This window comes from Cupressus sempervirens, chromosome 4, assembly GCF_028749045.1.
Source record: "Cupressus sempervirens isolate cs-2001-9-10 chromosome 4, ASM2874904v1, whole genome shotgun sequence".
NCBI classification, from domain to species: domain Eukaryota; kingdom Viridiplantae; phylum Streptophyta; class Pinopsida; order Cupressales; family Cupressaceae; genus Cupressus; species Cupressus sempervirens.
Window position 1 is genome coordinate 712,488,331 of NC_143121.1, and position 288,358 is coordinate 712,776,688.

A 288,358-nucleotide genomic window follows, 5' to 3' on the forward strand; every position below is an offset into this window, starting at 1 on the left:
TTTTATAAAATGAACCTATGTTTTTAAAACACCTTGGCTAATTATAAAATAAATGACCTTGGCTTAAAGAAAGTCAAGTTGTATAAAAAGAATATGATCTCATAAATGTTAAGAGGAAAAGAAGAGAACCAAGTGGGATAAAGTTAAAAGGAGAATATAAAAGTGGAGGAGGTTTGAAAAACTAAAATTAGACTTGACGAAATCATGGAGTGATTAAAGTAATGCAAAGAATGGAATATAATTATAGTTAGTGCAAGGAGAAAGGAAAAGTTAATCAAGAGATTATTATGATGGAAGAATGACCACTATTCATAAAGATAATGAACATTACAAAGAAAAACTAGAAAAGTGGATATGAATTAACATATGAACACCTAAGATAGAACACACAAAGTTTATGGATTAACATATGAAGATTGGGATGTGTAGGAAAGAGAATGCACAATGACAACAGGAGTACATGATAGGAGAACACATAATGACTAGAGAATATACAACAAAATATATGCCATAAACATCTCTCAAATAGAAGATAATGGAACACAAACAGATGGAGAGAGAAATGATCTCAAGAATGACAAAGTAAATAGAGGTATCAAACAAAAATATGTTGAAGTAGAGCCGAGAATGGGAGAATAGTGTAATAGCTCTTGATCGGGTCCATTATTCTTGATCTTGTTATATCAAGTTGTAATGTTCATAATAAGCATTAGTTTATCAAATGATATTTATTTCTTTGTATTTATGATTTAAAGATAAAAGTTTTATTCTTATAATATCATATAAGAATATATTTAGTAGTCATTTATAATGATGTTAAGAAATACCTTAAAAATCATTAATGAGATTGATATTGAACATTAACCCTAAAATGATATATTCATCTATCTAGTATCTACTCAATTATAATGTATATGAGAAAGATCTTTATATCTTCCTTGGCTTACATCATCATACTCATAAGGTATGTTAGTAAGGGTATGTTTAGGGTCAAATCAAAGGAATGCCTTGGGTTATGTTCCTTATCGTATCGTTGATGCCCAATGTTTATACTATGTTCGATCAAGGCTTTTCTTGTTATGTCATGGAATCCACTGGCCCACCTAGTATGTGAATAGTTTCACACAATATATTGCTAGCATGGTTATGCATGGGCTCAGATCTACATTGACTTTATGGTACAATGTTGACCAATAGTGATCTTTTGTATGATTTTATTATCCATGGTTTTCCATTCATGATGATATTAATATTCTTTTTATTTATGCCAAATTGGTCCATATAATATAAACTGGTCTTTTTCTTCCATCATGGAATCCATGTAGGACACATTGATAGGTCTCTGTGGATTATATTGTCAAGGTGAAGGTAAATATGCTTTGACTATATTTGGTATCTTTCATATGCATGGGTATGACCATTTATATCTATTCTCTCCATCAATGAAGGGATATGTATACCTAAGTAAATGGGCCGTGACCCCTAGGGCATTATTTTTTGAATGGACCGACCTTGTCTGAGTAATTTTTGATTACTATATAATTCATTTACAAACTTATAAATGATTATGTATAATAAATAGATTTTATTTATGAATGGTGGATTGATAATCATTAAATAGGCTAGTTATAGCTATGTATTATTCTTGTTTATTTTAATTTTTAATTTTTATAAATGATATTTTATATCTTGATAATAATAATTTATTTAATTAATAATTGTAATATTCAATCATTTAGTCAATTGTTAATAATTATATTTATTTTCAAGCTCTAGGATTAGGATATTACAAAGATTGGTCTGATAGAGTAAGAAAAGCTCAAACAAAAACAAAATCTACGAACAAAGGCACAAAGAAGAAGTAAAGGATACAACATATATTATTTTAAAGTTTGAATTAAAATTGATTTTGGTCAAGAAAGTAAATTTTTTTTTTAATAGAGATATATTACATACTTAACAAAGAATTGATATTAGTCTATTACAAACCTTTAAGGTCAAGACTCTATTCTTATTTTTAACTAACACACAAAACTAGAATTTTCAAGATTTGAATTAAACTCTAAATAGTATAAGCATATTAACTCTTTCGAAAGTAGATAAGAAAATTTGATAAAGATATTTTATAGATATGAACTGGTAATCTGTAAGTTTACAGGTTAGTAATAGACTCTTCTAAATGAATATGCTACTCTTTCAGGATAGAAAATTAATCTTAAAAAAGTTACAAGCTATTTCTTTTAATACCAATATTGCTTTGCAAGCTGAGATATCAAGTATCCTGAATTGTCACATATACTCTATTCTAGGCATGTACCTTGGTCTCCATTTTTTTCATAATAATACTTCCTTACCCTTTTGGAACAATATTGTTGAGAGATTCTAGAAAAAAACTTTTGGGTCGAAAAGGAAAACTACTCAATCAAGGGAGAAAACTTCAACTCCTTAAGGTTTGCCTCCAAAGCATCCTTGCGTACTTTATGTCTATGGAAGTTATGCCAATAAAAGTTTTTGAATCCTTGAAATAAATACAAATAACTTTTTTTGTGTATTGGTATTGAGGACAAAAGAAAAATGTCTCTGGTTAAATGGGAAATGGTTTGTAAACCCCTATCTCAAGGTGGTGTCATAATAATAACTCAAGGAAATGAATAGAGACCTCATTTCTAAGATACGTTGGTATTTTACTAATGGGAAACAAATAATGGGATAAAATATTTTAGGCCATGTATATGCCCTGATCCCCTACTAGTTCTATCTTGGAGAAAAACAATGTTACTAGTTGCTCCTTCCTCTGGAAAGATATAAACAAAACTAAAAATATCCTAAAAAAAGGGAAGTAGAAAAATCATAGGTAATGGTACCAATTCCCTTTTCTAGTCAGAGATGTGGAAAAAATATAGATAACTAAAGGATGTCTTTATTAATAGCCCGATGCAAGACTGGTTAAAAAAAACTTTAGGAGAGAAAGTTGGAGACTATTTGATTTAGGAAGATGGAAGAACTAGTTGGATGGAACTAATAAATCTTTGGGAGTGACATAAGGAAATGAGGATAGTATCTAATGTTAGTAAATTAGAATTTGATGAATTGATTATCCTACTTTCAAGTCCCCCAGCTCTTCATTTCCACCTTTGAAGATATATGCATTTGGAGGTATTCTGGTAATGGCTCCTCTATTAAAACAACCTACCACTCCCAAATTTTACATGAAGAAAGGGACCCTAAGTGGAATCTTAACTAGATTCCAAAAATCCTCCCTAAAATCAATTACTTCTAGTGGGTTTTGATCCATGACAAAATTCTCATCCTTGACAACCTCTCTAATGGGGGTTCTACCTACCTAATAGATCCATTTTATGTGAAAATGAAGAAGAAAATATAGACCACCTTTTTTGAACTTCTCCTTTTCCTTTGACCTATAGAGTGTTTTGTTTTAATCTCTTCAATCCAAATGGGTTATGCCTAAATTCATTAAGGATTTTTTTTTTCACTTCATCCTACTCTCCTTTTTCACATCCGACTATGCCAAATATTTGGCTTTAAATCCTCACTACGATTGCTTGGAAACTATGGAAAGAAAGGAATAATAGAAAATTTAGGGAGGAGAGTAAATCTACTATTGATTTTTTTCACATGGTTCAGAGATTAGTCAAATATAGTGTCAATGTTGCTTCTTTCCCTAAATGCACTAATTTCCCCTCCCTTTGTGAAACCAAAATTAGACAAAATTGGCATATCAATCATAACCTCACAAATCTAATTTGGTTGAATATATGGAGTAAATCAATACCTAAATTGGTGGAAATGTAATGTGGATGGATTCTCAAAAGGTAACCTAGACATATCCAATATAGGATGTTTGGTTAGGAATAACATAGGAGAAAGTTGGAATACTTTAGAATATTAGGGGGGGAGGCATGAATCAGTTATCCAAGGTCTAGATGTATAAATAAAACTTTTCACAACTTAGTGAACCCATAAAACATTTATACTCATGCATGCATCCATAAGATTATGCAATCACTTAAAAACTTGTAGGTTACTATCAAATCAACTTGCAAAAATGTAAAGCATGAAATATAGTAGACTCATCAACACACTTGACATAATGATTTATGTGGAAACCTAATTTGGGAAAAACCACTAGTAACATGCTACTCTTTTTCACTCTTCTAAAGTGATACCCTATGAAAGGCCAACCCTATTAAAGGTTACAATACACACTATTAAATGCGACCCTGTTAAAGGATTTCAATCACCCTATTAGAAGTGATCCTTGTTAGAGGACTTTAGGCCATTCACTTGGAATGCCACCTCGTTAAAGGATTTACAAATGACTATTAGGTCAACCTTAAGCCAAAGGATTTACCCTAGACTGATGCAATTTCTAAAGAGTAATAGTAGAGCTTTGAACTTATAACTTTTCTTGTAGATTAAAGATCTCTATTTAGTCCTCAATTCTGATAGCTTGTTTACCCTTCACACATTCATCTCCTTAAGCCTTCTTGCTTAACATGCCATTAAGGACTCTTCTTTTAGGTTACTTGATGAATAAAAACCCTTACCTCCTTCTATTCCTTAGGTTTTCACACATCACAGCTTTGCTTCATGACCAGACATTCCTATAAATAAGAAATTCAGATATTTTTCACTTATTCTCCATTGTCCAAATTAGGGTTTAGATGGATTAAGTAGGATATCTCATATCTCTTCTAGAAACTTCTCCTAGAATCCAATTTGAATTTGCCTAAAAATTGTTTACCTCAAATCTTGTGCCACTAGTTCATCATCCTTATCGTCCACCCAGTTCACAAAATTTAAGAAACCAAACTTGTCGGCTCAGATTCAGTGAATCTTTGATCTTTAAAATAATGCAGTAACTTAGCATTATCAACCTTCTGATGCTCGACACATACTATGTTACTCGGCATCAACTTATAAAATCATTCAATATCAACTAAAGTTTACTAATGCTCGACATCCACTAGAATTTTCTTTCACTCGGCTCCAACTGACTTTCTACTTGGCTTGCACTACCTTTGTTCGACACCTACTATCCACTCAATCAAGCTTGGCAGAAAAACTTTGCGTATCTTGTTCTTCTAAACTTTCTTAGTGTAGCCAACATTTGTAACCCTAAGTAGATTATCAACACATAATGTCATCACCATCTTAACTGATCCTTGTACTTCATTACATAATCATAACTAGACCTTTCCTCTAGGTTCTTTTGTTACATCTTATTGATCAAATCCTCTTCATCAATAAACTAAGTGATAGTACTTGAATATTATAAGTAGTTGTCTTACCAAGAAAAAGAAGGCTTGACATTAGTGACAAAATAATGATTGAAACACATAGTCTTCTTCAACAATCTCCTTCTTTCAATAATATCTTTCAACAATGATCTTTTCAATCAGATCTCAATAGGAGAAATGTTTCAAGGTTTTGCAAAAGATATTGGCATCAATTCTAATATCTATGTTGAAGGGTAGTAAATGTGACAAGGTATCAAGTCCCTTTGGGAGCTAAGGAATAAAAAAATCATTTTGGAAGCTGACCCAAAACTTATAGTTGATATCCTCTCTAATAGAGCTAAAAGTCTTTGGAGAATTCTTAGTTTGATGGAAGACTACAAATGTAGGTTATCTATATTTATTGAAGTCAAGATCAAATGTACTCAAAGAGAAGGGAATAATACTATAGACTTCCCTGGTAACTAGGGTTTGGGTTGCCCAGAAAGGAAACTAATTAATGCAGTTAATTTCCAAAAACAACTCAAAATTATTATAATTAATGATAAAAATGGAAATGTTTAAGGTGCCAATCAAAGAAGTGAGTTCTTATCAATTCATTCTAAATATCACTAAAATATTATTTCTTTTGGCTCAAGGTAACTTTAAAATTCAAAAGGACATCACTATGACGAAAGTTTCAACTATTGATAGGGAATGAAAATGATCTAAATTTGAGAAAGTTATTACTAGAAAGAGGAGAAGAAATTTTAATTATAGTAGAATATCTAAAGTTATTTTGGTGGCCAATATCAAAATTCAAAACTTCAAATTTAATGACATCATTAAAGCTTGCTCTAGCCTTTCATTTAATGACAAGATATGAGGAGGATTTCATAGATATAAGGAATGAAAAAAGTATGAAGAATTATGAAACAATACCAATTATTCATTAATTGCCAAATGTGCCAAAAATGCTAGTGAGAGTCATACTAGATCTACTAAAATTGAGGATCTTTAATTAACAAGAAAGGCTTTATTACGACATTATTTTAATCATGAGTTTTTTAGGCTAAAATAATTAAGAGACTTCACTATTCTCAAAATTTCCCCATTCTTTCTATGTAGAAAAATAAATCCATCTGTGGAAAGTATACGAATTGCTGAAGTTTCTCAAAATGCCATTACTATGGAAGATAATCAAGCTATTTAGGAAGTGCTCTAGGAGTTAGGTAAAGTTAAAATAATGGGAGGGCCATTGAAAAAAGTTGAACCAAGGGACAATATGGAATTGAAACAAAATCAATAGATATGGAAGTACTTTTAGAATGTGGAGCTAACTAGTTTAATTGAAGCCATGAGGGGCTTCAATGAAGAACATTCTTCAAGGTTTGCCAACTCTTGGCATAAGGGCATGGTGACTATTGGCAGCATTGAGTTTACAGTTATGCTAGAGCTAATTGTGGAGGCCATTAGTTTTAAATGTGACAAATGGGTATGACATACTTTCTTTCCCCCCTCCTTTTGCTATTATCTTACTCTACATTATGATATATTTTACTTGCAAAGATAGGTTTGACCCTTACCATGATTATCACTTATGTTTATTTAAATTCCTATTCCGTGAAGAGAAAACACATGTTCTTTTCTTTCAAGTTCCCTCCTTGAAGGGTAGCGTAGAAAATGGAGATAATGCTCCTCTTCATTAGGGATTAATTTTTGTTTTAGACCAACATGTGTTTTCTCATCACCCAATTTTTAGTACGACCTTGATCCATGGGAATGAGTGAGTAAGGACCAAATCAGCTATAAGAATTAAGGAAATAAAATTGTTCTGTATTGCGAGCCCTAGCAAAGAAAAACCTAACCCTAGGATTGAAAAAAATCTAGTGCTGACTAGTCTCTACCATCTAGTAACCCTAAAAATCCCCTCGAAGAAGATCTTCTACTCAAAACCCCTTCAAAAAGGAAGAATTATTCCCAAATAAGCCAAGGCACCACCCCTTAAAAGAGTAGGACTGATAAAGACATCATTGATGTTGACAAAATTGACATGGGGGATGAAGAGAGTAAAGAAAAAAATACTTTTGGGAAAATAGAACAACAAGAGGCTACTTCAATGGAAAGAAGATACAAATAATCTAAAGGAAGAAAGCACAAAATCAATAGAAGGGTGATAAGGACACATCTATGGGTTTCAAGGAATACAAATTCCTTGAGGCAGAGGCTGAAGTAGAAGAGAAGACTGACGATGAGGACACAAAGGATGCAGACCATAAAGAGGAAGATAGTGTCAGCTACAATGGGGAAGATGAGGACATGTAAATATTTCAATAGGAGGCAATTATTGAGAACCAAACTAATACTATTCAAGATAATGAAAAAAATGAAGATGACAAAGGTCATAATGCAAAAGAGTGGGACAAAAACATGGAAAGGGATTCCCTCCTCAATAGGGTTATGGAGCTTGAAAGTAATCTTTCAAGTAGATTTGATGCTCTTCAAATAAAAATGGAATCCTTGGATTTAACACAAACGCATGTCACCCTTTTATAAAGGAAAAGACTAGAAAAAGTATAACTATTCAGCTTAAATGACATTAAACTAATATTATTATTAAGAATTTGAAAATCAAGCAAATTAATGAAATGTGTACAAATGGGTAAAGTTTGGGATTATTATTTTTAATAATTATTTGGAACAAGAATTGATATACTATCCTAATTTTTGAGGGTTATTTTTTAGATGCTGAAAAATGTTGAAAATGAGGGGTCTAGTTCCCACCACAAAACTATATGGAGATAAACCTTTTTCCCTTTGATCCTAGATTATGTTATAGATGACATATATAGCTAGATATGTGAAAAATAAAAAATATTTTTTGACCTATATTTCTCTTTTATAACAATTCAAATTGCAACTCACCTAAAATCAATAGTTTTCATCTCCCACCACATTTTTCAAAAAAAATATATTCAAACCAAAAGAAAAATTATGCATTTTAGAATAGGACTCTCTCCTCTATTCATAGAAAGTCATATTCTTTTATTTATTTTTAATAAGATTTACTATTTTTTTCTTTCTCAAAATCAACATCTTATCGAGTGTTAAAATATGTATGTGTAGCATTTTTTAATTACAACATACTATATTTAAGTAAAATACTATAAACCCTATATGAGAATATTCTTAACCTCAAACTCTATAGAATGGTGCTTATATGCTATTTTAAAAAAATCATTAAAAAGAGTAACAGTTATTGAAATGTCAATTTTCTTAAAGAAATTTATTGATTTACTAATTGGACACAAACTAGTATAAAACATGTATTCAATACACATTTCCAATTGGAAAAGTGTGAGACTATATATAACTTAGCTAGAATGAATTTACCTAGATCATATGCTTGAAAAAAAATTAGTTTTAGATAGAAATACTCAAATTCAGCTATTCTAATAAGTCAACCTTAAAGGTGACATAGCTTTGTACTTTTTCTATCAAAATGTACAAATATACCATCAGTAAACACTAAACTAGAGTTGGGGGTTTTTGTTGAATCTATTTGTAGTACAGAGAGGCAGATAATAGAAATAATGGTTCTGGGGGTGGTCACTAGTAAGAGTAGACTATAGAAGTGTCAGAATTTTTTATAATAACTAGGGGATGGGGGGTTGAATCAATTATCCAAGGTCCAAATGTACAAATAAAACTTTTCATAGCTTAGTGAAACCATATCCATAAAACCTTATATGCATGTATCCATTAGATCATACAATGCTTAAACTTTGTAGGTTACTATCCTAGGTCAAAACATCTTTGTAGAAATGTAAACATGACACATAATAGATTCAATAACACATTTGATACATGGATTTTATGTTGAAACCCAATTTTGGAAAAACCACTAGTAACATGCTACTAATTCTCACTCTTCTGAAGTGATGCCCTCTAAAATGCCAACCTTGTTAAAGGTTACAATACGCACTGCTAAATGTGACCTGGTTAGAGAATTTCAATCAGCTTGTTAGGAGTGAGCCTTGTTCGATGACTTTAGATCATTCACTTGGAATTTCACCTAGTTAAAGGATTTACAAATGACTGTTAGGTCAACCTTAATCCAAAGGATTTACTCTACACCGATACAATGATTAGAAAGTAACAATAAGGATTGATCTGATAACAAATTAAAACTCACTTGTAGATTATAGATCTCTATTTTAGTCCTCCATTCTACTTGGCTTTCACACACTTCAACTCTAAGAGCTTGTTCACCCTTCAAGCATTCATAATCTTAAGCCTTCTTGATTTGCTTGCCAAGAGTAGTCTCTTTTGTTCAGCCATTGACTGAAGAAAATACCTTAGACTCCTTGTCTTCCTTATGTTCTCACACATGACAACCTTCCTTCTAACCAACTCTCATTATAAATAGAGATTTAAGATCTTTTCTAATTTCACCTCAATCATCCATTTTAGGGCTAGGTAGGATTAGGTAGGATTCAATGAATCTACCCACTTTTCCATTTGGTTGCTCTAGAACCTTCTTCTTCAATCCTCTTTGAATTCATCTCAAAATAGTTTACCTTAAATTTTGTGCCACCAATTCATCATAATTATCTTCCATACACTTCACACAATTCAAGAAAACAAAATAGTTAGCTTAGATTCATCAAATCTATAGTTTAACATGAATACTAGCACTTAGAATCAATATGTTGTTACTCAACTTCCATACTATTCTTCCACTCATCTTCAACTAGATAACTTGACAAACACTAAAGTTTACTGGTGCTCAACATCAACTAAACTTTACTTGGATTACACTAAGTTTACTCAGCATGTACTGAATCTTCACTTTAGTTGGCTCCAACTGATTTTTGGTCAACTTTCAATAACTTTTCTTGGCACCTACTATCAACTCTATCAAGCTTGGAAAACTCAATTCTTCTTATTTTTTCTTCTAAACTTAATCAATATATCCAACCTTTGTAGCCTTAAGTAGATAAACAATACATTATATCATCACTATCTTAATTGATCTTTGTACTCCTTTTTCATACCATAACTCAACCTTTCCTCTAGGTGCTCTTATTACCTTATTTGATCAAAACCTCTCCATTAATCAGGCAATTGATAGCACTCAAATCAACTAGCCAGTTGTCTTATCAACAAGTAGCAAGTGTGACATCAATGACAAAATAATAGTTATTCTATTACAAGTTCTTCACTTCAAAACAATCTCATATCAACAAAAAGATCAAGGATGTGGACTCCACTAGAAATGAGAAGGATCATGAACAAGAGGCTAGAGATATCTTAGATTGGCATGGGGAGCTTGCCCAACTTACAAAAAAATGGAATATATTAAAAAAGCTTAGTTTTCTTTTTTCCTATTTTAGTTTCTTGATCACCTCTTGTAGAGGTATACTCATTACTATTACAACACTGTTATATGCATATAGTTTATATCGAATCCTATATTTTGGCTTGATTTCCTTTATTGCATGTTTTTTAGTAAACTTTTAGTTTCATGCTATCTCTAATTAGTTATGATTCTCTCAAGACATGTTTTAGTTTCTTTGGTAGTTTGTTTCTATTTTTGATTATTTTGTGGGAGTGATCTCTTTGATGGTTCTGGTCTTTTGGCTAGCTATTTGGTTGTATTGGCCCTTGGCTTAAATGCTATATTTGTAACTATGGGTTCAAGGCCCTCTCCCTTCCTCCTTTTTCAAAAACTTTACCCATTTAGACAAATAATGATCTATTACACACATTCTTTATAATTCATCTTGCATAGACCTTTTATATGCAATATTAATATTAATTATTGTATAGTGAAATAGCTACATAATTATGATGCACCTACTACATATCCATATATAATGACTAATATTACTTAAAATTTATTTTACCATGAGCATCTAGCTAACATTTATGGATCTCAGTCTATTAAATATAAATATACATGTCATTAATCTTTTAAGCCCTATCTTGTCTTTCCTTTATCTATCTTTACAGTATCTCATTATATAACCAACAAGTCAATTGTATGGTTTATAATGATTAGTAATCTTATATAAACATCTCTCATGTATTCCCATACATACAATAATATACATGATTCCATTAAAAGAGACATTAATTTATGAATAATGTGTATGTAAAAATTATTACTCCCTATCATTAAGGCAAGAGACTAAAGTTTTGGGATGTCTATCTACAATAGTTTAAGACTCGATAATGGTGAAAATATTCTAATATGTGGTATATCCTATAGTTTCATAACCACTTCCTATTGAAATCCCCCTAGAGAATTCTTATTTTTTGATTGGCTCAACTTATTTTTCCCGAGGATCTTTTCTTTTTCTTGCTAAAGTAATTCTCCAAAGAATTGAGCTTTGAGAGCTATGAAAGTTGTTGGTAATAGACAATGATGTGTACCTTGTCAACATGTTCACATTTTACATGCATCTATGACAAGTGGGAAAACCCCAATTTAATATAGAACAATTTACGCTAACATGTACCTTGTCAATGTGTCCACATTTCACATGCATGCATGACAAGTGGAAAAATCCCAATTTAATAAAGAACAATTTTGGACTTGTTGATGGGGTTGGAGCTCATACTAGTAATGGAGTAGGATTAGATTTTATTAATCCCACTTTGTATGCAGATAGAAAACTCCTTTAGCAAGGAGACTCAAAATTGTTTGTAAAAAATAACTTCTTTAGCAAGTAGACTAACATGTGTTTGTAAAATATTGGAAATATATTGAGTTTTAAATTGATTCACTTTTCACCCAACAACTCACTAGAAAATTTGTAATTAAATTTTTAACTTCAAGCAAGTAATTAGGAAACTTGCAAACCTTATTTTTTCCATCCATCTTAGGAGAGTAGCATACAACTTTATACTTAGCAGTTGTACTCTTTGAAATTCTCTAGCAACACTCACATCAAAAAATTTCATTGCATATCCTCTTTTGATTTTTATTTACCTTCACCAAAATTAAAATTAATATCATTTGATAAGATATGTAAGCACTAATAGAAACAATCATGAAACATTAAGTATAGTCTCTTTTAGTATCTCAATAATTCCACACACATATGAGTAGGAATCAATCAATGCTTAACAACTGTGAGTTGTCATCTGTTATTTAAAGCTTGGAATACTAGATATTTTTATGACTCTTCTTTCTTATAAAAGCCTATTGTTTCTCTATGAGCATGGAGTCTGCTATTTCCCTCTTTCACACTCTAGAAGTGAGGACAATGGCAGAGGGATTGTCAAATAGGAGAGGTGAAATAGGATCCTTAACCTAGTAGATGATGTTCTTAGGTTTGCAATCTCTTTGGTAATTGGGGAGAGGTTGTTTAATTATTCTCCTCTTAAACTCATAAGTATACGATAAGAATAAGAAGAATCAATGAACATTTAAAATTAGTAAATATAGTTAATATAATTTTGATGAATCTTTTCATTTGAACTAGATAAGAACCCTAAATATCTAATCCACTCTAAGAATAACATGTAAAATGATTAGGTAACAGGATGTGATTCTAGATAAAGATTCACATAAAGCATATTATAAAATCTTCTAATTAACTCTATTGGTACAATTTATGATTCTTATTGTATGAAGAATCTCTCAGTATGTTGATTGGTCTCTTTACTCCCATTTTTATGATCGCATTGAATGGGTGCTAATCCCATATTGGACGATAATTGTATTTTGTCATGCAACAGGCAGATGGATTAATTCTTCATGGCAGGATCCTTGCTAAATTATGTTTGAAAACTTGTCTCTCTCTAGTTTTTTGTCCCTTTTCAAAGGATGCCTATATGTTATTACTTGCTACATCAAATTTTGTATTTACCTATATAAAGCTTCATATAAACTGGGGTATCCCCCTTTTAAACTATATAATATAGGACTTTGGTCCTAGGCAAGGCTGGAGGGTTTCTTGCTCTGTACTTTCTACCAGTGCCTGCTTGAATAGAGAATTCTATAAATTAAATTTATTTTATTCAATATAATACAAGGCTTCAGCCATTTACTGATATAAAAAAACAAAACACTAGGAAGTTGTGTAATTTAAAAATGATGGCACTCATTTTCTTGAGTACCAATCTTTTCATTTGGTTTTTCATTTCTCTAATGAATGTAACCAAATAATATCATTGTATATTTGGTTAAAGGTAAATCTCAATTTTAAATAAATAAGAAGAAATAAAAAATTCTATGTCAAATGACACTATATTTGAAAAATGATATTTTTACAAACATATTTGTAGACTTGACTATTTAGATTACTTTTGATTAAAGTTTATTATATGATTTATTATTAATCTGAAGAAAACTAAATCTGAGATTTACCTTTAACCAAATAAAAAAATATTTTTTTCTAAATTTTTAGCAATATTTTCAATTAAATCCCTTTTCCTATGAATTCCTAAATTTTTAATGATCAATGAATTTCTTTTCTCAAAAATCTAAATAGTCATATTTATTTTTCTATTGATATTTGTTATAGAACAAAACTCTTGTAGCTTTTTTGAATTTGTAGTGAGAATGTCTTATGGTGATTTCCTCTCATGATGTTTGGTGATTCATGCTCCTTAGACCAAAGAGGTGATTGGGTCATTCTTAGACACATAATAAAAGAAAATGTATATGCTAAGTGAGTGCTCTATCATGCTAGGTGCATGATGACTTTGTTTAATGAGAATCTGCATCAAATAACAACTAGCTTTATAAATTATTTTTAATCATTTGAACAACCACATCAATCCTTCCCTTTCAATGGGATTTTACCTGCGTTATTTTTTTAAAGTGTGGGAGTAGAAAACAAGGTTATAAAGTGAAAAGGCACTACCAAAACTATATGTTTAGGAAACAAAAAGGAAGGAACTAATGATTTAACGGATTAGGCAAGGAAGTTACCGCTACCATGCATTATATTTTCTTAGCTACAATTTACATTTGATGGTAACAAATAAATGGTATACACTTATGAAATAATGTTACAACACACTAATAGTAAATTTAGAAAGTAAGATTGAAGCATCAATGGAATATAGTCTCTCATCATACTAAATGGTACATACCATGCACACCCTATTTAATAGATTCTTAGAAAATATGATACATTGATGAACCTCTATTTATTATAGCACCACATTGAGCTAAATCAAAACCCCATATTTGTCCTTTTTGGATAGGTTTTCTTGTCCTAATTCATCACATTACTTGCCTTTTTGTAATCATGGAAAAAATCCCCTTAATGTCAATCACTACTCTGTGCAATGCTAGCCAAATGATAACACCTTGCTCCTATTCAAGGTAGGGACTCCAACTTGGGGTGCAACTCTTGTTATCTAACTAGGTTACAAAATAAGTATCTATTAAAACTAGGTATAATATCATGTGCTCCCTATCCTTCTTTAATGACTATATGAGATACTATGTAGTATAGGGAGAATAAAGAAGAAAAAACCATGTAATATTAACAAGAGGCAAAAGTGAATAAATTACCTTAAACCATGAGGATATTGTACCTAGCATAATAAAAAAGAAAGTGACACCATCTTAAAAATAACACATCCAATAAATTCGAAAAAACAAGTTATAATATTTTTTTTATTAATAATGCTTTGCTATATACTTTTAATATTCTCTCATCATTGATAATTTGTAAGATTCTCCACACATTAATCTATATATTTTCATAATTTGTAAATCAACTATCAAGATCACTTATTCTATATATTAAAAAAAAAGGTTCTAAGTGACTATAAGTTTTTAGACCATTTTCATGTACAAAATAAACTTTTATTTAAATGAAAAATAAAAAACCAATTATTTTTCATAATTTTTTTGAATTAAATCTATTAATTGTATATATTTTAAATTAGAATAATAATATATAAGAAAATAATATTAATTTACAAATAAAATTAAATTTTAATTCAATGATAACACAAAAATATATTTATAAATTTAAATTTATTCAAATCATTATTATTTTTACATATTTATATTTTGATTATCATATTTTAATTATTTTAATATATTCCTAAAATATATCTATAGTATAAACATTTAAATTCAAGTCTATTTTTATATACTTGTTTTAGTATTTTACTAGTACTTTCTTTTAATAATTTTTAATGTGAAGAAAAAAGATTTGTTACTACAGTGTCTAAATAAAATTTTATTTATTTTATATTTTTGAGTCATTTACATTTAGAATTTTTTTTTTACAACTTATAATGTTAATAAACTTCACATATAATTTAATTTAAAAGAGTATAACCAACCATATAGATATTAAGGTACTAAATTTAAGTATAAATATATTATTTATATAATAAATTTCATAATAAATTTATGTATACATACATACATACATACATACATACATACATACATACATACATACATACATACATACATACATACATATATATATATATATATATATAATTTTAGAATTATATCTTAATTATTAAAAAAAAATAACTCTAAATTATTATTGTTCAATTTGTTCAAATATGATAAACATAAAAGCTATATAAAATATATTAATATAAAAATGCTTTTCAATTAGTAAACTAGAGAAGATTTTTTTCTTCCTTCCTCCTTTCATTTAAGTGGAATTGAAATCTTTGGCCTTAGAAGTCAGGATGTCACTCGGGAGGGTAAAGGTTGGACTTTGCACTTCAAAAAATTATTTCCTCTTGTTTTTCTTAACATTGTGAGACAAGGTTTCAAAAACATGTAACCACATGGGTTTAAGGTGAACCCTCATTTTAACTTTAAAATGAAATAAGTATTAAGATGGAATTTTTGGACCCAAGTTCATTAGAAAATCAAAGAAAATGATTCATACACTTAAAGGTAATTTCAGCGGAGAAGATGATATAGGATAGTTGGTTAAAGTTGCAACCAAGAGAAAGGATGGAGAAAGGGGTGACAAAGCTAAAGAATAAGAAGAAGAAGTTGAGATTGAACAACCAAAGGCTGAGAAAGGAAAAAAGTAAACAAATTGCCACACCTTAGAGTCTTAAAGCTACTTGTTTGAGGACTAGAGCTACTACCCTTCCACCCCATATGTCAAGAAAGGAGTTGTACAAATTACCAAACCTATACAATCTCAAACTAAAACCTATTAAAAGAGAAATTATAATCAATCATCCACTCACAAATATACAAAAAGGAGAAGAAAGCAAATTTTTGAGGAAGATAGTGATAAAATTGAGTTAGATGACATAAGCCAATTTAGAGGGGTAAGAAAGTAAGAAGCCCAATATAGTTAATGAGATTATAGATTCAGTAAGAGCAACTAGAGGTTTGGTTGTACTTGGACATTTTAAGTATCACACATTAAGTGATGTAGATAAACTTAATCTTGAAGAAGATATTATTGATATGATGTATTAATCCAAGTATGTGCCTATTGAATTTTCCAACATGATTGCTAAAGATTTCTATAAAAAAATTATTTAAAAAATGAAGATATGGTTTGGAAATTGAGAGAACAATGAGAGAGAGTACTCTTGTAGTCACAATACTAGACCTATTAGTACCGGAAATGAATGAGATAATGCAAAAATATTAGGGTACCTTTATGCATAAGCCAAGAGCATTAAAGGTGTTAACTAGAGGACTTCATGAAATTTATGAAGATGACATCAAGATGTGGAAGACAATTTTAAACATAAAGTGCACTAATGAGACAATTCATGTGTCAAACATTGAGTTGACATCAAAATTTGAATTGGATAATAAAAAGATATGTATGAAAATACATGTATACAAAATGTTATTGATGATATACCAACACTAGTAAAAGGTATAGAAGAAAATGTGTTAATTGAAGACTTAATAGTAAAAGATATAGATGAAGAAGTAAGTGATGATCAATATGTTATGGCTACTACCAAGAAAAATACCAATGATCACCTATTTCCTGAGTCAACCACTGTGTATATACTTGGCTATGCACCTATTATTAAACTAGTCCAAGAGTATCAAGCTCCTGCAACACCCATTGCAACACTAATTGTAAATATAAATGTAAATGATTCTTTAAATTATTTAACCATTAACATTCCTATGGATGTAGAAAACACTAATACTTAGCAATAAAAGAAGAAGAAAATAAAGGGATCAAGTGACCTACCAAAGGAAATGATGGAACAATACAAAATAAAGGATATACCAATACAATGGTTGAAGTTTAAAATATCAAAAAACTTTGACAAGTCAATGATGAAAAATATTTCTTATACTTCTTGTTATTATTATTTATTTAAAAAATAGTTTAATTGTTAGTTAAGTTGGTCTAATTGATTTATTTATGAATCTTATTAAAAACACTTAATGTTGGCAAATAAATTTTGTTTTTTGTTTTTTTTTGTTGATAATTGGTTGCAAAAAATATTTGAAAATCAAAATGAAAAAAGTAGTATTTAAAACATAAAAAATAAAATAAGATAAATGCAATGGCTAATAAGGACATATTATTCATAGAAAATGAAGTGAAAATATAAGTCTCCACTACATAGGTGGAACTAACAATAAGTGTGTCAAGGTTTTACTTTCATCTATTCAATAAAATAGAATTTGAAGAGAGTATAAACAAGTGTCATGTATTTGAATAAAATATGAATTGTAAATGATAAATTATATTAGAAAATGGAGTAATGTATATTTAATTGTATTTGAGTATAGATACATATATACATATATACATATATACATATATACATATATATATACATATATACATATATACATATATACATATATACATATATATACATATATATATGTATATATATAGATGTATATATATACATATATACATATATATATATATACATATATACACATATATATACATATATACATATATACATATATATATACATATATACATATATATATACATATATACATATATACATATATATATACATATATACATATATACATATATATATATATATACATATATACATATATATATACATACATATATATATATATACATATATACATATACATATATATACATATATATACATATATATACATATATATACATACATATACATACATATACATACATATATATACATACATATATATACATACATACATACATACATACATACATACATACATACATACATACATACATACATACATACATACATACATACATACATACATACATACATACATACATACATACATACATACATATATATATATATATATATATATATATATATATATATATATATATATATATATTCAAATACAATTAAATATACATTACTCCATTTTCTAATATAATTTATCATTTACAATTCATATTTTATTCAAATACATGACACTTGTTTATACTCTCTTCAAATTCTATTTTATTGAATAGATGAAAATAAAACCTTGACACACTTATTGTTAGTTCCACCTATGTAGTGGAGACTTATATTTTCACTTCATTTTCTATGAATAGTATGTCCTTATTAGCCGTTTCATTTATCTTATTTTATTTTTTATGTTTTAAATACTACTTTTTTCATTTTGATTTTCAAATATTTTTTGCAACCAATTATCAACAAAAAAAAAAAAAACAAAATTTATTTGCCAACATTAAGTGTTTTCAATAAGATTCATAAATAAATCAATTAGACCAACTTAACTAACAATTAAACTATTTTTTAAATAAATAATAATAACAAGAAGTATAAGAAATATTGTTCATCATTGACTTGTCAAATTATTTCGATATTTTAAACTTCAACCATTGTATTGGGTTCATCAAATCCTTTAAAGATTATGTTTAATCTTGACAACTTTGATAGTATCTCAAGATGTAATAATATTTTACAAGCCTACAAGATGTATCTCAACATGGGAGACATTTTCTCTCAAATTCCTTTAAAAGATCTTCCAAAAATAATTCAATTAGAAAATGGTTTTTATTTATAGTTATTTTTTCTTAAAGGAGGTGGGAAGATGATCCTGAACTTGTGGACTAGAGAACATTTATGCATTGGGCCATTGCAACCAAGCCACATAAAAGACCATAAGTAACACCAACTGTTAGAGATTCACCACCAAACAAAACTTAATAAAAAATAGAGTTATAACTACTAATTCTAGAGTCTAACTAATGAGCCAAAATATTGTTGATAATCACAAAAAAAATTGAGTCTTAGAGTACTACGGATTAACATAATTTAGTTTAGACTTAACAATATTAAAACTATGTCCCAAAATTATAAGGAAGAGCATAATAACCAACACCAAAGCTAAAGAGAACAAGCAAAACATTAAAAGAAAAAGAGAAAAGGAAGCCCAAGGCCTAGAAATCTAGGCCTTGAAGTTATATTCTCCCATTTCTTGATTATTCCCAGATGATGGGAAAACACATGATGGTAGAGGATACAAATCAAATCCTAATGAACGAGCTGATTATGTCCATTTTTAATACTATTGGCTAAAGATGAAAAAATAAAATGAAAGCAATGTTTATCTTTTTACCATGTCTTAACATGTTTGGGAACAGGAACTGGTAGCCATGATAAGTGGTAAACCATATTTCTAAAGTAAAATAATGCATAACCCAAAGGGAAACAATTGCAAATGGAAAGGGAGAGAAGTATGATCGTACCCATAACTAGTCTTAATTCTGACTGGCTATTCAATACCTTCAAAAAACTTGTTCTTGAATTTTCTATAATCTCCTATCCCTTTCCTCTCCACCTTATCCCCTTTGCATCTCAATCTCATCACCTTGCTAATTAGTTGGGGAGTCACAAAAAACTTAACACTACCTATGGCACCTCACTGTTGTACCAAGAATTTTGAAACTTAGTAGAAAGCATGGAGTTGTGCCTTTTCATCACTGCAACAAATTCTTGTAGCTTCTTGGCTTGACCTATTTTAGAGGATCCCGCATAATATAAGCCTTTTTAAAAACTTGAGCTTGTTCAAAAGGAGTGTTATTAAACCCACCCTAACTTTCAATGTCTTTCTACATTTTAATTATCCTCCTCACACCTCCTAAAACCAAGCAATAATAGTTAATGATAGTATAGAGGAAAAGAGAAAAATGAGAAGTGTTAGAAAATTTCACTTTTTACCACATTAATTGACAAATCCTTGACATAAAAAATGATAGCTTTCAGACCTTTCAAATGATAGGGGTCATTATGATGCATTAAGCCACATTCCCCATTCCATAAATAGGTGTTTTACTTTCAATGATTCATCGAGGTCTCCTTAGATTTCAAAATTATTACAATATCATGTGTCATAGTATTCCTTCTTATAGATTTTGTCCACAAAAGTTTCATGATTAAAATGCAAAAGGTATCTCTGCTAAATTTAGCATTAATTTTTTTTAATACATGGGATTTAGAAAAAAAAAAAATTCTACCAACTTTCTCACTCAACACTTTATTCATCCTTGTAACTAAATTCCACTTCTTTGAGAAATTATGAAATTCACTAAAGACACCAAATATTTTTTCCTTCTTAACATTGATATTTATGGAAAAAGAGTAATATTTTCCATTCATTCTATTTCTAGAATTGAGTGTGTCTTTGATCACTTAATACAATACTCTTTAACTCCTAATGACATTCAATGTCAGAAACCTATCTCCAATTTTCAAAAAGAAGCCCCCAATTAGCCTTAAAACTAGTAGCTGTGTTTCCTTCTCTTAGGGTATGTCATATTATAACATTTTGGAAGGACCAGAGATGTCTTTTACAATCATCCATAAGACTCTAAATACACCATAGGCACATAGTTTTATTAGGAATGATATCAATTATAAGTTTTGAGTCTCCTTCCAATTCTATATTTTTAGCTTCATAGTCCTGTAAGAGTTTAACTCCATACCACATAGCAACTCCCTCAGGAATTTTTTTTGAATTAACTCTAATGTTTGTAGAATATCCCATGGGAATAAGACCATTATTATTTCTTATGATATGCCCAAATTTCTTTTATAACCATCCATGTTGCACTATCCAATTTTCTTAAGGAGGAATCCTTTTATACTACTTTATTTTCCAAATATTGTTCTAGTTTAAATTGGCCAAGCTTTGTGTGACATTCCAATTTTGTTTGATTCTTATCAGTCTAGGATATAACAACCCTTTGCAGAAGTAGACAATTATTGTTTCTGTTCCTGATAATTCTCTTACTAATATAGAAAATAGGAGGGATTTTATTTCTCTCTTCTTTGAAAATTCTATTGTTTCTTTCCTTCCATATAGACTAGGCAATAATGGGGGAAATAAGAGGCCATAGGTTTTTAAGGATAGGATGGAGTTTAGAAGCTTTGCTACATTATGGTATAAGAAGATTGATCGATCTTATTGTCACTATATTAATTCTTTTTTCCTACAACACAAGACTCCATAGATCTCTAGTAAAGTGACACTGAATAAATAAATGGTCAATAGTTCTAATGACATTCTCACATAAAACACATATGTTAGCAAAGTTGAAACCTCTTTTGTTGAGATTATCTAAAGTTAAGATTTTCTCCTGAGCAACTACCCACTAGAAGCAGTTAATTTTTGGGGCAACAACCCAAACTTCTTTCACAAATTACAATATTCTCCCACCTATTCTATCATAGAGTAAGTAGACTTGACAAAGAAGAGACCATTTTTGTTATGTTTCCAAGTCCAATTTTCTTCCTACATAACGTTTAATAGAGAAGGGCTAGGAAACTAGCTTTCCAAAGTGCACACTTCCTCCCTTCTAATGCCAACAATTATCCTTGACTCCCTTTGCCTCCCTTTATCTCAACCATAGGTTTTCTAAGTCAATACATAGAACATTTCTATTCCTCCAAGCAAGGTATTTTCTACTTTGATACCTATAATAGATTAGAGCCAATTCTGTAAGTCTTGGTTAATATTCATTTCTTGGAATGCGACACTAGTAGCCCAAGATTCACTAAAACATAAAGTGTTTCTTCCATTACTAATACAAGTTATCGTTGTTAAGTTGGCTTCTACAAATATTTATATTGCATGATTAAATATGCGATTTTATAACTTCTTTGGTAGTTAATTGTCTAGAATTACATTTATGGCATGTTGAAAGAGGCATTGTTCTTGCATTGTGCTTTACAGATTCATTGGTTTATTCATCAACTATTTTAAACTTGTACTGAGAATAATACAAGATTTCACAGATGAAAAATCCATAAGAAGTAGGAGTTTCTCTTTGTTGGAATTGGAATTATTAATAGTTGGATAGATAAAATACTCTATTCCATAATCCTCAAACATCCTAACTTTATGGTATATGTGGATGCCTATCTATGTAAAGATAGTCCTTTCTATGCTAATAACCATGGTCTTTTCATCTTAATGTTAATGTTGAATACTGTATATGTGTGTGTGTGTGTGTGTGTGTGTGTGTGTGTGTGTGTGTGTGTGTGTGTGTGTGTGTGTGTGTGTGTGTGTGTGTGTGTGTGTAATTTATTATGTTTTAGGAAAATGTTTTTTTTCTATTTATGTCATATGTGAACTAGTAGGTCATCCTTGATGTTCATAATCCGTCCAACTATATATTGTATACATTTTTAAATCTAGGTATTTTCTAATATTGTGCTATCTATTTGTACTATCGTGTTGTCAGAGTGAATATTTTCTATAGATTTTCTACTAAATTGGCTCCTTTTTATCTCTATCAATTACATTTTCTTATATTCTTCAAAAATTTTCCTAAACATACACACACTTCCACCACATTCTATATACTTGGGTATTCTATCAAATAGTTGATGTGCATCCTTAATGATTCCACTTTTCATCTGCTTTGAAAGTTTCTAAGACTTATAAACATAGACCCAACACAATTTGTAGGTATATGGTCAAGCTCAACACTAATTATGTGTTCAAATTTTGTACCTTGCCAAAAAGTTTATGCTTTAAATATCCTTAGCTTTGCCAATAATTTGTATTTAGAAAACTTGCACATCATCATGATATAATGAGCCATTCTGATAAACAATTTAAATGACTTTTTTTGTGCTTCCCATTTCTCACAACATGAAAAGCCATTATACCATAATTTTCAATGGATGTTCCTTTGAAGGCTTTTGTCAAGCAACCACCACACTTCTTTCTTGCACACATATCTGCTAAAGCAACCCATGATCAACAAGGGACATGGTTGAATAGTTTAAAGTAGTGGTTATGGTTCTCCATGTTTTTTCTTTGTATCAACGAGGATTTGGCTTTAAGCTCAACACTTACAATCCTTTCTATCCACAATCTCCCATTTCTTTGAAACATTTTATGAAATAGTTAGTGTTCCTTGCTTACCATCCTATATTTTGTTGCAATATTGGATTGTTTGTAATATTGAATTGATTTTTTCCTAAACTATTCTTTCCTATTTTTCCTGTAGCTATTTCCTTTCCTGTAGCTTTATATACTTTTCACACAACTATATATGTACCTATATAGTTTTATGTAAATACATGAATGAAAAATACTTCTTGATTTTTTATTTTCAAGTTGGTATCAGAGCTTTGAAGCTTGAATCATTTTTATCCCTTCATTGATGGCTGATTTAGATTCCAAAATATTTGAGAGCAAATCTGCTCCCATTGTAATTCAATCTAAAGGTTCATTGTTCAAGGCAAGGATTACACACGATGAAACAAACTATGATTTGTGGTCTCAAATCATGGAGATGCATATTGCTGAGAAGGAGAAACTCTCTTTCATTCATTCTAACTCATAACCACTTATCAAGAAGGATGATGGATATGAGAAGTGGTATGCAGACAATCAAAAGGTCAAAAGATGGCTGTTGATATCTATGTCTCCAGAATTATGAAGTGATACATTCGCTTACCCACTACTCGAGATATTTGTAAAGCTCTTTCTAAGGCTTTTTATGATGGAGTAGATGAATTGCAAATGTTTTTCTTGAATTAGAGGGATTTCTTTGCCAAACAAAATGGTAGAACACTCTCTGTATACTATGGAGAATTAATCGATATTTTTGGTGAGTTGGATCATCATGATAAAGTGATCATGGAAAGTGCGCATGATGTTGAATCTTACCAAAAATTAGTTCAGCAACAAAGGGTACATATTTTTCTTGCTGGGTTAGAGGGTGACTTCGAACAAGTTCATGGTGAAATTTTGAGAAAGGATCCTAGTCCTAAATTAGAAGCATGTTATGCATTCATCTGTTGTGAATATATTTGACACACAACAATGATTGGAGAACTAGAAAAGGCTGAAGCTTTAGCAATGGTGACTCAAAATTGATCTAAGCAGAATGGGCCTCCTCAAAACTCACTTAAGATCACTAATGGTGCTGATAAATCCACCTACAAATGCACCCATTACAATCAAACTAGTCATACCAAATGTCACTGTTTTGAACTTGTTAGGTATCTAGAATGGTGGGATCGTAGCCGCAATTCATGGAAGAAGAATTTCAAGAAGACATCTAGTGCATTATTTGTTGAAACAAAGACAGAGGATAATGTTGCTGGACAAATCTCGACATTAGCAACAATAATAGGTAATGGTGGCAAGTCTTTAAATAGGTCTACACTTGTTTCTAATATCGAATGAATAATTGATTCTGGTGATACAAATCATATGACATTTGATTCTAGATAGGTCTCATCCCTTAAACCATCTGCAGAAAAATTTGTTTCCACTGCGAATGGCTCTCTAACCCCAGTTATTGGAGAAGGATCCTTACCTCTCACTGATACTTTGAATCTAGATTCTATTTTAGTGGTTTTGTCTTTGGATTACAATTTGTTGTCAATTTCCCAAGTCACCACTACTTTATGTTGTAATTTTTTGGCCCAATTTTTGTGTGTTTAAGGACATCCAAACAAGGAAAAAAATTGGTTGTGGTGTGAGGTGAGGGAAGCTATATTACTTGGACTTGGTGTCAAAGAGTTTGGACAAGTTGCATCAAGCTCCTGTGATGAATGGCTCTGAGGGGCACAAGCAAAAATCTGAAATCTGGTTATGGCATTGACATCTAGGACATGTTTCCTTTGGTTACCTGAAGAAATAATTTCCTAGTTTATGTGCAAAATTTGATGTTTCAAGCTTCTAGTGTGGAGTTTTTGAAATTGCAAAAAGCCATCATGCTTCTTTTCCATTAACTTTGAATAAAAGTCTAGTTCCATTTATGATCATACATTCTGATGTTTGGGATCTGTCCAAAGTCACTACCTAGGGTGGATCACATTAGTTTGTTACTTTTATTGATGATTGTAATAGGATGACTTGAGTATGCTTAATGAAGTCTAAAAGTGATGTGAACTTGTTATTTCAAAAAATTTATAACATGATTTGTACTCAGTACAATGCACAAGTTCAATTTCTTCGTAGTGACAATGGAGGCAAATATTTGAGTTCTGAACTTCAGTAGTATTTGGAAGCATACAGAACTATTCATCAAACTACTTATTCTAATACATCTCAATAGAATGGGATAGCCAAGAGAAAAATTATCACTTATTGGAGGTTGTGTGTGGTTCTCTGATAGAAGCCCATATGCCATTAGCCTATTGGGGTGAAATGCTTACCTATGCAACATATTTGATCAACTGGGTACCCTCCAGCACTATTGATTTCCAGACACCATCCAAGGCTATCGCTAAGGTTGTTTTTGCTCTAGCTGTCCCAAATTTACCTCCTCACATCTTTGGTTGTTTAGCTTTTGTACACCCCCATACACATCATCACAACAAGTTATCTCCTCGAGCGCTGCAATGTATCTTTCTAGGATATGCTACTTATCAAAAGGGGTACCAATGCTATCATCTTCCAACCCAATGAATATTTATTATGTTGGATGTAGTTTTTCATGAAGACTTGATGTATTTTTCCTTTGAGCCGTAACTTCATGGGGAGCACCAGAAGGAAATTCAAACTCTAGACTATGATGATCACATCTTTGAAGATGTGGATGGTCACATCTCTAAAGTTGTAAGTAGCTTAGACATCTCTAAAGATGTGGATGTTTAGATCCTTGAAGTTGTGGGTAACTTGGACATCTCTAAAGAAGGGGAACTCTCTGAAACTATTAATTAAGAAGTAGGTGAAACTTTGGATCAAAGTAGTGATGAACACCCAAAAATTGAAGCTATGGGTCCACCTCCATCTAAGTCCGTCACACCACACCAATCGCTTACCAAGGATCTTCCTGAACATCTAGAAAATAGCTACCTCAGGATCTCACTAGAGGTATTCCTAAATCCACATATGAACTCAAACTTTCTAGTAAAGTTAAATATCCTATGAGTCATTATGTGTATAACCATTGTTTATCATAATCAAATCAGTCATTTGTAAATCAATTATCTACTATATTTATTACTAACAATGTGTAGGAAGCCTTTGCTGATCCAAGGTGGAAAGCTGCTATCAATGAGGAGATGAAATCATTACAGGAAAATAATACTTGGGAACTTGTTGACCATCAACCAGGAAAGAAACTAGTTGGATGTCGGTGGGTTTATACTATTAAATTCAAAGTACATGGTACAATTGAACACTTTAAGGCTAGACTGGTAGCAAAAGGGTACACCTAAACCTATGGGATCAATTATACAGAGACATTTTCACTTGTAGCTAAAATTAATACAGTACGAGTCTTGTTGTCTCTAGTTGCAAACCTAGGTTGGCCATTACAACGGTTTGATGTGAAGAACACCTTTCTACATGGAGAGTTGTCTAAAGAAGTCTACATGGAACTCCCACCCAGCTACATGATACCAGAAATACATAGTATGAAGGTGTGCAAATTAAACAAGTCACTATATGGGTTCAAACAATCTCTAAGGGCATGGTTTGGAAGATTCACAAAGTCAATGAAAGACTTTAGTTACCATCAGAGTAATTTAGACCATACTTTATTTAGAAAGAATTAGTAGGGTAAGATCACTACACTTATTATATATGTGGATGACATGATAGTTATAGGAAATGATCCTGAAGAAAGGAGGGCTCTACACGATTACTTGTTCAGAGAATTTGAAATGAAAGACCTCAGTCCCTTGAAATATTTCCTTGGGATTGAAGTGTCTCGATCTGATAAATGGATCTTTCTATCTCAAAGAAAGTATGCCTTAGACTTGTTACAGGAAATTAGTATGTCAACATGTCAACCTGTGGATACACCCATGGAATAAAGATTAAAGTTATGTATTGAGTCTAATCAAGTACCAATTAATAAAGGTAGATCCTAGAGACTTGTAGGAAGATTGATATACTTAGCACACACAAGAAGAAGCCTTGCCTATGCATTAAGTATTAATAGCTATTTTATGCATAATTCTTGAGAGCAACATATGAATGCAGCTATGTGCATTTTGAGGTATCTAAAGTTTTCTCTTGGAAAAGGAATTTTATTCACTAAAAATGAGGATTATCAAAGTGTGGATGCATATACTGATGCTGACTGGGCTAGAGCAGTAGATGATAGGTATTCTACTTTAGGTTATTTCACCTTAGTAGGAGGTAATCTTGTTACATGGACAAGCAAAAAATAGAATGTTGTTGCACGATCAAGTGCAGAGGTAGAATTTAGAGGTATGGCACTTGGAGTATGTGAAGCGTTGTGGCTAAGACTTCTCCTAAGAGATTTGGGTTGTCCACCTAGGAAACCAATTCAACCATATTGTGACAATAAAGAAACATGTGATATTGCTCATAATTTGGTTCAACATGATCATATAAAGCATGTGGAGGTAGACAGATTCTTTATTAAGGAGAAGTTGGATGAGAAGATTTTGGAGCTGCCTAAGATTTGATCAGAAGATCAGCTGGCTGATATTCTTACCAAAGTAGTTTCAAGTTGAGTGTTCTCAAAGTTTTTGGGCAAGTTGGGCAGGTGGGATATCTATGCACCAACTTGAGGGGGAGTGTTGCAATATTGGATTATTTCTAGTATTGAACTGATTCTTTCTTAAACTATTCTTTCCTAAATTGATTCTTTCCTTTTTTCCGTGTAGCTATTTCCTTTCTTGTAGCTTTATGTATTTTTTACACAACTATATATGTACCTATACAATTTTATGTAAATACATGAATGAAAAATATTCTTCTTGATTTCTAATTTTCAAGTCATTTTGCATGCATGTCTATCAGAGCATTCAAAATCTCTATATTTGACTAAGACTTTTGATATATACATAGATGTAGCATCTTTTGAAATAGTTCATAATTAGTGAAATAAATCTACCTTATATATGCATGTGATGCAGGTTGCTACAAATACAATATTTAAAAAAGGTCCTTATTACTTTTGTCCATCACTTTTGGAAATTTGTCCTTTTGGTCACCAATCTACTTCCTCTAATGTCACAATGCGATTTGAAAGTTCTTTAATAGTTCAAATCTCTTGAATAATTCCATTGAATAGATCACTTTTAGTGCTATTTTCTATAGTCAATACTTCTTGTCATTTTGTGTATATAATGCAATCATTATATTTTGATAAAAATATATTGCTATGAGACAACCTACCACTTAGTTTGGGGACATTGCTTATGCTTAAAGATGAATATTTCTCATTCACTTGATAATGTGTCTCCAAGATACTCAAGAAGATCATTCACATTATATTATTTCTTCCCAAATTTGTGAATTCAACTTCTTGGAGAAGATGAACATGCATTTATTTGCAAGATACATTCTATTTTCTTTCCCTTTCAACGAAATAGGATTTATTTACTTCATTGTTTGTAGGTTAGTAAGTTAGTTTAGATTCACACTTTTGAAGACATGAGATTGTTAGAATTGTTTTGTGCAAGAGACGAATGAATTCATGACAATCTTCTATAATAGATAACAAACAACTATCTTGGTAATGGGCTAGGAGATGTTCTAGTGGGCATTTTGAAAATAGTTCACATTTCTCTCATATTTGGTATATCTATTTAATAGAACCATATCAATGGTATTTTTTACGAATAGAAAATGTAAACAAATGTGCAAAGCTAAATTGAAATAAATAAATAAATACAAAGATGTTCCTTATCATAGATATTGTATCAATAACTTCATATAATTATAAGTTGTACCATTGTACATGTTCTTGATGAAAGCATTGGGTTTAATAGTAAATCATATGAGAATAGTTCTATGGAGAAAAAAATTATATTATTTAAATGATTATTATAAATAATGTGAAATGTGAGCCCTAGTTAAATGTGTAATGTAGACCTTAATTAAATGTGAAATGATGTGAACTATTTGAATCAAGAAGAAATTCTTATTTAGAAATTAATCATTTACTTTGATTTTTCATGTAGTCTACTACTATAATCTTTTCTGTTTGTAAGACTATTTGGAGCAAAAAGAGATTCTTTCTATGTAAATGAAATAGTAAAAGTTAAATTGAAATATAAATCTTAGGGTTCAATGTTCAATGATGTGACGCTGAACAAGAAAAGATTCTTATTTTGGAACTAACTTTTTGTTAAGGTTTCTTTTACGGTCTATTTGTATGCTCAAACATGCAACTAGTTGAAATTTTTACCATACAAATGAAATATAAAATATAGTGTTCAATATTCAATGATGTGAGACTAATTGGGACATGATGAAATACTTTATTTAAAAATTATTTATACTCTTCTATTTCTCCAATGGTCTTCTAATATTTTCTCTTTGTAAGCCTAGTTGGAATAAGAAGAGATTCTTTATTTAAGATTTTTTTTTAAAAAGTTTCTCCTATATACTCTACTAGTATAATCTTTTCTATTTATGAATCTAGCTAGAACAAGAAGAATTTATTTTTATTCTTTGTGAAGAAATTTTAAATATACAAATAGAATATTAGAAATAATTTAATATATCATGAATCTTAATTCAATATCATTGACATGGAACTAGGTGTAACAACAAGAAGATGTTTGTATTTGGGAACTATTTATTTCTTTCTATTTCTCATAGGCTCTAGTAAAAAAAAAATCCTACTATTTAGGTTTCTCTTATGACCTATTATTTGTTTTTATTGAATCAAAATATTTTTTTTTGTTTAGAGACATTTTATTATTTTTAATAATTTATTTAATTTTATCGAAGTATTATAATTTTTAAATATTTAATAATATTTATAATATTTATAAATTTTAAATATTTTATTATCATTTGAATATTTTTTATATACTTATATATTAAAAAATCCAAATTTCAATTTAGATAGATTAAAAAATTATCTAATATTTTAAATATTTAAATATATGGCACTTCTTTTTTTGTTTTCTTAAAACGATGTTTGGCAAGAGCTAGGTGGTAACCCTAAAATTTGCATATCTTTGATTCTTTGATGATTTATCATTCATGGGAAATTTTGTTTTTCCAAACACTATATTTTATCCAAATCTTAAAATTTGAAGAACTCCTAACATTGCAATGTATTATTATAAGCAAGGTATATTTTAGTGGCTAATATTCACAAATTGGCTATTTTTAGAAATTTTTGGCTAGTAGTTTGGCTAATAATTTAAGATAATAATTTAAGATTTGACACAACCTAAATTGCCATAGTTTTATAAAATTTAGTATTAGAATATTTAAAATAGCTCAATAATTTATTTTATTGAAAAATCTAAACTCAAATATTCACCACAATATTCGATATATGATTAGATTTGAGTCACTTAAATATTATATATTATTGCAAAAATTAATTTGAATTGATCAATAATTATCATAATTATTAGTTGCTTTAAGAATATATCACCAATATTTAGTTTTCACTATTGATTCAAAGTATATGTAATGATCCTCATTATATTCCATGAGGTTAAAAAAGTTCAAATTTGAGTTCTAATATTCCATGGTGATTAATGAAATTCTTATTATTATTGAGATTCGTCAATATTTTATATAAAAAAGTTATGATTTGAAAATAATCGGCAATATTTATCATATTTGGAATAAAAAATTGAGAGATTTACTAATAGAAATAATTTTGTTTTTTTAAAATAATGAAAGGTTCACCAATATTTTATATCTCTTTTGGAGGCAGTGTCCTTAAAGTTTACCCTAATTATAACAGTTGCCCATTATGCTTGGAATATAAAATATTCAAGTAATAGAAATTTTATTAAACTGTAAGACAGACATAATTACTACGTAGTGGTTTATATTTTTCATAGTTTAATAGTTTAATTAGATAGAATATATTAAGCATAATAATTAAATATTTTAAAAGAATCAATTTATTTGATGGTGATGACAATATATGATATTATTGATTTTAAATTTTAATGTTTTTCATATATCTAATATATATAAAATTATAATATTTAATTAAAGATTATTTTTAATTTCTAAAATTTCACTAATTTTTTAAATATAAAATTATTTATCATTGAAAAATAGTTTATAATATATAATGTAAATGTAATGTTAGTATCTTAACATATTTTTTTTGTTTAAATTATAAACCTTTTAAAATTTAAAGAACTTTTCCTAAGCATTTATTTATAACCGTAAAGTAAATTATATTCAAAACAAACCCTAACTAAACTAAATTAAATTAAACTAAATTACTATCATTAACCAAAATTAATCTTAAAATTGAATAAAACCCTTATACTACTAATAAGGTAAATTGAAATTTAGAACTAAATTGTAACCCTTATTATAAATCAAAGTAAAGTGTAATCAAAATCAAATTTTATAATAACTATTATGATAGTATTCAAACTATTTGTTGAATCCAAAAAGAACCATGTATCTATTAGTGAAAAAATATGAACATTGACTAATCTTAACCAAATTGATTTTCCGAAATAAAATTACACTATAATGAATCCTCACTCAAACCATAATTAAAAATTAGGGATAATAAAAAGCTAAACTATATTGAACCCTAACCTAATCAAGAGATGGTGGTAGGGTACAATAGCTCTTATAATAGTCATATCTTGAAAGGATATTCTTCTCTTCAACTAGGCAGAAGAAAAATTTAATTGTAGAGTTTAGGCTTGATCCTATGTATAAATTTTTTTACACCATTCCATAATATCATGTGCATTTTTGAATTTTTTTTTTTTCCTCAAATTTTTATTGCTCTCTACTAAGGGCTCTCTTCAGGCATGCACCGACACCATCATGTTCTCTTTTACCATGTCTAGCCTCAAAAAATCTCCACACATGTTGGATATTAGTTTGCCTATGTGTCCTACTCAACCAATAGGACATTCTAACATTCTTGAATTGTCCTATACAATTATCTGACCATATCCAATTTTGTGTCATTTGAATTTGTCTCTCTTTTAAATTATCATAAAAGACCTTGAAACAATATTGGACAAACTCACATGAATGAAGTTTATTATTACTCATATAGAAATGGTACTCTCTTAATATTTTTCTATCCTCCTCTATACTATTAGGTGCATGCCTATAAACTATACGAATATAAATCATTACTTGTAGTGAATTTTAATATTGTGGTTGTACTCCATCTTGCAGTGCAAGTGTGTAGTTCTTTGTAAAGTCAACAACTAAAAGTATAGTACCAATTGGAAATATATTCTTACATATGTGAATGTGTCCATCAAGTCATCTAGCATATTGAGAGTTTTTAAAATATTTTGGTATGATCACACTCTTAAACTCATCCATAAATGTATGATAACTAACTTTATCTGTAACAAGATCACACCTTCTTCCAATCTTCCCATCCTTCAATAGATATTTAATAGTTTTGAATCTTTTTACATCAAATAATTTTTGTCCAAAAGTAGTCAAAAAAATTTCATGCAAACATTCATCTAACAAAGAAAGATTGCCACACATATCACATGTACCATAAAGACATGCATTGAAAAGAAAGTATTGATTATTAGGTGGCTTACAAAACAAACCTGATATGAAATCCTTTAGAGTTTGAGATGGTATTTTTATACCAAATTCCTACAACATTTCTTTACTATGTATGGTACCATGTATAGATTGAAATACATCATAATGGTAATAACATTGAACATGATTTTTACAACAATAGGTGATTTCTTCCTTGTTAATCCCTGCATACCATGGTTTACACTTTTCAAAAGATCTTTGACTAATGGGGATAGTTGACACCTTACCATGTACAATTTTTTTGAAAAATTTAGTTTGAGTAATATCCAAGAGGTTTTTAGGATGTGGATCACGTATTTTTGGGCCAACTCTCAATTTAAGAACATCTCTTGAATTAGGTAATACTCTTTTATTTGTTGGAAATATAGGAGTAATTGAGGGGGGGTGAATCAGTTACCATTAAAATAAATCCCAGATCCCTTAGATGTCAATAATAAAATTTAGACTGAGAAAATTGATTGCTACGGTTACTTAGTAAACACACAAAAAATGTTGTAACTTGGTAAATGTAGAGTGTTATTTACTTTAACAGATCTTAAGATGTTATTAGTAATTATTTGCAAGCATGAAACAAATAACATGACCACATGAGACACTAAATTTACCGAGAAAACCCAATATGATAAAAACCACCAATGTAACTAGTTACTATTTTTCACTCTTCTAAAGTGAGCCCTATTAGGAGCCAACCTTGTTAAAGGTTACAAAACACACTGTTAGGTGTGATCTTGTTAGAGGATTTAATCACCCTATTAGGAGTGGCCTTCTGAGAGGTCTTAAAACAATTCAGTGGAACTATCACCTTGTTAAAGGATTTACAATTGGCTATTAAATCAACTCTGTTAAGAGATTTTAGATCACTACTATAATGGTTAGAGAGTAAGAATGAAATGACTTGATTGTGATGTAGCTAAATTACTAAATTCAGATCTCTGTTCTATTTAAATTTGATCCTTCCTGATTAAATATTACTTTTCTACTCCACAAGGATATCTACTTATCTTTCAAGTTCGCTCTCACTCTTTCCTTCTTAATTCAATCAACACACTTTTACACTTACATAAAAATCACAACACATGGTGGTTCCAACTAGTTTTAAATCTTCCATTCCAAAATTCTTGAGTATCTCCTTGATATACTGGGATTGAGTAATGTAGATACCATTCTTGTTCTGATGTATCTGTAATCCAAAAAAGAATTTTATCTCACCAAACATGGGCATTTCAAATTCTTTGTTCATTTTTTCTAAAAGTTCTTTTCATAGATCATCATTGCATATAAATAGATTATCATCTACAAATATCTCTACCAATACAATCTTATTATCTGGTTCTTCCTTGATATACAAACTACTATTATCATTTGTTCTTTGAAAATCAATCTGTATAAGGTAGTTATGTAACCTTTCATACCATGCTCTAGGAGCTTTTTTCAAACCATACAGTGCTTAGCGTAATTTGTAGACCATGTACCTTTTGTTTGGATCAACAAAACCTTTTGGTTGTTCAATGTAGAATTCTTCATCAAGAATACCATTGAGAAATATAGATTTAACATCCATCTGATATACTTTGAATCCTTTGTGTGCTGCATATGCAAGTAGGGTCCTAACACCTTCTAATCTTGCAACAGGAGAAAAAGTCTCACCATAATCAATTCCTTCTTTTTGAGAATAGCCTTTACATACTAATCTAGCTTTGTTTCTTGATACTTGTCCATCTTCATTCAGCTTATTTTTGAGAACCCATTTTGTTCCAATCACATTTTTATCTTTAGGCCTAGGTACAAGGGTCCAAGTTTTGTTTTTCTTTATTTTTTTTATTTCTTCATTCATAGCCTCAATCCAATTTTCATTTTCTAATGCATCTTTAATAATTCTAGGTTCAAATTCAACAAGTAAAGATGTACCGTTTAGCTTACTTCTTATCATAGTACCTTATGATTTATCTCCAATAATTTGATCACGTACATGATGCCTTCTGACATACTTGGCCAATATAGGTTCTTTTCCTTTTGAATGAACTACATTGTCTTCATTCTGAATCTCAACTTCTGGCTTAGGTCATTTAGACTTGGTAGGAATTTTCTTGGTAGCTTCAGAATGTGACTCAAGTCCCTGTGACTTGGTATGTACTTCTTGCAACTCAGTAGCTATGAAAGTCTCGGGAGATGAAATCTCCTTATTATTAGATGTTCCTAGCAATGTATTAGGTTTGAAATAAACAAATATTTTGTAATCTTCTTGTTCCCTTTTGCTTTCTTCTTTAGTCTTCTTTGCAAACTCATCAATTCTCAAATGCACTTTCTACGATTTCATGAGTAGACAAATTCAAACATTTATATGTCTTACTTCTACAAGAACATCCCAAGAATATACCTTCATCACCTTTCGCATCAAATTTACCTTTTGTAGATTCTTTCAAGATATAACATTTACTGCCAAATACTTTTAGGTAATTTACATAGGGTTTGAAGCCATACCATAATTCATAGGGAGTTTTGTGTGAGTCCTTCAACTGAACTCAGTTCAAAGTATGGATTGCAATGCTGATGGATTCCTTCTAGTGTTTGATAGCAATATTCTTTTCAATCATCAGAGTCCTTGGACAATCTATGATGGATCTATTTCTTCTTTCAGCTATTCTATTCTACTTAGGAGTACCAGGGGCTAATACCTATCTTTTGATTCCTCTTTCAATGCAAAAGTTATTGAATTCATAGGAGATGAATTCAGCACCTTTGTCTGATCTTAAGAATTTCAATATTTTTCCAGTTTCTTTTTCTACTCTTGCCAAATACCATTTGAATTTCTCAAATGCTTCTGACCTTTCTCTAAGATACATAACAGTCATCATTCTAGAATAGTTATCAACAAAAAGAATAATTATTTTTTATGCACTATAACTTTCTATTCCAGTCGGTCCACATAGGTCAGTATGTGTAATTTCCAAGACATTTTTAGATTGATAGTTTTTTCTTTTAAAACTAGTCTTTCCCATTTTGCCAATTTGACAATTTTTGTATAAACCAACATCTGGTTTTTTCAAACTATGGATACCTCTTACTTTTCTAAATTTTCTTACCTTGACCATATTATCAAAGTTTACATGACATAGTCTTCTATTCCATAAGCAACTTTCTTCCATTTGAGCAATAAAACATGAGCAATCACCAAGATCAAGATAAAATAGGTTACCTCTTGTTTGTTTGCCTGATCCAATCAGATTCCCTTTGTCATCCAGCAGTCTTGCCTTGCCATGCATGAATTCTACCTTGAATCTAGTGCTGATTAGCTATACCACACTTAGCAGATTATGTTTTAGTCCTTCAACCCAATAAGCATTATCATCTACAAGTTCATTGGTTAATGAGATTCAACCTTTCCCTTTTATACAACAAGGTTCATTATTTCCAAACCTTACACTACCTCCATCATAGTGTTCAAAATGTTCAACCTTTGTTGTATCTCCAGTCATATGATGTGAACATCCACTATTTATGATCTATGTATCATTTTTACTAACATGAGAGATAAGTGTCATCTTATCTTCTTCTTCATTAGATTCATCTTTTACAGCAATGTATACTATCTCATCTTCAATGTTATCAGAATCTTTAGCCATAAAGCAAGTTTTCTTACTTTTGTCCTTGTATGATTTGTGATTTTTGAAATCATTTTTGCCTTTGTACGTGTGACTCTTCTTCTCATCCTTGATTTCTCTATTTGGGAACCTGGCAGCAATATGATCAATCTCTCCACACGAAAAGAAGATTAAAGGAACTTTACCTTTGTACTTTCCTCTACCTCTAGAATATTTCTTTGCAAGTAAAGCTTCAACAACTTCAAAATCACTATCAGAACTTTCCTCTATTTTCTCTTCACTTTCTGATTGAATGTCTTTTATTTTCTTTCCTTTCTCTTTGAGTGAAATTTTAGCTTCAAATGTAGACTCTACATTTTTAGAAGCTGGAACATAATTGTCAAAGTTGTCTAGCTCAAAAGCTATCAATCTTCCTACTAAGGCATCCAAACCTAACTTGTGATTTGGATCACACCTCTTTTCTTTTATAGTAGATACTCTAATTGCACAAATAGGAAGCAAGGCTCTAAGAAATTTACATACAATAGTTTCTTCCTTGATTTCTTCTCTAGAAGCTCTGATTGCACTTGATTTCTTCTCATCTGATCAAACTATTCTCTAAGACTTTCTTCTTTGGCTCTCCTTACATTTTCATCATCTCCATAAATATCCTTTAGCTTGTTCCACATATCAAAAGTAGTTTTTCTGTCTTTGATCTCATCAAATTCATCATAGTTGACAGCAGATGCTATATCAATCATCATGATGTTATGATTCTTTTTCTCAGCAAGATCTCCAATAGAGAATGTACCAGTAGAACTTTTGTATTCTTCATCAAGGTATTTCAAGCTTGAATGACTAATGGTGGCTAGATGAAGTCTCATGAGTCCCTACCATGTTGAAAAGTTGTCTTTGTTTATCTTTGGAATTTCTCTCTTGTAAGACATCTTAATCTTTAGCTTAGGTCCTTGAAACCTTTCCTGTAAGCACCAAATTCTCTAATACCAATTGTTGAAAATATAGAAGGAGTAACTGAGAGGGGGGGTGAATCAATTACCACTAAAGTAAATCCCATATCCCTTAGATGTCAACAATAAAATTTAGACTGAGAAAACTGATTGCTGCTATTACTTGGTAAACACACAAAAAATGCAGTAACTCGATAAATGCAAAGTGTAATTTACTTTAACAGATCTTAAGATGTTATTAGTAATTATTTAAAAGCATGAAAAAAATAACATTAACACATGAGACACTAAATTTAACATGGAAACCTAATATGGGAAAAACCACCAATGTAACTAGTTACTATTTTTCACTCTTTTGAAGTGAGCCCTGTTAGGAGCCAACCCTGTTAAAGGTTAAAAAACACACTGTTAGGTGTGACCTTGCTAGAGGATTTAATCACCCTATTAGGAGTGGCCATCTGAAAGGTCTTAAAAAAAATCAATGGAACTATCAACTTGTTAGAGGATTTACAATTGGTTGTTAAATCAACTCTGTTAAGAGATTTTAGATCACTGTTACAATGGTTAGAGAGTAACAATGAAATGACTTGATTGTGATGGAACTGAATTGCTGAATCTAGATCTCTATTCTATTTAAATTTGATCCTTCCTCATTGAATATTAATTTTCTACTCCACAAGGATATCTACTTATCCTTAAAGTTTGCTCTCACTCTTTCCTTCTTAATTCAATCAACACACTTGTACACTTACATGTAAATCACAACTTGACCTTATATTTATATTATCCAAGTTGTCAAGTTGGCTCAATACAAATTAGAATGACCACTATCATTACCATATTCAGATAGAACTAATACTTAAAATAATTAAGCTTCTCATGCCAAAACAACAAAATACTTGATTAGTCAACCCTACTTGGTAAACACTGGTTTCGAGATGATTTCCTATGTTAACCAACAGAAGCTTGGTTAACATTGCAAACTTGCAAAAATTCTTCGGTAATTGAGTGAACTCGGTTAGCACTAACTCTGTCCAACTTTCCTTTGTTAACCATGTGAACTCAGTTAACACTTTTTTCTACGATAATTCCCTTCAATGCCCGAGTGAGCTTGATAGACACTAACTTTGTAGAGTGAACTTTAGGAAGGCTCAGTAGATAAGGAAAACTATCTTGCTGACCAAGTAAGCTCAGTAAGCACTGTCTGTCAACTGATATGACATTTGTGTGACATCAAAAAAAACACACAATTAGATAATTATATCCAATAGTATTATCATGCCAAAAAAATTCAACCAAACTTTTGACTTCACTAGTAAGTTTCATATCACATCTTGGGAGTCTACCACTAGAAGTCCATAAAATATTTGCTAGATCACATTCAAATTTAACCCTTCTCTTTACATCTCTTTCTAAAGTTTTGTGATTCACATTAAGATATCCACTTATGTTACTAATAAATCTTTTTTCAGTTGTTGATTTGTTAACTAAAGTTGTTATTTCTCGTCGTGTTGCATTCTTATCTTTAGAGTGACTTCTCTTTTTTATAACATCAAAGGCACTAGCAATAGTGGATACAACTTGTTTTAAAGACGCATTTTAATTCTTAGTTTTTGCATACATTCCTAACCTTTTCATTACTTTTAATGTTTTAGACATTTTAATTAGTTGCAACATCAATTGACATTGAAACCCAATTTTCTTATAATAAAAAAATGTCTATATAATCTATTAGCATGTGTCCTAATTTGTCTCCAAAAAACCAATCCATGAAGATTATCTAGCATATTGTTAGAAACATGAAAATTATGTTCACGCACTTCAATATAATTTTGACATGTTTGTTAAGTACTTAGTGTTTCCATGTCTATATTCATACCATTGTTATTTTCAATTGTCATTTCATTTTCAATGTTATTTGGAATTTGAATCTCATTTTCATTTTTTCTTACTATTTCTTTCAGGGCATGCATTTCCATTGGAGTTTGTTGTGCATGATTGTTTGGCAATTTATTTTAATGAAGAAAATCTAAATTGTTTAAATCATAACTTGCTTCTAAAAAATTAACAATTTCATCACGAGAATCTCCTTGTGTTGGGTTCTCTTCTTCAGCCTCTTCATCCATCGTGATATTCTTAATGTCTTTCTCCTCTAAAACATTGCTCAACTCTCTACTTCTTTTTCTTCTCTCTCATTGGTGTTGTGATCCCATGTTTGCACCAATTTTGAACTCAAATCAATAGCTTGTGAATTATAGAAGAAGACAAGAAAATAGAATAATTATGACAGACATTCATTGTTGCAGTTTGAAACTGTCATTCAGCCATTGCAATAATTGAAAGATACTCTATGGGGCATCTTTTGGGGCCCAACAAGTACATAAAAATTGGGTACCCATTTATAAACTAGGAATCCAATTGTTAAATAATTAGGTCCTTGATTGTTTAAAAAGTGAATGTTCAATTTGGTTAACAGCTAAATTCAAATCAAGTGCCTGATTCTAGTGACATGGGCAAGAATTTTCCATGGGTGGGAATTCACATCGGATTTTTCTTAGGGGAAAGGCATGGCAATGGCTTGGTGGGACCAAGCCTATGCCTTTAAGAACCAATTTTTGACTAAGGAATTTAATAGACAATTTTAGGGGTTGTCATAATTTTTATACAATCATCCCCATTGATTTTTTTGATAAAATTAAAACCCATTATAGGTCTTACTGTTCTAATTTCAAAAGTGTAAATTTTATAGTGTTATGAGTTCATTTTCTATTTTTCCATTATTTATTAATCAAAAGTACCGCTTAAACATTAAATAATGACATTCACTAAAATTTAATAACATTTTTAATTTTTCATATTTTTTAAATTAATTTACACATCATCAATCCTCACACAATTCTTTTGAGGTTAAAAAGAAAAACCAAAAAACTTAAAATTTGATTAAATAATGGTGTATGTACATGAGAGGTTTTAGAAATTAGCTTAATCGTCAATTAAAAATTAATTAAAAAATTCACTGGAAAATTTAAGAAAATTATTCTCATCAATATTTGGTGTGTTAGGTAACTTCGTTTAAAAGGATTAAAAAAAAAATCATTTAGTTGTGTCAAATTATGGTGTCAGTACATGAGCATGGTATGGTCCTGAAACAAACATTTTAAAAAAGTGGTTTTTAATGATCCATACCAAAAATATAATCTGTCATATGGGTATATAAATAAATTACATATTCAAAAAGAAGATTCTAGGCACTAAAATTTTTATTTCTGATTTTCTTTTATATTTAATCTTTAAATGGCTCAAATTTTGGCATCATTTGACAATATATTTCAAAAATAGGAAAAACACTTCCACTATTTGGCCAAAAGTGAGACCCAGCTTCTTGCACTGACCCATATATGAATATTTATACTATATTCTCATAGGTTTAACTAGTTGAAGTTACCAAACATTAAGACTCCCTCTTAGCTAGGGGGGATAAACAAGAACATGAACGACATATTACCTCAATGTAAAAAATGGATTCTAAAATGTCAACTCATTTGGTAAATGTCAACTCATTTAACATTTGAAAGTCAACTCATTTGATATTAGAATGCCAACTCTTTTGACATTTGCTAATGTCAACTCATTTGACATTCACTAGGCACTTTTGAGTAATGGCCTCCTGAATGTCATGTTGCAAGATATTCACCAAGTACTATGAGCAATGGCCTCATAAATTCAACTTATTTAACATTCACCAAGTAATCTATGTAATGGCCTCCTAAACATCAATTTGCATACCATTCACCATGTACTCAAACTATTTATAAGGTATGTTCACTCACATTTTCATAATGTGTACCATATAAACATCCAACATGCACAGTATAATCTATCATGATCTGCATAGAAATCGTAAGATATCCGTCATAATAGATTAACTTATTGAAGATCATCACCTTTCAATGACTTCTGCAAATACAAGTGATAGTCATTTGGAAGTAGTCAATTCCTCATGATATATATGGGAATGTCCATATAGTTCTGAGGAATATAATTACAATCCTCTTGACTGCTACAATATTATTGATTACTGGAGAATCCATCTTCAATATAGTCTACTCCCTTTTAATCAATACATCACTGAAGGTTAATGAAACCATCTCCTCTATCTGCTCCCTCTCTTTCAATGTTACGTCTCTTGAAATGGCAAGCTCCTTTTCAAGACCAATCTCCCTTTGAATTTGAAATCAATCTTTGTTTTCCTACAATAACATTTTTGGAGGAAAAGATCAAGGCACATAACTCTTATAATTATAATAATTCCTTTAATAATATTCTCAATAATAATAAGAACATTGAAACTTGATACTAAATTCATAATTAATTTTAATCCTATATATATATATATGTATATATATACATACATATATATGTATATATATATATGTATATGTATATATGTATATATATATATATATACATATATATACATATATACATACATATGTATATATACATATATATATATACATATATACATATATATGTATATATATATATATACATATGTATATATATATATATACATATATATATATATATACATATGTATGTATATATGTATATATATATATGTATATATATATATATATACATATGTATATATATATATATATACATATATATGTATATATGTATATATATATATATATACATATGTATATATATATATATATATACATATATATGTATATATGTATATATATATATATATATATATATATATATATATATATGATTTGAGTTAACTACATCTAATATACTCATACTTTAACCGATAAGGATATCTCTTATATCATATGCAAATTGAGTGCCCTAATATGTATGAGGTAAGCCTATCTTTATGGGTTGACCGAGATTGGTGTCTTTGAGGAAATTACCATTTGTCATATTGTTCCTCTTTCTTGATATTTGGTGATTCGTGCCATGCTTTTGTGTTTATTATATGGTCTTGAACGATCCATCTACTAATCTCCTTATTTATCCAAGTAACCAACAACCAAACTTTTATGGATTTAGTTTCTCACGATCAAGGTGAGGCAAAATTCATCTTCATTTTATTCATATCCATCAGTGATTTGTGCTATAGAGATAACCAACTTACCCAATCCTTAGCTTCTCGTGATAGTTCTATGATCTTTATTTCATTCACTAAGGTTTAGGAGAGGTTTGATAATTTTCAGGTGATCAATTACTATGAAGGGTGCCACTATGAGCATGTTGAATGGTGTAGTAGATAAGAAATTTAGAAGCAACATTACATGATCACTTGGTTCATGTGTGGTCTTACATAAAAGAGTGAACAATTCAAAGTTCTTAAGCATGTCGTAACTTCCAAACTTACCTTTAAGAAATTTTTATGCATAATGTATTATGATGAGCAGTGGATCTGAAGACTCTTGGGTACACCATCCTAGCTTGATATCACCCCACTTACTCTTCTCTGGTACGCACAAATAAAGCATGGCCCAAATGGGTGACTCAAACTTGAAAGCAACATCTCTTCTACAAAATTTGGAGTACTTTCTTTGTTTCTAATATCTTAATCATGAAACCATTCATCAATTTGTGTATTCATTGAGGTTTCATCTCTTCATCAACATGGAGGATCCAACCACCATTCAAAGAGGATCCCTCTAAAGTTGAGAGTTATTTTGGCGAGCCATACAAGTATATGCTTTAGAAGTACAAGTTGTATCTGCAATAGAAGTATAGGTCATATATGTACCCTTTCTCTCTTCTTCATTCAATTTACATCTACAACTAGGCTCTGATACCGTGTTGATTTTTTATGATCAATTGTAGACGTAATTGCATTAACATTTTGGTATATTCTTTTCAAACACATCAATATCCTCTTATATATATTGTGAATGACACATGGAGAGACACGTTTATCCATTACAATTAATAAAATAACAAATTAAATATAATATCTCATATATATATATGAATATTTATGATATAGTCTCATTGGTTTAAGAAAGTGAAGCTACCAAACATCAACATGCATGATTGAACATTTACGTAAGGTTCACATTTCACATTATTTTAAGCATTTCATTTAGATAATAAGAATCACTTATTGTTCTAGCTATTCTCATATCATTTACTATTAAACTAAAGTTCATATTCATGTTGATTTCAATTATATATATATATATATATATATATATATATAGAGAGAGAGAGAGAGAGAGAGAGTAAAAATCTCTTTCAATTCCAAATACTTGCACATCATTTGACATTTTAGATTATCATCATTATTCTTAAAAATTCCTTATTGCAATATGAGTGGAATAAGCATATGTAAATTCTTAAAATTTCAAATTTTCTATTTGGGTGCACCCAATCGAAATTATAAATAGGAATACTTGCAATTCTGTGAATTTATTTTAGAATATATAATTTTTTGGATCCATAATTCCCCATCAAATTCTAATGGAACCAAAAAAGAATATAAATATTTATTCTTATTTTCTATTCTAGAATGCGTATTCCTATTCCATATTCTTACTCCCCCAACCAAAAAAATCCCAATTTTTAAAAATTTGCTCCTTGTAAAACAGAGTATTCTCACATTAGAAGGAATAGTTCTCAATCTAGGTAAAATACAGTAAAACAAGACAAAGCATTAACTATTTGTACATGTTTTTTAACTTGCTCGAATCATTCTTATCATCTTTATTAAGATAACGGTAGACGGTGGTATTGGAAAAAGTTAGGAGGGGTTGCGATTAATCACCCTATACCATTTAGATCAATATAAACATACCATTTAGATCCATATAAACATAAGCCTAGAGTTTCATGTCAGCATAGAATACCCATCCACCATTGAAGATAGCTTCTTTTTGATTAAGACAGAAAAACCCTAAGAAATGGAGCACTCATCGTACAAACTCATGGTCAGTAACGAGAATGAGAAGCCCAAATGGAAAACAATAGTCTTAGATCTAAAGAACACCCTTGTTTATTCAAGCTCCACAGTCATCCCCCAATATGACTACACAATCTTTGTGAGGGGCCATCAGGAGCACTCAGTCCCAAGTATAATCACATACTACGTACAGAAGAGGCCCGTAATAGACCTTCTCATGGCAGAACTGGTGAGAAACAACTACGAGATAATAATATTCACCTCAGCCACCAAAGAATACACAGAAGCCATTCTCGACAAGCTACAAATTGACATTATTCACAAAGCCAACATAGACATCTGCCTCTACAGAGACTCCTACCTCCTCTCTAACAAAGATGACTACATTAAAGACATCACAGTCCTCAAAAGAGACCTCAAAAATTTCATAATTGTGGATGATAATCTGGCCAGCTATAAACTTCACCCGAAAAATGCCTTCCCCATGAAACCATTTTCTAGGGACTTGAACGATAGAGAGCTGTGTCAGGTAAGAGACCTCTCCATCATTGTCGTGCTGTCCTACGATGTGAGAGAGACCATCAAAATATATCTGGCCATAGGTGTGTTGGAATAACATTAATAAGTCTTTTTAGTTGCACAATATTTCGCATTTGGTTTTCTAGTTGCCAATTTTTTCCTTCATCCTTAATAATTAGGGTTTCATTGATCTCTCGAACTAATAGACTAACTTATATTTTTATCTTGTAATATCTTGAATTAATTTATACGTATTCAAATATGTGTTTCTTCTAGGTGATTGTCACAATTTGGAGTACGAGTTTGTACGTGGATGCCAACGTGAATTACATGTAATAGCATTGCAAAAGAAGATTATTGTTCTGGAGCTGATGAATACTTTGGTGAAGAGAAGCAAGGAGTTTATGAAACATGATTTCACTATTTAGGTTTGTATATCTAGAGAGCTTTGTATGACTTATGTAAAGAAGAGGCCTGGTTTGGACAATCTTTTGGCTAAGCTGGAGCAAAACTATGAGATTGTTCTCTATACTCATTATACTCGAGAATAGGTACATCCTATTCTTGATAAGCTAGACATTGGTTTTCATCTCAACCGCAGACTTTACACAGACTCTTACCAAGATTATTGGCTGTGTAAGGATATTGGTGTTCTGAATAAGGATTTAAACATGGAATATTCGAGTGTGAAGAATGTTGTGATTGTGGACTATGATGCTTCGTCTTTTAAACATATTCCTTGTAATGGGTTTTTGGTAACTCCATTGGAGGAGGATGATAGTTTGGATACTGAGCTATGTAAGCTAAAGGGGTTCTGAAATGGGGCTTATCTCTATGATGATGTCAGAGAAGCCATTGCTAACTTCAAAAAGAATGGCAGGAGGCATATGTCCTATTTTCATTAGGGTAGAGTTTGGCTATTGGTGTTCATTAGGTTTTAATCAGAGCTGCCTTCCCGTTGTTAGTACGAGGTTTTGCAAGGAGTTCATCTATATTACAATTATTAAATACATTGCAAACCTTGTAGAAAAATCTTAAAATCTTAACCTACAAGAATGTTGAATTCTAAGATAGAAAGAAAAGATCTTTTTCACTTCATTGATTAAAAATCTTTTGCATATTAATTTTTTTCATGAATATAGATTAGCATATGAATCTAATATATGTTTTTTATATATAAAGGTTGAATAATATTAATCTAGAGTCATTTTATTTGTTTCATAATTAATTAACAATAATTTAAAATTATATGTATTTATCTGATATTTTTCTTTATTAATTGTATGTAGATATTAAATTCATGATATATCTTAATTCACTATATGTATGTAGACATAAATTATATGTAATATTTATTATATAAATGATACATATATAAATAAAAATAATTAAAGTAACATTTAAAAGAAATAAAGTATCATAATAAAAATAAAAATAAGTAAACTAAAATAATAATAGCGGGCTGACCTTGAAGTACAAAAAGGCTAATAAATTAGCCAAAAGTAACCTCCCAATCAACTAACCAATACCAAGTTTAAACTTCAAAAAACAAATATATGTCCATAGTCAACTTAACAATACTATCAGTCTTTAAACTAATATGTATAATAGACTATAAAATAAAACAATAGCCCTTATAAAAAAAATTTCTATAAGTCCCCTTAGTCAACATAAACATAAAGACCTTGTAGGGTACCAAGTTCATAGGCGTAATCATAAACACAACAAAAATAAACAAAAGACACAGGGATACCTACTCTCTTCTAGCCCATGGATGTCATCCTTCTCATGTACATCTTTGTCCACCTCCTCCCTCTCCACTTTAATTTATTTTTCTAGGATGATCTTTAACCAATCCTTAGCTAGGAACCCATAAATGGATTGAGTGGTCTTAATGAATTTTTCTAGGTCCTTCTCCTCTTTGTTCGTATGCAGAAAATAAAGGGTGGTGACCACAGAGTGCATGACCTTGGTGGAAAAATCCACCAAGGTTTCAAACCTTTGGAAGATAGTATTGTAGTTGTCAGCCAGGTTCCTCATGGATTTCTCTAGCCTTTCCACTCTTACCTTGCTATGGCTATGCTTGCCTTTCTTCCCAACACCTTAATTATCAGTTAGACAAAAGGGGAGTACATAGTTGTTTTATCTCATTGAGATTAGATAGAAAAATATATGTTGAAAGATATTACAAAATATATGATGTCTACATTACAATTATTCATAGGAGATAATATTATCTAAGTGACTCATTCCAAGTATCATCAAAGTTGTCTTCCACTAGGTAGTTGTCAAGGTTGATCCCAGTAATGGGTCCACTTCCATATGAGTTTTTAGAACTATTTGAACCATTATTACCACTTACCCTCTATCGATGGCATGGAGAAGCTTTATTAATAAGCCTTTTTGGTGCCATTTTTCTAACACCTATGGTTTTGACCTATCCTCTTTATTTCTAATGTTCCCATTTTCCATCCTCTTTGAGTTTCTAGATTAATTCTCCCACTATTCAATCAAATTCATCTTTAGTGATCATTTTAGTATGACCATATAAAATTTCTTTAATGGTGCATTTACACTTTCTTTCTATTAACAACTTGAGGAACTTTAGTTCTAAAAGCTTGAATATTATTATTACCTATAGAGATATTAGAATATATGAGTCTTCAAAGAGACTTAGTAAGGTGCCTAGATTTACTATTAAATATGTCAACCTTCCTAGCTTTCTAAATGATCCATAGCTCATGAACATAGATGATAGACCAAAATGTTTTAAATATTGTGTTGTTGTCAATAATAAGGCCCAAAAGAATATTGGTAAAAGTGAAGTAATAGTTTAAATACAGATAAAACATGCTCTAGATATCATTAGAAAAAATAAGATCAAAGAAAACACAGTGAACAGACTCAATATTTTTTCACACAGAGCTACTATTAGGTTTACCACTTAATCTCTTGAAGGGTAGTTTATGAAAAAAGAGATGATAGAGGAAGTAAGAAATGTTTAGTTCAATAGGTTTGCACCCTAGATTGTTAAGAAATTCCCCCAAGTATCATAGTCTATATTAATTATGTACTTAGAATTGAGGTGATATAGGATATCAAATTTTTTAGTTTGGAGACAGAAAAATAAATTTGTGCCATCTAATGACCTCAATATTTTAGAAGAGGTTCCTAGTTCACAACATGGTTTTAGAAGTACAAGGTCAAGACATCTTTCTTTTAGAAGTTAGTATGTTCTCCATTGAGTGGAAGGAATGTAGAACTTGAAAACCTAATCTCTTCCTATCTCTTTAGTTCATTTTTGCACAAAAGATCCTTGAAGTTTTGGATAAAAAGTGCTACCTAGCTTTTGGTAGAGCAATCTTGCAATAATGTCAATGGCTTACTAGAGTAGGATAGTTGTCACTACACATTCTTCTATCCTTCTCCATAAGATGATTTTCATCAAAAATATTTTTAATTGTGTTTCAATTCCCCCAAATGGACTTAAAGATGTTGGACCCTTCAAATTTGATGTGTACCTTTAGAGACAAAATTTTTTAAATTAGTCTTTGTTCTTTCCAAGATTTAGCATAAGTTGGTGCAACCCTCAATATGTTGCTCCTAGTAAAGATCTTCCAAGACTCTTTCTCATGACTTTCTTTGGTATTCCACTTTACTGCTCATGAAAGACCTTGAGTCCTCAAATCCTTTAGAATAAGATGCCCTAGCTCTCTACTTCTTGTGCATAAATATCAACTGACCACATGTCTTTTCATATTTCCCGCTCTATTAGACCACATGAAATCATGAATAATTTTTTGAAGGAAATTGAATTGACTATGATTAAATAACTAGGATAAGTAATAATATATAGAATAAGAGGATAGAACCTTCTAAAAAATATTAATCCTCTTAGCCAAGGATTAACAAAAAAAGATATTTCCTATGAGATTTACAATTATTATTCCCACCTCCAATTCTCTTCATTATCTTTTCCAATGATTTTTGTTGAGCATTCTTATTCTCAAGATTTTCTCTATTTTGGTCTCGATTAAAACCAATATCAATATTATGTATCTTGGGAAGCTTCTCAATCTCAGATAGGCTCTTACTTGGGATTGTCATCGTATCAGAGACAAAATGAAGCTCAAGTCCATCAAGGGAAGAACAAATATCCCTAAAATTCTCCAAGTCGAGAGTGGGGATTATAGTGGGATCTTTTTTATTAGTTTCAACACAAGAGAGGTGAGTTTGATGCACTTGTGGCTCAAAAATGTGGGGATATAAGTTCATTTTTTGAATTTTTGAGATTACAGGGGTTTCTTAGAAAGAAAAAAGTAGTTTAATTTTTCTTGTGGCCCTTTTTTCTACAAAAATAGAAGACATTAATACCTTTGGGAAGAAGTAATGAGAATAAGCTAAATCAAATGAGAGATTATTAAGGAGGTTAACACCTTGGTTGATAGGTCAACCAGAACTATTACATCCATATTAGTTATGAGGATATTGGACCTATTAACCTAGAGCACTCTACCAATTGGGTCTAAGGACTAAAATATGAGGCTCCAAAGGAAGGGTGGAAGATTCCATACTATAAGCCACGGGGAGCTTGAAAGAGAAAGGACTTCACTATGGATAGCAATAAGAGACTCGAGGGTATTACTAAAATCACAAGACCTAAGTCTCCAAAATTGTCTATTAGCAAAATCCTTTTGTAAATGACAGTTATAGAAAAAATATGAAAATTAAAACCTTTTTTTTCTTTCCTAAGTATTATGAATCCATTTATTTGAAAAAAATCTAGAAGAAAGCTTCAAAATTTTAAAGGAAGAAAACAAAATAGTACAACCCCCAAGCCTATGCTTCTCCTACTTGATAAAAATTCCCAATCTGGTGTTAGGCTTGATACATAGACTAAAAGACAAATGATCATTAACAACATCACCTTTACTTGGGCCAAATTATTCTCTCTTCTACTCTTTAGGAATAGACTTGGATCCATATTGTATAGAAGAAATCCCCTCGATCACTTCTCTAAAATATTTAAACCCTCCTAATTGTTCATAGTAATCTTGTTTATTTTTTGAAAGGTTTTGAAGTGAGGGAGGTCGAGAGCTACTAGATATTTTCTAGATGACGAATTAGGGCATAATACATTAGAATAAATTTTTCTTTAGTTAGAAGAAATGCCTCTACTTTTGGTAATAAATCCTCATGAATACATATCCATGTAATCTCCAAGGGATGAGAAATAAATTCAGCGAAGTAGGCTTTGTATACAAATTTTAGAGCCTACTTCCCCTTCTACGCGATTTTTTATGATTTTGATCAATTTTTATTTTCTTTATCAAAATGGTCAAAATTTTGTAGTCATTTAGAACCCATTCACCTTTGAATATATGAAATAATAAATTTTGATAAATATCTTAGATATTATTAAAATAGATTAGGTCACAAATGAAGGGTTTCAGTATTAGAGGAGATTATAAGAATATAGTTAGGGGTGTGTGGATGGCATTGCACATTATTATCAATGAGAGGATATTAGAAGAAAGACTATATTACAAGAGAATTAATCTTTATAAAATAATTGTGAAATGATAGGTATAACATCCTCATGGCTTAAGATTATCTATTCACTTTTTTCTCTTCATTCTCCCTTACACTTACATATTATCTCATGTAACCATTAGAGGAGGATAAGAAGCATGACATTGTACCTAGTTCAAAGAAGTACTTATTATCTAACCTAGTTAGATGATAATCTATACAAATTCATTGATGGTAATTTCATGTCTTTTTAAAGGGAATCACTTCTAAAATTTTAGAATATGAGCATCTATGGGAGTAGGATTGGTTAGCCCTAAAAAATGATTCCCACTTTTTGACAAAAAGTAAAACTGACACTAAAAAAAAATCATTTTTGACACCTTCAAATGACACTAAAAAAAGCTCTTCTAAACATTAAAATCCACACTAGAAGCATATCATCATCATCTAAAATATTGTAGTCATCAATAGGAACAAAATATAAAATGATTATAATGGATATTGTCTAATCTACCACCCCAATAGATATAGTATCTCCACTTTATAATATTCCAATGATAATAGAATTAGGAGTGAAATCCATTCTATTACTTACTATTCCATGAGACTTGTTGTCAACTAAGGTACATAGAACACATCATTATTTAGGTTTCATCATAAACATCAAGATATCCTCTCCGCCCCCCCCCCCCCCCCCCCCACACACACACACACAGGCAAACACTACATATGAGAGAAACACCATAATCTAGAATATGTCTCACTTATCATGACTTGTAGTAGTGAAATGATATTTTCCTTTATTATCACTTGTCACAACTTTGTGACTCTTGTCCATATAATATTATATTTATTTGGAAGAATAAGTTAAATAAGATATGCTTGAAGGAAATTTGATTATATTCTTCTTCTAGAGATACATATGTTCATAAATATCTTTCTTATGAAAATAATTTTCTTCATGTCCTAGCTTCTTCAAATATAAATACACATATTTATCCCTCTTTTATGGTCCCCACATAATGGAGAATATGTATACTTTCCTTGGAGAGAGGAATATTGTACTTTGTCCTTATATATATATATATATTAGGCTTTGATTGATTTTACTTCTTGTTGGATCCTTTTTCATGACAATCCACCAAAGAATGTGACTTCATCAACATAGGATTACTCATTTTGACCAACACATCATGTTAAAGAACCAAAATAGATATGAATGAATAAAATGATGCTACATAGCCATGTATTCCCATATTCAACCAATGAGTATAAAACTAGAAATAAGAGTTGTATACTCTAAAGGAAGATTTCCTAGTAAGTTGAGGACAAAGTGTGCATCCTCCTTCTAAGTACCAAGTGCCACAATCTTGGAATTGGGCTCTTATATAATTTTACTTACTAACACACTCTTATATTGTATCAAAATGCTTAGGATATAAATTTGGAATTTATTAATCCTCCAAAGTCATCAAGTTTTTCATACAAGTGAACGAGTTTATCCCAAACATACAAGTAACAATTTCACACATAACAATGTAAAAGATAAGAAAGATTGTTACACATATCCTTAATATTCTAAGAGCCATAACAATTTTAATGGTCTCATCTATTTTCAAACTAGGATATATGTTTCTTGAATAATTCAAGAAGTGCAGTAAGTTAATTATTTCTATATTAGTTTATTTTGTACATTGATTTTCTACATTGCATAATTACGTGGAATTAAAAGTTGAAATTTAGTATTACCCATGAAAAGATAATAAAAAAGGTATTAGAGATAACTTAAGGCATAAATGTGTTGGTATCTCTAAGTTTTGTTGTCTATTAGTGTCAAACACTTAGTCATGTATAAGGAAGAGTTAGTCAATTAGTCATCACTATGACTGAACTACTCTATATAGGCTAAGTCATGTATAAGATGAGCTCTATAGGAGTCAAGAAAGTCTTTGGTCACTAAGTACTTAAAGTTGAGGATAGTGAATGCCAAGAATAAAGAGCACATAGAACCAAGTTATATAGAAGGAGTTGAGAAAGTTAAGGTCAAGCAACAATAGCAAGAGTAGTTATGACAAGGCATCAGAGATAGTAGTGTCACCTAACATAGAACATAAATTTTTCTAGAATGTATAAACTTTGAGGTAAACCATTTCAAGCCGATATGTAAATAACATTTAATTATTGTAGAGTTTGTTACAAAGGTTTTTACACATTTTGATATGGATCATCGATCCCTATGAGGGATGAACAACCAATCAAATGAAGAGGCAAAAAGGGAAGTGTCTAGAATACTCAATAGATGTCTTTAAATAGGTAGATCCAAACCCTATTTTCATATATATAGAGAGAGATACATAAGAGAGTGCAAATTGTGTGAAGGAAGCAAAGTAGTTAAGTTTTTGGATGTTGCAAGAGAAAGATGTGAAGAATGAAGTTGGTGACATAATGTAGTGAAGGATAGAGTAAAGACATACTAGATTGGAGATCAGATCAGAGATTGGATGGAAAGGTCCTTAATCAACAATTGTAAGTGTAGACCGAAGGATCAAGTATTGAATCAGTTTTGATAGATTGAATTAGGGTAGTTTTAATAGACCTTTGTAAATCTTCTAATAGAGTTCTTACTTCATTTTAAGTGTAAAATCCTTTAATAAATGTAAACTTGATAGTCTTAAAGCTATTAACATAGCATACCCCTCATAAGTAGATCATCATAAGTGATCAAAATTGTATTCCTAACAGGCTTACTTTGTTACTATAGTAATGAATATTTATGGTTGTCATCCTCACCTCAATTTTATCTTCACCTTGGAGGGTTCATGGGTTACCAAATATTTTGTGCTATGTGTTTACATTTAATGGATGTGATGCATAGTTAGATTTATTTCAGCATTTGAAAATTTCAAGTTCTATTATGCCTAAGATAGATATGAGATGGTTAATGTGGTGAATATAGTAAAGGTATTTTGAAGGATTATTTTTTTATAGACCTTGAATCACCACCACAACCCGCCACCCCCCCCGCCCCCCCACCGCCCCCCCCCAACACCCACGCCTTCATATCTTAGTTTTCTCAATTAACTTCCAACAAAATATACAATAATCCCCTAATTTTAGTTGAATAAATATACCCCACCCTCCCTCAAAGTAATGATTTATCACTTCAAACTAGTGTCAGTGAAATGATGTCTTTAAAGTAATAGTAAATAGATAACTCTACTTTTCCTAGATACAATAGCTATAATCAATTATCATACTTAGATCACTATGAAAAAATAAAAGTACGAGACATACATAGTAAAACTTCTAAAAACATGTCAAATAAGGCCATGTATGAAATATCAAATTTCTTATCATAATGACTAAAACCAATAATACTACTATGAAGTACAAATAATTATACACTTAAAAAAAAGAACTTGAAAAGGAGTTACTATGAGACTGAATTAGGCCTTTGATGTTTCACAAATTGAAATTACTGAATTTTTTAATTTAAAACTTAGGAACCAAAATCAAAACCACCAACATAAAAAAAAAAAGCAAAAAGATCTACCCCAAATAAAATTTATTCCTTTAAAATAAGATTCTTGATTACAAAGATATCGCTAATTAAAAACCACTTCCAAGATGTAGAATGTTTATGATATCTCATGGTATTTTCGAAAGATTTATGTGTCTCCCCTAACCTAACCTGTGGGACTAGCTCAACCTAGGTCAACTTGGAATGGACTAGGTTGACCCAAGTTGGCCCAATCCTTGGTGGTTTTGGGGCTTGAGTCTTGAAAGGCCTCAAGGGTTTAATTAATTTTCTTTCATTCTTCCATCAACTTGTATTGTTTTCTTGTTAAAAGCTTATATATAAGGAGACTTGGAGGCTTCATTTTCATGTCCTTTTCCCAATTAAATTCCAAGATTACAAGCTCTTTCTCTCAAGTGAATATTTTTTCATTTTGCATTCAAGGAGTTTCAGTATTAAAGATTTTCAAGCATTCAAGCAAGGAGATTTTTATTTATTACTGAAGGATCCTTTATGAGTATTTTCTCTTCAAGATCCAGTTTATTGTTGACCACTAAAGGAGGAGATCTGTATTGGAGCATTCATATTCTTCATTGATGCACATTTACATCCACAAAAACATGATTAGATTATGGTAGATCTATTGTAAAGTGTGGAGATACGATCGTACATGTTCCTAGTTCAAGATATACAATATACTTACATAAAAATTCCTTATTGAAAAGGATTTGAAGCAAGAAAAATCCTAAAATTCATCTTTTCTTTCAGTTATTTACATTTAGATTTATTAATTATGATTAATTTCTTTAACTTATGGCTTGACCAAGGCAATACCTCATTAAATCAAAACCACAAAACCCTTTCTTTTCTATGTTTATTTTTAGGATACCACTTGGAGCTTACAAATTTGGAACCTACTTTTTAGGATCTTTCTAGAGAATTCACTTGCAAGTCACCAAACAATGTCACCCTAGTATAAGGGTGCCTTTCCAAGTGGACATAGACCTTAAGTTTTCTTTTTCTAGGAAGATCTTTGGGTCTTATTACTTTAATCATTTTATTCCAAGATCCACAAGTAGATATTTTGAAACAATTTAGACCTATGAGTTTTGGAGCTAAAAATAACTTTCTCTATGCATCTAAAGGTGAGTATTTCATAATTTATTTTCTTTCATATCTTTACCCTAGATTTATATCTTAATTGTGCTAATTATGTATATATTTCATCTAGATTTACATTATTTAAGCGATTACTTCAGTTTGATATTCACTCTATCCTATGAAGGGCCAAAGAGTACATTTCCTTGTGTCACATTCCTCTCTATAATTCAAATTTAGTATTGGCTCCCCACTTCCTTTGGGTTATATACAATCTAATAAGAGGAATCATATCTAGAAATTCCCCTCTTTCTCTTTCATATATATTTGAATGGTTTAGTTGCCCTAGAAAAGAGGATATCTATAGTTATATTAAAGTGTCTCCCTTTACCCCCTAAAAAAATAAATATGAGCTTATAGCATCACATGAAAAGGAAACTACAACACAATAGTAAACTATGAACCTTGTACCTAGGAGTTCTTGGGCTAGGGTCTACTTTGCATTAACAAATAATATAATTAATTATAACAAATAATAATTAATGTTGGTTTTGAAAAATTAACCATAAGAAAACCTCTCATAAAAAAACAAATTACGATATATGCTAGCCTCCTCCATAAAATATTTGAATTATCTAATGTGATTTTGGAGGGTGAATTTAATACAATTAATTCTTCTCAAGAGAAGAAAGCAGTTATTTGGCCATTGTAGAATACAATTGACACTTCACAAAATTCATTTCAAATAATAATCTCAAGGGTATATTACCAAAAAAGAATTAGTTTCTTGAAACTACTTGTGGTTCCTACAATGTTAGATGTCATTTCTCATGTGAACTGCCATCCTTTCCCTATCATTTTAGAATGAGATTGGGGACATGCAAAATTATTGACATGGAATCCATTTGGCATGGTAGTCCTTGTGATATTATATTGTGCTCTCCTTCATGTTGTGTTTTTTAAATATTTTTTGATTAGATTTATTTAGATAATCCTCATTTCTTTTTCAAGAACAAGAGGATAAAGCAATTGAAACTATCATACATATTAGTTTACTTGTATCTCTTTTCTTTTATGTATTGTTACATGCTATGTTGTACCTATGCTATTGTTTTTAACAGTGATCTTGTATAGTCTTCTTGGTTTCTCATGATATGGTAGCACCAATTAAGTTTGGTCTCTATGTTATTGGCCCAAAAAGACTTATTTGTAACACTTACATGTATTTTCCTCCAATGTGTTGTAGTTTTACTTCCTTGGGGAATGCTAATATTTCATACTTGATATTACATATTTCCATATGATAATATTGACCCTAAATTTAGTAGACCCCTTCACATTCTCTCTTTTTGTCATGTGTTCATTTCCCTTAATATATTTCTCTTCTTGGGGGAATCTCATAGTGGAAACATTCTTTAGTGGATTCATGTGTGGTTCCATTAAAGACAATGCCCCCATTAAGGTGTTTGCAATCATTTTAACATAGAGGCATACACTCTACTCATCTTTTCTTATCATTGAGTAGAAAATATGGATTCTAAGTATAGCTTGGAGTACTTTACCCTTGTATTCTTGGTATGATTTTAGAGTTATCCCCAAATCTCTCTCTCTCTCTCTCTCTCTCTCTCTCTCTCTCTCTCTCTCATACTTTTCATTCAAGGGTTTCAAGCATTCATAGCATTTTTCAAGCATTCAAGCAAGAGAGATATTAACAAGCATTAAAGGATCCTTTGTGGGCATTTCATTTTCAAGATCTAACACATTGTTGGACATCAAGGGGTGAGATCTATATTGAAGAATTCATCACCATATATATTGATGTACACTTACATCCATGACTCCACAATGAAATTATGATAGATCCATTGTATATTGTGGAGATACCCTAAATTCTCTTATCAAATTCAAGGTCTTGAACACTCTACATGGAAAAATCCTTATTGAAAAAAGTTTTTAAGAAAAGAGAATCCTAACATTTATCTTGTTTCAATCATTTATATTTACATTTATTATTTCAAGGTCGATTCCTTAATCTAGAGCTTGACCAAGGAAAGCCTTCATCCAACAAACAACATAAACCATTAATTTTATGTATGTAGGAGTAGGATAGTAAAAATTGATGACTTATATGGAGATAACTACCCAAGAGATTTTGGGAGAAGCTGGTTTCACTTTTTCAAATTTCTCCTAGTACACAGTGACCTCGAAGAAACCTAAATAGTCAAGTTACAACAAAGTCAACCAAGACCTAGCTTATTTTCCAGAAAAATATTTTTTGGGTTTTGACTGATTCATCAATTTACTTAGTAATATGTAATCATATATTATGTAATAGATCTAGATCCATAGTTTTTGAAGCTAAAATCCATTTTCTACTACACATTTCAAGGTGATTCTTTCATACTTTATTTTCTTTCATATCTTTATCTTAGATCTATATATTAAATGGGTTGATTGTGTACACTTAACATCTAGATTTATGTTATTCAATCAATTAATTCAATTTTACATACACATTATCACACATGGGTCAAAGAGTGTATTTCCTTATTGTACATTCTCATTTACAATTCAAATTTAGATTCAGAACCTTTTCTCTTTTTGAGTCTTGCTAATCTAATTTGGGTTATGAAGATGAATCATATTTTAGGATTATCTCTTTCCCTTTACATGTCCTTTGAATGGCTTAGTGGTGAAAATTGGATATTGTCATGCCCTAAAATCGGGGTGAAAACACACCAACAATTTTTATTTTTAATTTTTTAAAAAAAATTTAAATATCCACTATGTTTAATACATACAACCCATTGAAAAATGATGCAAAGATATAACAACATGATAAAGATAGTTCTTGAGTCACAATTAGTTTACAAGAGTTTATAGGTTTTCCAAGTTCTTAAGTTGGATTAATGAATCAACGAATTACACAAGACACCTTATTCTTGACATGGTTCCATATATACTTATTTCATTATGTTGATTCACTTTCCTAGGAGGACTACTCCTGCATCCCTTAGGAAGTGAGCTAGAACCTTAATATTGATTCCCAATCAATCATAATTTAATCATAAAACTTAATCAATACATTTGAATGCTTCCCATGTAATTACATTTGACAAACATTTCATCTCTGCACACCCTCCTACTTCCCTAAAGAATTGCCAACATGGGACCTCTTCAATTACCTTCAAATCCTATCATAATAATTCAAACTAAATAAAACCAATACTTTATTATTAAATTATAAACTAAACCATACACTTACTTTCTAACCATAACTACTAATTCCTATACTTAACCACTAGCTAGTGTCAAGACCAACTTCAGTATAAAATCATTGAAATTCAAATACACAATGTTGTTTTAACATATTAATAATAATAATAAATGATTTCAAACAAAACATAAGATACTAATCATATTCGCTAATCACTAACCTTATTGAATAAGTCTGAATACAATTCTAACATACCTAGAACCTTTATTAATAGCATTCATGGAAGCCCTTCTATCACTTTAATTGTTTAAATTACTTTTCAAAAATAACTATTCTAAAATATTAAATTACTTCCACATATATAAAAAATAAATAAATAAAAACTTCTAGTAATATAACTCCAATATGAAATACCATTTTAATAGAAATTTAAAAAAATGACCCTAAACATTCCTAACTACTGGTTTCTATTAAAACAAAAATCACTACCTATTGACTACCAAAACTCTATTCACTAATAAAAAAAATACTAACAAATATAAATTTTACTAACCCACAACAATTTCCTAATTTCCTAATCACTTTTTAATACTAACTAATTCTAACCACCTCATCTAACCCATACACATAATACCTTTCAACACATTAAACCAAGGAACCCCTTTCTTTTTATTATATAATTCACTATACTAACTTATGCATCCATTTTATTTAAACCACACTATACTTTATTAACAACTAAATAAATCTACTTAACTACTACTAATATTTATTTATCAAACACTAACTATACTTAAATAACTACTAATCACACTTTATTACAACCCTTAACTAGCTAACTATCTTACTCCTAACCTACCCCACACTTGGAAACTTTTCATTCCTCTTCCCAAAGTCTTGGGTAGATTCCAAGGCTTGCATGCTGACCTTGGCCTGCATTTTTTTGCCCAAGGCGGTCCTTACATAGTACACATGAATCCCAAGGAAGTAAAAAGGAAGGAGAGCATTAAAGTTCTAAGAGTAAAGTTTGAAGAAGTTTAAAAAAAAAAAAACAAATATCAGTGCCCCTTTTTCAAACATCCACTCTCCAAGTCAAGACTATCATAAGTACCCATGGACACATGGCAAAGAGAATATCCAAAATGTTGCACCAAGGCCAAGGAGGATGGACAACCCAATGGGAGAGCTGCACCAAATGCATTTAAGGAGATAGGAAGATTGAGATATTTACAAGATGGGGTCTTTACTTCTTTTTTTCTTCGTAAAGTGAAAGGCATGTCACCTCATGCATGTAATTAAGATTTTTTAAGGGTAAAGTGGTGAGGTGCAGGTGGGACCCATGGGGTGTCCCTTTTCATTCACTTTCTTTTTAGAGTTTAATTGTTTTACTAATTTTATTTAAATTGGTGTCCATTGATATATAAATATCCTTTCTTAACATTTGGGAGTTTGCACTTGTTGGCGTAAATAAGTATTCACTTATTACACTTACTTAAGTTTACTTAGGTTAATGCATTATTTTATTATTTTGCATTATTTTATTTTTGAGACACTTAGGATTTTGTGCACTCTTGTGAGTTGTCTTGATGACATCATAAGGCTCCACACATCTTTTAAGCATATGTTGTCTACAACATAGGAAATTCTAAGGGCAACTTGAGAGGTAAGAAGAATGTATTCCAACTTACATTTAAATCTAATGATTTATCGACATATCCATTAAGCAATTTATCACATCCAATGTTGGTTAATCCAAGGACTATGTTCCCATTTTAATTTGCAGTTGAACTCGTATTGAAAATTCACACAAAATATACTTAAGATCAAATCCTTTCATTCCTTCATCATTTATAAAAGTTACAAGGGAATAAATTTGTCACTATAATGTAAATCAACATTTAAAGAATCGTGTGTTTTATTTTTATTTAGAGATTAGAATTACAATGGGAGAACTATTGAAAACATTTTAATAATAAAATGAAACTTCTCTTATATAAGGAACTATCATTTTATTAACAACTCGATTGAAAGACTTCGTTGGGAAATAACCAAGGAAGAAAACCCGACATCATGGTCATTTCGACATAAGTTTCACAATTAAATTTACAATAGGGTCACTATCTTGAGGATAAGTCTACCATATGTTCAAATTGGAAATAACAACTCCGAATTCATGCTTGGCTCCATAACAATGTAGCCACTACACAATCTACAATTTTCATCAAGGTAGCCTTTGAGAAAATAAAACTGACCAGGAGACAAACAATTTTAATATGAAGACACAATCAACCATTTACTCCCATCCTAGGTTTGCACAATAGGTTCATTACTGAACTAGAATAGGGAGAAGATGGATTTTTCCAGGGCAAGAGAAGTTGGTCACAACACCATAAAAGATTCCCTTTTGAGGAAAATATCATAAGAACTTCTATTCTTTCACAAATGTCCTTTCGAGGCTAATATCACAAGAACTTCCATTCTTTCACTTCTCAATTTTCCAAAACAAAAACATGGTTTGTATTGATTAGTAGGTTCCCATTACACCCTACTCTCTCCCTCTCCTCATCACGAAGAGAGACTATGCTTTGCACGGAGTCCAATTGAAGCCCTCCTTTTGTACATGACCACTTTTACCCTATCTAAGGGTGAGTAATGCCAACACAACACTTACAGTTTCCCTAAAAAATCAAAATGTAAAACATGAAAGAAAACATTTCAGAAAACCCCTCACAATGTCATCCCTAACATGTTAATCATATATACGAATAGACACACATGTAACAACCTACTTTTAGAAATAAAACAAAACATAAAGATAGGAACTTGAAGGATTCCTACCTTCACAAATGGTTATGGAAAACTAAATTTTGAGAAGAGATATCCCTCCTCTTCCTTCAGTCCTGACTTTACTTTCTAAATCTAGAGGTTTGGTGAACACTCTTCCACCCTCAAATCTATCACTAAATAGACTCCTAACTCAACCTCCTACAAATTGCAATAACTCTCCACTTGACTATGGTTTTCTAGAGTCTTCTAACTTAACCTCATCATTAAGGAGAAATTTAAGGGGGAGTATAAACTTTTCAAACTCATGGTGAATCTCCAATTTTCGAACTAAAGAAAAAATGAGATATTTGGGTGGTCAAAAAAGTCAACAAAAGGGGCTAAAGCAGTGGAAATGCCCCCAACCCATACATATAACCCCTAGGCACTTAGTTCTCATAATTTTTGGCCACTAGTACTATTTAATGATCTATTAAATTGCTTGAAATATTTGGAACTTCTAAAACCCCAAGAATTAAATCCTACCACTAAACCTTGATTAGAGCAATTAACCTTGATTACTAACTAATTAGTATTAGGTTAGTAACCTAGTCCAACTCAAATTAATTGGTTACTTTGATAACCCTAATTATGATGTTGATATACACATACAAATTAGGAGTGTCAAGTGAAGCTATAAGATCACTATTACAAAACATTAACACTTGACAATTACAGAATGATACACACGTTCAATTTACAATACAAATAAAATATGAAACAAGAGGGTCTACATCTTTCTATAGACTCAACCTTGGATTTTAGAAATTATACATAGAGTCAAATTTTGATTCTCCATTAGATTTCCCCACTATTAATCTTTCCAACTTCATTTCACACATCAGTAGTTCAAGAAAAATTACATGTATATATATTTAAAACTCATTTGGAAAATTACATTAATCAAACATCAAATTTTCATATAAATAACTGTTATCTCATTTCTACTCATATATTTAACCATTAAAAGTTTCATAATTAGTATAACAAACCTATTTGTTAATTTGAAACAAAATACTAGAATAATCCTCATTAAACATGCATATACCTAAACATCATAAACATCATCAACAGGACATACTAAACTATCTGAATGCATATAACCTAATAATCAAGGTACCATAATTAACATTTTCATCATAAGGTGAAACACTTCATATCATTGTTAGTAAAATTTGATGTTTAAATAGTCAAGATACCATAGTAGTTCTTGAATCACTAAGTATTTAAAACATGAATGTATCAACTGATCTCAGTTTCTATTAGGACATCTAAACCATAAAACATTACTTCATATCGATTCCAATTTTTTATAATAGATTTAACAAAGAAATTCATATTTAATAAGTACATGTGAGGAGGGACCTTACATCCTCCCCCACTAGCCTTTGACTTTCTCCAGGAAGTCGTACAACTAAAAAGTTTCATCCTATGCTAGACCTTGTCTAGACTTATTCCAAAATTTACTCCTATTAAAAAATGATTATATATACTGAGGGGCGATAACCAAACTGCCTAATTACCATTACTAAAAGGGAAGTTCAGTCCATAATTTTTACATGGGTACATTTTCTAAGGTCAACACTTCTTAAAACATATTGGCCACATATAAACAACATTCTAATCTAGTATAAAATACTTATTGAGTCTCTAAAAATAATAATATCATAAGGTGTTCCAAATTCTACATACTCATTGGGGTAATAGTTGTATGAGACTCCCTTAAATGAGATTTTATATTAATCAACTTTGCTCATTATGTATGCTTAATCACTCTTATTCTAGAATTCCCATTGCATATCTCTTCATGATAGGAAATCAAATAAGTTCTTCACTACACATGCAAATTTTGCATCTAAAATTTTAGTAGATTAACTCATAATCTTAACCAGTTTTATGTTGGGGGTGCAACCCATTGTTCATAATAGTCTATGAATATCACTAGTCCTATTCTTGAAGTCTTGGGAGAGGGTGGGGCATGAATACTCTCACTAATAACCCCATACCCTAATGCTATAGAACCAATTAATTATCAATAATTCCCTTTGGTAATCCAATCATATGTCACTTTTCCAACAAAATTTAGAAGAAGGTGCCTCAAAATTTAAATTTAGCATCAAGGATAAAACATCCGATGCAAAAGTCTGAAACAAAAGAAATAAAGAGTGGCCACAATAGTAAGAATTTTGATGCAGGAGCATCTTGCAGGGGAAAATTATTATTTAAAAAAAAAAAAAAAAAAAAAAAGTTGGGAAAAAAAAAATTTCTGGAGGAGAGAGAAGAGTGACGAAAATTAGAGGAGAAATAATAAAAAAATAAAAAGGAGAAAAGAAAGGAAAAGGTGATTTCTATTTTCGAGGTGCATAGGTGGCATAATAGAAAATTTTTTTTAAAAAAATAATAAATGGTTGTCATTCCATTTATCGAGGTGAGTGGGTAGAATTCTAGAAAGTTATGAATATTGTAGAAGGTTATGGAAGTTGTAGAAGGTTGTTAATATTGTGTAGGAGGAATTCTAGAAGCTTGTGGATAAGTCATGCATTGGGTGGTAAATGCCTATTTAAGCGAGCCATATGAGCATTTCTAATCAAGCTCAAGGGGGAAGCTTGAGGAGTAGAAGCTCGAGGAGTGGAAGCTCAAGGAGAAGCTTGATATCATCTTGTGAGTGTTGTAAGGATATTCAAGAATAATAAAATTTCTTGTGAAGCATTTTTTTTTCTCTTGGTCTCCATATTGTTGCTTTCTTGATTGTGAGTGGGTAAGGGTGGTGTGGCCCTCTATCAAGTGGTATCAGAGCGTACCATCATCAAGTGATATCAGAGTTGTACCATCATCAAGTGGTATCAGAGTGTACCTTCTATCAAGTGGTATCAGAGCGGGAGACCCTGAGTGTACAAGCAGATCGCAGAAGTGTGAGGCAGTTTGTATCAGGACCTTGGTTGGGCAAAATTTATCAGAGCTGGTGGACTGCAAATCTGTTGTCCTAGACTTGTGATGTGGTTCCTCATTGTTCATGCGAGGTGGCAGGTTGCGATCTGACTTGCAAACAATTTGGTTGTCACAAGGAGCGTGGGAAGGATTTGTTGCAGAGGGTTTACAAAGATCTTGGGAGATGGCTCCAAGAGGATTGGACCCTAAGATGATTGCCAAAATCCATGATATAGTGGAGAGGAATTTTTCTAAGATGATTTCTCGGTTGGATGATAGATTGGCTAATCAAGTTAAGGAGGTTCGTGAGAGAAGATGGCATCACAAGGTTGAGGTGGAAGAGGTTGGTTTTGCTGATCAGTCTATGGAGTCTGATGCAAAACCTGTAGAGCAAATAGAGGTTGTTGCTGAGGATATTCCTAACCTTGCTAATGTTGGGATGGAGGTTGGTTTTCATAATCAATTGGTTGAATCTGACATGGAGATTATGGAGCACTTGGAGGTGGATGATCCGGTTGTTGGAGGTGAGTTATGTATTGCAGAGCATCCTGTTGTGAGCAATGCGGTTGTTGGTGTTGAGAGTTTGGCATGTATTGATGGAGATCTACATGTTGGTGCTGATATGAAGTTTGTTGTTGCTGATGCGGGGTTTGTTGCTGCTGGTGTGGATACACTAGTTGTTGATGTGAACGGGAGTTTGCTAATGAAGCATTATGTTCAGTTTGTTCTTGTGCATGAGCTTGTTGATTGGATGGTTGAGATGTTGGTGTGGAAGATTTGCATGGTGGTTTTCTTGTCTCTGTTGAGGTGGAAACCTTTGGTGAAGATAAAGATGGTGGTAGATATTTCTTTTGGCATCAAAGTGTGGGACACACTTTTCTATTTACCGGGGGAGTCTGATGCAGGAGCATCTTGCAGGGGAAAATTATTATTTAAAAAAAAAAAATTAAAAAAAAAGTTGGAAAAAAAAAATTGAAAAAAAAAAAAAAAAAAATCTGGAGGAGAGAGAAGAGTGACGAAAATTAGAGGAGAAATAATAAAAAAATAAAAAGGAGAAAAGAAAGGAAAAGGTGATTTCTATTTTCGAGGTGCATAGGTGGCATAATAGAAAAAAAATTTTAAAAATAAAATAAATGGTTGTCATTCCATTTATCGAGGTGAGTGGGTAGAATTCTAGAAAGTTATGAATATTGTAGAAGGTTATGGAAGTTGTAGAAGGTTGTGGATATTGTGTAGGAGGAATTCTAGAAGCTTGTGGATAAGTCATGCATTGGGTGGTAAATGCCTATTTAAGCAAGGCATATGAGCATTTCTAATCAAGCTCAAGGGGGAAGCTTGAGGAGTACAAGCTCAAGGAGAAGCTCGAGGAGTGGAAGCTCAAGGAGAAGCTTGATATCATCTTGTGAGTGTTGTAAGGATATTCAAGTATAATTAAATTTCTTGTGAAGCATTTTTTTTTTCTCTTGGTCTCCATATCGTTGCTTTCCTGATTGTGAGTGGGTAAGGGTGGTGTGGCCCTCTATCAAGTGGTATCAGAGCGTACCATCATCAAGTGATATCAGAGTTGTACCATCATCAAGTGGTATTAGAGTGTACCTTCATCAAATTTAATCAAGAAATAAAGGCATGACCTAGAGGAAAAATAGAATCATTAATAATAAAGTTGGCTAAACAGCCCTACATCACATTTGTTGACAAAAAAAAGAAAGAACATTAAAATACCAACATCTAAAATCAAACAATTAAAGAAACAAGACCAATTACTGACAAAATTTACATTACTGACATAATGTGACCATACCAAGGTCTCTAAAGGAAAGGAGAAATATTAGATCTTCTAAATACATTGGAGGGATCTTGAATTGAAACAAGATGGTGGTCTAAAGACCATATTGCTCAAATTGTGATTTATCCCACATACTAACTACATACCTATCTTCATCGACATTGCCCTATAATCAAGGTTTTTTGTACTATAGGGTTTTCCCTATCAGAACTCACTCAAAAGTGCAAATGTGAGGATACAAAAATGAATCCCCTTCTATACTCTTGTTGTTACATTGGTTTCTTTTGGAAGAATCTAAACATGTGGGGATATCAGTGTCAGTAGAGTTGTACTTTGAGTTTTAGTTACAATACCAAATCTCTTATCCTCAATTCACTATAATTGCACATTAGGGCTCCTACCCATAATCTTTCTTAGGTCAAATTTCCCATAATATACCAATTGAAGTTGTGTTATCACTCTCACCAAATTGGTATGATCCTCTCTCTCTCTCTCTCTCTCTCTCTCTCTCTCTCTCTCTCTCTCTCTCTATATATATATATATATATATATATATATATATATATATATATATATATCACTTTCCTTATTATCCCATCATTTAAACAATTCTTATTTATCATCTGAGAATGTACTAAATGCTATTGGTCTTATCAATAATCCATACTTCATGTTCTCCTAGTCATAAATGACTTATGAATTCATCCTTAAGTTGTAGGTTTGTAACTACATAGGTGTAAGACCATTATTATGATGTTGTTGATGTTTACTTATCCAAATGACATGGTTTACTTATTCAATCTTACAACTATCTCCTTACCAATGATATAGGTCATCATCATTGTTCTTATCATGCCTGGTGGCTTATAATCCTCTTATTACTTAACTTTGATACCTAAACCTTTAGTTCGTATTAGGTTGATGACCTCATCATGACTTTAGTTTCTCTTGTAGGGTTATAATTGATCTAATAATTTCAATACTAGAGTCTACAAGTATTCACTTGATAGTTACAATTTAGTATTACTCATGCTTATACAATAAGGCTACTAACATAAATAGACTCACATATAAACCTAACTCAAAAGTTTGCATTTTCTATCTTACCTATTCAAAACTATATGTTACATACTTCTCGCCATTTAATTTCATTCTTAGCACCATATATTTAGATAGATTTATTCCTTGATTAGGATTATATTCCTCATAGTAGACTGAGATACTTCCATTCCTTGTGTTTTCCTAGCTAACTTGTTTTTTGAATAGTTTCTTGCATTAGTAATCCTATTGTTTGAGGTTTCCAAAGGTTACTTGCATATTTTAATTGAGCTCTTGTTTGATTTCCAAATATTACTGGAACAATACATTTTAACACTGAAATAGGTTAGATGTATCTCAATAGCTTGACAACATGGTATCATTTTCAAGTGTTACCTTCCTATTTACTCACCATTCATTTTATCTATTCAACATTTTAATCCAAAGGTAAAAAATTTAATGAAGGTTGTAGGTTCCCTTTACTTATTTTAGTAATGAATAAATCAATACCATTCTACTTGATCACTTCCATATTTGATATGAACTACAATTCTTCGATGAGTGATATGGTCAGACATAATTTGACTTCTACTACAGGTTATGTGAAACACTTTGCCTTTGATTACTAGGTTATTTACTTTTCTCCACTCACATGATTGAAAGATGTTTTAGGGTTCTTAATTTAGTTTTCCCCAAGGTGATCATGTTGAATATAATTTCAAATTCTTTATGAGATCACAAATTTTCTTAATACAAATGTAAAATTCTTACATCAAATCAGTTATTTCAAGTCCTTAGCACTAGGTCATCTATTTATGGGTGTCCATTTATAATTGTTGATACCAATTTTAGGTTTTTCTTATGTTCACTCATTAGTATAATAATCCATGCTTCGTATAATAATATTTAAAAATCCATAGTTAACATGGACCCATTGTTGCGCAAGTGTTACGAGCCTAGGCTTTGATACCAAAATTTCATGCCCAAAATTCGAGGCAAAAATACACCAACAATTTTTTTTTGTTTTAAAAAGTTAAATATTCACTATGTTTAATACATACAACCCATTGAAAAAGGATATAGAGATATGATAACATGATAAAAATAGTTCTTGAGTCATGATTAGTTTACAAGAGTTTCTAGGTTTTCCAAGTTCTTAAGTTGGATTAATATATTCGAGAAATTACATAAGACACCTTAGTCTTGACATGATTCCATATATATTTATTTCATTATGTTAGTTCACTTTCCTAGAAGGACTACTCTTGCATCCCTTAGGAAATGAGACAAAACCTTAATATTGATTCCCAATCAATCATAATTTAATGATAAAACTTAATCAATGCATTTGAATGCTCCCCATGTAATTACATTCGATAAACATTTCATCTCTTTACACCCTCCTACTTCCCTAATGAATAGCCTACATAGGACCTCTTCAATTACCTTTGGATCCTATCATAATAATTTGAGGTAATTAACCAATACTTTATTATTAAATTATAAACTAAACCATACACTTACTTTCTAACCATAACTACTAGTTCCTATACTTAACCACTAGCTAGTGCCAAGACCAACTCCAATATAAAATCATTGAAATTCAAATACACAATGTTGTTTTAACATATCAATAATGATAATAAATGTTTTCAAACAAAATTTTAGTTACTAATCATATTTACTAATCACTAACCTTATTGAATAAGTCTCTATACAATTCTAACATACCTAGAACCTTTATTAATAGAATTCATGGAAACCCTTCTATCACTTTAATCGTTTAAATTACTTTTTGAAAATAACTATTCTAAAATATTAAATTACTTCCACATGCCTAACAAATCAGTAAATAAATAAAAACTTCTAGTAATATAACTCCAATATGAAATACGATTTTAATAGAATTTTTTTAAAATAACACTAAACATTCCTAACTATTGCTTTCTATTAAAACAAAAATTAATACCTATTGACTACCAAAACTCTATTCACTAATATAAAAAAAAACTAACAAACATAAATTTTACTAACCCACAACAATTTCCTAATATCCTAATCACTTTCTAATACTAACTAATTCTAACCACCCCATACAACCCATACACACAATACCTTTCAACACATTAAACCAAGGAACCCCTTTCATTTTATTATATAATTTACTATACCTACTTATCCATGCATTTTATTTAAGCCACACTATACTTTATTAACAACCAAATAAATCTACTTAACTAATACTAATCTTTATTTATCAAACACTAAATATAATTAAATAAGTACTAATCACACTTTATTATAGCCCTTAACTAACTAACTATCTAACTACTCCTAACCTACCTCCCACTTTGCAACTTGTCATTCCTCTTCCCAAAGTCTTTGGCAGATTCCAAGGCTTGCATGCTGACCTAGGCCTGCATTTTTCTGCCCAAGGAAGCCCTTGAATTGTATGCATGAATCCCAAGGAAGTAGAAAGGACTGAGAGCATTAAAGTTCTAAGGGTAAAGTTTGAAGAAGTTTTTTTTAAAAAAAAAGAAAATTTGAATGCCCCTTTTTCAAAAGTCCACTCTGCAAGTCAAGACTATCATAAGCACCCATGTACACATGGCAAAGAGAATATTAAAAAAGTTTCACCAAGGCCAAGGAGGATGGATGACCAAATGGGAGAGCTGCTCCAAATGCATTTATGGTGATAGGAAGGTTGGGATATTTACAAGATGGGGTTTTTACTTCTTCTTTTTTTTGTAAAATGAAGGGCATGTCACCTCACGCATGTACTTAGGATATTTTAAGGGTGAAGAGGTGAGGTGGATGTGGGACCCATGGGGTATCCCTTTTTTATTCACTTAGTTTTTAGAATTTAATTGTTTTACTAATTTTATTTAAATTGGTGTCCATGGATATATAAATATTCTTTCTTACTTAACATTTGGGGGTTTTCACTAATCATACAATAAGGTAGGTTAAATATTCCAATGAGAGGAATATAGAAGAAATATTCTCTATGATTTTTTTTGAATTTAACAAGCTTTTGTGTATTAAATGTCATCCTATAGATGCTCATTTTGAGTATTTTTTTCTTTCCTTTCTTTATTTTGTAAAAGGAAAAAGTTACATGATTTTAATTTTAACTTCCTAGTGATGATATTAGGACCATTTACCATAATTATAAGGGCAACTTGAGAGGTAAGAAGAATGTATTCTGACTTATATTTAAATCTAATGATTTTTCAACATGTCTATTAGCAATTTATCATATCCAATGTTGGTTAATCCAAGGACTATGTTCCCATATTAATTTGCACTTGAACTCGTATTGAAAATTCACACAAAATATACTTAAGATAAAATCCTTTCATTCCTTCATCATTTATAAAAGATACAAGGGAATAAATTTGTCACTATAATGTAAATCAATATTTAAACAACCGTGTGTTTTATTTTTATTTAGAGATTAGAATTACAATGGGAGAACTATTGAAAACATTTTAATAATACAATGAAACTTCTCTTATATAAGGAACTATCATTTTTATTAACAACCTAATTCAAAGACTTTGTCAGGGAAGAACCAGGGAAGAAAACCCACCATCATGGTCATTTTGACATAAGTTTTAGAATGAAGTTTACAATAGGATCACTATCCCAAGGAGAAGTCTCCCATACATTAGAATTGAAAACAACAACTCTGAGTTCATGCTTGGGTTCATAACAAGGTAGCCACTATGAAATACAATTTTCATCAAGGTAGCCATGGAGAAAATGAAACTAACCAAGAGACAAATAATTTTAACATGAAGACACAATCAACCATTTAATCCCATCCTAGGTTTGCACAATAGGTTCATTACTGAACCAAACTAGGGAGAAGGTGGATTTTTCCTAGGTAGGAGAAGTCGGTCACAACACCATAGAAGATGCCCTTTCGAGGCAAATATCACAAGAACTTCTATTCCTTCAAAGATGCCCTTTTGAGGCTAATATCACAAGAACTTTTGTTCTTTCACTTCTCAATTTCCCAAAATACAAACATGGTTTGTACTGACAAGTAGGGCTCGACTCTCTCCCTCTCCTCATCATGAGGAGAGACTCAGTATTGTCCACAGTCCAACTGAAGCCCTCCTCCCATACATGGCCACTTCTACCCCATTCGAGGGTGAGTAATGCCAACAAAATCCTTCCAGTTTTCTTTAAAAATAAAAATGTAAAACACGAAGGAAAAATTTTAAGAAAACTTATCAAAATCCCATCCCTAACATGTTCATCAAAGATATGATTACACACATGCAACAACCTACTTTAAGAAATGAAACACAACATGAAGATACAAACTTGTAGGATTCCTAACTTCACAAGTGGTTATGGGAAACTAAAATTTGAGAAGAGCTATCCCTCCTTCACCTTCAATATTGACTTTACTCTCTAAATCTAGAGGTTGGGTGAAAACTCTTTCACCCTCAAATCTACCACTAAATAGGCTCCTAACTCAACTACTTAAAAATTGCAACAACTCCCCACTTGACTAAGGGCTTCTAGAGTCTTCTAACTTAATTTCATCATTAATGAAAACTTTAAGGTGGAGACGATATCTTAATTGGGTTGATTATGTACACTTAACATCTAGATTTATATTAGTCAATCAATTAATTCAATTTTGCATACACATTATAACACATGGGTCAAAGAGTGTATTTTCTTATAGTACATTCATATTTACAATTCAAATTTAGAATTGGAACCCTTTCTCTTTTTGGGTCTTGGTAATCTAATTTGTGTTATGAAGATGAATTATATTTGGGGATTATCTCTTTCCCTTTACATGTCCTTTGAATGGCTTAGTGGTGAAATGTGGAGATCTGCATCCTATTAAAGAATCTCTATTTTACCCCTAAATAGTGATTAAGTAGTGAAGGTTTCTAAAGACTTTTACCTTCTAGAGTTGAGGCTCTTTGAAAATACATAGGTGGAATTTAATTTTAGGAATATTTTACTAGGCCTCTTGCTTGTTTGGATCTTCACTTTATTACCTTGCTTACACATCTGCTTGTATCAATGTGTCAAATCATGGCTTCTTTATTTTGGTATTCATAGGTGGTTTCCTTGATTTACTACAAGTTTTTCCCTAAGGATTTTTCTTTCTTTGGATCTACTCCCTTGTTGTTGGGGTTACTCTTTTCTTGGAGATGAGGATTTATTCTCCCTTGATATCTGGGTTTAATTGTATCTCATCAATCATTAATTGTATTTTTGGCCTCTCTTACATAGTTTCTTGAGTTGTTTATAGTTTCTTGAGTTGTATCATCTAGTGCTATAAATATTATATCTTAAGAAGTTATGAGTTTAACTTGGGAACTTCCTATTATTTATACTTGGTTTTTCCTTGGTCTTTTATTTTTGTAACTATTTGTTGAGCTCTATAATTTATTCTAGCGGGATCTCTTTGGAAGTGGTCACTATCATCCTTGAGATAAAGCTTGATTTTATTATGTAATTTAGAGGTGGGTATTCTAGGAGATCAGTGTTATGTAGGTTTTGATGAATGATGGAATCCTTATTGGAATGGGGTATAGTTTAGTAGTGATTTATTGGTATTAATGGCATGCAAAAATTTGGTATCTCTATATGTGTTATATCGAAGAGGGATATTCTTCTCATGTAACTTCTTATCATAAGAGATCTAGTTTTTAATAGGTGTCTCTATTTTCCTCTAAGGTCTCTATATTTGGTCCTTTAACTCATCTTTCTTCTAGGGATCCTAGAGATATGACTCCCATTAGTTCTTATTCTTCTTGTATTAAGATTTTTAAGGTGATCCTTTCTATGTTGGTTGTTGGTAATACTAAAAAATGGATTTTAGGAACTCTTCTACCCCTTTTCACTCCTATAAACAATTTTATTTATAGAAGGCTCACTTGTAATAGGTAGTCTCATTGGGAAAAGGTTTTAGGATGGCTTTCAAAAGTTATATTTCTTTTTTATTGCATCACCCTATTACTTATATAACATGAATCTAATAAACTGTATTGATACGAAGTACAATTTTGAAAAGTGGGAGAGATCCCACTACTATTCTAAAGGGCAGCCCTACTTTCTATAGGTAAGATCGGCCTAATAGGTGGAACTTATCATCTCAAAGTTGTTTTGCTGCAAAATGGATTGTTTTGGCTATGTATGCAACTGGTAGGGCATGAAGATGAAAGTCCTACTATCTATCTATAGGCGGTACCATGGCCATAGCCATAGAACCATTCTAGGGATAGTGATAGGGTGGATGGTAGGGGATTGGCTTAACTCACTATAGTTAGGTGTCCATCATTTCCATGCTCTTTGAGTGCTCTTTTAGAAATTAATAATGTTGTGAACATTTATTGCTTTGGAATACCTTCCAAAAAGATTGTTTTTTATTGTATTAGTAGTCTATTTCCATGTGTTGTCTAGATAGCCCTTGTGCTCATAGGTTTTATGAAGCCTTTCAAAATTCACTATCAAATTTTTATACTCCTTTCTAAGTTGAATTAAGTGAAAGGTTTTTATGAGGAAGATGTTTTAGGGCTCCTTCCTAAATCTCTCCTAGGGGAAATTAACTTAATGCCTTATTTTCAAAAAATATTACCCCAACTCTACTTTTTCACCCTTTCAATACCCTCAATAAACATTTTCTTCTATAAACCCTACAGATAGATAGATGGATGAATGCATGGATGGACCTCTGTGTGCACCAAAAAAGAAAAAGAACATTTAGGGAGAAAAGTAATTAGTTGAAAAAAGGAAAGTTTAACTTTTTCCATTCTCTTAAAATTATCATTATATATGTAATACAAATTATTCCATAAATGTTTTCAAATACATTATGTTTACTTGAGAAAAATAAAATTTTAATCATTTAGTTGAGGAGTCATGTCCTATTGAAATGAAGTGTTTTTGCATAATTCACACTTTGAAGAGATCATAATTAGTTCAAAACATGTTTACTATAAACAAATATTAGAGATGGTACAAAATGTATGGTTGATTTGTTTTTAAAATATATACTATTTCTCTCTATAATTATATTGAGAAGGTTGATTTTAATAGCGAATGGAACATATAAACCATCTTGGCCTCATTACGCATTCATCAAGACTTGATATATGGTATAATTATTCAAAATTATTTATTCTTTAATTGAAATTTGAGCATAAATTATGCCAATCATTTTGAAATAACATTCTTCTTAACTTCATGAGCATCTTGTTAATTATTGATTAACTGTCTATATACTTAATCAACAGAATATTGAAAAATATATAATGTTGCATCTCATAATGAAAGAATATTGAAATAATATTAGTTCATATCATTTATAAAATAAAATAAACATAATCAGATTCTGAACAACTAAGTCGATAACATTTTGATTTGGGAAGAAGGAGAAGGTTAAAAATTTATGCTTTCCTTCCATTGCAGATCACGCCAGAGAAAATTTACAAATGACACATGTATCTAATTATTTTGAGTGCAATGATCCATTATAGGCTATAATAAAACACAGATCATGGCTGAAAGGAATTTTTGAAAAATCTATAAGACATCGCTGAGAAAGGTTTTTCCATCTCTACATACAAGACACAGATGGCCTTTCAATTGGTTTAAAAATGGTAAGAATATAGAAATGAAGAGGGAGAGTTCATGAGAAATTGCAGCTTAAGGATAACATTTTAAGCCAAGACACCCATCTAAGTCGCAATTTCTCTGTGAACTGATTCTCTAACAATTAACTCTCAAATCTGCTCCTTGTAAACCTATTCAATCAATAAATAAAAATGGAATATAAATAATTCCAAGGTTGTAGATCAACTTATGCCTTTAAGAAGTGGCAATATTATTATTATGATTTACAAATCCATTTTATTCTCTGCTGCAGCGGCCATAGCAGATGCAACACGTCTCTCTTCTTTCTTGTATCGGATGCCACATGCATTGCATAGAGACTGTTAATCAACCCATCAAAGAAAACAAATATTAATTTGCAGAGATCTTCATATATCTAATGAGGGATAATATGTTTTGATTGTTAAAGACATATATTGTAACTGAATTGATGAGTATGATTGTATAAAAAAACAAATCCCTAGATGTGGGTATTAATGTACATTTATTTAAGGTGTTCAAATCAGAAACTTAAGAGCAAAGATCCTGAATTATTTGATTGTATCTTCAAGATATAAGTTTTATTATGTTTACCTTGGGACCCTTTGGACCGTTCCTCCACAATGGTGTAGTATTGGTGTGGCATGTAGAACACCTTCTTCCTGAGCCATGTGAAGTAATATTACTTCGCTGATTCTGTTGCACTATTCTGGTGGAGCTTCCATCAATATTGCTTATGGGGTTTCTATCACTTGTCTTCTTGAGTCTGAAATCTCTTGCATGGTTTCTATGTGTCAAAATGTCCTTGGAATCCATAAACTTTGATCTAGAATGAGCTATTGGAAACCAAGCTATGGGGTAGGAAGTGGTAGCAGCATTGGCTATGGCACCATAATGAGACTTGTAGAGTTGGGATCTATTAACATTATCATTTACTAATGATGATATTTCGTACAAACCACCAAATGCAGCTGATGTCTTGTGTGAAGCTTCCATGTCAAAATTCTTTACCTGTTATGAGAACAAGAAACCAAAATGATAAGAGGAGACAAAAGACCAATCTATTCATGGGTCAGTAAAATTTATTTAATAATCAGTTTGATTTTCAGAAAAGCATAGTGTATTGAAGCCTTATGTTTCTTAGTTAATGTTGACAAGAAAAATTACATTTTCACATAGTTGCTAGTGCATATTGACTTTCTTTTATAGATTATAAAGGTGCATATAACTTTTTTGAGGCTGCTACTATCACAGATGAAATTTCGTTTCAAGAATTTTAAAAAATTTATATGATCTAATTTTATAGAACAACCTTCATCATATTCATGAAAGAATAGTTTTTTTTCTTCTTAAAGAAAGAGTAAATCTCTTAAGCACTTTTATTGATAAGTTTTGATTTTCTTTGTATCGTAGTCACAATTCAAATTAGATTGGCTATCACGACGTTTTGCTAATGCAAGGTGCATAAATCTATTTAGTTGAGCAGAGAAATTAATGAATATTAAATGGTTCCATTTAGTAATATTTATGCATGCAATTTCTCCAATTTTGAACTTTGTCTGATCAAATCCGGATGTTTTTTCAATGACAAGAAATAAAGAGGCTGTATTTTTTGTTATAACTATCTGTGACTGATAAGCCCTCACAAAGAAACCTTACGTGCACCTAACAACATGACATTGTAACTCAAACTCTCATTTGACAATTAATCAATGAATAAAAGAAAAGTTAACATAATTCCAACTCTTATTTGGTATTTAGACAATCAATGAAACAATTTCCACACAAGTTTTAATCAAAATCTTGGTCACAAAGTGAATGAAATCTTCATAACAATGCCGAAATCTTTTCATTTTCAATAGAAAAACAAGCAAGACAAGAGAAGGAAAACAAATTTAAATTTAAATTTTTTTATAATCAAACATAATATGTTAAATCAGGCTAACAAAATTGCTAATGTTTTTCAGTTTCAACAAGCTTCACCCTTAATAGTGCCAAAAACTTAACTTATTCTCAAAACATTCTTTAGCATAGAAATGAAATGAGAGTGGTACCTTGTGTGAAAGAAGTTTAGACTGCATTTTCTCAATGAAGTTGAAGCTACCTTGCATGGTCCTTTGCTTTAGCATGTCCATGGGGTTTTGTTCCTCTAGAGATAGTCCATTATGGGGCATGCCCAGAGAGAGTGTGCAATCCACACCACTGATGAAAGAAACTGAACTATTGTCCTTACAGCTACTTGAACTCTTCATTAGACTACTGATAAGATCTTGCTCCTTCAATTCCTTAGAGCTACTGTTATTTCTACTATTCGGATTCTCTGTAGTTCCTTCAATAGTCTCACAGGAACTCCCATTGAACAAATCCAGAGTGCAACTACTTCTTCTTTTTCTCTTCACAGGGGGGCAGCAGAGCATCAGTTCAAGGTCTGTTTCGTCCTTGTCCCAGCAATCCATATCCTTGAGCTTCACGATCCCACTTTTCAAAACCAGTTCTCAAATCCCAAACACGAATCTAGATGAAGTTTTTCTCTCAATTGAAGTCATGCAGCAAAAGCACAGGACATTATTTGATAGCCCAATAAACTACTTTGGCCAAAACACATTCGGAACCCTAATTTATGATTCAAAACCAACACTCAATTATTTTTTTATTGGAACCCTAAGTTATGATTCAAAACGAACACTCGATTATCTATGTAAAGCCAGGACGCATACATGAATTGAAATATATCACTGGAAAACAATCAATGAACTCATAAGTTAGAAAGATTATACTTTCAAATAGGAGATGCACATATTGTAACTTAGACAACCTGATACAGACATTATTGAGCTATACAAACGTTAAAAACTATCTTCAATAGCAGCCTAACTTGTCCTATAGGTCAATGGACACATACACACAAGATATATCTCTCTAGACGTATACACAACATGTATCCAATGTATTCATAGCCACATCGATATTCCCAACAACCACTATCCTCAACAACATATGTTCTCACATATACAACTCTGCAAAAACTTATTCCTATCAAACTAGTGTATACAGTCCTATTTTTAAGCTCTCTCCACTAGGAAATATATTGCATGCACATACACAATTAATATATCTATCAGATAATAAATAAATGGTTGGGAATCCTAGAACATAAGCTCCTTGTATGAATATTAAGACAGCGAGAAGTGGGTTATATGGCCATATCGTGCTGGCAGGAATAAATGCCAAGGAAAGACAGATTTAGCTAATCCAAGATAGGATATTTATTGGCACAATCGATGGAAAACCCATCTAAAATTAGCTCTGTCGGCATGATTCTGAAAATCTGAGGTGCACAATGTAGCAGCCAAGTGTTTTTCGATTCTCATTGACTGTTTTGCATCTATGATAGATTCATGCTCGTATTTTTATTCTCGCTATGGTTAATATCCTCTTCATCTTTCTATTTTTCATCAGTGTTATCATTACGTATCTCCTTCCATCGCCAAATGCAGGGTAGGAGTGTCAGGCGAATCCAGCGATTTTTCTTGCAGTGCCTCCGAATCTGACGAATGTAATATTTCAAAATTTAAGGGAGCTTCCCACCACTTTCGTTTACCTCGTTTTACTGCTCGCCAGCTCGATCGAATCTTAACAATGTACAAAGGCAAGCCATGTATTAGCATTTTTATGGCTGCTGATCACTGATTTCTCCATTGTTATGAGAGTTTCATAGATCTCTGTAGAAAACTATAAGGTGTAGAAAACTATAATGTGATCTAATGATTCTCAGGATGGGACAGCTTAAACATCACATTCTAAGGTTTGATTCCTACACTAAAAGTGTTAAATAGTCAAAGTTGGCTTATTTTTCCAACCTTAATTTCTTCCTTAGTGTGTGATGTTTAAGGCTGGTGAAGAAGATGGGACAGCTTAAACATCACACTCTAGACTTGATTCCTAAGATTATTGTCTACAGATTCTCCATAAGAGAGATAGATAGTAAGATTTGGCAAACTCACTGATAGTATGGCGAGATCACCTTTGTATATTTGTTAGAAGTAGGAGGATTCAGTAGCTGAGTCCTTCAAAATCTTATAAGACAAATTTAAATCACTTGTATTTTTAACAGTTATTAAAGTTTCTTGTTTAAAATCAACGTTTCATTTCTATAGTTTCAGATATCATGTCATATGGACATTCATTTTGTTGTGAAGTGAAAAAGATTCAAAGCAGTAGTTGTGCACTAATAATGTTTTATTGCTGTTACTGTGGCATCTCAAGATCAGATTATTTTTATTTGAAGGAATACATTGGTATTCTAATTGATACTAATAATTTTAAAGTGAAAACTATTAGTGTTATATTATTAAGAATATTACACATTAAATCAGCAAATGCTATGACAACTACAATATCTTATTTCTTAATTTGAAGCTGTTGAAAAGACTCTTGAAGAATTTTATCTCCCAATTAACTATACTTGAGATTGCTACTAAAGGTTTCTAATTATTTTAGTTTCATGTTAAGAATCAAAACATAGAGGTACTAGTCTAGAGAAGTCCAATGTTGTATAAAACATATACATAGACATGTAAGAAAATTATACAAATTTTGTTAAGGATAGATAAGTTTATGGTTTTATTTTAGTTTTACATATGCACAGTAGTATCTTGGACTATGACTATGAATCATGTGGTTATAATTAATGATTGTCATTGATGTCAATATATTTGATGCATACTTGTGTTATATTTAATATTTGGTTTATTGATTGATGTGTACTAGTATCCGTAGTGTATTGGGGTAAAAGTAAAAAACTATGCTGCCCTTGAGGATATTCATCAGGGTTATGACCAAAATAGTTATGGCTGGAAGTGTTAGGGCCAAACCCATGTGGTGCCAAGTGGCATTGCCATGGTGTGAAGGTGGTAAAATGGTTACAACCGAAATGATTTCAACACTAAAATTTTCAGCTGAAATAGTTATTTGAAAATTAATGACAAAAAATGATTGTCATGCCCTTTCCAGAATAGAAAAAATTTCAATTTTGGAAAGCTTCCTTTCTTGCAATTTTGCTATTTTAGAGAGCTTCTTTCTTTGCCTCCATGAAATAGCAATGTATATGTGAATTGTGGGCCTCAGATCCTCACACACACTTCAACATGGTCATTATCCAAAAGATTGTCCTAGAATGAATATGAGATTATTCACCCAAGTAAATCCAACAATGCGACCTATTGCCTTCTAACTAGAAGGATTTTTTCCTTTTCTCTAAGAACAAGAAGTAGGCAACTAGACCTCTAGAAAAAAAGATTTTGTAGCTAAATGAGAATGTAGATTAATCTAAATGTATGCAAGATTATTCTAAGAATAAGAAAAAACAATTAATCTAAATGGATGCATTGTTAAACTGTAATGAAATAGATATGCAAGAATTAAGCTAAGAATGCAAGAGAAAATTGAGTAGGTATTTCATCATAAGTTTAATGCAAATTCCAATTTTCAACTTCTATAATGAGGAATGGAGAGCTTCTTAAATAGAATCCAAGAGGTGATCAACGATCGAGATTAATCAGAATGGACGATCAAGATTGAAGAGGAGACTCAGTCATAATAGAAACTTCCTCATGAAAAGGGAGTTAACTAGTTGTCTTTGAGTGATAAAAAGAGTTAACTAACTTAATTTGAGTGATAAAAGGATTTAACTAATTTAATTTGAGTGATAAAAGAAGTTAACTAATTTAATTCCTTTTCTAATTTTAGTTCACCCAAAGTTTCCATTTCTGAACTGAAGAGAGGGTTTTGGAGAGAATATTTAATTTAATAAAATAGAATATGACCTCATAAATGGATAAAATTTAATTAATTGAATAATTAAATTCAATAATTAAAAAGATGAGATTTCTTATTAAATCAAATGTATTTAATTCTTTTGTACATTAGCTTAAAGAGGTAATTTTAATTTAATTGAAGTAGAACACTTATACTTAAATTAAATTAAATCAATAAAAAAATAAAAAATAAAAATTAATTAATTAATTAATTAAATCAATAGGTTTATGTAGTTAATTTGAGTTGATACGTAGAAATTAAATAAATAGTGTGATTAATGAAAATTAGGGTTTTCTACATTTGACACCTAGGTCAAGTAGCGATTATCAGAAATAGAATTGCCTCGTAAAATAGGACTTAAGAATAGTTGAATAAACCCAAGTCGATTAACATGGTAATGTGTCGATTTTGGCGTATTACATTTGCCTCTCTTTGAATGAATGTGCGAGTAACATATTCAATTCAAAGAAATCAAAAGTATGAAGCATATATCAAGAAATGAAATTGGTTCCAAAATTGAAAATACAGGGACCAATTGATATGTTTTTAAAGATTATATTCAAAATGAAGCTTAACCTTAGGGGATCCAAATATAACACCTAGATATTGAGATCAATAAGCTTTTATAGGTTATCTCTAGAACGAAACTTAACCTTAAGGGATCTAGATAGAACACCTAGATACCAAAGTTGATAGCACAAAGATTTTCAGATTTCATAGAATTGTTCCCAAAGTGAGACTCAACTCTCAGGAGTCATGGTTTAGACTATCCCGATACTTGCCCATTAAAAGATGACAAGATTAATCATGATTCATGGAATTATCCCCAGAACAAGGTTTAATTCTCAATAAAAATTAGGATTATCTCTAGAATAAAGCTTAATCCTTAGCAAGAATTTGGAATGATCTCTAGAACATAACTTAATTCCCTAGAGTCCAGATAGAAAACTTGAATAGTGGTCCATAAAATATAGCAAGATCCAATCATGAATTGTAGAATCATCCTCAGAACAAGATTTGATCCTTAGGAGTTAGGGTTTAGATTGTCCCGATACCTGTCCATCGAACTCTGACTAGAAGTTTTATAAGATGTGATCGACTAATCAAAAGATGAGATAGATGACATTGCAAGATAAAGGGGAGTGAGATGCCTTGAGTGATAAGATGCGCAAAGTGATGAGGGCATAAGATTCAGATTGAGTTGAAATTCAGAATCAATGATGTAATCATCTTGTCCCATTGGGAGCAAAATCGAAAGATGACACACAAGAAATTTGATGTAAAGTAGTAGATTGAAAGATATTGAAGAATATAGAAGAGATTAGAATGATTTGAGGAAATTTTGAAGTCTAAAACTTGAAGTGATTTCAAGGTCTAAAAGAGAAAGTTTAACCAAAGTTGACCAGATTGGATCAGATTTGACTTTTTCCAGAATATTATTGGAAATTTTGAAGAAAATGTGATATGAAATGATTACGAGATTCACAAAAGTATCAGAAAGATGAATTGCAAAAGCATTTGATTATGTCAGTCCCAAAAATTTAAAGTGTGAATTTGAGTTGTTTAAGTGTGTTAGATTTTGAATTTGATCCCGAAAATGGGTTTAGAGCAACCAAATTAGCCAAGAGGGTGATTAATTGATCATTTGTACAGTCATGAAGAAACATGATACTTCGAAGAAGTTGACAATTCCTCACCATGAAGGATGCAAGTAGATTTGTAATTGAATCATTTGCTTATGCAATGCAATCCTATACTAGATGCAACCTTAAACTAGATGCAAGCCTAGGTTTGGTTATCAAGTTTCAATAATTAGCATCATTGAGCTTGTAGAAAATCCTAGATGTCATAGAATCCCCACTAACATTGCAATCATAGGAATATGAATAGGACATCTATTCTAGTTTTGTCAGGATTAAATGTAAGCATTTGAGGCACAAGAAGCAAGAATGACCAAAACATTTGTCCCTTTTAATATAAAAATTAGTTAACATAAGCATCAAAGCATAAATTCTAGGATGACCAAAATGTTTCTTGCATGTAAACACACCAAACACACAAGAGATTCTTCTTATGTTAAGTAATCATTAAGTATTCTATCTGCAACAACCCTTACATTCATAACCTGAGATAGAAGTGTTTTAATTATACTCACAATGAGCCATACATTCACCTAGTAGGACAAGTATCAATATTTACCATAGCATAGAGAATTCACTCAAACAAGCAAGGAGAAGAACCAACCTCAATGATTTATCCATATAAAAGGGGTCAAGGTACACACAGCCATCCAATATGAGATGAAGGCTCTTATAGTGGACACCTCACTTTATATGACTACTTCGGATCATTGGAACTAAACCACAAATAGAAAAAAAAAAATTATCATGCTCCTAGTCCTTACTTCTCTAGTCAAAAGTGACATCATCAAGTTGGTCAAAGAGACATGATAAAGAAAAAAGAAAAAAACCCAAAGAAAACCTTAGCATATTCCAAATAAATTCATCATTTTGAGTTCAATTTCTATATTATAGGATTGATTTCAAGTGTCAATTTTTAAAACATGTTTGAAATAAATCTCTTTAGTAGGGTGACAACAATAGACATACATTGTTAGAACAACTAGTGACTGGAGTCAAAGAGGAATCTTCAACAAGACCCTTAGTAAGAACTGAGCGACAATAGACAGACATAGCTAGAACAACTGGTGGCTAACGTGAGAGAGATCTTCCATGAGAGGAATGTCAAAAAGTGATAGAAATGACAATAGGTAGACATAGTTAGAACAACTAGTGACTGAAAAAAGAGAGATCTTCCATGAGAGAAATCTCATAAGTGACACGAGCGATAGTAAGACATCTTAAGGGCAAGTAAGATCATGATAGGATGTCATGGATGGAAGAATTATTCATGACAATTGTTTACCAGGGTTTCGTCATGGTACTTATCCAAGGCGCCACAAGAAGTGGTTTTCACCATATGATGGATTTATTTATCTTTACTTTTTCTACCAAGGTGCCACAAGAAGTGGTTTTTACCAAGGCACTTTTTCATTTTTTAAATAATTGTTTTTTTTTTTTTTGATTTTTTAAATTTTAGAAAGAGCTCAAGCTTTCTCAAGTTAGATAGCATTCCTATAAGAGAGATACGTTATGATAAGCCAAAGCCATAGCAAGGTATTCTCAAAGATGTTGAACAAGGTAATGGAAGGGAAATGATACAAAAATGAGAGGCAAATGGAGGATAAGGTTACTGGTTTTAAAAGACTAAAATGAGCAAGGATAGTAAGTAGGAATAAGGTTTAGAGGATTTCATGAGGGTGGATGAGATATTGGGTAGGATCAACATTGAAACATACCTTGAAGGGTGATGGAATGATGGAGAAATCATGGATGAAATAGATTGAGGCTTAGATATATGAGGTAGCACAACCATTTTGGAGAAAGGTGGAGTAGAAGGTTTTGAAGCCTTTTTAGGAAGATGTTGGGAAGAAGATGGAGTGGAAGCCTTTGGAAACTTGAATGTCAAATTTGATTTATTTTCAATATTCAAGTCCTTCAAAAGAGACTTGGGAATCCATACAACTTTTAATTTTTCATTAGATGCTTTGGAGCACATTTCTTCAATAATAGATTTAAGAACCTATACTTTCTTTGGTTGAGCTCTTTGAGTAGTGGACCTTTGCAATCTCTTTTGCAATTTTTCCTTCTTAATATTCAAATGTTGATTAGAGGAGAAATAGTGAACTTTTGAAGATGAATTCATGCACTTGTGTTTCATTTGATCATCCAAATTGCTTCTAGATAACTTGGGAGTTGTGGATGAAGGAGGCAAATATGACTAGTTTAGACAGAAAGGTGAATGTGAAGAGTTTAAGTATGTGTATCTTTGTTGATCTTGAAGTAGGGTAGGAGGGGCATGTAATGAGCTAAGAATGGAAGTAGGAGATAGAGAAGCATAAGGTCCCAATATGGATGGAAGACTTGAAAGTTTTATGTTAGATAGATGGGGACGAGGATAGATTTAGAAAATGTGAATGGACCATGAGTAGGGATATTGACATCTTTAGAGTAAGCAACATGACCAAAGGCATCAATAGATTTATGAGTAAATATTATAGGATCAATACCTTTGATACGAGTATCTAAAACCTGAGCATATTTTTGAAGTGAATTTAGTGAAGAAGAACAAGAGGGTGAGGGAACACTTTTCTCTTCAAAAGGAATTTTAGGTAGCATAGGAAAAGTATCCTTCTCTTGGTCTTTAGTAATTTCCTTAGGGATGGTGGAAGGAATATCTTGATCTTGCTTAGTAGGGGTGCATGATATGGGAAATGGAGGACTATGTGGCTCTTGAAATGGAGGCACGAGATCTTGGAAGATTTGGAAGGGGATGAAGTAATCTTGGTCTTGATCAACACTTGTTTCTTCATTGTTTAAGTAGCCCTCTTGACATGAAACCAATTCCAAGGATGAGGGAGTATATAAATCTATATTCAAATATATTTATGGAGTCTACATAATGGGCTCTTGAAGTTCATAAGAGAATTTACTTGGAGTAGAATTCATACGCATAGTAGGGCATGAAGACATATGATCTATGAATTAGGTAGTGAAAAGACTTGTAGCCCAATATTTGTTGGCTTGAGTTTCTTTTAAATGCAATCCTTGAGGGTACGCATAGTAAACAAGGGGAGTAGCAAGTTCTTTGTTTGGTGAATATGTGTTGAAAATCTTATATGCTTTAGAAGGTGATGGCATGTTGGAAGAAGTAGAAGATACATTTGAACCATTACTAGACTTGGTTTCATGATGTTGATCCTTCTTGAGAGTAGAATCTCTAGTAGATTAGAGCTTAGATTTTTGAATTATGCCATTATCAAGGAGATCTTGGATATTTTTTTTCAGCTCCTCACAATGTGAAGTTTTATGTATGTTATGTCTATGATAGGCACAATAGTTACTCATAAAGGAAACTCTTGCCGAAGTGACATTAGGTAAAACAATGAGTTTTTCTTCAAGAAGTTCTTCCAAAGTTAAATCGTAAGATTTTCCCCAAGGTGTGGAATCATGCTTTGTTTTAAACTCCCAAGATTTGTTTTCAAAGATACCCTTAGATTTCTTGGGTGTGGTTGCATTATTTTCCAAGGATTTGGTTTCAAAATCATAAGAAGTTGATGGATCAATGTCTTTAAAGGAACTGGAATAACTTTTAAAGGAGAATGTGCTCAATGATATATCTTCTTCTTCTTCTTTTAATCTTTGATGTTGAACACTTATTGTTTCAATTTGTTTCTTCATGTTGGCAATTAGAATCCCTTCTTTCTCATTAGGAACACTAGACTGAGTGTATTTATTTCTAGCCATTTTGATGTACTATGTTTCACGTAGTGATAACCAAGTTTTGGAACATAAGCCCACTACAAACAGAGGAATAGCGTAATGCTTACATCCACAGATAATGAAAAAAAGCAAAAGCCTAGACAAGGACTACACAAGAACATAGCCTCAAAGTGAGATAAGAGTTTTGTATACTTGGGTACAAGTAATCTAAGTAATGGCTAGAATAACCAAGAATTATGACTATCCTGACACAAAGTATCAAAAACACAAAAGGATAGAATAAGATAAACATGTAGTGAGACTTGTTTTTGAGTAGGTCACAAGTTTTTAGCTAAGAAAGAAGTCATTTTTTTCCACTATTTGTAGATAGAGAAGTGGTAAAATATTGTAGATACAAATCAGACTTAGAGCGCAGATGGCCCTGACAGATAGTTTGACAGTTTTCAGGACAAGATATCATGTGAGGATTCTCAAGGAATCACATGAGGAAACAAATTGAAGTACACAAAGATTCAAAAAATTAGATTTTTCAAATTTTTCTTGTGTGAGGACTTGTTCAAAGACATACAAGGATGTGCTACATTGATAGAAGTACAAGATTCTAACAATAGGATAAATCTACAAGATCTTGTGTGGAGATTCTCACAGGACTGTGTGAAAACTTGGATGAAGCCATGTGAAGAAATGCACAAAAAAAGGTTCTTGAACACAATTTTGTAGTATCAATTCATGCATACCAAGCACATGGTGCTTACTTCAACCCATAGAGTGTTTTTTCAGCTTGTAAACCAAGTGTTCTTTTGCTAAAATTTCATAGCCAAAAGGAAAATCCACATAAACCTATTCATCAATATAACCATTTAGAAAAGTTGATTCTACATCCATCTAATAGATTGGCCACTTATTTTGAGCAGATATAGATAATATAATTTTAACTGAATCAAATCTAGAAACTAGAGCAAAAGTCTTTGAATAATCTACTCCAAGTGTTTGTGTCAATCCCTTGGTAACTAGTCTAGCTTTGTGTCTTTTCACAAAACCATCAACATGATATTTCACCTTCTAAATCCATTTGACACCAATCAACTGTTTGTCCTTTGGAAGTGGAACTAATTCACATGTATCATTTTTCTCAGTAGAATACATCTCTTCATTCATAGCATCAATCCATGTGTGTTTTATCCCAACTTCTTCATACACAAAAGGTTAAAATTGATTACAACTTAATAATGCAAAGTTAGCAACCAAATTTACAATAGAACTCATTTGACATATCTCATTTAAACTTCATAGCTTTTGTGAAGAACTTGGACTGGATAGCGAATTTGAAATTCCACCTAAAAAAGAGCTTGGTGATCTTGGTGGATTCGAGCTTGAGCTTCTACTTGAGCTTGTGGGGAGAGGAGGGACTTGAACATATTCATTATCCATGATGAATGGTGTAGATTTATTAAATTATTTCTTCCATTTCCATAATCCCCCTTCATAAAAAAACACATCTCAACTAATAATCTATTGGTTTGTGTTAGGTTCATAAAACTGATATCCTTCGGTGGAGTTAGAATAACCCACAAAGATGCAAAGTTGGAATTTGGCATCCAACTTTTTCCTCTTCTGAATAGGAACATGAACATATGTAGGGAAACCAAATACATAAAAGTGAGCTACTAAGGGCTTGTAGGGAAACTCATGAGTGGACTCAGCTTATCTCATCCTTAAATTTTAAAAATCTCTCTGAAGTGTTTGAAGTCTTACCAATTTTATCTTGTGAGATCCTTGGTATGCACTTTCAAGGGCCTCCCATGCATCCTTGGACTTTTTCATGCCAGCTAAATAGTGGAAAATAGATATATATATAATGCAATTTGAATGATGAAAAGAGTTTGATTTTCCTTCTTGTCTTCTTTCATCTAATTTTTGTGAGTGTGTGTTAATGCATTCAAATCATTCTGGTCTATAGGATATTTGTATCCCCCTTATACTAATTCCCAAAGATCTTGAGATAATAGTTGGGTCTTCATCTTGATACACCAATATTCATAGTTGTCTCCAAAAAATAGTGAAAGCTAGAATGGAAAATTACCATCATTTTCCATTCTAAAATATCTTGGAGAGAATCGCTACCTGACGTACAAGAAAAAATAAATTCTAGAACCTTCTTTGATACCAATTGAGGATCTAGAAAATAAAATATCTAATGCTATACTAATAAAATAAAAGAAACATGAATTAAAATAAAAATCCATTTTTATTGATTTCATATCAATTCTAAAATTAAAGAGTACATTATAAAGGAAAACTAAAAATCTTAACCTTGAATACTGATGAAGGAAGATATTGATAACTACAGTAAAAATATCTTAAATAAAATAGCATGCAAAGAGATTGCATGAAAATCAATATTTTCTCAAACTACTTAAAAAATAATTAAAACCAATGCCTACAAGGCTAACTACAACATGCAATTTTACTAAGCATGAAATAAATAAAACAATCTAAATTAAAAGAATGATGTGAACGATGCTATGAAATTGAATCTCTATTGAGAATGCATTTAATGCATGACCAATTAATGCCTTCATGAGCATCGTGAGGTGAAGGTAGTGGTGCATGCTTTCAATCTCCCCTGCATGAACAATGGGAATGAGATCGAGCTGATTTCTCAAGGTTATAAAGATGGATGTAGTGAGAGCTTTGGTTAAGATACCAATAACTTGCCTAGAAGTGGCCAAAACTCTAACTCCACTATACCATGCTAAACCAAATCTAGAATGAAATGATGGTAGATTTGAATGTGCTTTGATCTTGCATAAAACACTAGATTCTTGGTCATTGCAATGGCATTACTCTTATCACAAAACATGGTTCTAGGATGTTCTTGAACTAAATGAAAATCTTCCAAAATCCTTCTAGTCCATATTGCTTGAAAAATAGTTGTTGCTTCTACAATATACTCTGCTTTTTCAAAAGAGAGAGTCACTATCACCTTCTTCTTACTACTCCATGAAAAAACTCCAAAACAAAGCAAGAAAGCATAACCATAGGTTGATTTTTTATCATCTGTTGGATTGTCTCAATCAAAATCTATATAACTAATCATCTCAAACTTATCATTAGGAGAATAATGAAAGCAAAAATTTTGTCTACCACTCACACATGCCTTAAGATTCTTTTTTGCATCTCACCAATGAGACTCATGTAGATCTTGCATGAACTAAGAAATGAGGCTCACATCATACATAATATAAGGTCTCATTGTAGTAAGGTATATTAGGCTCCCAACCAAAAGTCTCTATAATGTAGGAGCAATATAGGGACTTCCAAATCATCCTTGGTTAACTTTTCACCAAGGGCTACAAGAGTAAAAACTATCGTGCATGACATCATTCTAAACCACTTTAATAAATCAGCAACATACTTGGTTTGAGAAATGGATATACCATTAGGTTTTTCTTGCACCTCTACCCCAAGAAAATAATGCATACGTCCCATATCTAACATCTCAAATGCTTGCTTCATTTCTTCTTTGAATTTCTCCATTAGGGATGGGCTATTACTTGTAAAAATGTGATCATCAACATAAAGAAAAATAATTAGAATATAATTACCAACATGTTAGATATGGAGGGTTGGCTCTGAAGGACTTTGAATGAATTTTTTCTTCAAAAAATAAGTATCAATGGTGCTTACTTCGGCCATAGAGTACTTTTTCATCTTGTAAATAAAGTGTTCTTTTCCTAAAATTTCATAGCTAATTGGTTGATCCACATAAACCTATTCATTAATATAACCATTCAAGAAAGCTGATTTTATATCCATCTGATAGATTGACCACTTATTTTGAGCAACTACAGATAACATACTTTTAACTATATCAAATCTGGTAAAGTCTCTGAATAATCTAGTCTAGGTGTTTCTATGAATCCCTTGGAAACTTGTCTCACTTTGTGTCTTTTCATGGAACAATCAACATGATATTTCACCTTGTTAATCCATTTGACACCAATCACCTACTTGTCCTTTGGAAGTGGAACTTGTTCCCATATATCATTTTTCTCAATAGCATGCATCTCTTCATTAATAGCATCAATCCACATTTGTTCTGTCACAACTTCTTCATACAAAAAAGGTTCAAATTGAATAAAACTTAATGATAAAAACTTAGCAATCAAATCTACATTCCAACTCATTTGATATATCTCATTTAAACTTCATACCTTTTGAAAATAACTTGAATTGGATAGCAAATTTTAAATTTCACCAAAAGAGGAGCTTGGTGAACTTGGTGGACTTGGGTTGAGCTTCCACTTAAGCTCTATGGAGAGGAGGGACTTGAACATCTTCATTACCCATGATGAATGGTGTAGATTTATGAAATTTTTTCTTCCATTTTATTACTCCCCCTTCATCAAAAATCACATCTCAACTAATAATCCATTGCTTTGTGTCAGGTTCATAAAACTAATATCCTTTGCTGGAGTTAGTATAACCCACAAAGATACAATGTTGGGATTTAGCATCAAACATTTTCATCTTTTGAATAGGAACATGAACATATGTAGGGCAATCAAATACATGACAGCAAGCTATTGAAGACTTGTAACCACTCTTGGCTTCCTTTGAAGTAATATTCTATAACACTTTTGTTGGGCTTCAACTCAAAATATAAATTGTCATTTCCATTGTAACTCCCCAAAAGGAATTTGGAAGGCTCTTAGACTTTAACATACTTCATGCCATCTCCATAATGGTAGAGTTCTTTCTTTGTGTGATAGCATTCTGCTGGGGGGTAAAGGTTTTCATAAGCTATCTTTGAATGCCATGCATATCAAAAAAATAAGAAAACTCTCTGGGGATGAATTCTCCCACTTTATCAATTCTGAGTGTTTTAATGGAATACTCACTTTTCTTTTCTACCATAGTTGTATAGTACTTGATGCATCCAAGTGCTTTAGATTTCTTCTTAAGGAAATAAACCCATGTGTGGCATGATAAGTCATTAATAAAAGTCAAAAAATAGATATTCTTACCCATGGATTCCTCTTCCATAGTACGACAAATGTCATAATGCACAAGCTCTAGAGGAGATCTTGCCCTCCATGACTTGTTCACCAGAAAAATTTCTCAATGTTTCTTACCAATAGCACACCCTGAATAAACTTCTTCTTTTCCCTAAATGAGAGGAAGTCCTCTCACCATGTCTTTTTTATGAAGCAAACTTAAGCCCTAAAAATGAAAATGACAATACCTTTGATTCCATAACCATGAATCATTTATGGCTTCCTTAAGAGCATGGATATTAATGGAAACCAAAGTGAGAGTAAAAAATCTATTCTCTATCATACAAGCCTTTGCTAAAAGATGGTGGTTAACTAATTTATCAGAAACTTTGTAGCTTTTTTATCCTGAAAAACAACCTTATATTTTTTTCTACAATATGCCCAATACTCAAAAAATTATGATATAACTTGGGCACTTGCAAAGTGTCATGAATATAAGTATTGATTTCTCGCTTTGTTTCCATTGCAAGGGTACCTTTTCCCATAACATCAACCTCTTTATCATCACCAAATTTGACTCAAGACTTCTCACAACTTCATCTAATTAGACAAAGAGATAAGATTTACCTACCATATGATTTGAGTACCCGCTATCAAGAAAACATGTCCTTCTGAGGTTCTTTTTTCAAATTGCATGAGAAGAACGCAAAGTTCTTTGCATCTTGAAGAGATTCTTCAGTATAGTTAGCTCTTGAATTTTTCAAACTGGATTTTTTCATTCTACATTTAGATCTATAATGTCCATACCTTTCACAATATCTGCATTGGATACTTCTTTGATCCTCAAAACTTCTTCCTCTTCCTTTGGTAATTCCTCTTCCTTATGCTCCACTACATTATCTTGATGTAGAAGAATCCCCTTGAGTTTTGTTTGACTGAAAATGGGCTACAGGTGTGGCTTCAATTTTAACTGAAGACTAGAAGACTTGCACTAGATTCTCTATTGAATGCCACATGTGATCTTCCCGTGATTGCAAAGAATCTATCAACTCTTCAATTTTAATGGTAGATGTTTCTTTACTCTCTTCAATGGCTATGACCACTAGATCAAATTTTGGAGGAAGAGATCTCATTATCTTCTCTATAAATTTTTTCTTTGTCATAGTTTTCCCTTGCATTTTAGGATGATTGATAGTAGTTTGAGCCCTTGTAATAAACTCATGAGTGGAGTTGCCATCTCTCATCCATCAATTTTCAAAATATCTCCGAAGAGTTTGAAGTCTCACCAATCTTATGCATTTTTAAGGGTCCCCCATGAATCCTTTGACTTTTTCATGCTAGTTATATAGAGGAAAATAGACATATCTAATATAGTTTAAATGATTAAAAGACTTTGATTGTCCTTCTTGTCTTCTTCCAACTTTTTTTGTTGAGCTTGTATTAACATATTCAATGCATTATGGTATGCAGGTTCTGTGTATCCTCCTTATACTAATTCCCAAAGATCTTGAGATAATGGTAGGGTCTTCATCTTGATACTCCAATATTCATAGTTGTCTCCAAAAAAATAGTGGAAGCAAGAATGAAAAATTGCCACCATTTTCCATTCTTAAATATCTTGGAGAGAATCGTTGCCTAATTGTAAGAAAAAAATTCTACAACCTACTCTAATACCAATTGAAGATCTGAAAAATAAAATCTCTTGTGCTATATTGATAGAAACAAAAACTCTATTTTTATTGATTGCATATCAATTCTAAAATTAAAGAGTACATTATAAAGGAAAACTAAAAATCTTAACCTTGAATGTCAATCAAGAAAGATATTGATAACTACAATAAAAAAATTCTTTAAAAAAATAACTTGCAAAAAGATTGCATGAAAATCATAGTTTTGCATATTATACAAACTAATTTAAATTTAATTAAAACTGATGCCTATGAGGCTAACTACAACATGTAGTTCTCTTAAGCATAAAATGATGTAAATTTTAAAAAAATTGGGGCAAACAATGTGGTGGAATTGATGCTCAATTGAGTATGCATTTAATGCATGACCAATGGATATCTTCACAAGTGGAAAGTGTGTAGTGGTGTGGTGAAGGAAATGGTGAGTGGCTTCACATACTAGGATCGAAACATGTGTGGAAGAAAGGGTAAGAACACAAAAAGTAAAGGAGCCTTGCATGATCTGATTCTTTTGGTCATTATATATCTCTATTAGTAAGAAAAGCCTTATAAAATATAATCTCTTTTTTTATGGAGAACAATTAGCAATAGATAGCCACAAATTAAAAGGAAATGAGAGATTTAGATATGGAAATTGAAATATATAAGGAGATAGATAGGAAAGAGAGAATTATATGTTATTATAGTACACATAAAGACAAAGACAATAAATATAACTAAAAGAGAATTAAAAAATTATAGTGAATTATTTAGATGGATTAATGTAGAAAGAAATGAAGGCTAAATAAGAGAATGTCATCTTATTGTGCTTGTTGTATGCAACTACTATTGTATTTAGTTTCTCCTCAAATATGTTTATTTTTTAATAACAAAAATATTTCTGAAGTTTTATTATTTAATTATATATTATATATACCATAGAAATTATATGATTGGCTCAATACTTTTGGCTATAGGAGCCCTTTTTTTCAGGAGTTCTCCATATTGCATTTTCAATGGCGAGATCTTAGTTATATAAAGATTGTAATAAATAATAAAATTAATCTATTATTCATTCTAATAAAAATAAAAATATTTATTATTTATTCAAAAGTTTACTATAAAATTTTTTTTAAAATATTAAATCTTGACGAATAATAAATTCCTATAATTTTATATAACTATTGGATGTACTGAACCTTTACATCTTAATTCTATTTATTTAATATTATATGTCTAGGAACTTTTATATCTTAATTCTATTTCTCAATAGCTCACTTGTAACTCCATGACTGTAAAAAATAAAAATCTATTCTATTAACTATAACTACATATAAAACATATACATATGTATTCTATAACTTGTACTACATATAATATCTATTTACTCTATTAACTATAACTAAATGGCAAGTACATGCCACTATGTGGCACTTGTTATTGTTATAATAACAAGTAACAAAAATAGAGATAGCTAAAATAAAATAAAGAATAGCTCACTTATAACTCCATGAAATGTAAAACATAAAAATCTATTCTATTTAACTATAACTACATATAATACATATACATATGTATTCTATAACTTGTACTACATATATTATCTATTTTCTCTATTAACTATAACTAAATGGCAAGTATATGCCACTACCTCACACTTGTTATAATTACAAGTAACAAAAATAGAGATAGCTAAAAGAAAATAAAAAATTGTAGTGAACTATTAAAATATATCCATATAAAAGGAGATTAGATATGAAAACTCAAAAAAAGAGTGATATGTTATAATAGTTACATGTAACAATAGTAGACATGGATAAAAGAGAATTGAAAATTATAGAGAATATTTTTAAAAGAAATGTAATTGCGCACACAAAATGTTGTACTTAATAATAGTCTAAGAAATTTAAACAAAATATGTTAGATAAATATAATCTCATGGAACAAATGGTATACTTAATAATTAATACAATACATTGAACAAATGTACTCTTACCAAATAATAAAATTAACTAAAGATATGAACAAATGGAATTAGAATTTATTGAAAAATAAAAATTCCCAAGCGTAAGGCTATTTTCGATGCTTAATCTCAAAAAATGATCAGAAATATACTCCTATACTCCTATGCAAGCTATTTTTGATGCTTAATCTTTACTTCTGATACCATGGTCAAAAGGGATGAAAAACCAATTTTAAGTGGATGCTTGAGTTGATTACGTATTGCCTCTATTTATGGAGTTCTAAGAAGATCTCAGTCAAATTACATGTCTAAAATGAGCGATCTGGGAGAGAGCATAAACATATAGTGGGATGATAGTTAATCATGTGAAGCACGCGGAGATTGGTTGAAAGAATTATAAATAGACAACAAGCAACTTAAATGGTTTCTTTGACAATGTGTTGAGCGTAGGTGGTGAATTAATACTAACAAACCACCTCCAATAGGTTTGCACTATTGAGAAACATGTGTCTCAACCTTGCAATCCTTACCTAGAAAATTCCAAAATTAGTTTGTGTAAGTTTTCCACTTGTTTATGCATTGGAAAATGGTTAGTGAGCTGTTAAAATGAGTGTTGTCCTTAGTAGAATATAGGTAGGTTATTTGTAGAGCCTAGATGACTCATTTTGTGACTTTTATGGGGGTATAGACTAAGAGACAAAATTGTGGACGGGATTACTATTTTTAACCTAGTTGTTTTTCTATATTGGAAATGTAAATGTCAAAAATGGGTAACATGTGGCATGGTAGTTTTGCCCATGGTTTTGTAAAAACATAAGTGGTTTCTAAGTTGTAAAATCTCTATAAAAGGAGGGCTTGGGGAGGTGTTTGTGTAATTGAGTTTAGTTTGCAAGATGGGTGCTAGAAGGAGTCTCTTCAAGTTTGAGTTTTGGTGGTGCACTCCTGTAAGAACTTGCATTGCAAGTGTATTGTAATCATCTTGGTTTGATAATACATTGTCTGAGTTTTCGAGGGTGGGGTTTTTCTCCTGGAAGGGTTTCCCCATGGTAATCATTGTGTTGTGTGTTCTTTGTTATTTTGATTATGTTATTATGCATTTCTTGAGATTTTTGCAATAGTTACTTGGATTTTCATAATTGTCCTCTCAAAGATTAGCGTAGGAAGCGATTCCGCGCACCTTTATTTCCTAACAAGTGGTATCAGAGCCTAGCTATTTTTGGTTCTATTTGTTGGGTATAGAGATTTTTGAGGTAATCAAGGTCTGAGTGGGAGCTTGTGACAATAATTTCATTTTTGTGTTGTAGGATTGAAAAGATTGCAAGCATGTTAGGGAGAATTGATGTTGAAAAGTTTTCTGGCTCAAACTTTGAGATGTGGAAGATGAAGATGGAAGATCTGTTGTTTGATCAGGATCTATGGGATGCAATTTATGAGAACAAGCTAAGGCCCACAGATCTAACATTAGCTATACAATATGATGCAACTGATAGAAAAGCTAAAGGTCTCATAAGATTGTGTCTTGCAGCCTCAATTCTAATTAATGTCCATGAAGAAACTTTGGAAAAAGCTTAGTGAAATCTATCAAGAAAAATCACTTGTGAATAAGATTTTCTCGAGGAAGAAGTTGCATTCCTTGAGAATGGAAGAAGGTGGACAAATTTTTGAGCATCTGGAAAGGTTTAATATGTTGGTGACTCAATTGACCTCAGTAGGGGTGCCAATGGATGAAGAAGAAAGGTGTCAAATCTTGTTATGTTCATTGCCAGACTCATGGGATAGTCTTGTGATGACTATAGGGAGCACTTCAGTTGTCTTGAAGATGGAGGATGTTGTTGGTTCTCTACTTTATGAGGAGATGAGAAGGAAGGTCTCTCTGAATGTCAAAGAGGCTTTGAGTGTTCACGAAAGACCAAAAGAATGAGGCAAGAATAAAAAGCAGCATGGCCATTCTAAGTCCAAAAATAAGGGGAGATCAAAATCCCTTAGTAAGTCAAAGGCAATCTGCTAGAATTGCAGCAAACCTGGACACTTCCGAAAGGACTGCAAAGAGGAGAAGAAAAAGAAGAAGAAGAAGAAGCAAGATTTTGATTCTGAGTCCGAGAAGGAAGATGGAGATGCTTTCATTGTAGCCTTGGCCACTCATGCAGATGAAAATGCATGGTTAATAGATTCAGGTGCAGCTTTCCACATGAATCCTAATAGGAACTGGTTTAGTGAGTATGAAAATTTTGATGGTGGTAAGGTTTATTTGGGTGATAATTTAGTACTTGATATTGTTGGTCATGGAAGTATTCATGTGAAATTTTTTGATGGTAGAATTAGAAGATTTGATGGTGTCTTGCATATCCCTGGACTAGCAAGGAATTTGTTATCTGTTAGTAAGCTAATAGATGCGGGTGTGCATGTACAGTTTTCTGAAGCAGGTGTAAAAATGGTAAGAGGTGCTATGGTAATAGCAAGAGGAAGTTGATTGGGTACATTGTACCAACTTGATGCATGCACAGTCAAGTGCAATAGTACTTCTGATAAGATTGTGGAAAAGACTACTCAGTTGGAGGAGAGAGTTTCTCTTTCAATAGATGGTCATGGTTTTTGGGTACCCAAGGGTACTCTATCTACCGAATCAAAGTTTCCTATAGAGAAGACTATGCTATGCCACTAGAGACTCTGCCACATAGGTGAAAAGGGCCTACAAACCTTGAAAAGTAAGAACCTTGTTGATGGGTTGAACAACTGCAATCTTGAGTTTGATTTTTGTGAGCATTGTATCTTTGGTAAAACAAAACCTTATTCAGTTTTACTCAAGTTCTCATAAGTCTTCATGTATTTTGGATCTAATTCATTTGGATGTATTTGGTCCAGTTGATGTTCCTTATATTGGTAGATTACTGTATTATGTTTCTTTCATTGATGATTTTAGTAGAAGAACATGGGTTTATTTCCTTAGGAGTAAAGATGAAGTTTTCAGTTGTTTCAAAGAATTTAAAGTAATGGTTGAATTGCAGACTGGAAAGAAAATAAAATGCTTGAGAACTGATAATGGTGGTGAATTTTGCTCCAATATTTTTGACACATTTTGTAAAGATTGTGGTATTAAAAGAGAGAAGACAACTCCGTATTCTCCACAACAGAATGGAGTTGTAGAAAGAATTAGCAAGACCTTGATGGAGAAGGCTAGGATATGCTGAGTAGTGCTAGACTAGAACAAAAGTTCTAGGCTAAAGCTATAGCCACTGCCTGCTACCTAATAAACAGGTCTCCTACATCAGCTCTTGTTGATAAGATGCCAATGGAAGGATGGTCGGGCCACAAGCCTTCACTTAGACATCTGAGAGTGTTTGGTTGTGAGGCATATGCTTATGTGCCAAAGGAGAAGCAAACAAAATTGGACAACAAAGCTGTCAAATGTATCTTCATCGGATATAGTTATGGTGTGAAAGGATACAAGCTTTCGGATCCTATTTCACAAAAGGTATTTTATTCCAAAAGTTTTATTTTTAGAGAAACTAAGCCTTCTTCTGTTACAGTGCAGCCAGAACAAATTAAAGAAAAGAAAGATGTGATTCAACTTCTTGCTACACCTGAGAAGGTTGAATCAAGGCCCTTAGAAAGACAAGATGTTGAAGAGAACTCTACGAGTTCTGAATCATTAGAGGAAGAGGGAGAACCTAATCATGAACCTAAACCTGCTAAACCTAAACCAAATCTTGTTCGAAGATCTACTAGACAAAGGAAACCACCTGAAAGGTATGGGTATTCTCCTGATGATTGGAGGTGCATATTTGAATTGAATCTAACATTGATGAACCGAGATCTATAGAAGAGGCTCTTGGTATGAATGATTTTGAGTCCTAGAAAATAGCCATGGATGAAGAAATGGCAGCTCTTAAGAGGAATCAAACATGGGACCTTGTAACATTGCCTGAAGGACGAAAGCCTGTTGGTTGTAAATGGGTGTTCGAAAGGAAGATGGGTTCAAATGGAAGCATTGAGAAGTATAAAGTGCATTTGGTTGCAAAAGGTTACTCTCAATTTGAGGGAGTAGATTATGGTGAGATTTTTTCTCCAGTAGCCAAAATGACATCCATTAGATTTTTTCTTTCTATTGTAGCAGCTTATGATCTAGAGATTGAGCAAATGGATGTGAAAACTGCTTTCCTTCATGGAGATTTGGAGGAAGAAATTTACATGTCACAGCCAGAGCGCTATGTGGTGAAAGGTAAAAGTCATTTGGTCTGTAAATTGAAGAAATCCTTGTATGGTTTAAAACAGAGTCCTAGGATGTGGTACCAGAAGTTTGATACATATGTGTTGAGTTTTGGATTTGTGTGATCTAAATCTGATGGTGATGGTAAATCTAAATTTGTTTGATCATTGTATATATTTTAAATCTGATGGTGATGGTTTCCTAGTTATTGCCTTGTATGTCAATGACATGTTGTTTATTGGCAAAGGAAAAGGTTTGATTGTAGAGTTAAAATCTCAACTCTCAATAAAGTTTGAAATGAAAGAACTTGGTGCAGCTAGGCACATTTTAGGAATGGAGATTATAAGAGATAGACAGAACAAAAAGCTTTGGCGAGGCCAAATTAAGTATGTTGGTACTATTTTGAAAAGATTCAATATGCAGGATGCAAGACCATTGAGTGTTCCTATTACTATGGGAACAAAGCTTTCTAGCTCACAGTGTCCTACATCCCCATTGGAGATGAAAGAGATGAGTCGAGTACCATATCAGAGTGCTATTGGAAGTTTGATGTATGCTATGGTTTGTACAAGACCAGACATTGCCCAAGTAGTGGGAGTACTTTCCTGTTATATGTCTAATCCAGGACGAGCACATTGGGATGCAGTAAAAAGAGTTTTTAGATACTTGCAAGGTACCTCAAAGTACTCAATATGTTTTCATAGAACAAGAAGCGAGCATTCCTTGGATATTTGAGGCTATGTGGATTTAGATTGGGCTGGTGATGTTGATAGAAGATGATAGACTAGTGCATATGTGTCTACATTATTTTGTGGTGCAATCAGTTGGATGAGTAAGCGACAGGCTATGGTCACTCTATCCACTACTGAGGCAGATTATATGGTAGCTACTCATGTCTACAAAGAAGCCATCTGGCTAAAGAGATTGTGTTGAAATATAGAGTTGAAACAGGGTGTAGTGACAATTTATAGTGATAGCCAGAGTGCAATTTGCCTAGCGAAGAACCCGACTTTTGATGTGAGGACCAACCACATTGATGTACAATATCATTTTGTGAGAGATATGGTCGAGGATGGCAAGGTGAAGCTGGAAAAGGTAGAGACTTTGGCGAATGTTGCTGATACATTAACTAAACCCATGAGCACAGAGAAATTTAGATGGTGTTCAGAGTCTATGGGCCTCTCGGCCCCTAGCAATTAAGTCCATGATATTTCAGATTCCCTGACTCTTGCAAGGTGTTCAACGAGTGGGAGAATGTTGAGAAACATGTGTCTCAACCTTGCAATCCTTTCCTGGAAAATTCCAAAATTAGTTTGTGGAAGTTTTCCACTTGTTTATGCATTGGAAAATGGTTAGTGAGCTGTTAAAATGAGTCTTGTCCTTAGTAGAATATAGGTAGGTTATTTTTAGAGCCTTGATGACTCATTTTGTGACTTTTATGGGGGTCTAGACTAAGAGACAAAAATTATGGATGGGATTACTATTTTTAACTTGGTTGTTTTTCTATATTGGAAATGTAAATTTCAAAAATGGGTAACATGTGGCATGGTAGTTTTTCCCATGGTTTTGTAAAACCATAAGTGGTTTCCAGGTTGTAAAATCACTATAAAAGGAGGGCTTGGGGAGGTGTTTGTGTAATTGAGTTCAGTTTGCAAGATGGGTGCTAGAAGGAGTCTCTCTGAGTTCGAGTTATGGTGATGTGCTCCTGTAAGAACTTGCATTGCAAGTGTATTGTAATAATTTTGGTTTGATAATACATTGTGCGAGCTTTGGAGGGTGCGGTTTTTCTCTCGGAATCATTTCCCCATGATAATCATTGTGTTGTGTGTTCTTTGTTATTTTAATTATGTTATTATGCATTTCTTGAGATCTTTGCAATAGTTACTTGGATTTACATAATCATCCTCTCAAAGATTAGCATAGGAAGCAATTCTGTGCACCTTTGCTTCCTTACATGCACCTTACACAACTTACCATCTCTCATAAGTGTAACAACAATATTTGCAACTCAGTTATTAACTCTATTTCCACAAATCAGTCAAACTACATGTCTAATATGAACATGCTAGGATCAGAGTTCATGTGAAGATTGTGGAGATCCATTGAAAGAATTATAGATGGAAGTCAGAGGACAACATAAATTCTTTTTTTAACAATGGACATAGAGTTGGTGGTCAAATTAAATTGCTAACAACCTCCAATGATTTTGCACCTCTTAGAACATATCATCTCTCAAAAGTGTAAGGAGAATATTTGCACCCTAAACAACTCTCTTTCCACTCCCCCAACAAAGTGGTCTACTTTTAGAAAAGCTATCATTCCATTAACATTTCATTCCCAGCCAAAGTGTTTATCATTAAAATTTACTTGTAGTCAACCAATCTCAAATTTCATTGTTTCTTTACTTGCCAATGTAGTGGTGAGTATTAGAACTGGTATAAACCACATAAGATATGTTTATCTTCTTGTTATTTTATGAGTACTAAATAATTGTAAGATTCATGAGATCATTCATATGGCTATTGGCTATTAGAAGGATAACAACCACTTGCAAGATAGAGGATTTGTTGTTTTAGTATTATTTGAAAAAATGGAAAGAAAACTACTATTGCTAACAATCAAATTCAGAAACTAATTTGATTTCATTTTCATTTTTTGCTATGATTTTAAGTCATTTTAGTAGGACAATGTTGAATAAAGTTTAAAATTAGGGTATGAATGGTTGTTAGATTTTTTATTTATTTAATGTTAAGAATTCTTATTGAATTTGGTGTAGTATTAATTTTAAGGTTTATAGTATTTCTAGGGAGTTAGGATTTATATGATTTATGAGTAGGGTTTAATTATTTGTATTGTTATGATTTTATTTTATTTTGGTTTTTTTAGTGTGTTCATTAAGCCGAGAGGCTTGCTACAATGGCAGCAATCTTCAATATAAACATTTTCTGTTTTGAAAAAAATTGATGTTCATTTACATGTTATAAATTTTGTTTAAAAATAGATTAAATATAATTATATTTAAAACCATGAAAATTATGGAAGTAAAAATAAGGTAAATCAAGAGTTTTGAATCATTTCTTCATGTCTCTTAGACTCACATAAATATGTGATGATGAAAATTATAGTATTATCAAAATAGACACCTCCAAAAAGATATTTCTTGGCTTATTATATATATATATATATATATATATATATATATATATATATATATATATATATATATATATATATATATATATATATATATATATTTCTTGAATTATTATTATATATATATATAAATGCTAGTTTAATAGATGTTAGTTTAGGGTTATGTTTAATTGATAGTTAACTCTAGAGAAAGGTTTCATTTGAGTGACACTTGCCCCATAAAGTTTTGTCTCCTTTAATTACCTCCTATCTTTACTTCTTGTCCTCGCCTCTCTTCCTTCCCCAATCCCCATGCCTATCTACTTGGAAGCATAATAACCACTTACAAGATAGAAGATTTGAAGCATAACAACCACTTGCAAAATAGAGGATTTTGTTGTTTCATTGTTATTTAAAGAAATGCCAAAGAAAACTACTAAAATGATTAAGGAGGCCTTGGTTTCTCATGGAAGAACATTGAAAAAATAAAAAATGAGGACAAGGCCAAATCTAAATCTCTAGATCAAAATTGCCTAATAATTAGAAAAATATCAAAACTGTGAAAAACTTGGAGAAAGTGCAAGAAGGTGAACAAAAACAAAAGTACAACTATATTTATTTATTTTTTAAGCCCAAACATATTAGGAGTGGCTACTCTACATCCTGGAAGCTAGGTTATTGGATATTGACAATCTCCTAAGAAAGAAAGACAAAGCTGTCAGTTCTAACAATGTGATTCAAGAGTGAGAATAAGCCTTATGTTTATCTCCGTATAATGTTGATAGAAATGTTGGAGACATTAACATTGATATCATTAAGAAAACCAATTCCCATAAGTGTGCATTGGTTGTTTGAGGCTATAGACCTCTATTTTAGCTTTTGATTGGTGTTTAGGTCTTTTACGATTAGTGTCTATTTACTTCTTTGATAGGATTATGGTTCATGTGAAACTAGTTTTCTTTTGATTAAAAATATGAATTCCTAAGAAGTCTTCTTATGTCATTCATTATCATGATTATTATCCATTATTTAATGTATGCTATTTGATTAAGAAAATAGTAACAATTATTTAACATTAAGAAGCTACCAACCTAAATTAACATTTCCTTCCATCCATTTACTATTTAAATAATTTTAATATGCCATTCAACATCATGATTGGTATCCATTATTTATTATATCCTATTTAATTAATAATATGGAAGAAAATGCAATTAAAATCTAAAATAGAAAATGTCAACTCATGTATTTCCTTATTTTTAGGGAGCCTTGGTCTTCTCTTACTCTATTTATTCGTAGAAGTAGGTTTAGAATAACATATTTATTCAAATAATAATCATATGTCATTCACCATCATCATTTCATCAATTATTTATGTTATCATTTCTAATTTGTTAAAGGGAAAATAATAATTTATTTAAAATATTGAACCTCCAACAACCCAAAGAAACTTCCATGTACTTTCATAATTTTACTAGCCTTGCTCATCCCTTATCATTTGTCTCTATTCATTCCTATAAGTAGTGTTGACATGAGATATTTTTTTAAGTGATTATAATATATCACTTGTCATGAATACTTTATTCATTGATTATTGTATCTTATTTAATTAATTAATTTAAAATAATAAATCTATCAACCTATATGGAAAGATATGGCATGTGTATTATGCATATGGGATGCCAGACAGAGTGCAATGGTTTGAGGCCCACGAGGGAACATTGTATGGAGCTGCATGGTGGAAATGGCTCTACGCTACAAGGAAGTGGTGTGCTCTCTTAACAAGAAGTAAAGATAAATAAGGCCATCCTTGACTATAAAGATGACTACTATCCTATAACTTCCTTTGCATTGGGAGTGGGGAAATAGGAGATTTATTAAGAGTAAATGTTTGTGGAGTGTAGACAGTTTATGTGGGCATAGTATTTATTTTTGTGGATGTTTATATAATATACAAGTCTCGCCAGCTTTACTTTCACAAAATGCTGAGGATGGTGTCGATCAATAATTATCCAATCTGTTCATTTAACTCTATGGTTAAATGGATCTGAAGATTTGGATGTGATAACGATTGACTTCAAAAAAAAAATGTATGTGTGCACTTGTGAGATCTTCATTTGATGGGCTGCCTAATCATTGGATTTTGACAGCCCATTATCATTCTTTTTCACCACCCTTGTTGGAGTTCATTGCGTAAGCTGTAAGCTGTCTTTTCAATTTAATGAATAAATAAAACGATGGTTCAATTTTATGAATGGTTGGGTTCCTTTTAACATTGAAGGTCCAGTTGAAATAGGCACATATATACTATTTTTTAATTGCATCTTCACAAATTGTTTTGGGATAGTTTGGGTGAAAGTAAGGTTGTGAGATTCTGGAAGCCATTTTAAACGTGAATTTTTCTTTAACTGATGATTTTTCAACCATAAAGACTTCTGTGCTGAGAAACCCCAATGCTATTGCTTCAAGAAAACTAAATTTGAAATCTATGGATGCAGTTTGGCGCCATGAAACAGTTCAAGATTCGTGTGGGTTTTGTAGATCTATGATTATTATAGATGGGAATTTGCTTTTATATTTTTAAATGCTCAAACCCTAATACTAACTGAAGATATTCTAGTATTTTCCCGTTGGATTTGTTAAATGGAATTCGGCCCACAGTTATCTTAGTGGTCTCAAAATTGTGTCTAAACTTATCGATGATCATATGGATAATTTGCCTAATCTTGATAATCGAAAGACTGTTAGGCTCAAAGATAATCCATTGATTATATCCTAAGAAGAATTTGATTAATTTGGTTGGAGCTAGTGTTAACGTTAATATCTTGAACAATTGATTTGTTATATGTTGTTATGAGGACTACTACTTCACTGTTATTCAAACAAACATTGGGATTTTCAGTTTCCATTGGTTCAGCAAAATTCTCCATCTTCAAAAATTATATTTGATTTTATCTCCATAGATAAATCTAATGGTGGGTTCAATATAAGAAAACAATATTGGATTGTCCATTGAGCTCTATAGGACTTCCTTCCTTCTTAGTATTACCCAGTAATACTTTATCTCTATAGTACATGTGGCTTGTATAAAGGTAATTCCCTTTCTGTCCCTTTAAGAGACATTACATAATATCGAGTGAGGAAGAAAAGAAAAGTGGTGGATAAAGATGTTGAGAAGATGCATCCTCTTAGATGTAGCTCTATGTGATTAAGAATAAGCCTTTGTAATATCCTTTCTTCTGGATTAAGAATTGAATGTTGGAACATCCCATAAATCATTAATAAAATAGGAAAATGTGTTAAAAACATATTAGAATTATTGAACTAATTAAGTAATAGTACTACCCCATGTAACCCTTCCTAATCTTTTTGAAGAAACTTTTCTCAAATCACCTAACCCTCTACTGAGAATTGATCTCAATAGGCAATTTTCATATAAAGAATATTGTCTTCCATAGGCCACTAATGACACTACTTGGAAGAGATATTCCATCTATATATTCATATATATTCCATCTCCTTTAAATGTTTATTATTTTATAAATTTAATCTATAATTTTAGTTAGTTTTACAATGCTTACATAGACGCATAAAAGTTTACAACCTTGTAATTGTTTTTTTTAAGGTTCACTGATTTATCAAAAACTTTGTAATAGTTATCCTAAAAAATAACCTTATAATTTTTTTCTACATGTTGCCCAAAATTTAAAAAGTAATGATGTAACTAGGGCACATGCAAAGTGTCAAGAATATAAGTAATTTCTCCTTGCTTAGTTTTTGTTGCAAGGGTACCTTACCCATAAAATCAACCTCTTTATCATCACCAAATTTGACTTGACTTCTCACATATGCATCTAATTAGAAAAAGAGATCAGATTTACCTATCATATGATTTGAGTAGCCACTATCAAGAACTCACATGTCCTTCTGAGGTTCTTTTTCTAAATTGCACGTGAAGAACATAGAGTGCTTTGCATCTTCAAAAGACTCTTTAGTAATATAGTTGGCTCTTGACTTATTCAAATTGTATTTTTCTTTCTACATTTAGATTCTTAGTGTCCATAACTTTCACAATATATGTATTGGATGCTTCTTCAATCCTTAAGGGGCTACATATTTGGCTTCAATTTTGACTGAATATTTGAAGGCTTACACTAGAATCTTTGTTGAAAGTTGCATGCACTCTTCATGTGATTGCAAAGAACCTATCAACTCTTCAATTTTAAAGGTTCGTTGACTATGACCACTCGATAAAATTTGGAGGAAGATATCTCAGAATATTCATTAAAAATTTGTGTTCTTTGATAGTTTCACCTTGATGTTTAAGATGATTGATAATAGTTTTAGTACTCATAATAAACTCAAGAGTGGAATCTGCTTCTTTGATCCATAAATTTTCAAAATCTCTTTGAAGGGTTTAAATTCTCACCAATCTTATCTTGTCAGATCCTTGGTATGCAGTTTGGAGGGCCTTCCATGCATCCTTAGACATTTTCATGCCAACTATATAGGGGAAAATAGACATATCCAGTGTAGTTTGAGTGATAAAAAGAGCTTTATTGTCCTTCTTGTCTTCTTTCAATTGATTTTGTTGAGCTTGTGTTAATGCATTTAAAGAAATTTTGTCTGCATGATCTATGTATCCTCCTTCTACTAATTCCAAAAGATTTTGAGATAATAGTAAGGTCTTCATCTTGATACTCCATTATTCATAATTGTCTCCAGAAAATAGTGGAAGATGGAATGGAAAACTCTCACTATTTGCAATTCTAAAATATCTTGGAGAAAACCACTACCCGACCTGAAAGAGAAAATAAATTCTACAATGTTCTTTGATATCAATTGAAGATCTAGAAAATAAAAGCTCTTATGATATACTAATAAAATAAGAGAAACAAGGATTGAAATAAAACTTTGTTTTTATTGATTGTATATCAATTTTAAAATTAAAGAGTACATTATAAAGGAAAACTAAAAATCTTAATCTTGAATGTTGATCAAGGAAGATAGTTAAAAATACAATAAGAAATTCTTTAAAAAATAGCATGCAAAGAAATTGCATAAAAATTATAGTTTTGGATATTATGCAAACTACTTAAAAAATAATTAAAACTGATACCTATGAAGCTAACTACAACATGCAATTTTGTTAAGCATGAAATAATTAAAACAATCTAAATAAAATAAAAATTATGTGAACGATGCAGTGGAACTAGAGCTCCATTTAGGATGCATCCAATGCATGACACATGGATGCCTTCATGAGTAGAAAGTGCAGAGTCATGAGGTGAAGGTAGCATCGCATGCCTTCAATCTCTAGCTACATGAACAATGGGAATGAGACCAAGCTTATTTCTCAAGGTTGTAAAAATGGATGTAATGAGAGATTTGGTGAAGATATCAACAACTTGCTTAGAAGTAGGGAAAAACTATAACTCCACTATATGATCCTAAACCAAATCTTAAATGAAATGATGGAAGATTTTAATGTGCTTTGATCTTGCATGAAACACTAGATGATTGGTCATTGCAATGGCACTACTCTTATCACAAAACATGGTTGTAGGATATTCTTGAACCAAATGCAAATCTTCCAAAAACTCCAGAACTAGTTGATTTTTTATCATTTTCTTGACTAGCCCAATTAGAATATGCATAACCAACCATCTCAAAATTATCATTGGTAGAATAATGAATACCAAAATTTTGTTTACCACTTACACATTCCTTAAGATTATTTTTGTAGCTGACCGAAAAGACTCATGTGGATCTTGCATGAACTAAGAGATGAGGTTTTATTAATACATAATATCAAGACTCATTGTAGTAAGATAGATTAGGCTTCCAACAAAACTTTTGTATAATGTAGGATCAACATAGGGACTTGGATCATCCTTGGTTAAATTTTCACCATGGGCTATTGGAGTTGCAACTATCATGCATGACATCATTCTAAACCACTTGAATAAATCAAAAACATACTTGGTTTGAAAAATGGATATACCATTAGGTTGTTGTTGTACCTCTACCCCAAAATAATAATGTATAAGTCCTAGATTTGACATCTCAAATTCTTGTTTCATTTCTTCTTTGAATTTTTCCATGAGGGATGTGCTATTACTTGTAAAAATGAGATCATCTACATAAAGAAAAAAGATTAGAATATCACGACCAACATGTTGGATATAGAGGGTTGGCTCTCAAGGACCCAACCAAGAAAGAATCTCCTAAGATACTAGCATTAGTACTTCAATGCCACCTTAATTGTTATTACCTTGTTCTCCTTCTCCATCTTGACATTTCTCTTCCTGGTGTTCTTCTCCACGACTATTACTACGAGCAACCACCCGGACCACCAGGTCTATGTGCAAGAGGCATCACTATGGAAGCAACAAGATAAGGTCAAAACAATAAGTCACAAGCATAAAAGTCATAGAAAGATATCAAAATATTAACCTAGTAACTAACAATACATATACAAAAAAAAATACGATAGTGGAAGCATAACATAGAGATCCCAATATTGCAACATGGGCTCTGATACTAGATGTAATGCCCTACCCGGAGATCCTCGGAACAAGGATAAATATAAGCCAAGATAAATTTCAAAAAAAATAAAAATGGATGCACATGACATACAACATATGAGGATTACAAAGATCTCAATGGAAGACTAAATAAACATCCAAAAACCAATGGATCTTCATATGCTACTACTAACCAAAATGACTAACCAGAGAAGGACACAAACAATTTTGAATCTGAAAACATACCAAATTTAAAATGAAATTCCAAGGTAGTTGAAAAAACCATAAAGGGTATCCAAAAAACCTATGAAAAACCTCTAGCCAAACCAAAAAGTGTCCACTATCTTCCTGAATAGGTTTTTTTCCAAAACCTAGGCGATACTTTAAATCAACACGGTACATTACTTTCTAGTATCATATGACCTTTCTAATGAAGGCATGCAATACAATCAAGGTTTGGGTGACACTTCTCAAGAAGGAATGCAATACTTTACAAGTATCATATGACGTTTTTCCAAGAGGTCTGCAATACAATAGAGTGTCACACGATAGAGTTCACAAGAGCATGCGATACTTTCCTATATCATACAATTCTTCTCCTTTGACCATGAAATACTTTAATATATTACCCAATGTTAATGCATGGTTGCCTAGTGAAAGAAATAATTACTCTAAGGACCAAAATGAGGGATGAAACAAGAAATAAAACCTCCACACTGGGGACCAACTTATGCACTGAGTCTCTTTGGCATTCCTAGCAAGGATGTAGATCTCTTGGAGAAGATCTAGTAAAACTTTCTTTGGTCAGGATCAGAAGACAATGAGAGGTTTCCCTTGGTTGCATGGGACAATGTGTGCCTCCCAAAATAGAATGGAGGATTGGGGATTAGGAAATTGAAACCTTTCAACAAATCTCTATAAGCTAAAAGAAATTGGAAAATCTTTTCTATCAAGGGAGACTGGTTGGATATCTTGGGAGACAAATACCTTTGAAGACCTTGAATTAGGAACTTTCATTTTAGAGAGTCAATTCCCAATGGATCCAATATATGGAATGGAATTATAAGCACTAGAGAGACAACTAACAATAGGGAAAAATGGAGTGTTGGGAATGGAAAGGACACCCTTTTCTAGCAGGAGGATTGGTTGATCCACGTGCCTCTTATCAACATTCTTGATTATAAGAGATGGGCCTACATTTGCATCCAAAGGTTTGGTAGATGTGTTAGTAATTGTAGACAAAGCCAAGGTTAGAGGGATATTGCTCCAATTTTAGGGGATCTAAAACCTCTAATGACTATTCTTCACTCAATGTTTTTGAATGATGATCATGACCAACTTGTATGGGAGAACACTTCAGATAGTATCTATTTGGTGGCTTTGGGATACCAAGCTATTATGAGTCAAGATTCAAGAGTGGACTAGGTTAAGGCTTGCTTCCTTGGTCTTATCCCTAAGATCAATATTTTCTTTTGGCTTTTACTCTAGAACAAGATCATGACAATTGACAATCTGAGTAAAAGGGGTTTGCTTATTCCTAATAGATGTGTCCTTTGCAAAAACTAGGCTAAGTCAATAGATCACCTATTTATACATTGCTCCTTCACCAGAGAAGTTCGGTCCTTTTTTAGTCAAACTTTTGGGTTGAGTTAGCATGCTACTATCTTGACTATTGAGTTCTTTAGGTAGTGGGATAACTCATGGCAGGGGTTAGGGCTCCAAGCTCTTAGTAAATGGGCTTTGCCTCAATTTGGATGGGGTATTTGGAAGGAGCACAATAACCATATCTTTAGGGAAACTATCCTTCCTACTAAAATTGTGTCCGGTAAAATTCAAAATGCCCTTTTGGAAAATTATATGTTTATTAAAGGATCTAACCCCTTCACTGGTGAAACTGGTAGTAGTAATGATACTTAGATAAGAAGAAAGGAGTGTCACTCATCATTACCCCTCAAAGGTTGGCACAAAGCCAACTTTGATAGTAGTGGCCAAAGGTAACCCAGAAGTAGCAAGATGTGGAGGGGTGATCAGAAGTAGTCATGGGATTGGTATTGTGGTAGTTACTTTTCCGTAAGACACCAAGTTAATCATTATGTGGAGGCGTGTACTACCCTCCAAACAACTAAGTTGGCAAAAGAGGTAGGAGTCAAAAGCCTATGGTTGGAGGGGGATTCAAATAATACTATAAAATGCCTAAGGGGTGAACATCCTCTGTCATGGACTATTAAGAATATGATGGAGGAAATGAAAAATATCTTACTTTCCTTCAAAAGGGTCTATGTATCACATGTTTATAGTGAGGGAAACATGGTTGTTGTCTGGATGGATAATAAGGTAGTTAGGAGGGACATGTCACATAGATGGCCTAGACGTGAGGGGTTTCTAGTGACCACTACAATTTAAATTAAGATTGAGAGAATCCAAGGATGGACATGTAATATAAAGTGTAATTATGGAAGTTAATGCTATCAAACAAACTATTAAATGTTGAAAGCTTGGCATAGGTTGATTTAGAGGTATCATAATTGGGGGGCTTTTTGGCACATTTTATGGGCAATTTTTAGGGTGATTGGTAATTATTATTACTATTTCTTTATAGAGGAAGGAGACAAGTACAATTTTTGTGAGCAAAACTAGTTCTTGACTCATAGTGCTTGAAGAACACAAGGTTTTTCTTTTTCTTTCTACAACATAATGGTTATAGAGAGGCACCATAGAGAGCTAGAGGGAGAAGTGGAAGAGGAGATCAAAGGTGTGGGAGAAGTTGAGGTAAGGTGACATCTCATATTTTATTGAGAAACTTCATGGCTCAGATCTGAGGATAACTAACCTTATGCTTAAGTTGTGGAAAGATGGGAAGGTGAAGTCTGATGGTGTTGACTTCTAGGTCAATGAAGGGGTCATCATCGAGGTCATTGACTCTCCTAATCAAGGCATTTAATTCTACAGGGATAAGAAAATATCCCTAAATGTGGTGGACTTTGCAAAGGACACCAAGGAGATGAAGGAATTAGTGAAGATTGGTGCCTACTATGAACCTACTTCAATCAAGAAACTATGGAGGTTTTTCTTAAGGGTGATTATAGCCTACATTAGGCTTGATATAAGGTTTCACAGGATTCGAACCCACCTGTTGTCACTTAGGTTTGCACCCTCGTCCAAGGCCTATGCGCGAGGACAACCTAGTGAAACATGGAAACAACCTCCAAGATGTGGGACTTGAACTGCGAGGTTGAGTCTCCGGAGAAGGTGAGCTTCCTCTTATTGTTAGGGTGCACCTATCTATTCTCAGAAGGGAAAGGGAGAAAGAGAGCACTAAAGAAAATCTACCTAGTCTAATCTAAGGCGGTGATGCACCAAAACAGAGTGTTCAGACTCATCTCTGCCCATATATGCACTACGATACTAGGGTAACATCCAAAGTCATACATTCATGTAGACTTATATCAACCAACAGTCACATACAGATCAGGAGACCAATTGAATAAATGGAAAAAAATCCTCCATCCCCCTCTACCTATTTTCTCTGGAAATAAGAGTATCATGGATTTTAAGAAGAAAACATATGATAATCATACCTTCTATGAGGGTTTGCTACTACTCTTATATGAGAATTTTAAAGTTCAAACCCATAGAATGGTTGTTTCCTAGAAGGAAGATTCTTTAGAGGAAACAGAGATATCTTACCTCCCTTTGGATACAGAGGATAGTATAACTCTTCACTCAGATGACGAAGAGGAGGTGGCCAAAATCATGAAGGATATGGGAAGGAAGGAGAAAAAGAATCTTGGGAAAGGTATAGAGAGAAAGACGAAGCATGAGGTAAATTCAGAGGAGGATTATAATGATGAAGAAGAGGGGATGGGTGCAGATAAGGAGGGAAATGTGAAAGAGGTTGGCATCAGTAAGGCTCAAGTAAGCAAGAAGGATGACAACCCAGTCAAAAGGAGAAGGGGTGGTGGGAAGGAAGCTAACAAGACACTTGGTAAGGGTAAGGAGATTAACATCAAAGCTTAGAAAGAGAGGAAAGAGGAAGATGGTTCGACTAAGACCACTGTTACTCTTGATGCCAAGGGAAGAAAAATTTCATGGAGGAACTTTCATGCTAGCACTACCAAAATGGTTTTGGTTAGAGAGCATATCCATCTAGAGGTTTTGGAGAGAAGGGATGGAAAAATTTAGTTGGAGGAGCTCATAGACCTGACTTTGGTGATCCTAAGCAACAACACGAGGGAAATGGGGATTAACCTACTAAACAATTCTTGCAATAGTTTGGTGGACAATTTTTGGTCCATTGAATAGATTTTACATGAAATCAAAGAGATTAAGTTTAGGATCTAGAGGCAAGAAAGGCCGAAAGGGGGGAACGGGAATGTTAGAATTAGCCAACTAGATTCTTAGGTGTCTAAGATTGAAAAAATAGTGGAAAGGATGGAGAGCTCTCTTCATAGCTTGACTAACCAGAACCTCAACATTATAAAATGACTTAATGATAATATCATTCTATTGCACTCAATGATGGAGAATAGCAATTTCAAGGGGAAGGAGGAAAAGAACAAAGAGGAAATTAGGGTGGCTGATGATGCAAATTCTTTGTAGGTTGAGAGCTTGACCAAAAGAAAGAGATCAGAAAACAGGAATAGGAAAGAGGAGGTTTCTCTAGATGATAGTCAATCAAAGACTAATGAGGTGGAGGCCATGGGAGAGTTGGAGCTCAAGAATACAAAGCTGGTCAAAGAAATGGTGCCCTGATCGGTGCTCTTGGTTTTTTATCTATTCCCTAGGTTTTGGCTATCTATATTTTGTCTACTTCTGATGGTTGGGTATGGCCTATTGTTTTTTTGTTGCTTTGATGTTAGAATTGAACTTTTAGTAGTTTTTTGTTGTTAACTGGTGGGTTTTAGGAACCCTTGTAAAAAACTTGTTTTACTTAATAAAAAAAATTCATCTAGCCATTTCAATAATGGTCCTATGATTTCAAGTTTTACTGCACCATTTTGTTGTGGCATATAATTAAATGAGAATGAAAGCATTGTTCACATATTCCTCCCCATTATCAGTTCTAAAAATCTTAGGTTTAAAACCAGATTACCTTTCAACATATAAATGAAATTCAAAAAAAATATATCAAGAACTTGATCCTTTCTATACAAAATATAGATCCAAGTTCTCCTTCAAAAATCATCAACAAAAGCAAGTGCATACCATGAACCTTGGATGGAGTTATTCTCCATGGGGCCCAAAAGGTCACTATGGACTTGGAATGACTTATGAGTTGTCCTCCATGATTTAACGCTTGGAAAGGGTTCCCTATGTATCTTATCACTCATACAACTTTTACAACTAATTTTAGAAGGAATAATTTGAGGCAATCCATGAACCATATTTTCTTTTTGCATCAAATTAATATAATCAGAATTTAAATGGCCAACTCTTTCATGTCATATATTGAAATCAATAGAGGTATGCAAAGAATACCTTGAACTAGAAAATTCATAAAATTTAAATAAATTATAATGATCAAATTAATAATTAGCCACAACTTGATTAATTTGAGGATCAATCACATAACACATGTCCTTGTATAATTCAACTTTATAGTCTTTATATAGCTTTACAATGAAAATAAGATTAGTTTTCAAATCAAGAACACAAAGAACATCATGCAATTTACCATTAGGAACACTTACATCACATACACCTTCAAATTTACAAGTATGATTATTAGCTAATTGAATTGGAATGTTAGCCAAATTAGGTTGTAAAGAATCAAGCACTTCCTTATGAGAAGTAACATATTGAGAAGCACTCTAGAAATATTATAACTACAAGTAAAAGCATGATGAGAGTTAGAACCATTAGAATTACCTTTTTAATGATTTGATTTTTGATGGTGATTATTGTTGTTCATGGTTTTTCTATCATTTTTCTTTTTGAAATAATTATTATCAACATGACCATCTTTGCCACAATAAGTACAATGAGGTTTGGAATTTGAATGATTCCTTTGATTATTATTATGATAGTTGGAACTATTATATGATGATGATTATTATCATGCTTGAAATTATCTTTATTATTTGAATGGTTAGAATTATTATGGTCATGATTATGATTATTATTATTTGATCAAAAGTTATTATTTGAATTCCTAGACATAAACAGATGTTTACTTGACTTAAGGGTACCAAATTGAATTAGTTTAGCTTCTTCTTGATGCAATAAATTTTGAAAAATACCATAAGTCAATTGAGAAGATAAATTAGGAATATCAAGCTAAAAATTAATATTAGTTATGAATTGATGAAATTTTCTAGGAAGACATTTTTAAAGAATAATATGAATCAAATAAATATGACATAGGGAGTGATGAAAAACTAGGGCCGAAGGCTCACCCAGCTATTCACACCACCTGAATAGAGTCAACACAGTGGAAATAATAACGAATATAAACAACATGAGAGATAGAGGAAATAAAAGCCTTCATTCATATATTTATCCAAAGATCAATTACATGCCCAGGTATGAGGCTTTCTGTGTTACAACTAGCTATCAATTCATTTATAATCTTTGATGATCAAAATTTGCACTGTCTCTCTCTCTCTCTCTCTCTCTCTCTCTCTCTCTCTCTCTCTCTCTCTCTCTCTCTCTCTCTCTCTCTCTCTCTCTCTCTCTCTCTCTCTCTCTCTCTCTCTCTCTAAGTTACCCCTTAAGACTCTAACCAAAGTCTCTTAAATAGATGAATGGTCACAAGTTGGCCTCTTGGAAATACAACTAAATGGATTGTCATATTGAATGCTAGGCTAAGCCACAAGTAGTCTCACAATAGATATCTAACATTAAATTAAATGCAAAGGTTAGCCACAATAGGAAACTACATGTAGACAACTTGACAAACAAAGACTAAATGAAATACTAAAACTCGACATCCAAATGAACTTGACAACCACACGAACTCAACATCCAAATGAACTTGACAACCACATGAACTTGGCATCCAAAGGATGGATCAGAAACCAAAGAACACTTGACAACCAAAGACACTTGGAAACAATTGAGAACTCGACATCAACTAGGATGCTTGACATGCACTAAACACTCAACAAAAACTAAGAACTCGACAATGCAAGACATAGCAACTTGATAGAAACTAAGAAAATTGAAAACATGTAGGATAACAGTGTAACCCAGGATGATCCCGCATTAGACAACTAGGGTAGAAATAAATGATTCTCCTAAATCATGCAAGTGTCACAATTTGAGCTAAATCCAACCTAGATTGAGAAATATATGTAGCATCTTCACTAGATCTATTTCTCCATTTTACCAAATACTCATAGTAGTCTTTTCCTCTTATGCTCTTACCAACTCTCTGCTCTAGTATCTATTCAACTTCTTCAATCTTCTTCTTAGGATAATCATTTGATACATCCACTTCATCTTTTGACTCATGATATTTGTATAAACTAGCAACATTGAATATATGAGATATATCCATATTATCAAGTAACTCAACTTCATAAGCATTGCCACTATCAAACTTCTTCAAGATCTTACACAGTCCAAACTTCTTCATTTCTAGCTTACTATATGTTCCAACAAGAAATCTTCATTTCTTCAAATGAACCATCAGCTCATCACCAACTTCAAAAACATGACGTCTTCTAGACTTATCAACGTTCTCCTTATACTTCTAATTACTTTTTTACATACTCAATTTTACTTCCTTATGCAAAGACTCCATAAAATTAACAAATTCTTCCCCTACAACACTTCTCTTTTCTTCACTAGCAACATTCCTCAAATCTGATACTCCTTTAGGCTGCATTCCTATAACAATCTCAAAAGATGTTTTTCTTGTACTCCTATTCATAGAATTATTATAAGCAGACTTAGCTTGTGCTAATACCATCTCCCAATTACATGACTTATCTCTAACTAAACATCTCAAAAAATTACCCATGCTTCTATTCAGAACCTCTACCTATCCATCTGTCTATGGATGGAATGTAGAACTAAACTTCAAATTAGCACCAATCTTCTTCCACAAAGTCTTCCAAAAATAACCAACAAACTTACTATCTCTATTAGAAATAATACTTCTTGGTAATCCATGCAATCTCATAATCTCTTTGAATAAAAGTTCAACAACATTCTCAACATCTAATGTCTTCTTACAAGGTATGAAATGAGCCATCTTAGAGAATCTATCCACAACAAAAAATATAAAATCATACCGCTTCACTATTTTAGATAATCCAAGAACAAAATTCCATAGAATCAATGTCTTATCAATTCCAAAATGTCCAGCCAATACATCACTATGCTTTTTCTTAATCAAATTAATTCTCATGGAACTTCTAGGGATACACAACTAAATCCCTTTGAACAACATACCTTCTTGAATGAAATATTCATCATACTTACTTATGTGATATGTTAGATTTGGTGCTTTGCACTCTCTCCATGCCTCAGAAAAATTAGGATTAGTATCATACAACTCCTTCATTTTATCAAAACTAGGAACTTCAACCTTCATCTCAGTCAATAAAGAATGTCTCTTTCTCAATGCATCAACAACTCTATTAGTAACTCCACTTTTATCCTTGATTGTAAATGAAAAACTTTGCAAGTACTCAACCCGTTTCATCTGGCTGATTTATTTTCTATTGAATTCCCAAGTATTCTAAAGCTTTATGATAAGTATATAACACAAACTCCTTAAGAATCAAATAATGTCTCCACTTCTTGAATACTTAAAAAATAACATTAAATTCTTGATCATACAAAAAATATTTCCTTTTAGCATCATTCAACTTCTAACTAAAGAAAGGAAAGCAATATTTTCACCTTCTTGACTCAATACAACTCCTATTGCACTACCACTTGTATCACATTCAACTTCAAATTCCTTTATTGAAAAAAGGAAAATCTAATACAAGCAACTTAGCAACCTTTTATTTCAAAGTCTCAAAACTCTTATCAACTCCATGCATCCACTTCAATTCCTTTTTATCTCCTCTCATTGTCTCAGTCATATCATTACAAATAGAACTGAAATTCCTTATAAATTTTTGGTAAAAACTATCCAAACCATGAAACAATCTTACCTCACCCACATTCTTAGGTATAGGCCATTCCAAAATTTCTTTAACGTTCTCAGGATCCATCTTCAAACCATCAATTGAAATCACAAATCGTAAATACACAATCTCTTCTTGAATAAAAGAACACTTCTTCAGATTAATCATCGACTTCTCCTCTTTCAATCTCTACAATACTTGTCTAACATGCTCAATATGTTCTTCCTTAGTCTTACTAAATATCAAAATATCTTCAAAACAAATAATCACAAACTTACCCAAGAATCTTTTTAGGCCTCCATTCATTAACCTCATGAAAGTACTAGGTACATTAGTCAAACCAAAAGACATAACCAACCATTCATACAAACCATCTTTTGTCTTGAAAGCAGTCTTCCACTCATCACCTTCTCTAATTTTGATCTGATATAGCCACTCTTCAAATCAATCTTGGTAAAATACTTTTCTCCACTCAAACAATCCACTATGTCATCCATCCTCGACATAGGAAACCTATATTTCACTGTGATCTTGTTAATAGCTCTAGAATCAGTACACATTCTCCATTCTCCATTCTTCTTAGGTGCTAATACAACAAGTACAATACATGGACTCAAGCTTTCTTTGATCAAACCTTTCTACAACAATTTATGCACTTGTTTGTTAAGTTCTTCATTCTCTATAGGTGTCAATCTATATGGTGCTTTTTTCAGAAAACTAGCTCTAGGAATCAGATCCATACAATGACTTATACTTCTCATTGGAGATAAACCATCAAGTATATCTTCTACAACAATATTCTTGTATTCATTTAGCAAATTTTTAATTTCTGTTAGTACTTGACTTCTGTCAATTTTTGCTACTTGGTCACCATTGTTTTTTGTCACTCAGTTGCTACTGGCACAACTTAGGTTTCTAGGAATTATAGAAAAAAATACTTGGTTCTTCTTCATTTTATTTATAAATTATTTCCTATTAATCATGCAAATTCTCATAGTAGAACAATTAACCTCATCTAGACTTTCAATCAAAGGCAACAATATTTTCTTTTTCTCATTCACCTAAAGGGTATATTGATTTAATCTTCCATCATGTATAGCATATCTATCATATTGCCAAGTTCTACCCAACAAAATATGACAATAATCCATAGGCATAATATCACACAAAACATCATCAAAATAATGTCCAATCTTGAACTTCACAATACATTGCTCACTTACCAATATCTTATGCTCATCCTTGATCCATGACACGTGATAGGGTTTAGGATGCTTCAACCTCTGCAATTGCAACTTTGTAACCAACTCTTTTGATGCCAAATTTGTAGGACTTCCACTATCAATGATTACCTTACATCATTTTCTAGCCAACTTACATCTAGTTTTGAAAAGATTTCTCCTAAGGATAGGTTCCTCATCACTTCCATTGTTACATAAGGTTCTTCTCACCATTAGATTTTCTCCAGCCTTAGGTCCACTTGGTGAACCCTCACTACCTCATTGAGTCACAACATTTCTATTATCTTTTCTACTTTAGAGGATCTACATTCAAAGGATCTATGCACTTCTTTACCACATCTGAAATGATTACCATGAAAACTACCTCTAGAATAAGAATTACCTCTTCCTCAGTAAGAAATAGTACCTCCTCAATAAGAATCACCACATTTCAATTCAGTCTTGCCTTTATCATCATTATTCCATTCAAATTTCTCTTATCTTGCATAAGGCTATTAGATTTGCCACCTTCTCCATAAGATCTAACTTAGCCTCTCTAAAATTTACCACCTCTACCTCTTTGTCTTTGTTAGAGTAAATAATTAATATTTAATTATTTATTCTATTGCTTAAGTTTACTTAGGTCATGCATTTATTTAATATTTTGTATTTAATGCATGTTGTGACAACACGGGAGTTTGTTCCCTTCTAGTTGTCACACTTATCTTCTAGCTTGTTCTACAAGCTTCCATGAGCTCTTTATATTCGGGCTCTCTCTCATTGTAACACATATGATCATCACATCACATTATTGTAAATACATTTTCTTCTTGTGTTTGCATTCATGATGGCTCTCATGTCTGTTTAGGGTTTTTTCCCGTGCTCCATGCTCTTCCCTTCTATGGCTTCTCTTTGACAGGTTCGCATGCAGGTGATCTTGGCGTCTTCGGAGTTGGCTTTTCTCAACTCCAACATGGTATCAGAGCCTTCCTGCTGCAGCTTCGTTGAAGAAATTTTGAAGCTGTGATTTGAAGTCACAAACCCTAGTTTGTTTGTGCAATTTTTCTTAAAATCAGGGGATCAGCGATTTTTCGGAGCACTTTCAGCCCAAACGGACATCACCATTGGATCCGAAAGGCCGTTTGCAGTCAGGATTCATATAAAGCTTTTCATTTTTGGAGACAGGGCAATTTTGGCGATTTTTTGAGGATCCCGGGTTCGCTGCCGTACGGATCGTACGAACGCAGAGCAAAATTTTTTTTTTAAAAAAAAGCATTTTCGGGCGCCGCCACCGCGCCACCCGCAGCGGCTGCAGCAGGCAGCGCCGCCCGCGCTCCGCTGCGGCTCCTCCCGGCTCCGCCGCTGCCCGGCCGCCGCTCGTCCGCCGCCCTGCGGCCACCTCCGCCGGCGGCTCCTCCCGGCTCCGCCGCCTTGCGGCCACCTCCGCAACTCTGCAGCACAGTCAGCACCAATTTGTGCATGACACGTGGCAGGCGTGCCACGTGGCACATTGCCACGTGGCCCTTGCCACGTCATCGTCCGTACTGCCACGTGGCAATGCCATGTGGCACTCTTTTTTTGCTGCGACGGCTGACGGGCCATCAATTTAAATCGCAGGATATGCTGACGTCAGCATGATGTCATCCCTATGTCATCAACCTTGCATGCACCTCTCTCGATTGCTTTTGGACCTACTTGTGGTTTTTTGGCCATAACTCTTGCATACGGAGGTATTTTTCCAATCCGAAAGAAGCGCCGGAAAGCTGGTTCCAAGACGGAGATTTTGGTGCAGGTATTTTTTGGTTTTGATGCATTTTTATTGCCTGTTTTTTCTGTTGAAGTCCAAAGTCCTATTTTTGACTCCGGCATGCATATCTTTTGCGTCCCATGTCAGTTTTTTGAAAACTTTATATTTCTAGAAAGCTGGTTCTGTGTACTTTTCAGAACTGTCATCTTTTTTCCTCTCTTTTGGCCTCTTCTCTTTCTATAATAGTTTTGGCATTTTTGCTCTATGGTTGATATTTTGAGTGTTTTAGGCCCGAGGATCGTTTTCCTGGCATGGTTTGCTTTCTTTTCGGCTGTACTTTCTTTTGGTTCAGCTCTTTTTTAGTTTTGATCATTGTAGCTATCCTTTTGAAGCACTTTTTTATTTCGCACTGAGATAAATTGTCACTTTTGTATTTCGGGGGTCATGAGCGTTGTTTTGAGTCAGGTGTGCATGCACTATTTCATAAAGCACCATGGGGGGGATTATTGTTTGTTGTTTTAGGCATTCTCCCTTTGTCAAGTGAGTGTCCCTTCCACGACATTAGCCCATGCAGAGTCAGTTAGACCGTGTCTTTATCGGTGTCTGTACCTCTTTCCCTCTCTCCTCGTTCTTGGTTCGGTTGCAGAAGATTTGGCTCACCTTCTCAGTTGCCTGTCATCACACCCCGTCTGCATTAAGGGGGGATTATGCTGTGTTCTAATGCATCCATGGTTCGATGGTTCGATAGTGTGAACTATGTATTCAGTGGTTGATCCTACATACAAGGCGATTGCAGTGGCTGGCTACCTATGCATTTCGGTGAGATGGATCATCTACCATATAGACATGCTCGGCTCATGCCTTCTTCTTCCATGGAGGTTTCTTCAGATCAGCAGTTTGACAGATTTGCGGCTCTTCATGCTTCAGTGATGCTGCTTCTTCATGATCACTCATTGTTCCTGTTTTAGGGGACATTTTCCCTAGTTGGAGACTTCTTCAGCTCTTCACTGGGTTCTTACCTCTTTTTAGGGGAGAGTTTTTCCCATGTGGTTTTCTCTCTTTCCCTGCTTACAGAGGTTTCATCTTCCTGCATTGTACTTGGGTACCTAAAATGGCCTCGTTGCCGGGACCCATTATGCATTTCATCTTAGCTTTGTGAGCTTAAGGCATTTCCCTAAGTTGCACTTAAGGGGGGGTGTTAGAGTAAATAATTAATATTTAATTATTTATTCTATTGCTTAAGTTTACTTAGGTCATGCATTTATTTAATATTTCATATTTAATGCATATTGTGACAACACGGGAGTTTGTTCCCTTCTAGTTGTCACACTTATCTTCTAGCTTGTTCTACAAGCTTCCATGAGCTCTTTATATTCGGGCTCTCTCTCATTGTAACACATCTGATCATCACATCACATTATTGTAAATACATTTTCTTCTTGTGTTTGCATTCATGATGCCTCTCATGTCTGTTTAGGGTTTTTGCCCGTGCTCCATGCTCTTCCCTTCTATGGCTTCTCTTTGACAGGTTCGCATGCAGGTGATCTTGGCATCTTCGGAGTTGGCTTTCCTCAACTCCAACAGTCTTTTCTCATGCTTCTTTGCCAAGATCTCATTATCTTTCAAAGCATATTCATATGCTTCCTCCACACTTTCCAATTTCAAAAAACTTATCTCATCTTGAATCCCAAATCTCAATCCATTTATCTACATTACAATTTTCTCAACATCATCATCCACATGTCTAGATCTAATGTCCAATCTATAGAATTCCACAGTATACTCCTTCAAAGTTATGTCCCTTTGTCTCAAAATTTGCATCTATCTCAACAAGTTAACTTGGTAATCAATAGAAAGGAATTTTTTCTTCACCTTGTTCACCATCTTTGTCCAAGTCTTGATCTTTTCCTTTCCTCTCCTTTGTTTATCAATTTGCAAATGCTCCCACCACAGTGAGCATGTCCTTTCAATCTTGTAACTACAATCTTCACTATCCTATTATCAGGAGTGTTTTCATTGTCAAAGAGCTTCTCCATTTCATATATCCAATCTAATGCAACACTGGTATCCAATTTTCCATCATAGGGAACAACTTCTACAACATGCTTTGAATTTTCCCTAGACAATACTCTCAACAACCTTGCCTCATCTTGATCTTCTTCAGGTTTTAGATTAGGGTTCGGTGTTACTACTTCATAATTATTTACATAATCAAGATGTGCTCCTCTTTTGAGTGGTCTCTACAATATCTAATCTAGCTACAATTTATCTCAATGCATCCAATATTGCATTATCAACATTTCCTCTACCTTGAACCATTTTTAAATTAGGTTCCTACAAGATTGTAACTCTCTGCAAGTTGTAGGTCAAATCGTTAGATCTTCTACCCCACAAACAAATTCACATAGGGTTCTACACAATCCAATCTCCACAAGGATGAACCTCTACTCTGATACCACCTGACATATGGAGGGATGAAGAACTAGGGCCAAAGGTTCATCCAATTATTCACACCACCTATATAGAGTCAACATAGTGAAAATAATGATGAATACAAATAACATGGGAGATAGAGGAAATAAAACCCTTCACTCATATATTCATGCATAGATGAATTACATGCCCATCTATAAGGCCTTCTAGGTTATGACCACATATCAATTCATTTACAATCTTTGATGATCAAACTTCACATTCTACTTCTTTTCTCTCTCTCTCTCTCTCTCTCTCTCTCTCTCTCTCTCTCTCTCTCTCTCTCTCTCTCTCTCTCTCTCAAAGTTACCCCTTAACACTCGAACCAAAGTCTCTTAAATACATGCACAACCACAAGTTGTCCTATTAAAAATACAACTAAATAAACTCTCATATTAAATCCTAGGCTAAGCCACAAGTTGACTCAACAATGCAAGACATTGCAATTTGACAAAAACTAAGAAAACTAAAAACATGCAGGATAGTAGTGGAATCAAGGATGCTCTTGCTTCAGAATATCAACTAATTCAACACGTAAATCAATCAAATGACTTTTAAGAGCATTAAATTTTAAAATAAACTCATCAATAGATTTGAAGTCCGTATATTTGAGATCTTCAAGTTGATCCTACAATTGTATATTGTGGGATTCATCCACACTATCATAAGTATTTTGCAAAATTGTCCATGCTTCATCAGATTTAGAACAATTTTCAATTAAAATATATGAATCAAGAATAATTGAAATGCCAATCAAACCTAAAGCTTCTTTGTTTTAAGTTTTCCAAGCATCTTTTTCATCTTGGGTGGTGGTTGCAATAGGCTCAACAGAAGCATCGGTTGTAACATCTAACATGTGTTTAAAATAGAAAATAAAGGAAATATGAGGTTTCCATGAATGATAATTAGAACTATTAAGTTTAATTTCTAGAATTAAAATTGACATGATCAAAGAAGCAAGCTAATCTCCATTTGATTAAAAGAATGATTAAAGATTAATATAATTGAATAGAAAAACTCCCATTACATAAATGTATATAAGTAAAAAAATTCTATAATAGATTAAATCTTTAAAAAAATTCAAAATTTGATAAAGAAATTATAAAATTAATTCTATTTAAATATCTTTGATCTCATATAAGCATTTTTCCTTTTACAATGACTGTCAAATTTGTATTGAATTATTATTATTAACCAAAATTAAAGATTTTATTATAATTTGTAAAAAAAAGGCTCAAACAAAAACAAAATCTACGAAGAAAGGCACAAAGAAGAAATAAAGGATACAACATATATTATTTTAAAGTTTGAATTAAAATTGATTTTGGTGAAGAAAGTAAGTTTTTTTTATAATAGAGATATATTACATACGTAACAAAGAATTGATATTAGTCTATTACAAACCTTTAAGGTCAAGACTCTATTCTTATTTTTAACGGACACACAAAGCTAGAATTTTCAAGATTTGAATTAAACTCTAAATAGTATAGGCATATTAACTCTTTCAAAAGTAGATAAGAAAATTTGATAAAGATATTTTATAGATATGAACTGGTAATCTTTAAGGTTAGAGGTTAGTAATAGAGTAATATTTTGAAACTTGCAATAGAAATTGTTAGTATAATAACAAGAATATATTTTGTGACAAAACACCTACCATAATAGATCTAAGTTCCTCTAGTTTTGGTGGCTAGCCTTCCAAAAAAAGAGGAAAAAAGAAAGAAAGAAGATAAACCTCTAGTAGAAAGCCTTCCAAAGGGGGTTGGATCTAAAATAATAGATAAAATGATAAAATTTGCACACACAAAGAGTTGGAATAAGCTAAACCCACAAAAAATGTATTCTCTAAAAAAAATGTCTCGAAATAAGGTGAGCTCCAATGAATGACAACCTTCAACACTAAAACTCAAAACAAGGATTAGTAACCAAGCTTTGTTGCCATGTAAGAAAAGAAAATGAGAGCAAGGAAAATGAAATCAATCCAAGTTACTTGAGTGAGAAGAAATGTTACCATGAAATAAACAACTTCCAAGAGCATACACTAAAGTGGAGCAATAAGGAGATAGAGGATTTAAAAGGGGAAAGCAAAGAAATTTCATTGTGATTATTACAAATGAAGGAAAAATCCTAGAGAGAGAGAGAGAGAGAGAGAGAGAGAGAGAGAGAGAGAGAGAGAGAGAGAGAGAGAGAGAGGTGGAGAAAAATGGCTCATTACAATAACATCAATGTGATGTGTAAAGAAGAATGCAAAAGAAACATCTCTTTTATGGAGACAAGAAAGGAGTTGCATGTGTAACTCCAATTTATATGAATGCCACATTCATAATAAGTGTGTGTAGAGTCTCAAGATCATCTTAAGGAGGACAAATTAATTTCCTTTATAAAATGAATTATAGAATGAGTTGTCCTCACATTTGAACTAGAGGACAAGTAAATGACATGTCCTCCACATGTGTACAGGAGGACAAGCTACATCTATGGATCCTTGAAATATCCAAAATTCAATACATCCAAGGGAAGATTAATATTTCTAACAAAAACCAAAATGTATGTTGTTTTGGTCAATGAGGCTCCTATTGGGTTCTTTTATGTGGGTATAGGCCTAAGACAAGGGGACCCCTTATCCACCTATCTTTTTATTTTTGGTTGAGATTTTTGGTAGGAGTCTTTCCACACTCAATGATGGACAAGCTCTCAAATATATTAAAGATGTTCCTACCCTTCCCTCCTCTGCTTACCAACAATTTGTGGATGACACTGTCATGGTTGGGGTAGCCCATAAGAGGGAAGCTAAAAGGTGGAAGACTCTTCTAAATGAATATGCTACTCTTTCAGGATAGAAATTTAATCTTAGAAAAGTTACAAGCTATTTCTTTTAATACCAATATTTCTTTGCAAGCTGCGATATCAAGTATCCTGAATTGTCACATATACTCTATTCTAGGCATCTACCTTGGTCTCCATTTTGGTCATGATAATACTTCCTTACCCTTTTGGAACAATATTGTTGAGAGATTCTAGAAAAAAAACTTTCTAGTCGGAAAGGAAAACTACTCAATCAAGGGAGAAAACTTCAAATCCTTAAGGCCTTCCTCCAAAGAATCCTTGCATACTTTATGTCTATGGAAGTTATGCCAATCAAATTTTTTGACTCCTTGAAATAAATACAAATAACTTTTTTTGTGTATTGGTATTGAGGATGAAAGAACAATGTCTCTGGTTAAATGGGAAATGGTTTGTAAACCCCTATCTCAAGGTGGTGTCATAATAATAACTCAAGGAAATGAATAGAGCCCTCATTTCTAAGATACGTTGGTATTTTTCTAATGGGAAAAAAATAATGGGATAAAATATTGCAGGCCAGGTATATGCCCTGATCCCCTACTAGTTCTATCTTGGGGAAAAACAATGTTACTAGTTGCTCCTTCCTCTGGAAAGATATAAACAAAACTAAAAATATCCTAAGAAAGGGAAGTAGAAAAATCAAAGGTAATGGTACCAATTCCCATTTCTAGTCAGAGATGTGGAAAAAATATAGACAATTAAAGGATGTCTTTATTAATAGCCTGATGCAAGACTGGTTAAAAAGAACTTTAGGAGAGAAAGTTGGAGACTATTTGATTTAGGAAGATGGAAGAACTAGTTGGATGGAACTAATAAATCTTTGGAAGTGACATAAGGAAATTAGGATAGTATCTAATGTTAGTAAATTAGAAGTTGATGAATTGATTATCCTACTTTCATGTCCCCTAGCTCTTCATTTCCACCTTTGAAGATATATGCATTTGGAGGTATTCTGGTAATGGCTCCTCTATTAAAACAACCTACCACTCCCAAATTTTACATGAAGAAAGGGACCCTAAGTGGAATCTTAACTAGATTCCTAAGATCCTCCCTAAAATCAATTACTTCTAGTGGGTTTTGATCCATGAAAAAATTCTCATCCTTGACAACCTCTCTAATGTGGGTTCTACCTACCTAATAGATCCATTTTATGTGAAAATGAAGAAGAAAATATAGACCACCCTTTTTGAACTTCTCCTTTTCCTTTGACCTATAGAGTTTTTTGTTTTAATCTCTTCAATCCAAATGGGTTATGCCTAAATTCATTAAGGATTGTTTTTTCACTTCATCCTACTCTCCTTTTTCACATCCTACTATGCCAAATATTTGGCTTTAAATCCTCACTACGATTGCTTGGAAACTATGGAAAGAAAGGAATAATAGAACATTTAGGGAGGAGAGTAAATCTACTATTGATTTTTTTCACATGGTTAAGAGATTAGTCAGAGATAGTGTCAATGTTGCTTCTTTCCCTAAATGCACTAATTTCCCCTCCCTTTGTGAAACCAAAATCAGACAAAATTGGCATATCAATCAGAACCTCACAAATATAATTTGGTTGAATATATGGAGAAAATAAATACCTAAATTGGTGGAAATGTAATGTGGATGGATTCTCAAAAGGTAACCTAGACATATCCAATATAGAATGTTTGGTTAGGAATAACATAGAAGAATGTTGGAATACTTTAGAATAATGGGGGGGAAGGGATGAATCAGTTATCCAAGGTCTAGATGTATAAATAAAACTTTTCACAACTTAGTGAACCCATAAAACATTTATACTCATGCATGCATCAATAAGATTATGCAATCACTTAAAAACTTGTAGGTTACTGTCAAATCAACTTGTAAAAATGTAAAGCATGAAATATAGTAGATTCATCAACACACTTGACATAATGATTTATTTGGAAACCTAATTTGGGAAAAACCACTAGTAACATGCTACTCTTTTTCACTCTTCTAAAGTGATACCCTATGAAAGGTCAACCCTATTAAAGGTTACAATACACACTATTAGATGTGACCCTGTTAAAGGATTTCAATCACCCTAGTAGAAGTGAGCCTTGTTAGAGGACTTTAGGCCATTCACTTGGAATACCACCTAGTTAAAGGATTTACAAATGACTATTAGGTCAACCTTAATCAAAAGGATTTACCCTAGACTGATACAATTGCTAAAGAGTAATAGTAGAGCTTTGAACTTGCAACTTTTCTTGTAGATTACAGATCTCTATTTAGTCCTCAATTCTGATAGCTTGTTTACCCTTCAAAAATTCATCTCCTTAAGCCTTCTTGCTTAACATGCCATTAAAGACTCTTCTTTTAGGTTACTTGATGAAGAAAAACCCTTACCTCCTTCTATTCCTTAGGTTTTCACACATCACAACTTTGCTTCATGACCAGACATTCCTATAAATAAGAAATTTAGATATTTTTCGCTCATTCTCCATTGTCCAAATTAGGGTTTAGATGGATTAAGTAGGATATCTCATATCTCTTCTAGAAACTTCTCCTAGAATCCAATTTGAATTTGCCTAAAAAGTTTTTACCTCAAATTCTGTGCCACTAGTTCATCATCCTTATCTTTCACCCAGTTCACAAAATTCATGAAAACAAACTTGTCAGCTCAATTTTAGTGAATCTTTGATCTTTAAAATAATGCAGTAACTCAGCATTATCAACCTTCTAATGCTCGACCCATACTATGTTACTTGGCATCAACTTATAAAATCATTCAATATCAACTAAAGTTTACTAATGCTCGACATCAACAATGATCTTTTCAATCAGATCTCAATAGGAGAAATGTTTCAAGGTTTTGCAAAAGATATTGGCATCAACTCTAATATCTATGTTGAAGGGTTGGCAATGTGATAGGGTATCAAGTCCCTTTGGGAGCTAAGGAATAAAAAAATCATTTTGGAAGCTGACCCAAAACTTATAGTTGATATCCTCTCTAATAGAGCTAAAAGTCTTTGGAGAATTCTTAGTTTGATGGAAGACTACAAATGCAGGTTATCTATATTTATTGAAGTCAAGATAAAATGTACTCAAAGAGAAGGGAATAATACTATAGACTTCCTTGGTAACTAGGGTTTGGGTTGCCCAGAAAGGAAACTAATTAATGCAGTTAATTTCCAAAAACAACTCAAAATTATTATAATTAATGATAAAAATGGAAATTTTTAAGGTGCCAATCAAAGAAGTGAGTTCTTATTACTTCATTCTAAATATCACTAAAATATTATTTCTTTTGGCTCAAGGTAACTTTAAAATTCAAAAGGACATCACTATGACAAAAGTTTCAACTATTGACAGGGAATGAAAAAGATCTAAATTTGAGAAAGTTATTACTACAAAGAGGAGAAGAAATTTTAATTATAGTATAATATCTAAAGTTATTTTGGTGGCCAATATCAACATTCAAAACTTCAAATTTAATGACATCATTAAAGCTTGCTCTACCCTTTCTTTTAATGACAAGATATGAGGAGGATTTCATAGATATAAGGAAGGAAAAAAGTATGAAGAATTGGGAAACATTACCAATTATTCATTACTTACCAAATGTGCCAAAAATTCTAGTGTGAGTCATACTAGATCTACTAAAATTGAGGATCTTTAATTAACAAGAAAGGCTTTATTACGACATTATTTCAATCGTGAGTTTTTTAGGCTAAAATAATTGAGAGACTTCACTATTCTCAAAATTTCCCCATTCTTTGTATGTAGAAAAATAAATCCATCTGTGGAAAGTATACGAAGTTTTGAAATTTCTCAAAATGCCATTACTGTGGAAGATAATTAGGCTATTTAGGAAGTGCTCTAGGAGTTGGGTAAAGTTAAAATTATAGGAGGGCAATTGAAAAAAGTTGAACCAAGGGACAATACAGAATTGAAACAAAATCAATAGATATGGAAGTACTTTTAGAATGTGGAGCTAACTAGTTTCGTTGAAGCCATGAGGGGCTTCAATGAAGAACTTTCTTCAAGTTTTTCTAACTCTTGGCATAAGGGCATGGTGACTATTGGCAGCATTGAGTTTACAGTTATGCTAGAGCTAATTGTGGAGGCCATTAGTTTGAGATGTGAAGGTCATCGAGTCCAAAGGAAAAACTAGGGCAAGTAAAAAAACTATATGACAAAATTCTTGGCAATAATGAGAAGGAAAAATGCATAAATGTGACAAATGGGTATGACATACTTTCTTTCCCCCCTCCTTTTGCTATTATCTTCCTCTACATTATGAAATATTTTACTTGCAAAGATAGGTTTGACCCTTACCATGATTATCACTTATGTTTATTTAAATTCCTATTCCATGAAGAGAAAACACATGTTCTTTTCTTTCAAGTTCCCTCCTTGAAGGGTAGCATAGAAAATGGAGATAATGCTCCTCTTCATTAGGGATTAATTTTTGTTTTAGACCAACATGTGTTTTCTCATCACCCAATTTTTAGTAGGACCTTGATCCATGGGAATGAGTTAGTTGGGACCAACTCAGCTATAAGAATTAAGGAAATAATATTGTCCCCTATTGCGAGCCCTAGCAAAGAAAAACCTAACCTTAGGATCGAAAAAAATCTAGTGCTGACTAGTCTCTACCATCTAGTAACCATAAAAATCCCCTCGAAGAAGATCTTCTACTCAAAACACCTTCAAAAAGGAAGAATTCTTCTCAAATAAGCCAAGGCACCTCCCCTTAAAAGAGTAGGACTGATAAAGACATCATTGATGTTGACAAAAATTACATGGGGGATGAAGAGAGTAAAGAAAAAATTACTTTTGGGAAAATAGGACAACAAGAAGCTACTTCAATGGAAAGAAGATACAAATAATCTAAAGGAAGAAAGAAAAAAATCAATAGAAGGGTGATAAGGACATATCTATGGGTTTCAAGGAATATAAATTCCTTGAGGCAGAGGCTGAAGTAGAAGAGAAGACTGACGATGATGACACAAAGGATGCAGACCATAAAGAGGAAGATAGTGTCAACTATGATGGGGAAGATGAGGACATTTAAATATTTCAATAGGAGGAAATTATTGAGAACCAAACTGATCCTATTCAAGATAATGAAAAAAATGAAGATGACAAAGGTCATAATGCAGAAGAGTGGGACAAAAACATGGAAAGGGATTCCCTCCTTAATAGGGTTATGGAGATTGAAAGTAATCTTTCAAGTAGAGTTTATGCTCTTCAAATAAAAATGGAATCCTTGGATTTAACACAAACCCATGTCACCCTTTTATAAAGGAAAATACTAAAAAAAGTATAACTATTCAGCTTAAATGACATTAAACTAATATTATTATTTAGAATTTGAAAATCAAGCAAATTAATGAAATGTGTACAAATGGGTAAAGTTTGGTATTATTATTTTTAATAATTATTTGGAACAAGAATTGATATACTATCCTAATTTTTAATGGTTATTTTTTAGATGCTGAAATTTTTTGAAAATGAGGCGTCTAGTTCCCACCACAAAACTATATGGAGATAAACCTTTTTCCCTTTGATCCTAGATTATTTTATAGATGACATATACAGCTAGATCAATGCAAAATAAAAAATATCTTTTGAACTATATTTCTCTTTTATAAAAATTCAAATTGCAAGTCACCTAGAATAAATAGCTTTCATCTCCCACCACATTTTTCAAAACAAATATATTCAAACCAAAAGAAAAATTATGCATTTTAGAAGAGGACTCTCTCCTCTATTCGTAGAAAGTCATATTCTTGTATTTATTTTTGATAAGATTTACTATTTTTTTCTTTCTCAAAATCAACATCTTCTCAAGTGTTAAAATATGTATGTCTAGCATTTTTTAATTACACATACTATATTTAAGTAAAATACTATAAACCGTATATGAGAATATTATTAACTTTGAACTCTATAGAATGGTGCTTATATGCTATTTTAAAAAAATTATTAAAAAGAGTAAGAGTTATTGAAATGTCAATTTTCTTAAAGAAACTTATTGATTTACTAATTGGACACAAACTAGTATAAAACATGTATTCAATACACATTTCCAATTGGAAAAGTGTGAGACTATATATAACTTAGCTAGAATGAATTTACCTAGATCATATGCTTGAAAAGTTTTGATTTTTAGATAGAAATACTCAAATTCAGCTATTCTAATAAGTCAACCTTAAAGGTGACATAGCTTTGTACTTTTTCTATCGAAATGTACAAATATACCATCACTAAATACTAAACTAGAGTTGGGGGTTTTTGTTGAACCTATTTGTAGTACAGAGAGGCAGATAATAGAAATAATGGTTCTAGGGGTGGTCACTAGTAAGAGTAGACTATAGAAGTGTTGGAATTTTTTTATAATATCTAGGGGATGGGGGGTTGAATCAATTATCCAAGGTCCAAATGTACAAATAAAACTTTTCACAGCTTAGTGAAACCATATCCATAAAACCTTATTTGCATGCATCCATTAGATCATACAATGCTTAAACTTTGTAGGTTACTATCCTAGGTCAAAACATCTTTGTAGAAATGTAAACATGAAACATAATAGATTCAATAACACATTTGATACATGGATTTTATGTTGAAACCCAATTTTGGAAAAACCACTAGTAACATGCTACTAATTCTCACTCTTCTGAAGTGATGCCCTATGAGAGGCCAACCCTGTTAAAAGTTACAATACACACTATTAAATGTGACCTGGTTAGAGAATTTCAATCACCTTGTTAGGAGTGAGCCTTGTTAGATGACTTTAGATAATTCACTTGGAGTTTCACCTAGTTAAATGATTTACAAATGACTGTTAGGTCAACCTTAATCCAAAGGATTTACTCTACACCGATACAATGATTAGAAAGTAACAATAAGGATTGATTTGATAACCAATTAAAAATCACCTGTAGATTATAGATCTCTATTGTAGTCCTCCATTCTACTTGGATTTCACACACTTCAACTCTAAGAGCTTGTTCACCCTTCAAGAATTCATACTCTTAAGCCTTCTTGCTTTGCTTGCCAAGAGTAGTCTCTTCGGTTCAGCCATTGAATGAAGAAAATAATTTAGACTCCTTGTCTTCCTTAGGTTCTCACACCTGACAACCTTCCTTCTAACCAACTCTTATTATAAATAGAGATTTAAGATCTTTTTTAATTTCATCTCAATTGTCCATTTTAGGGTTAGGTAGGATTAAGTAGGATTCAATGAATCTACCCACTTTTCCATTTGGTTGCTCTAGAACCTTCTTCTTCAATCCTCTTTGAATTCATCTCAAAATAGCTTACCTTAAATGCTGTGCCACCAATTCATCATAATTATCTTCCATACAGTTCACACAATTCAAGGAAACAAAATAGTTAGCATAGATTCATCAAATCTATAGTTTAACATGAATACTAGCACTCAGAATCAATATGTTGTTACTCAACTTCCATACTATTCTTCCACTCATCTTCAACTAGATAAACTGACAAACACTAAAGTTTACTGGTGCTCAGCATCAACTAAACTTTACTTGGATTACACTAAGTTTACTCAGCATGTATTGAATCTTCACTTTAGTTGGCTCCAATTGATTTTTTGCTCGACTTTGAATAACTTTTCTCGACACCTACTATCAACTCTATCAAGCTTGGCAAACTCAATTCTTCTTATTTTTTCTTCTAAACTTAATCAATATATCCAACCTTTGTAGCCTTAAGTAGATAAACAATACATTATATCATCACTATCTGAATTGATCTTTGTACTCCTTTTTCATACCATAACTCAGCCTTTCCTCTAGGTGATCTTATTACCTTATTTGATCAAAACCTCTCTATTAATCAGACAATTGATAGCACTCAAATCAACTAGGCAATTGTCTTATCAACAAGTAGCAGGTTTGACATCAATGAAAAAATAATGGTTATTCTATTACAAGTTCTTCACTTCAAAAGAATCTCATATCAACAAAAAGATCAAGGATGTGGACTCCACTAGAAATGAGAAGGATCATGAACAAGAGGCTAGAGATATCTTAGATTGGCATGGGGTGCTTGCCCAACTTACCAAAAAATGGAATATATTAAAAAAGCTTAGTTTTCTTTTTTCCTATTTTAGTTTCTTGATCACCTCTTGCAGAGGTATACAAATTTATATTAGTCCTAAGCTTCATATGATTTATATTATTTTAAACTTACATATCTTTAAGACATTTACATATTTTGAAGTTAAGTACTTAAGTATTTTTAAGACTCATTACTGTTACAACACTGTTATATGCATATAGTTTATATCAAATCCTATATTTTGGCTTGATTTCTTGTATTGCATGTTGTTTAGTAAACTTTTAGTTTCATGCTATCTTTGATTAGTTATGATTCTCTCAAGACATGTTTTCGTTTCTTCGGTAGTTGGTTTCTATTTTTGATTATTTTGTGGGAGTGATCTCTTTGATGGTTCTGGTCTTTTGGCTAGCTATTTGGTTGTATTGGCGCTTGGCTTAAATGCTATATTTGTAACTATGGGTTCAAGGCCCTCTCCCGTCCTCCTTTTTCAAAAACTTTACCTATTTAGACAAATAATGATCTATTACACACATTCTTTATAATTCATCTTACATAGACCTTCTATATGCAGTATTAATATTAATTATTGTATAGTTAAATAGCTACATAATTATGATGCACCTACTACATATACATATATAATGACTAATATTACTTAAAATTTATTTTTACCATGAGCATCTAGCTAATATTTATGAATCTCAGTCTATTAAATATACATGTCATTAATTTTTTAAGTCCTATCTTGTGTTTTCTTTATCTATCTTTACAGTATCTAATTATATAACTAACGAGTCAATTGTATGTTTTATAAGATTAGTAATCTTATAGAAACATCTCTCATGTATTCCCATACATCCAATAATATACATGATTCCATTAAAACAGACATTAATTTATCAATAATGTGTACGTAAAAATTATTACTCCCTATCATTAAGGAAAGAGACTAAACTTTTGGGATGTCTATCTACAATAGTTTAAGACTCGATAATGGTGAAAATATTCTAATATGTGGTATATCCTATAGTTTCATAACCACTTCCTATTGAAATCCCCCTAGAAAATTCTTATTTTTTGATTGGCTCAACTTATTTTTCCTGAGGATCTTTTCTTTTTCTTGCTAAAGAAATTCTCCAAAGAATTGAGCTTTGAGAGCTATGAAAGTTGTTGGTAATAGACAATGATGTGTACCTTGTCAACATGTTCACATTTCAAATGCATCTATGACAAGTGGGAAAATCCCAATTTAATATAGAACAATTTATGCTAACATTACCTTGTCAATGTGTCCACATTTCACATGCATGCATGACAAGTGGAAAAATCCCAATTTAATAAAGAACAATTTTGGACTTGTTGATGGGGTTGGAGCTCATACTAGTAATGGAGTAGGATTAGATTTTATCAATCAGACTTTGTATGCAGATAGAAAACTCCTTTATCAAGGAGACTCAAAATTGTTTGTAAAAAATAACTTCTTTAGCAGGTAGACTGACATGTGTTTGTAAAATATTGGAAATATATTGAGTTTTAAATTGATTCACTTTTCACCCAACAACTCACTGGAAAATTTGTAATTAAATTTTTAACTTCAAGCAAGTAATTAGGCAACTTGCAAACCTTATTTTTTCCATCCATCTCAGGAGAGTAGCATAGAACTTTGTACTTAGCAGTTGTACTCTTTGAAATTCTCTAGCAACACTCACATCAAAAAATTTCTTTGCATATCTTCTTTTGATTTTTATTTACCTTCACCAAAATTAACATTCCTTATAATTAGCGGTATTCTAAAAGAAAATTCTTTTATGATTTGTGAAAAAAAAATGTGTGAAACATATTAATTCAAACTTTCCTTGAGTGGATTGTGCAAACTATACTAAATACCATATTTTTCTTTAGCTCTGATATTTGATTCTAACATTTTTCCTTTAATTTTCCCATGGTCTCTCAAATCTTCATCATGACTTCCTCACTCCAATCCCATGTCTATCTCCCTGTAATCAATATTTTATAATTCCAACTACACTTTGATTGTGAAACCTTGAATTTCCTTCAAAACAACCTTATCTTGTCGACTATCAAATAAGATTAGAAAGAATTGGAAATTTTTCCTATAAAAAGTGCTATAATTTTTAGTAAAATTCTTCATTAAGTGGAGTTCTAGACCTATCATTTATTTATTTATATTTTCTGGCTTGTAAAAGCCAAAGAAAGAACCATGATGTATGACCTAGTCATGAGCTACTGTCTCAATGCCAAGGAAAAGAGCTTCAACATGGTGAATTTACTAGAATCTAATTTGATTATAATAGGTGGAAAACCCTCTTTTTTTTCATGTTATACTTTTAGCTTTCACGGGGGTTTTATTTTATATCCTTTATTTTTACAAGTCTTTTTTTTTTAATACATCAGAAAAATAATGCATACTCATGTTTTATAACACATCTATTATACATCTATTATACTATGGCATTTTTCTTTATTATAAAATCAAATATTCACAATTTGTGTGCACTCCAAAACATCAACCAATGTGACTCCACTCATCGTGACTAGTTGATCTTTTGTGTGCCTTTTCTAGCATAGCAACTGCAACTAATTTTTGTGCTATAGAAAACAAGTAAATAGATGTATAGAATTCATTTATTTATTTTTTAAATTTTACTTTGAGTATATTTAGTTAACAAGATTTCCAACTATAAAGGAATATTTTTCTAATATTTAATAGTTATTTTGACTATTCTTCACTTAGAATACACAATTATTTATTTATTAATATCCTCTATGTGTATCATCATTTATATCTCCCTTTGTGATTTTAGTTATATTATAGAAAAATTGGACAGATTCTTTTTCAAAGGAGAACTAACAGAAGTGGATCTCACAATCTCTACCTCAATTCAACCTATTGCAGGATCAGATAATTATCCTATTAAAATTGAATTAATAGAACCTATAAAATCCAATAGGAATCCCTTAAAATGTGAAAAGATGTGGTTCTTAGATAAAACATTCATGGAGAATATTAAACATGTTGGGATGAAGGCAAGTTTATAGGATTAAAGATGTATTGTTTTGTATCAAAACTTAAAATGCTCAAAAAAAAATACAAAAATGGAATAAAACACATTTCAATAATATATTCTAAGACAAACTAGATAATGAAGAAGATCTTAAAAAATTAAATAATGAAGTCATTAAAAATGGCATGGACAATGAAAAATACATTGAAGAAAAAGAACTATTAATCATATAAGAAGACATTTTGGCAAAACAAGAAGTCTTTTGGAGACAAAAGTTGAGGGAAAAATGGCTAGCAGAAGGAGATAGAAACACAAAATTCTTTCACAATAGTATAATACACAATAGAGCTTTTAAAACTATTACTCAAATTAAAGATAATAATGGTAGTGCTATTGATAATCCAATAGAAATTGTTCAAACTTTCATCACATATTATGAGAATCTATTAAACAATTATGACTCATCCAATTTAACTAGAACAAAAATTATGCTAAATAATATACCTAAAGTTATCACAAAAATTGACAACAAGGAGCTCAATAAACCTTTTACAAAAGAACAAATCAAATTAGCTCTCTTTAAGCTTAGCCTAGATAAATCTTTAGGGCCTAATGGTTTCAAATCTTTTTTCTTCCAAAAATGTTGGGAAATCTTAGCAGAAGAATTATAGAAAGCAATAGAAGCAACTAGAAATGGGAGCTCAATCTTAATTGAAATTAATCATACCTTTTTAGCATTAATACAAAAAAAAGTTGCAACAAAGTCACCAACAAATTTTTGCCCCATTGCATCATGTAATGCAATATATAAATTTTATTCTAAAGCGATAGGAAATAGGATTAAATCTTTGCTTCCAAAAATTATCTCAGAAGAACAAACTAGGTTTGTACCTGGTAGATCAATTCTCGATGGAATATCCATCATTCAAGAAACTATACATTCTATAGTTAAAAACAAAGAAGCTTGTATGTTTATGAAGTTAGATATACAAAAACCATATGACAATAGATTGGAGGTTTTTATGTAAATGCCTAGAAAAGTTTGGATTTTCCAAACAATGGATAAATATCATTTTTAACTGTATATCTACTCCAAAAATCTCACTACTTATTAATGGTACTCCTAAAGGCTTCTTCAAGATTTCAAGGGGTATCTGACAAGGAGACTCCATGTCACCTTTTTCTTTTTATAATTAAGGAAGAAGCATTTGGTAGAGCTATTCAAAAGGCACAAGGTGTAGTATTAATTAAAGGCATTGATATCACTAAGAATGTTCCAAACATTACCCATCAGCAGCTTGTTGATGATACCATTCTTCTAGGAAGTAGTACAAAGGAAGAAATCAAAGCTTTTAAAACAATTATATTGGATTATTTAGTAGCGTTGGGACAAATGGACAATGAAGAAAAATAAGAAATTTTCTTTTTAAACACACCAAGGAACATGGAGGAATATATATGCAATTATATTTGATATAAAAAGAGTAACTTTCAATGTAAATATTTAGGGATATACTTAGAAAAAGTAGTTAGGAGAAAAAAAGGTTGGGACAATAAATTAGAAAGAGTAGAAAAACAAACAGAATCATGGAAAGAGAAATGACTAACTAAAGCTGGGAGATTAACAAAAATTAAATTTGTTCTGTTAGCTATTCCTACTTATCCTCTATCTTTCCTTTCGCTACCAAATAATGTTAATAAAAAACTAGAAGGAAAACTTTAAAAAAAATTTGGAGTGGAACAAAAGAGAAAAAGAAACAAGCACTAATAGAATGGGATAAGATATGTAGGCCTAAGAATAAAGGAGGATTGGGCATAAAAAATCTCAGTTAGCAGAATGAGGCATTAGGAGCAAAGCTAGTATGATGCTTATATAGGGAAAAAGATAAAAAATGGAAAAAATACTTTATAATAAATATCTTAATCCATTAGATCCTCTCTCTCTCTCTTTAGAATTAGAAATCCACCAAGAGGTTCAAAAAATTGGAATTTTATGATCTAGTTAGCAAATATCTCACTTGGGATTTAGGTAGAGGTGATGAGGCATTATTTTGGGATGATTCATGGGATGGTCAACCCTTGATTATTAATTCTAGAATATCTAGAAATAACATCAATGCCATTACTAATATTTGGGGACCTAAGGTTTCTAATGCCAAAACACTTATCAGGATTGATAAGATTGACACTTGGGTATAGAAATCTTTGGATAATATTAATATTCCAAGTATAGATAAAACTATCCTTGAAAATATCCTTAAGGGTGGATGTGTGACTCACAATAATCGAGTAGATAAACTCATCTAGGGAGCATCTAATGATGGAATATACAAAGTTAAGCTAGGATATGATCTTATAATTAAGTCACAAGGATGGGATAATATTGCTATGCCCTTGGATCTATTTTGGGACTCAACATGCCTACCTAAGGCTGGTATCTTTCTTTGGGTGGCACTTCAAAATCAGATTCTTACAGCTGATAGATTTTCTAAAATGGGATTTGAAGGACCATATAGATGCAGTCTATACAAAAATGAATCTAAAGATATGGAGCATATTTTCCTTAAGTGCCCCTTTGCATAAGACTATTGGTATTCGATTAAGAATAAATTCAATTGGACTTCCCCTTTACCTCAGGATATTGAGGGATTTCTTAAGGGTTAGCCAATTAAGAATAGGATAGGTTTCTATGAGAAATTATGGAATATTACATCTGAAATCACTATGTGGGAAATATGGAAGGAAAGAAATAGACAAATATTTCAAAATTTAGAACTTAGTAAGATAACTTTTTTCAATAAAATTGAGGTAGCCATCATAGAAGTTATGAATTGCCATCTCAAGAACACACCAAAGGTGGAAGGTACATTCTCAACATGGGATGGAGGGAGAAGACTTTATATATTTAGTAGAATAGAATTAAGTTAAGTAGAATACTAAGATTAGAGCAAAGGACAATTTAGTATAAATATGATGAACCTTTATTAGATAGACATTCATAGCAAGAAAATCTACTTACATTTATTAGACATCTGAGAAAAAATCATGAAACATTAAGTATAGTCTCTTTTAGTATCTCAATAATTCCACACACATATGAGTAGGAATCAATCAATGCTTAACAACTGTGAGTTGCCATCTGTTATTTAAAGCTTGGAATACTAAATATTTTTATGACTCTTCTTTCTTATAAAAGCCTTTTGTTTCTCTATGAGCATGGAGTCTGCTATTTCCCTCTTTGACACTCTGGAAGTGAGGACAATGGTAGAGGGATTGTCAAACAGGGGAGGTGAAATAGGATCCTTAACTTGGTAGATGATGTTCTTACGTTTGCAATCTCTTTGGTAATTGGGGAGAGGTTGTTTAATTATTCTCCTCTTAAACTCATAAGTATATGATAAGAATAAGAAGAATCAATGAACATTTAAAATTAGTAAATTTAGTTAATATAATTTTGATGAATCTTTTCATTTGAACTAGATAAGAACCCTAAATATCTAATCCACTCCAAGAATAAAATGTAAAATGATTAGGTAACAGGATGAGATTCTAGATAAAGATTCACATAAAGCATATTATAAAATCTTCTAATTAACTCTATTGGTACAATTTAGGATTCTTATTGTATGAAGAATCTCTCAGTATGTTGATTGGTCTCTTTACTCCCATTTTTATGATCACATTGAATGGGTACTAATCCCATATTGGATGATAGTTGTATTTTGTCATGCAGAAGGCAGATGGATTAATTCTTCATGGCAAGATCCTTGCTAAATTATGTTTGAAAACTTGTCTCTCTCTAGTTTTTTGTCCCTTTTCAAAGGATGCCTATATGTTATTACTTGCTTCATCAAATTTTTTATTTACCTATATAAAGCTTCATATAAACTGGGGTATGCCCCTTTTAAACAATATAATATAGGACTTTGGTCCTAGGCAAGGCTAGAGGGCTTCTTGCTCCGTTCTTTCTACCAGTGCCTGCTTGAATAGAGAATTCTATAAATTAAATTTATTTTATTCAATATAATACAAGGCTTCATCCATTTACTGATAAAAATAAATAAAACACTAGGAAGTTGTGTAATTTAAAAATGATGGCACTCATTTTCTTGAGTACCAATCTTTTCATTTGGTTTTTCATTTCATTAATACATGTAACCAAATAATATCATTGTATATTTGGTTAAAGGTAAATCTCAATTTTAAATAAATAAGAAGAAATAAAAAATTCTATGTTAAATGACATTATATTTGAAAAATGATATTTTTACAAACATATTTGTAGATTTGACTATTTAGATTACTTCTGATTAAAGTTTATTTATTATTATATGATTTATTATTACTATGATGAAAATTAAATATGAGATTTACCTTTAACCAAATAAAAAAATAATTTTTTCTAAATTTTTAGCAATATTTTCAATTAAATGCCTTTCCCTATGAATTCCTAAATTTGTAATGATCAATGAATTTCTTTTCTCAAAAATCTAAATAGTCAATATTTATTTTTCTATTGATATTTGTTATAGAACAAAACTTTTGTAGCTTTTGTGAATTTGTAGTGAGAATGTCTTATGGTGATTTCCTCTCATGATTTTTGGTGATTCATGCTCCTTAGACGAAAGCGGTGATTGGGTCATTCTTGGACACATAATAAAATAAAATGTATATGCTAAGTGAGTGCTCTACCATGCTAGGTGCATGATGACTTTGTTTAATGAGAATTTGCATCAAATAACAACTAGCTTCATAAATTATTTTTAATTATTTGAACAACCACATCAATCCTTCCCTTTCAATGGGATTTTACCTGCGTTATTTTTTTTAAATGTGGGAGTAGAAAACAAGGTTATAAAGTGAAAAGGCACTACCAAAACTATATGTTTAGGAAACGAAAAGGAAGGAACTAATGATTTAATGGATTAGGAAAGGAATATACCGCTACCATGCATTATATTTTCTTAGCTACAATTTACATTTGATGGTAACAAATAAATGGTATACACTTATGAAATAATGTTACAACACACTAATAGTAAATTTAGAAAGTAAGATTGAAGCATCAATGGAATATAGTCTCTCATCATACTAAATGGTACATAACATGCACACCCTATTTAATAGATTCTTAGAAAATATGATACACTGATGCGCCTCTATTTATTATAGCACCACATTGAGCTAAAACAAAACCCCATATGTGTCCTTTTTGGATAGGTTTTCTTGTCCTAATTCATCACATTTCTTGCCTTTTTGTAATCATGGAAACAAATCACTTAATGTCAACTACTACTATGTGCAAGCTAGCCAAATGATAACACCTTGCTCCTATTCAAGGTAGGGACTCCAACTTGGGGTGCAAATCTTGTTATCTAACTAGGTTACAAAATAAGTATCTATTAAAACTAGGTATAATATCATGTGCTCCTTATCCTTCTTTAATGACTATATGAGATACTATGTAGTATAGGGAGAATAAAGAAAAAAAAAAAACCATGTAATATTAACAAGAGACAAAAGTGAATGAATTACCTTAAACCATGAGGATATTGTACCTAGCATAATAAAAAAGAAAGTGACACCATCTTAAAAATAACACATCCAAAAATTTCGAAAAAACAAGTTATAATATTTTTTTGACTAATAATGCTTTGCTATATACTTTTAATATTCTCTCATCATTGATAATTTGTAAGATTCTCCACACATCAATCTATCTATTTTCATAATTTGTAAATCAACTATCAAGATCACTTATTCTATATATTAAAAAAAAAAGGTTCTAGGTGACTATAAGTTTTTAGACCATTTTCATGTACAAAATAAACTTTGATTTAAATGAAAAAATAAAAAACCAATTATTTTTCATCATGTTTTAAAATTAAATCTATTAATCGTATATATTTTAAATTAGAATAATAATATATAAGAAAATAATATTAATTTACAAATTAAATTAAATTTTAATTCAATGATAACACAAAAATATATTTATAAATTTAAATTTATTCAAATCATTATTATTTTTACTTATTTATATTTTGATTATCATATTTTAATTATTTTAAAATATTCCTAAAATATATCTATAGTACAAATATTTAAATTCAAGTCTATTTTTATATAGTTGTTTTAGTATTTTACTAGTACTTTCTTCTAATAATTTTTAATGTGAAGAAAAAAGATTTGTTACTACAGTGTCTAAATAAAATTTTATTTATTTTATATTTTTGAGTCATTTACATTTAGAATTTTTTTTTTACAACTTATAAGGTTAATAAACTTCACATATAATTTAATTTAAAAGAGTATAACCAACCATATAGATATTAAAGTACTAAATCTAAGTATAAATGTATTATTTATATAATAAATTTCATAATAAATTTATGTATGTATACATATATATATTTTATTTTAGAATTATATCTTAAATATTAAATAAAAAATAACTCTGAATTATTATTGTTCAATTTTTTTAAATATGATAAACATAAAAGCTATATAAAATATATTAATATAAAAATGCTTTTCAATTAGTAAACAAGAGAAGATTTTTTTCTTCCTTCCTCCTTTCATTTAAGTGGAATTCAAATCTTTGGCCTTAGAAGTCAGGATGTCACTCGGGAGGGTAAAGGTTGGACTTTGCACTTCAAAAAATTATTTCCTCTTGTTTTTCTTAACATTGTGAGACAAGGTTTCAAAAACATGTAACCACATGGGTTTAAGGTGAACCCTCATTTTAACTTTAAAATGAAATAAGAATTAAGATGGAATTTTTGGACCCAAGTTCATTAGAAAATCAAAGAAAATGATCGATACACTTAAAGGTAATTTCAGCAGAGAAGAGGATATAGGATAGTTGGTTAAAGTTGTGCAACCAAGAGAAATGATGGATAAAGGGGTGACGAAGCTAAAGAAGAAGAAGAAGAAGTTGAGATTGAACAACCAAAGGCTAAGAAAGGAAAAAAGTAAACAAATTGCCGCACCTTAGAGTCTTAAAGCTACTTGTTTGAGGACTAGAGCTACTACCCTTTCCACCCCATATGTCAAGAAAGGAGTTGTACAAATTACCAAACCTGTACAATCTCAAACTAAAACCTATTAAAAGAGAAAGGATAGTCAATCATCCACTCACAAATAGACAAAAAGGAGAAGAAAGCTAATTGTTGAGGAAGATAGTGATAAAATTGAGTTAGGTGACATAAGCCAATTTAGAGGGGTAAGAAAATAAGAAGCCCAATACAGTTAATGAGATTATAGATTTAGTAAGAGAAACCAGAGGTTTGGTTGTACTTGGACATTTTAAGTATCACACATTAAGTGATGCAGATAAACTTAATCTTGAAGAAGATATTATTGATATGATGTATCAATCCAAGTATGTGCCTATTGAATTTTCAAACATGATTGCTAAAGATTTCTGTAAAAAAATTATTACAAAAACGAAGATATTTTTTGAAAATTGAGAGAACAATGTGAGAGAGTACTCTTGTAGTCACAATACTAGACCTATTAGTACCAGAAATGAATAAGATAATGCAAAAATATTAGGGTAGATTTATGCATAAGCCAAGAGCATTAAAGGTGTTAACTAGAAGACTTCATGAAAATTATGAAGATGACATCAAGATGTGGAAGACAATTTTAAACATAAAGTGCACTAATGAGACAATTTATGTGTCAAACATTGAGTTGACATCAAAATTTTAATTGGATAATAAAAAGATATGTATGAAAATACATGTATACAAAATGTTATTGATGATATACCAACACTAGTAAAAGGTATAGAAGAAAATGTGTTAATTGAACACTTAATAGTAAAAGATCTAGATGAAGAAGTAAGTGATGATCAATATGTTATGGCTACTACCAAGAAAAATCCCAATGATCACCTATTTCCTGAGTCAACCACTATGTATATACTTGGCTATGCACCTATTATTAAACTAGTCCAAGAGTATCAAGCTCCTACAACACCAATTGCAACACTAATTGTAAATATAAATGTAAATGATTCTTTCAATTATTTAACCACTAACAATCCTATGGATGTAGAAAACACTAATACTTAGCAATAAAAGAAGAAGAAAATAAAGGGATCAAGTGACCTACCAAAGGAAATAATGGAACAATACAAAATAAAGGATATACCAATGCAAATATTGAAGATACTTCTTCTATTGGAACAAGTAAAAGGCCAAATTTTCAAAGACCTCAACATGAGGGATTAAAGAAGCAAGAAAAAGGTAAGACAACTAAGGAAAAACCTCGAGTGGCACCCAAAAATAACACTCAGAAAGAATCCCACGAGAAGCAAAAGAACAGTTTAAAGAACAAAAAGAAGAATGTGCCAACAAAGACAAATTAGGAACATAAGGCTCCTATCCACCAAAATTATTCTTAAGAAAAGATCAAAAACTTATAAGGATAAGGTCAAGAAGAATAAGACATAAAGATATGGTGTAACTCTGGATGAGGTAATTGTAATTCCTTATTATGACCTTACAAGTTAGATCCCAATGCTTTGAAGGAAAATAGTGAATTATTTACAAGGAAAGATAAACAATATAAACTATGAAAGGAATTAAATAAAAAACAAGTGCTAATAGATGTTAAGGATATTCTCTTGCAAATTGTCCTAGATATGTAACTTTGGATGAAAAAGCACCAATGCTAAATCATTTAGCATTACTTGTGGAGAAGGTGAATGCACCGGATATTGACACACATGGAAACTTGATGGAGAGATAAGAAAAAAAATTAGATGAAAATGCAATGGAGATAGCTAGATAGCCTATTTCTATCGAAAAGTTATAGCTATCATCAATGTTTACCGAGCTAGAGGATCTTACAAAGGCAACAATTAACTTAGTAAAAGAATTGTGCAATATTTTACACTTTACCAAGGATAATAAATAAAATCATTGCATTTATTAGGGATATTAAACATTTTTTTTACATTTATTAGGGATATTAAACATTTTTATTACATTTAATAGGGATATTAAACATTTTTATTACATTTATTAGGGATTATTGCATTTATTTATGAAGGATAATAAATAAGATCGTTGCATTTATTTGTGTGTATTGTGTTTACTATCCCTAGAATAAATACAATAATCTTATTTTTCATCATTTCCCCTCTTCTTTTCCCTTTTTAATATTAAGAATATTATGTGTGTGTATGTGTTTATTATCCCTAGCATAAACACAATAATCTTATTTTTCATCATTTCCCCTCTTCCTTTCCCTTTTTAATATTAAGAAATTGACATATTTTCATTGCATCTTCTTATATACATTGGTAGTAATTACTTCTTATCATTACCCTTGATCATAGGTAACTTTTCATCTCCTCTAGATGTATCTTAGCTGGGTCTTTTTTATTTTTTGGTGAAAGTAACCCTCGTTACCATAATTCACGAAATAATCCACTCAGGGGTTTGTTCAAACAAGAACATAAGCATCTTCAAAAAAAATCCTTGGGAAACCTTGAATGAAGCCTCCAATTTGTTTGAAGGTGTAAAGAATAAAAACAAATAATTAAGTGCCAATTTTACCTTATGCATAAAAAGTGGGAACCAGTTTTGTAGACTAACTAAGCTTCATCCCATAGATCTCATAGATCTGACATTATAGAAGTATTTCCCTTGAAAGAGACATGTATTCATCATTGATGAATACTTATAGATTCTCATCTAACTAGGCCAGGAAATATGTACTTGTTGGAAGAAGGTATAATTTCATGAATCCTATTCTCCTTTAATAGCTATATGAGATAATATGTAAGCAAAGGGGAGAAATAAAAGAGGAAAAAAACTACAGGAGAGTAAAGAGAGACATAAATGAATAAATTATGTTGAATTGTAAGGATATGATACCTAGAATGTCACAATTAATTTATAACTATTATTTCTTGTATAATATAGCGCTATTTACTTCTAATCTTCTCTCATTAATGATAATATGCAATACCACCCATACATCCTTGACTATGTGCTTATAATCTTGTCCCATAATGGCCCTTCAATCTTGACCTAATCTATTTTAATAATATCTAAGGTATTTATCAATACCACTTATTAAATACATTCAAAGGCAAATAGGTTCCAAGTGACTAAAAATTCTAGACCATTTTCATTTATCAAAAACTTTTTACCTAGATCAAAAAATATATCATTCAATTGTTTGTCATAATTTTCTAAAATGAAATCTATTATTCATACATATTTCAAATTATAATAATCAAACACGGTTAATTTACTTTTGAAGCTAAAATTTAAATGAACAATTTCAAATAATATTTATAAATTTCAATAAATATAAATTATTATTTTGATATTACTTATTTTCTTTCTATAAATATACTCTAATTCGTTAAGGTGTTATTTCAATTATTTGGTATTAAATATCAAATAATTATAAATTTAAAGTACTATTAAATTTATTAAAATGCTAAATTTAAATAAATAAATATACATATTTATAATTTTAAAACAATAAGTTAATTGTTAAATAGCTCGGAATTAATATTATTCAATTTGTTTATGTGGGAAATATCAAAGCTTTATAAAATATATTAATATAAAAATATTTTTCAATCATTGAACCAGAGGTTTGTGCTTCCTTCCTCCTTTCATTAAAGTCAGAAATAGATAGATTATTTTGTAGGTTTTGCGATGGATGGTCTAATGGCAATATAGATAAGCTAATTGCAAACCTTGTAATAACTAATAACAAAGGGAAACATGGCCCTAATGAAAACCTAGAGTTGACAAACACACATTCAAACTCAACCCTAATGAAAATAGGACATACGCCTCCTACCATTCCTTTTGAAGTTAGCAATGGCTTCTCTGACATCATCATAGAGATAAGCCCCCTTACAGAACCCCTTTAGCTTACATAGCTCAGTATACAAACTATTCTCCTCCTCCAATGGAGTTACCAGAAACCCATTATCAGGATGATGTTTGAAAGTAGAAGCATCACAGTCCACAATCACAACATTCTTCACACTCGCATATTCCATGTTTAAATCCTTATTCAGAACACCAATATCCTTACACAGCCAATAATCTTGGCAAGAGTCTTTGTAAAGTCTATGGTTGAGATGAAAACCAATGTCCAGTTTATCAAGAATAGGATCTGCTTGTTCCCGAGTATAACGAGTATAGAGAACAATCTCATAGTTTTGCTCCAGCTCAACCAAAAGATTGTCCAAACTAGGCCTCTTCTTTACATAAGTCATGCAAAGCTCTCCAGAGATACAAACCAGAATAGTGAAATCATGCTTCATAAACTCCTTGCTTCTCTTCACCAAAGTGTTCATCAGCTCTAGAACAATAATTTTCTTTTGCGATGCTATTGCATGTAATTCACGTTGATGTGCACATAAAAACTCATACTCCAAATTGTGACAATGACCTACAAGAAAAATAAACATTTGAATACATATAAATTAATTCAAGATATTACAAGATATAAGTATAAGTTAGTCTATTAATTCGAGAGATACAATGAAACCCTAATTATTAAGGATGAAGGAAAAAATTGACTACTTGAAAACTAAATGCAAAAGAATTATTAATGTTATTCCAGCAGACCTATGGCCAGATATATTTTGATGGTCTCTCTCACATCGCAGGACAGCACCGCGATGATGGAGAGGTCTCTTTTGCGGCACAGCTCTCGATCGTTCAAGTCCCCAAAAAATGGTTACACGGGGAAGGCATTTTTCGGGTGAAGTTTATAGCTTGCCAGATTATCGTCCACAATTAAGACATTTTTGAGGTCTCTTTTAAGGACTATGATGTCTTTGACATAGTCGTCTTTGTTAGAGAGGAGGTAGGAGTCTCTGTAGAGGCAGATGTCTATGTTGCCTTTGTGAATAATGTCAATTTGTAGCTTGTCAAGAATGGCGTCTGCGTATTCTTTGGTGTCAGAGGTGAATATTATTATCTCATAGTTGTTTCTTACCAGTTCTGCCATCAGAAGGTCTATTGCAGACCTCTTCTGTACGTAGTATGTGATTGTACTTGGGGCTGAGTGCTCCTGATGGCCTCTCACGGAGATTGTGTACTCATATTGGGGGATGACTGTGGAGCTTGAATAAACAAGGGTGTTCTCCAGATCTAAGACTATTCTTTTCCATTTGCACTTCTCGTTCTCGTTGCTGACCATGAGTTTGTACGATGAGTGCTCCATTTCTTAGGGTTTTGTTGTCTCAATCAATTTCAAGCTATCTTCACTGGTGGATGGGTACTCTATGCTGACATGAAACTTTGGGCTTATGTTTATATGGATCTTAATGGTGGGGTGATTAGTCGCAACCGCTTCTAACTTTTTTCAATAACAATATCATCATCTTAATAATAAAAATAATAAGAATGATTCGAGCATGTTAAGAAACATATACTAAAATATATAATGCTTTGTCCTGCTTAACTCTATACAACTATATTACGCTTTCTTCTCTCAATCACGCACCCCGCCTTGATCTAGGACAGAGGTTGCTGGGGTGAGAAGACAAAATTTAGTACCCATGCCATCTATTAATTTGCGAGGAGCTGGAGCATTATGGTCACATTATGGAGATGAATTTCCATATCCTCTTCTTCTAGTTTATCATGTGATGTGATTAATTATTATTATTTGTTAAGCTTGTGTAGAGTCAAACCCAAAACTTCTCAATAAGAGGCTCACAACTTACAATTCAAATACATGACACTTCTTTATACTCTCTTCAAATTATGTTTTATTTAATAGATGAAAATAAAACCTTGACACTTATTGTTAGTTCCACCTATGTAGTGGAGACTTATGTTTTAACTTCATTTTCTATGAATAGTATGTCTTTATTAGCCATTGCAATTATCTTATTTTATTTTTTATGTTTTAAATACTATTTTTTTCATTTTGATTTTCAAATATTTTTTGCAACCAATTATCAACAAAAAAAAAAAAAAAAAAATTATTTGCCAACATTAAGTGTTTTCAATAAGATTCATAAATAAATCAATTAGACCAACTTAACTAACAATTAAACTATTTTTTAAATAAATAATAATAACAAGAAGTATAAGAAATATTGTTCATCAATTCTTTTCAAAAATTTTCCATATTTTAAACTTCAACCATTATATTGGGTTCATCAAATCCTTTAAAGATTATGTTTAATCTTGACAACTTTGATAGTATCTCAAGATGTAATAATATTTTACAAGCCTGCAAGATGTATCTCAACATGGGAGACATTTTCTCTCAAATTCCTTTAAAAGATCTTCCAAAAATCATTCAATTAGAAAATGGTTTTTATTTATAGTTGTTTTTTATTAAAGGAGGTGGGAAGACAATCCTGAACCTGTGGAACTAGAGAACATTTATGCATTGGGCCATTGCAACCAAGCCACATAAAAGACCATTAGTAACACCAACTATTAGAGATTCACCACCAAACAAAACTTAATAAAAAAAATAGAGTTATAACTACTAATTCTAGAGTCTAACTAATGAGCCAAAATATTGTTGATAATCACAAAAAAAATTGAGTCTTAGAGTACTACGGATTAACATAATTTAGTTTAGACTTAACAATATTAAAACTATGTCCCAAAATTATAAGCAAGAGCATAATAACCCACACCAAAGCTAAAGAGAACAAAAAAAATATTAAAAGAAAAAGAGAAAAGGAAGCCCAAGGCCTTGAAAGCTAGGCCTTGAAGTTATATTCTCCCATTCCTTGATTATGTACCTAAGATCTTCAGCCCAATTGTGAACATCCTTTGCACTTTTCATTTCTACTTGAACATTATTCTTCTACCTTCCAACTTTTTAAAGTTTTCTATGTCTAGTAACAGATAGCCTTCCACATCGTCTCTTTTTGGACCTTGCATAAAGTGGAGATGACCACACCCATTTCAATGCAAGTGAGTGCATTATCAAATGTGTTGTTCAAAGACACCACTTTTTCATTAAGGGCCTTAATTTGGTCTTCTAGGTCATTTTTTATCTTTTGAACCTTTCCTTCCTCATTAGTAGATATAATCTCCAAGGTTTTAATTTGTTCCTCAACAGAATTATCACATCAAGCCCTAAAACAACCTCAATATAAGCTTCTTAGGAATCCTTCTTTACCTCATTTGAGTCTTTTCTATCAGCATTGGCTTTGAATTCTTTCTCAATGGTACTAGTCTCATCTTTTGTAGGTGTTTCTTTGACCTCAGTATCATAGGTGTCCTCTTCATTTTTATCTTGGGTTTCCTCTTTACTTTCTTCCTTGTAATTCTTGCCCTTTTCAAAACTCAATCTCTTTGACCACCTTTCACCAAAACTAGCCTCAATATGGTACCCTCGAGCTTTCAAATTCTTGTCGCCAGAGATTCCCTATCAGAATCCTCAGAATCCTATTTATCCACCTCAATAACTTCTCTAAGGATTTTACTTTTCATAGGGGTACCAACAAGGTTCAATTTGGTGGCATTTTCCATTTAGTTGGGGTTTCCAACATAAAGGATTCTTCAAGTTTTTTGGTTTTACCCTTAGGATTTTTAGATTCTTGGTTGGGGTTAACTGATTCTCCAGGCTAAAGAAGAGGGGTTTCTAGTTCATTATCTAACTTAATTTCTTCAATAACCATAGAGTTTCCAAGGGTTTCTAGAGAGCTCTCTTTACCAATAAGACACTTACCTAAACCCAGATGATGGGAAAACACATGGTGGTAGAGGATACAAATTAAATCCGGGTGAACGAGCCGATTATCTCCATTTTTAATACTATTGGCTAAAGACGAAAAATAAAATGAAAGCAATGTTTATCTTTTCACCATGTCTTAACATGTTTGGGAGAAGGAAGTGGTAGCCATGATAAGTGGTAAACCATTATTCTAAAGTAAAATAATGCATAACACAAAGGGAAACAATTGCAAAGGGCAAGGGAGAGAAGTATGATTGTGCCCATTACTAGACTTAATTCTGACTGGCTATTCAATACCTTCAAAAAACTTGTTCTTGAATTTTCTGTAATCTCCTATCCCTTTCCTGTCCAACTTATCCCCTTTTCATCTCAATCTCATCACCTCGCTAATTAGTTGGGGAGTCACAAAAAACTTAACACTACCTATGGCACCTCACTGTTGTACCTAGAATTTGGAAACTTAGTAGAAAGCATGGAGTTGTGACTTTTCATCACTGCAATGTAACTGCTCAATATTGCCTTCACAAAGTAGTTCCATATTTCTTCATCCTACAACAAATTCTTGTAGCTTCTTGGCTTGACCTATTTTAGAGGATCCCCCATAATATAAGCCTTTTAAAAAAAATTGAGCTTTTTCAAAAGGAGTTTTATTAAACCTACCCTAACTTTCAATGTCTTTCTACATTTTAATTATCCTCCTCACACCTCCTAAAACCAACCAATAATAGTTAATGATAGTATAGAGACAAAGAGAAAAATGAGAAGCTTTAGAAAATTTCACTTTTTACCACATTAATTGAGAAATCCTTGACATAAAAAATGATAGCTATTAGACCTTTCAAATGATAGGGGTCATTATGATGCATTAAGCCACATTCCCCATTCCATAAATAGGTGTTTAACTTTCAATGATTCATCGAGGTCTCCTTAGATTTCAAAATTATTACAATATCATGTGTCATAGTCTTCCTTATTATAGATTTTTTCCACAAAAGTTTCATGATTAAAATGCAAAAGGTATCTCTGCTAAATTTAGCATTAATTTTTTTTAAAAACATGGTATTTAGAAAAAGAAAAAAATCTTCCAACTTTCTCACTCAACACTTTATTCATCCTTCTAACTAAATTCCACTTCTCTGAGAAATTACGAAATTGACTAAAGACACCAAATAATTTTTTCCTTCTTAACATTGATATTTATTGAAAAAGAGTAATATTTTCCATTCATTCTCTTTCTAGAATTGAGTGTGTCTTTGATCATTTAATACTATAGTCTTTAACTCCTCATGACATTCAATATCAAAAACCAATCTCCAATTTTCAAAAAGAAGCCCCCAATTAGGCTTAAAATTAGTAGCTTTGTTTCCTTCTCTTAAGGTATGTCATATTATAACATTTTGGAAGTACTGGAGATGTCTTTTACAATCATCCATAAGACTCTAAATACACCATGGGCACTTAGTTTCATTAGGAATGATATCAGTTATAAGTTTTGAGTCTCCTTCCAATTCTATATTTTTAGCTTCATAGTCCTGTAAGAGTTTAACTCCATACCACATAGCAACTCCCTCAGTAAAATTGTAAGAATTAACTCTAATGTTCGTAGAATATCCCATGAGAATAAGACAATTATTATTTCTTATGATACTACCTACTTCTGATATGCCCAAATTTCTTTTATAACAACCATCCATGTTGCACTATCCAATTTTCTTAAGGAGGAATCCTTTTATACTACTTTATCTTCCAAATATTGTTCTAGTTTCAATTGACCAAGCTTTGTGTGAAATTCCAATTTTGTTTGATTCTTATCAGTCTAGGATATAACAACCCTTTAGGGAAGCAGACAATTATTGTTTCTCTCCCTGATAATTCTCTTACTAATATAGAAAATAGGAGGGATTTTCTTTTTCTCTTCTTTGAACATTCTATTGTTTCTTTCCTTCCATATAGACTAGGCAATAATGGGGCGAATAAGAGGCCATAGGTTTTTAAGGATAGGGTGGAGTTTAGAAGCTTTGCTGCATTATGATATAAGAAGATTGATCGATCTCATTGTCACTATATTAATTCTTGTTTCCTACAACACAAGAGTCCATAGATCTCTAGTAAAGCGACACTGAATAAATAAATGGTCAATAGTTTCAGTGACATTCTCACATAAAACACATATGTTAGCAAAGTTGAAACCTCTTTTGTTGAGATTATCTAAAGTTAAGATTTTCTCATGAGCAACTACCCACCAGAAGCAGTTAATTTTTGGGGCAGTAACCCAAACTTCTTTCACAAATTAGAATATTCTCCCACCTATTCTATCATAGAGTAAGTAGACTTGACAAAGAAGAGACTGTTGTTGTTATGTTTCCAAGTCCATTTTTCTTCCTACATAACATTTAATAGAGAAGGGCTAGGAAACTAGCTTTTTAGAGTGCACACTTCCTCCCTTCTAATGCCAACAATTCTCCTTGACTCCCTTTGCCTCCCTTTATCTCAACCATAGGTTTTCTAAGTCAATCCATAGAACCTTTCTATTCCTCAAGGCAAGGTATTTTCTACTTTGATACCTATAATAGATTACACCCAATTCTATAAGTCTTGGTTAATATTCATTTCTTGGAATGTGACACTAGTAGCCTAGGATTCACTAAAAAATAAAGTGTTTCTTCCATTACCAATACAAGATATAGTTGTTTTGCTGGCTTCTACAAATTTTTATATTGCATGATTAAATATGTGATTTTATAACTTCTTTGGTAGTTAATTGTATAGAATTAAATTTATGGCATGTTGAAAGAGGCATTTTTCTTGTATTGTGCTTTACAGATTCATTGGTTTATTCAAACTTGTACTGAGAATAATACAAGATTTCATAGATGAAAAATCCATAAGAAGTAGGAGTTTCTCTTGGTTGGAATTGGAATTATTAATAGTTGGATAGATAAAATACTCTATTCCATAATCCTCAAACATCCTAACTTTATGGTATATGTGGATTTCTATCTATGTAAAGATAGTCCTTTCTATGCTAATAACCATGGCCTTTTCATCTTAATGTTAATGTTGAATACTATATATGTGTGTGTGTGTGTGTGTGTGTGTGTGTGTGTGTGTGTGTGTGTGTGTGTGTGTGTGTGTGTGTGTGTGTGTGTGTGTGTAATTTACTATGTTTTAGGCCAATGTTTTATTTCTATTTATGTCATATGTGAACTAGTAGGTCATCCTTGATCTTCATAATCCACCCAACTATATATTGTATACATTTTTAAATCTGGGTATTTTCTAATCTTGTGCTATCTATTTGTACTATTGTGTTGTCAGAGTGAATATTTTCTATAGATTTTCTACTAAATTGGCTCCTTTTTATCACTATCAATTACATTTTCTTATATTCTTCAAAAAGTTTCCTAATATTCAATGACATACACACACTTCCACCACATTCTATATACTTGGGTATTCTATCAAATAGTTGATGTGCATCCTTAATGATTCCACTTTTCATCTGCTTTGAAAGTTTCTAAGACTTATAAACATAGACCCAACACAGTTTGTAGGTATATGGCCAAGCTCAACACTGATTATGTGTTCAAATTTTGTACCTCGCCAATTATGTTTTCTTTAAATATCCTTAGCTTTGCCAATAATTTGTATTTAGAAAACTTCCACATCATCATGATATAATGAGCCATTCTAATAAACAATTTAAATGACTTTTTCTGTGCTTCCCATTTCTCACAACTTGAAAAGCCATTATACCATAATTTTTAATGGATGTTCCTTTGAAGTCTTTTGTCAAGCAACCACCACACTTCTTTCTTGCACACATATCTACTAAAGTAACCCATGATCAACAAGGGACATGGTTGAATAGTTTAAAGTAGTGGTTATGGTTCTCCATATTTTTTCTTTGTATCAACAAGGAATTGGCTTTAAGCTCGACACTTACAATCCTTTCTACCCACAATCTCCCATTTCTTTGAAACATTTTATGAAATAGTTAGCGTTCCTCGCTTACCATCCTATATTTTGTTGCAATATTGGATTGTTTCTAGTATTGAATTGATTTTTTCCTAAACTATTCTTTCCTGTTTTTCCTATAGCTATGTCCTTTCCTATAGCTTTATATATTTTTCACACAACTATATATGTACCTATACATTTTTATGTAAATACATGAATGAAAAATATTCTTCTTGATTTTTGATTTTCAAGTTGGTATCAAAGCTTTGAAGCTTGAATCATTTTTATCCCTTCATTGATGGCTGATTTAGATTCAAAAGTATTTGAGAGCAAATCTGCTCCCATTATTATTCAATCTGAAGGTTCATCGTTCAAGGCAAGGATTACACTCAATGAAACAAACTATGATTTGTGGTCTTAAATCATGGAGATGCATATTTCTGAGAAGGAGAAACTCTCTTTCATTCATTGTAACTCATAACCACCTATCAAGAAGGATGATGGATATGAGAAGTGGTATGCAGACAATCAAAAGGTCAAAAGATGGCTATTGATATCTATGTCTCCAGAATTATGAAGTGATACATTCGCTTACCCACTACTCGAGATATTTGTAAAGCTCTTTCTAAGGCTTTTTATGATGGAGTAGATGAATTGCAAATGTTTTTCTTAAATTAGAGAGCTTTCTTTGCCAAACAAAATGGTAGAACACTCTCTATATACTATGGAGAATTAATCAAAATTTTTGGTGAGTTGGATCATCATGATAAAGTGATCATGGAAAGTGAGCATGATGTTGAATCTTACCAAAAATTAGTTCAGCGACAAAGGGTACATATTTTTCTTGCTGGATTAGATGGTGACTTCGAACAAGTTCATGGTGAAATTTTGAGAAAGGATCCTATTCCTGAATTAGAAGCATGTTATGCATTCATCTGTCATGAATATATTTGACACACAACAATGATTGGAGAACTAGAAAAGACTGAAGATTTAGCAATGGTGACTCAAAATTGATCTAATCAAAATGGGCCTCCTCAAAACTCGCTTAAGATCACTAATGGTGCTGATAAATCCACCTACAAATGCACCCATTGCAATCAAACTAGTCATACCAAAAGTCACTATTTTGAAATTGTTAGGTATCTAGAATGGTGGGATCATAGCCATGATTCATGGAAGAAGAATTCCAAGAAGATATTTAGTGCATTATTTGTTGAAACAAAGATAGAGGATAATGTTGCTGGACAAATCTCGACATTAGAAACAATAACAAGTAATGGTGGCAAGTCTTTAAATAGGTCTACACTTGTTTCTAATATTGAATGAATAATTGATTCTAGTGCTACAGATCAAATGACATTTGATTCTAGATAGGTCTCATCCCTTAAACCATCCTCAGAAAAATTTGTTTACACTGCGAATGGCTCTCTAACCCCAGTTATTGGAGAAGGATCATTACCTCTCACTTATACTTTGAATCTAGATTGTATTTTAGTGGTTCTGTCTTTGGATTACAATTTGTTGTCAATTTCCCAAGTCACCACTACTTTGTGTTGTAATTTTTTGGCCCAATTTTTGTGTGTTTAAGGACATCCAAACAAGGCAAACAGTTGGTTGTGGCGTTAGGTGAGGGAAGTTGTATTACTTGGACTTGGTGTCAAAGAGTTTGGACAAGTTGCATCAAGCCCTTGTGATGGATGGCTCTGAGGGGCACAAGTAGAAATCCAAAATCTGGTTATGGCATTGACATCTAGGACATGCTTCCTATGGTTACCTGAAGAAATTAATTCCTAGTTTATGTGCAAAATTTGATGTTTCTAGCTTCTGGTGTGGAGTTTGTGAACTTGCAAAAAGCCATCATGCTTCTTTTCCATTAACTTTGGATAAAAGTCTAGTTCCATTTATGATCATACATTCTGATGTTTGGGATCTATCCAAAAGACACTACCTAGGGTGGATCACATTAGTTTGTTACTTTTATTGATGATTGTACTAGGATGACTTGGGTATGCTTAATGAAGTCTAAAAGTGATGTGAACTTGTTATTTCAAAAAATTTATAACATGATTTGTACTCAATACAATGCACAAGTTCAAGTTCTTCGTAGTGACAATGGAGGCAAATATTTGAGTTCTGAACTTCAGTAGTATCTGGAAGCATACAGAACTATTCATCAAACTACTTATTCTAATACATCTCAGTAGAATGGGATAGCCAAGAGAAAAATTGTCACTTGTTGGAGGTTGTGTGTGGTTCTCTGATAGAAGCCCATATGCCTACTGGGGTGAAATTCTTACCTCTGCAACATATTTGATCAACTGGGTACCCTATAGGACTATTGATTTCTAGACACCATCCCAGGCTATCACTAAGGTGGTTGTTGCTCCAACTGTCCCAAATTTACCTCCTCACATCTTTGCTTGTTTAGCTTTTGTACACCCCCATCAACATCATCACAACAAGTTATCTCCTCGAGTGTTACAATGTATCTTTCTAGGATATGCTACTTATCAAAAGGGGTACCAATGCTATCATCTTCCAACCCAATGAATATTTATTTTTTTGGATGTAGTTTTTCATGAAGACTTGATGTATTTTTCCTTAGAGCCTGAACTTCAGGGGAGCACCAGAAGGAAATTCAAACTCTAGACTATGAAAATCACATCTTTGAAGATGTGGATGTTCACATCTCTAAAGTTGTAAGTAGCTTAGACATCTCTAAAGATGTGGATAACACCTCTGAAGATGTGGATGTTCAGATCCTTGAAGTTGTGGGTAACTTGGACATCTCTAAACAAGGGGAACTCTCTGAAACTATTAATTAAGAAGTAGGTGAAACTTTGGATCAAAGTAGTGATGAACACCCAAAAATTGAAGCTATGGGTCCACCTCCATTTGAGTCCCTCACACCACACCAATTGCTTACCAAGGATGTTCCTGAACATCTAGAAAATAGCTACCTGAGCATCTCACTAGAGGTATTCCTAAATCAACATATGAACTCAAACTTTCTAGTAAAGTTGAATATCATATGAGTCATTATGTTTCTAACCATTGTTTATCATAATCAAATCAGTCATTTGTAAATCAATTATCTACTATATTTATTACTAAAAATGTGTAGGAAGCCTTAGCTGATCCAAGGTGGAAAGCTGCTATGAATGAGGAGATGAAATCATTACAAGAAAATAATACTTGGGAACTTGTTGACCATCCAGCAGGAAAGAAACTAGTTGGATGTCGGTGGGTTTATACTGTTAAGTTCAAAGTAGATGGTACAATTGAACACTTTAAGGCTAGACTGGTAGCAAAATCATACACCTAAACCTATGGGATCAATTATATAGAGACATTTGCACTTGTAGCAAAAATTAATAGAGTATGAGTCTTGTTGTCTCTAGTTGCAAACTTGGGTTGGCCATTACAACAGTTTGATGTGAAGAACACCTTTCTACATGGAGTGTTGTCTAAAGAAGTCTACATGGAACTCCCACCCAGCTACATGATACCAAAAATACATAGTATGAAGGTGTGCAAATTAAAGAAGTCACTATATGGGTTGAAACAATCTCTGAGGGCATGGTTTGGAAGATTCACAAAGTCAATGAGAGACTTTGGTTACCATCAGAGCAATTTAGACAATACTTTATTTAGAAAGAATTAGTAGGGTAAGATCACTACACTTATTATCTATGTGGATGACATGATAGTTATAGGAAATGATCCCGAAGAAAGGACGGCTCTACATGATTACTTGTTCAGAGAATTTGAAATGAAAGACCTCAGTCCCTTGAAATATTTCCTTGGGATCGAAGTGTCTCGATTTGGTAAATGGATCTTTCTATCTCAAAGAAAGTATGCCTTAGACTTGTTATAGGAAATCAGTATGTCAACATGTCAACCTATTGATACACCCATGGAATAAGGATTAAAGTTATGTATTGAGTCTAATCAAGTGCCAGTTAATAAAGGTAGATCCTAGAGACTTGTAGGAAGATTGATATACTTAGCACACACAAGACCAAGCCTTTCCTATGCATTAAGTATTAATAGCTATTTTATGCATAATTCTAGAGAGCAACATATGAATGCAGCTATGTGCATTTTGAGGTATCTGAAGTTTTCTATTGGAAAAGGAATTTTATTCACTAAAAATGAGGATTATCAAAGTGTGGATGAATATACTGATGCTGACTTGGCTAGAGCAGTAGATGATAGGTATTCTACTTTAGGTTATTTCACCTTAGTAGGAGGTAATCTTGTTACATAGACAAGAAAAAAATAGAATGTTGTTGCACGATCAAGCGTGGAGGTAGAATTTAGAGGTATGGCACTTGGAGTATGTGAAGCGTAGTGGCTAAGACTTCTCCTAAGAGATTTGTGTTGTCTGCCTAGGCAACCAATTCAACTATATTGTGACAATAAAGCAACATGTGATATTGCTCATAATTTGGTTCAACATGATCATACAAAGCATGTGGAGGTAGACAAATTCTTTATTAAGGAGAATTTGGATGAGAAGATTTTGGAGCTGCCTAAGATTTGATCAGAAGATCAGCTGGCTAATATTCTTACCAAAGTAGTTTCAAGTCAAGTGTTCTTGAAGTTTTTGGGCAAGTTGGGCATGTGGGATATCTATGCACCAACTTGAAGGGGAGTGTTGCAATATTGGATTGTTTCTAGTATTTAACCGATTCTTTCTTAAACTATTCTTTCCTAAATTGATTCTTTCCTTTTTTTCGTGTAGCTATTTCCTTTCTTGTAGCTTTATGTATTTGGTACACAACTATATATGTACCTATACAATTTTATGTAAATACATGAATGAAAAATATTCTTCTTAATTTCTAATTTTCAAGTCATTTTGCATGCATGTCTATCAGAGCATTCAAAATCTCTTTATTTGACTGAGACTTTTTATATATACATAGATGTAGCATCTTTTGAAATAGTTCATAATTAGTGAAATAAATCTACCCTATATACACATGTGATGCAGGTGGCTACAAATACAATATTTAACAAAGGTCTTTATTATTTTTGTCCATCACTTTTGGAAATTTCTCCTTTTGGTCACCAATCTACTTCCTCTAATGTCACAATGTGATTTGAAAGCGCTTTAATAATTCAAATCTCTTGAATAATTCCATTGAATAGATCACTTTTAGTGCTATTTTCTATAGTCAAGACTTCTTGTCATTTTTTGTATATAATGCAATCATTATATTTTGATAAAAATATATTGCTATGAGACAACCTACCACTTAGTTTGGGGACATTGCTTATGCTTAAAGATGAATATTTCTCATTCACTTGATAATGTGTCTCCAAGATACTCAAGAATATCATTCACATTATATTATTTCTTCCCAAATTTGTGAATTCAACTTCTTGGACAAGATGGACATGCATTTATTTGCAAGATACATTCTGTTTTCTTTCCCTTTCAAGGAAATAGGATTTATTTACTTCAATCTTTGTAGGTTAGTAAGTTAGTTTAGATTCAGACTTTTGAAGACATGAGATTGTTAGAATTGTTTTATGCAAGAGAAGAATTAATTCATGACAATCTTCTATAATAGATAACAAACAACTATCTTGGTAATGGGCTAGGAGATGTTCTAGTGGGCATTTTGAAAATAGTTCACATTTCTCTCATATTTGGTATCTCTATTTAATAGAACCATATCAATGGTATTTTTTACCCATAGAAAATGTTAACAAATGTGCAAAGCTAAATTGAAATAACATTCTTACTTGGGGTGATTTATAACTGCAATGACACAACTCTTATATTTTTTAAGAAATGGTGGGACTCCTACTACATGCATCTCTTGTTTTGGCTAGTGTAGCCTTTCAAAATCTTCTATTACAATGACTATTTCTATTCAATTTATATAAATTCCAATGATAGATACTTACACGAATAAATAAATAAATAAATACAAAGATGTTCCTTATCATAGATATTGTATTAGTAACTTCATATAATTATAGATTGTACCCTTGTACATGTTCTTGATGAAAGCATTGGGTTTAATAGTAAATGATATGAGAATAGTTCTATGGAGAAAAAAATTATATTATTTAAATGATTATTATAAATAATGTGAAATGTGAGCCCTAGTTAAATGTGAAATGTAGACCTTAATTAAATGTGAAATGATGTGAACTATTTGAATCAAGAAGAAATTCTTATTTAGAAATTAATCATTTACTTTGATTTTTCGTGTAGTCTACTACTTTAATCTTTTCTTTTTGTAAGACTATTTGGAGCAAAAAGAGATTCTTTCTATGTAAATGAAATAGTAAAAGTTAAATTGAAATATAAATCTTAGGGTTCAATGTTCAATGATGTGACACTGAACAAGAAGAGATTCTTATTTTGGAACTAACTTTTTGTTAAGGTTTATTTTACGGTCTATTTGTATGCTCAAACATGCAACTAGTTGAAATTTTTACCATAAAAATTAAATATAAAATATAGTGTTCAATATTCAATGATGTGAGACTAATTGGAACATGATGAAATACTTTATTTAAAAATTATTTATAATCTTCAATTTCTCCAATGGTCTTCTAATATTTTCTCTTTGTAAGCCTAGTTGGAATAAGAAGAGATTGTTTATTTAAGATTTTTTTTTAAAAGTTTCTCCTATATACTCTACTAGTATAATCTTTTCTATTTATGAATCTAGCTAGAACAAGAAGAATTTATTTTTATTCTTTGTGAAGAAATTTTAAATATACAAATACAATATTAGAAATAATTTAATATATCATGAATCTTAATTCAATATAATTGACATGGAACTAGGTGGAACAACAAGAAGAGGTTTGTAGTTGGGAACTATTTATTTCTTTCTATTTCTCATAGGCTTTAGTAAAAAAAAATCCTACTATTTAGGTTTCTCTTATGACCTATTATTTGTTTTTATTGAATCTATATCGATTTTTTTGTTTTGAGACATTTTATTATTTTTAATAATTTATTTAATTTTATCGAAGTATTATAATTTTTAAATATTTAATAATATTTATAATATTTATAAATTTTAAATATTTTATTAACATTTGAATATTTGATTAATATTTGAATATTTTATATATACTTATATATTAAAAAATCCAATTTTCAATTTAGATAGATTAAAAAATTATCTAATATTTTAAATATTTAAATATATGGCACTTCTTTTTCTGTTGTCTTCAAACGATGTTTGGAAAGAGCTACGTGGTAACCCTAAAATTTGCATATCATTGATTCTTTGATGATTTATCATTCATGGGAATTTTTTTTTTTCCAAACACTATATTTTATCCACATCTTAAAATTTGAAGAACTCCTAACATTGCAATGTATTATTATAAGCAAGGTATATTTTAGTGGCTAATATTCACAAATTGGCTATTTTTAGAAATTTTTGGCTAGTAGTTTGGCTAATAATTTAAGATAATAATTTAAGATTTGTCACAACCTAAATTGCCATAGTTTTATAAAATTTAGTTTTAGAATATTTAAAATAGCTCAATAATTTATTTTATTGAAAAATCTAAACTCAAATATTCACCACAATATTTGATATATGATTAGATTTGAGTCACTTAAATATTATATATTATTGCAAAAATTAAATTGAATTGATCAATAATTATCATAATTATTAGTTGCTTTAAGAATATATCACCAATATTTAGTTTTCACTATTGATTCAAAGTATATGTAATGCTCCTCATAATATTCCATGAGGTTAAAAAAAGTTCAAATTTGATTTGTAATATTCCATGGTGATTAATGAAATTCTTATTATTATTGAGATTCGTCAATATTTTATATAAAAAAGTTATGATTTGAAAATAATCGCCAATATTTATCATATTTGGAATAAAAAATTGAGAGATTTACTAATAGAAATAATTTGGTTTTTTAAAAATAATGAAAGGTTCACCAATATTTTATATCTCTTATGGAGGCAGCTTCCTTAAAGTTTACCCTAATTATAAGAGTTGCCCATTATGCTTGGAATATAAAATATTCAAGTAATAGAAATTTTAGTAAACTGTAAGACAAACATAATTACTATGTAGTGGTTTATATTTTTCATAGTTTAATAGTTTAATTAGATAGCATATATTAAGCATAATAATTAAATATTTTAAAAGAATAAATTTATTTGATGGTGATGACAATATATGATATTATTGATTTTAAATTTTAATGTTTTTCATATATCTAATATATATAAAATTATAATATTTAATTAAAGATTATTTTTAATTTATAAAATTTCATTAATTTTTTAAATATAAATTTATTTATCATAGAAAAATACTTTATAATATATAATGTAAATGTAATGTTAGTATCTTAACATGTCGTTTTTGTTTAAATACAAAACCTTTTAAAATTTAAAGAACTTTTCCTAAGCATTTATTTATAACCGTAAAGTAAATTATATTGAAAACAAACCCTAACTAAACTAAATTAAATTAAACTAAATTACTATCATTAACCAAAATTAATCTTAAAATTGAATAAAACCCTTATACTACTAATAAGGTAAATTGAAATTTAGCACTAAATTGTAACCCTTATTATAAATCAAAATAAAGTGTAATCAAAAATCAAATTTTATAATAACTATTATGATAGTATTCAAACTATTTGTTGAATCAAAATAGAACCATGTATCTATTAGTGAAAAAATATGAAGATTGACTAATCTTAACCAAATTGATTTCCCTAAATAAAATTACACTATAATGAATCCTCACTCAAACCATAATTAAAAATTAGGGATAATAAAAAGCTAAACTATATTGAGCCCTAACCTAATCAAGAGATGGTGGTAGGGTACAATAGCTCTTATGATAGTCATATCTTGAAAGGATATTCTTCTCTTCAACTAGGCAGAAGAAAAATTTGATTGTAGAGTTTAGGCTTGATCCTATGTATAAATAATTTTTACACCATTCCACAATATCATGTGCATTTTTGAATTTTTCTTTTTCCTTAAATTTTAATTGCTCTCTACTAAGGGCTCTCTTCACGCATGCACCGACACCATCATGTTCTCTTTTACCATGTCTAGCCTCAAAAAATCTCCACACATGTTGGATATTAATTTTCCTATGTGTCCTACTCAACCAATAAGACATTCTAACATTATTGAATTGTCCTATACAATTATCTAACCATATCCAATTTTGTGTCATTTGAATTTGTCTCTCTTTTAAATTATCATAAAAGACCTTGAAACAATATTGGACAAACTCAGATGAATGAAGTTTATTATTACTCATATAGAAATGGTAAACTCTTAATATTTTTCTATCCTCCTCTATACTATTAGGTGCATGCCTATAAACTATATGAATATAAATTGTTACTTGCAGTGAATTGTAATATTGTGGTTGTACCCCATCTTACAGTGCAAGTGTGTAGTTCTTTGTAAAGTCAACAACTAAAAGTATAGTACCAATTGAAAATATATTCTTACATATGTGAATGTGTCCATCAAGTCATCTAGCACATTGAGAGTTTTTAAAATATTTTGGTATGATCACACTCTTAAACTCATCCATAAATGTATGATAACTAACTTTATCTATAACAAGATCACACCTTCTTCAAATCTTACCATCCTTCAATAGATATTTAATAGTTTTGAATCCTTTTACATCAACTAATTTTTGTCCAAAAGTAGTCAAAAAAATTTCATGCAAACATTCTTCTAACAAAGAAAGATTGCCACACATATCGCATGTACCATAAAGACATGCATTGAAAAGAAAGTATTGATTATTGGGTGGCTTACAAAACAAACCTAATATGAAATCCTTTAGAGTTTGAGATGGTATTTTTATACCAGATTCCTACAACATTTCTTTACTGTGTATGGTACCATGTATAGATTGAAATACATCATAATGGTAACAAAATTGAACATGATTTTTACAACAATAGGTGATTTCTTCCTTGTTAATCCTTACATACCATGCTTTACACTTTTCAAAAGATCTTTGACTAATGGGGATAGTTAACACCTTACCATCTACAATTTTTTTGAAAAATTTAGTTTGAGTAATATCCAAGAGGTTTTTAGGATGTGGATCATGTATTTTTGAGCCAACTCACAATTTAAGAACATCTCTTGAATTAGGTAATACTCTTGTATTTGTTGGAAATATAGGAGTAATTGAGAGGGGGTGAATCAGTTACCATTAAAATAAATCCCAGATCCCTTAGATCTCAATAATAAAATTTAGACTAAGAAAATTGATTGCTATTGTTACTAAATAAACACATAGAAAATGTTGTAACTTGGTAAATGTAGAGTGTGATATACTTTAATAGATCTTAAGATGTTATTAGTAATTATTTGCAAGCATGAAACAAATAACATGACCACATGAGACACTAGATTTATTGAGAAAACCCAATATGATAAAAACCACCAATGTAACTAGTTACTATTTTTCACTCTTCTAAAGTGAGCCCTATTAGAAGCCAACCTTGTTAAAGATTACAAAACACACTATTAGGTGTGATATTGTTAGAGGATTTAATCATCCTATTAGGAGTGGCCTTCTGAGAGGTCTTAAAACAATTCAGTGGAACTATCACCTTGTTAAAGGATTTACAATTGGCTATTAAATCAACTCTGTTAATAGATTTTAGATCACTACTATAATGGTTAGAGAGTAACAATGAAATGACTTGATTATGATGCAGCTAAATTACTAAATTCAAATCTCTATTCTATTTAAATTTGATCCCTCCTGATTGAATATTACTTTTCTACTCCACAAGGATATCTACTTATCCTTCAAGTTCGCTCTCACTCTTTCCTTCTTAATTCAATCAACACACTTGTACACTTACATAAAAATCACAACTTGACCTTATATTTATATCATTTAGATTGTCAAGTCATCTTAATACAAATTAGAATTACCATTAATCATTACCATATTTGGCTAGAACTAATACTTAAAATAATTAAGATTCTCATGCCAAAACAACATAATCCTTTATTAGCCGATCTTGCTTGGTAAATACTAGTTTTGAGATGATTTCCTGTGTTAATCAATAGAAGCTCGGTTAACACTACGAACTTGTAAAAATCCTTTGGTAGTTGAGTGAACTCGATTAGCACCAACTCTATCCAACTTTCCTTTGTTAACCATGTGAACTCGATTAACACTATTTTTTGCCATAATTTCCTTCGATGCCTAAGTGAGCTCAGTAGACACTGACTTTGTAGAGTGAACTTTAGGAATGCTCAGTACACAACAACATTTGTCTTGCTAACCAAGTGAGCTTGATAAGCACTATTTGTCAACTGCTATGACATTTGTGTGACATCAAAGAAAACATAAAATTAGACAATTGTATCCAACAGTCTCCCTCTTTGACATTGATGGCAACACAACATGTCATAGTACAATAAAATTTGAGAACAAGACTTTCTCTAATAGAAATTTTCTCCCTCTTAGATTTTATACCATAAGCTTCTCTTTATGTAGTAATCTCCCTCTGGGAAGGAATTACATAACTTCTATGATAGTATAATTCTCCCTCAAAAAGATATAAATAAATTTTTGAAAGTTATGATAGTAATCTTTTCCCTCTTTGACAACACATGCCAAAGACAACACATATCAAATTAATATCAATATACCTTGAGTACTGATTCATATGCACTATTTTCTTGACTATGCTACATCAACTGATTGATCTTCAACTTGGTTCTTGTTGATGCATTACTCAAACTTCATTTAGTGAGCTTCAGATAGGGGAATGACCCCTAGCTTACCTCTTAGATACAAAAATTCATCCTTAGGTAATGGCTTGGTGAATATGTCTAAAATTTATTCTTTTGTATAAACATATTCTAATCTGATTTCTTTGTCCTAGACCAATTCTTTGACAAAATGATACTTTATAGTAATGTTCTTTGTTTTGGAATGCATCATTGGGTTCTTTGATATGTTAATTGCACTAGTGTTATAACAAAACATGACAACTGGTTCTTTGATATCTACCTTCATGCCTTCCAACAATTTTTTAAACCAAATAATGTTAGAACAATTTACTGCTGCTGCTACATATTTTTCTTTTGCCATGGATTGGGATGTGTAGTTTTGATTCTTGCTTGTCCAAGATACCTACATTTTACCAAGAAAGAATGCTCCACCACTTGTGCTTTTTCTGTCATCAAGATATCTTGCCCAATCAACATCAGTGAATACCTTTAGGTCTAAGTTTCCTCCAAGTTTGTACCATAAACCATAGTCTTCAGTGCCTTTCAAATGTCTCAAGATTCTTCTGATTTCCATTATATGATTTTCTCTAAGTTTTGCTGAGAAACTTGCCACTATTCCAACTGTTAAGGCAATGTTAGGGCTTGTGTGAACTACATATTTTAACTTTTCAATCATTGATCTATATAAGGTCTGATCTACCTCTTTGGAGTCATCATCTTTTGTAAGTTTTAGTCCAGTACACATGGGGGTTCCAACTAGTTTTAAATCTTCCATTCCAAACTTCTTGAGTATCTCCTTGATATACTTGGATTGAGTAATGTAGATACTATTCTTGTTCTACTGTATCTGTAATCCAACAAAGAATTTTATCTCACCAAACATGGGCATTTCAAATTCTTTGTTCATTTGTTCTAAAAATTCTTTTCATAGATCATCATTCCATATAAATAGAGTATCATCTACAAATATCTTTGCCAATACAATCTTGTTATCTGGTTCTTCCTTGATATACAAACTACTATTATCATTTGTTCTCTGAAAATCAATCTGTATAAGGTAGTTATGTAACCTTTCATACCACGCTCTAGGAGCTTGCTTCAAACCATATAGTGCTTAGTGTAATTTGTAGACCATGTCCCTTTTGTTTGGATCAACAAAACCTTTTGGTTGTTCAATGTAGACTTCTTCATCAAGAATACCATTGAGAAATGAAAATTTAACATCCATCTGATATACTTTGAATCCTTTGAGTGCTGCATATGCAAGTAGGGTCCTAACACCTTCTAATCTTGCAACAGGAGCAAAAGTCTCACCATAATCAATTCCTTCTTTTTAAGAATAGCCTTTACATACTAATCTAGCTTTGTTTCTTGATGCTTTTCCATCTTCATTCAACTTATTTTTGAATACCCATTTTGTTCCAATCACATTTTTATCTTTAGGCCTAGTTACAAGGGTCCAAGTTTTGTTTTTCTTTATTTGTTTTATTTCTTCATTCATAGCCTCAATCCAATTTTCATTTTCCAATGCATCTTTAATACTTCTAGGTTCAAATTCAACAAGTAAACATGTACCATTTAGCTTACTTCTTATCATAGTACCTTACGATTTATCTCCAATAATTTGATCACGTACATGATGCCTTCTGACATACTTGGCCAATATAGGTTCTTTTCCTTTTGAATGAACTACACTGTCTTCATTTTGAATCTCAACTTCTGGCTTAGATCATTTAGACTTGGTAGGAATTTTCTTGGTAGCTTCAAAATGTGACTCAAGTCCCTGTGACTTGGTTTGTACTTCTTGCAACTCAGTAGCTATGAAAGACTCGGTAGATGAAATCTCCTTATTATTAGATGTTCCTAGCAATGTATTAGGTTCCAAATAAATAAATCTTTTGTAATATTCTTGTTCCATTTTGCTTTCTTCTTCAGTCTTTTTTGTAAACTCATCAATTCTCACATGCACTTTCTACGATTTCGTAAGTAGACAAATTCAAACATTTATATGTCTTAGTTCTGCAAGAATATCCTAAGAATATACCTTCATCACCTTTCGCATCAAATTTACCTTTTGTAGATTCTTTCAAGATATAACATTTACTACCAAATACTTTTAGGTAATTTACAATGGGTTTGTAGCCATACCATAATTCATAGGGAGTTTTGTGTGAGTCCTTCAACTGAACTCGGTTCAAAGTATGGATTGCAATGTTGATGGATTCCGTCTAGTATTTGATAGCAATATTATTTTCAATCATCAGAGTCCTTGCACTATCTATGATGGATTTGTTTCTTCTTTCAGCTATTCTATTCTACTTAGGAGTACTAGGGGCTAATACCTATCTTTTGATACCTCTTTCAATGCAAAAGTTATTGAATTCATAGGAGATGAATTCACCACCTTTGTCTGATCTTAAGAATTTCAATATTTTTCCAGTTTCTTTTTCTACTCTTGCCAAATACCATTTGAATTTCTCAAATGCTTCTAACTTTTCTCTAAGATACATAACAGTCATCATTCTAGAATAGTTATCAACAGAAAGAAATTTTTTTTTTATCCACTATAACTTTCTATTGTAATGGGTCCACATAGGTCAGTATGTGTAATTTCCAAGACATTTTTAGATTGATAGTCTTTGCTTTTAAAACTAGTCTTTTCCATTTTGCCAATCTGACAATTTTTGTATAAACCAACATCTGGTTTTTTCAAACTAGGGATACCTCTTACTTTTCTAAATTTTCTTACCTTGACCATATTATCAAAGTTTACATGACATAGTCTTCTGTGCCATAATCAACTTTCTTCCATTTGAGCAATAAAACATGAGCAATCACCAAGATCAAGATAAAATAGGTTACCTCTTGTTAGTTTGATTGATCTAATCAAATTCCCTTTGTCATCCAACAGTCTTGCCTTGCCATGCATGAATTCTACCTTGAATCCAATGCTGATTAGCTATGCCACACTTAGCAGATTATGTTTTAGTCCTTCAACCCGATAAGCATTATCACATACAAGTTCATTGGTTAATGAGATTAAACCTTTCCCTTTTATACAACAAGGTTCATTATTTCCAAACCTTACACTACCTCCATCACAGTGTTCAAAAATTTCAAACTTTTTTCTATCTCCAATCATATGATGTGAACATCCACTATCTATGATCTATGTATCATTTTTACTAACATGAGAGATAAGTGCCATCTTATCTTCTTCTTTATTAGATTCATCTTTTACAGCAATGTATACTATCTCATCTTCAATGTTATCAAAATCTTTAGCCATAAAGAAAGTTTTCTTACTTTTGTCCTTGTATGATTTGTGATTTTTGAAATCCTTTTTGCCTTTGTACGTGTGACTCTTCTTCTCATCCTTGATTTCTCTATTTGGGAACCTAGCAACAATATGACTAGTCTCTTTACATGAAAAGAAGATTAAAGGAACTTTACCTTTGTACTTTCCTCTACCTCTAAAATATTTCTTTGCAAGTAAAGCTTCAACAACTTCAAAATCACTATCAGAAATTTCCTCTATTTTTTCTTCACTTTCTGATTGAATGTCTTTTATTTTCTTTCCTTTCTCTTTGAGTGAAATTTTAGCTTCAAATCCAAACTCTACATTTTTAGAAGCTGGAACATAATTGTCAAAGTTGTCTAGCTCAAAAGCTATCAATCTTCCTGCTAAGGCATCCAAACCTAACTTGTGATTTTGATCACACCTCTTTTCTTTTATAGTAGATACTCTAATTGCACAGATAGGAAGCAAGGCTCTGAGAAATTTACTTACAATAGTTTCTTCCTTGATTTCTTCTCTAGAAGCTCTGATTGCACTAACACTAGCTTTGATTCTTTCCACATATTTGGCAACATTTTCATCTTCTCTCATTCTCATCTGATCAAACTATCTTCTAAGACTTTCTTCTTTGGCTCTCCTTACATTGTCATCACCTCCATAAATATCCTTTAGCTTGTTCCACATATCAAAATTAGTTTTGCAGTCTTTGATCTCATCAAATTCATCATAGTTGAGAGCAAATGCAATATCAATCATCATGATGTTATGATTCTTTTTCTCAGCAAGATCTCCAATAGAGAATGTACCAGTAGACGTTTTTATTCTTCATCAAGGTATTTCAAGCATGAATCACTAATGGTGGCTAGATGAAGTCTCATGAGTCCCTACCATGTTGAAAATTTATCTTTGTTTAGCTTTAGAATTTCTCTCTTGTAAGACATCCTAATCTTTAGCTTAGGTCCTTGAAACCTTTCCTGTAAGTACCAAATTCTCTAATACCAATTGTTTCAAATATAGAAGGAGTAACTAAGAGGGGGGGCTGAATCAGTTACCACTAGAATAAATCCCATATCCCTTAGATGTCAACAATAAAATTTAGACTGAGAAAACTGATTACTGCTATTACTTGGTAAACATACAAAAAATGCAGTAACTCGGTAAATGCAAAGTGTAATTTACTTTAACAGATCTTAAGATGTTATTAGTAATTATTTGCAAGCATGAAACAAATAACATGAACACATGAGACACTAAATTTAATGTGGAAACTTAATATGGGAAAAACCACCAATGTAACTAGTTACTATTTTTCACTCTTTTGAAGTGAGCCCTATTAGGAACCAACCCTGTTAAAGGTTAAAAAACACATTGTTAGGTGTGACCTTGTTAGAGGATTTAATCACCCTATTAGGAGTGGCCTTTTGAGAGGTCTTAAAACAATTCAATGGAACTGTCATCTTGTTAAGGGATTTACAATTGGTTGTTAAACCAACTCTGTTAAGAGATTTTAGGTGACTGCTACAATGGTTAGAGAGTAACAATGAAATGACCTGATTGTGATGGAACTAAATTGTTGAATCTAGATCTCTATTCTATTTAAATTTGATCCTTCCTAATCGAATATTACTTTTCTACTCCACAAGGATATCTACTTATCCTTCAAGTTCGCTCTCACCCTTTACTTCTTAATTGAATCAACACACTTGTACAGTTACATGTAAATCACAACTTGACCTTATATTTATATCATCCAGATTGTCAAGTTGGCTCAATACAAATTAGAATGACCACTATCATTACCATAGTCAGATAGAGCTAATACTTAAAATAATTAAGCTTCTCATGCCAAAACAACAAAATCCTTTATTAGTCAACCCTACTCGGTAAACACTAGTTTCGAGATGATTTCCTATGTTAACTAACAAAAGCTTGGTTAACATTGCAAACTTGCAAAAATTCTTTGGTAATTGAGTGAACTCAGTTAGCACTAACTCTGTCCAACTTTCCTTTGTTAACCATGTGAACTCGGTTAACAGGTTTTTCTACCATAATTTCCTTCAATGCCCGAGTGAGCTCGATAGACACTAACTTTGTAGAGTGAACTTTAGGAAGGCTTAGTAGACAAGGAAAACTATCTTGCTGGCCAAGGAAGCTCAGTAAGCACTGTCTGTCAACTAATATGACATTTGTGTGACATCAAAAACAACACACAATTAAATAATTATATCCAATAGTATTATCATGCCAAAAAATTTCAACCAAACTTTTGACTTCACTAGTAAGTTTCATATCACATCTTGGGAGTCTACCACTAGAAGTCCACAAAATATATGCTAGATCACATTCAAATTTAACACTTCTCTTTACATCTCTTTCTAAAGTTTTGTGATTTACATTAAGATATCCACTTATGTTACTAATAAATCTTTTTTCAGTTGTTGATTTGTTAACTAAAGTTGTTATTTCTTGTCGTGTTGCATTCTTATCTTTAGAGTGACTTCTCTTTTTGATAACATCAAAGGCACTAGCAATAGTGGATAACCTTTTCATTATTTTTAATTTTTTAGACATTTTAATTAGTTGCAATATCAATTGACATTGAAACCTAATTTTCTTATAATAAAAAAATGTCTATATAATCTATTAGCATGTGTCCTAATTTGTCTCCAAAAAACCAATCCATGAAGATTATCTATTAGAAACATTAAAATTATGTTCACGCACTTCAATATCATTTTGACATGTTTGTTAAGTACTTGGTGTTTGCATGTCTATATTCATACCATTGTTATTTTCAATTGTGATTTCATTTTCAATGTTATTTGGAATTTGAATCTAATTTTCATTTTTTCTTCATATTTCTTTCGGGGCATGCATTTCCATTGGAGTTTGTTGTGCATGATTGTTTGGCAATTTATTTTAATGAAAAAAATCTAAATCATTTAAATCGTAACTTGCTTCTAAAAAATTAACAATTTCATCACGAGGAAAAACTCGAGGATTTGGAGACACACCTATATTGAATGTTTGATTAGAATGTGCACCTAAATATCCTCTTATTGGGTTCTCTTCTTCAACCTCTTCATCCATCGTGATATTCTTAATGTCTTTCTCCTCTAAAACATTGCTCAACTCTCTACTTCTTTTTCTTCTCTCTCATTGGTGTTGTGATCCCATGTTTCCACCAATTTTGAATTCAAATCAATAGCTTGTGAATTGTAGAAGAAGACAATAAAATAGAATAATTATGACAGACATTCGTTGTTGCAGTTTGAAACTATCATTCAACCATTGCAATAATTGAAAGATACTCTATGGGGCATCTTTTTGGGCCCAACGGGTAGATAAAAATTGGGTACCCATTTATAAAATAGTAACCCAATTGTTAAATAATCGAGTACTTGATTGTTTAAAAATTGAGTGTTCGATTTGGTTAACAGCTAAATTCAAATCAAGTGCCTGATTCTAGTGACATGGTCAAGAATTTTCCATGGGTGGGAATTCACATCGGGTTTTGCTTAGGGGAAAGGCATGGGATAGGCTTGGTGGGACCAAGCCTATGCCATTAAGAACTAATTTTTTACTAAGGCATTTAATTGACAATTTCAGGGGTTGTCATGATTTTTATACGATTGTCCCCATTGAATTTTTTGATAAAATTAAAACCCATTATAGGTCTTACTGTTCTAATTTCAAAAGTGTAAATTTTATAGTGTTATGAGTTCATTTTCTATTTTTCCATTATTTATTAATCAAGAGTATCTCTTAAACATTAAATAATGACATTCACTAAAATTTAATAACATTTTTAATTTTTTATATTTTTTAAATTAATTTAAACATCATCAATCCTCACACAATTCTTTTGAGGTTAAAAAGAAAAACCAAAAAAAATTAAAATTTGATAAAATTATGCTGTTCGTACATGAGAGGTTTTAGAAATTAGTTTAATCGTCAATTAAAAATTAGTTAAACAATTCACTGAAAAATTTAAGAAAATTATTCTCATCAATATTTGGTGTGTTAGGTAACTTTGTTTAAAAGGATTAAAAAAAATCATTTAGTTGTGTCAAATTATGGTGTCAGTACATGAGCATGGTATGGTCCTGAAACAAACATTTTAAAAATGTGGTTTTTAATGATCCATACCAAAAATATAGTCTATCATATGGGTATATAAATAAATTTCATATTCAAAAAGAAGATTCCAGGCACTACAATTTTTATTTCTGATTTTCTTTTATATTTAATCTGTAAATGGCTCAAATTTTGGTATCATTTGACAATATATTTCAAAAATAGGAAAAACACTTCCACTTTTTGGCCAAAAGTGAGACCCAACTTCTTGCATTGACCCATATATGAATATTTATACTATATTCTCTTAGGTTTAACTGACTGAAGCTACCAAATATCAAGACTCCCTCTTAGCTAGGGGGGATAAACAAGAACATGAACGACATATTACCTCAATGTAAAAAATGGTTTCTAAAATGTCAACTCATTTGGTAAATGTCAACTCATTTAACATTTGAAAGTCAACTCATTTGATATTAGCATGCCAACTCTTTTGACATTTGCTAATGTCAACTCATTTGACATTCACTAGGTGCTTTTGAGTAATGGCCTCCTGAATGTCATGTTGCAAGATATTCACCAAGTACTACGAGCAATGGCCTCATAAATTCAACTTATTTAACATTCATCAAGTACTCTATGTAATGGCTTCCTAAACATCAATTTGCAAACCATTCACCATGTACTCAAAGTTTTTATAAGGTATGTTCACTCACATTTGGATAATGTGTACCATATAAACATCCACCATGCATAGTATAATCTATCATGATCTGCATAGAAATTGTAAGATATCCATCATAATAGATTAACTTATTGAAGATCATCACCTTTCAATGACTTCTACAAATACACGTGATAGTCATTTGGAAGTAGTCATTTCCTCATGATATATATGGGTAGGCCCATATAGTTCTGAGGAATAGAATTACAATCCTCTTGACTGCTATAATATTATTGATTACTGGAGAATTTATCTTCAATATAGTCTACTCCCTTTTAATCAATACATCCAAGATCAGTGAAGGTTAATGAAACCATCTCCTCTATTTGCTCCCTCTCTTTCAATGGTGCATCTATTGAAATGGCAAGCTCCTTTTGAATACCAATCTCCCTCTGAATTTGAAATCAATCTTCCTTTTCCTACAATAACATTCTTGGAGGAAATGATCAAGGCACATAATTCTTATAATAATAATAATTCCTTTAATAATATTCTCAATAATAATAATAAGAACATTGAAACTTGATAATAAATTCATAATTAATTTTAATCCTATATATATATATATATATATATATATATATATATATATATATATGATTTGAGTTACCTACATCTAATATACTCATACTTTAACTGATAAAGATATATCATATATCATATGCAAATCAAGTTCCCTAATATGTATGAGGTAAGCCTATCTTTATGGGTTGACTGAGATTGGCATCTTTGAGGAAATTACCATTTGTCATATTGTTCCTCTTTCTTGATATTTGGTGATTCGTGCCATATGAATTTAGTTTCTCATGATCAAGGTGAGGAAAAATTCATCTTCATTTTATTCATATCCATCAGTGATTTGTGCTGTAGAGATAACCAACTTACCCAATCCTTAGCTTCTTGTGATAGTTCTATGATCTTTATTTCATTCACTAAGGTTTAGGAGAGGTTTGATAATTTTTAGGTGATCAATTACTATGAAGGGTACCACTATGAGCATGTTGAATGGTGTAGTAGATAAGAAATTTAGATGCAACATTACATGGTCACTTGGATCATGTCCGGTCTTACATAAAAGAGTGAACAATTCAGAGTTCCTTAGCACGTCGTAACTTCCAAACTCACCTTTAAGAAATTTTTATGCATAATGTATTATGATGAGCAGTCGATCTAAAGACTCTTGTGTACACCATCCTAGCTTGATATCACCCCACTTACTCTTCTTTGGTACCCACAAATAAAGCATGGCCCAAATGGGTGACTCAAACTTGAAAGCAGCATCTCTTCTACAAAATTTGGAGTACTTTCATTGTTTCTAATCTCTTAATCATGAAACTAGTCATCAATTTGTGTATTCATTGAGGTTTCATCTCTTCATCAATATGCAGACTCCAACAACCATTCAAAGAGGATCCCTCTAAAGCTGAGAGTTATTTTGGTGAGCCATAAAAGTATATGCTTCAAAAGTACAAGTTGTATCTGCAACAGAAGTATAGGTCATATATGTCCCCTTTCTCTCTTCTTCATTCAATTTACATCTACAACTAGGCTTTGATACCATGTTGATTTTTTATGATCAATTGTAGATGTAATTGCATTTACATTTTGGTATATCCTTTTCAAACACATCAATATCCTCTTATATATATTGTGAATGACACAGGGAGAGACACTTCTATCCATTGCAATTAATAAAATAACAAATTAAATATAATATCTCATATATATATAAATATTTATACTATAGTCTCATTGGTTTAAGAGAGTGAAGCTACCAAACATCAACATGCATGATTGAACATTTAACTCAGGTTCACATTTCACATTATTTTAAGTATTTCATTTAGATAATACAAATCACTTATTGTTCTAGCTATTCTCATATCATTTACTATTAAACTAAAGTTCATATTCATCTTGATTTCAGTTATATATATATATATATATATATATATATATATATATATATATATATATATATATATATATATATATATATATATATAGTAAAAATCTCTTCCAATTCCAAATACCTGCACATCATTTCACATTTTAGATTATCATCATTATTCTTAAAAATTCCTTATTGCGATATGAGTGGAATAAGCATATGTAAATTCTTAAAATTTCAAATTTTCTATTTGGGTGCACCCAATTGAAATTGTAAATAGGAATACTTGCAATTCTGTGAATATATTTTAGAATATATAAATTTTTGGATCCATAATTCCTCATCAAATTCTGATGGAACCAAACAATAATATATATATTTACTCTTATTTTCTATTCTAGAATGCGTATTCCTATTCCATATTCTTACTCCCCTAGCCAAACAAACTCCAATTTTAAAAAATTTTCTCCTTGTAAAACACAGTATTCTCACATTAGAAGGAATAGTTCTCAATCTACGTAAAATACAGTAAAACAAGACAAAGCATTTATGTTTGTACATGTTTTTTAACTTGCTCGAATCATTGTTATCATTATTATTAAGATAATGATAGATGTTGGTATTGGAAAAAGTTAGGAGGGGTTGCGATTAATCACCCTATACTATTTAGATCAATATAAACATACCATTTAGATCCATATAAACATAAGCCTAGAGTTTCATGTCAGCATATAATACCCATCCACCATTGAAGATAGCTTCTTTTTGATTGAGATAGAAAAACCCTAAGAAATGGAGCACTCATCATACAAACTCATGGTCAGCAACGAGAATGAGGAGCCCAAATGGAAAACAATAGTCTTAGATCTGGAGAACACCCTTGTTTATTGAAGCTCCACAGTCATCCCCCAATATGACTACACAATCTTTGTGAGGGGCCATCAGGAGCGCTCAGCCCCAAGTATAATGACATACTACGTACAGAAGAGGCCCGTAATAGACCTTTTGATGGCAGAACTGGTGAGAAACAACTACGAGATAATAATATTCACCTCAGCCACCAAAGAATACACAGATGCCATTCTCGACAAGCTACAAATTGACATTATTCACAAAGCCAACATAGACATCTGCCTCTATAGAGAATCCTACCTCCTCTCTAACAAATATGACTACATTAAAGACATCACAGTCCTCAAAAGAGACCTCAAAAATTTCATAATTGTGGATGATAATCCGGTGAGCTATAAACTTCACCCGAAAAATGCCTTCCCCATGAAACCATTTTCTAGGGACTTGAACGATAGAGATCCGTGTTAGGTAAGAGACCTCTCCATCATTGTGGTGCTGTCCTGCGATTTGAGAGAGACCATCAAAATATATCTGGCCATAGGTGCATTGGAATAACATTAATAAGTCTTTTTACTTGCACAATATTTTGCATTTGGTTTTCTACTTGCCAGTTTTTTCCTTCATCCTTAATAATTAGTGTTTCATTGACTCTCAAAATAATAGACTAACTTTAATTTATATCTTTTAATATCTCGAATTAATTTATATGTATTCAACTATGTATTTCTTCTAGGTGATTATCACAATTTGGAGTACGAGTTTGTACGTGGATGCCAATGTGAATTGCATGTAATAGCACTGCAAAAGAAGATTATTGTTCTAGAGCTAATGAATACTTTGGTGAAGAGAAGCAAGGAGTTTATGAAACATGATTTCACTATTTAGGAGTTTGTTGTTTGAGGTTTCCAAAGGTTACTTGCATATTTTAATTGAGCTCTTGTTTGCTTTCCAAAGATTACTGGAACAATACATTTTAACACTGAAATAGGTTAGAGGTATCTCAATAGCTAGATAACATGGTATCATTTTCAAGTGTTACCTTCCTATTTACTCACCATTCATTTTATCTATTCAACATTTTAATCCAAAGGTACAAAATTTAATGAAGGTTGTAGGTTCCCTTTACTTATTTTAGTAATGAATAAATCAATACCAGTCTACTTGATCACTTCCATATTTGATATGAACTACAATTCTTCCATGAGTGATATGGTCAAACATAATTTGACTTCTATTATAGGTTATGTGAAACACTTTTCCTTTGATTACTAGGTTATTTACTTGTCTCCACTCACATGATTGAAAGATGTTTTAGGGTTCTTAATTTAGTTTTCCCCATGGTGATCATGTTCAATATAATTTCAAATTCTTTATGAGATCACAAATTTTCTTAATACAAATGTAAAATTCTTACATCAAATCAATTATTTCAAGTCCTTAGGATTGGGTCATCTATTTATGGGTGTCCATTTATAATTGTTGATACCAATTTTAGGTTTTTCTTATGTTCACTCATTAGTATCCTTGTTTAGAATGATTACATTAGCTTCTTAAAACTTTGCAAGGAGAAATCCATGCTTCGTATAATAATATTTAAAAGTCCACAGTTAAGATGGACCCATTGTTGCGCAAGTGTTACGAACCTAGGCTTTGATACCAAAATGTCATGCCCAAAATTCGAGGCAAAAATACACCAACAATCTTTTTTTTGTTTTAAAATGTTAAATATCCACTATGTTTAATACATACAACCCATTGAAAAAGGATATAGAGATATGAAAACATGATAAAATTAGTTCTTGAGTCATGATTAGTTTACGAGAGTTTCTAGGTTTTCCAAGTTCTTAAGTTGGATTAATATATTCAACAAATTACATAAGACAACTTAGTCTTGACATGATTCCATATATATTTATTTCATTATGTTTGTTCACTTTCCTAGAAGGACTACTCTTGCATCCCATAGGAAGTGAGACAAAACCTTAATATTTATTCCTAATCAATCATAATTTAATGATGAAACTTAATCAATGCATTTGAATGCTCACCATGTAATTACATTTGATAAACATTTCATCTCTTTACACCCTCCTACTTCCCTAGAGAATTTCCTACATAGGACCTCTTCAATTAACTTTGAATCCTATCATAATAATTCAAACTAAATAGAAAATACTTTATTATTAAATTATAAACTAAACCATATACTTACTTTCTCACCAAACTACTAGTTCCTATACTTAACCACTAGCTAGTGCCAAGACTAACTCCAATATAAAATCATTAAAATTCAAATACACAATGTTGTTTTAACATATCAATAATCATAATAAATGTTTTCAAACAAAATGTTAGTTACTAATCATATTTACTAATCACTAACCTTATTGAATAAGTCTCTATACAATTCTAACATACCTAGAACCTTTATTAATAGCATTCATGGAAACCCTTCTATCACTTTAATCATTTAAATTACTTTTTGAAAATAACTATTCTAAAATATTAAATTACTTCCACATGCCTAACAAATAAATAAATAAATAAAAACTTCTAGTAATATAACTCCAATATGAAATACCATTTTAATAGAAATTTTTTAAAATAACACTAAACATTCCTAACTATTGGTTTCTATTGAAACAAAAATTACTACCTATTGACTACCAAAACTCTATTCACTAATATAAAAAAAACTAACAAACATAAATTTTACTAACCCACAACAATTTCCTAACATCCTAATCACTTTCTAATACTAACTAATTCTAACCACCCCATCCAACCCATACACACAATACCTTTCAACACATTAAACCAAGGAACCCCTTTCATTTTATTATATAATTTACTATACCTACTTATCCATGCATTTTATTTAAGCCACACTATACTTTATTAACAACCAAATAAATCTACTTAACTAATACTAATCTTTATTTATCAAACACTAACTATACTTAAATAAGTACTAATCACACTTTATTATAGCCCTTAACTAACTAACTATCTAACTACTCCTAACCTACCTCCCACTTGGCAACTTGTCATTCCTCTTCCCAAAGTCTTGGGCAGATTCCAAGGCTTGCATGCTGACCTAGGCCTGCATTTTTCTGCCCAAGGAAGCCATTGAATGGTATGCATGAATCCAAAGGAAGTAGAAAGGAAGGAGAGAATTAAAGTTCTAAGGGTAACATTTGAAGAAGTTTTTTAAAAAAAAAAAAAAATCTCAATGCCCCTTTTTCAAAAGTCCACTCTCCAAGTCAAGACTATCATAAGCACCCATGTACACATGGCAAAGATAATATTCAAAAAGTATCACCAAGGCCAAGGAGGATGGATGACCAAATGGGAGAGCTGCTCCAAATGCATTTATGGTGATAGGAAGGTTGGGATATTTACAAGATGGGGTTTTTACTTCTTCTTTTTTTTGTGGGAATGTCACCACACCCATGTACTTAGGATATTTTAAGGGTGAAGAGGTGAGGTGGATGTGGGACCGATGGGGTGTCCCTTTTTTATTCACTTACTTTTTAGAATTTAATTGTTTTACTAATTTTATTTAAATTGGTGTCCATGGATATATAAATATTCTTTCTTACTTAACATTTGGGGGTTTGAACTAATCATACAATAAGGTTGGTTAAATATTCCAATGAGAGGAAAATAGAAGAAATATTCTCTATGATTTTTTTTGAATTTAACAAGCTTTTGTGTATTAAATAGCATCCTGTAGATGCTCATTTTGAGTATTTTTTTCTTTCCTTTCTTTATTTTGTAAAAGGAAAAAGTTACATGATTTTAATTTTAACTTCCTAGTGATGATATTAGGACCATTTACCATAATTATAAGGGCAACTTGAGAGGTAAGAAGAATGTATTCTGACTTATATTTAAATCTAATGATTTATCAACATGTCTATTAGCAATTTATCATATCCAATGTTGGTTAATCCAAGGACTATGTTCCCGTATTAATTTTCACTTGAACTCGTATTGAAAATTCACACAAAATATACTTAAGATAAAATCCTTTCATTCCTTCATCATTTATAGAATATACAAGGGAATGAATTTGTCACTATAATGTAAATCAAGATTTAAACAACCGTGTGTTTTATTTTTATTTAGAGATCAGAATTACAATGGGAGAACTATTGAAAACATTTTAATAATACAATGAAACTTCTTTTATATAAGGAACTATCATTTTTATTAACAACCTAATTCAAAGACTCTGTCAAGGAAGAACTAGGGAAGAAAACCCACCATCATAGTCATTTTGACATAAGTTTTAGAATAAAGTTTACAACAAGATCACTATCCCAAGGAGAAGTCTCCCATACATTAGAATTGAAAACAACAACTCTGAATTCATGCTTGGGTTCATAACAAGGTAGCCACTATGAAATACAATTTTCATCAAGGTAGCCATGGAGAAAATGAAACTAACCAAGAGACAAACAATTTTAACATGAAGACACAATCAACCATTTAATCCCATCCTAGGTTTGCACAATAGGTTCATTACTAAACCAAACTATGGAGAAGGTGGATTTTTCCAAGGTAGGAGAAGTCGGTCACAACACCATAGCAGATGCCCTTTCGAGGCAAATATCACAAGAACTTCTATTCCTTCAAAGATGACCTTTTGAGGCTAATATCACAAGAACTTTTGTTCTTTCACTTCTCAATTTCCCAAAATACAAACATGGTTTTTACTGACAAGTAGGGCTCTACTCTCTCCCTCTCCTCATCATGAGGAGAGACTTAGTACTATCCAGAGTCCAACTGAAGCCCTCCTCCCATACATGGCCACTTCTACCCCATTCGAGGGTGAGTAATGCCAACAAAATCCTTACAGTTTTCTTTAAAAATCAAAATGTAAAACACGAATGAAAAAATTTAAGAAAACCTATCAAAATCCCATCCCTAACATGTTCATCAAAGATACGATTACACACATGCAACAACCTACTTTAAGAAATGAAACACAACATGAAGATACAAACTTTTAGGATTCCTAACTTCACAAATGGTTATGGAAAACTAAAATTTGAGAAGAGCTATCCCTCGTTCACCTTCAATCTTGAGTTTACTCTCTAAATCTAGAGGTTGGGTGAACACTCTTTCACCCTCAAATCTACCACTAAATAGGCTCCTAACTCAACTACCTAAAAATTGCAATAACTCCCCACTTGACTAAGGGCTTCTCGAGTCTTCTAACTTAATTTTATCATTAATGAAAACTTTAAGGTGGAGTCTATATCTTAATTGGGTTGATTGTGTACACTTAACATCTAAATTTATATTATTCAATCAATTAATTCAATTTTGCATACACATTATAACACATGGGTCAAAGAGTGCATTTTATTATAGTACATTCTTATTTACAATTCAAATTTAGAATTGGAACCCTTTCTCTTTTTGGGTCTTAGTAATCTAATTTGTGTTATGAAGATGAATTATATTTGGGGATTATCTCTTTCCCTTTACATGTACTTTGAATGGCTTAGTGGTGAAAAGTGGAGATCTACATCCTATTAAAGAATCTCTATTTTACCCCTAAATAGTGATTAAGTAGTGAAGGTTTCTAAAGACTTTTACCTTCTAGAGTTGAGGCTCTTCGAAAATATCTAGGTGGAATCTAATTTTAGGAATATTTTACTATGCCTCTTTCTTGTTTGGATCTTCACTTTATTACCTTGCTTACACATCTGCTTGTATCAATGTGTCAAATTATGGCTTCTTTATTTTGCTATTCATAGGTGGTTTCCTTGATTTACTACAAGTTTTTCCCCAAGGATTTTTCTTTCTTTGGATCTACTCCCTTGTTGTTGGGGTTACTCTTTTCTTGGAGATGAGGATTTATTCTCCCTTGATATTTGGGTTTAATTGTATCTCATCAATCATTAATGGTATTTTTGGCCTCTCTTACATAGTTTCTTGAGTTGTTTATAGTTTCTTGAGTTGTATCGTCTAGTGCTATAAATATTATATCTTAAGAAGTTATGAGTTTAACTTGGGAACTTCCTATTATTTATACTTGTTTTTTCCTTGGTTTTTTATTTTTGTAACTATTTGTTAAGCTCTATAATTTATTCTAGTGGGTTCTCTTTGGAAGTGGTCACTATCATCCTTGAGATAAAGCTTGATTTTATTATGTAATTTAGAGGTGGGTATTCTAGGAGATCAGTGTTATGTAGATTTTGATGAATGATGGAATCCTTATTGGAATGGGGTCTAGTTTAGTAGTGATTTATTGGTATTAATGGCATGCAAAAATTTGGTATCTCTATATGTGTTAGATCAAAGAGCGATATTCTTCTCATGTAACTTCTTATCATAAGAGATCTAGTTTTTAATAGGTGTCTCTATTTTCCTCTAAGGTCTCTATATTTGGTCCTTTAACTCATCTTTCTTCTAGGGATCCTAGAGATATGACTCCCATTAGTTCTTATTCTTCTTGTATTAAGATTTTTAAGGTGGTCCTTTCTATGTTGGTTGTTGGTAATATTAAAAAAAGGATTTTAGGAACTCTTCTACCCCTTTTCACTCCTATAAACACATTTATTTATAGAAGGCTCACTTGTAATAGGTAGTCTCATTGGAAAAAGGTTTTAGGATGGCTTTTAAAAGTTATATTTCTTTTTTATTGCATCACCATATTACTTATATAACATGAATCTAATAAACTATATTGATACGAAGTACAATTTTGAAAAGTGGGAGAGATCCCACTACTATTCTAAAGGGAATCCCTACTTTCTATAGGTAAGATCGCCCTAATAGGTGGAACTTATCATCTCAAAGTTGTGTTGCTGCAAAATGGATTGATTAGCAGAACTTCTTAAAGTTGTCTTATTGCTACCCTCATCTTGCATGCCTACCGGAATGATAAATAGGTTTTGGCTATGTATGCAACGGGTAGGGCATGAAGATGAAAGTCCTACTATCTATCTATAGGTGGTACCATAGCCATAGCCATAGAACCATTCTAGGGATAGTGATAGGGTGGATGGTAGGGGATTGGCTTAACTCACTATAGTTAGGTGTCCATCCTTTCCATGCTCTTTGAGTGCTCTTTTAGAAATTAACAATGCTATGAAAATTTATTGCTTTGGAATACCTTCCAAAAAGATTGTTTTTTATTGTATTAGTAGTCTATTTCCATGTCTTTTCTAGATAGCCCTTGTGCTCATAGGTTTTATGAAGCCTTTCAAAATTCACTATTAAGTTTTTATACTCCTTTCTAAGTTGAATTAAGTGAAAGATTTTTATGAGGAAGATGTTTTAGGGCTCCTTCCTGAATCTCTCCTAGGGGAAAATAACTTAATGACTTATTTTTAAAAAATATTGCCCCAACTCTACTTTTTCACCCTTTCAATACCCTCAATAAACATTTTCTTCTATAAACCCTATAGATAGATAGATGGATGAATGGATGGATCGACGTCTATGTGCACAAAAAAAGAAAAGGAACATTTAGGGAGAAAAGTAATTAGTTGAAAAAAGGAAAGTTTAACTTTTTCCATTCTCTTAAAATCAACATTGTTTATCATTATATATGTAATACAAATTATTCCATAAATGTTTTCAAATACATTATGTTTACTTGAGAAAAATAAAATTTTAACCATTTAGTTGAGGAGTCATGTCCTATTGAAATGAAGTGTTTTTGCATAATTCATACATTGAAGAGATCATAATTAGATCAAAACATGTTTACTATAAACAAATATTAGAGATGGTACAAAATGTATGCTTGATTTGTTTTTAAAATATATATTGTTTCTCTCTATAATTATATTGAGAAGGTTGATTTTAATAGTGAATGGAACATATAAACCATCTTGGCCTCATTATGCATTCATCAAGACTTGATATATGGTAGAATTATTCAAAATTATTTAGTCTTCAATTGAAATTTGAGCATAAATTATGCCAATCATTTTGAAATAACATTCTTCTTAACTTCATGAGCATCTTGTTAATTATTGATTAACTGTCTATATACTTAATCAACAGAATATTGAAAAATGTATAATGTTACATCTCATAATGAAAGAATATTGAAATAATATCAGTTCATATCATTTATAAAATGAAATAAACATCATCGGATTCTGAATAGCTAAGGCGATAACATTTTGATTTGGGAAGAAGGAAAAGGTTAAAAATTATGCTTTCCTTCCATTGTAGATCACGACAAAGAAAATTTACAAATGACACATGTATCTAATTATTTTGAGTGCAATGATCCATGATAGGCTATAATAAAACACAGATCATGGCTGAAAGGAATTTTTGAAAAATCTATAAGACATCGCTGAGAAAGGTTTTTCCATCTCTACATACAAGACACAGATGGCCTTTCAATTGGTTTAAAAATGGTAAGAATATAGAAATGAAGAGGGAGAGTTCATGAAAAATTGCAGCTTAAGGATAACATTTTAAGCCAAGACACCCATATAAGTCATAATTTCTTTGTGAACTGATTCTCTGACAATTAACTCTCAAATCTGCTCCTTGTAAACCTATTCAATCAATAAATAAAAATGGAATATCAATAATTCAAGGGTTGTAGATCAACTTATGCCTTTAAGAAGTGGAAATCTTATTATTATGATTTACAAATCCATTTTATTCTCTGCTGCAGTTGCCATGGCAGATGCAACACGTCTCTCTTCTTTCTTGTATTGGATGCCACATGCATTGCATAGAGACTGTTAATCAACCCATCAGAGAAAACAAATATTAATTTGCAGAGATCTTCATATATCTAATGAGAGATAATATGTACTGATTGTTAAAGACATATATTGTAACTGAATTGATGAGTATGATTGTATAAAAACAACAAATCCCTAGATGTGGGTATTAATGTACATTTATTTAAGGTGTCCAAATTAGAAACTTAAGAGCAAAGATCCTGAATTATTTGATTTTATCTTCAAGATATAAGTTTTATTAAATTTACCTTGGGACCCTTTGCACCATTCCTCCACAATGGTGTAGTATTGGTGTGGCATGTAGAACACCTTCTTCCTGAGCCATGTGAAGTAATATTACTTTGCTGATTCTGTTGCACTATTCTGGTGGAGCTGCCATTAATATTGCTTATGGGGTTTATATCACTTGTCTTCTTGAGTCCGAAATCTCTTGCATGGTTTCTATGTGTCAAAATGTCCTTGGAATCCATAAAATTTGATCTGGAATGAGCTATTGGAAACCAAGCTATGGGGTAGGAAGTTGTAGTGGCATTGGCTATTGCACCACAAGGAGACTTGTAGAGTTGGGATCTATTAACATTGTTGTTTACTGATAATGATATTTCGTACAAACCACCAAATGTGGCTGTTGTGTTGTGTGAAGCTTCCATGTTAGAATTCTTTACCTGTTATGAGAACAAGAAACCAAAATGATAAGAGGAGACAAAAGACCAATCTATTCATGTGTCAGTAAAATTTATTTAATAATCAGTTCAATTTTCAGAAAATCATAGTGTATTGAAGCCTTATGTTTCTTTGTTAGTGTTGACAAGAAAACTTACATTTCCACACAGTTGCTAGTGCAAATTGACTTTCTTTTATAGACTATAAAGGTGCATATAACTTTTTTGAGGCTGCTATTATCACAGATGAAATTTCCTTTCAATAATTTGAAAAAATTTATATGATCTATTTTATAGAACAACCTTCATCATATTCATGAAAGAATAGTTTTTTTTCTTCTTAAAGAAAGAGTAAATCTCTTAAGCACTTTTATTGATAAGTTTTGATTTGCTTTGTATCGTAGCCACAATCCAAATTAGATTGGCTGTCATGACGTTTTGTTAATGCAAGGTGCATAAATCTATTTAGTTGAGCAGAGAAATTAATGAATATTACATGGTTCCATTTAGTAATATTTATGCTTGCAATTTCTCCAATTTTGAACTTTGTCTAATCAAATCCTGATTTTTTTGAATGACAAGAAGTAAAGAGGCTATATTTTTTGTTATAACTATCTGTGACTGATAAGCCCTCACAAAGAAACCTTACGTGCACCTAACAACATGACGTTGTAACTCAAACTCTCATTTGACAATTAATCAATGAATAAAATAAAAGTTAACATAATTCCAACTCTTATTTGGTAATTAAACAATCAATGAAACAACTACCACACAAGTTTTAATCAAAATCTTGGTCACAAAGTGAATAAAATCTTCATAACAATGCCGAAATCTTTTCATTTACAATAGATAAACAAGCAGGATGAGAGAAAGAAAACAAATTTAAATTTAATTTTTTTTATAATCAAACATAATATGTTAAATCAGGCTAACAAAATTGCTAATGTTTTTCAGTTTCAACAAGCTTCACCCTTAATAGTGCCAAAAACTTAACTTATTCTCAAAACATTCTTTAGCATAGAAATGAAATGAGAGTGGTACCTTGTGTGAAAGAAGTTTAGACTGCATTTTCTCAATGAAGTTGAAGCTACCTTGCATGGTCCTTTGCTTTAGCATGTCCATGGGGTTTTGTTCCTCTGGAGATAGTCCATTATGGGGCATGCCCAGAGAGAGTGTGCAATCCACACCACTGATGAAAGAAACTGAACTATTGTCCTTACAGCTACTTGAACTCTTCATTAGACTACTGATAAGATCTTGCTCCTTGAATTCCTTAGAGCTACTGTTATTTCTAATATTCAGATTCTCTGTAGTTCCTTCAATAGTCTCACAGGAACTCCCATTGAACAAATCTAGAGTGCAACTACTTCTTCTTTTTCTCTTCATAGGGGGGCAGCAGAGCATCAGTTCAAGCTTTGTTTCGTCCTTGTCCTAGCAATCCATATCCTTGAGCTTCACAATCCCACTTCACAAAACCAGTTCTCAAATCCCAATAAACTACTTTGGCCAAAACACATTTGGAACCCTAATTTATGATTCAAAACCAACACTCAATTATTTTTGTATTGGAACCCTAAGTTATGATTCAAAACGAACACTCGATTATCTATGTAAAGCCAGGAAGCATACATGAATGGAAATATATCACTGGAAAACAATCAATGAACTCATAAGTTAGAAAGATTATACTTTCAAATAGGAGATGCACATATTGTAACTTAGACAACCTGATACACACATTATTGAGCTATACAAACGTTAAAAACTATCTTCAATAGCAGCCTAACTTGTCCTATAGGTCAATGGACACATACACATTAGATATATCTCTCTAGACGTATACACAACATGTATCCAATGTATTCACAGCCATATCGATATTCCCAACCACCACTATCCTCAACAACATATGTTCTCACATATACAACTCTGCAAAAACTTATTCCTATCAAACTAGTGTATACAGTCTTATTTTTAAGCTCTCTCCACTAGGAAATATATTGCATGCACATATACAATTAATATATCTATCAGATAATAAATGAATGGTTGGGAATCCTAGAACATAAGCTCCTTGTATGAATATTAAGCTCCTTGTATGAATATTAAGACAGCGAGAAGTGGGTTATATGGCCATATCATTCTGGCAGGAATAAATGCCAAGGAAAGACAGATTTAGCTAATCCAAGATAGGATATTTATTGGCACAATCGATGGAAACCCATCTAAAATTAGCTCTGTCGGCATGATTCTGAAAATCTGAGGTGCACAATGTAGCAGCCAAGTGTTTTTCGATTCTCATTGACTGTTTTGCATCTATGATAGATTCATGCTCATATTTTTATTCTCGCTATGATTAATATCCTCTTCATCTTTCTATTTTTCATCAGTGTTATCATTACGTATCTCCTTCCATCGCCAAACGCAGGGTAGGAGTGTCAGATGAATCCAGCGATTCTTCTTGCAGTGCCTCCGAATCTGACGAATGTAATATTTCAAAATTTAAGGGAGCTTCCCACCACTTTGGTTTACCTCGTTTTACTGCTCGCCAGGTCGATCGAATCTTAACAATGTACGAAGGCAAGCCATGTATTAGCATTTTTATGGCTGCTGATCACTGATTTCTCCATTGTTATGAGAGTTTCATAGATCTCTGTAGAAAACTATAATGTGATCTAATGAGTCTCAGGATGGGACAGCTTAAACATCACATTCTAAGGTTTGATTCCTAAACTAAAAGTGTTAAATAGTCAAAGTTGGCTTATTTTTCCAACCTTAATTTCTTCCTTAGTGTGTGATGTTTAAGGCTGGTGAAGAAGATGGGACAGCTTACACATCACACTCTAGACTTGATTCCTGAGATTATTGTCTACAGATTCTTGATAAAAGAGATAGATAGTAAGATTTGGCAAACTCACTGATAGTATAGCGAGATCACCTTTGTATATTTGTTAGAAGTAGGAGGATTCAGTAGCTGAGTCCTTCAAAATCTTATAAGACAAATTAAAATCACTTGTATTTTTAACAGTTATTAAAGTTTCTTGTTTACAATCAAGGTTTCATTTCTATAGTTTCAGATATCATGTCATATGGACATTCATTTTGTTGTGAAGTGAAAAAGATTCAAAGCAGTAGTTGTGCACTAATAATGTTTTATTGCTGTTACTGTGGCATCTCAAGATCAGTTTATTTTTATTTGAAGGAATACATTGGTATTCTAATTGATACTAATAATTTTAAAGTGAAAACTATTAGTGTTATATTATTAAGAATATTACACATTAAATCAGCAAATGCTATGACAACTACAATATCATATTTCTTAATTTGAAGCTGTTGAAAAGACTCTTGAAGGATTTTATCTCCCAATTAACTATACTTGAGATTGCTACTAAAGGTTTCTAATTATTTTAGTTTCATGTTAAGAATCAAAACATAGAGGTACTAGTCTAGACAAGTCCAATGTTGTATAAAACATATACATAGACATGTAAGCAAATTATACAAATTTTGTTAAGGATATATAAGTTTATGGTTTTATTTTAGTTTTACATATGCACAGTAGTATGCTGGACTATGACTATGAATCATGTGGTTATAATTAATGATTGTCATTGATGTCAATATATTTGATGCATACTTGTGTTATATTTAATATTTGGTTTATTGATTGATGTGTACTAGTATCCTTAGTGTATTGGGGTAAAAGTACAAAACTATGCTGCCCTTGAGGATATTCAACAGGGTTATGACCGAAATGGTTATGGCTGGAAGTCTTAGGGCCAAACCCATGTGGTGCCAAGTGGCATTGACATGGTGTGAAGGTGGTAAAATGGTTACAACCGAAATGATTTCAACTGTAACATTTTCGGCTGAAATATTTATTTGAAAATTAATGACAAAAAATGATTGTCATGCCCTTTCCAAAATAGAAAAAATTTCAATTTTGGAAAGCTTCCTTTCTTGCAATTGTGCTATTTTAGAGAGCTTCTTTCTTTGTCTCCATGAAATAGCAATGTATATGTGAATTGTGGGCCTCAGATCCTCACAGACACTTCAACATGGCCATTATCCAAAAGATTGTTAGTAAATCCAACAATGCAACCTATTGCCTTCTAACTAAATGTTGGAAATGAGAATAGAGTAACTGAGAGGGGGAGGGGGTGAATCAGTTACTACAAAAACTTTCCACATTCCCTAAGATATCTGAATATACCTTTGATCTAATTAATAAAATGTTGAAACTTGATAATGCAACAAATGATAAATATTAAGAACTGATATAATATCATGCACAAAGTAATTTAGCAATTAAGAACACAAGTGACACCAGTTTTAAAGTGGAAACCCAATATGGGAAAAACCACCAATGTAACTTTTTAACTCTTTTGAAGTGAGCCCTGTTAGGAGCCAACCCTATTAAAGGTTACAAAAACACACTGTTAGGTGTGACCCTGTTAAAGGATTTAATTACCCTATTAGGAGTGGCCTTGCTAGAGGTCTTTAGAACAATTCAAATGAACTGTCACCTTCTTAGAGGATTTATTGAATGGCTGTTAAACCAACTCTGTTAAGAGATTTTGAATACACTGTTACAATGGTTAGAAAGCAACAATGAAATGACCTGATATAATGTGCAACTTATTTTTGCTGATTGCAGATCTCTGTTATGCTTGACTAGATCCTTACTGATCAAATACAACTTTGTAGCTACTTTAACACATCTGATCCTCCATCAGACTTTTCTCAACATTTGCCTCTTCATACTATAATTCGCATTCAAAAATTTTTCATAATCACACACTTTAATTCATAACTTGAATGACCATATGTATCTTTTAGTTTATCGTAGTCGGCTCAAATCACTGACTAAAACAAACAATTACAATAGTCGGCTAGAAGTAATTAATTAGCAAATCCCTATACTGGCCGACCCTGCACGGTGAACTTTGTTCAAAAAATAATTCTTGTGTTAACCGACTGAACTCGGTTGATACAACGAACTTCGTGACAAACCATCGATCATCGAGAGAACTTGGTTATTACTAAGTTTCCTGAAATAACCGAGTGAGCTCGGTGGAAGCTAACCTTTGAAGACCGAGTGAAGCTCGGTTAACACTGACTTTTCCATAATTCATTTGATGACCGAGTGAGCTCGGTGGAAACTAACCTTTGAAGACCGGGTGAATCTTGGTTAACACTGGTTTTTCACATTTCTTTCGTTGACCGAGTTATCTTGGTTAATATTGTCTTCCACATTTCATTTGATGACCGAGTGAGCTCGGTTGGTACTGTAAATTGCATTGTAGACTGTTTGAGCTCGGTGAACTTGAGACTAATGACTGATATGACATTTGTGTGACATCAAGGACAACATTATCCAACAATCTTCCTCTTTGGCATTGATGGCAACACAACATGTCATAATAGAAATGAAATTTTGAAAACAAGTTCAACAAGGTAACAGACTTCTCCCTCTTTGTTCAACAAGATAAAAAACTTCTCCCTCTTTCAATAGTCTCCCTTTGTTAAGGGACTTTATGGAAACCTTTTCAAAACTTCACAAATTTCAGAAGGATATGACAGTAAAATCTCTCCCTCTTTGACAACATATTCCAAAGACAATAGAAGTTAAGTGATTTATAATGTACTTTTAGTACTAATTCATATGCAATGATTTTTGATGAAGCTGCATCAACAGATAGATCTTCAATCCTGTATGCGTTGATGCAATACTAGAACTTATTTCTAGTGGATTTCAGATAAGGGAATGACCCCTAACTTACCTCTAAGATACAAAAATGCATCCTTAGGTAAAGGCTTTGTGAATATGTCAGCAATTTTTTCTTTTGTATGGACATATTCCAATCTGATCTCCTTGTCTTGTACCAACTCTCTGACAAAATGATATTTTATTGCAATATGGTTGGTCTTGGAATGCATCACTGGATTCTTAGATATGTTGATTGCACTAGTATTGTCACAGAACATGACAATTGGTTCTTTGATTTTCATCTTCATTCCTTGCAATAACTTCTTAAACCAAACAATATTTGAATAGTTTACTGCTACAGAAACATACTCTGCCTCTGCTATAGATTGGGGTGTACAATTTTGCTTTTTGCTTGTCTAGGAAACCAATCTTTTTCCAAGAAAGAATGCTCCTCCACTTGTGCTTTTTATGTCATCAAGGTTTCCTGCCCAATCAGCATCAGTAAACACTTTCAAATCCAAATTACCTCCAAATTTGTACCATAAGCCATAATCTTCAGTTCCTTTCAAATATCTCATTATTCTTTTGATTGCCATCAAGTGAGTTTCTCTTGGCTTTGCTGAAAATCTTGCAACAATACCAACTGCAAGGTCAATATCTGGCCTGGTATGAACTACATATTGTAATTTTCCAATCATAGATCTATACAATGTTTGATCTACCTCTTTGGATTCATCATCTTTGGTAAGTTTCAATCCAGTACACATTGGAGTTCCAACAGGTTTAAAGTCCTCCATACCAAACTTTTTCAATATCTCCCTGATGTATTTTGATTGAGTGATGTAGATGCCATTCTTATTTTGTTGAATTTGAAGACCAACAAAAAATTTTATTTCACCAAACATAGACATTTCAAATTCCTTGTTCATTTGTTTTGAAAATTCTTTGCAAAGATCATCATGCCCAATGAAAACAGTATCATCTACAAATATTTCTGCCAAGAAAATCTTATTATCTGGACCTTCCTTTTATACAAGCTACTATTATCATTAGTTCTTTGAAAACTAATCTGAATAACATAGTTATGCAATCTTTCATACCATGCTCTAGGGGCTTGTTTCAGACCATACAATGCCTTGTGTAATTTGCAAACCATGTCTCTTTTATTTGGATCAACAAATCCTTCAGGTTGTTCAATGTAAACCTCTTCATCCAATATTCCATTAAAGGAATGCTGACTTGACATCCAACTGATAAACTCTGAATCCTTTGTGAGCAGCATATGCAAGTAAGGTTCTGACTCCTTCTAATCTTGCAATAGGAGAAAAGGTTTCTCCATAATCTATGCCTTCTTCTTGAAAGTATCCTTTACATACCAATCTGGCTTTGTTTCTGGATACTTTACCATCTTCAGTCAACTTGTTTCTGAATACCCACTTGGTTCCAATTACATTCTTATTTTTAGGCCTGGGTGCTAGAGTCCATGTCTTGTTCTTCTCTATCTATTCTATTTCCTCATTCATTGCCTCAATCCAACTATCATTTGTTAATGCATCTTTAATGCTTCTAGGTTCAAAATTAGCAAGTAAACAAGTATTTTTCAGTTTCCTTCTTGTCAAAGTTCCTTCAGACTTGTCTCCAATGATCTGATTTGGTGCATGATGCCTTCTGACATATTTAGCTAATATAGGTTCTTTGCCTCTTAAATGAGTTTCATTACTATCTCCTTGCGCTTCAATTTCATGTTTAGGCTGTTCTGGTTCGGTAAGAATTGGCTCAAGTGCTTCAGACTTGGTAAATACTTTCTCGGTAGTGTTTGAATGTTGTTGAGGCTCAGTTTGAACTTTTTGTAGCTCGATTATTGATGACTCGAGAGTTGAGGATTCTTGAGTGAACGATATGCTTGGTATAGTATCTGGTTCAATGTAAACAAATCTTCTGTAATCTTCAGGTACCCTTTTGTTTTCTTTTTCAGATTTGTCTGCAAACTCATCAACTTTCACATGTGCACTTTCTATAACTTTGTGAGTGGATAGATTTAAACATCTATATGCTTTGCTTTTGCAAGAATATCCTAAAAATATTCCTTCATCACCTTTTACATCAAATTTTCCTTTTCTTAATTCTTTCAAAATATAACATTTGCTTCCAAATACTTTTAGATAACTTACATTGGGTTTGTATCCATACCATAATTCATAGGGAGTTTTGAATGAGTCCTTCTTCAACTGTACTCGGTTTAAGGTATGAACTGTAGTGTTGATGGCTTCCTTCTAGTATTTGATAGAAACCTTCTTTTCTATCATCAAGGTTCTTGAACAATCCATGATAGATCTGTTTCTTCCTTCAGCTATTCCATTTTGTTCAGGAGTTCCTGGTGCTGAGACCTGTCTTTTAATACCTTTTTCAATGCAGAAGTTGTTGAATTCATGTGAGATGAATTCACCACCTCTATCTGACCTTAAGCATTTTAGTCTTTGTCTTGTTTCTTTTTCTACTCTTGCTAAATACCATTTGAATTTCTCAAATGCTTCTGATTTTTTCCTTAGATATATGATAGTCATCATTCTTGAGTAGTCATCAACAAAAAGAATGAAAAAATTTTCTCTAGTATAGCTTTCTATTCCAATGGGTCCACATAAATCAGTATGCACAATTTCCAATATATCTTCAAACTGATAGTTCTTACTTTTAAAACTAGTCTTTCTCATTTTATCAATCTTACAATTTTTGCATAGTCCAACCTTAGGTTTCTTAATGTTAGGAATGCCTCTTAACTTTTTGAATTTGCTTATTTTTACCAGGTTATCAAAATTGAAATGAAACAACCTTTTATGCCATAACCAACTTTCTTCAATTTGAGCAATAAAACATGAGCATTCACCAAGTTCTAGATAGAACAAGTTACCTTTAGTTTGGGTGCCAGATTCTATTAGCTTTCCTTTCTCATTCAATAGTCTTTCTTTTCCATTCATGAATTCCACCTTGAATCTAGTATTGAGTAACTGTGCCACACTTAGAAAATTATGTTTAAGAACTTCAACCCAATGGGCATTATTACATACAAGTTCTTTGGTTAGACAGATTCTTCCTTTTCCTTTTATGAAACAAGGTTCATTATTACCAAACCTTACATTGCCACCATCATAGTCTTCAAACTGATCAAACTTAGTTTTATCACCAGTCATATGATGTGAGCAACCACTATCTATAATCCATGTATCATTCTTACTTACATGAGAGACAAGTGCCATTTTATCTTTGTCATCACTGTCAGAATCATCTTTAACGACAATATAAACAATTTCGTCCTCACTATTATCAGAATCTTTAGAATTTTCAGCCATGAAGCATGATTTCTTACCTTTGTTCTTGGATGTTTTGAAGTCTTTCTTGCCATTCCATTTGTAATCTTTCTTTTCATCATTGTTTTGCTTGTTTGGACACCTTGCTACAATATGACCAATTTCTTCACAAGAAAAATAGATTAGAGGTACTTTACCTTTGTATTTTCCTCTGCTTCTAGAGTATTTTCTTGCTAGTAGAGCTTCAATCACTTCGAGATCACTGTCTGAAATTTGGCTTGATTCATCTTCACTTTCTGACTGAGATTCCTTCTCCTTTTTGTTTTTCCCTTTGAGTGAGAGCTTGGCTTGAAATGTGGATTCAATGTTTTTGAAGGTTGGAACATAGTTTTCAAAGTTATCTAGTTCAAATGCAGCTAGTCTTCCAACTATGGCCTCAAGATTTATCTGATGATTTGCTTCACACCTTCTTTCCTGAATTGCAAAAGCTCTGATTGCATAAATAGGAAGCAAGGTTCTGAGAACTTTGCTTATAAATGTTTCTCCTTTGATATCACCTCCAGATGCTCTGATTGCACTCACACATGCTTTAACTCTTTCAACATATTTTGCAATGTTTTCATCTTCTTTCGTCCTCATTTGATCAAATTGTCCTCTTAGACTTTCTGCTTTTGCTCTTCTTACATTATCATCTCCTCCATAGATTTCTTTTAGCTTGTTCCACATCTCAAAGGTAGTTATGCAGTCCTTAATGTCATCAAATTCTTCATAACTGAGAGTGGATGCTATGTCTATCATCATATTGTTGTGAGTCTTCTTTTCAGCAATGTCATTGACAGACAATGTGCCAAGAGGTTCTTCATATTTTTCTTCAAGGTATTTTACTCCAGTATCACCAACAGTAGCCAGATGAAGTCTCATCAATCCTTGACATGCGGAGAAGTTATCTCTGTTGAGTTTTGGAATTTCTCTTTTGTAAGACATCTTGATCTTAGGCTTAGATCCTTGAAATCTTTTTTTTTTCCAAGCACCAAAAGCTCTGATACCAATTGTTGGAAATGAGAATAGAGTAATTGAGAGGGGGAGAGGTTGAATCAGCTACTACAAAAACTTTCCATAGTCCCTAAGATGTCTGAATATACCTTTGATCTGATTAATAAAATGTTGAAACTTGATAATGCAGCAAATGATAAATATTAAGAACTGATATGATATCATGCACAAAGTAATTTAGCAATTAAGAACACAAGTGACACCAGTTTTAACGTGGAAACCCAATATGGGAAAAACCACCAATGTAACTTTTTCACTCTTCTGAAGTGAGCCCTATTAGGAGCCAACACTATTAAAGGTTACAAAAACACACCATTAGGTGTGACCCTGTTAAAGGATTTAATCACCCTGTTAGGAGTGGCCTTGCTAGAGGTCTTTAGAACAATTCAACTAAACTGTCACCTTGTTAGAGGATTTATTGAATGGCTGTTAAACCAAATTTTTTAAGAGATTTTGGATACACTGTTACAATGGTTAGAAAGAAACAATGAAATGACCTGATATAATGTGCAACTTATCTTTGCTGATTGCAGATCTCTATTATGCTTGACTGGATCCTTACTGATCAAATACAACTTTGCAGCTCCTTTAACACATCTGATCCTCCATCAGACTTTTCTCAATATTTGCCTCTTCATACTATAATTTGCATTCACAACTTTTTCATAATCACACACTTTAACTCATAACTTGAATGACCATATGTACCTTTAAGTTTATCTTAGTCGGCTCAAATCACTGACTAAAACAAACAATTACAATAGTCAGCTAGAAGTAATTAATTATCAAATCCTTATACTGGTCGACCTTGCATGGTGAACTTTGTTTAAAAAATAATTCCTGTGTTAACTGACTGAGCTCGGTTGATACAGCGAACTTCGTGACAAACCATCAATTGCCAGGAGAACTCGGTAATTATTGAGTTTCCTGAAATAACCGAGTGAGCTCGGCGGAAGCTAACCTTTGAAGACCGAGTGAAGCTCAGTTAACACTGACTTTTCCATAATTCATTTGATGACCGAGTGAGCTCGGTGGAAACTAACCTTTGAAGACCGAGTGAATCTCGGTTAACACTGGCTTTTCACATTTCCTTCATTGACCGAGTTATCTTGGTTAATGCTATCTTCCATATTTCCTTTGATGACCGAGTGAGCTCGGTTGGTACTATAAATTGCACTGTAGACTGTCTGAGCTCGGTGAACTTGAGACTAATGACTGATATGACATTTGTGTGACATCAAGGACAATATTATCCAATACTAGAAGGATTTTTTCCTTTGCTCTAAGAACAAGAAGTAGGCAACTAGACCTCTAGAAAAAAGGATTTTGTAGCTAAATGAGAATGCAGATTAATCTAAATGTATGCAAGATTATTCTAAGAATAAGAAAGAACAATTAATCTAAATGGATGCATTGTTAAACTGTAATTAAATAGATATGCAAGAATGAAGCTAAGAATGCAAGAGAAAATTGAGTAGGTATTTCATCATAAGTTTAATGCAAATTCCAATTTTCAACTTCTATAATGAGGAATGGAGAGCTTCTCAAATAGAATCCAAGAGGTGATCAACAATCGAGATTAATCAGAATGGACGATCAAGATTGAAGAGGAGACTTAGTCATAATGGAAACTTCCTCATGAAAAGGGAGTTAACTAGTTGTCTTTGAGTGATAAAAAGAGTTAACTAATTTAATTTGAGTGATAAAAGGATTTAAATAATTTAATTTGAGTGATAAAAGAAGTTAACTAATTTAATTCCTTTTCTTATTTTAGTTCACCCAAAGTTTCCATTTCTAAACTGAAGAGAGGGTTTTGGAGAGAATATTTAATTTAATAAAATAGAATATGACCTCATAAATGGATAAACTTTAATTAATTGAATAATTAAATTCAATAATTAAAAAGATGAGATGTCTTATTAAATCAAATGTATTTAATTCTTTTGTACATTATCTTAAAGAGGTAATTTTAATTTAATTGAAGTAGAACACTTATAATTAAATTAAATTAAATCAATCAAAAAATAAAATTAAAAATTAAAAATTAAAAATTAATTAATTAATTAATTAAATCAATAGGTTTATGTAGTTAATTTGAGTCGATACCTAGGAATTAAATAAATAGTGCGATTAATGCAAATTAGGGTTTTCTACATTTGACACCTAGCTCAAGTAGCGATTATCAGAAATAGAATTGCCTAATAAAATAGGACTTAAGAATAGTTGAATAAACCCAAGTTGGTTAACATGGTAATGTGCCAATTTTGGGGTATTACATTTGCCTCTCTTTGAATTAATGTGCGAGTAGCATATTCAATTCAAAGAAATCAAAAGTATGAAGCATATATCAAGAAATGAAATTGGTTCCAAAATTGAAAATACAGGGACCAATTGATAAGTTTTTAAAGATTATATTCAAAATGAAGCTTAACCTTAGGGGATCCAAATATAACACCTAGATATTGAGATCAATAAGCTTTTATAGGTTATCTCTAGAATGAAGCTTAACCTTAAGGGATCTAGATAGAACACCTAGATACCAAAGTTGATAGCACAAAGATTTTTAGATTTCATAGAATTGTTCCCAAAATGAGACTCAACTCTCAAGAGTCAAGGTTTAGATTGTCCCAATACCTGTCCATTAAAAGATGACAAGATTAATCATGATTCATGGAATTATCCCCAAAACAAGGCTTAATTCTCAACAAAATTTAGGATTATCTCTAGAATAAAGCTTAATCCTTAGCAAGAATTCAGAATTATCTCTAGAAGATAACTTAATTCTCTATAGTCCATATAGAAAACTTGAATAGTGGTCCATAAAATATAGCAAGATCCAATCATGAGTTGTAGAATCATCCTCAGAAGAAGATTTGATCCTTAGGAGTTAGGGTTTAGATTGTCACAATACCTGTCCATCGAACTCTGACTAGAATTTTTATAAGATGTGATCAACTAATCAAAAGATGAGATAGATGACATTGCAAGATAAAGGGGAGTGAGATGCCTTGAGTGATAAAATGCGTAGAGTGATGAGGGCGTAAGATTCAGATTGAGTTGAAATTCAGAATCAATGATGTAATCATCTTGCCCCCTTGGGAGCAAAATCGAAAGATGACAAACCAGAAATGTGATGTAAAGTAGTAGATTGAAAGATATTGAAAAATATAGAAGAGATTAGAATGATTTGAAGAAATTTTGAAGTCTAAAACTTGAAGTGATATCGAGGTCTAAAAGACCAAGTTTAACCAAAGTTGACCAGATTGGATCAGATTTGACTTTTTCTAGAATATTATTGGAAATTTTGAAGAAAATGTGATATGAAATGATTACGAGATTCACAAAGTATCAGAAAGATGGACTGCACAAGCATTTGATTATGTCAGTCCCAAAAATTTAAAGTGTCAATTTGAGTTGTTTAAGTGTGTTAGATTTTGAATTTAATCCCAAAAATGGGTGTAGAGCAACCAAATTAGCCAGGAGGGTGATTAATTGATCATTTGTATAGTCATCAAGAAACATGATACTTTGAAGAAGTTGACAATTCCTCACCATGAAGGATGCAAGTAGATTTGTAATCAAATCATTAACACAAGAGAAATCTTCCATGAGAAGAATCTTTAAGTGACACTAGTGATAGTAGGCAGACATAGTTAGAACAACTGGTGACTGAAGAAAGATAGATCTTCCATGAGAGGAATCTCAAAAAGTGACACTAGTGACAGTAGGCAGACATAGTTAGAACAACTAGTGACTGGTGTGAGAGAGATCTTCCATGAGAGGAATCACAAAAGTGACACTAGCAAAACTAGGAAGACATAGTATAGGGTGTTGCCCCTGAGTTATGACAAGACTCAATCCATGGATACATGAGTGAAAGCAGGAAACTAAAGAAGGAAAGTGACTGTACATGAAACCAAAAGGTTGTGTTGCAAGATATAGCATTTGAACAAGTGGCACCTGTTTATCAGGTTTTCATCTTCTTGGCAGAGATTCTTTTTTTTCTACCATGATGCCTGTTTCTAGGTTTTCACCAATGACACACTTTTATTTTTTGAATTTTTCTATGTTTTTTTTTTCTTGTATTTTTGAGTTTTTCAAATGTTTTTTCTATTACCAAGTCACCTATTGCTAGGTTTTCGCCAAAGTAATGATTTTTTTTGGGACTTTTTACAATTTTTAGATTTTTTTTATAACATTTTGCAATTTTTAGTTTTTCAAAGATTACTAGCTCTCAAGTAGGATCATATCATTTTGTTCCAGTGTCTATCAAGGTGTAGGATGAGATGTAGTAGCAAGCTGGTGGATAAGCATAGATGGATAGGCAAGGAGTATGAAGTGGTGAATTTTACCCTCAAGGAAAGTTTTCACAAGATTACCCAAGCTAGGGAAAAAGGATATAACAACATAAGCTCATGGTGTAAGGAAGAATATCATGTAAGTAATCTGAGAAAATGACCATGTCAAGAGATTGATAAGAACCAAGTTTTCTTCTTTCTTTCATTGATCAAGACCAAAGGTTTAACTAAATAAGATAGAAAAAGTTTGTTATGGAGGTTATGAGTGAATGAATTCGAGATTGAGGACATCTTAAGGGCAAGTAAGATCATGATAGGATGTCATGGATGGAAGAATTATTCATGACACTTGTTTACCAGGGTTTCATCATGGTACTTATCCAAGGTGCCACAAGAAGTGGTTTTTACCATATGATGTATTTATTTATCTTTACTTTTCCTACCAAGGTGCCACAAGAAGTAGTTTTTACCAAGGCACTTTTTCATTTTTTAAATAATTTTTTTTTTTAAAAATTTTTTTATATTAGAAAGAGCTCAAGCTTTCTCAAGTTAGATAGCATTCCTATAAGAGAGATAAGTTATGATAAGCCAATGCCATAGCAAGGTATTCTCAAAGATGTTGAATAAGGTAATGGAAGGGAAATGATACGAAAATGAGAGGCAAATGGAGGATAAGGTTACTGGTTTTAGAAGACTAAAATGAGCAAGGATAGTATGTAGGCATAGGGTTTAAAGGATTTCATGAGGGTGGATGAGATATTAGGTAGGATCAACATTGAAAATCACCTTGAAGGGTGATGGATTGATGGAGAAATCATGGATGAAATAGATTGAGGCTTAGATATATGAGGTCGCACAACCATTTTGGAGAAAGGTGGAGTAGAAGGTTTTGAAGCCTTTTTAGGAAGATGTTGGGAAGAAGATGGAGTGGAAGCCTTTGGAAACTTGAATGTCAACTTTGATTTGTTTTCAATATTCAAGTCCTTCAAAAGAGACTTGGGAATCCATACAACTTTTAATTTTTCATTAGATGCTTTGGAGCACATTTCTTCAATAATAGAATTAAGAACCTATACTTTCTTTGGTTGAGCTCTTTGAATAGTGGACCGTTGCAGTCTCTTTTACAATTTTTCCTTCTTAATATTCAGATGTCGATTAGAGGAGACAGTGTGAACTTTTGAAGATGAATTCATGCACTTGTGTTTCAGTTGATCATCCAAATTGCTTTTAGAGGACTTGGGTCTTGTGGATGAAGGAGGAAAATATGACTAGTTTAGACAAAAAGGTGAATGTGAAGAGTTTAAGTATGTGTATCTTTGTTGATCTTAAAGTAGGGTAGGAGGGACATGTAATGAGCTAAGAATGGAAGAAGGAGATAGAGAAGCATAAGGTCCCAATATGGATGTAAGACTTGAAAGTTTTATCTTAGATAGATGGGAATCGAGGATAGATTTAGAAAATGTGAATGGACCATGAGTAGGGATATCAACATCTTTAGAGTAAGAAACATGACCAAAGGCATCAATAGATTTATGAGTAACTATTATAGGAGCAATACCTTTGATAGGAGTATCTAAAACCTAAGCATATTTTTGAAGTGAATGTAGCGAAGAAGAACAAGAGGGTGAGGGAACACTTTTCTCTTCAAAAGGAATTTTAGGTAGCATAGGAAAAGTATCCTTCTCTTGGTCTTTAGTAATCTCCTTAGGGATGGTGGAAGGAATATCTTGATCTTTCTTAGTAGGGGTGCATGATATGGGAAATGGAGGACTATGTGGCTCTTGAAATGGAGGCATGAGATCTTGGAAGATTTGGAAGGGGATGAAAGAATCTTGGTCTTGATCAACACTTGTTTCTTCATTGTTTAAGCAGCCCTCTTAACATGAAACCAATTCCAAGGATGAGGGAGTATCTAAATCTATATTCAAATATATTTCTAGAGTCTACATAATGGGCTCTTGAAGTTCATAAGAGAATTTACTTGGAGTAGAATTCATACACATAGTAGGGCATGAATACATATGATCTATGAATTAGGTAGTGAAAAGAATTGCAGCCCAATATTTGTTGGCTTGAGTTTCTTTTAAACGCAATCCTTGAGGGTACACATAGTCAACAAGGGGAGTAGCAAATTCTTTGTTTGGTGAATATGTGTTGAAAATATTAGATGCTTTAGAAGATGATGGCATGTTGGAAGAAGTAGAAGATGCATTTGAACCATTACTAGACTTGGTTTCATGATGTTGATCCTTCTTGAGAGTAGAATCTCTAGTAGATGAGAGCTTAGATTTTTGAATTATGCCGTTATCAAGGAGATCTTGGATCTTGTTTTTCAGCTCCTCAAAATGTGAAGTTTTATGTAAGTTATGTCTATGATAGGCACAATAGTTACTCATAAAGGAAACTCTTGCCGAAGTGACATTAGGTAAAACAATGAGTTTTTCTTCAAGAAGTTCTTCCAAGGTTAAATCGTAAGATTTTCCCCAAGGTGTGGAATCATGCTTTGGTTTAAACTCCCAAGATTTGTTTTCAAAGATACCTTTAGATTTCTTGGGTGTGGTTGCATTATTTTCCAAGGATTTGGTTGCAACATCATAAGAAGTTGATGGATTAATGTCTTTAAAGGAACTGGAATAACTTTTTAAGGAGAATGTGCTCAATGATATATCTTCTTCTTCTCCTTTTAATCTTTGATGTTGAGCACTTATTGTTTAAATTTGTTTCTTCATGTTGGCAATTTGATGCAGGAGCATCCAGAGGTATAAGGGCAATACTGTGTCACCAAAAAAAATGTACTTAGACTTAGTTTCTATTTCATGTATTTACATTTTTGGATACCCATTTGGGTCAAATAAAGGTTCCAACTCTCATAGTTCAACTATCAGTGTGCTAAAAAATCTTGAAAAAATAGGAGCATGCAATTTGGCCATCATTTTGGTGACCTAGAAGGTGTGAATTGGCCAGATGAATGTAATTGTGATTTAGAACATTCCGAAAAAAGAATCAGGTCAAAAGGCCCCACGATTTGAAAGTTATTGCAATTTTTTGGGTTTTGGAGACCTCCTAAGAATGCTTCAAAGTTAGGTTAGGGGCATTAAATGACCTCAAAAAGGACCAAAAAATGGGGATGAGAAAATTTAGTCCATAGGGCTATAGAGCGCTTTGAGAGCTTTTCAAAAATGTAAACGGTTCGTCAATCGGAGCTACAGTTCAAAAGTTATGCCTCCTGGAAGTTCAATTACCGTTTCTGGATTCTTCTAGATTTGCATTGACTTCTACCACAGCTTCCAAAACCTTCTATTTTGTCGGTGGATGCCTACTAGCACTTTCTAGAATGTACTCCTAGTCCTTAACCCTCTGGGGTCTATTTAAGGAGATTTCTGGCATTGTAAAAGGCAGTTCAGAGTGGAGTTTGAGAGGAGGTATTGAAAGGAGAAATTATTTCTAGATTTATGCTATTGTAAGCCCTTAGGGCATGTTTTGAAATTTATTTTCTCTATACTGTTTGTACTATCTTATTCTCTTAGTTAATATATTTTCCCTCTTCTGTTGTGTCCATTCTGTTCTTGGGTTGTGTCCCCATCAAGTGGTATCAGAGCTGGTTTTCCTGAGTGTGTAGATAGAGCGTCGACTGTGAGGCAGTTTGCACTAGGACTGTGTGGTTGTGGGTTTGAGTTAAGAAGATGCCTCCATGAAGACAGTGTGGCAGAAGGGCTAGAGCTATTAATCCTGAGGAGGTTAGAGCCCTCCAAAGGCAGGTGCAGGCATTGCAAGAGGAGCTTCATAGAGGAGCAAATGTTGCCGCAGGTGACAACGGTGAGGATGATAATGAAGAAGAAGTAATGGGACCAGAAGAGGAATTTGATGGGGAATTTCTGAATCATGTAGAGGAAAGGCTTTTTAGGGCCATTACTAAGTTTTGGAAAAGACCCACAATTGAAGTGGGTGTATTTTCAGGAAATCTAAAACCAGATGAGTTGATCGATTGGATCAATGAACTGGAAGAATACTTTGAGTATGAGGATATCAGGGACCTAGATAGGGTTAAGTTTGCAAAGGCCAAAATGAAAGTCGATGCCAAAATTTGGTGGCAAGAGGTTCAATTGGAAAGAAACAGAAGAGGAAAGGAGAAGATCACAAGATGGGATTGCATGGTGGACAAATTGAAGAAGCAGTTCATTCCTGTGGACTACGAGCTTGATTTGTTTAAGAAGATGCATGGGTTAAAGCAAGCAGGAAGATCAGTCCAAGAATATACAGAAGAATTTTACCGACTCTTGATCTAGAGCAGGGCATGCAGAAGCAAATAAGGAGAAGGTTGCTCATTATATCAGTGGATTGCGATCTAGCATCCAGGAGGAATTAAGTCTGGTAAGAATGAACAGTGTTGACGAGGCATGCCAGTTTTCCCTACGAGTTGAACAGAAGCTAAATAAAAGGTTTGGAGGAAGACAAAGAGGGCGCGGTCAAGGAGGAAGGGGAAGCGGTAGGTCATATGGAGGCCACAATGAAACCCAAAAGAAAAATGAAGATGAGGGTAGTAGCAGGAACCAGAGGAATGAGGGTTTCAACCGCTCCCATGATCAAGACTTTGGAAATCAAAGAGGAAGAGGTAGAGGACATGGACAAGGAGGAGGAGGCTTCCATGGTACCTATTTCCATTGCAATGAAGAAGGTCATCATGCCTTTGAATGCCCTCAATGACAAGGAAGGATAGATAGGAGAGCTGAGGGCCAAGCTAGGGTTGCTTATGTGGATGAGGATGCATAATCATCACATTCAGAGGATGCAGAAAGAGGAGAGACCTTGGTAAATGAAAGGATCCTACTAAGTGGTGTGATTGAACAATGAAAATAGAGGAGTTTGTTCCATACCAGATGTAAGTGTGAGGATAAATGTTGTGACGTGATCATTGATGGTGGTAGCACTGATAACTTGGTATCAGAAGAGATGGTCTCTAAGCTGAAGTTCAAGAGGGAGAAACATCCCCAGCCCTATCGGATTGCTTGGGTAAAAGATGATCATAAGGTCCTGGTAAGTGAACAATGTTTAGTAAAATTCAAAATTGGGAGTTACCATGATGAAGTTCTCTATGATGTTATTTCGATGGATGTTTGCCATCTATTGTTGGGTAGACCATGGTAGTTTGATAGACATGCAGTACATGATGGGCATGCAAACACATACTCTCTGACAAAGGATGGAGTTCGCTACAAATTGAAGCCCGTGAAAAAGGAAGGTGAAAAGGTATGTAGCAGTGCTAGGATTTGTCTGTTTGATGGAAGGAAGTTTTTAGATGGCATGAAACATCAGCATATGTGCTATGCTTTGATTCCTAGGAAAGATAAAGAAGGTAGTAGTCAAATACCACTTGAAGTTTCAGATTTACTAGGGTAGTTTGGAGATATTATCTCTAATAGTGTTCCAGATGGATTGCCACCAGTAAGGAAAATCAGTCATCAGATAGATCTGATTCTAGGAGCTAGTTTTCCTAACAAGGCTGCTCACAGGATGACTCCTACTAAAACAGAGGAGCTAAATAGACAAGTTCAGGAGCTGTTGAGGAAGGGCTTGATTCGAGAGAGCCTAAGTCCATGTGCAGTACCTGCAGTACTCGCACCAAAGAAGGATGGAGAGTAGAGGATGTTTATAGATTCTCGAGCTATAAATAGGATCACCATCAAGTACTGGTTTCCTTTGCCAAGGATGGATGATATTATGGACTACTTGAGTGGAGCTCTGTACTTCACAAAGATAGATCTGAAGAGTGGTTATCACCAGATATGGATTCGAGAAGGAGATGAGTGGAAAAAAGCCTTCAAGACCAAGGAGGGTCTTTATGAGTGGTTAGTCATGCCCTTTGGATTGACGAACGCCCCAAGCACCTTCATGCGGCTCATGAATGAGGTACTTAAGAAGTTCTTGGGAAAATTTGATATTGTCTATTTGGATGATATTTTAATTTTCAGCAAGACTTTGGAAGAACATTTATTGCATATTCATAGTGTCCTTGAAAGGCTAAGGGAAGAGAAACTGTTAATTAATTTGAAGAAGTGTAACTTTGCAAAAAGGGAGTTAGTCTATTTGGGGTTTGTTATATCACCTAAAGGTCTCAAAATGGATCCAGAGAAGGTAAAAGCCTTCTTGGAATGAATTATTCTAAAGTCTGCTACTGAGGTAAGATCATTTCATGGTCTGGTTAGTTTTTATAGGAAGTTTATTAAGAATTTCAGTGGCATATGTGCACCCCTAACTGATACAATAAGAGGGGATAGAAAACAGTTCAAATGGACTGTAGCAGCTGCAAGAAGTTTTGAATTGCTAAAGAAGAAGGTAATAGAACAGCTCGTGTTAGCACTTTTAGATTTTAGAAAGGTTTTCCAGGTGGATTGTGATGCTAGTGGCAGTGCTATTTGGGCTGTATTAAGTCAAAAAGGTAAGCCTATTACATATTTTAGTGAAAAATTGAATGATGCAAAGAAGAAGTATTATGTTTATAATCAAGAATTCTATGCAATAGTTCAGGCCTTAAAGAAATGGAGGCATTATTTATTGCCAAAGGAATTTGTTTTGTATACTGATCATCGGGCATTACAGTACCTAAATAGCCAAGGTAAATTGAATCAGAGGCATATGAAGTGGGTAGAATTCTTGCAGAGTTATATATTTGTGTTGAAGCATAGAAGTGGAAAATCTAGCAAGGTTGCAGATGCACTAAGTAGGAGGCAGTTGTTGCTTACAGTAATGTAGGTTGAAGTAGTTGGATTTGATGAACTCAAGAATTTGTACCCTGAGGATCCTGATTTTGCTGAAGCATGGAAAGCTTGTAAAGAGCTTGTTTCTATAGATAGAACCAAGTGGTTAGACTATTTGATTCAGGATGGCATGTTGTTCAAGGGTAGTCAATTGTGCATTCCAAGGAGTTCCATGAGGGAAAATCTGATTAAGGAGAAACACAGTGGAGGGATGGCAGGAAATTTTGGTCGAGATAAGACCATTGCCATTCTTAGAGAACATTATTTTTGGCTTCAAATTTCATAGGATGTGAAGAAGTTTGTATAGAGTTGCCAAGTTTGTCAAGTTGCCAAGGGGTTTAGTCACAATACTGGCCTATATCATCCATTGCTTGTTCCATCAAGGCCATGGGAGGACATAAGTATGGATTTTGTTCTTGGATTGCCAAGGACGCAAAGGGGTAATGACTCAATATTCATGGTGGTTGATAGTTTCTCCAAAATGGCACATTTCATTCCATGCCACAAAACTCATGATGCTGTCCATATTGCAGACTTGTTTTTCAAAGAGGTGGTAAGACTACATGGTCTTCCAAGGGGTATAGTTTCTGACAGAGACACTAAATATGTGGGGTATTTCTGGAGGTCATTATGGAAAAAGTTGAGAACAGACTTGAAATTTAGTTCCACGCATCACCCATAAACTGATGGCCAAACAAAAGTGGTAAACAGAAGTCTGGGCAATTTGCTGAGATGTTTAGTTGGGGATAAGCCCAAGGGATGGGATTTGATTCTACCACAGGCAGAGTTTTCTTATAATAACTCTGTAAATAGGAGTACTGGAAAATCACCATTCCAAATTGTATATGGGAATAGCTCAAGGATTGCACTAGAGCTGAGGAAGATAGAACACGGGGAGAGGACAAGTGCTGAAGTTGAGGAATTTGCTGAACATATCAAGCATCTACATGAGGAGGTTCAGCCACACATAACCAAGAAGAATCAAGAGTATAAAGCTAGGGCTGATCAAAGGAGAAGACATAAGGAATTCCAAGTAGGGGATCTAGTCATGGTAAATGCATATGAGGTGGAGCTGCCAGATGGTATTCACATTTCTCCCATTTTCAACATTGCAGATTTAACAAAGTATCATGATGTTGGTGCAGATGAGGAGCTGGTGTTAGAGCCATGTCCAATTGCTACTTCTAAGAAGGAGGAGATAGAAGACATTCTAGATCATCGTGTTGGTAGGAGTACTAGAAATAGGCAGTATGAACAGTATTTGGTGAAGTGGAAAGGATGGCCGATCGAGGGCTCAACTTGGATTTTAGCAGCTGAGGTTTCCCATTTGGGATTTCCTCTACCATTCATAAAGTGACAGGGTCACTTTTCAATCTACCCTGGGTGTCTGATGCAGGAGCATCCAAAGGTATAAGGGCAATCTTGTGTCACCCAAAAAAATATACTTAGAATTAGTTTTTGTTTCATTTCTTTACATTTTTGGATACCCATTTGGGTCAAATAAGGGTTCCAACTCTCATAGTTCAACTACCAGTGTGCTAGAAAATCCCAAAAAAATAGGAGCATGCAATTTGCCCACCATTTTGGTGACCTAGAAGGTGTGAATTGGCCAGATGAATGTAATTGTGATTTAGAGAATTCTAGAAAAAGAATCAGGTCAAAAGGCCCCACGGTTTGAAAGTTATTGCAGTTTTTCGAGTTTTGGAGACCTCCTAAGAATGCTTTAAAGTCAGGTTAGGGGCATTAAATGACCTCAAAAAGGGCCACAAAATTGGGGACAAGAAAACCTAGTCCATAGGGCTTTAGAGCACTTCAAGAGCTTCCCAAAAATGTAAACGGTTCGTCAATCGGAGCTACGGTTCAAAAGTTATGCCTCCCGAAAGTTTGGTTACCATTTCTAGATTCTTCTAGATTTGCACCTACTTCTACCGCAGCTTCCAGAACCTTCTATTTGGTCAGTGGATGCCTACTAGTACTTTCTAGAATGTACTCCTAGTCCTTAACCCTCTGGGGTCTATTTAAAGAGATTTTTTTATTGTAAAAGGCAGTTCGGAGTGGAGTTTGAGAGGAGGTACTAAAAGGAGAAATTATCTCCAGATTTATGCTATTCTAAGCCCTTAGGGCACGTTTTGAAGTTTATTTTCTCTATACTATTTGTACTATCTTATTCTCTTAGTTAATATATTTTCCCTCTTCTGTTGTGTCCATTTTGTTCTTGGGTTGTGTCCCCATCACAATTAGAATCCCTTCTTTCTCATTACAAACATTAGACTTAGTGTATTTATTTCTAGCCATTTTGATGTACTATGTTTCACGTACTGATAACCAAGTTTTGGAACATAAGCCCACTGCAGATAGAGGAATAGTGTAATGCTTACATCCACAGTTAATGAAAAAAAGAAAAAAGCCTAGACAAGGACCACACAAGAACATAGCCTCAAAGTGAGATAAGAGTTTTGTATACTTGGGTACAAGTTATCTAAGTAATGGCTAGAATAACCAAGAATTATGACTATCCTGACACAAAGTATGACAAACACAAAAGGACAGAATAAGATAAACATGTAGTGAGACTAGTTTTTGAGTAGGTCACAAGTTGTTAGCTAAGAAAGAAGTCATTGTTTTCCACTATTTTTAGATAGAGAAGTGGTAAAATATTGTAGATACAGATCAGACTTAGAGCACAGATAGCCCTGACAGATAGTTTGATAGTTTTCAGGACAAGATATCATGTGAGGATTCTCAAGGAATCACATGAGGAAACAAAATGAAGTACACAAAGATTCAAAAAATTAGATTTTTCAAATTTTTCTTGTGTGAGGACTTGTTCAAGGACATACAAGGATGTGCTACATTGATAGAAGTACAAGATTCTTACAATAGGATAAATCTACAAGATCTTGTGTGGAGATTCTCACAGGACTGTGTGAAAACTTGGATGAAGCCATGTGAAGAAATGCACAAAAAAAGGTTCTTGCACACAATTTTGTAGTATCAATTCATGCATACCAAGCACATGGTGCTTACTTCAACCCATAGAGTGTTTTTTCAGCTTGTAAACCAACTATTCTTTTGCTAAAATTTCATAGCCAATAGGAAAATCCACATAAACCTATTCATCAATATAACCATTTAGGAAAGTTGATTCGACATCCATCTAATAGATTGGCCACTTATTTTGAGTAGATATAGATAATATAATTTTAACTGAATCAAATCTAGAAACTGGAGCAAAAGTCTTTGAATAATCTACTCCAAGTGTTTGTGTCAATCCCTTGGTAACTAGTCTATCTTTGTGTCTTTTCACAAAACCATCAACATGATATTTCACCTTCTAAATCCATTTGACACCAATCAACTATTTGTCCTTTGGAAGTGGAACTAATTCACATGTATCAATTTTCTCAGTAGAATACATCTCTTCATTCATAGCATCAATCCATGTGTGTTTTGTCCCAACTTCTTCATACACAAAAGGTTAAAATTTATTACAACTTAATAATGCAAAGTTAGCAACCAAATTTGCAATAGAAATCATTTGACATATCTCATTTAAACTTCATATCTTTTGTGAAGAACTTGGACTGGATAGAGAATTTGAAATTCCACCTAAAAAAGAGCTTTGTGATCTTGGTGGACTCGGGCTTGAGCTTCTACTTGAGAGTGTGGGGATAGGAGGGACTTGAACATATTCATTATCCATGATGAATGGTGTAGATTTATGAAATTCTTTCTTCCATTTCCATAATCCCCCTTCATAAAAAAGCACATCTCAACTAATAATCTATTGGCTTGTGTTAGGTTCATAAAACTGATATCCTTCGGTGGAGTTAGAATAACCCACAAAGATGCAAAGTTGGAATTTGGCATCCAACTTTTTCCTCTTCTAAATAGGAACATGAACATATGTAGGGAAACCAAATACATGAAAGTGAGCTACTGAGGGCTTGTATCCACTCCAAGATTCTTTTGAAGTGATATTCTATAGCACTTCTATTGGGCTTTGATTCAAAATATAAATTGTGGTTTCCACTGCAACTCCCCAAAAGGAATTTGGAAGGTTAGAATTTAACATACTTCATGCCATCTCCATAATGGTATAGTTCTTTCTTTCTACAATACCATTCTTCTGAGTGTAAAGGTTTTCATAAGCTATCTTTGAATGCCATACATCTCACAAAAATTAGAATATATTTGGAGATTAATTCTCCCCCTCTATCACTTCTGAGTGTTTTAATAGAATACAAGCTTTTCTTTTCTGCCATAGCTATATAATACTTGAAGCATCCAAGTTCTTCATATTCTTAACCATAGATTCCTCTTGCATAATACCACAAATGTCACAATGCACAATCTCTAGAGGATATCTTTCCCTCCATGACTTACTAGAAAAATTTCTCGATGTTGTTTGCCAAGAGCACACCCTGTATAAACTTCTTCTTTTTCCTAAATGGTAGAAAGTCCTCTCTCTGTGTCTTTTTTATGAAGAAAACTTAAGTCCTAAAAATGAAAATGACCACACCTTTGATGCCATAACCATGAATAATCTATGGTTTCATTAAGAGAATGCATATTAATGGAAACCAAAGTGAGAGGAAACAATCTATTCTCTATCATAAAAGCCTTTGCTAAAAGATGGTGGTTAGCTGATTTATCAAAAACTTTGTAGCAGTTATACAAAAGAAAAACCTCATAAATTTTTGTTACAAGCTATCCAATATTCAAAAGATTATGATGTAACTAGGGAACATGCAAAATGTTATGAATATAAGTGATTTCTCCCTTCTCTATTTTCACTGCAAGGGTACCTTTTCCCATAACATCAACCTATTTATCATCACCAATTTCGACTCAAGTCTTCTCAAAAATTTATCTAATTAGACAAAGAGATCAAATTTAACTGTCATATGATTAGAGCACATGCTATCAAGAAACCACACATCCTTATGAGGATCTTTTTCAAAATTGCGTGAGAATAATGTGGATTGCTTTGCATCTTCAAGAGATTCTTTGGTATAGTTGGCTCTTGACTTATTCAAATTGGATTTTTCCTTTCTACATTTAGATGCATAGTGTCTATATATTTCATAATATCTACATGGCATGCTTTGTCAATCCTCAAAACTTCTTCCTCTTCCTCTATTAATTCCTCTTCCTTGTTCTCTTCCACATTTTCCTAATGCAAAAGACTCCCCTTCAGTTTTGTTTGATTGAAAGTGGGTTACAAGTTTGGCTTCAATTTTGACTAAAGACTAGAAGGCTTGCACTATATTCTTTGTTGAATGTGGCATGTGCTCATCCTGTGATTGCAAAGAACCTATCAACTCTTCAATTTTGAAGGTAAATGTGTCTTTACTCTATTCAATGGTTATGACCACTAGATAAAACTTTGGAGGAAGAGATCTTAGAATATTCTCTACTAATTTTTGTTCTCTAATAGTTTCCCCTTGAGTTTTAAGATGATCGATAGTAGCTTGAGCCCTCATAATAAACTCATGAGTGGATTTAGCTTCTCTCATCCTTAAATTTTAAAAATCTCTCTGAAGTGTTTGAAGTCTTACCAATTTTATCTTGTGATATCCTTGGTATGTAGTTTCAAGGGCCTCCCATGCATCCTTATCCTTTTTCATGCCAGCTAAATAGTAGAAAATAGATATATATAATGCAATTTGAATGATGAAAAGAGTTTGAGTTTCCTTCTTGTCTTCTTTCATCTGATTTTTTTGAGTGTGTGTTAATGCATTCAACATTCTAGTCTATAGGCTATTTGTATCCCCCTTATACTAATTCCCAAAGATCTTGATATAATAGTAGGGTATTCATCTTGATACACCAATATTCATAGTTGTCTCCAAAAAATAGTGAAAGCTAGAAAGGAAAATTACCATAATTTTCCATTCTAAAATATCTTGGAGAGAATCGCTACCTGACCTAAAAGAAAAAATAAATTCTAGAACCTTCTTTGATACCAATTGAGGATCTAGAAAATAAAATATCTTATGCTATACTAATAAAATAAAAGAAACACGAATTAAAATAAAAATCCATTTTTATTGATTTCATATCAATTCTAAAATTAACGAGTACATTATAAAGGAAAACTAAAGATCTTAACCTTGAATACTGATGAAGGAAGATATTGATAACTACAATAAAAATTTCTTAAATAAAATAGCATGCAAAGAGATTGCATGAAAATCACAATTTTTCCCAAACTACTTAAAAAACAATTAAAACCAATACCTACAAGGCTAACTGCAACATGCAATTTTATTAAGCATGAAATAAATAAAACAATCTAAATTAAAAGAATGATGTGAAAGATGCTACGAAATTGAATCTCTATTGAGAATTCATTTAATGCATGACCAATGAATGCCTTCATGAGCATGGTGAGGTAAAGGTAGTGGTGCATGCCTTCAATCTCCCCTGCATGAACAATGGGAATGAGATCGAGCTGATTTCTCAAGGTTGTAAAGATGGATGTAGTGAGAGCTTTGGTGAAGATACCAATAACTTTCCTAGAAGTGGCCAAAACTCTAACTCCACTATACCATCCTAAACCAAATATAGAATGAAATGATGGTAGATTTCAATGTGCTTTCATCTTGCATAAAATACTAGATTCTTGGTCATTGCAATGGCATTACTCTTATCACAAAACATGGTTCTAGGATGTTCTTGAACTAAATGCAAATCTTCTAAAATACTTCTAGTCCATATTGCTTGAAAAATAGTTGTTGCTACTACAATATACTCTGCTTTTTCAAAAGAGAGAGTCACTATCACCTTCTTCTTACTACTCCATGAAAAAACTCCAAAACAAAGCAAGAAAGCATAACCATAGGTTGATTTTTTATCATCTGTTGGATTGTCTCAATCAAAATCTATATAACTAATCATCTCAAACTTATCATTAGGAGAATAATGAAAGCAAAAATTTTGTCTACCACTCACACATGCCTTAAGATTCTTTTTTGCATCTCACCAATGAGACTCATGTAGATCTTGCATGAACTAAGAAATGAGGCTCACATCATACATAATATAAGGTCTCATTGTAGTAAGGTATATTAGGCTACCAACCAGAAGTCTATATAATGTAGGGTCAATATAGGGACTTCCAGATCATCCTTGGTTAACTTTTCACCAAGGGCTACAAGAGTAGAAACTATCGTGCATGACATCATTCTAAACCACTTTAATAAATCAGCAACATCATTCTCCATTAGGGATGGGCTATTACTTGTAAAAATGAGATCATCAATATAAAGAAAAATAATTAGAATATAATTACCAACATGTTAGATATAGAGGGTTGGCTCTGAAGGACTTTGAATGAATTTGTTCTTCAAAAAATAAGTATCAATGGTGCTTACTTCACCCATAGAGTAATTTTTTATCTTGTAAATAAAGTGTTCTTTTCCTAAAATTTCATAGCTAATTGGTTGATCCACATAAACCTATTCATCAATATAACCATTCAAGAAAGCTGATTTTACATCCATCTGATAGATTGAACACTTATTTTGAGTAGCTATAGATAACATACTTTTAATTGTATCAAATCTGGCAAAGTCTCTGAATAATCTAGTCTAGGTGTTTCTATGAATCCCTTGGAAACTTGTCTCACTTTGTGTCTTTTCATGGAACAATCAACATGAAATTTCACCTTGTTAATCCATTTGACACCAATCACCTACTTGTCCTTTGGAAGTGGAACTTGTTCCCATATATCATTTTTCTTAGTAGCATGCATCTCTTCATTAATATCATCAATCCACATTTGTTCTGTCACAACTTCTTCATGCAAAATGGGTTCAAATTGACTAAAACTTAACAATAAAAACTTAGCAATCAAATCTACATTCGAACTCATTTGATATATCTCATTTAAACTTCATACCTTTTGAAAATAACTTGAATTGGATAGCAAATTTTAAATTTCACCAAAAGAGGAGCTTGGTGAACTTGGTGGACTTGGGTTGAGCTTCCACTTAAGCTTTCTGGAGAGGAGGGACTTGAACATCTTCATTACCCATGATGAATGGTGTAGATTTATGAAATTTTTTCTTCCATTTTATTACTCCCCCTTCATCAAAAATCACATCTCAACTAATAATCCATTGCTTTGTGTCAGGTTCATAAAACTAATATCCTTTGCTGGAGTTAGTATAACCCACAAAGATACAATGTTGGGATTTAGCATCCAAATTTTTCATCTTTTGAATAGGAACATGAACATATGTAGGGCAATCAAATACATGACAGTAAGCTATTGAAGGCTTGTAACCACTCTAGGCTTCCTTTGAAGTAATATTCTATAGCACTTTTGTTGGGCTTCAACTCAAAATATAAATTGTCATTTCCATTGTAACTTCCCAAAAGGAATTTGGAAGGCTCTTAGACTTTAACATACTTCATGACATCTCCATAATGGTAGAGTTCTTTCTTTCTGTGATACCATTCTGCTATGGGGTAAAGGTTTTCATAAGCTATCTTCGAATGCCATGCATATCAAAAAAATAAGAAAACTCTCTGGAGATGAATTCTCCGGCTTTATCAATTCTAGGTGTTTTAATGGAATATTCACTTTTCTTTTCTACCATAGTTGTATAGTACTTGAAGCATCCAAGTGCTTTATATTTCTTCTTAAGGAAATAAACCCATGTGTGGCATGATAAATCATTAATAAAAGTCAAAAAATAGATATCCTTACCCATGGATTCCTCTTCCATAGTACCACAAATGTCATAATGCACAAGCTCTAGAGGAGATCTTGCCCTCCATGACTTGTTCACCAGAAAAATTTCTCAATGTTTCTTACCAATAGCACACCCTGAATAAACTTCTTATTTTCCCTAAATAGGAGGAAGTCCTCTCACCATGTCTTTTTTATGAAGCAAACTTAAGCCCTAAAAATAAAAATGACAATACCTTTGATTCCATAACCATGAATCATTTATGGCTTCCTTAAGAGCATGGATATTAGTGGAAACCAAAGTGAGATTAAAAAATCTATTCTCTATCATACAAGCCTTTGCTAAAAGATGGTGGTTAACTAATTTATCAAAAACTTTGTAGCTTTTTTATCCTCAAAAACAACCTTATATTTTTTGCTACAATATGCCCAATACTCAAAAAATTATGATATAACTTGGGCGCTTGCAAAGTGTCATGAATATAAGTATTGATTTCTCGCTTTGTTTTCATTGCAAGGGTACCTTGTCCCATAACACCAACTCTTTATCATCACCAAATTTGACTCAAGACTTCTCACGACTTCATCTAATTAGACAAAGAGATAAGATTTACCTATCATATGATTTGAGCACCCACTATCAAGAAAACATGTCCTTCTGAGGTTCTTTTTTCAAATTGCATGAGAAGAACACAAAGTTCTTTGCATCTTGAAGAGATTCTTCAGTATAGTTAGCTTTTGAATTTTTCAAACCGGCTTTTTTCATTCTACATTTAGATCTATAATGTCCATACCTTTTGCAATATCTGCATTGGATACTTCTTTGATCCTCAAAACTTCTTCCTCTTCCTTTGGTAATTCCTCTTCCTTATGCTCTACTACATTCTCTTGATGTAGAAGAATCCCCTTGAGTTTTGTTTGACTGAAAAATGGGCTACAGGTGTGGCTTCAATTTTAACTGAAGACTAGAAGATTTGCACTAGATTCTATATTGAATGCCACATGTGCTCTTCCCGTGATTGCAAAGAATCTATCAACTCTTCAATTTTAAGGGTAGATGTTTCTTTACTCTCTTCAATGGCTATGACCACTAGATCAAATTTTGGAGGAAGAGATCTCATAATCTTCTCTATGATTTTTTTCTTTGTCATAGTTTTCCCTTTCATTTTAGGATGATTGATAGTAGTTTGAGCCCTTGTAATAAACTCATGAGTGGACTTGGGATCTCTCATCCTTCAATTTTCAAAATATCTCCGAAGAGTTTGAAGTCTCACCAATCTTATGCATTTTGAAGGGTCCCCCATGAATCCTTTGACTTTTTCATGCTAGTTATATAGAGGAAAATAGACATATCTAATATAGTTTAAATGATTAAAAGACTTTGATTTTCCTTCTTGTCTTCTTCCAACTGATTTTGTTGAGCTTGTATTAACATATTCAACGCATTATGGTATGCAGGTTTTGTGTATCCTCCTTATACTAATTCCCAGAGATCTTGAGATAATGGTAGGGTCTTCATCTTGATACTCCAATATTCATAGTTTTCTCCAAAAAATAGTTGAAGCAAGAATGAAAAATTACCACCATTTTCCATTCTTAAATATCTTGGAGAGAATCATTGCCTAATTGTAAGAAAAAAATTCTACAACCTACTCTAATACCAATTGATGATCTGAAAAATAAAATCTTTTGTGCTATATTGATAGAAACAAAAACTCTATTTTTGTTGATTGCATATCAATTCTAAAATTAAAGAGTACATTATAAAGGAAAACTAAAAATCTTAACCTTGAATGTTGATCAAGAAAGATATTGATAACTAGAATAAAAAAATTCTTTAAAAAAATAACTTGCAAAGAGATTGCATGAAAATCACAGTTTTGCATATTATACAAACTACTTTAAATTTAATTAAAACTGATGCCTATGAGGCTAACTACAACATGTAGTTTTCTTAAGCATAAAATGATGTAAATTTTAAAAAAATTGGTGCAAACAATGTGGTGGAATTGATGCTCAATTGAGTATGCATTTAATGCATGACCAATGCATATCTTCACAAGTGGAAAGTGTGTGGTGGTGTGGTGAAGGAAATGGTGAGTGGCTTCACATACTAGGATCAAAACATGTGTGGAAGAAAGGGTAAGACCACACAAAGTAAAGGAGCCTTGCATGATCAGATTCTTTTGGTCATTATTTATCTCTATTAGTAAGAAAAGCCTTATAAAATATAATATTTTTTTTATGGAGAACAATTAGCAATAGATAGCCACAAATTAAAAGGAAATGAGAGATTTAGATATGGTAATTGAAATATATAAGGAGATAGATAGGAAAGAGATAATTATATGTTATTAAAGTACACATAAAGACAAAGACAATAAATATAACTAAAAGAGAATTAAAAAATTATAGTGAATTATTTAGATGGATTAATGTAGAAAGAAATGAAGGCTAAATAAGAGAATGTCATCTTATTGTACTTGTTGTATGCAACTACTATTGTATTTAGTTTCTCCTCAAATATGTTTATTTTTTAATAACAAAAATCTTTCTAAAGTTTTATTATTTAATTATATATTATATATACCATAGAAATTATATGATTGGATCAATGATTTTGGTTATAGGAGCCCTTTTTTTTCAGGAGTTCTCCATATTGCATTTTCAATGGCGAGATCTTAGTTATATAAAGATTGTAATAAATAATAAAATTAATCTATTATTCATTCTAATAAAAATAAAAATATTTATTATTTATTCAAAAGTTTACTATAAAAAAATTTAAAAATATTAAATCTTGACGAATAATAAATTCCTATAATTTTATATAACTATTGGATGTATTGAACCTTTACATCTTAATTCTATTTATTTAATATTATATATCTAGGAACTTTTATATCTTGATTCTATTTCTCAACAGCTCACTTATAACTCCATGAATGTAAATAATAAAAATCTATTCTATTAACTATAACTACATATAATACATATACATATGTATTCTATAACTTGTACTACATGTAATATCTATTTACTCTATTAACTATAACTAAATGGCAAGTACATGCCACTATGTGACACTTGTTATTGTTATAATAACAAGTAACAAAAATAGAGATAGCTAAAATAAAATAAAGAATAGCTCACTTATAACTCCATGAAATGTAAAAAATAAAAATCTATTCTATTTAACTATAACTACATATAATACATATACATATGTATTCTATAACTTGTACTGCATATATTATCTATTTTCTCTATTAACTATAACTAAATGGCAAGTATATGCCACTATCTCACACTTGTTATAAGTACAAGTAACAAAAATAGAGATAGCTAAAAGAAAATAAAAAATTGTAGCAAACTATTAAAATATATCCATATAAAAGGTGATTAGATATGAAAACTCAAAAAAAGAGTGATATGTTATAATAGTTACATGTAACAATAGTAGACATGGATAAAAGAGAATTGAAAATTATAGAGAATATTTTTAAAATAAATGTAATTGCACACACAAAATGTTGTACCTAATAATAGTCTAAGAAATTTAAACAAAATATGTTAGATAAATATAATCTCATGGAACAAATGGCATACTTAATAATTAATACAATACATTGAACAAATGTACTCTTACTAAATAATAAAATTAACTAAAGATATGAACAAATGGAATTAGAATTTATTGAAAAATAAAAATTCCCAAGTGTAATTCTATTTTTAATGCTTAATCTCAGAAAATGATCAGAAATATACTCCCATACTCCTATGCAAGCTATTTTCAATGCTTTATCTTTAGTTCTGATACCATGGTCAAAAGAGATGAAAAACCAATTTTAAGTTGATGCTTGAGTTGATTACGTATTGCCTCTATTTATGGAGGTCTAAGAAGATCTCAGTCAAATTACATGTCTAAAATGAGTGATCTGGGAGAGAGCATAAACATATAGTGGGGTGATAGTTAATCATGTGAAGCACGTGGAGATTGGTTGAAAGAATTATAAATAGACAACAGGCAACTTAAATGGTTTCTTTGAAAATGTGTTGAGCATAGGTGGTGAATTAATACTAACAAACCACCCCCAATAGGTTTGCACTGTTGAGAAACATGTGTCTCAACCTTGCAATCATTACCTGGAAAATTCCAAAATTAGTTTGTGGAAGTTTTCCACTTGTTTATGCATTGGAAAATGGTTAGTGAGCTGTTAAAATGAGTCTTATCCTTAGTAGAATATAGGTAGGTTACTTTTAGAGCCTTGATGACTCATTTTGTGACTTTTATGGGGGTCTAGACTAAGAGACAAAATTGTGGACGGGATTACTATTTTTAACCTGGTTGTTTTTCTATATTGGAAATGTAAATGTGTAAAATGGGTAACATGTGGCATGGTAGTTTTGCCCATGGTTTTGTAAAACCATAAGTGGTTTCTAGGTTGTAAAATCTCTATAAAAGGAGGGCTTGGGGAGGTGTTTGTGTAATTGAGTTCAGTTTGCAAGACGGGTGCTAGAAGGAGTCCCTTCAAGTTCGAGTTGTGGTGGTGCACTCCTGTAAGAACTTGAATTGCAAGTGTATTCTAATCATCTTGGTTTGATAGTACATTGTCTGAGTTTTGGAGGGTGGGATTTTTCTCCTAGAAGGGTTTCCCCACGGTAATCATTGTGTTGTGTGTTCTTTGTTATTTTGATTATGTTATTATGCATTTCTTGAGATCTTCGCAATAGTTACTTGGATTTTCATAATTGTCCTCTCAAAGATTAGTGTAGGAAGTGATTTTGCCCACCTTTGCTTCCTGACAAGTGGTATCAAAGCCTAGCTAATTTTGGTTCTATTTGTTGGGTATAGAGTTTTCTGAGCTAATCAAGGTTTGAGTGGGACCTTGTGCAGAGTATTTCATTTTTGTGTTGTAGGATTGAAAAGATGGCAAGCATGTTAGGGAGAATTGATGTTGAAAAGTTTTTTGGCTCAATCTTTGAGATGTAGAAGATGAAGATGGAAGATCTGTTGTTTGATTGGGATCTATGGGATGCAATTGATGAGAACAAGTTGAGGCCCACAGATCTGACATTAGCTACACAATATGATGTGACTGATAGAAAAGCTAAAGGTCTCATAAGATTCTGTCTTGTAGACTGAGATCTATCAAGCGAAATCACTTGTGAATAAGATTTTCTTGAGGAAGAAGTTGTATTCCTTGAGAATGGAAGAAGGTGGACAAATTTTTGAGCATCTGGAAAGGTTTAATATGTTGGTGACTCAGTTGACCTCTGTAGGGGTGCCAATGGATGAAGAAGAAAGGTGTCAAATCTTGTTATGTCCATTGCCAGACTCATGGGATAGTCTTGTGATTGCTATAGGGAGAACTTCAGTTGTCTTGAAGATGGAGGATGTTGTTGGTTCTCTACTTTCTAAGGAGATGAGAAGGAAGGTCTCTCTGAATGCCAAAGAGGCTTTGAGTGTTCATGAAAGACCAAAAGAAAGAGGCAAGAATGAAAAGCAGCATGGCCATTCTAACTCCAAAAATAAGGGGAGATCAAAATCCCCTAGTAAGTCCAAGGCAATCTGCTAGAATTACAACAAACCTGGACACTTCCAAAAGGACTGCAAAGAGGAGAAGAAAAAGAAGAAGAAGAAGAAGAAGCAAGATTTTGATTTTGAGTCTGAGAAGGAAGATGGAGATGCTTTCATTGCAGCCTTGGCCACTCATGCAGGTGAAAATGCATGGTTAATAGATTCAGGTGCAGCTTTCCACATGACTCCTAATAGGAACTGGTTTAGTAAGTATGAAAATTTTGATGGTGGTAAGGTGTATTTGGGTGATAATTCAGTATGTGATATTGTTGGTCATGGAAGTATTCATGTGAAATTTTTTGATGGTAGAATTAGAAGATTTGATGGTGTCTTGCATATCCCTAGACTAGCAAGGAATTTGTTATCTGTTAGTAAGCTAATAGATGCGGGTGTGCATGTATAGTTTTCTGAAGCAAGTGTAAAAATGGCAAGAGGTGCTATGGTAATAGAAAGAGGAAGTAGATTGGGTACATTGTACCAACTTGATGCATGCACAGTCGAATGCAATAGTACTTTTGATAAGATTGTGGAAAAGACTACTCAGTTGGAGGAGAGTTTCTCTTTCAACAGATGGTCATGGTTTTTGGGTACCCAAGGGTGCTCTATCTATCGAATAAAAGTTTCCTGTAGAGAAGACTATGCTATGCCACCAGAGACTCGGCCACATAGGTGAAAAGGGCCTATAGACCTTGAAAATTAAGAACCTTGTTGATGGGTTGAACAACTGCAATCTTGAGTTTATTTTTTTTGAGCATTGTATCTATGGTAAACAAAACCGCATTCATTTTCACTCAAGTTCTCATTAGTCTTCATGTATTTTGGATCTAATTCATTTGGATGTATTTGGTCTAGTTGATGTTCCTTCTATTGGTAGATTACTTTATTATGTTTCTTTCATTGATGATTTTAGTACAAGAACATGGATTTACTTCCTTAGGAGTAAACCTGAAGTTTTCAGTCGTTTCAAAGAATTTAAAGCAATGGTTGAATTGCAGATTGGAAAGAAAATAAAATGCTTGAGAATTGATAATGGTGGTGAATTTTTCTCCAATATTTTTGACACATTTTGTAAAGATTGTGTTATTAAAAGAGAGAAGACAACTCTGTATTCTCCACAACAGAATAGAGTTGTAGAAAGAATGAACAGGACCTTGATGGAGAAGGCTAGGATATGCTGAGTAGTGCTAGACTAGAACAAAAGTTTTGGGCTAAAGCTATAGCCACTACCTGCTACCTAATAAACAGGTCTCCTACATTAGCTCTTTTTGATAAGATGCCAATGGAATGATGGTCGGGTCACAAGCCTTCACTTAGACATCTGAGAGTGTTTGGTTGTGAGGCATATGCTTATGTGCCAAAGGAGAAGTAAAAAAAATTGGACAAAAAAGCTATCAAATGTATCTTCATCAGATATAGTTATGGTGTGAAAGGATAAAAGCTTTGGGATCCTATTGCACAAAAGGTATTTTATTCCAGAAGTGTTATTTTTTGAGAAACTAAGCCTTCTTCTGTTACAGTGCAGCCAGAACAAATTAAAGAAAAGAAAGATGTGATTCAACTTCTTGCTACACCTGAGAAAGTTGAATCAAGGCCTTTAGAAAGACAAGATTTTGAAGAGATCTCTATGAGTTCTAAATCATTAGAGGAAGAGGGAGAACCTAATCACGAACCTAAACCTTCTAAACCTCAACCAGATCTTGTTCGAAGATCTACTAGACAAAGGAAATCACTTGAAAGATATGGGCATTCTCCTGATGATTGGAGGTGCATATTTGAATTGAATGCTAACATTGATGAACTGAGATCTATAGAAGAGGCTCTTGGTATGAATGATTTTGAGTCCTAGAAAAAAGCCATGGATGAAGAAATGGAAGCTCTTAAGAGGAATCAAATATGGGACCTTGTAACATTGCCTGAAGGACGAAAGCCTGTTGGTTGTAAATGGGTGTTCAAAAGGAAGATGGGTTCAGATGGAAGCATTGAGAAGTATAAAGTGCATTTGGTTGCAAAAGGTTACTCTCAAGTTGAGGGAGTAGATTATGGTGAGATTTTTTCTCTAGTAGCCAAAATGACATCCATTAGATTTTTTCTTTCTATTGTAGCAGCTTATGATCTAGAGATCAAGAAAATGGATGTGAAAACTGCTTTCCTTCATGGAGATTTGGAGGAAGAAATTTACATGTCACGGCCAGAGCACTATGTGGTGAAAGGTAAAAGTCATTTGGTCTATAAATTGAAGAAATCCTTGTATGGTTTAAAACAGAGTCCTAGGATGTGGTACCAGAAGTTTGATACATATGTGTTGAGTTTTTGATTTGTGTGATCTAAATCTGATGGTGATGGTAAATCTAAATTTTTTTGATCATTGTATATATTTTAAATCTGATGGTGATGGTTTCTTGGTTATTGCCTTGTATGTCAATGACATGTTGTTTATTGGCAAAGGAAAAGGTTTGATTGTAGAGTTAAAATCTCAACACTCAATAAAGTTTGAAATGAAAGAACTTGGTGTAGCTAGGCACATTTTGGGAATGGAGATTATTAGAGATAGACATAACAGAAAGCTTTGGCTAAGCCAAAGTAAGTATGTTGGTACTATTTTGAAAAGATTCAATCTGCAGGATGCAAGACCATTGAGTGTTCCTATTACTATGGGAACAAAGCTTTCTAGTTCACAGTGTCCTACATCCCCATTGGAGATGGAAGAGATGAGTTGAGTACCATATCAGAGTGTTTTTGGAAGTTTTATGTATGCTATTTTTTGTACAAGACTATACATTGCCCAAGCAGTGGGAGTACTTTCCCATTATATGTCTAATCCAGGAAGAGCACATTAGGATGCAGTAAAAAGAGTTTTTAGATACTTGCAGGGTACCTCAGAGTACTCAATATGTTTTCATGGAACAAGAAGTGAGCATTCCTTGGATATTTGAGGCTATGTGGATTTAGATTGGGCTGGTGATGTTGATAGAAGAAGATCGACTAGTGCATATGTGTTTACATTATTTGGTGGTGCAATCAGTTCGATGAGTAAGTGACAGGATGTGGTCACTCTGTCCACTACTAAGGCAGAGTATATGGTAGCTACTCATGCCCACAAAGAAGCCATTTGGATAAAGAGATTGTGTTCAAATATAGAGTTCAAACAGGGTGTAGTGACAATTTATAGTGATAGCTAGAGTGCAATTTGCCTAGCGAAGAACCCGCCTTTGCATGTGAGGACCAAGAACATTGATGTACAATATCATTTTGTGAGAGATATGGTCGAGGATGGCAAGGAGAAGCTGGAAAAGGTAGAGACTTTGGCGAATGTTGCTGATGCATTAACTAAGCCCATGAGCACAGAGAAATTCAGATGGTGTTCAGAGTCTATGGGCCTCTCGACCCCTAGCAATTAAGTCCATGATATTTCGGATCCCTTGACTCTTGCAAAGTGTTCGACAAGTGGGAGAATGTAGAGAAACATGTGTCTCAACCTTGCAATCCTTTCCTAGAAAATTCCAAAATTAGTTTGTGGAAGTTTTCCACTTGTTTATGCATTGGAAAATGGTTAGTGAGCTATTAAAATGAGTCTTTTCCTTAGTAGAATATAGGTAGGTTATTTTTAGAGCCTTGATGACTCATTTTGTGACTTTTATGGTGTTCTAGACTAAGAGACAAAAATTGTGGATGGGATTACTATTTTTAACTTGGTTGTTTTTCTATATTGGAAATGTAAATGTCAAAAATTGGTAACATGTGGCGTGGTAGTTTTGCCCATGGTTTTGTAAAACCATAAGTGTTTTCCAGGTTGTAAAATCACTATAAAAGGAGGGCTTGGGGAGGTGTTTGTGTAATTGAGTTTAGTTTGCAAGACGGGTGCTAGAAGGAGTCTCTCTAAGTTCGAGTTATGGTGATGTGCTCCTATAAGAACTTGCATTGCAAGTGTATTGTAATCATCTTGGTTTGATAATACATTGTCCAAGCTTTGGAGGGTGGAGTTTTTCTCTCGGAAGGGTTTTCACACGGTAATCATTGTGTTGTGTGTTCTTTGTTATTTTGATTATGTTATTATGCATTTCTTGAGATCTTTGCAATAGTTACTTGGATTTACATAATTGTCCTCTCAAAGATTATCGTAGGAAGCAATTCTGCGCACCTTTGCTTCCTTACATGGACCTTACACAACTTACCATCTCTCATAAGTGTAACGAAAATATTTGCAACTCAGTTATTAACTCTATTTCAACAAATCAGTCAAACTACATGTCTAATATGAATATGCTAGGATCATAGTTCATGTGAAGAATGTGGAGATCTGTTGAAAGAATTATAGATGGAAGTCAGAGGACAACATAAATGCTTTGTTTAACAATGGACATAGAGTTGGTGGTCAAATTAAATTGCTAACAACCTCCAATGAGTTTGCACCTCATAGAACATATCATCTCTCAAAAGTGTAAGGAGAATATTTGCACCCTAAACAACTCTCTTTCCACTCCCCCAACAAAGTGGTCTGCTTTTAGAAAAGCTATCATTCCATTAACATTTCATTCCCAGCCAAAGTGTTTATCATTAAAATTTACTCGTAGTCAACCAATCTCAAATTTCATTGTTTCTTTACTTGCCAATGCAGTGGTGAGTATTAGAACTGGTATACACCACATAAGATATGTTTATCTTCTTGTTAGTTTATGAGTACTAAATAATTGTAAGATTCAGGAGATATTTCATATGGCTATTGGCTATTAGAAGCATAACAACCACTTGCAAGATAGAGGATTTATTGTTTTAGTGTTATTTGAAAAAAAGGAAAGAAAACTACTATTGCTAACAATCAGATTCAGAAACTAATTTGATTTCATTTTCATTTTTTTCTATGATTTTAAGTCAGTTTAGCAGGATCATGTTGAATAAAGTTTAAAATTAGGGTATGAATGGGTTGTTAGATTTTTTATTTATTTAATGTTAAGAATTCTTATTGAATTTGGTGCAGTATTAATTTTAAGGTTTATAGTATTTCTAGGGAGTTAGGATTTATATGATTTATGAGTATGGTTTAATTATTTGTATTGTTATGATTTTATTTTATTTTGGTTTTATTAGTGTGTTCATTAAGCCAAGAGGCTTGCTACAATGGCATCAATCTTCAATATAAACATTTTCCATTTTGAAAAAATTTGATGTTCATTTACATGTCATAAATATTTTTAAAAAATAGATTAAATATAATTATAATTAAAACCATGAAAATTATGGAAGTAAAAATAAGGTAAATCAAGAGTTTTGAATCATTTCTTCATGTCTCTTAGACTCATATAAATATGTGATGATGAAAATTATAGGATTATCAAAATAGACACCTCCAGAAAGATATTTCTTGGCTTATTTTATATATATATATATATATATATATATATATATATATATCTTTCTCAAATTATTATTATATATATATATATATAAAAGCTAGTTTAATAGATGTTAGTTTAGGGTTATGTTTAATTGATAGTTAACTCTAGAGAAAGGTTTCATTTGAGTGACATTTGACCCATAAACTTTTGTCCCCTTTAATTACCTCAAATCTTTACTTCTTGTCCTCGGCTCTCTTCCTTCCCCAATCCCCATGCCTATCTACTTGGAAGCATAATAACCACTTACAAGATAGAGGATTTGAAGCATAACAACCACTTGCAAAATAGAGGATTTTTTTGTTTCATTTTTATTTAAAGAAATGACAAAGAAAACTACTAAAATGATTAAGGAGGCCTTGGTTTCTCATGGAAGAACATTGAAAAAATAAAAAATGAGGAGAAGGTCAAATCTAAATCTCTAGATCAAAATTGCGTAATAATTGGAAAAATATCAAAACTGTGAAAAACTTGGAGAAAGTGCAAGAAGGCGAACAAAAACAAAAGTACAACTATATTTATTTATTTTTTAAGCCCAAACATATTAGGAGTGGCTCCTCTACATCCTGGAAGCTAGGTTATATGATATTGACAATCTCCTAAGAAAGAAAGACAAAGTGGTTAGTTCTAACAATGTGATTCAAGAGTGAGAATAAGCCTTATGTTTCTCTTCGTATAATGTTGATAGAAATGTTGGAGACATTAACATTGATATCATTAAGAAAACCAATTCCCATAAGTGTTCATTGGTTGTTTGAGGTTGTAGACCTCTATTTTAGCTTTTGATTGGTGTTTAGCTCTTTTATGATTAGTGTGTATTTACTTCTTTGATAGGATTATGGTTCATGTGAAACTAGTTTTCTTTTGATTAAAAAGATGAATTCCTAAGAAGTCTTCTTATGTCATTCATTATCATGATTATTATCCATTATTTAATGTATGCTATTTGATTAAGAAAATAGTAACAATTATTTAAATTAAGAAGCTACCAACCTAAATTAACATTTCCTTCCATCCATTTACTATTTAAATAATTTTAATATGCCATTCAACATCATGATTGGTATCCATTATTTATTATATCTTATTTAATTAATAAGATGGAAGAAAATGAAATTAAAATCTAAAATAGAAAATGTCAACTCATGTATTTCCTTATATTTAGGGAGCCTTGGTCTTCTCTTACTCTATTTATTCCTAGAAGTAGGTTTAGAATAACATATTAATTCAAATAATAATCATATGTCATTCACCATCATCATTTCATCAATTATTTATTTTATCATTTCTAATTTGTTAAAGGGAAAATAATAATTTATTTAAAATATTGAACCTCCTAAAAACCCAAAGAAACTTCCATGTACTTTCATACTTTTACTAGCCTTGGTCACCCCTTATCATTTGTCTCTATTCATTCCTATAAGTAGTTTTGACATGAGATATTATTTTAAGTGATTATAATATATCACTTACCATGAATACTTTATTCATTGATTATTGTATCTTATTTAATTAATTAATTTAAAATAATAAATCTATCAACCTATGTGGAAAGATATGAAATGTGCATTATGCATATGGGACGCCAGACAGAGTGCAATGGTTTGAGGCCCACGGGGGAACATCATATGGAGTTACATGGTGGAAATGGCTCTACAGTACAAGGAAGTGGTGTGCTCTCTTAACAAGAAGTAGAGATAAATAAGGCCATCCTTGACTATAAAGATGACTACTATCCTATAACTTCCTTTGCATTGGGAGTGGGGAAACAGGAGATTTATTAAGAGTAAATGTTTGTGGAGTGTAGATAGTTTATGTGGGCGTAGTATTTATTTTTGTGGATGTTTATATAATATACAAGTCTCACCAGCTTTGCTTTCACCAAATGCTGAGGACAATGTCGATCAATAATTATCCAATCTGTTCATTTAACTCTATGGTTAAATGCGTCTGAAGATTTGGATGTGATAACGATTGACCTCAAAAAAAAAAATGTATGTGTGCACTTGTGAGATCTTTATTTGGTGGGTTGCCTAATCATTGGATTTTGACAGCCCATTATCATTCTTTTTCACCACCCTTGTTGGTGTTCTTTGCGTAAGCTGTCTTTTCAATTCAATGAATAAATAAAATGATGGTTCAATTTTACGAATGGTTGGGTTCCTTTTAACATTAAAGGTCCAGTTGAAATAGGCACATATATACTATTTTTAAATTGCATCTTCACAAATTTTTTTGGGATAGTTTGGGTGAAAGTAAGGTTGTGGAATTCTGGAAGCCATTTTAAACATGCATTTTTCTTTAACTAATGATTTTTCAACCTTAAAGACTTCTGTGCTGAGAAACCCCAATGCTATTGCTTCAAGAACACTAAATTTGAAATCTGTGGATGCAGTTTGGCATCATGAAATAGTTCAAGATTCGTGTGGGTTTTGTAGATCTACGATTATTATAGATGGGAATTTGTTTTTATATTTTTAAATACTCAAACCCTAATACTAACCGAAGATATTCTAGCATTTTATCGTTGGATTTGTTAAATGGAATTCAGCCCATAGTCATCTTAATGGTCTCAAAATTGCTTCTAAACTTATCGATGATCATATGGATAATTTGCCTAATCTTGATAATCAAAAGATTGTTAGGCTCAAAGATAATGCATTGATTATCTCCTAAGAAGAATTTGATTAATTTGGTTGGAGCTAGTGTTAATGTTAATATCTTGAACAATTGATTTTTTATATGTTGTTATGAGGACTACTACTTCACTGTTATTCAAACAAACATTGTGATTTTCAGTTTCCATTGGTTCAGTAGAATTCTCCATCTTCAAAAATTATATTTGATTTGATCTCCACAGATAAATCTAATGGTGGGTTCAATATAAGAAAACAATATTGGATTGTCCATTGAGCTCTATAGGACTTCCTTCCTTCTTACTATTATCCAGTAATACTTTACCTCTATAGTACATGTGGATTGTATAAAGGTAATTCCCTTTCTGTCCCTTTAAGAAACATTACATAATATCCAGTGAGGAAGAAAAGAAAAGTGGTGGATAAAGATGTTGAGAAGATGCATCCTCTTAGGTGTAGCTCTATGTGATTAAGAATAAGCCTTTGCAATATCCTTTCTTCTGGATTAAGAATTGAATGTTGGAACATACCACAAATCGTTAATACAATAGGAAAATGTGTTAAAAACATATTAGAATTATTGAACTAATTGATTAATAGTACTACCCCATGTAACCCTTCCTAATCTTTTTGAAGAAACTCTTCTCAAATCACCTAACCCTCTACTAAGAATTGATCTCAATAGGCAATTTTCATATAAAGAGTATTGTCTTCCATAGGCCACTAATGACACTACTTGAAAGAGATATTCCATCTATATATTCATATATATTCCATCTCCTTTAAATGTTTATTATTTTATAAATGTAATCTATAATTTTAGTTAGTTTTACAATGCTTACATAGACGCATAAAAGTTTACAACCTTGTAATTGTTTTCTTTTAAGGTTCACTGATTTATCAAAAACTTTGTAATAGTTATCCTAAAAAATAACCTTATAATTTTTTTCTAATTGTTGCCCAAAATTTAAAAAGTAATGATGTAACTAGGGCACATGCAAAGTGTCAAGAATATAAGTAATTTCTCCTTGCTTAGTTTTTGTTGCAAGTGTACCTTTCCCATAAAATCAACCTCTTTATCATCACCAAATTTGACTTGACTTCTCACATATGCATCTAATTAGAAAAAGAGATCAGATATACCTATCATATGATTTGAGTACCCACTATCAAGAACTCATATGTCCATTTGAGGTTCTTTTTCCAAATTGCATGTGAAGAACATAGAGTGCTTTGCATCTTCAAGTGACTCTTCAGTAATATAGTTGGCTCTTGACTTATTCAAATTGTATTTTTCTTTCTACATTTAGATTCTTAGTGTCCATAACTTTCACAATATATGTATTGGATGCTTCTTCAATCCTTAAGGGGCTACATATTTGGCTTCAATTTTGACTGAATATTTGAAGGCTTACACTAGATTCTTTGTTGAAAGTTGCATGCACTCTTCATGTGATTGCAAAGAACCTATCAACTCTTCAATTTTAAAGGTTCATTGATTATGACCACTCGATAAAATTTGGAGGAAGATATCTCAGAATACTCATTAAAATTTTTTGTTCTTTGATAGTTTCACCTTGATGTTTAAGATGATTGATAATAGTTTTAGCACTCATAATAAACTCAAGAGTGGACTTTGCTTCATTGATCCATAAATTTTCAAAATCTCTTTGAAGGGTTTAAATTCTCACCAATCTTATCTTGTCAGATCCTTGGTATGCAGTTTAAAGGGCCTTCCATGCATCCTTAGACATTTTCATGCCAACTATATAGGGGAAAATAGTCATATCCAGTGTAGTTTGAGTGATAAAAAGAACTTTATTGTCCTTCTTGTCTTATTTCAATTGATTTTGTTGAGATTGTGTTAATGCATTTAAAGAAATTTTGTCTACATGATCTATGTATGCTCCTTCTACTAATTCCAAAATATTTTGAGATAATAGTAAGGTCTTCAACTTGATACTCCAATATTCATAATTTTCTCAAGAAAATAGTGGAAGATGGAATCGAAAACTCCCACTATTTGCAATTCTAAAATATCTTGGAGAGAACCACTACTTGACCTGCAAGAGAAAATAAATTCTACAATGTTCCTTGATATCAATTGAAGATCTAGAAAATAAAAGTTCTTATGATATACTAATAAAATTAGAGAAACAATGATTGAAATAAAACTTTATTTTTATTGATTGTATATCAATTTTTAAATTAAAGAGTTTATTATAAAGGAAAACTAAAAATCTTAATCTTGAATGTTGATCAAGGAAGATAGTTAAAAATACAATAAGAAATTCTTTAAAAAATAGCATGCAAAGAAATTGCATGAAAATTATAGTTTTTGATATTATGCAACCTACTTAAAAAATAATTTAAACCGATACCTATGAAGCTAACTACAACATGAAATTTTATTAAGCATGAAATAATTAAAACAATCTAAATAAAATAAAAATTGTGTGAATGATGCAGTGGAACTAGAGCTCCATTTAGAATGCATCCAATGCATGACCAATGGATGCCTTCATGAGTGGAAAGTGTAGAGTCATGAGGTGAAGGTAGTAGTGCATGCCTTCAATCTCGGTCTACATGAACAATGGGAATGAGACCAAGCTTATTTCTCAAGGTTGTAAAAATGGATTTAATGAGAGATTTGGTGAAGATGTCAACAACTTCCTTACAAGTAGGGAAAAACTGTAACTCCACTATATGATCCTAAACCAAATCTTGAATGAAATGATGGCAAATTTCAATGTGCTTTGATCTTGCATGAAACACTAGATGATTGGTCATTGCAATGGCACTACTCTTATCACAAAACATGGTTGTAGGATATTCTTGAACCAAATGCAAATCTTCCAAAAACTCCAGAACTAGTTGAATTTTTATCATTTTCTTCACTAGCACAATTAGAATATGTATAACCAACCATCTCAAAATTTTCATTGGTAGAATAATGAATACCAAAATTTTGTCTACCACTTAAACTTTCCTTAAGATTATTTTTGTAGCTCACCGAAAAGACTCACGTGGATCTTGCATGAACTAAGAGATGAGGCTTAATTAATACATAATATCAAGACTCATTGGAGTAAGGTAGATTAGGCTTCCAACCAAACTTTTCTATAATGTAGGATCAACATAGGGACTTGGATCATCCTTGGTTAAATTTTCACCATGGGCTATTGGAGTTGCAACTATCATGCATGACATCATTCTAAACCACTTGAATAAATCAAAAACATACTTGGTTTGAAAAATGGATATATCATTAGGTTGTTGTTGTACCTCTACCCCAAAATACTAATGTATAAGTCCTAGATTTGACATCTCAAATGCTTGTTTCATTTCTTCTTTGAATTTCTCCATGAGGGATGTGCTATTACTTGTAAAAATGAGATCATCTACATAAAGAAAAAAGATTAGAATATCATGACCAACATATTGGATATAGAGGGTTGGCTCTCAAGGACCCAACCAAGGAAGAATCTCCTAAGATACTAGCATTAGTACTTCAATTCCACCTTAATTTTTATTACCTTGTTCTCCTTCTCCATCTTGAAATTCCTCTTCCTAGTGTTCTTCTCCACGGTTATTACTACGAGTACCACTTGGACCACTAGGTCTATGTGCAAGAGGCATCACTATGGAAGAAACAAGATAAGGTCAAAAAAATAAGTTACAAGCATAAAAGTCATAGCAAGATATCAAAATAATAACTAGTAACTAAAAATAAATATACATTAAACAAAACCATAGTGGAAGCATAACATAGAGATCCCAATATTGCAACATAGGCTCTGATACTAGATGTAATGCCCTACCTAGAGATCCTTGGAACAAGGATAAATATAAGCCAAGATAAATTTAGAAAAAAAAAAAAAAAGGATGCACATGACATACAACATATGAGGATTACAAAGATCTCAATGGAAGAATAAATAAACATCCAAAAACCAATGGATCTTCAAATGCTACTACTAACCAAAATGACAAACCAGAGAAGGACACAAACAATTTTGAATCTAAAAACATACCAAATTTAAAATGAAATTCCAAGGTATTTGAGAACACCATAAAGGGTCTCCAAAACACCTTTGAAAAACCTCTAGTCAAACCAAAAAGTGTCCACTATCTGCCCAAACATGTTTTTTCCAAAACCTAGGTGATACTTTAAATCAACACGGTACGTTACTTTCTAGTATCATATGACCTTTCTAATGAAGGCATGCGATACAATCAAGGTTTGGGTGACACTTCTCAAGAAGGAATTCAATACTTTACAAGTATCATATGACCTTTTTCCAATAGGTCTGCAATACAATAGAGTGTCACACGATAGAGTTTACAAGAGCATGCAATACTTTCCTATATCATACGATTCTTCTCCTTTGAGCATGAAATACTTTAATATATTGTACAATGCTAATGCATGGTTGCCTAGTGAAAGAAAGAATTAATCTAAGGATTAAAATGAGGGATAAAATAAGAAATAAATCCTCCATACTGGGGACCAACTTATGCACTGAGTCTCTTTGGCATTCCTAGCAAGTATGCAAATCTCTTGGAGAAGATCTAGTAAAACTTTCTTTGGTCAGGATCAGAAGACAATGAGAGGTTTCCCTCGGTGGCATGGGACAATGTGTGCCTCCCAAAATAGAATGGAGGATTTGGGATTAGGAAATTGAAACCTTTCAACAAATCTCTATAAGCTAAACAAATTTGGAGAATCTTTTCTATCAAGGGAGACTGGTTGGATATCTTTGGAGACAAATACCTCTGAAGACCTTGAATTAGGAACTTTCTCTTCAGAGATTCAATTCCCAATGGATCTAATATATGTAATGGCATTCTTAGCACTAGAGAGACAACTAACAATAGGGGAAAATGGAGTGTTCAGAATGGAAAGGACACCCTTTTCTGGCAGGACGATTGGCTGACCCACGTACCTCTTATCAACATTCTTGATTATAAGAGATGGACCTACATTTGCATCCAAAGGTTTGGTAGATTTGTTAGTAATTGTAGACAAAGCTAGGGTTAGAGGGATATTGCTCCAATTTTAGGGGATCTAAAACCTCTAATGACTATTCTTCACTCAATGGTTTTGAATGATGATCATGACCAACTTGTATGGGAGAACACTTCAGATAGTATCTATTTGGTGGCTTTGGGATACCAAGCTATTATGAGGCAAGATTCAAGAGTGGACTAGGCTAAGGCTTTCTTCCTTGGTCTTATCCCTAAGATCAATATTTTCTTTTGGCTTTTACTCTAGAACAAGATCATGATAATTGACAATCTGAGTAAAAGGGGTTTGCTTATTCCTAATAGATGTGTCCTTTGCAAAAACTAGGCTAAGTCAATAGATCACCTATTTATACATTGCTCCTTCACCAAAGAAGTTTGGTCCTTTTTTAGTCAATATTTTGGGTTGAGTTGGCATGCTACTATCTTGACTATTGAGTTCTTTAGGTAGTGGGATAACTCACGGCAGGGATCAGGGCTCCAAGCTCTTAGTAAATGGGCTTTGCCTCAATTTGGATGGGGTATTTGGAAGGAACACAATAACCATATCTTTAGGGATGCTATCCTTCCTACTAAAATTGTGTCTAGTAAATTTCAAAATGCCCTTTTGGTAAATTATATGTTTATTAAAGGATCTAACCCCTTCACTGGTGAAACTTGTAGTAGTAATGATACTTAGATAAGAAGAAAGGAGTGTCACTCGTCTTTACCCCTCAAAGTTTGGCACAAAGCCAACTCTTATAGTAGTGGCCAAAGGTAACCCAAAAGTAGCGAGATGTGGAGGGGTGATCATAAGTAGTCATGGGATTGGTATTGTGGTAGTTACTTTTCCCTAGGACACCAAGTTAATCATTATGTGGAGGCATGTACTACCCTCCAAACAAATAAGTTGGCAAAAGAGGTAGGAGTCAAAAGCCTATGGTTGGAGGGGGATTCAAATAATACTATCAAAATGCCTAAGGGGTGAACATCCTCTGTCATGGACTATTAAGAATATGATGGAGGAAATGAAAAATATCTTACTTTCCTTCAAAAGGGTCTATGTGTCACATGTTTATAGTGAGGGAAACATGGTTGTTGACTGGATGGCTAATAAGGTAGTTAGGAGGGACATGTCACATAGATGCCCTAGTGGTGAGGGGTTTCTAGTGATCGCTAAAATTTAAATTAAGATTGAGAGAATCCAGGGAAGGACATGTAATATAAAGTGTAATTATGGAAGTTAATGCTATCAAACAAACTATTAAATGTTGAAAGCTTGGCATAGGTTGATTTAGAGGTATCAGAATTGGGGGGCTTTGTGGCACATTTTATGGGCAATTTTTAGGGTGATTGGTAATTATTATTACTATTTCTTTATAGAGGAAGGAGACAAGTACAATTTTTGTGAGCAAAACTAGTTCTCGACTCATAGTGCCTGAAGAATACAAGGTTTTTCTTTTTCTTTCTACAACATAATGGTTATAGAGAGGCACCATAGAGAGCCAAAGGGAGAAGTGGAAGAGGAGATCAAAGGTGTGGTAGAAGTTGAGGGAAGGTGACATCTCATCTTTCATTGAAAAACTTCATGGCTGGGATCTGAAGATAACTAACCTTATGCTTAAGTTGTGGAAAGTTGGGAAGGTGAAGTCTGATGGTGTTGACTTCTAGGTCAATGAAGGGGTCATCATCGAGGTCATTGACTCTCCTAATCAAGGCATTTAATTCTACATGGATAAGAAAATATCCCTAAATGTGGTGGACTTTGCAAAGGACACCAAGGAGACGAAGGAATTAGTGAAGATTGGTGCCTACTATGAACTTGCTTCAATCAAGAAACTATGGAGGTTTTTCTTAAGGGTGATTATAGCCTACATTAGGCTTGATACAAGGTTTGACAGGATTCGAACCCACCATTTTTTTATCCTAAACCACTTCTGGTATGGAACAAAATCCTCCATCCCCCTCTACCTATTTTCTCTAGAAATAAGAGTATCATGGATTTTAAGAAGAAAACATATGCTAATCTTGCCTTCTATGAGGGTTTGCTATTACTCTTATATGAGCATTTTAAAGCTCAAACCCATAGAATGGTTTTTTCCTAGAAGGAAGATTCTTTAGAGGAAATAGAGAGCTCTTACCTCCCTTTGGATATAGAGGATAGTATAAATCTTCACTCAAATGACGAAGAGGAGGTGGCCAAAATCATGAAGGATATGGGAAGGAAGAAGAAAAAGAATCTTGGGAAAGGTATAGAGAGAAAGACAAAGCATGAGGTAAATTTAGAGGAGGATTACAATGATGAGGAAGATGGGATGGACATAGATAAGGAGGGAAATGTGAAAGAGGTTGGCATCATTAAGGATCAAGTAAGCAAGAAGGATGACAACCCAGTCAAAACGAGAAGGGGTGGTGGGAAGGAAGCTAAGAAGGCACTTGGTAAGGGCAAGGAGATCAATATCAAAGCTTAGAAAGAGAGGAAAGAGGAAGATGGTTTGACTAAGACCACTGTTACTCTTGATGCCAAGGGAAGAAAAAATTCATGGAGGAACTTTCATGCTAGCACTACCAAAATGGTTTTGGTTCGAGAGCATATCCATCTAGAGGTTCTAGAGAGAAGGGATGGAAAAATTTAGTTGGAGGAGCTCATAGACCTGACTTTGGTGATCCTAAGAAACAACACGAGGGAAATGGGGATCAACCTCCTAAAAAATTCTTGCAATAGTTTGGTGGACAATTTTTGGTCCATTGAATAGATTTTACATGAAATCAAAGAGATTAAGTTTAGGATCTAGAGGCAAGAAAGGCCGAAAGGGGGGGACGGGAATGTTAGAATTATCCAACTAGATTCTTAGGTGTCTAAGATTGAAAAAAGAGTGGAAAGGATGGAGAGCTCTCTTCATAGCTTGAATAACCAGAGCCTCAACATTATAAAATGACTTAATGATAATATCATTCCATTGCACTCAATGATGGAGAATAGAAAAAAGGGGAAGGAGGAAAAGAACAAAGAGGAAACTAGGGTGGCTACCGATGCAAATTCTTTGTAGGTTGAGAGCTTGACCAAAAGAAAGAGATCAAAAAACAGGAATAGGAAAGAGGAGGTTTCTCTAGATGATAGTCAATCAAATACTAATGAGGTGGAGGCCATGGGAGAGTTGGAGCTCAAGAATACAGAGCTAGTCAAAGAAATGGTGCCCTGATCGGTGCTCTTGGTTTTTTATCTATTCCCTAGCTTTTGGCTATCTATATTTTTTCTACTTCTGATGGTTGGGTATGGCCTATTGTTTTTTTTTTTGCTTTGATTTTAGACTTGAACTTTTAGTAGTTTTTTGTTGTTAACTGGTGGGTTTTAGGAACCGTTGTAAAAAACTTGTTTTACTTAATAAAAAATATATATCTAGCCATTTCAATAATGGTCCTATGATTTCAAGTTTTACTGCACCATTTTGTTATGGCATATAATTAAATGAGAATGAAAGAATTGTTCACATATTCCTCCCCATTATCAGTTCTAAGAATCTTAAGTTTAAAACCAGATTACCTTTCAACATATAAATGAAATTCTAAAAAAAAATATCAAGAACTTGATCCTTTCTATGCAAAATATAGATCCAAGTTCTTCAAAAATCACTATGGACTTGGAATGACTTATGAGTTGCCCTCCATGATTTAACGCTTGGAAAGGGTTCCCTATGTATCTTATCACTCCTACAACTTGTACAAATAATTTTAGAAGGAATAATTTGAGGCAATCCATGAACCATATTTTCATTTTGCATCAAATTAATATAATCAAAATTTAAATGGCCAACTCTTTCATGTCATATATTGAAATCAATAGAGGTATGCAAAGAATACCTTGAACTAGAAAATTCATAAAATTTAAATAAATTATCATGATGTAATTAATAATTAGCCCAAACTTGATTAATTTGAGGATCAATCACATAACACATGTCCTTGTGTAATTCAACTTTATAGTCTTTATATAGCTTTACAATGAAAATAAGATTAGTTTTCAAATCAAGAACATAAAGAACATCATGAAATTTACCATTAGGAACACTTACATCACATAAACCTCCAAATTTACAAGCATGATTATTAGCTAATTGAATTGGAATGTTAGCCAAATTAGGTTGTAAAGAATCAAACACTTCCTTATGAGAAGTAACATATTGAGAAGCACCACTATCCACAATCCATTTGAATGGTCTAGAAATATTATAACTACAAGTAAAAGCATGATGATAATTAGAACCATTAGAATTACCTTTTTAATGATTTGATTTTTGATGGTGATTATTGTTGTTCATGGTTTTTCTCTCATTTTTCTTTTTGAAATAATTATTAACAACATGACCATCTTTTCCACAATAAGTACAATGAGGTTTGGAATTTGAATGATTCCTTTGATTATTATTATGATAGTTGGAACTATTATATGATGATGATTATTATTATGCTTGATATTATCTTTATTATTTGAATGGTTAGAATTATTATGGTCATGATTATGATTATTATTATTTGATCAAAAGTTATTATTTGAATTCCTAGACATAAACACATGTTTACTTGACTTAAGGGTACCAAATTGAATTAGTTTAGCTTCTTCTTCATGCAATAAGTTTTGAAAAATACCATAAGTCAATTGAGAAGATAAATTAGGAATAGCAAGCTAAAAATTAATATTAGTTATGAATTGATGAAATTTTCTAGGAAGACATTTTTAAAGAGTAATATGAATCAAATAAATATGACATAGGGAGTGATGAAAATCTAGGGCCAAAGGCTCACCGAGCAATTCAAACCACCTGAACAGAGTCAACACAACGGAAATAATAATGAATATAAACAACATGAGAGATAGAGGAAATAAAAGCCTTCATTCATATATTCATCCAAAGATATATTACATGCCCAGGTATAAGGTTTTTTGTGTTACAACTAGCTATCAATTCATTTATAATCTTTGATGATCAAACTTTGCATTCTACTTCTCTCTCTCTCTCTCTCTCTCTCTCTCTCTCTCTCTCTCTCTCTCTCTCTCTCTCTCTCTCTCTCTCTCTCTCTCTCTCTCTCTCTCTCTCTCTCGCTCTCTCTCTCTCTAAGTTACCCCTTAAGACTCTAACCAAAGTCTCTTAAATACATGCATGGTCACAAGTTGGCCTCTTGCAAATACAACTAAATGAATTCTCATATTAAATGTTAGGCTAAGCCACAAGTCAGCTCACAATAGATATCTAACATTAAATTAAATGCAAAGGTTAGCCACAATAGGAAACTACATGTAGACAACTTGACAAACAAAGACTAAATGAAATACTAAAACTCGACATCCAAATGAACTTGACAACCACACTAACTCAACATCCAAATGAACTCGACAACCACATGAACTTGGCATCCAAAGGATGCATCACAAACCAAAGAACACTTGACAACCAAAGACACTTGGAAACAATTGAGAACTCGACATCAAATAGGATGCTTGACATTCACTAAATACTCAACAACAACTGAGAACTCGATAATGCAAGACATTGCAACTTGATAGAAACTAAGAAAACTGAAAACATGTAGGATAGCAGTGTAACCCAGGATTATCTTGCATTAGACACCTAGGGTAGAAATAAATGATTCTCCTAAATCATGCAACTGTCACAATTTGAGCTAAATCCAACTTAGATTGAAAAATATATGTAGCATCTTCACTAGATCTGTTTCTCCATTTTACCAAATACTCATAGTAGTCTTTTCCTCTTATGCTCTTACCAACTCTCTACTCTAGTATCTATTCAACTTCTTCAATCTTCTTCTTAGGATAATCATTTGATACATCCACTTCATCTTTTGACTCATGATATTTGTATAAACTAGAGACTTTGAATATATGAGATATATCCATATTATCAAGTAACTCAACTTCATAAGCATTACCACTGTCAAACTTCTTCAAGATCTTACACGGTCCAAACTTCTTCATTTTTAGCTTACTATATGTTCCAACAAGAAATCATCATTTCTTCAAATGAACCATCAACTCATCACCAACTTCAAAAACATGACGTCTTCTAGACTTATCAACATTCTCCTTATACTTCTAATTACTTTGCTCCATACTCAATTTTACTTCCTTATGCAAAGACTCCATAAAATTAATAAATTCTTCCCCTACAACACTTCTCTTTTCTTCACTAGCAACATTCCTCAAATCTGATACTCCTTTAGGTTGCATTCCTGTAACAATCTCGAAAGATTTTTTTCTTGTACTCCTATTCATAGAATTATTGTAAGTAAACTTAGCTTGTGCTAATACCATCTCCCAATTACATGACTTATATCTAACTAAACATCTCAAAAAATTACCCATGCTTCTATTCACGACCTCTACCTATCCATTTGTCTATGGATGGAATGTAGAACTAAACTTCAAATTAGAACCAATCTTCTTCCACAAAGTCTTCCAAAAATAACCAACAAACTTACTATCTCTATTAGAAATAATACTTCTTGGTAATCCATGCAATCTCATAATCTCTTTGAAGAAAAGTTCAACAACATTCTCAGCATCTAATGTCTTCTTACAAGGTATGAAAAGAGCCATCTTAGAGAATCTATCCACAACAAAAAAATATAGAATCATACCCCTTCACTATTTTAGATAATCCAAGAAAAAAATTCATACTAATGTCACTCCAAGGTTTCTCAAGAACACTAATAGGTATATACAAACCAGTATTCTAAATTACTTCTTTTTCAACTTGACAAATTCCACAACTCCTTATAGATTTTTGAATATCCTTATACATTTGAGGCTAGTAATACTTATCCTTCAATAGAATCAATGTCTTATCAATTCCAAAATGTCCAGCCAATACATCACTATGCTTTTTCTTAATCAAATTAATTCTCATGGAGCTTCTAGGGATGCACAACTAAATCCCTTTGAACAACAGACCTTCTTGAATGAAATATGGATCATACTTACTTATGTGATATGTTAGATTTGGTGCTTTGCACTCTCTCCATGCCTCAAAAAAATCAGGATTAGTATCATACAAGTCCTTCATTTTATCAAAACTAGGAATTTCAACCTTCATCTCAGTCAATAAAGAATGTCTCCTGCTCAATGCATCAACAACTCTATTAGTAACTCCACTTTTATGCTTGATTGTAAATGCAAAACTTTGTAAGTACTCAACCCATTTCATATGTCTGATTTATTTTCTATTGACTTCCCAAGTATTATAAAGCTTTATGATAAGTATATAACACAAACTCCTTAAGAATCAAATAATGTCTCCACTTATTCAATACTTAAAAAATAACATTAAATTCTTGATCATAAAAAAAATATTTCCTTTTAGCAGCATTCAACTTCTCACTAAAGAAAGGAAAGCAATAGGTTCACCTTCTTGACTCAATACAACTCCTATTTCACTACCACTTGTATCACATTCAACTTCAAATTCCTTATCAAAAAAAGGAAAATCTAATACAAGCAACTTAGCAACCTTTTATTTCAAACTCTCAAAGCTCTTATCAGCTCCATGCATCCACTTGAATTCCTTTTTATCTCCTCTCATTGTCTCAGTCATATCATTACAAATAGAACTGAAATGCCTTATAAACTTTTGGTAAAAACTATCCAAACCATGAAACGATCTTACCTCACCCACATTCTTAGGTATAGGCCATTCCAAAATTTCTTTAACCTTCTTAGGATCCATCTTCAAACCATCAAATGAAATCACAAATCCTAAATACACAATCTCTTCTTGCATAGAAGAACACTTCTTCAGATTAATCATAAACTTCTCCTCTTTCAATGTCTACAATACTTGTCTAACATGCTCAATATGTTCTTCCTTAGTCTTACTAAATATTAGAATATCATCAAAATAAATAATCACAAACTTACCCAAGAATCTTTTTAAGCCTTCATTCATTAATCTCATGAAAGTACTAGGTGCATTAGTCAAACCAAAAGACATAACCAACCATTCATACAAACCATCTTTTGTCTTGAAAGCAGTATTCCACTCATCACCTTGTCTAATTTGGATCTGATATAGCCACTCTTCAAATTAATCTTGGTAAAATACTTTGCTCCACTCAAACAATCGAATGTGTCATCCATCCTCGACATAGGAAACCTATTTTCACTGTGATCTTGTTAATAGCTCTAGAATCAGTACACATTCTCCATTCTCCATTCTTCTTAGGTGCTAATACAACAAGTACAATACATGGACTCAAGCTTTCTTTGATCAAAACTTTCTACAACAATTCATGCACTTGTTTGTTAAGTTCTTCATTCTCTATAGGTGTCAATCTATATGGTGCTTTGTTCAGAAAACTAGCTCTAGGAATTACATCCATACAATGACTTATACTTCTCATTGGAGATAAACCATCGGGTATATCTTCTACAACAATATTCTTGTATTCATTTAGCAAATTTTTAATTTCTGCTAGTACTTGACTTTTGTCAATTTTTGCTACTTGGTCACCATTGTTTTTTGTCACTCGGTTGCTACTGGCACAACTTGGCTTTCTAGGAATTATAACAAAACATACTTGGTTCTTCTTCATTTCATTTATAAATTGTTTCCTATTAACCATGAAAATTCTCATAGTAGAACAATTAACCTCATCTAGACTTTCAATCAAAGGCAACAATATTTTTTTTTTCTCGTTCACCTAAAGGTTATATTGATTTAATCTCCCATCATGTATAGCATATCTATCATATTGCCAAGGTCTACCCAAAAAAATATGACAATAATCCATAGGCACAATATCAGACAAAACTTCATCAAAATAATGTCCAATCTTGAACTTCACAATACATTGCTCACTTACCAATATCTTATGCTCATCCTTGATCCATGACACGTGATAGGGTTTAGGATGCTTCAACCTCTGCAATTGCAACTTTGTAACCAACTCTTTTGATGCTAAATTTGTAGGACTTCCACTGTTAATGATTACCTTACAACATTTTCTAGCCAACTTACATCTGGTTTTGAAAAGACTTCTCCTAAGGATAGGTTCCTCATCACTTCCATTATTACATAAGGTTCTTCTCACCATTAGATTTTCTCCTGCCTTAGGTCCACTTGGTGAACCCTCACTACCTCCTTGAATCACAACATTTCTATTACCTTGTGTACTTTAGAGGATCTACATTCAAAGGATCTATGGGCTTCTTTACCACATCTGAAATGATTACCATGAAAACTACCTCTAGAATAAGAATTACCTCTTCCTCAGTAAGAACTAGTACCTCCTCGATAAGAATCATCACCTTTCCATTCAGTCTTGCATTTATCATCATTATTCCATTCAAATTTCTCTTATCTTGCATAAAGCTATTAGATTTTCCACCTTCTCCATAAGATCTAACTTAGCCTCTCTGAAATTTACCACCTCAATCTCTTTGTCTTTGCTCATGCTTCTTTGTAAAGAACTCATTAGCTTTCAAAGAATATTCATATGCTTCCTCCACACTTTCCAATTTCAAAAAACTTATCTCATCTTGAATCCCAGATCTCAATCCATTTATTTACATTACAATTTTCTCAACATCATCATCCACATGTCTAGATCTGATGTCCAATCTATAGAATTCCTTAGTATACTCTTTCACAGTTATGTCCCTTTGTCTCAAAATTTGCATTTTTCTTAACAAGCTAACTTGGTAATTAATAGAAAGGAATTTTTTCTTCACCTTGTTCACCATCTTTTTCCAAGCCTTGATCTTTTCCTTTCCTCTCCTTTGTTTATCAATTTGCAAATGCTCCCACCACAGTGAGGCATGTCCTTTCAATCTTGTAACTACAATCTTCACTATCCTATTATCAAGAGTGTTTTCATAGTCAAAGAGCTTCTCCATTTCATAGATCTAATCTAACGCAACCCTGGTATCCAATTTTCCATCATAGGGAACAACTTCTACAACATGTTTTGAATTTTCCCTAGATAATACTCTCAACAACCTTGCCTCATCTTGATCTTCTTCAGGTTTTAGATTAGGGTTTGGTGTTACTGCTTCATCATTACTTACATAATCAAGATGTGCTCCTCTCCTTTGAGTGGTCTCTGCAATATTTAATCTGGCTACAATTTATCTCAATGTGTCCAATATTGCATTATCAACATTTCCTCTACCTTGAACCATTTTTAAATTAGGTTCCTACAAGATTGTAACCCTCTGCAAGTTGTAGGTCAAATCCTTAGATCTTCTACCCCACAAACAAATTCACTTAGGGTTCTACACAATCCAATCTCCACAAGGACGAACCTCTTCTCTGATACCACCTGAGATATGGAGGGATGAATAACTAGGGCCAAAGGTTCATCCAATTATTCACACCACCTGTATAGAGTCAACACAGTGAAAATAGTGATGAATACAAATAACATGGGAGATAGAGGAAATAAAAGGCTTCACTCATATATTCATCCATAGATCAATTACATGCCCATCTATAAGGCCTTCTAGGTTACGACCACATATCAATTCATTTACAATCTTTGATGATCAAACTTCACATTCTACTTCTTCTTCTTCTTCTCTCTCTCTCTCTCTCTCTCTCTCTCTCTCTCTCTCTCTCTCTCTCTCTCTCTCTCTCTCTCTCTCTCTCTCTCTCTCTCTCTAAGTTACCCCTTAAGACTCTAACCAGAGTCTCTTAAATACATGCACAACCACAATTTGGCCTATTGTAAATACAACTAAATAAAATCTCATATTAAATCCTAGGCTAAGCCACAAGTTGGCTCATAAAAGATATCTAATAGTAAATTAAATGCAAAGGTTGGCCTCATCAGGAAACCATACATAAATAACTCCAAAAAAAAATATGAAGTACTAACACTCGACATCCAAACATCCAAACAAACTCAGCAACCACATGAACTCAACATCCATAGGATGACTCGACAACCAAAGAACACTCGCCGACCAAAGACACTCAGTAGCAACTGAGAACTTGACGTCGACCAGGAAGCTTGGCATCCACTAAATGAATGACAACCATCGAGAACTCAACAATGCAAGACATTGCAATTTGACAAAAACTAAGAAAACTAAAAACATGCAGGATAGTAGTGGAATCAAGGATGCTCTTGCTTCAAAATATCAACTAATTCAACACGTAAATCAATCAAATGACTTTTAAGAGCATTAAATTTTAAAATAAACTCATCCATAGATATGAAGTCTGTATATCTAAGATCTTCAAGTTGATCCTACAATTATATTTTGTGGGATTCATCCACACTATCATAAGTAGTTTGCAAAATTGTCCATGCTTCATGAGATTTAGAACAATTTACAATTAAAACATATGAATCAAGAATAATTGAAATTCCAATCAAACCTAAAGCTTCTTTGTTTTTAGTTTTCCAAGAATCTTTTTCATCTTGGGTGGTGGTTGCAATAGGCTCAACAGAAGCATCGGTTGTAACATCTAACATGTGTTTAAAATAGAAAATAAAGAAAATATGTGGTTTCCATGAATGATAATTAGAACTATTAAGTTTAATTTCTAGAATTAAAATTGACATGATCAAAGAAACAAGCTAATCTCCCTTTCATTAAAAGAATGATTAAAGATTAATATAATTGAATAGAAAAACTCCCATTACATAAATGTATATAAGTAAAAAAATTCTATAATCGATAAAATATTTAAAAATATTCAAAATTTGATAAAGAAATTATAAAATTAATTCTATTTAAATATCTTTGATCTCATATAAGGATTTTTCCTTTTACAATGACTATCAAATTTGTATTGAATTATTATTATTAACCAAAATTAAAGATTTTATTATAATTTGTAAAAAAAAAAGGCTTTATTTTCAAATTATGAAAAAAAAATTAAAATAAGTTTAAAATTAAAAAAAAAAACAAAAACTTACCTTTATAAATATTAATCTTTAAAAGTTTTATAAAATGAATCTATGTTTCTAAAAAACCTTGGCTAATTATAAAATAAATGACCTTGGCTTAAAGAAAGTCAAGTTGTATAAAAAGAATATGATCTCATAAATGTTAAGAGGAAAAGAAGAGAACCAAGTGGGATAAAGTTAAAAGGAGAATATAAAAGTGGTGGAGGTTTGAAAAACTAAAATTAGACTTGATGAAATAATGGAGTGATTAAAGTAATGCAAAGAATGGAATATAATTATAGTTAGTGCAAGGAGAAAGGAAAAGTTAATCAAGAGATTATTATGATGGAAGAATGACCACTATTCATAAAGATAATGGACATTACAAAGAAAAACTAGAAAAGTGGATATGAATTGACATACGAACACCTGAGATAGAACACACGAAGTTTATGGATTAACATATGAAGATTGGGATGTGTAGGAAGGAGAATGCACAATGACAAGAGGAGTACATGATAGGAGAATGCACAACGACTAGAGAATGCACAATAAAATATATGCCATAAACATCTCTCAAATAGAAGATAATGGAACACAAACAGATGGCAAGAGAAATGATCTCAAGAATGACAGAGTAAGTAGAGGTATCAAAAATAAATAAATGTTGAAGTAGAGCCGAGAATCGGAGAATAGTGTAATAGCTCTTGATCGGGTCCATTATTCTTGATCTTGTTATATCAAGTTGTAATGTTCATAATAAGCATTAGTTTATCAAATGATATTTATTTCTTTGTATTTATGATTTAAAGATAAAAGTTCTATTCTTATAATATCATATAAGAATATATTTAATAGTCATTTATAATGATGTTAAGAAATACCTTAAAAATCATTAATGAGATTGATACTAAACATTAACCCCAAAATGATATATCCATCTATCTAGTATCTACTCAATTATAATGTATATGAGAAAGATCATTATATCTTCGTTGGCTTACATCATCATACTCATTAGGTATGTTAGCATGGGTATGTTTAGGGTCAAATCAAAGGAATGCCTTGGGTTATGTTCCTTATCATATCGTTGATGCCCAATGTTTATACTATGTTCGATCAAGGCTTTTCTTGTTATGTCATGGAATCCACTAGCCCACCTAGTATGTGAATAGTTTCAAACAATATATTGCTAGCATGGTTATGCATGGGCTCAGATCTACGTGGACTTTATGGTACAATGTTAGTGATCTTTTGTATGATTTTATTATCCATGGTTTTCCATTCATGATGATATTAATATTCTTTTTATTTATGCCAAATTGGTCCATATAACATAAACTGGTCTTTTTCTTCCATCATGGAATCCATGTAGGACACATTGATAGGTCTCTGTGGATTACATTTTCAAGGTGAAGGTAAATATTCTTTGACTATATTTGGTATCTTTCATATGCATGGGTATGACCATTTATATCTATTCCCCCCATCAATGAAGGGATATGTATACCTAAGTAAATGGGTCGTGACCCCTAAGGCATTATTTTTTGAATGGACCGACCTTGTCCAAGTAATTTTGGATTACTATATAATTCATTTACAAACTTACAAATGATTATGTATAATAAATAGATTTTATTTATTGATGGTGGATTGATAATCATTAAATAGGCTAGTTATAGCTATGTATTATTCTTGTTTATTTTAATTTTTAATTTTATAAATGATATGTTATATCTTGATAATAATAATTTATTTAATTAATAATTGTAATATTCAATCATTTAGTCAATTGTTAATAATTATATTTATTTTCAAGCTCTAGGATTAGGATATTACAAAGATTGGTCTGACAAAGTAAGAAAAGCTCAAACAAAAACAAAATCTACGAACAAAGGCACAAAGAACAAATAAAGGATACAACATATATTATTTTAAAGTTTGAATTAAAATTGATTTTGGTCAAGAAAGTAATTTTTTTTTTAATAGAGATATATTACATACTTAACAAAGAATTGATTTTAGTCTATTACAAATCTTTAAGGTCAAGACTCTATTCTTATTTTTAATGAATACACAAAGCTAGAATTTTCAAGATTTGAATTAAACTCTAAATAGTATAAGCATATTAACTCTTTTGAAAGTAGATAAGAAAATTTGATAAAGATATTTTATAGATATGAACTGGTAATCTGTAAGGTTAGAGGTTAGTAATAGAGTAATATTTTGAAACTTGCAATAGCAATTGTTAGTATAATAACAAGAATATATTTTGTGACAAAACACCTGCCATAATAGATCTAAGTTCCTCTAGTTTTGGTGGCTAGCGTTCCAAAAAAAGAGGAAAAAAGAAAGAAAGAAGATAAACCTCTAGTATAAAGCCTTTCAAAGGGGGTTAGATCTAAAATAATAGATAAAACAATAAAATTTGCACACACAAAGAGTTAGAATGAGCGAAAGACACAAAAAATGTATTCTCTAAAAAAAAATGTCTCCAAATAAGGTGAGCTCCAATGAATTACAACCTTCAACAATAAAACTCAAAACAAGGATTAATAACCAAGCTTTGTTGCCATGTAAGAAAAGAAAATGAGAGCAAGGAAAATGAAATCAATCCAAGTTAGTTGAGAGAGAAGAAATGTGACCATGAAATAAACAACTTCCAAGAGCATACACTAAAGTGGAGCAATAAGGAGACAGAGGATTTAAAAGGGGAAAGCAGAGAAAATTCATTGTGATTATTAAAAATGAAGGAAAAATCCTAGAGAGAGAGAGAGAGAGAGAGAGAGAGAGAGAGAGAGAGAGAGAGAGAGGTGGAGCAAAATGGCTCATTACAATAACATCAATGTGATGTGTAAAGAACAATGCAAAAGAAACATCTCTTTTATGGAGACAAGAAAGGACTTGCATGTGTAACTCCAATTTATATGAATGCCACATTCATAATAAGGGTGTGTAGAGTGTCAAGATCATCTTAAGGAGGACAAACTAATTTCCTTTATAAAATGAATTATAGAATGAGTTGTCCTCACATGTGGACTAGAGGACAAGTAAATGACATGTCCTCCACATGTTTACAAGAGGACAAGCTACATCTATGGATCCTTGAAATATCCAAAATTCAATACATCCAAGGGAAGATTAATATTTCTAACAAAAACCAATATGTATGTTATTCTGGTCAATGAGGCTCCTATTGGGTTCTGTTCTGTGGGTATAGGCCTAAGACAAGGGGACCCCTTATCCACCTATATTTTTATTTTTGGTTGAGGTTTTTGGTAGGAGTCTTTCCACACTCAGTGATGGACAAGCTCTCAAATATATTAAAGATGTTCCTACCCTTCCCTCCTCTGCTTACCAACAATTTGTGGATGACACTGTCATGGTTGGGGTAGCCTAGAAGAGGAAAGATAAAAGGTGGAAGACTCTTCTAAATGAATATGCTACTCTTTCAGGATAGAAAATTAATCTTAAAAAAGTTACAAGCAATTTCTTTTAATACCAATATTGCTTTGCAAGCTGAGATATCAAGTATCCTGAATTGTCACATATACTCTATTCTAGGCATCTACCTTGGTCTCCATTTTGGTCATAATAATACTTCCTTACCCTTTTGGAACAATATTGTTGAGAGATTCTAGAAAAAAAACTTTCTAGTTGGAAAGGAAAACTACTCAATCAAGGGAGAAAACTTCAACTCCTTAAGGTCTGCCTGCAAAGCATCCTTGCGTACTTTATGTCTATAAAAGTTATGCCAATCAAAGTTTTTGAATCCTTGAAATAAATACAAATAACTTTTTTTGTGTATTGGTATTGAGGACAAAAGAAAAATGTCTCTAGTTAAATGGGAAATGGTTTGTAAACCCCTATCTCAAGGTGGTGTCATAATAATAACTCAACGAAATGAATAGAGCCCTTATTTCTAAGATACGTTGGTATTTTACTAATGGGAAACAAATAATGGGATAAAATATTGCAGGCCATGTATATGCCCTGATCCCCTACTAGTTCTATCTTGGAGAAAAACAATGTTACTAGTTGCTCCTTCCTCTGGAAAGATATAAACAAAACTAAAAATATCTTAAGAAAGGGAAGTAGAAAAATCATAGGTAATGGTACCAATTACCTTTTCTAGTCAGAGATGTGGAAAAAATATAGAAAATTAAAGGATGTCTTTATTAATAGTCCGATGCAAGACTAGTTAAAAAGAACTTTAGGAGAAAAAGTTGGAGACTATTTGATTTAGGAAGATGGAAGAACTAGTTGGATGGAACTAATAAATCTTTGGGAGTGACATAAGGAAATTAGGATAGTATATAATGTTAGTAAAATAGAAGTTGATGAATTGATTATCCTGCTTTCAAGTCCCCAGCTCTTCATTTCCACCTTTGAAGATATATGCATTTGGAGGTATTCTGGTAATGGCTCCTCCATTAAAACAACCTACCACTCCCAAATTTTACATGAAGAAAGGGACCCTAAGTGCAACCTTAACTAGATTCCTAAGATCCTCCCTAAAATCAATTACTTCTAGTGGGTTTTGATCCATGAAAAAATTCTCACCCTTGACAACCTCTCTAATGGGGGTTCTACCTACCTAATAGATCCATTTTATGTGAAAATGAAGAAGAAAATATAGACCACCTTTTTTGAACTTCTCCTTTTCCTTTGATCTATAGAGTGTTTTGTTTTAATTTCTTCAATCCAAATGGGTTATGCCTAAATTCATTAAGGATTTTTTTTTCACTTCATCCTACTCTCCTTTTTCACATCCTACTACGCCAAATATTTGGCTTTAAATCCTCACTATGATTGCTTGGAAACTATGGAAAAAAAGGAATAATAGAACATTTAGGGAGGAGAGTAAATCTACTACTGATTTTTTTCACATGGTTAAGAGATTAGTCAGAGATAGTGTCAATGTTGCTTCTTTCCCTAAATGCACTAATTTCCCCTCCCTTTGTGAAACCAAAATCAGACAAAATTGGCATATCAATCAAAACCTCAAAAATCTAATCTGGTTGAATATATGGATCAAATCAATACCTAAATTGGTGGAACTGTAATGTGGATGGATTCTCAAAAGGTAACCTAGACATATCCAATATAGGATGTTTGGTTACGAATAACATAGGAGAATGTTGGAATACTTTAGAATAACGGGGGGAGGGATGAATCAGTTATCCAAGGTCTAGATGTATAAATAAAACTTTTCACAACTTAGTGAACCCATAAAACATTTATACTCATGCATGCATCCATAAGATTATGCACTCACTTAAAAACTTGTACGTTACTGTCAAATCAACTTGCAAAAATGTAAAGCATGAAATATAGTAGATTCATCAACACACTGGACATAATGATTTATGTGGAAACCTAATTTGGGAAAAACCACTAGTAACATGCTACTCTTTTTCACTCTTCTAAAGAGATACCCTATGAAAGGCCAACCCTGTTAAATGTTACAATACACACTATTAAATGCGACCCTGTTAAAGGATTTCTATCACCCTATTAGAAGTGAGCCTTGTTAGAGGACTTTAGGCCATTCACTTGGAATACCACCTGGTTAAAGGATTTACAAATGACTATTAGGTCAACCTTAATCCAAAGGATTTACCCTAGACTGATACAATTTAATGACATCATTAAAGCTTGCTCTAGTCTTTCTTTTAATGACAAGATATGAGGAAGATTTCATAGATATAAGGAAGGAAAAAAGTATGAAGAATTATGAAACATTAACAATTATTCATTACTTTCCAAATTTGCCAAAAATGCTAGTGAGAGTCATACTAGATCTACTAAAATTGAGGATCTTTAATTAACAAGAAAGGCTTTATTATGACATTATTTCAATAATGAGTTTTTTAGGCTAAAATAATTGAGAGACTTCACTATTCTCAAAATTTCCCCATTCTTTGTATGTAGAAAAATAAATCCATCTGTGGAAAGTATACGAAGTGCTAAAGTTTCCCAAAATGCCATTACTGTGGAAGATAATCAAGCTATTTAGGAAGTGCTCTAGGAGTTGGGTAAAGTTAAAATTATGGGAGGGTCATTGAAAAAAGTTGAACCAAGGGACAATATGGAATTGAAACAAAATCAATAGATATGGAAGTACTTTTAGAATGTGGAGCTAACTAGTTTCATTGAAGCCATGAGGGGCTTCAATGAAGAACTTTCTTCAAGGTTTGCCAACTCTTGGCATAAGGGCATGGTGACTATTGGAAGCATTGAGTTTATAGTTATGCTAGAGCTAATTGTGGAGGCCATTAGTTTGAGATGTGAAGGTCATCGAGTCAAAAGGAAAAACTAGGGCAAGTACAACAACTATATGAAAAAATTCTTTGGCAATAACGAGAAGGAAAAATGCATAAATGTGACAAATGGGTATGACATACTTTCTTTCCCCCCTCCTTTTGCTATTATCTTCCTCTACATTATGAAATATTTTACTTGCAAAGATAGGTTTGACCCTTACCATGATTATCACTTATGTTTATTTAAATTCCTATTCCATGAAGAGAAAACACATGTTCTTTTCTTTCAAGTTCCCTCCTTGAAGGGTAGCATAGAAAATGGAGATAATGCTCCTCTTAATTAGGGATTAATTTTTGTTTTAGACCAACATGTGTTTTCTCATCACCAAATTTTTAGTAGGACCTTGATCCATGGGAATGAGTGAGTTGGGACCAACTCAGCTATAAGAATTAAGGAAATAAAATTGTCCCCTATTGCGAGCCCTAGAAAAGAAAAACCTAACCCTAGGATCTAAAAAAATCTAGTGCTGACTAGTCTCTACCATCTAGTAACCCTAAAAATCCCCTCAAAGAAGATCTTCTACTCAAAATCCCTTCAAAAAGGAAGAATTCTTCTCAAATAAGCCAAGTCACCACCCCTTAAAAGAGTAGGACTGATAATGGAATCATTGATGTTGACAAAAATGACATGGGGGATGAAGAGAGTAAAGAAAAAATTACTTTTGGGAAAATAGGACAACAAGAGGCTACTTCAATGGAAAGAAGATACAAATAATCTAAAGGAAGAAAGCACAAAATCAATAGAAGGGTGATAAGGACACATCTATGGGTTTCAAGGAATTTGTATTCCTTGAAACCCATAGATATTCGTTGAGGTAGAGGCTGAAGTAGAAGAGAAGACTGACGATGAGGACACAAAGGATTCAGACCATAAAGAGGAAGATAGTGTCAGCTATGATGGGGAAGATGAGGACATGTAAATATTTCAATAGGAGGCAATTATTGAGAACCAAACTGATCCTATTCAAGATAATGAAAAAAATGAAGATGACAAAGGTCATAAAGCAGAAGAGTGGGACAAAAACATGGAAAGGAATTCCCTCCTCAATAGGGTTATGGAGCTTGAAAGTAATCTTTCAAGTAGAGTTGATGCTCTTCAAATAAAAATGGAATCCTTGGATTTAACACAAACCCATGTCACCCTTTTATAAAGGAAAAGACTAACAAAAGTATAACTATTCAGCTTAAATGACATTAAACTAATATTATTATTTAGAATTTGAAAATCAAGAAAATTAATGAAATGTGTACAAATGGGTAAAGTTTGGGATTATTATTTTTAATAATTATTTGGAACAAGAATTGATATACTATTCTAATTTTTAAGGGTTATTTTTTAGATGCTGAAAAATGTTGAAAATGACGGGTCTGGTTCCCACCACAAAACTATATGGAGATAAACCTTTTTCCCTTTGATCCTAGATTATGTTATAGATGACATATTTAGCTAGATCAATGAAAAATAAAAAATATCTTTTGACCTATATTTCTCTTTTATAACAATTCAAATTGCAACTCACCTAAAATCAATAGTTTTCATCTCCCACCACATTTTTCAAAACAAATATATTCAAACCAAAAGAAAAATTATGCATTTTAGAAGAGGACTCTCTCCTCTATTCATAGAAAGTCATATTCTTTTATTTATTTTTGACAAGATTTACTATTTATTTCTTTCTCAAAATCAACATCTTCTCAAGTGTTAGAATATGTATGTGTAGCAATTTTTAATTACAACATACTATATTTAAGTAAAATACTATAAACCCTACATGAGAATATTCTTAACTTTGAACTCTATAGAATGGTGCTTATATGCTATTTAAAAAAAAATCATTAAAAAGAGTAAGAGTTATTGAAATGTCAATTTTCTTAAAGAAACTTATTGATTTACTAATTGGACACAAACTAGTATAAAATATGTATTCAATAGACATTTCCAATTGGAAAAGTGTGAGACTATATATAACTTAGCTAGAATGAATTTACCTAGATCATATGCTTGAAAAAAATTGATTTTTAGATAGAAATACTCAAATTCAGCTATTCTAATAAGTCAACCTTAAAGGTGACATAGCTTTGTACTTTTTCTATTGAAATGTACAAATATACCATCACTAAACACTAAACTAGAGTTGGGGGTTTTTGTTGAATCTATTTTTAGTACAGAGAGGCAGATAATAGAAATAATGGTTCTGGGGGTGGTCACTAGTAAGAGTAGACTATAGAAGTGTTGGAATTTTTTATAATAACTAGGGGATGGGGGTTTGAATCAATTATCCAAGGTCCAAATGTACAAATAGAACTTTTCACAGCTTAGTGAAACCATATCCATAAAACCTTATATGCATGCATCCATTAGATCATACAATGCTTAAACTTTGTAGGTTACTATCCTAGGTCAAAACATCTTTGTAGAAATGTAAACATGAAACATAATAGATTCAATAACACATTTTATACATGGATTTTATGTTGAAACCCAATTTTGGGAAAACCACTAGTAACATGCTACTAATTCTCACTCTTCTGAAGTGATGCCCTATAAAAGGCCAACCTTGTTAAAGGTTACAATACACACTGTTAAATGTGACCTGGTTAGAGAATTTCAATCACCTTGTTAGGAGTGAGCCTTGTTAGATGAGTTTAGATCATTCAATTGGAATTTCACCTAGTTAATGGATTTACAAATGACTGTTAGGTCAACCTTAATTCAAAGGATTTACTCTACACCGATACAATGATTAGAAAGTAACAATAAGGATTGATCTGATAACAAATTAAAACTCACTTGTAGATTATAGATCTCTATTTTAGTCCTCCATTCTACTTGGCTTTCACACACTTCAACTCTAAGAGCTTGTTCACCCTTCAAGCATTCATACTCTTAAGCCTTCTTGCTTTGCTTGCCAAGAGTAGTCTCTTCTGTTCAGCCATTAAATGAAGAAAATACCTTAGACTCCTTGTCTTCCTTAGGTTCTCACACATGACAACCTTCCTTCTAACCAACTCTCATTATAAATAGAGATTTAAGATCTTTTTTAATTTCACCTCAATCGTCCATTTTAGGTTTAGGTAGGATTAGGTAGGATTCAATGAATCTACCCACTTTTCCATTTGGTTGCTCTAGAACCTTCTTGTTCAATCCTCTTTGAATTCATCTCAAAATAGTTTACCTTAAATTTTGTGCCCCCAATTCATCATAATTATCTTCCATACACTTCACACAATTCAAGAAAACAAAATAGTTAGCTTAGATTCATCAAACCTATAGTTTAACATAAATACTAGCACTCAGAATCAATATGTTGTTACTCAACTTCCATACTATTCTTCCACTCATCTTCAACTAGATAACTTGACAAACAATAAAGTTTACTGGTGCTCAGCATCAACTAAACTTTACTTGGATTACGCTAAGTTTACTCAGCATGTACTGAATCTTCACTTTAGTTGGCTCAAACTGATTTTTTACTCGACTTTCAATAACTTTTCTTGGCACCTACTATCAACTCTATCAAGCTTGGCAAACTCAATTCTTCTTTTTTTTCTTCTAAACTTAATCAATATATCCAACCTTTGTAGCCTTAAGTAGATAAACAATACACTATATCATCACTATCTTAATTGATCTTTGTACTCCTTTTTCATACCATAACTCAGCCTTTCCTCTAGGTGCTCTTATTACCTTATTTGATCAAAACCTCTCCATTAATCAGACAATTGATAGCACTCAAATCAATTAGACAGTTGTCTTATCAACAAGTAGCAGGTTTGACATCAATGACAAAATAATGGTTATTCTATTACAAGTTATTCACTTCAAAACAATCTCATATCAGCAAAAAGATCAAGGATGTGGACTCCACTAGAAATGAGAAGGACCATGAACAAGAGGCTATAGATATCTTAGATTGGCATGGGGAGCTTGCCCAACTTACAAAAAAATGGAATATATTAAAAAAGCTTAGTTTTCTTTTTTCCTATTTTAGTTTCTTGATCACCTCTTGCTGAGGTATACAAATTTATATTAGTCCTAAGCTTAATATGATTTATATTATTTTAAACTTACATATCTTTAAGACATTTACATGTTTTGAAGTTAAGTACTTAAGTATTTTTAAGACTCATTACTGTTACAACACTGTTATATGCATATAGTTTATATCGAATCCTATATTTTTGCTTGATTTCTTTTATTGCATGTTGTTTAGTAAACTTTTAGTTTCATCCTATCTCTGATTAGTTACGATTCTCTGAAGACATGTTTTAGTTTCTTTGGTAGTTGGTTTCTATTTTTGATTATTTTGTGGGAGTGATCTCTTTGATGGTTCTGGTCTTTTGGCTAGCTATTTGGTTGTATTCGCCCTTGGCTTAAATGCTATATTTGTAACTATGGGTTCAAGGCCCTCTCCCTTCCTCCTTTTTCAAAAACATTACCCATTTAGACAAAAAATGATCTATTACACACATTCTTTATAATTCATCTTACATAGACCTTTTATATGCAATATTAATATTAATTATTGTATAGTGAAATAGCTACATAATTATGATGCACCTACTACATATCCATATATAATGACTAATATTACTTAAAATTTATTTTTACCATGAGCATCTAGCTAACATTTATCGATCTCAGTCTATTAAATATACATGTCATTAATTTTTTAAGTCCTATCTTGCCTTTCCTTTATCTATCTTTACAGTATCTCATTATATAACTAACAAGTCAATTGTATGTTTTATAATGATTAGTAATCTTATAGAAACATCTCTCATGAATTCCCATACATCCAATAATATACATGATTCCATTAAAAGAGACATTAATTTATCAATAATGTGTATGTAAAAATTATTACTCCCTATCATTAAGGCAAGAGACTAAAGTTTTGGGATGTCTATCTACAATAGTTTAAGACTCAATAATGGTGAAAATATTCTAATATGTGGTATATCCTATAGTTTCATAACCACTTCCTATTGAAATACCCCTAGAAAATTCTTATTTTTTGATTGGCTCAACTTATTTTTCCTGAGGATCTTTCCTTTTTCTTGCTAAAGCAATTCAACAAAGAATTGAGCTTTGAGAGCTATGAAAGTTGTTGGTAATAGACAATGATGTGTACCTTGTCAACATGTTCACATTTCACATGCATCTATGACAAGTGGGAAAACCCCAATTTAATATAGAACAATTTACGCTAACATGTACCTTGTCAATGTGTCCACATTTCACATGCATGCATGACAAGTGGAAAAATCCCAATTTAATAAAGAAAAATTTTGGACTTGTTGATGGGGTTGGAGCTTATACTAGTAATGGAGTAGGATTAGATTTTATCAATCCCACTTTGTATGCAGATAGAAAAATCCTTTAACAAGGAGACTCAAAATTGTTTGTAAAAAATAAATTCTTTAGCAGGTAGACTGACATGTGTTTGTAAAATATTGGAAATATATTGAGTTTTAAATTGATTCACTTTTCACCCAACAACTCACTGAAAAATTTGTAATTAAATTTTTAACTTCAAGCAAGTAATTAGGCAACTTGCAAACCTTATTTTTTCCATCCATCTCAGGAGATTAGCATACAACTTTATAATTAGCAGTTGTACTCTTTGAAATTCTCTAGCAACACTCACATCAAAAAGAAATTCCTTATAATTAGCGGTATTCTAAAAGAAAATTCCTTTATGATTTGTGAAGAAAAAATCTGTGAAACATATTAATTCAAACTTTCCTTGAGTGGATTGTGCAAACTATACTAAATACCATATTTTTCTTTAGCTCTGATATTTGATTCTAACATTTTTCCTTTAATTTTCCCATGGTCTCTCAAATCTTCATCATGACTTCCTCACTCCAATCCCATGTCTATCTCCCTGTAATCAATATTTTATAATTCCCTCTACACTTTGATTGTGAAACTTTGAATTTCCTTCAAAACAACCTTATCTTGTTGACTATCAAATAAGATTGGAAAGAATTGGAAATTATTCCTATAAAAGGTGCTATAATTTTTAGTAAAATTCTTCATTAAGTGGAGTTCTAGACCTATCATTTATTTATTTATATTTTCTGGCTTGTAAAAGCCAAAGAAAGAGCCATGATGTGTGAGCTAGTCATGAGCTACTGTCTCAATGCCAAGGAAAAGAGCTTCAACATGGTGAATTTACTAGAATCTAATTTGATTATAATAGGTGGAAAGCCCTCTTTTTTTTCATGTTATACCTTTAGCTTTCACAAAGGTTTTATTTTATATCCTTTATTTTTACAAGTCCTTTTTTTTAATACATTAGAAAAATAATGCATACTCATGTTTTATAACTAATCTATTATACATCTATTATACTATGGGTTTTTCTTTATTATAAAGTCAAATATTCACAATTTGTGTGCGCTCCAAAACATCAATCAATGTGACTCCACTCATCGTGACTAGTTGTTATTTTGTGTGCCTTTTCTAGCATAACAACTGCAACTAATTTTTGTGCTATAGAAAACAAGTAAATAGATGTATAGAATTCATTTATTTGTTTTTAAAATTTTACTTTGAGTATATTTAGTTAACAAGATTTCCAACTATAAAGGAATATTTTTCTAATATTTAATAGTTATTTTGACTATTTCTCACTTAGAATACACAATTATTTATTTATTAATATCCTCTATGTGTATCATCATTTCTATCTCCTTTTGTGATTTTAGTTATATTGCAGAAAAATTGGATAGATTCTTTTTCAAAGGAGAACTAACAGAAGTGGATCTCACAATCACTACCTCAATTCAACCTATTGCAGGATCAGATAATTATCCTATTAAAATTGAATTAATAGAACCTATAAAATCTAATAGGAATCCCTTAAAATGTGAAAAGATGTGGTTCTTAGATAAAACATTCATGGAGAATATTAAATATGTTGGGATGAAGGCAAGTTTATAGGATCAAAGATGTATTGTTTTGTATCAAAACTTAAAATGCTCAAATAAAACATACAAAAACGGAATAAAACATATTTCAATAATATATTCCAAGACAAACTGAATAATGAAGAAGATCTTAAAAAATTAAATAATGAAGTCATTAAAAATGGCATGGACAATGAAAAATACATTGAAGAAAAAGAACTATTAATCATATAAGAAGACATTTTAGCAAAAGAAGAAGTCTTTTGGAGACAAAAGTTGAGGGAAAAATGGCTAGTAGAAGGAGACAGAAACACAAAATTCTTTCACAATAGTATAATACACAATAGAGCTTTTAAAACTATTACTCAAATTAAAGATAATAATGGTAGTACTATTGATAATCCAATAGAAATTGTTCAAAATTTCATCACATATTATGAGAATCTATTAAACAATTATGACTCATCCAATTTAACTAAACAAAAAATTATGCTAAATAATATACCTAAAGTTATCACAAAATTTGACAACAAGGAGCTCAATAAACCTTTTACAAAAGAACAAATCAAATTAGCTCTTTTTAAGCTTAGCCTAGATAAATCTTTAGGGCCTAATGGTTCCCAATCTTTTTTCTTCCAAAAAAGTTGGGAAATCTTAGTAGAAGAATTATAGAAAGCAATAGAAGCAACTAGAAATGGGAGCTCAATCTTAATTGAAATTAATCATACCTTTCTAGCATTAATACCAAAAAGAGTTGCAACAAAGTCACCAACAAATTTTCGCCCCATTGCATCATTTAATGCAATATATAAATTTTATTCTAAAGCAATAGCAAATAGGATTAAATCTTTGCTTCCAAAAATTATCTCATAAGAACAAACTAGGTTTGTACCTGGTAGATCAATTCTCGATGGAATATCCATCATTCAGGAAACTATACATTCTATAGTTAAAAACAAAGAAGCTTATATGCTTATGAAGTTAGATATACAAAAAGCATATGACACATTAGATTGGAGGTTTTTATGTAAATGCCTGGAAAAGTTTGGATTGTCCAAACAATAGATAAATATAATTTTTAATTGTATATCTACTCCAAAAATCTCACTACTTATTAATGGTACTCCTAAAGGCTTCTTCAAGATTTCAAGCGGTATCTAACAAGGAGACTCCATGTCACCTTTTTCTTTTTATAATTAAGGTAGAAGCATTTGGTAGAGCTTTTCAAAATGCACAAGGTGTAGTATTAATTAAAGGCATTGATATCACTAATAATGTTCCAAACATTACCCATCAGCAGCTTGTTGATGATACTGTTGTCACTTAGGTTTGCACCCTTGTCCAAGGCCTATGCGCAAGGACAACCTAGTGAAACATGGAAACAACCTCCAAGCTGTGGGACTTGAACTACGAGGTTGAGTCTTCGGAGAAGGTCGTCTTCCTCTTACCGTCAGGGCGCACCTATCTATTCTTAGAAGAAAAAGGGAGAAAGAGAGCACTAAGGCAAATCTACCTAGTCTAATCTAAGGAGGTGATGCACCAAAACAGAGTGTTCAGACTCATTCCTGCCCTTATATGCACTACAGAACTAGGGTAACATCCAAAAGTCATACACGTCTAGAATTATATCGAACAATAATCACATACAGATGAGGAAACCAACTAAATGACACCAGGAAAAGAAGATTTCACTTGTATATTATTCAATAGGCCAAAGATAGATATAGTATGTGGACCACTAATCTCAATAATGCATCAATGAGAGGCAAAATGAAGCAAATACACATTGACCACTGAAAAGAATGACATAGGATGCTATGTAACTCAGAGACACAGGGATACTACACTACAGGTCTAGAAGCAGTAGCATAGAAAATTAGGAAGAGTCCCCTGGGAACAAATCACAAAATTGCCTTTATAGATCACGCATAACTTGAAGATTTATGTGTTACATTTACTTCCTACCTACTGGCATTGAACCCCAAAATATCCGATCAAAGATCACACTAGAGCATGATTCTGAAGTACCAAATCAGATATTCAACTGAAAGAATGCCTCGAGTAGACAGAGCAGTGCCAATGAATGATACTGACACAGTAGATGGATCGACTGGGACGGTGGAGTGTTTCCCTATGCCTGGTATTCATTCTTGGTAGGTCAAAAATGATCACGAAGATCAAATTGCAAGATAACATCGATCATCTTCATTTTTTGATTCATGAATCAACATAGTCAAAAGGTCAACTAGGCTCCTTACGCGTCAACTAGGCCACGCAGGCCAACTATATTTCTTTATTTTTCCACCTGAGGAAGTCCTCCCGTGGTTGACCTTCCATCATCAAACTACTACGCCACCCTTCAGACGGTTATCACTAACTGCGATGGTTATATTATCTGCCAGTCGACCGTCAATCTTGACCGGGCCAATAGGACACGTGTCATCCAGGCACGTTGTCGCTAACACTATCTCCCAAGCAGTTCTTCAAAGCGCAATGGTGCCCACCGCAAATCTGTCTCCATCTAACGACCAGAATCGCCTCGTACTGCCCTGCATTGTTCCTATTCCAGGCCCATCACATTTGGCGCCACCTTGGCAACCGATCTTCGTTCGAATGACATATGGCAACAGCTCATCGATCCATCCTCGCGAGACTTGACCCCACCGACACCAGGCAACAGGACGCCATGTTGCTATACTAAAAATCTTGTAGCTTCACCAAGGTGACATGGCGCTGCCGTTGATCTATTCTAATCTGACGGTCGCAAAACCTGACCTCCCATGACCCTCCCATGACCCATCACCCTGAATCCAGTCGCATCTGACAGCATGGAATGCGGTCCCGCCAGGACACGTGGCGCAAGGGCGCCAAGTCGATGATGTTATCTACCGAGTTGTTCTTGATAGCGAGACATCGCCAGTCGTAGATCTCCATGGATCTGACGATCGTGAAGACTCGCCATTCCTCCCGAAACTACTGGGCCTGCTAAATACGTGTCATCATTTGATTCATTCTCCTAACACCGATTGGTAAGACCTGACTCCCCCTGACACATGGCAGATGGTCGCTATGTCGCCATGTTAAAACCCATGCATCTCTGCCATAGCAAGATGGCATCATTTGTTGATCTGAATCGATCTGACGGTGTGCAAGGAAGATCATTCCCCTCAGCTTATCGATGAATAAGAACTGGCCACGTATCAACGGTTTGACTAGTCCTCGCTGACATCCCTGGACCCACGAGGACGCGTGTCCTTCAGGTGCAATGTCGTTAACATAAGACTCGCACAACTCTTCTATAGCGCGATGGCGCCTACCGTCGATCGGTCCTGATCTGACGATGGAGATCTTACCTTTCCATGTATTGGTGATGCTGACTGAACTCTGACTTGGGGGACATGGTCACTCTTTATTGGCCCAATGAAACACCTCCTTGGTCTGACAAAGCACCAACTCGGAGGGTCCGTATTGCCTTGACCCCACTGATGAATACGTGGCTACATCTGATTCACCACTGTGGCACTGGGCTCCTGACTGTTCATGTGAAGTACTTGCTGGGACCCAACGTGCCTGGTCGCTTCTCACCATGGTGGATTTTCTGATTGGGTGCTATGTTGCCATCAGAAAATGCATTGGTTTTCTATTGGCGCCATGGCGCCTCACTGATCTTTTGAACTTTCAGCCTGTGGAAACGTGTCGCCCGCCACCGTGAGCATTTTCGCCGGGTGCTATGTCGCTATGGAGTTTTTTCGGCTGGCATGCGATAGCAACATAGCGGATAAGGCACCATGGAACTTTTCCAACCGCTGAATGCTGGACCCACCTCTACAACGTGTGCTCAGGGCATCATCGCGCTATCATAAATATTGTGCATTTTCTTTATAGCGTGATGGCGCCAACTGTCGGTCTGCTCGAATCTGACGGCCAAAAAACTCAGGGGTCGTAGCATTAAAATACCAACTCTGAGACTAACCGTTGAATAAGTCGTGCATTCAAATTTAAATCCTTGGCGGTAAAACTAGAGGTAACACTTCTGGCGACTCGCAGGGGGCATGAGTCTGCTCAATGCATGACCAGTGCCTAAGAATAATCCATTGGGCCATAGAGTCAGAAAAGAGGGCCCAGAAGTTACAGAACCGAGAGCTGCAAGAAACCCTAACCCTTAATGAGGAAATCAAAACATTAAAAAAATGTTGAACTCTGGCTCTGTCTTGCGACTTGAAAACAAGAAAACAGGACCTCCTCAGCAACCTGAGACTTGTCAAAACTTTAGGAACTGGCGAATCGAGAAGTGAGCCATGTGCACGCGCACTTATTGTAAAATAGGAACAACAGGAAGCAACTAGGCTAACTATGTACATGGATTCACAATCCTTCAGAAACAGGGCTTCAAATGGATCCCATTGACTGGAATGGGTAAAACTTCACCATTTGGCCTGCTTAGCTGGAACGCATTGGCCTGTTTGCAAACGAAGATCAGATAAGGGTCACTCCACAATGCATCAAATTTGGAATGTCTTCTTGGTTTTGCTCTATCTGAATCCCACTTGAGAACCAAATCTCCTTCTTTGAAGATTTTGGCCCTTGCCTTCTTGTCAAAGCTCCTCTTCATCTGTTGTTGATGTATCTCTAGAGTTTGCATAGCTTTGCTTCTATTTTCTTCAAGTTTAATTAGTTCTACCATTCTTACTGACATAGCATCATCTTCAATTAGTTCCAGCTGATGAGCCAACTCCAACGAAGGGAATTCCAATGAGATTGGGAGTCTGGCCTCCCTACCATATACCAGCACAAAAGGTGAATTCCTAATAGATCTCTTGGGTGTTATCCTATCAACCCATAGAGCGGTTCTTAGCTTCTTATGCCAGGCCCTCTGGTTGTCTTCTATTGTTCTTTTTATGATTTTGTTCAGATTCTTGTTGGAAGATTCAGCTAAACCATTACCTTGAGGATAGTAGTTGGATGATGTGCTCAGATAGATGTTATGATCCATTGCCCATGCACAAATTTGGGTTCCAAAAAAATATTTGGCATTATCTGAGATGATAGTAGAAGGAGCACCAAATCTAGATACAATTCCATCAAGGAATTCAACAGCTGATGGCTCTATAGCATCCTTCAAGGTAACTGCCTCTGTCCACCTAGTGAAATTATCAGTAGCAGCCAAAATCCATTTATGACCTGCACTAGATGGAGGATTAATGGGGCCTATAAAATCCAACCCCCACTGGGTGAAGGGCTGATCCACCTGAATAGGATGAAGAGGAAGAGTTGCAAGTCTCTGTTTGCCTGAGAAGAAAGCGCACTTCTCACATTTTCTCACATACCTATGATAATCATGAAACAAGGATGGCCAGTAATAACCAGCCCTCATGATCGTCATGGTAGTTTTTCTTGCAAAGAAGTGGCCACCATCAGGGCCATCGTGGAGTTCTTTAATCATCCTTTCAGCCTGATCCTCTTCAACACATCTCAACAGGGTCCCATTAAAATCCCTCATGAATAGGATATCATCAATCACAACATAGGGAATGGTCTGTAGTCTATATTGTCTTCTCTTGGCTCTGTCCAATCCCTGGGGGTATCCATTCCCTGATAAAAAGTTCTTCATGTCATCCATCCAGCTCTTTGGGACATTAACATTTCTTTCCTGCTGCTGCTCTGCAATTACCATAGCAACTTCTTCATCTGAATCCTGACTTGATAAAATTTCTTTGCATAATCCTCTCCCTCTTACCAATTTGGTAATCTGAATGTCAACATCATATTCCATTACCCTAGTGATCCATCCAGCTCTCTTCTCACTGATATCTTTGTTTAACAGGAAGTCTTTTACACTTGCATGGGGCACCAACAAATGGATCCTATTATGGGATAAGAGGTGTCTGAATTTCTTCAAGGCTCTAATGACTGCAAGGGCTTGCTTCTCAACAAAGCTATACTTATCTTCATATTCCTTGAGACCTTCAGTAAAGAAGGCTATGGGCTGCTCCTCATTCTTGTCATTTGTTTGGGTCAAGATAGCAGAAATACTTGACTCACCACCTAAAGTGTAGAGGATGAAATCTTTCTCAAAATTTGGGTTCATGAGGGTAGGGGCCGATGTTATGGCTGCCTTGATCTTTTCAAAACTCTCCTTCCCCTCCTTGGTCCATGAGAAGACCACATCTTTCTTGAGCATGGCTGTAAGGGGTTTCACCATGGTAGCAAGATTAGGAATAAACCTTCTTACAAAATTTATCCTACCAAGGAAACTTTTCAGCCCCTTCTTGTGTTTAGGGAGAGGAAGGGCAAGTATTGCTTTTGTTCTTTCTGGATCAATGGTCAATCCATCCTTAGATACAATGTGTCCCAATAGTTTTCCTTGGTTTGTAGCAAAGACACACTTGGCTGGGTTGAGAGAAACCCCAAACTCTCGACATCTTAGAAATACCTGTCTCAAATGATCAAGATGATCTTCTACATTCTTGGAATACACAATTATATCATCAAGGTATACTAAGAAAAACTTGTCAATTAATCTTTTGAAAGCTACCTCCATTTCCTTTTGGAATGTCGCACCTGCATTTGTTAATCCAAATGGCATTTTGCAATAAGCATAGGTGCCCCATTTAGTAGTAAATGATGTCTTGTATCTATCTAACTCTTTAACCAACACTTGGTTATAACCAGAAAACCCATCAAGAAAAGATAATCTCCTTGACCCACTGACCTTGGACAAAATTTTCTCCATAGAAGGGAGAGGATGGTGATCCTTAAGGGAAGCCTGATTAAGATCCCTAAAGTCCACACACAATCTGATTTCTCCATTCTTCTTCCTCACAAGGACAAGGTTAGCTACCCATGATGAATTTTTAATAGGAAAAATTATGTTAGCTTCAATCAACTTGGATAGCTCTTTCCTCATCAAAGGTTCAATCTTGGGATTCACTGGCCTCTATTTTTGTCTTACTTGGTTGACCCTATCAACCAAATCTATGGTATGCTAAAACAAACTAGGGTTGAAACCTTTTAAGTCATCATACGTCCAAGAAAATACATCACTAAACTCTTGACATAGATGAATGAAATTTTCTTGCTCGGCTTCAGAACATACCTTTCCCATGTTAAGAGATTTTCCATCAGCAATAGTAACTGGGGCATGATCATCCCTTTCTGTAGCTAGATTCATTCCTTTATCCCTTGACTGATCATCAGGATTAAAGACACTCTCCAAGGTAATGAGACCCTTGGGCAGCTTGTTGGAACTGAGATGAATGATCTGATCACCATATTGATCTTGTAGTCTTGACTGATTTCTCTCTGAAAATTTTGCTTCATTCTGCAAGAAGCTCACAATTTGCTCATCAGACTCAAACACTTGCCAATGAGTATTATTATCAGGAATAGTAGGCCTTACCACCACCCTTATTTGTTTTTTCTTTTCTTCCTCAAGATTCCTTGGCACATCATAAGATGCTCCCACTGCTGCAAGTCTATCAGCGTATTTATTTTCTCTCCTAGGAATGCTCCGAATATTAAATGCTTGGAAACCCTCAAGAAAATCCCAGACTCTGTGTTTATAAGACTTGAGTAGGCCATTTTTGGTGATATTCTGATTTCTCACTTGGTTCACTACCAACTCACTATCGCCATATACTTTCAAGGCTTGAATTCCCCTCCTTTGGGCAAGTAGGAGACCTTGGATCAAAGATTCATACTCGGCCACATTATTGGTACAACTGAATTGGAGTCTAAAAGAGAAATAATATCTTATTTGTGCAGTAGAGATCAACATAACACCAGCCCCTGATCCATTTCTATTCCTTGAGCCATCAAAGTACATACTCCATACTCCATTTATGTCGTCATTAGTCCTAACAAGGTCAAGAACTTGAACCTCTTTCTCTATTATGCAATATGTACTAAGGCCTGTCTCAAGAGTTTCCAACATAGGCTCAAACTAACATGTATTTTCCCACTCATCTAAGAAGAAATCAAGAATCTCTGCTATGGAAGTGACAAGCTCGTTTACTATGTTATTTTCGTCCATCTCTAGAATAGGGCAATTCATATTGATGAAGTTGGGAGTGTAGGGTTTAGTGTGATGAAGGGCTTGAGGTTCTGCTCTTATTGAAGCATTGGCCCCATAACTGGTCTTAAATGACATATATGACCAATCAGTAGATATGAATCCACCAATTTGAGCAGTGAAGTCGCTTGAAAGACAGATGGAAAAATCGGGCTTGACCTCAGCAACAGATATGTCTTGAATCACAGTACAACCAGGGCATGCATGTAGGGCCATTTCCACACTTCTAAGGATGCCTACAGTTTTGACAGTACTCCCATCTAGTTGTAACACATCCCTAACAATGGGCTCATATTTCATCCCTAAAGCATTAGCAACACACCTAGGCATTACTGAGCTACTAGCCCCCGAATCTATCATGCAATTATGGACTAATTTGCCCCCTATAATCAGAGAAACATAAAATGGAGGAGGTCTAACCTTTTTACTTGTCTCCACATCTCCTGCTGGTTGTACTAAACTAGTGGCACTCTCCACGGTAGATGACTGATCCTTGGGTTCAATCTTTTCCAATTCTTGCTGCAGCATCTTCCTCTGCATTGGTATGGTAGCAACATCATCCCACATGGAAATGTTTACATTGGTCTTCTTCATTTGCTCTACCACACTCAATGGTGTGTTAGGAACTTTGGTAGAAACTTTGGGAGCTGCACTCATGAGAGGTTGAGATGGAGCAACATAGGGATCACTTGCATTCTCTTCTCTTGGACCTTGCCTTTGCTGTTGTGAAGTGTTTGTTTGCTCATTTGTTGTCTGTGTGTTAGGTGTAACACTTGAAGTTGAGGCCTGCTTAGGAGAAGAAGGAGTAGCATGTTCCATAGCTCTCTTCTTACTTCTTGTGTTATGAGCAACGAAATCCTGGTTTACATTACAATGCTCCTCCATCTGGTGATTCATGAAAAAGAAATCACCTTGCCTTTGGATATATGAGTCCTCCTTGGTATGATCTTCCTTGTATGGTTACTTTACTGTAGGCTCCTGGACAGTTAAGGCCAAATAAGATTCTGCCTTCTGACACATGCAATAGGTATAAGAATAGTTGCAAGAAGGACAAAAATCTTGATCTTGGGCCAAGTTATTTTGAGGGACTATAGCTCTGTTCTGATTTGAGCTTGAAGCAAAAGCATGACTATTCTACCTATTTTGATCAAAAGAGCTATTCCACTGATTAGGAGGCCTACCACCACTTGGAGCTTGATATTGTAATTGGGGAGGCTTGCCACTTTGGGCTTGCTGCCTTTCTAAGGCCACCACCTTGTTACTCATCTTTTGTATTAGAGAAAAACTATCCTCTAATCTCTTCCCTTGGTCCTTCAACTCCCTCCCCTGCTCTTGTAATTTTTTATCCAGGGTCTTCTCTCTTTTATCTGTATTCAACACTAGACCTTGGAGCATTTCCTTGAGTTCATCTATTCCGTTTGAGGATGTGGAAGCTTGGGGAATTAGAGTAAGGGCTTGTGATGTAGGAATTGTAGGAAGGGGAGCTATTACTGGTTGGTGGTTGGGGACATCCGGAAGGAAGGGCATAGGAGGTCTTGGAGCCAACTTTCCTCCTTGTATTAGGATGTTCTCAGCTTTTATGGCTATCTCATAAGCATTTGGTAGTGTATCTCCCCCCATAGTTTGGATTGTAGTGGCAATGTCACTGTTGAAAGCTCTAAGGTAATGCAAGAAAGCATTACCAGGGGTAAGTTTTACTATAGTAGGTATTCTATCCCATGTCTTTTGGAATCTGTAGTTAAAATCAGTCATACATTCATGGGGGGCTCTTTTTATTGTAGTCATTTGCTCTAATAGTGACAAATGGTCACTCTTATCCTCAAAATGTTTGCATAATCCTGCTCCTAGTCCATCCCAATCAGTTATGGAACCATGAGCTAAGCCTCTATACCACTGTAATGCTTTTCCTTTTAAAGATGAGGCTAGAAGTCTGACAGCAACATCATCCTCTATAATACCATTAATATTACAAACATTTGCTACCTCTTGGATATGCTCTAAAGGAGAAATAGAAGTTTCACCAGTAAAATCAGGTATGCTTTTTAGTGCAGCTACTGGTATATCATGTCTTTGGGCTAACAATAGAGGGCTTCCACCATTAAAGGTGGCAAAAGCATGAATCCTTGGGTGTGCCATATAGACAAGTGTTCTATTGATGAGTGTTGATGGCAATCTAGGCTGAGTTCGAACAGTAGGAGAAGTAGAGATAGATCTTACAGGTATATTAACTGTTATTCCACCTCTAACTGGTGATAATGAAGTTCAAGTCCTTCTTCTTCAAGGATTCGAAAGAGAAAGCTCTTGATATTGAAATTTACCTCTAGAAGACGCCCTTGTTTTAGTTTTGGGCATGAATTACTGCAACTTAGGCTGAAACCAGATTTATTGATGTTCAGAGTCGCCAAGTACTTGAAAGATCAACCTCTTGAAGGCTTGAATACTGAAGCCAACACTACTTCTTCAGCGTTGATCCCTGGAATTCTCTATTCTTAACACCAGTACACCTTAAATCTTCTGATATGAGTCCCATCGGGCGTGCCAAAAACTGTTGTCACTTAGGTTTGCACCCTTGTCCAAGGCCTATGCGCAAGGACAACCTAGTGAAACATGGAAACAACCTCCAAGCTGTGGGACTTGAACTATGAGGTTGAGTCTCCAGAGAAGGTCGGCTTCCTCTTAATGTCAGGGTGCACCTATCTATTCTCAGAAGAAAAAGGGAGAAAGAGAGCACTAAGGCAAATCTACCTAGTCTAATCTAAGGTGGTGATGCACCAAAATAGTGTTCAGAGTCATTCCTGCCCATATGTGCACTACAGAACTAGGGTAACATCCAAAAGTCATACACGTCCAGACTTATATCGATCAATAATCACATACAGATCAGGAAACCAACTGAATGACACCAGGAAAAGAAGATTTCACTTGTATATTATTCAATAGGCCAAAGATAGATACAGTATGTGGACCACTAATCTCAATAATGCATCAATGAGAGGAAAAATGAAGCACATACACATTGACCACTAAAAAGAATGACACAGGATGCTATGTAGCTCAGAGACATAGGGATTCTACACTACAGGTCTGCAAGCAGTAGCAGAGAAAATCAGCAAGAGTCCCCTGGGAACGAATCACAAAATTGCCTTTATAGATCAGGCATAACTTGAAGATTTTTGTGTTACATTTACTTCCTACCTACTGGCATCAAACCCCAAAATATCCGATCAAAGATCACACTCGAGCATGATTCTGAAGTACCAAATTAGATATTCGACTAAAAGAATGCCTCGAGTAGACAGAGCGGCGCTAATGAATGATATTGACACAGTAGATGGATCGACTGGGACGGTGGAGTGTTTCCCTATGCCTGACATTCATTCCTGGTAGGTTGAAAATAATCGTGAAGATCAAATTGCAAGATAACATCGATCATCTTCATTTTTTGATTCATGAATCAGCCTAGTCAAAAGGTCAACCAGGCTCGTTACGTGTCAACTAGGCCACGCGGGCCAACTATATTTCTTTATTTTTCCACCTGAGGAAGTCCTCTCGTGGTTGACCTTCCGTCATCGAACTACTGCACCACCCTTCATACAGTTATCACTAACTGCGACGGTTATATTATCTGCCAGCCGACCGTCAATCTTGACCGGGCCAATAGGACACGTGTCATCCAGGCGTGTTGTCGCTAACACTATCTCCTGAGCAGTTCTTCATAGCGCAATGGCACCCACCGTAGATATATCTCCATCTGATGACCAGAATTGCCTCATACTGCCCTGCGCTGTTCCTATTCTAGGCCCATCACATTTGGCGCCACCTTGGCAACCGATCTTCGTCTGAATGACATATGGAAACAGCTCAGCGATCCATCCTGGCGAGACTTGACCCCACCAACACGTGGAAACAGGGCGCCATGTCGCTATACTAAAAATCTTGCAGCTTCACCAAGGCAAAATGGTGCTACTGTTGATCTATTCTAATCTGACGGTCGCAAAACCTGACCTCTCGCGACCCTCCTTCCTTTATGATTCATCGGGCCTGCCGAAACGTGGCGTCAGCTTATTGGTCTGTCGATCACCCTGAATTCGATCGCATCCAGTGGCATGGAATGCGGTCCCGCCAGGACGCGTGGCTCAAGGGTGCCAAGTCGCCGATGTTATCTACCGAGCTATTCTCGATAGTGAGACCATGCCAGTCGTAGATCTCCATGGATCCGGCGATCGTGAAGACTCGCCATTCCTCCCGAAACTATTGGGTCTGCTGAACACATGTCATCATTTGATTCATTCTCCTGACACCGATTGGTAAGACCTAACTCCCGTCGACACGTGGCGGATGGTCGCTATGTCACAATGTTAAAACTCGTGCATCTCTGCCATTGCGAGATGGCGCCATGCATTGATCTGAATCGATTTGACAGTTTGCAAGGAAGATCATTCCCCTCAGCATATCGATGAAGAAGAACTAGCCACGTATCAACGGTCTGAATAGTCCTCGCTGACATCCCTGGACTCACGAGGATGCGTGTCCTTCAGGTGCAATGTCGTTAACATAAGACTTGCGCAACTCTTCTATAGTGCGATGGCGTCTGTCGTCAATCGGCCCTGATCTGACGGTGGAGATCTTACCTTTCCATCTACTAGTGACGCTGACTGAACTCTGACTTGGGGGACATGGTCACTCTTTATTGGCCCAATGAAACACCTCCCTGGTCTGACAAAGCACCAACTCGGAGGGTCCGTATTGCCTTGACCCCACTGATGAATACGTGGCTACATCTGATTCACCACCGTGGCACTAGGCTCTTGACTGCTCATGCGAAGTACTTGCTGGGACCCAATGTGCCTGGTCGCTTCTCACCATGGTGGATTTTTCGATTGGGTGCTATGTTGCCATCGGAAAATGCATTGGTTTTCTGTTGGCGCCATGGCACCTCATTAGTCTTTCAAACTTCTGGCCCGTGGAAATGTGTCGACCCTTCGCCATGAGCATTTCTATCAAGCGCTATGTCGCTATGAAGATTTTTTGGCCGGCATGCGATAGCGACATAGCGGACAAGGCACCGTGGAACTTTTCCGACCACCGAATGCTGGACCCACCTCTGCAACATGTCCTCAGGGCGTCATCGTGCTATCATAAATATCGTGCATTTTCTTTATAGTGTGATGGTGCCAACCGTCGGTCTTCTCGGATCTGACAGCTAGAAATCTCACCGGTCGTAGCATTAAAATACCAACTCTGAGACTAACCGTTGAATAAGCCATGAGTTCAAATTTAAATCCTTGGCGATAAAACCAGAGGTAACAGATACCATTCTTCTAGGAAGTAGTACAAAGGAAGAAATCAAAGCTTTTAAAACAATTATATTGGATTATTTAGTAGCATTGGGACAAATGGTCAATGAAGAAAAATAAGAAATTTTCTTTTTAAACACACCAAGGAACATGGAGGAATATATATGCAATTATATTTGATATAAAAAGAGTAACTTTCAATGTAAATATTTAGGGATATACTTAGAAAAAGTAGTTAGGAGAAAAAAAGGTTGGGACAATAAATTAGAAAGAGAAAAAAAACAAACAGAATCATGGAAAGGGAAATGACTAACTAAAGCTAGGAGATTAACAAAAATTAAATTTGTTCTGTTAGCTATTGCTACTTATCCTCTATCTTTCCTTTCGCTACCAAATAATGTTAATAAAAAACTAGAAGGAAAACTTTAAAAAACATTTGGAGTGGAACAAAAGAGAAAAAGAAACAAGCACTAATAGAATGGGATAAGATATGTAGGCCTAAGAATAAAGGAGGATTGGGCATAAAAAATCTCAGTTAGCAGAATGAGGCATTAGGAGAAAAGCTAGTACAATGCTTATATAGGGAAAAGGATAAAAAATGGAAAAAATACTTTATAATAAATATCTCAATCCATTAGATCCTCTCTCTCTCTTTAAAATTAGAAATCCACCAAGAGGTTCAGAAAATTGGAATTTTATGATCTAGTTAGCAAATATCTCACTTGGGATTTAGGTAGAGGTGATGAGGCATTATTCTGGGATGATTCATGGGATGGTCAACCCCTGATTATTAATTCTAGAATATCTAGAAATAACATCAATGTCATTACTAATATTTGGGGACCTAAGGTTTCTAATGCCAAAACACTTATCAGGATTGATGAGATTGAGACTTGGGTATAGAAATCTTTGGATAATATTAATATTCCAAGTATAGATAAAACTATCCTTGAAAATATCCTTAAGGGTGGATGTGTGACTCACAATAATTGAGCAGATAAACTCTTATAATTAAGTCACAAAGATGGGATAATATTGCTATGCCCTTGGATTTATTTTGGGACTCAAAATGCCTACCTAAGGATGGTATCTTTCTTTGGGTGGGAATTCAAAATAAGATTCTTACATCTGCTAGATTCTCTAAAATGGGATTTGAAGGACCATACAGATGCAGTCTATGCAAAAATGAATCTAAAGATATGGAGCATATTTTTCTTAAGTGCCCCTTTGCACAAGACTATTGGTATTCGATTAAGAATAAATTCAATTGGACTTCCCCTTTACCTTAGGATATTGAGGGATTTCTTAAGGGTTAGCCAATTAAGAATAGGATAAGTTTCTATGAGAAATTATCGAATATTACACCTGCAATCATTATGCGGGAAATATGGAAGGAAAGAAATAGACAAATATTTCAAAATTTAGAACTTATTAAGATAACTTTTTTCAATAAAATTGAGGCAGCCATCACAGAAGTTATGAATTGCCATCTCAAGAACACACCAAAGGTGGAAGGTACATTCTCAACATGGGATGGAGGGAGAAGACTTTATATATTTAGTAGAATAGAATTAAGTTAAGTAGAATACTAAGATTAGAGCAAAGGACAATTTAGTAGAAATATGATGAACCTTTATTAGACAGACATTTGTAGCAAGAAAATCTACTTACATTTACTAGACATTTGAGAAACAATCATGAAACATTAAGTATAGTCTCTTTTAGTATCTCAATAATTCCACACACATATGAGTAGGAATCAATCAATTCTTAACAACTGTGAGTTGCCATTGTTATTTAAAGCTTGGAATACTAAATATTTTTATGACTCTTCTTTCTTATAAAAGCCTATTGTTTCTCTATGAGCATGGAGTCTTCTATATCCGTCTTTCACACTCTGGAAGTGAGGACAATGGCAGAGGGATTGTCAAATAGGAGAGGTGAAATAGGATCCTTAACCTGCTAGATGATGTTCTTAGGTTTGCAATCTCTTTGGTAATTGAGGAGAGGTTGTTTAATTATTCTCCTCTTAAACTCATAAGTATATGATAAGAATAAGAAGAAGCAATGAACATTTAAAATTAGTAAATTTAGTTAATATAATTTTGATGAATCTTTTCATTTGAACTAGATAAGAAACCTAAATATCTAATCCACTCTAAGAATAAAATGTAAAATGATTAGGTAACAGTATGAGATTCTAGATAAAGATTCACATAAAGCATATTATATAATCTTCTAATTAACTCTATTGGTACAATTTAGGATTCTTATTGTATGAAGAATCTCTCAGTGTGTTGATTGGTCTCGTTACTCCCATTTTATGATCACATTGAATGGGTACTAATCCCATATTGGACGATAGTTTTATTTTGTCATGCAGAAGGCAGATGGATTAATTCTTCATGGCAGGATCCTTGCTAAATTATGTTTGAAAACTTGTCTCTCTCTAGTTTTTTGTCCCTTTTCAAAGGATGCCTATATGTTATTACTTGCTTCATCAAATTTTGTATTTACCTATATAAAGTTTCATATAAATTGGGGTATGCCCCTTTTAAACTATATAATATAGGACTTCGGTCCTAGGCAAGGCTGGAGGGTTTCTTGCTCCGTTCTTTCTACCAGTGCCTACTTGAATAGAGAATTCTATAAATTAAATTTATTTTATTCAATATAATACAAGGCTTCAGCCATTTACTGATAAAAAAAAAAAAAACACTAGGAAGTTATGTAATTTAAAAATGATGGCACTCATTTTCTTGAGTACCAATCTTTTCATTTGGTTTTTCATTTCTCTAATGCATGTAACCAAATAATATCATTGTATATTTGGTTAAAGGTAAATCTCAATTTTAAATAAATAAGAAGAAATTAAAAATTCTATGTCAAATGACACTATATTTGAAAAATGATATTTTTACAAACATATTTGTAGATTTGACTATTTAGATTACTTCTAATTAAAGTTTATTTAATATTATATGATTTATTATTACTATGAAGAAAATTAAATTTGAGATTTACCTTTAACCAAATAAAAAAATAATTTTTTCTAAATTTTTAGCAATATTTTCAATTTAATGCCTTTCCCTATGAATTCCTAAATTTGTAATGATCAATGAATTTCTTTTCTCAAAAATCTAAATAGTCATATTTATTTTTCTATTGATATTTGTTATAGAACAAAACTCTTGTAGCTTTTGTGAATTTATAGTGAGAATGTCTTATGGTGATTTCCTCTCATGATGTTTGGTGATTCATGCTCCTTAGACCAAAGAGGTGATTGGGTCATTCTTAGACACATAATAAAAGAAAATGTATATGCTAAGTGAGTGCTCTACCATGCTAGGTGCATGATGACTTTGTTTAATGAGAATCTGCATCAAATAACAACTAGCTTTATAAATTATTTTTAATTATTTGAACAACCACATCAATCCTTCCCTTTCAATGGGATTTTACTTGCGTTATTTTTTTAAAGTGTGGGAGTAGAAAACAAGGTTATAAAGTGAAAAGGCACTACCAAAACTATATGTTTAGGAAACAAAAAGGAAGGAACTAATGATTTAACGGATTAGGCAAGGAAGTTACTGCTACCATGCATTATATTTTCTTAGCTACAATTTACATTTGATGGTAACAAATAAATGTTATACACTTATGAAATAATGTTACAACACACTAATAGTAAATTTAGAAAGTAAGATTGAAGCATCAATGGAATATAGTCTCTCATCATACTAAACGGTACATACCATGGACACCCTATTTAATAGATTCTTAGAAAATATGATACACTGATGCACCTCTATTTATTATAGCACCACATTGAGCTAAAACAAAACCCCATATGTGTCCTTTTTGGATAGGTTTTCTTGTCATAATTCATCACATTTCTTGCCATTTTGTAATCATGGAAACAAATCCCATATTGTCAATTACTACTCTATGCAATGCTAACCAAATGATAACACCTTGCTCCTATTCAAGGTAGGGACTCCAACTTGGGGTGCAACTCTTGTTATCTAACTAGGTTACAAAATAAGAATCTATTAAAACTAGGTATAATATCATGTGCTCCTTATCCTTCTTTAATGACTATATGAGATACTATGTAGTATAGGGAGAATAAAGAAAAGAAACCCATGTAATATTAACAAGAGACAAAAGTGAATAAATTACCTTAAACCATGAGGATATTGTACCTAGCATAATAAAAAAGAAAGTGACACCATCTTAAAAATAACACATCCAATAATTTCGAAAAATAAAGTTATAATATTTTTTTGACTAATAATGCTTTGCTATATACTTTTAATATTCTCTCATCATTGATAATTTGTAAGATTCTCCACACATCAATCTATCTATTTTCATAATTTGTAAATCAACTATCAAGATCACTTATTCTATATAAAAAAAAAAAAAAAGGTTCCAAGTGACTATAAGTTTTTAGACCATTTTCATGTACAAAATAAACTTTGATTTAAATGAAAACATAACAAACCAATTATTTTTCATAATTATTTTGAATTAAATCTATTAAACGTATATATTTTAAATTAGAATAATAATATATAAGAAAATAATATTAATTTACAAATAAAATTAAATTTTAATTCAATGATAACACAGAAATATATTTATAAATTTAAATTTATTCAAATCATTATTATTTATACTTATTTATACTTTGATTATCATATTTTAATTATTTTAATATATTCCTAAAATATATCTATAGTATAAACATTTAAATTCAAGTCTATTTTTATATGCTTGTTTTAGTATTTTACTAGTACTTTCTTTTAATAATTTTTAATGTGCAGAAAAAAGATTTGTTACTACAGTGTCTAAATAAAATTTTATTTATTTTATATTTTTGAGTCATTTACATTTAGAATTTTATTTTTTACAACTTATAATGTTAATAAACTTCACATATAATTTAATTTAAAAGAGTATAACCAAACATATAGATATTAAAGTACTAAAGTTAAGTATAAATGTATTATTTATATAATAAATTTCATAATAAATTTATGTATATATACATACATACATACATATATATATATATATATATAATTTTAGAATTATATCTTGATTATTAAATAAAAAATAACTCTAAATTATTATTGTTCAATTTGTTTAAATATGATAAACATAAAAGCTATATAAAATATATTAATATAAAAATGCTTTTCAATTAGTAAACTAGAGAAGATTTTTTTCTTCCTTCCTCCTTTTATTTAAATGGAATTGAAATCTTTTGCCTTAGAAGTCAGGATGTCACTCGAGAGGGTAAAAGTTGGACTTTGCACTTCAAAAAATTATTTCCTCTTGTTTTTCTTAACATTGTGAGACAAGGTTTCAAAAACATGTAACCACGTGGGTTTAAGGTGAACCATCATTTTAACTTTAAAATGAAAGAAGAATTAAGATGGAATTTTTGGACCCAAGTTCATTAGAAAATCAAAGAAAATGATTGATACACTTAAAGGTAATTTCAGCGGAGAAGAGGATATAGGATAGTTGGTTAAAGTTGCAACCAAGAGAAATGATGGAGAAAGGGGTGACAAAGCTAAAGAAGAAGAAGAAGGAGTTGAGATTGAACAACCAAAGGCTAAGAAAGGAAAAAATTAATCAAATTGCCACACCTTAGAGTCTTAAAGCTACTTGTTTCAGGACTAGAGATACTACCCTATCCACCCCATATGTCAAGAAATGAGTTGTAAAAATTACCAAACCTATAAAATCTCAAACTAAAACCTATTAAAAGAGAAAGGATAGTAAATCATCCACTCACAAATAGACAAAAAGGAGAAGAAAGCTAATTTTTGAGGAAGATAGTGATAAAATTGAGTTAGATGACATAAGCCAATTTAGAGGGGTAAGAAAGTAAGAAGCCCAATATAGTTAATGAGATTATAGATTCAGTAAGACCAACTAGAGATTTGGTTGTACTTGGACATATTAAGTATCACACATTAAGTGATGTAGATAAACTTAATCTTGAAGAACATATTATTGATATGATGTATCAATCCAAGTATGTGCCTATTGAATTTTCCAACATGATTGCTAAAGATTTCTATAAAAGAATTATTACAAAAATGAAGACATGTTTTGAAAATCGAGAGAACAATGAGAGAGAGTACTCTTGTAGTCACAATACTAGACCTATTAGTACCAGAAATGAATGAGATAATGCAAAAATATTAGGGTACCTTTATGCATAAGCCAAGAGCATTAAAGGTGTTAACTAGAAGACTTCATGAAAATTGTCAAGATGACATCAAGATGTGGATGACAATTTTAAACATAATGTGCTAATGAGACAATTCATGTGTCAAACATTGAGTTGACATCAAAATTTGAATTGGATAATAAAAAGATATGTATGAAAATACATGTATACAAAATGTTACTTGGCTATGCACCTATTATTAAACTAGTCCAAGAGTATCAAGCTCCTGCAACACCCATTGCAACACTAATTGTAAATATAAATGTAAATGATTCTTTCAATTATTTAACCACCATCATTCCTATGGATGTAGAAAATACTAATACTTAGCAATAAAAGAAGAAGAAAATAAAGGGATCAAGTGACCTACCAAAGGAAATGATGGAACAATACAAAATAAAGGATATACCAATGCAAATATTGAAGATACTTCTTCTATTGGAACAAGTAAAAGGCCAAATGTTCAAAGACCTCAACATGAGGGATTAAAGAAGAAAGAAAAAGGTAAGAAAACTAAGGAAAAACCTCAAGTGGCACCCAAAAATAACACTCAGAAAGAATCCCATGAGAAGCAAAAGAACAATTTAAAGAACAAAAAGATGAATGTGCCAACAAAGACAAATTAGGAGTATAAGGCTCCTATTCCACCAAAATTATTCTTAAGAAAAGATCAAAAACTTATAAGGATAAGATCAAGAAGAATAAGACATAAAGATATGGTGTAACTCTGGATGAGGTAATTGTAATTCCTTATTATGACCCTACAAGTTAGATCCTAATGCTTTGAAGGAATATAGTGAATTATGTACAAGGAAAGATAAACAAGATAAAATATGAAAGGAATTAAATAAAAAACAAGTGGTGATAGATGTTAAGGATATTCTCTTGCAAATTGTGCTAGATATGTAACTTTGGATGAAAAAGCACCAATGCTAGATCATTTAGCATTACTTGTGGAGAAGGTGAATGCACCGAATATTGACACACATGGAAAGTTGATGGAGAGATAAGAAAAAAAATTAGATAAAAATGCGATGGAGATAGTTAGATAGCCTATTTCTATCCAGAAGTTATAGCTATCATCAATGTTTACCGAGCTAGAGGATCTTACAAAGGAAACAATTACCTTATTAAAAAAATTGTTCAATATTTTACACTTTACCAAGGATAATAAATAAGATCATTGCATTTATTAGGGATATTAAACATTTTTTTTACATTTATTAGGGATATTAAACATTTTTATTAAATTTAATAGGGATATTAAACATTTTTATTACATTTATTAGGGATTATTGCATTTATTTATGAAGGATAATAAATAAGATCATTGCATTTATTTGTGTGTATTGTGTTTATTATCCCTAGTATAAATACAATAATCTTATTTTTCATAATTTCCCTTTTCTTTTCCCTTTTTAATATTAAGAATATTATGTGTGTGTATGTGTTTATTATCCCTAGAATAAACACAATAATCTTATTTTTCATCATTTCCTCTCTTCCTTTCCGTTTTTAATATTAAGAAATTGACATATTTTCATTGCATCTTCTTATATATATGGGTAGTAATTACTTCTTATCATTACCCTTGATCATAGATAACATTTTATCTCCTCTAGATGTATCTTAGCTGGGTCATTTTTATTTTTTAGTGAAAGTAACCCTGGTTACCATAATTCACGAAATAATCCACTCAGGGGTTTGTTCAAACATGAACATAAGCATCTTCAAAAAAACTCCTTGGGAAACATTGAATGAAGCCTCCAATTTGTTTGAAGGTGTAAATAATAAAAACAAATAAATAAGTGCCAATTTTACTTTATGCATAAAAAGTGGGAACCACTTTTGTAGACTAACTAAGCTTCATCCCATAGATCTCATAGATCCGACATTATAGAAGTATTTCCCTTGAAAGAGACATGTATTCATCATTGATGAATACTTATAGATTCTCATCTAACTAGGCCAGGAAATATGTACTTGTTGGAAGTAGGTATAATTTCATGAATCCTATCCTCCTTTAATAGCTATATGAGATAATATGTAAGCAAAGAGGAGAAAGAAAAGAGCAAAAAAACTACAGGAGAGTAAAGAGAGACATAAATGAATAAATTATGTTAAATTGTAAGGGTGTGATACCTAGAATGTCACAATTAATTTATAACTATTATTTCTTGTATAATATAGCGCTATTTACTTCTAATCTTCTCTCATTAATGATAATATGCAATACCACCCACACATCCTTGACTATGTGCTTATAATCTTGTCCCATAATGGCCCTTCAATCTTGACCTAATCTATTTTAATAATATCTAAGGTATTTATCAATACCACTTATTAAATACATTCAAAGGCAAATAGGTTCCAAGTGACTAGAAATTCTAGACCATTTTCATTTATCAAAAACTTTTTACCTAGATCAAAACAAATATCATTCAATTGTTTGTCATAATTTTCTAAAATGAAATCTATTAGTCATACATATTTCAAATTAAAATAATGAAACACTGTTAATTTACTCTTGAAGCTAAAATTTAAATGAACAATTTCAAATAATATTTATAAATTTCAATAAATATAAATTATTATTTTGATATTACTTATTTTTTTTATATAAATATACTCTAATTCGTTAAGGTGTTATTTCAATTATTTGGTATTAAATATCAAATAATTATAAATTTAAAGTACTATTAAATTTATTAAAATGCTAAATTTAAATAAATAAATATACATATATATAATTTTAAAACAATAAGTTAATTGTTAAATAGCTCAGAATTAATATTATTCATTTTGTTTATGTGGGAAATATCAAAGCTTTATAAAATATATTAATATAAAAATATTTTTCAATCAGTGAACCAGAGGTCTGTGCTTCCTTCCTCCTTTCATTAAAGTCACAAACAGATAGATTATTTTGTAGGTTTTGCGATGGATGGTCTAATGGCAATATAGATAAGCTAATTGCATACCTTGTAATAACTAATAACAAAGGGAAACACGGCCTATGAAAACCTAGAGTTGACAAACACGCATTCAAACTCAACCCTAACGAAAATAGGACATACACCTCCTGCCATTCCTTTTGAAGTTAGCAATGGCTTCTCTGACATCATCATAGAGATAAGCCCCCTTACAGAACCCCTTCAGCTTACATAGCTTAGTATCCAAACTATCCTCCTCCTCCAATGGAATTACCAGAAACCCATTATCAGGATGACGTTTGAAAGCAGAAGAATCACAGTTCACAATCACAACATTCTTCACACTCACATATTCCATGTTTAAATCCTTAGTCAGAACACCAATATCCTTACACAGCCAATAATCTTGGCAAGAGTCTTTGTAAAGTCTGTGGTTGAGATGAAAACCAATGTCCAGTTTATCAAGAATAGGATCTGCCTATTCCCGAGTATAACGAGTATAGAGAACAATCTCATAGTTTTGCTCCAGCTCAGCCAAAAGATTGTCCAAACTAGGCCTCTTCTTTACATAAGTCATGCAAAGCTCTCCAAAGACACGAGCTGGAATAGTGAAATCATGCTTCATAAACTCCTTGCTTCTCTTCACCAAAGTGTTCATCAGCTCTAGAACAATAATTTTCTTTTGCAGTGCTATTGCATGTAATTCACGTTGACGTGCACGTAAAAACTCATACTCCAAATTGTGACAATGACCTACAAGAAAAATACACATTTGAATACATATAAATTAATCAAGATATTACCAGATATAAGAATAAGTTAGTCTATTAATTCGAGAGATACAATGAAACCCTAATTATTAAGGATGAAGGAAAAAATTGACTACTTGAAAACTAAATGCAAAAGAATTATTAATGTTATTCCAGCACACCTATGGCCAGATATATTTTGATGGTCTCTCTCACATCGCAGGACAGCGTCGCGATGATGGAGAGGTCTCTTACCCGGCACAGCTCTCGATCGTTCAAGTCCCTAGAAAATGGTTACACGGGGAAGGCATTTTTCGGGTGAAGTTTATAGCTCGCCGGATTATCGTCCACAATTATGACATTTTTGAGGTCTCTTTTAAGGGCTGTGATGTCTTTGACATAGTCGTCTTTGTTAGAGAGGAGGCAGGAGTCTCTGTAGAGGCGGATGTCTATGTTGGCTTTGTGAATAATCTCGATTTGTAGCTTGTCGAGAATGGCGTCTGCGTATTCTTTGGTGGCTGAGGTCAATATTATTATCTCATAGTTGTTTCTTACCAGTTCTGCCATCAGAAGGTCTATTGCGGACCTCTTTTGTACGTAGTATGTGATTGTACTTTGGGCTGAGTGCTCCTGATGGCCTCTCACGAAGATTGTGTACTCATATTGGGGGATGACTATGGAGCTTGAATAAATAAGGGTGTTCTCTAGATCTAAGACTATTGTTTTCCATTTGCGCTTCTCCTTCTCGTTGCTGACCATGAGTTTGTACGATGACTGCTCCATTTTTTAGGGTTTTGTTTTCTCAATCAATTTCAAGGTATCTTCAATGGTGGATGGGTACTCTATGCTGACATGAAACTTCGGGCTTATGTTTATATGGATCTTAATGGTGGGGTGATTAGTCGCAACTGCTTCTGACTTTTTTCAATAACAATATCATCATCTTGATAATAAAAATAATAAGAATGATTCGAGCATGTTAAGAAACATATACAAAAATATATAATGCTTTGTCCTGCTTAACTCTATTCAACTATATTACGCTTTCTTCTCTCAATCAGGCACCCCGCCTTGATCTGGGACAGAGATTGCTGGGGTGAGAAGACAAAATTTAGTACCCATGCCATCTATTAATTTGCGAGGAGCTGGAGCACTATGGTCGCATTATGAAGAGGAATTTTCATATCCTCTTCTTCTAGTTTATCATTTGATGTGATTAATTATTATTACTTATTAAGCTTGTGTAGAGTCGAACTCAAGACTTCTCAATAAGAGGCTCACAACTTACTGTTGTGTTTTATATATATATATATACACTCAAATACAATTAAATATACATTACTCCATTTTCTAATACAATTTATCATTTACAATTCATATTTTGTTCAAATACATGACACTTGTTTCTACTCTCTTCAAATTCTGTTTTATTTAAAAGATGAAAATAAAACCTTGACACACTTATTGTTAGTTCCACCTATGTAGCGGAGACTTATGTTTTCACTTCATTTTCAATGAATAATATGTCCTTATTAGCCGTTCCAATTATCTTATTTTATTTTTTATGTTTTAAATACTACTTTTTTCATTTTGATTTTCAAATATTTTTTGCAACCAATTATCAACAAAAAAAAAAAAACAAAATTTATTTGCCAATATTAAGTGTTTTCAATAAGATTCATAAATAAATCAATTAGACCAACTTAACTAACAATTAAACTATTTTTCAAATAAATAATAATAACAAGAAGTATAAGAAATATTGTTCATCATTGTCTTGTCAAATTTTTCCGATATTTTAAACTTCAACCATTGTATTGGGTTCATCAAATCCTTTAAAGATTATGTTTAATCTTGACAACTTTGATAGTATCTCAAGATGTAATAATATTTTACAAGCCTGGAAGATGTATCTCAACATGGGAGACATTTTCTCTCAAATTCCTTTAAAAGATCTTCCAAAAATCATTCAATTAGAAAATGGTTTTTATTTATAGTTATTTTTTATTAAAGGAGGTGGGAAGATGATCCTGAACCTGTGGAACTAGAGAACATTTATGCATTGGGCAATAGCAACCAAGCCACATAAAAGACCATCAGTAACACCATCTGTTACAGATTCACCACCAAACAAAACTTAATAAAAAATAGAGTTATAACTACTAATTCTAGAGTCTAACTAATGAGCCAAAATATTGTTGATAATCACAAAAAAAATTGAGTCTTAGAGTACTACGGATTAACATAATTTAGTTTAGACTTAACAATATTAAAACTATGTCCCAAAATTATAAGCAAGAGCATAATAACCCACACCAAAGCTAAAGAGAACAAACAAAACATTAAAAGAAAAAGAGAAAAGGAAGCCCAAGGCCTAGAAAGCTAGGCCTTGAAGTTATATTCTCCCATTCCTTGATTATGTACCTAAGATCTTTAGCCCAATTGTGAACATCCTTTGAACTTTTCATTTCTACTCGAACATTATTCTTCTACCTTCCAACTTTTTAAAGTTTCCTATGTCTAGTAACAGATAGCCTTCCACATCGTCTCTTTTTGGACCTTGCATAAAGTGGAGATGACCACACCCATTTCAATGCAAGTGAGTGCATTATCAAATGTGTTGTTCAAAGACACCACTTTTTCATTAACAGCCTTAATTTGGTCTTCTAGGTCATTTTTTATCTTTTGAACCTTTCCTTCCTCATTAGTAGAAATAATTTCCAAGGTTTTAATTTGTTCCTCAACAGGATTATCACATCAAGCCCTAAAACAACCTCAATGTAAGCTTCCTAGGAATCCTTCTTTACCTCATTTGAGTCTTTTCTATCAGCATTGTCTTTTGAATTCTTTCTCAATGGTACTATTCTCATCTTTTGTAGGTGTTTCTTTGACCTCAGTATCATAGGTGTCCTCTTCATTTTCATCTTGGGTTTCCTCTTTAATTTCTTCCTTGTAATTCTTGCCCTTTTCAAAACTCAATCTCTTTGACCACCTTTCACCAAAACTAGGCTCAATATGGTACCCTCAAGCTTTCAAATTCTTGTCGCCAGAGCTTCCCTATCAGAATCCTCAGAATCCTGTTTATTCACCTCAATAACTTCTCTAAGGATTTTACTTTTCATAGGGGTACCAACAAGGTTCAATTTGGTGGCATTTTCCATTTAGTTGGGGTTACCAACATAAAGGATTCTTCAAGAAGAGGGGTTTCTAGTTCATTATCTAACTTAATTTCTTCAATAACCATAGAGTTTCCAGGGGTTTCTAGAGAGCTCTCTTTACCAATAAGACACTTAGCTAAACCCAGATGATGGGAAAACACATGGTGGTAGAGGATACAAATCAAATCCTGGTGAATGAGCCGATTATCTCCATTTTTAATACTATTGGCTAAAGACGAAAAATAAAATGAAAGAAATGTTTATCTTTTCACCATGTCTTAACATGTTTGGGAGCAAGAAGTGGTAGCCATCGTAAGTGGTAAACCATATTTCTAAAGTAAAATAATGCATAACCCAAAGGGGAACAATTGTAAAGGGCAAGGGAGAGAAGTATGATCGTACCCATTACTAGACTTAATTCTGACTGGCTATTCAATACCTTCAAAAAACTTGTTCTTGAATTTTCTATAATCTCCTATCCCTTTCCTCTCCACCTTATCCCCTTTGCATCTCAATCTCATCACCTCGCTAATTACTTGGTGAGTCACAAAAAAATTAACACTACCTATGGCACCTCAGTGTTGTACCAAGAATTTGGAAACTTAGTAGAAAGCATGGAGTTGTGACTTTTCATCACTGCAATGTAATTGCTCAACCTTGCCTTCACAAAGTAGTTCCATATTTCTTCATCCTGCAACAAATTCTTGTAGCTTCTTGGCTTGACCTATTTTAGAGGATCCCACATAATATAAGCCTTTTTAAAAACTTGAGCTTCTTCAAAGGAGTGTTATTAAACCTACCCT